The sequence below is a fragment of the Heptranchias perlo genome, chromosome 2 (genome assembly GCF_035084215.1).
Source record: "Heptranchias perlo isolate sHepPer1 chromosome 2, sHepPer1.hap1, whole genome shotgun sequence".
In the NCBI taxonomy this organism is placed as follows: domain Eukaryota; kingdom Metazoa; phylum Chordata; class Chondrichthyes; order Hexanchiformes; family Hexanchidae; genus Heptranchias; species Heptranchias perlo.
In genome coordinates, this window is record NC_090326.1 from 90,539,643 (window position 1) to 90,763,289 (window position 223,647).

At 43.7% G+C, this 223,647-nt stretch overlaps 1 protein-coding gene across 1 annotated transcript; it reads right to left on the minus strand.

Moving 5' to 3' along the window:
* Positions 1-74,371: 74,371 nt before the first annotated feature.
* On the minus strand, positions 74,372-211,205 carry LOC137332248 (neurexophilin-1-like). Its single transcript, XM_067995948.1, has 3 exons — positions 211,143-211,205; positions 210,831-210,881; positions 74,372-75,243 (listed from the first exon to the last, which is right to left on the minus strand). Exons 1-3 carry the CDS (start codon positions 211,203-211,205, stop codon positions 74,482-74,484), a joined length of 876 nt encoding a protein of 291 aa, XP_067852049.1. The 3' UTR covers positions 74,372-74,481.
* Positions 211,206-223,647: the final 12,442 nt, after the last annotated feature.

Here is a 223,647-nt window from a genome sequence, read left to right on the forward strand (position 1 = left end):
GCCCCAGGACATTGCTGCAGGAGTTCCTCAGGGCAGTGTCCTAGGCCCAACCATCTTCAGCTGCTTCATCAATGACCTTCCCTCCATCATAAGGTCAGAAATGGGGATGTTCGCTGATGACTGCACAGTTTTCAGTTCCATTCGCAACCCCTCAAATAATGAAGCAGTCCGAGCCTGCATGCAGCAAGACCTGGACAACATCCAGGCTTGGGCTCATAAGTGGCAAGTAACATTCGTGCCAGATAAGTGCCAGGCAATGACCATCTCCAACAAGAGAGAGTCTAACCACCTCCCCTTGACATTCAACGGCATTACCATCGCTGAATCCCCCACCATCAACATCCTGGGGGTCACCATTGACCAGAAACTTAACTGGACCAGCCATATAAATACTGTGGCTATGAGAGCAGGTCAGAGGCTGGGTATTCTGCGGCAAGTGACTCACCTCCTGACTCCCCAAAGCTTTTCCACCATCTGCAAGGCAAAAGTCAGGAGTGTGATGGAATACTCTCCACTTGCTTGGATGAGTGCAGCTCCAACAACACTCAAGAAGCTCGACACCATCCAAGATAAAGCAGCCCGCTTGATTGGCACCCCATCCACCACCCTAAACATTCACTTCCTTCACCACCGGCGCACTGTGGCTGCAGTGTGTACCATCCACAGGATGCACTGCAGCAACTCGCCAAGGCTTCTTCGACAGCACCTCCCAAACCCACGACCTCTACCACCTAGAAGGACAAGAGCAGCAGGCACATGGGAACAACACCACCTGCACGTTCCCCTCCAAGTCACACACCATCCCGATTTGGAAATATATCGCCGTTCCTTCATTGTCGCTGGGTCAAAATCCTGGAACTCCCTTCCTAACAGCACTGTGGGAGAACCGTCACCACACGGACTGCAGTGGTTCAAGAAGGCAGCTCACCACCACCTTCTCGAGGGCAATTAGGGATGGGCAATAAATGCTGGCCTCGCCAGTGATGCCCACATCCCGTGAACGAATAAAAAAAGAGGAGTATCCTGTATCCACAGGGCTGCAGGAGGCTCTCCAGACATATGCTCGAGAGGCAGTGGGAGGAAGTAGTGGACAAAGTCAATGCCAGGGGCATAGCGCCAAGAACATTGATGCAGTGCAGGAAGAAGTTCAATGATTTGAAAAGAGTGGTCAAGGTGTGTGACTTCAACTGTTCAGTGGCGTGTCCTACCAACTGCACCACTAGCCTCATCCGCTGCTCAATGCATTACATCCCCCATCACCCATCTACCAACAAACTCTTTCAATCGGTATGCAACTCTTCATGTAAGAACATAAAAACATAAGAAATAGGAGCAGGAGTAGGCCATACAGCCCCTCGAGCCTGGTCAGCCATTCAATAAGATCATGGCTGATCTTCGACCTCAACTCCACATCATATGCTTCCTCTCACCCTCACACTTTACCATTGTTGCAAGCCACACACCCACAATTCACAGTTCACACACACAGATCACCAGGATTACTGAGCTCTGCCCCGGGAGAGTGGCAGTGGCAGCATGGACGACGAACCTGCTGTCCTTTCTCAGGATGACAGCATTCCTGCTCCCACCCCTGCCATTCCACCAGTGCCCTTGCTGTTGCCTGTCAGCCAGCCAGGCCAGGCTGCTGCAGCCCAGGGTGAGATGGTGTAGTCTGAAGCCAGGACCTCCCGGCCCGGAGCTGCTCGAGATCATCCTCCAAGGCCATCTGCGTTCTCCTCAATTGAAGGTCAGTTGCCTTCCACCACCCATGCTTCAACCACTGGAGATGCACCTCGTAGGAGCATTAGGAAAGGAAAAGGCACACGAACAACAGGCACTAAGGGATGCACACTGATTCACGTCATAATCTCCCTACTCTACATGCTGCCGGCACTCATTAGGTGCGCGTGCGCAAACCCCTTTACCAAGATGGCGTCCTGTGGACTTCATGTGTGCACGCGCATCTCAAACGTCATTTTCAAGGCTTAGTTGTCCACGTAGCATCCACCAAACAGGGGTTACGTGGCCCAACTTCACCCCCAAAGTTCGTAATCAGAAAACAGGGCTTAATCATATATAATCAGCAAAACAACTTTAGAAGGAACAAATACAATATTTTAAGTAAATAATAAACACAACAGCTTTCATAAATTAGAACGTTAAAAGGAATTGGCATGCACCATTAGCTGCATCCTCCGTGCCTCTTCCCACCAAGAAACTTCATTCAACCATCTGTACACAATGCAGATGATTAAATAAAATCATCCAACAATGCACCATGTTGACATATACATGTCAGTGAGCTATGCACATGTTCAAGTATAATACACAATACTATAATACTTTTGGGCCCGATGACTTAATTCCCTACCACAAGCTGTGTAAGTAGACAGGTATCATATGTTCCCAATTCTGTGCCCGATTGTCAATTATTTTATATAAAACACGTCAGGGTAGATCTTCCTCTATTGGGTATCCACTTATGGTCACCAACCCTCCAGGATTGTCCTGGACTCTCCAGGAATTAAAGATTAATCTGCTGAGCACTGCTGCAAACAACCCGGGAGAAAAATCATGGCGGCATTAAAAAAATTAGGGTTTTTTAAAATCTTCTTTGAACACTTTTGTGTATTAGTTACGAAAATATTGGCGATGGGTAAAAAGGCTGTTTGACTGACGGTCAAGAACCATTCAGTGGGGCAACGAAGAGTCTGCTCGCTTTCCGCTGCGAGGATGAATGTGTCAGGTGACTTTGGGGGGGCGGGGTGTTTGGAAGCAGGAGGTCATGTGATGAATCCTCCATGAGTACATCCAACCAGCAATGGAAACTGGGCACTCTTGGTGACCCCACAAACTCTGACAGGATCAGTAATGGAGGGCAACAATGGTGTAATCCCAGAGTAACTGTTCAGATTGCAGCCTGCAAATTTTCAGGGCCAGAAAATTTAGGCAAGAGAGTCCTCAATAGTTTTTGCAAGTCATTTCTCTTTGTATTTTCAAATGTGTAACAATCTATACACATGTCCAATGCTGTGAGAACACTGTGGAGGTGATATTATATATCCAGTATCATCATGTACATAGTGTTGTTGGATGTTGCAAAAAGTTTTTGTTTAGACAACAATGATTCTTTTAGTAGGATTCTCTTTACTACTGTAGGTAAAACTGTGTTTGCTGCACCTCATTAATTACACAGTATGATCCTAGCCCTGTAATTAATCACATTTTGGCTTGGTGCATCTTAATTGTCAGTATTTTTTCTCAGCACAAAAAAAATCAATGAGTTTTTGTGTTCAGCAAGGTGAGGGATATCAGCATTTGGAAATACGCATTTTTCCATTTTGGCCACCAGCGTCAAAATGAGTAATTCCCATGACAAGTATAACAGTTAGATAAAGCTCTCTCTACTATGTCCCAAAGACATGCCTTAACTCCAACCTCAAAAGGGCAACCTATCGTACCACATTAGCCATCATTGCGACCTTCCTAGGTCAATTTGTAAAGTTGCAAATTTACTGCCAGATTAGGTACAGTTATCATTTTGGGGCCCATTCCTACTAGGAATTTGGTTGGGACTGATCAAACTCATTTCATGTAAGACAGCCAGGTCGAAGCCAAATCATATCACATCCTCAGTTGAAAAGTTTCGAAGACCTCATGCCACTGGTCGCATGCAGCAGGCGGCTTACAGAAAATCACGGTTACGCAGCTTGGAAAATCACGGGCAGTGTATCTGCGATTTTCTGATCAGCCACGTTGGATGCCCACCAGTTGCACCAGATCTTGGAAAGATTTTCAAAACCAATATACTGTGGATGCTGAAAATCTGAAATAAAAATAGAAAATACTGGAAATATTCAGCAAGTCAGGCAGCATCTGTAGAGAAAGAAACAGAGTTAACGTTTCAGGTCAATGACCCTTTTGTCAGAACTGGAAGAAGTCGAAGATTAAACAGTTTTTAAGCAAATACAGAGCCAGGGGAAAGGGGGAGGGGAGGAAAGAACAAAAGGGAAGGTCTGTGATAGGGTGGAGGGCAGGAGTGATTAAATGACAAAAGGGATGATGGTGCAAGACAAGGAGGGTGGTAATGGGACAAGTAAAGAAACAAAAGATGGGTCTAGAGGAGCTGTAAATGGCAACAGCAGAACCATTATCAGTACTTGCTGTCCGAAAAAATGGGAGCAGAGGTTACGATCTGAAGTTATTGAAATCAGTGTTGAGTCCAAAAGGTTGTAAAGTGCCTAATTGAAAGATGAGGATGTTCCAGTCTGACACAGGTCCCCTCCCTCACCTCTTTTTCCATTACATTGATGACTGTGTTGGTGCCGCTTCCCGCTCTCACCCCAAACTGGAAAATTTCATCGACTTTGCTTCCAATTTCCACCCTTCCCTCACCTTCACATGGTACATCTCTGACTCTTCCCTTTGCTTCCCTGGCTTCTATCCATTTCTGGGGATAGGCTGTCAACCAATATCTATTATAAGCCCACCGACCCCCACAGCTACCTTCATTGCACTTCCTCCCTACTCACTTCCTGTAAGGACTTTATTCCCTTCCCCCAGTTTCTCCACCTCCATCGCATCTGTTCTCACGATACCACCTTCCACACCAATGCTTCCAATATGTCTTCCTTTTTCCTCAACCGAGGATTTCCCTCCACTGTAGTTGACAGGGACCTCGACCGTGTCTTATGAGAAAAGATTGAACAGTTTGGGTCTATACTCATTGGAGTTTAGAAGAATGAGAGGAGATCTTATTGAAACATACAAGATTCAATCGGGTAGATGCTGAGAGGATGTTACCCCTCATGGGGGAATCTAAAACTAGGGGGCATAGTCTCAGAATAAGGGGTCGCCCATTTAAGACAGAAATGAGGAGAAATTTCTTCTCCCAGAGGGTCGTGAATCTTTGGAATTCTTTACCCCAAAAGCTGTGGAGGCTGAGTAATTGAATACATTCAAGGCTGAGTTAGACAAATTTTTGATCAGCAAGGGAGTCAAAGGATATGGGGAAAAGGCGGGAAAGTGGAGTTGAGGTAAAAATCAGATCAGCCATGATCTCATTAAATGGCGGAGCAGGCTCTAGGGGCCAAATGGCCTACTCCTGCTCCTACCTCTTACGGACTTATGGTCTTACGGGATCAGGCAGCCTCAGAAGGAAGGATACCATTCATCCATGTGCTATCCCCACTGAAAGAACAAGTCATGGACATTTTGGGCAGGGTTGCATCTGGAGTCGGGCGCCTGGCAAGGTTGGAGGACAATCCCGCAGAGTTATCCATCATTTTTTCTCCCATTCCCTTCTCACTTAAATCTCACCCTTAGACATGATGCATGGCAAATTGTTGCTGCTTTCAGAAGCCACTTCTCTGCTTACCCATGTCTCTAAATGCTAACCTTTGTCCATTTCTTTCAATTCAGGTCCAGAAGCTCCACACATCTCTCAGGGAGCAAAGAAAGTTGAGGGCAGCATTGCAGAAAATGAAGCATCACTTGACTTTACACTTGTCGACACCAGCTCAGAGGATGGCACCATGCGTAGTTCAGAGAGTAGTCTACAGGGGTCTGCAGTGGGATGCACCCAGCACTAATGCGCAGGAACAAGGACAAGGGGATAGAGTGGCACAGGACAAAGCTGCAGAGGGCATAGATGAAGACATTGAGAGCCCAACATCCATGAGAAGACTAATGCCAATGCACTGGCCTACCTGCCAGCAATTTGGCGCTCAGTTTTGGAGAATGTGGAGGAGTCCAGCTCCAGCTTGGGTGTTGTTTTTGTGCACGGATTCAACATCACGCAGTAATTGGGGCGGTGGGGGGAGTTGGACAAGAGACATCAGGGGACGGGGGAGTTGGACGTCGGACATCGGGGCGGGGTGGGGGGGGGGGTGGGAAGAGAGTTGGACGTCGGACATCGGGGCGGGTGAGGGGGGGGCGGGGGGGGGGGAAGAGTTGGACGTCGGACATCGGGGCGGGGGGGTAGTTGGACACGGGGAAGGGGAGTTGGACACCGGTGGTGGGGGCGGGGAGGGGGAGCTGGACGCGGGGAGGGGGAGCTGGACGCGGGGAGGGGGAGCTGGACGCGGGGAGGGGGAGCTGGACCCGGGGAGGGGGAGCTGGACCCGGGGAGGGGGAGCTGGACCCGGGGAGGGGGAGCTGGACCCGGGGAGGGGGAGCTGGACCCGGGGAGGGGGAGCTGGACCCGGGGAGGGGGAGCTGGACCCGGGGAGGGGGAGCTGGACCCGGGGAGGGGGAGCTGGACCCGGGGAGGGGGAGCTGGACCCGGGGAGGGGGAGCTGGACCCGGGGAGGGGGAGCTGGACCCGGGGAGGGGGAGCTGGACCCGGGGAGGGGGAGCTGGACCCGGGGAGGGGGAGCTGGACCCGGGGAGGGGGAGCTGGACCCGGGGAAGGGGAGCTGGACCCGGGGAAGGGGAGCTGGACCCGGGGAAGGGGAGCTGGACGCGGGGAAGGGGAGCTGGACGCGGGGAAGGGGAGCTGGACGCGGGGAAGGGGAGCTGGACGCGGGGAAGGGGAGCTGGACGCGGGGAAGGGGAGCTGGACGCGGGGAAGGGGAGTTGGACATCGGTGATGGGGGGGGGCGTTGGACACGGGGAAGGGGAGTTGGACATCGGTGATGGGGGGTGGGGGGGGGGGAGTTGGACACGGGGAAGGGGAGTTTGACATCGGTGGTGGGGGGGGGGGGGGGGGGGGGGAGTTGGACGCGGGGAAGGGGAGTTGGTCTTCGGTGATGGGGGGGGGCGTTGGACAGGGGGAAGGGGAGTTGGACATCGGTGATTGGGGGGGTGGAGGGGAGGGGGGGGGGGGGGGGGGGGAGTTGGACACGGGGAAGGGGAGTTGGACATCGGTGGTGGTGGGGGGGGGGGGAAGCGGGGAGTTGGACGCGGGGAAGGGGAGTTGGATGCGGGGAAGGGGAGTTGGACATCGGTGGTGGGGGGGGGGGGGGGGGGAGTTGGACGCGGGGAAGGGGAGTTGGATGCGGGGAAGGGGAGTTGGACATCGGTGGGGGGGGGGTGGAGTTCGACATTGGTGGAGGTGGGAGTTGGACATCGGTTGGGGGGGTTCGGGGGGGGGAGTTGGACATCGGTTGGTGGGGGTTCGGGGGGGGGAGTTGGACATCGGGGGGGGGGGAAGTGAGTTGGACATCGGGGGGGTGGAAGTGAGTTGGACATCGGGAGGTGGAAGTGAGTTGGACATCGGGGGGGGGAAGTGAGTTGGACATCGGGGGGGGGGGAAGTGAGTTGGACATCGGGGGGGGGGAAGTGAGTTGGACATCGGGGGGGGGGAATCGAGTTGGACATCGGGGTGGGGGGTAAGCGAGTTGGACATCGGAGGGGGGGGGAAGCGAGTTGGACATCGGAGGGGGGGGGGAAGCGAGTTGGACATCGGAGGGGGGGGAAGCGAGTTGGACATCGGAGGGGGGGGAAGCGAGTTGGACATCGGAGGGGGGGGAAGCGAGTTGGACATCGGAGGGGGGGGAAGCGAGTTGGACATCGGAGGGGGGGGAAGCGAGTTGGACATCGGAGGGGGGGGAAGCGAGTTGGACATCGGAGGGGGGGGAAGCGAGTTGGACATCGGAGGGGGGGGAAGCGAGTTGGACATCGGAGGGGGGGGAAGCGAGTTGGACATCGGAGGGGGGGGAAGCGAGTTGGACATCGGAGGGGGGGGAAGCGAGTTGGACATCGGAGGGGGGGGAAGCGAGTTGGACATCGGAGGGGGGGGAAGCGAGTTGGACATCGGAGGGGGGGGAAGCGAGTTGGACATCGGAGGGGGGGGAAGCGAGTTGGACATCGGAGGGGGGGGAAGCGAGTTGGACATCGGAGGGGGGGGAAGCGAGTTGGACATCGGAGGGGGGGGAAGCGAGTTGGACATCGGAGGGGGGGGAAGCGAGTTGGACATCGGAGGGGGGGGAAGCGAGTTGGACATCGGAGTGGGGGGAAGCGAGTTGGACATCGGAGGGGGGGGAAGCGAGTTGGACATCGGAGGGGGGGGAAGCGAGTTGGACATCGGAGGGGGGGGAAGCGAGTTGGACATCGGAGGGGGGGGAAGCGAGTTGGACATCGGAGGGGGGGGAAGCGAGTTGGACATCGGAGGTGGGGGAAGCGAGTTGGACATCGGAGGGGGGGGAAGCGAGTTGGACATCGGAGGGGGGGGAAGCGAGTTGGACATCGGAGGGGGGGGAAGCGAGTTGGACATCGGAGGGGGGGGAAGCGAGTTGGACATCGGAGGGGGGGGAAGCGAGTTGGACATCGGAGGGGGGGGAAGCGAGTTGGACATCGGAGTGGGGGGAAGCGAGTTGGACATCGGAGGGGGGGGAAGCGAGTTGGACATCGGAGGGGGGGGGAAGCGAGTTGGACATCGGAGGGGGGGGGAAGCGAGTTGGACATCGGAGGGGGGGGAAGCGAGTTGGACATCGGAGGGGGGGGAAGCGAGTTGGACATCGGAGGGGGGGGAAGCGAGTTGGACATCGGAGGGGGGGGAAGCGAGTTGGACATCGGAGGGGGGGGAAGCGAGTTGGACATCGGAGGGGGGGGAAGCGAGTTGGACATCGGAGGGGGGGGAAGCGAGTTGGACATCGGAGGGGGGGGAAGCGAGTTGGACATCGGAGGGGGGGGAAGCGAGTTGGACATCGGAGGGGGGGGAAGCGAGTTGGACATCGGAGGGGGGGGAAGCGAGTTGGACATCGGAGGGGGGGGAAGCGAGTTGGACATCGGAGGGGGGGGAAGCGAGTTGGACATCGGAGGGGGGGGAAGCGAGTTGGACATCGGAGGGGGGGGAAGCGAGTTGGACATCGGAGTGGGGGGAAGCGAGTTGGACATCGGAGGGGGGGGAAGCGAGTTGGACATCGGAGGGGGGGGAAGCGAGTTGGACATCGGAGGGGGGGGAAGCGAGTTGGACATCGGAGGGGGGGGAAGCGAGTTGGACATCGGAGGGGGGGGAAGCGAGTTGGACATCGGAGGTGGGGGAAGCGAGTTGGACATCGGAGGGGGGGGAAGCGAGTTGGACATCGGAGGGGGGGGAAGCGAGTTGGACATCGGAGGGGGGGGAAGCGAGTTGGACATCGGAGGGGGGGGAAGCGAGTTGGACATCGGAGGGGGGGGAAGCGAGTTGGACATCGGAGGGGGGGGAAGCGAGTTGGACATCGGAGGGGGGGGGAAGCGAGTTGGACATCGGAGGGGGGGGGAAGCGAGTTGGACATCGGAGGGGGGGGGAAGCGAGTTGGACATCGGAGGGGGGGGGGAAGCGAGTTGGACATCGGAGGGGGGGGAAGTGAGTTGGACATCAGAGGGGGGGGGGAAGTGAGTTGGACATCGGAGGGGGGGGAAGTGAGTTGGACATCGGAGGGGGGGGAAGTGAGTTGGACATCGGAGGGGGGGGAAGTGAGTTGGACATTGGGGGGAGCGGGAGTTGGACATCGGAGGGGGGGGGAAGTTAGTTGGACATCAGAGGGGGGGGGAAGTGAGTTGGACATCGGAGGGGGGGGAAGTGAGTTGGACATCGGAGGGGGGGGAAGTGAGTTGGACATCAGAGGGGGGGGGAAGTGAGTTGGACATCAGAGGGGGGGGAAGTGAGTTGGACATCGGAGGGGGGGGGAAGTGAGTTGGACATCGGAGGGGGGGGAAGTGAGTTGGACATCAGAGGGGGGGGGAAGTGAGTTGGACATCGGAGGGGGGGGAAGTGAGTTGGACATCGGAGGGGGGGGAAGTGAGTTGGACATTGGGGGGAGCGGGAGTTGGACATCGGAGGGGGGGGGAAGTTCGTTGGACATCGGAGGGGGGGGAAGTGAGTTGGACATCGGAGGGGGGGGAAGTGAGTTGGACATTGGAGGGGGGAAGTGAGTTGGACATTGGAGGGGGGAAGTGAGTTGGACATTGGGGGGAGCGGGAGTTGGACATCACCAGACATGCGCAATGAGCGCTTGTACCAATATGGCGTCAGGCTCATTTCTGGCGGCATGGGACATCGTGCTGCAAAATTCGATCCAATAAAGGGGCGAAACGATTACCACTTTCTACTCCCTTGAATTACACAAAAATATGAAGGAGGAGCAAAAAAGATTTATGAGATTGTACATAATTAATTGCTAGAATCACATCTATTCCCTATGAACTGTGGTGCTCTTTATTCAGTTTGCAACATGAAGGCCAATGAATAATATATTAGATCCTTTTGTATTTATTGTTGAGTATTGTAAGTGCTGTAAAACAGGGATCCTTTTACTGTATGGCATCCAGTTGGAGCACAAAATAGCCCATTGATAAAAGATGCTGCAAGTCAGCAGACGTGTCAAGCACTCTTTGTCACCTCAACAATTTTCTTGACTCTCAGCCTCAGAAGAACACTGCTCACTGCTCACTACACCAGAATACCATTTACATCCTTCTATATTCCTTCTCAGATCTCAGAACTGTGACTTCCAAAGGAAATGTCTCTGTCAGAGTAGGATCACACTGTGTTGTCAGAATTAAAATGACGTTTCATGGCTGGAAGTGTTGAAAGAGCTTTAACTCCCGTCGCTGACACCAGTGTTTGAAGACAGTTACACCACTCTGTTCACCATTGTGGCTTTTCTTAATACTCCATAGCAGAATCCTTATCCTTACAGATTAACTGATTCCGTTGGCCCAATTCTATTTATTTTTCAAGAAATTATCATTCTCTTCAGGAAGTCATTAGGGGCGGTTTTAACCCTAGCCGCCCGGTGGGAACTGGTCGGGCAGGCAGTTAAAATCGGCCAGCAAACCTACCCATCAACGTCCCGCGCCATTCCTGCTTTTCTGAGCAGGTGGCAAGGACGCACAGCTGAAGCCGACAGGGTTCTCCTTTAAACATGAACAACAGGGTCCAATGACGTCATCAGACCCCGACTGCAGTTTGAACCGGTGACCTGAGCGGGGAATCTGTTGTAACTTTCCCATCAGGTGAAGATAGTGGGAAGAGAATCCGGGGTCAGAAAAGGCCCAAACAGGTCACTTTTTAAACGTTCCTTTACTTTCCTTGTGGGGCCTGAAGGAGCAGGACCGCCTGTTTTGAGCTGGTAACTGACCAGAGGGTATGCACATGAGGCCCGGGTGTTAAAATCAGACATATTCTTCATTGAATGGAAACAGTGCAATCCTTTCAGTCACAAGCTTAATGAAAAACAATAAATCTGTCACACATCATATACTCTGGTATTGCATTCCAAACCATGATTGTGATTTAATTAATATCTAAAGGTTTGACCATTTTATAAGGTCCAATAGTGCCAGTGCTACCTGGCTGCTAAAATTGTGCTACACTGCAAACAGATCATTTAAATTGTTTTGCAACAGAAGCACACTACCATTTGAATATAAAAATGTTGGCATAATGTAAGTTCCAGTAGAGCGATTTCTGCACCAAAGCCAGAATTATCTACAACTGCACTGGAGAGGAAAATTGCAAGCAGGACAAATAAATCTGGGGACAATTTCTTCCTTCCATATTCTCATTTTGTATATCTTTTTGTTGAAAATGCTTTCTTTGTATTGCAAGCTTGTGTTCCATCACTAGCAATAAAGAAATGTTTAGAATTGTTGTTCATCTTTGCATGGGCTTCCTGCTCATCAGGTTTGATAGCTTTGCATTTTTTTACATGTAGTTGAAGATATGTGATTGCAAATGAGCCCATACAATCCTTAATTACTTGCTTATGGCATCAAAAACCGTAACAGGGCCCTCATGAGAAGCACTTGACACGTTAACATAAATTCATTAACAGTTTCATTATTGTCTTTTCTTATCTTCAACCAGTTAAAATTAACTCATTCAAACCAGGTATTTGCCACTGCATTAATGACCCGTGATGGTAATACAGGTAACCAACTGGTCTTTTAATATATTGCAAGTCTGCAATGTGTTCATTGATTTTCATGGGGATAATTTGAACATTTGGTCACAGTGAAAGGTTTACAATATGGGTATTACTCTACAAGTTTACAAAAGATCTATAACATATCTGATGGCATATGGGAGTTGCATACAACCTTCCAGATATGTTTGCTTACCATAGGCAAGGGTTATAGATGTCCTACTCCATATTTAATTCTGGTGGTGAAGCCATCTCAAGGTATTGAGTGCTGAGCCTAGAGTGTGGCAGCATTTTGGCAAACTCCACCAGAATGGCTGCAAACTTAGCTGGGACCAGACAATGCTGGTTCCTGGCATTTAGCCATAATTTCCAGGAAAGTCTTGTGAGGTGGAGTCTCTGCCCATCTCTGCATGGTCATCGATGTAAGAGATGGCAAGGTCAGGGCAGTGATTCTCTAAGTCGAGAGTTCCTCCAACCCAGCCCTCATTGGGCATCAGTGCAGATACGCCTTGCTTCACCTGGCATACCTGGCCAATATCAGTGGAAGTGGGGCCCACTTAGGTGTCCAAACCTATGTCAGGGCCTGCACCTCTGAAGATCAGAGGAACAACATTTCTTTTTCATTTTTAAAGCGGCTCTGAACAGTACTGGATGACCTGGAAATAGATGCAGGAAGAAATCTATGCAATAGTACAGTGTACCAATAAATGGTCCAAGATTGCATGCCATATGTGTTGCCTGTTAACTTATGCCACAGTAAATGCTCAGCCATGCCAAGCTCTCAGACAACCTTACAGCTCTTTCAAAGTATCTCATGCATTGCCATACTCCCACAGGGCACATATTCAAGGCTACAACTTGCAATTGAAATTCATGGCACACTGACATCTGCCAAAGGTTTCACATATCAAATCAGTGTAACACAATCTAGCTGCATGATGTATAGTCACTTACTGACACCCAGGATGGGCACATATCTGCCACTCTACATAAGTTCCTTTAACTTACAACATCTCAAGAATAGCTCTCAACTTCCTTAACAAGATGCCACATAATATAAGAAAAAAGAAACAAATTAGAGAAGGTCTCAAGAATCACAAGCACTTGACCTTCTTGGGGGATGCTATCTTGGGCAGCCCTATATGTAAGAGTATGGAGGGAGTAGCGAAAGCTAATTCTGCAGGTCTCCTCGAGCTCTGAGCTAGTACCATCCTGCTGTTGCATCTCGTTCTCCATTCATTACCACATGGGCATAAACACACAAACATCATATGTAGTATATTGCAAGGTAAGCTCTGTTTGAAGGTGGCTTTTGCAGTGAACATCTAACATTTGTTCCTTCTCTGTCACTATAGACCTGGAAGAGTACTTCAGTGGCTCAGAATAAGACAGCATCCTGAGTCCCTCATCAATATTTGCAAACACCAGCGCAGCTAAACACAACAATAACGTATTTATAAAGAACCGTTAATACTAGAACACATCCGAAGGTGCATAACAAATCGGTCAGGAGAGCAGATGTTGAGCCAGAAGGGAGAGATTAAGAGGGGTGACCGGAAACTGGGCCAAAGAGATGAATCTTGAAGGAGGTTTTTTAAGCAGGACGGAGAGGTGAAGAGGTGGATAGGTTTAGGTAGAGAGGAGTGAGGTGGCTGAATGCTCTACCGCCAAGGGTGAGGCTAAGGGAGGAGGATGCGCAGACGCTAGAGTCAGAGAAACAGAGCATTTGGGAGGGGTTATAGGGCTGGAGGAAATTTCAGAGATAGGATGGAAAGAGGCCATGAAGGAACCGATAGACAAGGACAAAAGATTTTAAATGTCATATGTTGGAGTGCCGGGAGCCAGCGTAGATCATAGGATTTGTGGGCTGATTAGGTAGCGTTATGTTTATGTGTTTATGTTACTCGATAAGTAATCCAGAGACCTGTATTAATAAACCAGAGAATGTGAGTTCAACTCCCACCATAGCAGTTTGACAATTTGAATACAGTTTAAAAATAATTCTGGTAATTGTCGTAAAGCCCACTTGGTTCACGAATGTCCTTTAGGGAAGGAAACTTGCCGTCCTTGCTTGGTCTGGTCTATATGTGACTCCAGTACCACATCTACGTGGTTGACTCTTAATTGCCCTCTGAAGTGGCCCAGCAAGCCATTCAGTTGTATCAAATGGGCAACTAGAGATAGGAAGTAAATGCTGGTCTTGCCAGCAATGCCCACATCCCAAGAATGAATAATAAAAAAAAGCAGAACATAGCCAGGGGCAGGATACATGTGAGATTTGAACAAGTTGGGGCTTATGGAGTGTAAGGTTTCTGAACATTGGGTCAGACCCTATTTCACTCTTTTGAACTGTTGGACGTTTCAACGTAAAGGGTTAACTAGTCCCTTTAAGGATTTGGATATTCACTTGGACAGTACATTTACAGTACAGTTGAAAGCAAGGGTTAACTCGTCCCTTGACATTACATTTGAACATTGATGTGCACGGAAGATCTACTGGACAATTCAACGTAAAGGGTTAACTAGTCCCTTTAAGGATTTGGATATTCACTTGGACAGCACATCTACAGTACATGTGAAAACAAGGGTTAACTTGCCCCGTGACATTACCTTTGGACATTTGGACAGTATAAATTCACAACTGCAAAGTCAGCAAAGTACAGTCAGTTTAAACTGGACATGAGAACATAGGTTTAAAACTGCAAAAGCCGCAGAGTACAGAAACATCAACAAGCTGCAGTTTTCAATAACAACTGATAAGCACGAAAGACTGAAGCTTCGAGAAGGTTCTAACGACGCAGTTCTTTGGTGCTCAACAACAACCTGGTTCTCAAAACAAAAGAAGCAGATACAGTGGATTCACACGTTCCTTGTGTGGTACAACCAACCATCCACATTAATGCTACGATGGGTGAATGGCCAAACTGGGCCTTCTCATAACTTGGAGCACATCCTGTCAGCTAAAAAAACATATAAAAAGAGGACATTGTGGAAGCTTCAACTGTCAACATTACAGGAGCAACAGTTGCACAACTTCTGCAATGAACTCCTCCAACAATACTTAGCTTCTAAATTTTGACAAAAAAATATTACTTCTGAACTGCAATGAACAGTCTGTACCTCTGAACTTTGACAAAAAAACCTTTGCTTCTGAACTTTGACAAAAAGACTTTGGGGGAAAAATTGGATAAGGGTCCGTTTTGGGCAGTGTTAGCACGCTAACACCCAGCGTCCAACGGACCCTGGGCAGGCAAGACGCAAGTTTGGATCCAAGGGAGCACTTACCTGCAACCTGCGTTCCTTTCCAGGCCTTGCATGTGGAATCAATACAATTAGCACTTTCAATCACCAGAGGGAGCTCAATCTCTTAAAGGGAGGATGTTTCTTAGAAATCTCTTAAAGGTAGCTGGTACCTGTTATTTGCTGAAAATAACAGTCTACTATCTGCACAGAGTCTGAACAGAGATCAGACATCGCACACATAAAACACAGATGCAGATCCCATCCCTATGTTTACACACTGATGAGTTATGGTAAAACATTGAATAAAGGTTGCACACTACTAAATCCCACATCCTCCAATCTGCACACCAGACCTCACCAATCTGCCAATCTGAGTTGGTACCAGGCCTGCGAGAGTGCATGCACCAAGGTTCTTTGCTGATGCACTAGAGACCTTGGGTGCAAGAGATGGACAGAAGGAGGGACATCCTATATCCGGAGTGGGGTGGGGGGGGCGCAAGAGGCCCTCCAGACATATACTCAAAAGACAGTGGGAGGCAGCGGGGGACGAAGTCAATGCCAGGCGCACAGCATCATGAACATGGATGCAGTGCAGGAAGAAGTTCAATGCTTTGACGTGAGTGGGCAAGGTGAGTGAGGTCAACTGTCAAGTGGCGTCTCCTACCAACTGCACCACGCACTACACCCCCCCATTACCCACATACCAATAAACTCTTTCCATCAGTACTCAACTCTTCCAATCAGATGCTTCCACTCATTACCACTGTTTCAAGCCACCCACCCACAACTCATAGGCCACACACACTGGCAGCTATTCAACCATGGCAGGCACATCACCCAGGCACACGTCCCGCTTTCTTGCAGGAGAAGTTGGCACATATCAAGAGGCAGCAAGTGGCTGTGGCATTTAGCCCCTCAAGCCTGTTCCACCATTCAATGAGATCATGGTGGACCTGTGACCTAACTCCATATACCCGTTTTAGTCCCATATCCCTTAATACGCTTGGTTCACAGAAATCTATCAATCTCAGATTTAACATTCACAAGTGAGCTAGCATCAACTGCCGTCTGTAGAAGAGCATTCCAAACGTCTCCCACCCTTTTGGAAGCATTTCCTAACTTCACTCTTGCACGTCCTGGCTCTAAATGTTAGGCTATGTCCCCACGTCCAAGTATTGAAGTCTAGGAGACCTCCAAAAACAGTTACAAATATCTCGGCAGCCAGAGGCAATAATCCAGCCACTAATCTGTGAATCCTGCATGGTCCCTTTAAACAGTGCCGGTGGGGGGTCCTCCAGGCACTCCAAGGCACGTTCAGATGGTCGGAGATAAGACTGTGCGTTGAGTTGAGCATTAAATCCCAAAATGGTGTCTATCACTTTAAATCAGCGTTGCACACTGATTGATGCCATTTTCTCCCTACTTTACATGATTCCAGCGTTCGTTATCTGCGCCTGCATAAACTCCTATACCAAGACGGCGTCTGGCGCACATCACGCAGGAAACATGCGTGCGCATCCAAGATGCCATCTTGGATGTCAGTGAGGCCATGTAGCGCCGAAACAACGGGTGCTATACGGCCCAATTTAGCGCCCTTAGTTTCTAAACTTTGACGAAAAGACACAGAACTTCGATACTTTTCTACTGAACTGGAACGAAGAGGAAAATTTTGATGAGACAAAGAACCCCAACACATCATGCCTCCACGACGCACCTGTTACCATAGCGATCGACACCATTTGTCTAGACCTAGATGGCTGCCTTGATGATTTATAAAGGTTGTATGTGCTATTTGCTCACTTTGCTTCATGCTTGCTTATGTATTCCTTTTTAAATCATTAAATAAAGTATGATGCGAACCACCAATTGTGTTATCGGGTAGAGTAATCCACGTAGTGATTGAGTTGCTTCATGCTTGCTACGGGCCCTTTTTGACTCATTAAACAAATAATCACTTTGATTAATGAAACTATCGCGTCAGAATAGCTTTCTTTGTCTGAACTACTGTCCAGGTCCACAAATCTCTGGAAAGACCCAGAATTTCCTTCGGGAGGGTGGAGAATGGGAGGCCAGCAAGGACAGCGTTAAGGTAGCTAAGTCTGTAGACGAGAAGGCATGGATAAGGTCTCAACGGTATTGAGGAGTTTTTGTCCAAAATAAATGGATGGGAAATCATGCATGTCCCACTGACCTCCATAAGAACATAAAAACTAAAAAAATAGGAGCAGGAGTAGGCCATATGGCCCCTCGAGCCTGCTCTGCCATTCAATCAGATCATGGCTGATCTTCGACCTCAACTCCACTTTCCGCAACCATGCCCATTTCTGGCGTATTGAGTGGATCTATAAGCTCATTTAGGCCTGTGCCTGTGGCAATATGTTGAAATCTTCCCATTCATTCAGCTCAGTAATTCCAGGTCTGACTTAGAGTCAAATTCCCACATTTCGATTTGACTGGACAGCAGTGAATGGCACAAGATTTCCTCATTAATAATCTTAAAAGCCCCCAACAAGTACAAAATTGCTTCTCTCCTCCCTTTTTCTTAACATCCATTATTCATTTTTAGAATAGTACAAATCAAAAGAGAACTTCTAAACATAATCAATTAGCAATAATCAATTAGGCTCCCAAGAGAGGCAGTGGAAGCAGATCGTATTGATTCGTTCAAATGGACATTGGATAGATTACTTTCAGAAAATAATATTTTGGGATACAGTATGTGAGCAATTTGAGACATGGCATATGGTAAGTGTAGCATGGATGAGAGGAACTGCTGACCTTAGACCTTTTTACCACTTTTATGAATATCTGCTTTTCCATACAATTAGTAACTGGAGCAATTTCAGTCCTTTGTCCACCCTGAGTAACTGAATTATAATCAATGAAAAGGCACCAGCTACCATCTTAGCATTGTCACAATGAATCAGGACCTAGGTCTATGGTTATTCTCAAGATATTTCATTACATTGTGTTTGTATTTCGGACTGTGCTGTGTGCATTTCATTGTATTCCAGTAGTGATTGCACTATATAATTTGGCTGCATAGATATTGTGACTTATGTCCCTAAGAGCTATTTATCATGTTATGAAGTATTAATGAAAAATATTTTTATCATTCTCAATGTGGCATTGATAACCTTGCTATCTTCTGTTTATTTTATGTGTAGAAACAATAAGCAGATTTTGTTTTGCATTCTCTGCTCATACTGTTGTCTACCATCTGCTTCAGAAATTGCTTTTCAGCGCCAGCTTACATGAAGCCTCTAGTTTATATTCAGTCTGATAGTCTGATGACAGATAACAGTTCAGTTTAAACAGAATCACGTTCCTTAATTTGGATTCAAGTGAAAATTTAAGAAGGTACCACTCAGCCTCACGACAAAGCAAGATCCCCCTCAAATTATTCACATAATAATTGGAAACAAACCTAGTTTTTTGTATCGTTTCTGTTTCACTCTTTTATTTATAGTTGCTAAGACATCTTTGTTACTCCAAGGGCGCATTCACACTGAAGTGGCTTCACTTAGGGTCCAGCCAGCAAAACCCTGTTTGCATTGATTGGCTCCTGTAAACTTTAACTGACCTGTTCAGGATAGAATTCAGTGAATGGCTGGATACAAGCAATTGTAAACAATTTTACAACACCAAGTTATAGTCCAGCAATTTTATTTTAAATTCACAAGCTTTCGGAGATTTTCTCCTTCCTCAGGCAAATGTTTTGCCTGAGGAAGGAGAAAATCTCCTGAAAACATTTGCCTGAGGAAGGAGAAAATCTCCGAAAGCTTGTGAATTTAAAATAAAATTGCTGGACTATAACTTGGTGTTGTAAAATTGTTTACAATTGTCAACCCCAGTCCATCACCGGCATCTCCACATCATGGATACAAGCATGCAGAGAGCTGATTCCCAAAGACTAGAAATGTAATTGTATAGAGAGTAGGGAAGGAAGAATCTCTGCTTTCTAAATACCTATAGGCTGATTCCACATGTTTGCTGCATGCATGAAGATACTCATACAAGCGGATTGGGGAGCTGACCCTGCTGGATTCGACACTCTGCCCTTACTGTGGGAGATGGTGAGGCCAGTGGCATATTGCCAGCACCAGGTTAGTGACTCAACACCTATACTCTCGTCCTGACATCCCTGTTAAGCACCATACACGCACAACCTCGCACTCCTTTCTCCATTTGTGCATGCTTGTATCCAACCATTCACTGAGCACTATCCTGGTCACAAGAATGGGTAAAGGTAGGGCTTCCATTTCCCATGTTTTCCAATGGTTTTATCCAAAATGCAATGTTATTGTTGTGCATCTATTTAAAATGAGTGCACTTGCAACCTGACTTCTTGGTCTTGAGAACTAGCGCCGGGAATTTCCTCGGGGCTTCTACCTCTACGACAGATAAAATCACAGACTGGAGCCCAGAGTCTCTATAGCATCAGTTATGATATTCCTGAGAAAACCCACACATGTACTTAGGACCCCTGTTAAAGTGGGGGTGGGGGGTGAGTGGGGGTTCCCCTGCAATCACCCTGAAAGTACTAAACGATCCAAGGGCACTGCAGTTCTATGAAGGGTCAACATCACTGCATGGATACTATTAGTGGATTCCTTCATACATCAAGTCTGCAGCACCAACTGGTCCATGCTGGCTTTTATGTTCCACACGAGCCTCCTCCCTCTCTATCAGGATGCTTTTCTATTCCTTTCTCTCTCATGTGCTTATGGAGCTTGCCTTTAAATGCATCTTTGCTATTTGCCCTAACTACTCCTTGTGGTAGCGCATTCCGTATTCTTATCACTCTTTGGGTAAAGAAGTTTCTCCTCAATTCCCTATTGGATTTATTAGTGACTATCTTATATTTATGACCTCTAGTTTTGGACTCCCCCACAAGTGGAAACATTTTCTTTATCTCTACCCTATCAAACCTTTCATTATCTTAAAGACCTCTCAGGTCACCCCTCAGCCTTCTCTTTTCCAGAGAAAAGAGCCCCAGCCTGTTCCACCTTTCCTGATAAAGATATCCTCTCAGTTCTGGTATCATCCTTGTAAATCTCTTTTGCACCTTCTCCAATTCCTCTATATCCTTTTTATAATATGGAGACCAGAATTGTTCACAGTACTCCAAGTGTGGTCTAACTAAGGCTCTATAGAAGTTTAACAGAACCTCTGCTTTTCAATTCTACCCCTTTAGAAATGAGCCCCAGTGCTTGGTTTGCTAGCCAACACTTTGCAGGTACTCCACACATTCTCAAAGAACTCCATGAATTGACTGCACTCAGAAAGCAGCATTCTTTTGTACGCAAGTCCTGAATGGCACCAATCTCAAAGTTGAGAATGCCTGGTTCTGGCCCTCCGACCAACTCCTTCCTGCCCCTTTGCTGCCAGCTGCACTCGCGCCTCCTAGAAGTTGCTCAACTCTCCCTTCCATTGTGGAATTCCTCTTCCTGTAATCACAAAGAGAATGTTGAAATGCTGATTGTTCCATTAGTCTTGTCGTTGCTATGTAATTGGCCACTATGCATCCGAACACATAAGTTACAAAGATGTGCAACGTCCAAGTGGGGGTGTTGATGGCCACATTTTAGCTCCACTTTTCCTGATAATGTAGCACCACTATAGAAAGGTTTGCTTGGAATTTGGAAGGTGTGACATGCATTCATTTTTTTTATTCATTCATGGGATGTGGGCGTTGCTGGCAAGGTCAGCATTTATTTCCCATACCTAATTGCCCTTGAGAAGGTGGTGGTGAGCTGCCTTCTTGAACTGCTGCATTCCGTGTGGTGAAGGTTCTCCTACAGTGCTGTTAGGAAGGGAGTTCCAGGATTTTAACCAGAGACAATGAAGGAACGGTGATATATTTCCAAGTCGGGAAGGTGTATGACTTGGAGGGGAACGTGCAGGTGGTGTTGGTGTTGTTCCCATGCGCCTGCTGCCCTTGTCCTTCTAAGTGGTAGAGGTCACGGGTTTGGGAGGTGCTGTCGAAGAAGCCTTGGCGGGTTGCTGCATTGCACCTTGTAGATGGTACACACTGCAGCTATGGTGCGCTGATGGTGGAGGGAGTGAATGTTTAAGGTGGTGGATAGGGTGCCAATCAAGCGGGCTGCTTTGTCCTGGATGGTGTCGAGCTTCTTGAGTGTTGTTGGAGCTACACTCATCCAGGCAAGTGGAGAGTATTCCATCACATGTGCCTTGAAGATGGTGGAAAGGCTTTGGGAAGTCAGGAGGTTAGTCACTCGCCGCAAAATACACAACCTCTGACCTGCTCATGTAACCACAATATTTATGTGGCTGGTCCAGTTAAGTTTCTGGTGACCCCCAGGATGTTGATGGTGGGGTTTCAGCGATGGTAATGCCGTTGAATGTCAAGGGGTGGTGGTTAGACTCTCTCTTGTTGGAGATGGTCATTGCCTGGCACTTGTCTGGCGTGAATGTTACTTGCCACTTATCAGCCCAAGCCTGGATGTTGTCCAGGTCTTGCTGCATGCAGGCACGGACTGCTTCATTATTTGAGGGGTTACAAAGGGAACTGAAGACTGTGCAATCATCAGCGAACATCCCCATTTCTGACCTTATGATGGAGGGAAGGTCCTTGATGAAGCAGCTGAAGGTGGTTGGGCCCAGGGCACTGCCCTGAGGAACTCCTGGACTGCCTTGTGATTGTTGGAGAAAGGCTAAAGTCTTCCCCACTGATCAGCATCCATCCATCATGCAGCTGGTTGAGGTGCATGCGTCTTGCAGCTATGCCGTATCACAGAACATTCAGCGGACACTTAACTTGGGAAACATGTTAAATGTTTCCATGTTTTAAACTTCTTGTGTATCCCAGCCAAGGGTCTCCTCAAGAGGAGGAGGGGACCGAGTGCAACATATCAAAATTTGCAGATGATACAAAGATGGGAGGGAAAGTAGAGAGTGAGGAGGACATAAAAAACCTGCAAGGGGATATAGACAGGCTGGGTGAGTGGGCGGAGATTTGGCAGATGCAATATAATATTGGAAAATGTGAGGTTATGCACTTTGGCAGGAAAAATCAGAGAGCAAGTTATTTTCTTAATGGCGAGAGACTGGAAAGTACTGCAGTACAAAGGGATCTGGGGGTCCTAGTGCAAGAAAATCAAAAAGTTGGTATGCAGGTGCAGCAGGTGATCAAGAAAGCCAACGGAATGTTGGCTTTTATTGCTAGGGGGATAGAATATAAAAACAAGGAGGTATTGCTGCAGTTATATAAGGTATTGGTGAGACCGCACCTGGAATACTGCATACAGTTTTGGTCTCCATACTTAAGAAAAGACATACTTGCTCTCGAGGCAGTACAAAGAAGGTTCACTCGGTTAATCCCGGGGATGAGGAGGCGGACATATGAGAAGAGGTTGAGTAGATTGGGACTCTACTCATTGGAGTTCAGAAGAATGAGAGGCGATCTTATTGAAACATATAAGATTGTGAAGGGTCTTGATCGGGTGGATGCAGTAAGGATGTTCCCAAAGATGGGTGAAACTAGAACTAGGGGGCATAATCTTAGAATAAGGGGCTGCTCTTTCAAAACTGAGATGAGGAGAAACTTCTTCACTCAGAGGGTGGTAGGTCTGTGGAATTTGCTGCCCCAGGAAGCTGTGGAAGCTACACCATTAGATAAATTTAAAACAGAAATAGACAGTTTCCTAGAAGTAAAGGGAATTAGGGGTTATGGGGAGCGGGCAGGAAATTGGACATGAAGCTGAGTTCGGATCGGTCAATGCCCTGTGGGTGGCGGAGAGGGCCCAGGGGCTATGTGGCCGGGTCCTGCTCCGACTTCTTGTGTTCTTTAGATTTGTGGTTGGGATCAGATCAGCCATGATCTTATTGAATGGCGGAGCAGGCTCGAGGGGCCGATTGGCCTACTCCTGCTCCAATTTCTTATGTTCTTATGTTCTTATATAGAAACTGCATTCACCTGTCAAGATGCCTGGATGACTGTTTTCTGAGAAGGGTGCTCCTCCAAATGAAAAATGGCAACCCTCCTTTGCTTCACTTCTCACATTACCTCAAGGGTTCTGTCTATAAAGGGAACATTACTCTTTCCTCTCTGTCCTCTTGCAGTCTCCTCAGCCTTCTCTAAAATGCCAGAAAAAACAATTTCCATACACAGCAAAGCACAGAATGTGGGGGTGCTTTTAGGGCAGACTGTTACTACAGAATAATTAAAATGAGGTGATCTTATTTTAATTAACAGTAACACATCAGCCAAAATCTAACAGATCAGCCATGACCAAATTGAATGGTGGAACAGGCTTGAGGGGCTGAATGGCCTACTCCTGCTCCTATGTTCCTCAGAAAATACAACATGGCGTCCCGCTCCCTCATAAAGGAATATCTTTTATAATTAGGGTTTTTTAAATATACATTAAGGGTTTTTAAATGTATTAGAAGTTTAGTTTAAGTTACTGCATTTATTCAGTCATCTATCCAGCATTTAGTGTTTTTCTAACAGAGACTCAATATTTTTCCACAACTAGCAAATGGACCGGCCCCATTCCACGTGGCATGTGGAAGGCATCCCATGTATATTAGGATATGCTAATATTTGAGATTAGCCGGCATAATGGATAAACAATAACTAGCAGACGGGTCGGCCCCATTCCACATAATGTGTGGAAGGCATCCCATGTCTTCTAAAATATGCTAAAATTGGAGATTAGCCGGAACAATGGAGGGACAGAAACTGATGGATAGACCAGCCACAAGATCACATTTAACCATCTGGGATGGGTTCAAGACATCTCATGTTTCTTTGAAATGCCTGGCAGGGAACATCAGGTTCGCAGTGATTAGCAGTTAGACAAACTGGATGGCCACTATCTGTTGAAGGGAGATGAAATTGGGAAGGTGCTAACGACAACAGTTTTGATGGCTCAGGGGTCAGGTTTCTAAAAGGGCTGTATATGAACCCAGAACAAACCAAAACACAGTTGTAGAGAACAACATGTGGAGAAGGAAGACAGCTCAGCAAGAAGGAATCAGGCAGGATTCGAAGCAGTGACAAAGTTACGGTCTCTACCCAGAGGACAATGGGGTAATATAATTCCTTGTTCTTTGATAATTACCGCTTAAATACTTGCACATAATAATCCTTGCTTTTGTTCAAATTCAAGATCATTACTATAACCAATTGTTGTCAGGTCAAAATAGTCTTACAATGGCGAGCCAGACAGGAGCTGGCAAATAGTTAATGATCTATTAAGCAAAAGGAAGGTCTTAGGATCGATCTAGCAGTGCCCTTAGTTGGTTTAGGAAGGGAACCTTAGGGCGTGTAGGGGGTTGTACTTCCTAGTAACTAACTATGGCATAGATAACCAAGGTCGGAATGGCCTTACAGAAGAAATTAGAGAAGATCTGTATGACAGATTTAGTCCCCTTCTTAACTGCAGGAGACAGCGGAACATTTGAGTCCACCGTGCAATGGATTCAGGAGAAGATAGATGGTAAGAAAATAAAAATAGACAAAGGCAGACAACTTCTAGTCTATGCAGCCCATTTCTGTGCATGCAGAAGTGAGCAACTCTTAGCAAAGACAAAGAACAGGAAGAATGGGAACAACAGCATATGGAATTGATGGTAAAGAAAGACCAAGAGTATAAGGAAGATAAAGAAAAAAGGGGAAAACAGTGTGAGGAACTGAAGAATAGGAATAGGGATCTGACCTGTATGCTGGCACAACTACAGGCAGGAGCTGCTATGGCAGCTGCCTGGGGGTTAGGAGCTCAGCAGATGAAGTATAAGATTGGTGAGTTGCTGGAAGAGAACGATGTTTTGAGGCAACAACTAGAAGATGCGTGAGGAGCTCTTAGGGAAATGGTGAGTAGACCTGCTCACAAGGCAGTAAAAATGATTGTGGATGGATGGAAAGAGAGGAGTCCGTGAATGGACCTCCGCATACATTCGCAAAGCAGTATCCAATTCCCAAGGAAAGCATCCGTATGTGGGGGCTATAATTCAGTCATTATTACTGCAGGTTTTTGTTATAGTTGGCATGTTTACTATAAATTCTCCTATTTGGCCCATTAAGAAACCAAACAGTAGTTGGCAATTAACTATTGATTATCGCAAGTTAAATTCAGTTACTCCTGCTTGCTCACCGGTGGTAAGGGAAACACCAACACTGTTATCCCAAATTCCACCCAGAGCCAAATAGTTTTCAACCCTAGACATAAGAAAAGATGATCAGTATAAATTTGCTTTTACTTTTGAAGATCAGAGTTATACGTGGACTTGTCTGCCCCAGGGATTTCATAATGCTCCAACTATCTTGCGCAAGCAAATGGCAAAGGCCATCAAAGATTTCTGCCTATTACAATATGTAGATGATGATGATTTGCTGCTATCTACAGAAACAAAGGAGCAACATCTCCAGTTGTTGGACGAGCTGTTCAAAATGTTAAAAGGGGCGGGATTAAAACTTAACCCTCAAAAGGCTCAGCTGCTACAGGGACAAGTGACATTTCTGGGCGTGTCCATCTCCGCTGCTGGACAGACTCCAGATCAGCATGAAGTAAAAAACATTCAGCGATTACCTTTGCCAGTGTCTAAGACAGCACTCCGTTCATTCTTGGGCTTGGTGGAATACCATAGAGCTTTTATACCATGTTTTGCAGATCTTGCTAAACCATTGTATGAGTTACTTAAAGGAAAGGAAGACGAAGTGCATTCTGGATGGACCTCGCAGCACGTCAGCTAAAGGAGGCGGTGGTACAAGCAACTTGCCTGATCACCCAAGATCCAAGTGAGCCTTTTCATTTGGAGGTAGGAATGACTGATCAGAGTATGGCAGCAGTCCTGTGTCAAGACATTCAAGGCAAGCTCTTACCTATTGCTTGTGTTTCGCGAGTATTGATGGGAGTGGAAAAGACCTACAACTCATGCGAAAGACATTTGTTGGCCACCTTTTGGGCTTTGAAATACTTTATGTATATCACTGGATTGTAAACTTTGGTGCTGCACTCCCTGCACACTCCATTTAACCTATTGATGAAGCCAGCAGACACATTGGTCTCATCTACTCGTTTGAGCCATTGGACATTGTTGTTGATGGAACGACATCTCAACATTACGCTGAAACAGACAACTCTTCTACCACAGTTGTTACAATATCGGGGAGAACCACCTGAGTGTCCGCTATTAGACTTCGTTAATAATCCAGTTCAGCAGACGCCACTGGAGTATGTTACAGATATCTACATCGATGGTTCCTCTTTTCACCAGAAGTGGGTACCATTTACAGGTTTTGCAGTACTCCCTGAACAAATTATCCAGCACAAGTGCGTGCCACATTCAGCACAATATGCTGAAATCACAGTGTTCTTGACAACTGTAATTGAAACCTGCGACCAGCCTGTTAATATTTGGTCTGACAATGCCTATGCTATCAATACTATGTTGTCACTTCCTTTGTATTGTAAGAATAACTACCACACCTCTGGTGAGAAATTATTGGTACATGGTGATTTATTTAGAATGTTGAGAGATGCATTAAGAAATAGAAGACAGCCATGCTTTATGGGTAAGGTAAAGGCCCAGATCAAAGGAACCGATCCACACTCAGTCAGTAATTCCCAAGCCGACAAGACTGCCAAAGAGGCCGCCCACACAGAGTATCCTATTGGTCCATTCTCCAATGGGCGTGTCTGTGCCATAGCTAGTCATCCCGTCAAGTTCAACTTACACACCCTACAAATATCCTGGCCATCGTATGACCAAACCATGGTGTGGCACCAAGAAAATAAACCCCTACCATAACCCACACCATGGGCTTACGAAACCATGCTTGTTGATAATGGATATTCCTTACTTATGTATCAAACCAAGTCTGAATCATTCCCAATTGTGTGTGTTCTCAATACTATGACTGAAGAATTCTTTGACATGTTCCATGGTCATGCCGTGGGTGGTCATTGTTCTGCAGAGACCACGGTGCATAAAATCCAAAAAGTTGCATGGTGGCCTGAATGCAAAGACGACTTCAGTCGCCGTGTAGCGAGATATTTAGTATGCCTACAAAATTATCCAGACTGATACACCAATCATTCCTTTCTTCGAAGTGCATCTCCCCCCGAGGGACCTTGGACATATTTACAGATTGTTTTCATAGGCCCTTTACACCAAGCACCGTCAGGTTATTTGCATTGTTTGGCCATTATTGATAAATTCACAAAGTGGATGGAAGCATTCCCATGTAGGATTAACACCGCTATTACTGCAACTAGAATATTGTTGAGTGAGGTGAATGCAGGTGGAAAGTACTGATACAAATAGACAGTGATCAAGGGTCACATTCCACAGGAAAAATCTTTACTGAACTCGAAAAGCTCATGAAAATAGAACACAAACTACACATCTCACATCACACACAATGGTGTGGTAGAAAGAGGACAATAAAAACTATGTGAAAGAAGTTTTGTGCAAAGCACCCTACTCAATGGGCAGACATGCTGTCAATTTGTCTTATGGCAATTCGATCAACCCCTCATGCCAGCACAGGCATCGCACCATACCAGGCTATGACAGGAAGACTGATGCATATGCCAGGACACCCTTTAGTGCCCACAGCAACTCCTTTGTTGTTGGGAACAATCAGAAGTAAATGGTTAAATCAGATGGTAGAATATGTAAATGAAACTAACTGATATGTGGCATGTAACATTGTGAAATCTAAAAATCAGATTAAAAAATATTTCGCCAAAAAAGTAAAATCCTCTGGGTATGAGGTAGGAGGTTTTTTTTATTATTCGTTCATGGGATGTGGGTGTCGCTGGCGAGGCCAGCATTTATTGCCAATCCCTAATTGCCCTTGAGAAGGTGGTGATGAGCCGCCATCTTGGACCGCAGCATGTCCGTGTGGTGAAGGTTCTCCCACAGGGAGAAGGTAGGTAGGGAGTTCTAGGATTTTGACCCAGGTGTAATTATGGTTCTGAATTATGGGGAACGAGAACACGTATTTGAGCCTAAATCGAAAGGACCTTTCCCATAGTAGACAGAGCTAGACTGGCTGTGTACTTAATACAGTATACAACAAAAAGAAACAAAAAGGTTACTAAATGGTACCACATTAACCAGATCACCCCCCCCATCACCCAAATACCAACAAACTCACTCTTTCCATCAGTACTCAACTCTTCCAACCAGATGCTTCCACTCACCCTTACATATTACCACTGTTTCAAGCTGCCCACCCACAACTTACAGGCTGCACACACTGGCAGCTATTCAACCACGACAGGCACATCAACCAGGTACATGTCCCACTTTCTTGCAGATGGCGCATATCAGGAGGCAGCAAGTGGCAGTGGAATTTAGCCCCTCGAGGCTGTTCTGCTATTCAATGAGATCATGGTGGACCTGTGACCTAACTCCATATATCTGCCTTAGCCCCATATCCCTTAATACCCTTCTTTCACAGAAATCTATCAATCTCAGCTTTAGAATTCACAAGTGAGCTAGCATCAACTGCCTCCTGCAGAAGAGCATTCCATACATCTTCACTCCTGCACGCCCTGGCTCTATATGTTAGGCTATGTTCCCGCGTCCTAGTATTGAAGTCCAGGAGACCTCCAAAAACAGTTACAAATGTCTCGGAAGCAATAATCCAGCCACTAACATGTGAATCCTGCATGATCCCTTTAAGTAGCGCCGGTGGGGGGTCCTCCATGCACTCTAAGACACGTTCAGATGGTCGGGGTTAAGGCTGTGCATTGAGTTGAGCATTAAGTCCCAAAAGGGTGTCTATCACTTTAAATCAGCGTTGCACACTGTTTGAAGCCATTTTCTCCCTACTTTACATGATTCCAGCGTTCGTTATCTGCGCCTGTGCTAACTCCTGTACCAAGATGGCATCTGACACATTTAGTCAGTCATCTATCCAATATTTAGTATTTTTCTAACAGAGACTCAATATTTTTCCACAACTAACTGACAGACTGGCCCCATTCCATGTGGAAGGCATCCCATGTCTTCTAAAATATGTTAATATTGGAGATTAGCCGGAACAATGGAGGGACAGAAACTGATGGATAGACCAGCCACAAGATCACATTTAACCATCTGGGATGGGTTCAAGACATCTCATGTTTCTTTGAAATGCCTGGCAGGGAACATCAGGTTCGCAGTGATTAGCAGTTAGACAAACTGGATGGCCACTATCTGTTGAAGGGAGATGAAATTGGGGAGGTGCTCACCACAACAGTTTTGATGGCTCAGGGGTCAGGTTTCTGAAAGGGCTTTATATGAACCCAGAACAAACCAACACACAGTTGTAGAGAATAGCATGTGGGGAAGGAAGACAGCTCAGCAAGAAGGAATCAGGCAGGATTCGAGGGAGTGAAAAAGTTACGGTCTCTATCCAGAGCACAACAGGATAATATAATTCCATGTTCTTTGATAATTACCGCTTAAATACTTGCATATATTAATCCTTGCTTTTGTTCAAATAAAAGATTATTACTCTAACTAATTGGTTACAGGTCAAAATAGTTTTGTGCCCCCCGCCCCACCCCCCTCCATGTGCTCACACATTCCTGGGTGCACCATTACTGCGCTAACAAGTGGAAAATCTCCCTTTATAATGTTTTGTGCATTGTATCTTGCAGAGGTGGAGGCATTTTACAACAATTTGGAATTGAATTGGACTTAACATTTGAATGAAGTTTAAATGATATAGAGAATTCAATGAATGTAGCCAGGGAGCCATAAAGACCAGAAATATCTTAGGCTCTATCCCTAATCTGCGCTGAGTTGGTTTTTCTCAGCTGGAGCAATGATAGGGACACTATAATTTTCTTTAGTGTCCCTGGTTAGATTGGGCAAAATCAGACAGGTTCCCACCACTGATTGCTATCCAGCGATTCCTGTTGGAAATGCAGACGTGTCATAGAATCATAGAAGTTACAACATGGAAACAGGCCCTTCGGCCCAACATGTCCATGTCGCCCAGTTTATACCACTAAGCTAGTCCCAATTTCCTGCACTTGGCCCATATCCCTCTATACCCATCTTACCCATGTAACTGTCCAAATGCTTTTTAAAAGACAAAATTGTACCCGCCTCTACTACTGCCTCTGGCAGCTCGTTCCAGACACTCACCACCCTTTGAGTGAAATAATTGCCCCTCTGGACCCTTTTGTATCTCTCCCCTCTCACCTTAAATCTATGCCCCCTCGTTATAGACTCCCCTACCTTTGGGAAAAGATTTTGACTATCTACCTTATCTATGCCCCTCATTATTTTATAGACTTCTATAAGATCACCCCTTAACCTCCTAATCTCCAGGGAAAAAAGTCCCAGTCTGTCTAACCTCTCCCTATAAGTCAATCCATCAAGTCCCGGTAGCATCCTAGTAAATCTTTTCTGCACTCTTTCTAGTTTAATAATATCCTTTCTATAATAGGGTGACCAGAACTGTACACAGTACTCCAAGTGTGGCCTCACCAATGCCCTGTACAACTTCAACAAGACATCCCAACTCCTGCATTCAATGTTCTGACCAATGAAATCAAGCATGCCAAATGCCTTCTTCACCACCCTATCCACCTGTGACTCCACTTTCAAGGAGCTATGAACCTGTACTCCTAGATTTCTTTGTTCTATAACTCTCCCCAACGCCCTACCATTAACGGAGTAGGTCCTGGCCCGATTCGATCTACCAAAATGCATCACCTCACATTTATCTAAATTAAACTCCATCTGCCATTCATCGGCCCACTGGCCCAATTTATCAAGATCCCGTTGCAATCCTAGATAACCTTCTTCACTGTCCACAATGCCACCAATCTTGGTGTCATCTGCAAACTTACTAACCATGCCTCCTAAATTCTCATCCAAATCATTAATATAAATAACAAATAACAGCGGACCCAGCACCGATCCCTGAGGCACACCGCTGGACACAGGCATCCAGTTTGAAAAACAACCCTTCTGTCGTCAAGCCAATTTTGTATCCATTTGGCTACCTCACCTTGGATCCCATGAGATTTAACCTTATGTAACAACCTACCATGCGGTACCTTGTCAAATGCTTTGCTGAAGTCCATGTGGACCACGTCTACTGCACAGCCCTCATCTATCTTCTTGGTTACCCCTTCAAAAAACTCAATCAAATTTGTGAGACATGATTTTCCCCTCACAAAACCATGCTGACTGTTCCTAATCAGTCCCTGCCTCTCCAAATGCCCGTAGATCCTGTCTCTCAGAATACCCTCTAACAACTTACCCACTACAGATGTCAGGCTCACCGGTCTGTAGTTCCCAGGCTTTTACCTGCCGCCCTTTTTAAACAAAGGCACAACATTTGCTACCCTCCAATCTTCAGGCACCTCACCTGTAGCGGTGGATGATTCAAATATCTCTGCTAGGGGACCCGCAATTTCCTCCCTAACCTCCCATAACGTCCTGGGATACATTTCATCAGGTCCCGGAGATTTATCTACCTTGATGCGCGTTAAGACTTCCAGCACCTCCCTCTCTGTAATATGTACACTCAAGACATCACTATTTATTTCCCCAAGTTCCCTAACATCCATGCCTTTCTCAACCGTAAATACCGAGGTGAGGACAGAATGTGGCTTGGCTGTGATACTCTTCACAGTCAAACACACATGCTGACATTCTCATCTAGGCTCACATGGGAAGAATAGCTGCTTGAGCAAGTTAGTAGATGGAGCCCAGCACCCATGGAATCATATTCAGCAAGGAGGGGAGGAAGGCAGGAAGAAAATTGGCAGAAAAATAAAAGAAAGATTGGTCCAGAAAACAACAACAACTTGCATTTATATAGCGCCTTTATCATAGTAAAACATCAAAAGGCATTACACTGGAAGTGCCCTGTGCCTGTGAGGGGTGGTCTGCACCCTATTTTTCTGGTCTGGGCAATTTGAATGGCCCACATGCATTCCTGGTTCAAGTCTATTCACTAACAAGTCCTTGTGCTGGGATTGGCGGGGCAGAAACTAGAGCGTACCTGCAGGCCTGAAAGGCTTGTAGCTACTCCTAGTCCCTGACATCAAGGCCAGCATCAGTCAGAACATCTTAACGGCCGAAGTGCATCCGGGAGGATGAAAATGTTCCAATCCTGATGACTCCAAGTATCTTCAGGCTGTCCCTGCCACCATGCTGACCTTCTGATCTGTGAATGGTTCTAATGAATGCTCAATTGTAAGCTTTTTGTGACGCCTCTCTATTTGGGTGCACCTTGAATGCAGAGAGAGGAAAATGAGATAAGAGGCCATGAACACCTCCTCCTGCTTCATTATAATGCTTATAGTGGTGAAGTGATTCTACAAGAAGTACTGACAGGAGGCCAGCAATCCATATTCAGTTTCTCCTCCATTCTATTATTCATTCATTCCTTCTTAAAGAGAAACTTTAATGTGATTGACCATCCAACAGGGATTTAACTCCAATATTCCAAACAAAACGAGCGATCATTTGCATAGTAACCTCATTAATAAAATCAAATAAAATAGTTTCAAATAGATTAATAGCTATTCTTCCATTTGTAATTGGTATGGTGGTACTTATGTTAGGAAATGTGACATGGAGCATTTCCATGTAAGAACCGAGAACTCTTCTTCAACTGAAGATTTCAGTGTCATCACAATAAAAGTATATTCCTTTAAACTTAATGGAGCACATAATGAACAAGATACTTAATAAAGTGACAACCCAGCTGGCAAAGAACCTGATTGAGACAGGAAATGACAGTCAACAACATTTGCTTGAAGTGGGTAAGCAAAGGAATGAAAAAACAGACCTTGATTCCCCAAACTTTTGCTGAGCCACTAAAAAGCATTTTTTAGCAATTTGCTTACAAATGAGCATTCACATATTTTTGCAGAGAAATTCAGCACTTTGCAGATATCACAAATTATAGAAAACTACATTTTAGCAGAACACCAAAGGCTTTGTGATTTAAGATCCTATTATGGGCTCCAGTTAACTATGACAAGACATCAAGTGATCTCAGGCTGCTTTGAAATATAGTTTAGTTATCTGAAGTCTTTCCTAGTATAATTTCTTAAAATAGTTAAGTATTTGAACGCTGATACTTCATTTGTATGACTCCATAAAGATACTGGCGGACAGTCATTTTCTATGATATAATTAGAGAATGCTCTATAGATTGAGATCATTTAATTCCATTTATTTAGCCCAGCAAAAGGAATACAATTTATATAAGCTTCATTAAAAAATATGCAGTGCTTTTGGTTTGTAGATTCCATACCTCATTGCCACCAATTTCTAACAGGTTACTGTCCATCTTCCAATCCAAAAGCTTTGTTTAGATTCAATCTTATATTGAAAATCCTCTGACTTTTCCACCCTTCACTGGATTATAAACTTGAAAATTGACATTCCATCTCTGTTAACCTTTGGCAGTGCTTGGGGAAATTTTCTGTCCTTCACGAAGAGCTCATCTAATTACTAATCTATAATCCTTTTAATATGCTACGCTTGCCTGATTGATCCGTTGCCAGTCGACACAAGATTGCTAGTAGCTGTATTAACCTTTTCAGGACTGTGGTCGCACTTTTCAAATGATTTCTAGAGATTCCTTTGACAAGACATTTCTTTAATTCTCCCCACCACGTATCTTCTGAACGCAATGTCTGTTTGTTGGTTCCATAGGAGCCAGTTGTCCTTCAGTACCCAGCCCAAGTGGCTATTATTCAAGATGTGAGCCTTGGCAATGAATGTTGGCAACCTATTGGACTGTGGGGAGCATCACAGCCAAGCCTGATTATATCATCACCTGACATAACCACAGAAGTACTTCTGGCAGAGCATTGCTCATTAGCCACTGGGATCCCTAGCTGATTTTCCCTTTCAAAACCCAGATAACAAGACATTTATTAAGGCCAAATCCAATTAATAACCAGTTTTGCACCATCCTTGAAGAACGGGGTGTTATTTTTAAATTCACAAACAAGAAGTGAAAAGGGAATGTCTCATTTTTCTGCATCACAAAAGTACCTAGTTAGATTTTTATTATACCAATCCTCATTAAATGCTATCTCTGTCATACAGCTATTAGAGCTTGCACCCCAACTTTTATGTTATATTTTAAGCTTCTGGACATTTATGAAAGTGCACTCATAGGAAGATAGGAACATAGGAATTGCTAGACGAAAAAAGACTAAGATCCATCTAGTTCGCCTTCTACCATCCTGGTAGTTGCACGATTCAATGATATTGGAGTTGTTTATTAATCATAGCAATCAATCTCTATCAATTAGTCTACAACAGACCCAGAAATTAGGAAAACCCCAGTGGTGGGGAGCTTTGGGAACCATAGGTCCAAAGTCATCTTTTTCTTCCCAATTATGCCACACTTACCACTCATATCAACCAAAATTGATAGGACCAAGTTAAAATAAGACTGGAATGTATTTTGGTAACTTGACATAAATGAATTGAATTGGTTGGGTCACTGTGCAGTTGCACAGGACAGAGATAAAGGTATCAATAAAAACAAATGATGAAGGAACACCTGCAAAATTAACTTTTAGCCGCTGAATAGAAATGTAGAAGATTCTCTGTTAGAGAAAGAATTCTCATGAAGTTCATCCCTAAAGCCCAAACAAGATAGATAAATCTATCAAAATAGATAGATAATCTGCAGTCAACACTTGAGAACCCCAATTTTCTTTCTTTTATAATTACATTTTAACTTGAAATTCAGAATTAATCTCAAATCATGAAAATAATTTAAAAATAACACAAGTCAATATAAAATTGTTAAAAGTTTCAATTTCAACTCAGTTTAGAATTTAGAAACTATCTATGAAATCTTGACAAGACTAACCAATTAATCTAACCAGGACAAGCTGTGAACAAGCTCAGTGAATTGAAGGAAGGTAACCATCTCCACATCACCAGGTGAGCAGGTAGCTATTGAATTTATAATCTGACCAAGAATGTCTACAGACTAAGTATGTTCAATAAGATGACCATGTATATTTTTCAGGAGTAATCTAGCTATTTGTTCACTTTCCTTTTCTTGAGAAAGATGGTAAAGGGCCAAGATCCAGGGTATTGGACACAACAATAGTTGAAAAGAGTAAAAGAGAAGACAATGTAAATCACTAAATAGAGATTAGGTAATACCAAGCTTGTGTTTTAAAATGCTAAAGATTACAGGAGGAAGGAAAATCCACAGCAGTTAAGGAGTTCCACAGTTTAGAGGTCCTGGGAAAGAATTAGTTAAAAATAGTCAACTGTGCAATGAGCCTTGAGGACTGATTCTGCAATGGGTCACTCCTGGCTTGGAGCAGAGCTTGCAAACAGCACAGGTTACATTGAATTACACAGAATGTTCAGCACAGAAATAGGCCATTCGGCCCAACTGGTCCACGCCGGTGTTTATGCTCTACACGAGCCTCCTCCCATCTACACAAGCCTCCTCCGACCTCACATGAGCCTCCTCCCACCCCACACGAGCCTCCTCCCACCACAGCCTGCGATGTTCTGTCTATTGATTTTAATGGATGGAAAATCACAGACTACACGGCTCAGAATTCTTTAACCTGTGCTCTCTGCAGCGTTGCTTCTTGTCAGAAGCACTCATTCCTGGAATCTGTTCTTTGATTTCAATACAACAACAACAACTTGCATTTATATAGCGCCTTTAAAATAGTAAAACATCCCAAGGTACTTCACAGGAGCATTATCAAATAAGCTTTGACACCGAGTCACATAATGAGATATTAGGACAGGCTTGGTCAAAGAGGTAGGTTTTAAGGAATGTCTTAAAGGAGGAGAGAGAGGTAGAGAGTCGGAGACATTTAGGGAGGAATTCCAGAGCTTAGGGCCCAGACAGCTGAAGACATGGCCCTCAATGGTGGAGCGATTAAAATCGGGGATGTGCAAGGAGCAAGAATTGGAGAAGCACAGAGATCTCGGAGGGCTGGAGATGTAGGATGGCATATTTGCAGCTTAAGAAGAACAAGAAAAGGGAGTCCAGAAAAACACTGCCCATAGTAGTTCAATAAAATATAGAGTGATACAAGAAAGGTTTGGTAGATAGAGAGAGATATTGGAGGCTAAAGCTGAGAAATGAATCACTGGTCACTATCCAGGAACGTGAGAAATGTATTCATTCAGATACCAGAGAAGGGAACTGAGAATTTTCTGTTGGAACAAAGACAATAGGTTAATTGTATCAATTGTAAAAACCAAGGACTAGTATTGAAAATAAATAAGCGGTGTTTATAAAGACAAACACAATTTTAGTGATGATAATAGTTCAAGAATATTAATGAGACATTTGTGGATAATTTTAGGGAATCAAAGATGAGTCCAGTATGATTAATGAATCTCCTGTAAAGAAATAAGGCTTCATCCAGCTGCAGGCACACGTTTGCAATGAGTCAATCACCAGAGATCCAGTGTATCCCACATGTCTACTCTGTCTAAGTAACAATGTAGTTCTACTAGTAATGTGGACTCCTATACTTCCAATCAACTGGCGCAACAACTCTACTTTGGCCCCTTCAAAGTGGGAGAAATGGGTGAAATAGTTGAGTGTTCGGTGACAGGTGTTGATATCGCCAATACAGCATGAAAGAGAGCTTTGATTTTGTATTATGGGGGGAGTACAGTTACAAGGTAGATTTGGTATGCTGTCTGATACTGGAAATGATGCAGAGCACGAGAAGGCTAAGAAAACCCAACTGATCTTGTCAATCCCAAGCAAAATGCAACACATGAATCAATCATATTTTGATAGACTGCATTACACAAGAGTGAATCTGTAAATGCCTTTTGAACACAGCAAAATGTAATTTCCCAATGCAGATCATGGAATCAACACATAGATTATAGGAGGATCTTCACCTAATATTTCATGCAGCTGAGCCCTGGAGAAAATGCGCATCATAAATGAACTTTTAGAAGTAGCCAGAACACTTGATCTAGCCAAATGTCATGCAGTAGATGTGGAAACTAAGCAACAATTCTCTATCAACCAGATAAATGTCAAACACAATGACATCATGACAAGACAAAACCACTGTCAACCCAGGTCAACTATTACTGTGGTCAAAATTACCCCAACACAGGATATTGTTCAGCAAGAGGCAAAGAATATTGTGCTTCACAGGAAACAAAATCACTTCTCATATTTCATGCAGCCATAGACCTATGCAAAACATGGTGGTCTGGGTGTACATCCACAGCCTCAAGGAATGGGTGAGATGTCTGCAGTCTTGTAGGCATGGATACTTACGTTCCCATTTTATTCCCAATTTGGCTACAATTACTGAGTCACTGTGATAACTAATATCCTCAAGTGGGAAGACAAACATGGCTATGCCCTATTTCAGATCAAGTAATCACCATCTAGTTATAGAGTGATGGCTTATTTTGATATTAATAGGCCAACGGAGATCTACATTGATGGCAGTGCAGTGGGTTTATGAACTATTTTTATGCAAAACAATGATCTTGGTGCAACTAGATCTACTCTGGTAATTCACTCGGTTCCACAGATCAAAATGACAGCCAGATTGAACACGAACCAAAAGCAATCCATGAATAAATCTATAGTGGACAATATAACGTGTTTACAGATCAAAGCCTTTGACCTCCATGTTCACCAAGTCACAGTCTTGAAAACGGGTGCAGCGAGTTCCAATTTCACCCCCACTGATTGTATCTCTTGAAGCAGTGTTTATTGACAAGCATAACAGTGAGCGAGAAGTGTTTGAAGAACCTCTCCAGATACTGTAGCTGTATTCCAATCTTAGACTGAATTGGGCTTTATAAAGGCAACAGTGTTAAGGAGGGGAAAAAGTGTTTGGCATGAAAGAAGCTTTAACAATGGATGAGATGTCAGAGTTTTTTTTTGGACGGCAGAAGTATACCAAGAATGTCCACAGGTGAAGAAGGACAAAGGGTGACTATGCTAAATCTATCGCCCATAGGAAAATATGTCGAGCTTAGTTTATTTCCAGTTTTGTAAAGTTACTTTTAAATTCCAAAATGATTACAGTGTAAGACAATGGAGTGTTTTAAAACAGAAAGATAAGAATTTTAAATTTGAGACATTTGGAAACCAGCAATCAATGCAGGTCAGCAAGGACGGGGTGATGGGTAAGCAGTTCATGGTACAGGATAAGTTAGAAACAGTAAGTTTTTGGATAATATGAAATGTATGGAGGTGGTTGATGGAATAGTATTGGCCAGAATAGTATTGGAATAGTCAAATTTGAAGGAGACAAGAGGCAAGCATGAAGGTTTTAGTGGTAGATAGGTTTAGATAGGAATGGAGGCAGGCAATGTTGCTGAGGTAGAAGTAGGGGGTCTTTGTGATGGAGAAGATATGAGGTTGGGACAGTGCTCAAATAGGACACTGAAGTTGCTAACAGTCTTGTTTAGACAGTGGCCAGGGAGGGGATGGTGTCAGTGGTAAGAGGACGGAGATGATGGCTTTGGTCTTCTTAACATTTCTCTGGAGGAAATTGCGGCACATCCAAGATTGGATGTCGGACAAACAGTGTGACACCACAGAGGCTGTGGAGGGGTCGGGAGAGGTGGTGGAAAGGTAAAGCTGGGTGTCATCAGCGTACAAGTGTAAACGAACCCTATATCTGTGCAGAGGCGGTATTAGGGCCATGCAACCTGTGCAATTGCAGAGGGTTCCAGGGCAGTCAGCGGGCCAGAAAGCGGGTGCGGGGGAGTCCGGACGTTTGAGGCCTACACTTCTCTTGTGGGACAGGAGGACCATTCCTGCTCCTCCTGGCACCACAAAGTGAATTTTAAACTTACCTTAAAAGGCCTCTTTATTGCTCCGATCAGGGGTTGCTGTTGGGGGGCGACAGAGGGAGCCCCGGTTCCTCCTGGAGTCCTATTGATGGAATAGAACCCCAATTTGCATGAATGTATAAGGCTCCCCACCGATCAGGTAGACAAAAATCCAAGCCAAGCTGGAGCAGAGTAGGTATTTCACTCATTCCATTTTACCTGTTTCCCCACCCAGTTTGCGATGGGACGGGGGGAGTTAAAATTTCCCCCCAAGGATTTTTAAGGAGAAGCAAGAGGGATAGAACAGGGTGAGGGACTCAAAGGAGGAGCAGGTGTCACAGGAGTTGGGGGAGAGACAAAGGTGTCACTTGGTGGGTAAAGGCCACACCATCACCAAAGAAGTTTGAGTGAAGAAGAGTTGAAAGGTATAGCCGAGCAGAGAGGTTTCAGTAAACAATAGGTATCACCAACCATAACCGAACATGCAGTCAAAGCCAGGATATCAATACGAAGTAACCAAGAGAGGAGAAATAACCAGATCGGAGTAAGGGGAGAAAGGAGTAGAGAAGGGACTGAGAGTAAAAAAAAGGGCAACAAAGATTTAGTGCATTAACTTGTGCTATGTATCATATTCAAACATCTTAATAGCATTTGGACAAAGAACACTACAATATAAGAGCAGGGAGGTTATGCTGGAACTGTACAAAACACTAGTTAGGCCACAGCTTGAGTACTGCATACAGTTCTGGTCACCACATTACAGAAAAGATGTGATTGTACTAGAGAAGATACAGAGGAGATTTCCGAGGATGTTGTCAAAACTGGAGAATTTTAGCTATGAGGAAAGATTGTATAGGATGGGGTTGTTTTCTTTGGAACAGAGGAGGCTGAGGGGAGATTTAATTGAGGTGTATAAAATTATGAGGGGTCTAGATAGAGTGGATAGGAAGGACCTATTTCCCTTAACAGAGAGGTCAAAAACCAGGGCGCATAGATTTAAAGTAATTGGTAGAAGGATTAGAGGGGAGTTGAGAAGAAATTTTTTCACCCAGAGGTTGGTAGGGGTCTGGAACTCACTGCCCGAAAGGGTGGTAGAGGCAGAAACCCTCATCACATTTAAAAAGTACTTGGATATGCACTTGAAGTGCAGCAATCTACAAGGCTACGGACCAAGAACTGGAAAGTGAGATTAGGCTGGATGGCTCTTTTTCGGCTTGCACAGACACAATGGGCCAAATGGCCTCCTTCTGTGCCGTAAATTTCTATGATTCTATGAACACTAGACTGAAATAAACTCGGAATTGTACAGCAGCACTGTACTGACAGAGCAGCTCCATGATATTAGAAAAGAGACTTGGATGATTTTCAACAACAGATGCTTGAGACAGATTCTAGGAATTCACTGGATAGAACATGTGATCAACAAAGGCGTGGGAATAAGAACTAAGCAACATCTGGTTAGCAGTTTTATCTCCATGGAAAGGCTCACATGCCTCGATAAGAATTAGCAGAACTTGGTGACCCATAGAGGAAAGGTTTGGAAATAGATTGTGTTTGAATTCAGTTCATAGAAGGAGTCCAACCATTGTGACAATAGAAACTTGCACTTATGTGGCATCTTACAATGTAAAACCTCAAGGGCAGCAAGTTAGACATTGAGCAGGAGTTAGGGGAAGAATTCAGGGAGATGACTGAAGGCACAGTCAATAGGTAGATTTGTCAATCAATAGGTCCTTGTAATTGATTTTGTTTATTTAGGACGACTCAAAGCCAAATTAGATGTCACACATAAAAATCCTTAAAAAACAACTAAGTCTCAATCATTATTCTTACATGATTGGGTACTGCTCTCATCTGGGTAGCTGTAAGGTAGCCTCATTTGTTTTCTCTTTTGGTCTTCGGATGAACACCGACTGTGGAAGTATCCTTTCTTATTCCCAGGAGGGTCAGCACCAGCAGTTTGTAACATACTTTTGGTACCAACAAAAAAGATGTAATATAACAACAACGTAAGATAGAAAGATCATACTTGTATTCAAATGAATCGTTTGTCTTTATTACTAAAATATTCCCTTTTTAGACAACACTTTGTAAAACATATATTTTGTAACAATTTATTCTTTCTAGCAAAACATTGTGTGCTATTTTTATTTTATTTTGTCACAGGCCAGTTTTATGTTTCCAACATGGAACTTATCGTAACCCTGAGGAAGAAGAATACATCACAGTTGCGTTCATTTTGCATTTGTTCTTATTTGACCAATTTTAGCCCCAATTTGTGAGTCAGGAAAATATGGTTCATGCACAAGTCTTGGTTTTGCCAAAACCCCGGGAACAAGCCCCACTGAATTTTCGAAAGGGAGAATGTCCCCTTATTTTAGGCACAGGAAAAGCTTGTCCAGAGAGCTGGGCTGGGAAGTGCCAAATACAACAAAGCAACAGCTCTTAAAGGACTGCAGTTTGCCATAAGGGAGAGGAAGTCATGGTAGTGACAGAAAAGTGGACTAATTGTTTGCAGTGGTACAGCTGAGACATGTGGGCAACATTGCTCCCTTTGATGATGAGGAGTTGGATGTCCTGCTGCAGGAGGTGCAAGAAAGGGGCTGAGGGTCACTCTCTACTAAAAGTACGGGTACCAACTGAAGGGTGGTCAATAACTGAGTTAATGCAGTCACCCAGGCTCTTCATACCTGGTTGAAATTTTTTTTAATATTCGTTCATGGGGTGTGGGCGTCGCTGGCAAGGCCAGCATTTATTTCCCATCCCTAATTGCCCTTGAGAAGGTGGTGGTGAGCCGCCTTCTTGAACCGCTGCAGTCCGTGTGGTGAAGGTTCTCCCACAGTGCTGTTAGGTAGGGAGTTCCAGGATTTTGACCCAGCGACGATGAAGGAACAGCGATATATTTCTAAGTCAGGATGGTGTGTAACTTGGAGGGGAACGTGCAGGTGGTGTTGTTCCCATGTGCCTGCTGCCCTTGTCCTTCTAGGTGGTAGAGGTCGCGGGTTTGGGAGCTGCTGTCGAAGAAGCCTTGGAGAGTTGCTGCAGTGCATCCTGTGGATGGTACTCACTGCAGTCACAGTGCACCGGTGGTGAAGGGAGTGAATGTTTAGGGCGGTGCCAACAAACGGGCTACTTTGTCCTGGATGGTGTCGAGCTTCTTGAGTGTTGTTGAAGCTGCACTCATCCAGGCAAGTGAAGAGTATTCTATCACATTCCTGACTTGTGCCTTGTAGATGGTGGAAAGGCTTTGGGGAGTCAGGAGGTGAGTCACTCGCCGCAGAATACCCAGCCTCTGACCTGCTCTTGTAGCCACAATATTTATGTGGCTGGTCCAGTTAAATTTCTGGTCAATGGTGACCCCAGGATGTTGATGGTGGGGGATTCGGTGATGGTAATGCCGCTGAATGTCAAGGGGAGGTGGTTAGACTCTCTCTTATTGGAGATGGTCATTGCCTGGCACTTGTCTGGCGCAAATGTTACTTGACACTTGTGAGCACAAGCCTGGATGTTGTCCAGGTCTTGCTGCATGCGGGCTCGGACTGCTTCATTATCTGGGGGGTTGCGAATGGAACGGAACACTGTGCAATCATCAGCGAACATCCCCATTTCTGACCTCATGATGAAGAGAAGGTCATTGATGAAGCAGCTGAAGATGGTTGGGCCTAAGACACTGCCCTGAGGAACTCCTGCAGCAATGTTAAAGAAGTGCACTGGTTTCAGAAGGAAGGTGCAATGTGCTCCTCACTTTGGCTGTTTGGGAATTTCTCAGTGGGGTCAGCAGCCATGGATTCAGAGGATGGCCTTGTTTTCCTAAGAACCATCCACCTAATGCAGAATTCCATTATGGAATGCTGCACAATGAAGAAATTATGGCTGTTTCCTGTATAATGGTCACTGATGTCCATAGTGATGATTCTGTGGTATTGTACCATCTGAATATGAATGGAGTGCAAACTCTTGCTTTTCATGAAAATCATAGGCTGGGTTTGAAGAGCACTGGTGCGTACATGACATGGGTGACATCTACAATGCCTTACACTCGAGGGAACTCTGCCATCAAGTGCATCCTGTTCAGCTGATGCTTCCTTTCCACAGGAAAAGTGACAAAGAACCTTCCGGTCGCTTGCCACTTTAATTCTCCACCCCACTCTCACTCTGACCGCTCTGTCCTCGGCCTCCTACACTGTTCCAATGAAGCTCAACACAAGCTCGAGGAACAACACCTCTTCTTTCAGTTAGGCACTGTACAACCTTCCGGACTCAAAGCTGAGTTCAACAACTTCAGAGCATAACCCCCACTCCCATTTTCTCGGACAGCAGGTGCTAGTAATAGTTCTGCTGTTATCATTTGCACCTCTTCTGGACCCATCTTTTGTTTCTTTACTTGTCCCATTACCACCCCTTTTGCCTTACAACATCATCCCTTTTGTCATTTAATCACTCCTGCCGTCCACCCTATCACAGACATTTCCCTTTGTCCTCCCTCCTTCCTGCTTGCTAAGTGTCAAGTAGTAGGATATCAGGAGATCAGGAAGTAGAATCAGTATGGGTGGAGATAAGAAATAACAAGGTGCAGAAAACATTGGTGGGAGTAATTTATAGGCGCCCTAACAAAAGTTATACTGTTGGACAGAGTATTAATCAAGAAACAAGAGGGGCCTGAAACAAAGGTAATGCAATTAATGTGGCGGACTTTAATCTTCATATAGACTGGGCAAATCAAATTGGAGGACGGGTTCATGGAATGCATTCGAGATAGTTTCCTAGAACAATACATCATGGAACGAACCAGGGAACAGGCTATTTTAGATCTTGTCTTGTGTAATGAGACAGGGTTAATTAGTAATCTCATAGTAAAGGATCCTCTGGAGAAGAGTGATCATAATATGATAGAATTTCACATGGAGTTCGAGAGTGATGTACTTAAGTCTGAAACTAGAGACTTAAACTTAAACAAAGCCAATTACATAGGTATGAGGGGCAAGTTGGCTAAAGTTGATTGGGAAATTAGATTAAAAGATATGACAGTATATAAACAATGGTGAACATTTAAAGAAATATTTCATAATTCTCAATGAATATACATTTCATTAAGGAATAAAACTGAAAAGTGATCCATCCGTGGCTAACCAAAGAAGTTAAGGATAGTATTAGATTAAAAGAAGAGGCTTTTAATGTTGCCAAGATGAGTAATAAGCTAAAGATTGGGATGGTTTTAGAAACCTGCACAGGATGACCAAAAAATTGATAAAGAGGGAGAAAATAGAATATGAGAGTAAACTAGCAAGAAATATGAAAACAGATTGTTAGAGCTTCTACAAGTATGAACTAAGGAAGAGAGTAGTGAAAGTAAACATGGGTCCCTTAGAGGCTGAGACAGGAGACATTATAATGGTGAATAAGGAAATGGCAGAGAAGTTAAACAAATATTTTGTAACTGTCTTCACTGTAGAGGACACAAAAAACAAACCAGAAATAGAAGGGAACCAAGGGTCTAACACGAGTGAGGAACTTAAAGTAATTAATATTAGTAAAGATAAAGTACTAGAGAAATTATTGGGACTAAAAGCCGACAAATCCCCTGGACCTGATGGCCTACATCCAAGGGTTTTAAAAGAAATGGCTGCAGAGATAGTGGATGCATTGATTGTGATCTTCCAAAATTCCCTAGATTCTAGAACGGTCCCAGTGGATTGGAAGGTAGCAAATGCAACATCACTATTCAAGAAAGGAGGCAGAGAGAAAACAGGGAACTACAGGCCAGTTAGCCTGACAGCAGTAGTCAGGAAAATGCTGGAATCCATTATTAAGGACGCAGTAATAGGGCACTTAGAAAATCATAATATGGTTAGGCAGAGTCACCGTGGATTTAAGAAAGGGAAATCATGTTTGACAAATATACAGGAGTCTTTTGAGGATGTAACTAGCAAGGTAGATAAAGGGGAACCTGGGTGTAGTATATTTGGATTGTCAAAAGGCATTCGATAAGGTGCCACCTAAAAGTTGTTACACAAGATACGGACTCACAGGGTTAGGGGTTATATATTAGCATGGATAGAGGATTGATCAACAGACAGAAAACAGAGATTAGGAATAAGCAAATCATTTTCAGGTTGGCAGGTTGTAACTACTGGGGTGCCACAAGGATCAGTGCTTGGGCCTCAGCTATTTACAATCTATATTAATGACTTAGATGAAGGAACTGAGTGTAATGTATCCAGGTTTGCTGACAATGCAAAGCTAGGTGGGAATGTAAGCTTTGAGGAGGACGCAAAGAGTTTGCAAAGGGATATAGACATGTTAAGTGAGTGGGCAAGAAGGTGGCAGATGGAGTATAATATGGGGAAATATGAGATTATTCACTTTGGTAGGAAGAATAAAAAACAGAATATTTTTTAAATGTCGAGAGATTGTTAAATGTTGGTGTTCAGAGAGATTTGGGTGTCCTTGTACACGAAACACAAAAAGTTAACATGCAGGTACAGGAAGCAATTAGGAAAGCAAATGGAGTGTTGGCCTTTATTGCAAGGGGGTTGGAGTATAAGAGCAAGGATGTCTTGATGCAATTGTACAGGGCTTTGGAGTATTGTGTACAGATTTGGTCTCCTTGCCTAATGAAGGGCATACTTGCCTTAGAGGCAGTGCAACAAAGGTTCACCAGATTGCTCCCTGGGATTAGAGGGTTGTCTTATGAGGAGAGATTGAGTAGAATAGGCCTATACTCTCTGAACTTCAGAAGAATGAGAGACGATCTCATTGAAAAACATAAGATTCTGAGAGGGCTTGACATGGTAGATGCTGAGAGGCTGTTTCCCCTGGCTGGAGATCTAGAATTAGGGGGCATAGTCTCAGGATAAGGGGTCGGCCATTCAGGACTGAGATGAGGTGGCATTTCTTCACTCACAGGGTTGTGAACCTTTGGAATTCTTTACCCCAGAGGGGTGTGGAAGCTCAGTCGTTGAGTATATTCAAGAGGTCGATAGATTTTTGGACTCTAAGGGAATGAAGGGATATGGGGAATCATAGAATCATAGAATCATGGAAAGTTACAGCACAGAAGGAGGCCATTCATCCCATTGTGTCCGTGCTGGCCGAGAAAGATCTATCCAGCTTAATCCCACTTTCCAGCACTTGGTCCGTAGCCATGTAGGTAATGGCACTTCAAGTGCTCATCCAAGTATTTTTTAAATGAGTTGAGGGTTTCTGCCTCTACCACCCTATCAGGCAGTGTGTTCCAGACCCCCACCACCCTCTGGGTGAAAAGATTTCTCCTCAGCTCCCCTCTAATCCTTCTACCAATTACATTAAATCTATGCCCCCTGGTCACTGACCCCTCTGCTAAGGGAAATAGGTCCTCCCTATCCACTCTATCTGGTCCTGCCATAATTTTATACGCCTCAATTAAATCTCCCCTCAGCCTCCTTTGTTCCAAAGAAAGCAACACCAGTCTATCCAATCTTTTCTCATAGCTAAAATTCTACAGCCCTGGCAACATCCTCGTAAATTTCCTCTGTACCCTCTCTAGTGTAATCCCATTTTTCCTGTAATGTGGCGACCAGAGCTGTATGCAATACTCGAGCAGTGGCATAACCAATGTTTTATACAGTTCTAGCATAACCTCCCTGGTCTTATATTCTACGCCTCGGCTAATAAAAGATAGTATCCCGTATGCCTTTTTAACTACCTTATCTACCTGTCCTGCTACCTTCAAGGATCTGTGGACATGCACTCCAAGGTCCCTTTGCTCCTCAACACCTCTCACTATCCTCCCATTTATTGTGTATTCCCTTGCATGTTTGCCTTCCCCAAATGCATTACCTCACACTTCTCTGGATTGAATTCCATTTGCCACTTTTTCTACCCACCTGACCAGTCCATTGATACCTTCCTGCAGTCTACAGCTTTCCTCCTCACTATCAACCACACGGCCAATTTTTGTATCATCTGCAAACTTCTTGATCAAGCCGCCCATATTCAAGTTCAAATCATTAATATATACCACAAAAAGCAAGGGACTTAGTACTGAGCCTTGCGGGACCCCACTGGAAACAGTCTTCCAGTCGCAAAAACACCCATCAACCATTACCCTTTGCTTCCTGCCACTGAGACAATTTGGATCAAGCGGGAAAGTGGGGTTGAGGTTGAAGATCAGCCATGATCTTATTGAATGGTGCAGCAGGCTTGAGGGGCCGTATGGCCTACTCCTGCTCCTATTTCTTACGTTCTTATATAACAAATCCTACTCAGAATTCAGTTGTGTACTGAAATGGTGCCCAGTAATACAAATAACTTTACTTGCAGGTAGAGTATATACAACATATGGCTTTCTTTATAGATAGGGACATGGTATTGATAATTAAATAAATGGATTGTAATGAAACTGTCACCATACTAATAATGCCATGAATCATTCTTAGTGATCTGTTTCAGGAAAACTGACTAGTAATGACTGTCATTTTGTTGCTGTTTTCTGCTTTTGAATTACTGAAAGAACTGACTGATTCAACTAAGCAGAAATACTGGCAATAAAAAATACTAACTGCTGTGATTCTGAAGGCAACAAAAAAAAGTGTAGACTATAACTGCAGCATTTCTTTTCAGAAGAACAGATTATATAAGCACAGGTCTGACCACATTAGCAAATGAAAGATTTGTGAATTTCCACCTATTCCCTGGCATATGTTGCACTTGGCTGAGATTTGAAAACCTGGTCAAACCTCGACTGGCTGCTCACAGTGGAAGGAGACCTTATGGTAATGCAGTTGACATGGGAAACTGGCAAACAATTTGACTGAAACTGCTTGGAAAAAAAACAAATGACTGCCCTGTGCTTTTTCCAGAACAGAAAGAGCCATATTTTGCATCCTTGGTTGAAAAATAGATTAAATGCCCATTTTCCAAGATTATTTTCAACCTGTTTGCAAAATCACAAGAATGTATGGTTTTGAAATGCATAACACCAGAAAACACAATTTCATTAGCAGTAACAAAGAAATATTTTGCCAATATTGATCCATCTGCAATAATAACCCTTTAACACTTGTGAACCAACTAACGGGCCATTCAGCCAGTATAAATATGAAAAATATAACCTATTCTGATGAAAGATCATCGACCTGAAACATTAACTCAGTTCCTTTCTCCACAGGTGCTGCCTGACTTGCTGAGTATTTCCAACATTTTCTGTTTTTATTTCAGATTTCCAACATCCACAGTATTTTGCTTTTGATATGTTATAAATATGAAAATGTTTGTTAATACCGCTGTGGACTGTTCAAATGTTTCTCTGCTGCCCGTATCCTAACTCACACCAAGTCCCATTCACCCATCACTCCTGTGCTCGCTGACCTACATCGGTTCCCGGTCCAGCAACGCCTCGATTCTCATCCTTGTTTTCAAATCCTTCCATGGTTTTGCCCCTCCCTATCTCTGTAGCCTTCTCCAGCCCTACAGTCCTGTGAGAATCCTGCATTCCTCCAATTCTGGTCTCTTGTGCATCCCCGATTTCCTTCGCCCCAGCATTGACGGCCTTGCTTTTATCTGTCTAGGCCCTGAGCTCTGGAATTCCCTTCCTAAACCTCTCTGCCTCTCCACCTCCCTCTACTCCTTAAGACAACTCCTTAAAACTTACCTGTTTGACACCTGTCCTAATATCTCCTTATTTTGTTTGCTAATGCTCCTGTAAAGTGCCTTGGGACATTTTACTATATTAATGGAGCTATATAAATGCAAGTTGTTGTTGCTGTTTTCAAAAATGGCTCAGTGACTACAAAGAAAGGGCAGATTTGTGTGATGGAGAAATGTGATGACATTTTGCCTTGAAATGATGGCCCATGAATATGATACAGAGGCAACGCGCATGGCATATGCGACATGAAATGCAAGCTTCATATCAACAGCTCTGAAGACCAAACAGGAGGTCTGGAAGAAATTGCATGGCTTAAGGAAGAGCACAATGGCAAGGCAATAATATTCCTGCTCAATAGCAAGAAAAGATATAGAATGACAGAAAGGAAAGTTGTAGTTTTTAAAATATCTTGGGAAGCCCAGGAATTTGAAAAATAAATTGACGACCTCTGTTGCCCATGTTGCTGCTGCAGCTACTTCTCACTGAGTGCATGGCAAAGTGAGTGACTCCTGGAATGTTCCCTGTGGGTGCCTGGAAGGACCATGCAGCATAAAGGTAGAGGGCAATGGTAACCGTGGGGTGCTAGTAGGACCTCACTGTGGGTTTTTTCATCCAGCTGGCACAACTCCCTTACTGAGCCTACTCATGCACTGCTCCTCCATCGTGCCCAGGTGGCTGACTCCATCGTGGTAGGCTTGCTGAAAGTTGTGTGCCTCCTTTGCCCTCTATGCTCCTCTTTCTGCTGCACCTTGAGATATCCAGCAATGGCCACTGCACCAGTGCTTTAGAGTAGAAATGGTCTCTGTACTATTTACTTCTGTCACTGCTTTGATGATACTTCAAAATCTTCCAGTTTGTTAAGTTCATTCACACTAAATGTGACCTGGAGTAAAATAGCTGATAACTTGTGAGGTCAGGTCATTAATCCAGGGGAGATTGATCGCAGTTAAAAAGATCTGAACAAATTAAGTGGGCGGGTTAAGGAATGGCAGTAAGAATTCAATGTGAATAATTATAAGGTAATACATTTTGTTACAAACAACATGAAACTTGCATACACAATGAATACATGTCCATAAGTAAAGAAGGAAAAAAATTTAGGTGTGGTTAATGATTGTTCACTTGAAAATATACAGTTAATGCAAAGCTGTAATCAACAAGACTAATCAAGTACTAGAATGTGTCTTAAGGATACCTGATTAAAAGTCAAAACAGGTTATTCTAACCCTGTACAACTATAAGGCTGCATTAAAAATAGTGTGTGCAATTCAAGATAGCCAACCCTCCAAAGAACATTAATGCATCATAAAGGGTTCGGGGAAGATCGACATCAATGGGTCTGGGACTTCAAGTCTTAAGCTCTTTTAAGGAAACAGTTCTAAATGGACACAATAAAACTGAGAATATGATGCAGCTTTTTTGTAAATGCTGAGAGGCAGCAAGCAGATTATTTAACTTAGACTATGATCACAAAACGAAACAATATGAGTGCAAAATTAATAAACTTCTAATCAGACTAGGGATTAAATTAAACTCTGTTTCTGATAAAGTAGTAGCTGTTGAATAGATTCCCATCAAAATTAGTTAATGATATGTCAATTAACACCTTTAAAAAGAGGTGGATGAATATCTGGTTAAGAATAGGATTGAAGGTTACAAGGTTTACTTGGACGTACATGATTAAATGCTTTAATAGAACATGATGGGTTCCTTTGCTTCTGGGACCATGGAAATGTCATCTGTGAAATGAAACTGGTCAGGATTGTAATTTTAAATTGATATCCTGGAGTTTTACTAAATTAATTTAGAAGTCAGGGAGAAATCTCACAGAACTTTATCTTCTTGTAAGCTTTATTTACAGTCATTCACCTCCCTCAGGACATAAATCAGTTGGGTAGAGGCCATGATAGTGCAAATTATGCATAGTCAGTTGGATGCACTGGATTTGATAATCAAATTGATTAATACCAGTCCCAAGTTCATGCTCATGATTAGGCGACCTGTTCTATTGCAAATGGTGAAATACTGCTAACAATGCAAAGGAAAAGCAGCACTTCCTGAATTAACTTCATAGGGGCGATTTTCCTAACTGTCCCTGGAAAATGCCTATTCCCTGGGTGCGAAGGTCATGATAAAAGGGATAGAGCCCCATTGTGCCCCAGACACTGTCCACTTTACATTGGCCCACATTTTCTGGGGCTTCCCTCAAGCTGTGAACCGAGCCCTGCACCTCCAATTGGCACAGACCCAGCTTTCAGCCTCAATTTCCTATGATTGTGGTGTAGGGGCATCCCAAGAACAACCCCCCACACCTCCGCCCTCCAGATTGAAGGGCCCAAGGTGATCCCATAACAAGACAAAGAGAACCAAAAAGAGCCATTGGATCTTTGGGCCTTGCAGCCTTCTGCAACAGCATCCAGAAGGCTTAGAGGTTGGTAGCCAGGACCGCAGCTGCAGGCTACCCCCTGTTTCCAGGCACAAGGCCCAACCGGGGTCAAGCCTGTGCTGGAGGTGCGACCAGGTCATGTTGATGGCGCGGCCTACCAAATTTGGGCACAGCTTGGCCTGGACAGGTGTAGCATGCTTCCAGTGTGCGGCACTTGTCTCGTGCCTGAGTGGGGGGTGGCCATGAAAATTAGCCCCCTTTTGTGAACACTTAACTAGAATACATTGAAAGTGACATACATCAGGGTTCAGAAAGTGATAGGGCTTCAGACATTTGTGCGTTAAATAAATACTGAGGCCCTCAGTCCAAATTCCAAGCTCTTTAATGCCAAGAAATCTCCTAACTTCGAAGTATCAAAATATCAAAGTATGGTACAGGAGGAGGCCATTGAGCCCATCGTGTCTGTGCTGGCTCTTTGAAAGAGCTATCCAATTAGTCCAACATCCCTGCTCTTTCCCCATAGCACTGTAAAATTTTTCCATTTAAGTATTTCCCAATTACCTTTTGAAAGTTATTATTGAATCTGCTTCCACCTTTCAGGCAGTGCATTCTAGATCATTACAACTCTCTGCGTAAAAAATGTTTCCTCATGTTGCCTCTGGTTCTTTTGCCAATCACCTTAAATCTGTGTCCTCTGGTTACCAACCCTTCTGCCACTGGAAACAGTTTCTCCTTATTTACTCTATCAAAACCATTCATGATCTTGAAAAATGTCTATCAAATCTCCCCTTAACCTTCTCTGTTCTAAGGAGAACAACCCCAGCTTCTTCAGTCTCTCCACATAGCTGAAGTCCCTCATTCCCTGGCACCATTCCAGTAAATCTCGTCTGCACCCTCTCTAAGGCCTTCACATCATTCCTAAACTGTGGTGTCCAGAATTGAACACAATACTCCAGCTGAGGCCTAAACAGTGTTTTATAAAGGTTTAGCATAACTTCCTTGCTTTTGCACTATATGGGGTAAATTTTAACCCAGAGCCAGGAAGAGGGCAGTGGTCGGGGAGGACTTCCTGACGGGAAACCCGGAAGTACGTGTTTCCCGGACATCTTTACGATTTTGATGTAAGGGCATCTTTTATTTTTTTGTCGGTTTCCTGCCCGACAGGCCATCCTGATTGATAGGTTGGCCGTCACTCAAACGGAAGAAGAGCCAGGAAGCGAATCCCAGCAGGTAAGTCTTAGATTGGGTGAGGGGGTGGCGGTGGATAATGGGGGGGGGGGGGGGGGGAAGTTGAGGTTGGGGATCATCAGGGGTCGGGAGTCATCGGGGGTTCCATCATCTGGGGGTCGGGGATCATCGGGGGTTGGTCATTGGGGTCATCGGGGGGTTGGTCATCGGGGGGTCGGAGATCATGGGGTTGGAGATCGTGGAGGTTTTGCTGCAGGTAGGCTTGTTGGACCTGGGGGAAACACTTCTGCTCCTCCAGGCCCACAAGCAGTGCGATAAAGGCACTTACCTGCTGATCCGGGCCTTCTCGCCTCCTCTCACATGGCGTGAAGCAGAAGGCCCAGGAATCCCGGCCCACAGGAATTAAAAATAAAAAAGCTGTAAAAATGGAGGCCCACAGCCTCCTTGAAAGCTTTCACTGACCAATCCACCTCCTAAGAACAGTTTGGTCGCCCGCCCCTCATCCCGCTTCCGTTAAAACCGGAAGTGGGCGGGTTGAAGGCGAGTTGGTGTCGGGTTTTAGTTTTTTACAATTTTGATCTTCCCACCCGCCCCCAACCCACCCGTTCGTGGGGTTAAAATTTAGGCCTATGCCTCTATTAATAAAGCCGAGGATCCTTGCTTTTAATGCTTTTTTAACAACCTTCTCAACTTGTCCTGCCATCTTCAAAGATTTGTGTATGTGCACCCCAGATCTCTCTGTTCCTGTACCCCCATTAAATTGTACCATTTAGTTTATATTGCCTCTCCTCATTCTTCCTATCAAAATGTATCACTTCACACTTCTCGGTGTTAAATTGCATCTGCCATGTATCTGCCCATTTCACCAGTCTGTCTATGTCCTCTTGAAGTCTGTTACTATCCTCCACATTGTTATATTGCTAGAACTAACAGATCTCCTGTGCCATTGCTCATAAACAAGAATAATTTTAAAAATCACCTCTCTCTTCCTGTAACTGTCTCACTGCTGGTCTTCCATCCTCTAATTATTTCACCTCCCCATCTTTCTTTCAGTTCGTGTTCCACTCTTTCTGTCTTTCTCTCTCTTTCTCTATAGCTCACACGTACTTTCTCTCATTATTGTCTCCATATCAATCTGTTAATCTCTGGCTCTTTGTCTCATTCTTGCTCTCTCATTTTCTGTAAGATTCTCCTTCCCTCTACCTCCACTTTCACTTTCTGTATGACTCCCATTCTCTGTAAAGCTCTCACACACTTTCCTTCTCTTTCTCTCTGTAGTCTGGAAAATGCCGTGGTGATAGTGATTGGCGGATTATAAATTATCAAGGGAAAGTGCGTCATGTTTAAAAGCTCATGCATCACAGGTGTGACACATTTTTAACAACCATATACATTGAGCATACAGCAGAGGCAACATCCCACTTGTCTGTAATGGGAGGGGATTTCCTGTAGGGTAGAACTTCAACGTACTAAAATCTATGTAAAATGAAAATTGCATTCAGTGATCCTCTAGACTTGGCTGAGGAAGACCAGCAAGAGCAGGAGAGGATTACCAGAGAGATTAGGTGACATGCAAGACATACAATCCAATCCCACCTCTATGCGGCCCATCAGGTCAACTATACCAGGTACATCTATATTGGAATTTACCTGAGGAAGGAGGAAGCCTCCGAAAGCTTGTGAATTTAAAATAAAATTGCTGGACTATAACTTGGTGTTGTAAAATTGTTTACAATTATATTGGAATGAATGAAGATGAGTGCTTTAGAGGGCTAATATTTAACAGGGGAGCAGTGAACAAGCTATTCCTTTTCTTACAGAAAGACCTACAGAGAATATGTAATGTAGGTGCAACACTGCTAGTGGTCATCAATGTCACCATAGCCCTTAATTTTTATGCATTTAGCTCCTCTAGGCTAGGGCATGGTATCTTTATAGTGTCAGCCCATTTGCTGTTCATCGATGCATCAAGGAGGTCACAGATGTATTACTTGGTAGGGTCAATACCTTCACCACTGACCAACAACAGAGGAGGAGAGGACTGCACAATTCTACGCATCAGCTGGTTTTCCTGGAGTCCAGGCGATCATTCATTGCACATCTATTCTTATTCAGGCCACTGCCCATAATACTGTGGCTTACATGAACCCAAAATGTTTCCAGTCTGTCAATATGCAGACATGTTTTCCCTAGGGGGTCATTTTAATCTAACCCGCCCGCGGGAAACTAACATGATCAGATTGGCTGCCCATTTTACACGCTGCCAACTTTACTTTCCATTGACCTCAGAGTCCAGAGTCTAAAAGCTGGTATGCAAGGCGCAGTCTAAACTCTCCCCTATTGCCACAAGAGCTACAGTCTGTGCTTTTGTGGTGGAGGAGCCCCCTACTGGTCCCTGGCTACTTCTTAGTTGGTGCTGCCACAGATACAAGTGAAGCTGCCACATGCTCCACTGATATCAGCAACAAAGAAAAAGCTTGCCTGATGTTGCCACAAATTTGGGCTGTAGACTCCAGAGTCAACAGCTGTCAGTTGCTGTGCATCCTCAGAGATAAACCTCAGAATCCAGCATGTAGACGTGATGTTCCTTGAACATCTTTCCTTTTGGGTGAGTACCCATGAATTCTAGGTCCCACAGATATAAAACTATGGGTACCCTTCTCATCAGCCTGGCACACCCTCATCCACTTCCACTCCTTTGATTCAACATAAAGCACTTATCTTTTCATTTAATCACTTTTCACCACTCTTGCACTTAAGTCCTTTTTGTTAATGCTGAATAAGGGGTTACCATGACAAATTAAAAATAAAAACAGGAATTTGTTCAGCAGGGTGTCTCTGGGCCCTGTTTTTTTACTTGCTAAAGTCTCTAATGTGCTGCATCTTCATCCTTGGGCTTCTCATTTTCTTATATATGCATATAGAAGGTATATTACAGATTCCATTTATATCATATTTAGTATTATCCTTAAGTCTGCCCTACAGTATAATATAATCAGTGCAACTATCATATACTGCTTTCAATTCTAAAATTTCCTCTAGGATTACATCACAGACTATGTTAGTGGATCCCTATAAATCACAACAATTTTATGTATAGCAGAACATGCAAGAGAGATTAATGACTAAGTATTAGTTTGACAGTGTGTAGGAAGTATTAAATCCTACTTCATTGAGTCTTATAGTGCAGATGTTTAGCACACAGAAATTGCAGAAAATAATAGTTTGGCATAATTAGTGTTTCAATTAATGTTTTAGTCATTGTGCGCTCTGCCATTATGGCTATGTTTAACTTAATGCATAAAGTGGGAACATGCAATAATATCACTAAAAACAGGATTACCAACACAATCTCACACTACTATAAGCAGTAACTAAGTGCCAACATTACCACAGACAGGAGATTCCAGTCATTGTTATTAAGCTATATGATATTTATTTTTAAATTTTAATTGTGTGGAATACATGATTGTTTTCTTCATTTGTGAGAATAAATCAGTGATTTAAGATCATAATTATAAAACCAATGGAGTCGTTCTTGACTTTGTGCGATAGTGTAAAAAGGGTGATAGCAAATTGGCAGCCCGTTTTACATCTCTTCCGATTTTTATTTCTATTGACTTCAATGAAAATAAAACTTGGGAGAGATGTAAAATGGGCTGCCAATTAGATATCGCACAAAGTCAAAATCTATCCCAATGATTCTAAATCTGTTCACTGGCCACTTTAAGCATTTTCATTGTCTGATTTCCTTCATGCAGAATAATAATAAATATTGTAACTGAACTTAGACACAAAAAGTGGTGTGAATGAAAAGCTGACTTTTGTTACTGATAACTATCTGTTGTTGTATTGTGAGAGTCAATTGCAACTTTATATATTACAAACAACTGTTTTAATATCAAAACCTCAATGAAGGGTCAAGACCCATTGGGCCGAATATCACCAAAGTTGAAAAAAGTAAAAGAGAAGACAAAATATATGAAGAAGTAATTACTAGATGATACCAAGCTTGTGTTTTAAAACCTGTAGGTTGTATAAGGAGAAGACAGGACATTTCAATGCAGGGAATTACTTCATTTTAACCGTGGAAATAATTTTGAAGATTAGGAACAATTACATTTCAGAAGGTAAATAAAATATAACTTTTAATCATTAACTTATCAAAGTAATAAAACTAGAGAGTTAGCCACCCTCTTTGGATTACACTCTGATGAAAACTGTTGCCTTAGTCATTGAAGATTCAAAATCATTTGAAACAGATCAGATCTTGGTTTAACTCTTGGCTTTCACTGTCGATACCACTTTGTCAATAAGTAGTTAATTTTAACCTGGTGAGGTTTAACGGAAGCCTACATTGACTTTAGAATACAAGGCTGTGATTTCCTTCCACACTGCTACAACAGAGACATGAAAGAATCAGTGCGTATGGAACTTCATGGGCAAATCTTCTCAGAAAACACCTGTTCATTCTTTAGACTGAACAAAATAATAAATAGTAATTCTACTGGTGTATAAAATTATGAAGGACCTAGATAGAGTGGATAGGAAGGACCTATTTCCCTTAGCAGAGAGGTCAATAACTAGGGGGCATAAATTTAAAGTAATTGGTAGAAGGATTAGAGGGGAGCTGAGGAGAAATGTTTTCACCCAGAGGTGGTGGGGGTCTGGAACTCACTGCCTGAAAGGGTGGTAGAGGCAGAAACCCTCATCACATTTAAAAAGTACCTGGATATGCACCTGAAGTGCCTTAACCTCCAAGGCTACAGACCAAGAGCTGGAAAGTGGGATTAGGCTGGATGGCTCTTTTTCGGCCGGCACAGACACGATGGGCCGAATTGCCTCCTTCTGTGCCATAAATGTCTATGATTCTATGGTGTTAGACCAGTTCTTGTCATCCAAGGAGACATATCTTTTCTGGCATAGTAAGTAGAAATCTAGTTAGTTATACTACTCTATAGCAGATTAAATTGGAGGTCTAAAATACTTGTGATTTAAAGGTTGGCACCTGTGGCCAATTTTAGGCCACATTAATGTACCAACTTAAATAAAGGAACAATGGAGACATTCAGGAGCACAAGGCACCTACTTCATCACTTGACACAGCTAACTTCTACTTCGTAAGATACTAATTAAAATGCATTTACTGAATGCTGTTGACTATGATACTGATCATCACTGCATATGCTTTTTGTTCTATGTCTGTAAAGTTTAAAAGATAAATCTAAAGCCATAACTCTACTTCATATTTGAATATCTAGCTCTGGTCAGTGACCCCTGACCACTGTGACAGCTATAATTGGCTCTTCCTCATGCCAATATTCTCAACAAAACTTCACTTTAAACATCCAAAGAGAATGAATGTGTTTAAATAACATGATTCTCCACAAGTAGAGTTTCAGATTTCTGAATGAACCCCCACTTTCTACCTAATACACTAAGAATTATCATTCAAAAGCCCTTATTTCAACCACTACCATTTCAGCGTTTCACTATCATTTAAAATCATTAATAGCTAACAAGCTTTTAATTGCAATAGCAGAATGTGAAAAATGGTGCTGGTAGCAATTAATTGGCAGAGGCGGTTTCACACTACAAGCACTGATCATAGCTGGGCAAACTGCTTTTCTTCTTTGTTATTCTTTCCTGAATTCAGATTAAACATTGGGTGCAATCAGCTGGAAACAATTAAATGTTTTTTTCAGATTAAAAACTAAAACCAAAACCCAGAAATTGCACAGAGATATTATTGTATAAACCCTTAACTTGTTCATATCAAATTCCTTTGTCCACTATTTTAATGGAGGCATTAACCAATTAATGGGTTAACATCTTTGTTAAAATAGCGGACTGAGGGATTTAATGCAAGCAGACTAACCATTCGTTAAGTAATATTGCACAGAATAATCTTTAGACCAAGACTTCTGTATTCAGAAAGCTTAGAGTTTAACCAGCAACTTTGAAAGAAAAAATATATTTCTATAGTGTGGAACCAAAGCTCTATGCAGTTCTTCACCTGCAGTCATACTAAGGTTTTATATAAATTCACCATTATATATCAGCTTTTATATTCTATACTTCTTGCCATAAAATCCAGTATTCCATTAGCTTACAATGTAGACTTATCCACTTGAAGCATTGTTTTTAATGTCTTGTGAAACTAAACCTCCAAATCTATCTGCTCTTTGACATCAGCTAGACTTCCCCCATTAAAACATTTATTATTACTTCTATTTTATTTACCAAAATGTACCACCTCATATTTACTGACATTGAATTCCATCTGCCACTTTTTTACCCATTCCACTACCTTATCAACATCTCCTTGCAGATTCATTTGGTCTTCAGAATTACTTGGTACACCTCCTATTTTAGTAACATCTGCAAAAGTGGACACTGCTCCTTCTAGACCTATATCCAAATCATTGATGTGAACAGAAGCAATCCCAGAAAGAAGCTTGTAGGGCTTTGCTATCCATTTGCAAACGTTCTTGAGAAACTACCCTTAACTCCCACTCTCTGTTTCCTCCCTTCTAACCAGTTAGAATCCAGTTTCTAACCCCTCCTCTAATTCATACCCCTTAATCTTCTCCAATAGTCTCCTATGTGATACCTTGTCAAAGGCTTTCTGAAAGTCCATATCAACAATATCGAGTGTATTTCCCCCATCCACCATATCTGTCACCTCCTCAGGAAATTCAATCAAGTTTGTCAAGTGCAATCTTCCTTTCTGAAATCTATATTGGCTGCTTCTACTTATTTTCTCTTCATCTGGATATTTAGTGAATGCATCTTTAACTAAAGATGCCAAATTTTTCCCTAGCACAGATGTTAAGCTAACATCTTGGCCTGTAATTACCTGGGTTAGCTCGGTCTCCATTTTTGAAAATGGGTATTATGTTGGCCACAGACCCACCTTAAATAGAAACCTGAAGTAGCTCCCGATTTTAAGTGGGGGACAGGAACGGAGCGTGTGATGACGGAAGCGGGCAACAAATCCGTATCACGGGAGGCTTGGAGGCGTGGCCGATTTTAACGGACAGCTGACGTATTTGCCGGTGTCCCGCCCACCCGCATGATGCAATTTCCAGTGGGAGTCCTGGCCACTATTTAAAGTGCCAGTGCACCTCTTCAAGGGAGGCTGCATTCAGATATTGCTCAAATCTGAGGAATTGTAAATCACCAGTGGAAAGTCTCTATGTGCCTGTGGTTATGTGTCTGCAGTTGCGCCTTCTCTGCTCCCATATGGGTGGAAGCTAGCTTGTCCAACTTGGGCTAGTTCACATGGTATGGTGGAGGGATCAGTTGTATTCCTTGATAGTGTAGCAGTAAAGGAAAGAGAGCTTCACACAGTCAAGACTCACTGCCTTTGAACGGGGGACTTGATGACATGTTCTCACGCACTGTTCTGATATGAAAGACAGGCTTCCGGCTTGCATTCCAATATCCTACATCTGGGGCGTGATTTTAACATGGTGGCGGGATATCAGCAGGGGGGTCAATAATCGGGTGGGAAACCCGGAGAAAAAAATTGTGCGGTTTCCCGAGCGATCGCCACTCAGTTGAAGCCACTTCCGGATTTCCCATCCTCAAGCTGAGTAGCGGGCGGACTGTGCACCCTCATGAAGCCCACTATTTAAAAGGCCACTTCAACAATGCATTTTGAAGGAGAAAGGAGGCTACAATGACTATGTAACGTTCCAGAGCCAAGCCAGCACCTAACTTCTCCAACACCACCCTGGAGACATTACTGGGCACAGTGAGAAGCAGGAGGGAGGAGCTTTATCCACCAGACAGGTGTAAGAAACATGGCTCTGTCACAAAGATGGCGTGGCTGGAGGTGGCAGACCAGGTCAGCAGCAGGAGCACAGTGTCCTGGTCGTGGCTGCAATGCTGAAAGAGATTTAATGACCTAACCAGGTCAGGAAAAGTGAGTACAGTCACTGATTGACCTGCATTTTGTGGTGAACCTCACCCCCCCTCACATTGCCCTGCGAAGCCTACTCCATCTCATCACTCCTCACACCCATTTAAGGCTCAGTGTCAAGTTACCTTCACTTTCTGTGCACTTCTTCACCCCCCAATTTGTGCACCCACCTCTTCCACTCACCCAATCCTGATCCAATGTGATCAATCTGCCTGATCGTCACCCTCTGATTTGCTTCATTGTCACCCTAACCCAAAGGAATGCACCCATCGGGTGACCATTTCACCCTCCACCCTCACTCACTCACACGTCTGTATTTTCTCCCTTTATAGGAGAAGACAGCACAAAATGCAAGGGAGAGGGGCCTTCAAAACCGTGGCCCTCACAAAGGTGGAGGAGGAGGTGTTGTAGATAAACTGGACGGTGGAGTGCCTGGCTGTAGGGGATGTTGAGACTGGCACCCCACAAACGTCTGATGACAGAACTTTAACATCCCTCACACACAACATGGATTGATGTTATCGATGATTGATCTGTTACACCTCAGTATGCTCATCGCAACATTACTTCTGCGATGATTATTAATGTTGCTGAATGTTCTCTTCCAGGGGTGTCACGGACTGAAGATGTGGTCGAGGGCGATTCCTCTCCATGCCATGCACACTCTCCACAATAACGGAGAGGATGGAGGAGTCCAACTCCATCGCTAGTGGACTGGCGGCCCAGCTAAGTGTGGGAATGTCGTGATGGAGAGAATGGTAGCCTCCATTGAGCTTCAAGCACGGCTCCCAAATCAGTCCATTCAGGCCCTGGCAAGGCCCGTGCGGATTCAGGGCGAACTACATTCTGCTGCCTTAGACAGGCAGACAGATACATTAACACTGGCCTTACAAGGCATCACACATGTCCTCCAAACTGTTCCCCAGCAGGGTGGTAGGAGTGATGTGGCCCTGGCCCAGGAGAGGGATAATGGCGAAAGGGGACATGGCAGTATGGACGCCATTCAAAAAGCTCCCACGTCTCACCCATTGCCCCTCCCCCCTCAATTGGTACCTGCAATGCTGCCTCCTCTCCAGGTGGCCGAGTGTGCCCCTGCAGAAGTGCAGGTGGAGCAGTCTTTGGAGGGGCCCTCACGGGCTCCAAAACCCAGAGGTCGTAGGCCGAAAGCAGAATGCAGTCCGGGTACGAATCTGAACAACCTGCCACTACCTCTGCTGCAGCCGCAGAGGATGCATCATGTAGAAGCTGTAGGAAGAGGAAGTCAAAGGTTTTGTAATCACCAAAGGTATGCACAAGGGTAGCTGACAGACTGTCATATTTATCATTTATATTTGGTTTATTATAAATTCACATTAAATGTTATGATCATCACCACTACTGTCACGTCTTGCCCGTTCTTGAGTCCCTTTTGTGAAAGCACCCTTACATGTGGTTGCTCATGAACAGTGAGACTTGATGCCACCTATTGGGTGAATTTGCAATGGGTTTATGTGTCGTGGTATGACTGGTTTGTGCAATGTTGGGGGGGGGCGCAGTATGTGGTTGTGGTGGTCCTTACTGGTGGTCTGAGTACTTATAGAATCATAGAATCATAGAAAGTTACGGCACAGAAGGAGGCCATTCGGCCCATCATGTCCGTGCCAGCCGAAAAAGAACTATCCAGCTAAATCCCACTTTCCAGCTCTTGGTCCGTAGTCCTGTAGGTTATGGCACTTCAAGTACACATCCAAATACTTTTTAAATGAGTTGAGGGTTTCTGCCTCTACCACCCTTTCAGGAAGTGAGTTCCAGACCCCCACCACCCTCTGGGTGAAAAAATTTCTCATCAGCTCCACTCTAATCCTTCTACCAATTACTTTAAATCTATGCCCTCTGGTCACTGACCCCTCTTTTAAGGGAAATAGGTCCTCCCTATCCACTCTATCTAGTCCCATCATAATTTTATATACTTCAATTAAATCTCCCCTCAGCCTCCTTTGTTCCAGAGAAAACAACCCCAGCCTATCCAATCTTTTCTCATAGCTAAAATTCTACAACCCTGGCAACATCCTCGTAAATCTCCTCTGTACCTTCTCTAGTGCAATCACATCCTTCCTGTAATGTGGTGACCAGAACTGTACGCAGTACTCAAGCTGTGGCCTAACCAATGTTTTATGCAGTTCTAGCATAACCTCCCTGCTCTTAAATTCTATGCCTCCGCTAATATAGGAAAGTATTCCAAATGCCTTTCTAACCACCTTATCTACCTGTCCTGCTACCTTCAGGGATCTGTTGTCCAAATGGCTGCCGGCTACAACTTGCCTCCGCTTCTATGGCATGTTTCAGATGCCACAGGAGACACGTTGAAGCAGAGTTAAAATCGTTTGTCTGCCTCAATCCCCACAAATTTAATTGATTTAAGTACTTCAACAAAGGATTGGGAGATACAGATAGCACCGGAGTAAGAAATAGTACAGTATTAGGTGGGATCGGACTAAGAGAGAATACGAGAAGGTCTTAGATAGTTTTATAATGTATGTGTGTAAACGCACGAAGCGTGGTAAACAATGTTGGTGAGCTGTAGGCACAAATACCCACATATAATGTTGTGGCGATAACGGAGACCCGACTCAAAAAAGGGCAGGATTGGGGACTAAATACTCCTGGATACAAAGCTTTCAAGAAATATAGGGAAGGAAAGAAAGGAGGTGGGTGGCAATACTGATTAAGGAGAATATTGCAGTACTGCAGAGAGAGGATGTACTGGAGGGGTCAAGGACAGAATCTATTTGGTTAGAGTTAAGAAACAATAGAGGTGCCATTACAATACTGGGTGTATTCTATAGGCCACCATCTAGTGGGAAGGATATAGAGGAACAAATTTGCAGGGAAATTACAGAGAGGTGCAAGAGCCAAAGAGTAGTGATAATGGAGGACTTCAATAACCTAATATAGATTGGAATATTAATAGTGTAAAGGGCAGAGAGGGGGAAGAATTTCTGAAGTGTGTTCAGGAGAACTTTCTTGACCAGTGCGTTTCCAGCCCAACAAGGAAGGAGGCATTGATGGATCTGGTTCTGGGGACAAGCAGAGCAAGTGTCAGTAGGGAAACATTTAGGGAACAGTGATCATAGTATCATAAGGTTTAGATTAGCTATTGAAAAGGACAAGGAGCAACCTAGATTAAAAATACTTATTTGGAGGAGGGCCAATTTCAATGAGTTGAGAATGGATCTGACCCGGATAAATTGGAATCAAAGATTGACAGGCAAAACTGTAATTGAACAATGGGCGGCCTTAAAGAGGAGATGATTTGGATACAGTCTAGGTACATTCCCACGAGGGGGAAAGGTAGGGCAACCAAAGCCAGAGCTCCCTAGATGATGAAAGAGATAGAATTGTAAACAATTTTACAACACCAAGTTATAGTCCAACGATTTTATTTTTAATCCCACAAGCTTTCGGGGGCTTTCCCCTTCCTCAGGCAGTGTGGTGCCTGAGGAAGGGGAAAGCCCCCGAAAGCTTGTGGGATTAAAAATAAAATCGTTGGACTATAACTTGGTGTTGTAAAATTGTTTACAATTGTCAACCCCAGTCCATCACCGGCATCTCCACATCATGGCTACCGAAAGAGATAGAGAGTAAGATAAAGCAGCAAAACCGTATGACAGATGTCAGGTTGATAATACAAGTAAGAACCAGGGTGATTATAGATAGTTCAGAGGGGAAGTGAAGAAGGAAATAAGAGGGGCAAAGAGACAGTATGAGAATAGACTGTCATTTAACATAAAAGAGAATCCAAAAGTCTTCTATAGGCATATAAATAGTAAATGGGTAGTAAGAAGAGGGTGGGGCTAATTACGGACCAAAAAGGAGACCTACGCATGGAGGCTGAGGTATTAAATGAGTACTTTGCATCTGTCTTTACCAAGGAAGAAGATGCTTCCAAAGTCACAGTAAAAGAGGAGGTAGTTGAGATACTGGATGGAAAAAAAAGATGAAGAGGAGGTACTAGAAAGGCTAGCTGTACTTAAGGTCGGTAAATCACCAGGTCCGGATGGGATGCATCATAGGTTGCTGAGGGAAATAAGAGTGGAAATTGCGAAGTTACTGGCCATAATCTTCCAATCATCCTTAGATAGGGGGTTGGTGCCAGAGGACTGGAGAATTGCAAATGTTACACCCTTGTTCAAAGAAGGGTGTAAGGATAAACCCAGCAACTACAGCCCAGTCAGTTTAACCTCGATTGTGGGAAACTTTTAGAAACAATATTCCGGGACAAAATTAACAGTCACTTGGACGAGGGTGGATTGATTAGGGAAAGCCAGCACGGATTTGTTAAAGGCAAATCCTGTTTAACTTGATTGAGTTTTTTGATGAGGTAACAGAGAGGTTTGATGAGGGCAATGCGGTTGATGTGGTGTATATGGACTTTCAAAAGTCGTTTGATAAAGTGCCGCATAATAGGCTTGTCAGCAAAGTTGATGCCCGTCGAATAAAAGGGGCAGTGGCAGCATGGATACAAAATTGACTAAGTGACAGGAAACAGAGAGTCGTGGTGAACGGTTGTTTTTCGGACTGGAGGAAGGTATACAGTGGTGTTCCCTAGGGGTCGATACTAGGACCACTGCTTTTCTTGATATAAATTAATAACTTGGACTTGGGTGTACAGGGCACAATTTCCAAATTTGCAGATGACACAAAACTTGGAAGTGTAGTGAACAGTGAGGAGGATAGTAATAGACTTCAAGAGGATACAGACAGGCTGGTGGCATGGGCAGACATGTGGAAGATGAAATTTAACACAGAGAAGTGCGAAGTGATGCATTTTGACAGGAAGAATGAGGAGAGGCAATATAAACTAGAGGGCACAATTCTAAAGGTGGTGCAGGATCAGAGGGATCTGGGGGTATGTATGCACTAATCGTTGAAAGTGTCTGGGCAGGTTGAGAAAGCATTTAAAAAAGCATAGGAGATTCTGGGCTTTATAAATAGAGGCATGGAGTACAAACGCAAGGAAGTTATGATGAACCTCTGTAAAACACTGGTTCGGCCACAACTGGAGTATTGTGTCCAATTCTGGGCGCAGCACTTTAGGAACGATGTGAAGGCCTTAGAGAGGGTGCAGTAAAGATTTACTAGAACGGTTCCAGGGATGACGGATTTCAGTTACATGTATATACTGGAGAAGCTGGGGTTGTATTCCTCAGAGCAGAGAAGGTTGAGAGGAGATTTGATCGAGGTGTTCAAAATCATGAGGGGTCTAGACAGAGTAGATAGAGAGAAACTGTTCCCATTGGCAGAAGGTTCGAGAACCAGAGGACACAGATTTAAGGTAATTGGCAAAAGAACCAAAGGTGATATAAGGGAGAAAAATTTTACTCAGCGAGTGGTTATGATCTGGAATGCACTACCTGAAGGGGTGGTGGAGGCAGATTCAATCGTGGCTTTCAAAAGGGAATTGGATAAGTTTTTTTTATTTGTTCATGGGATGTGGGCATTGCTGGCAAGGCCAGCATTTATTGCCCATCCCTAATTGCCCTTGAGAAGGTGGTGCTGAGCTGCCTTCTTGAACCGCTGCAGTCTGTGTGGTGAAGGTTCTCCCACAGTGCTGTTAGGTAGGGAGTTCCAGGATTTTGACCCAGCGACGATGAAGGAGCGGCGATATATTTCCAAGTCAGGATGGTGTGTGACTTGGAGGGGAATGTTCCCATGTGCCTGCTGCTCTTGTCCTTCTAGGTGGACAAATGTAAGGAATCTTACAACACCAGGTTATAGTCCAACAAATTTATTTTAAAATCACAAGCTTTCGGAGATTATCTCCTTCTAGGTGGTAGAGGTCGCAGGTTTGGGAGGTGCTGTCAAAGAAGCCTTGGCGAGTTGCTGCAGTGCATCCTGTGGAAGGTGCACACTGCAGCCACGGTACTCCGGTGGTGAAGGGAGTGAATGTTTAAGGTGGTGGATGGGGTGCCAAAGAAGGGGGCTGCTTTGTCCTGGATGGTGTCGAGCTTCTTGAGTGTTGTTGGAGCTGCACTCATCCAGGCAAGTGGAGAGTATTCCATCACACTCCTGACTTGTGCCTTGTAGATGGTGGAAAGGCTTTGGGGAATCAGGAGGTGAGTCACTCGCCGCAGAATACCCAGCCTCTGACCTGCTCTTGTAGCCACAGTATTTATGTGGCTGGTCCAGTTAAGTTTCTGGTCAATGGTGAGCCCCAGGATGCTGATGGTGTGGGATTCGGCGATGATAATGCCATTGAATGTCAAGGGGAGGATGGGAGGTGGTGAGACTCTCTCTTGTTGGAGATGGTCATTGCCTGGCACTTGTCTGGTGTGAATGTTACTTGCCACTTATGAGCCCAAGCCTGGATGTTGTCCAGGTCTTGCTGCATGCGGGCATGGACTGCTTCATTATCTGATGGGTTGCGAATGGAACTGAACACTGTGCAATCATCAACGAACATCTCCATTTCTGAACTTATGATGGAAGGAAGGTCATTGATGGAGCAGCTGAAGGTGGTTGGGCCTAGGACACTGCCCTGAGGAACTCCTGCAGCAATGTCCTGGGGCTGAGATGATTGGCCTCCAACAACCACTTCCATCTTCCTTTGTGCGAGGTATGACTCCAGCCACTGGAGAGTTTTCCCCCTGATTCCCATTGACTTCAATTCTGCTAGAGTTTGAAGGAGTGGAACTAGCTGGATTGCTCTTGCATAGAGCTGGTGCAGACTCGATGGGCCGAATGGCCTCCTTCCGTGCTGTAACCTTTCTATGATTCTATGATTCCATGAAAGATATTTGCAGGGCTACGGGGAAAGGGCAGGGGAATGCGACTAGCTGGATGGCTCTTGCAGAGAGTCGGCACAGGCTCGACGGGCCAAATGGCCTCCTGCTTTGCTGTAACCATTCTATGATTCTATGTTAATTCCCCCTTTAAATGTCATCCTGCTAGTTTTAATTGCCGATGGGACTTCCGGTTTTCCGAAGCCTGCGCGGACCCATACGCATCTGGGTGAAACTCATTTCTCGGCACGTTGGAGCCGGGACTCGATCCCGCTCCAAACTTTAAACATTTTTACTGCCTCCCCCGCCCCACAACCCACCCATTCTTCAGGGTTAAAATCATGCCCCTGATGTCCCCTATTCAGGCCACTGCTAGTGAGCATCTGTTCATGGCTTCCAGTGATCAGTCTTCATGTATAGAATCAAATGTATTGCCTCAGAGTTGACTACACTCTAGTTTCAAGACTTTCCTGCCTGTGCAATGTTATTTTGATGAAAGACCCTGCATTAGACATAGCACCAATCAGAGTAATCTGGGCTATCCCCCCATGTTGTTTGGTCCTTGGGTCATAACATTTCCATTGTAGATGCCATGTTGGCACCATTCCCTCTCTGGTGAACATGATTGGTTGAGCACAACAGCCATGCCAGAAATGGAGCTACTCACCTGAATTGGAAGTATTCAACCAAGAGATGATCTCCCCATCTTGCCCAGCCACTCATCCAACAAGGTGTGCATGGTGGCCAGGATATTATGCAGATTGTTCTGGTGTTCAACTTCTGCACCCAGTAGGTGGGACCACTGACCTTTTCCGACTTTTTAGGAAGAAGCCGTTAAATTCCAAAAAAACACAACACTGACTACAAAGTCACAGTGCACAATGCAGTGAAAGACCACTGTGGCAGCTGTACTCTCATCGTGGCCCCTTTACATTTAGCACAATGAACAGTGCCGATCCAATCCCGCCAGGGTTCCCCTCGCGATGTTCCTGACCTCCATGTATCTCGTGCTGCACTAGTTAAAATAACATTGGGGTCCTAATTGCATCATATGAACCCTATTTACATATATTCATGAGCCTCCCGCCTCCCCATAGCGGCCCCGAAACTCACTGCCATTAATATCCTGGCAGCGAGGATCATGGTACGTTGGGGGCGGGATCGCTGTTTCCGCCATTTTAACCCCTCGCCCGACCCTTTCCTGCCTGTTGGCGAAGGTGGGGATGGTGATTAAAATCGAGGCCATCATTTCTAGGGTGTTCCTTTCCCTATTTCCCTTAGTATCCGTGGATGTTTCCCTTCAGAGCATGACTTTATCTTCGTATAGGTTAACTAACTTCACTAATACTTTCCTTTTATTTAGCAACATAGGAACATATAAACATGGTTGGGCATTCAGCCTCTCGGGCCTATACCGCCATTCAATTGGACCATGGCTGATCTGTACCTCAATCCCATTTGCAACCTTTGCTCCATTTCCCTTGAAACCCTTACCTAGCAAAAATCTATCAATCTCTGTCTTGAAAGCTTCAATTTACCCAGTTCCCACATCCTTTTGAGGGAGCCAGTTCCAGATTTCCACTACCCTTTGTGTGAAGAAGTGCTTCCTAATTTCATACCTGAATAGCCTGACTCTAATTTTAAAATTACGCCCCCTTGTTCTGGATTCCCCACAGGAAATAGTTTCTCTTTATCTACCCTATTGAATCATTTTATCATTTTAAACATCTCGATTAGATCACCCCTCAATCTTCTATATTCAAGGGGATACAAGCCAAGTTTATGCAACCTGTCCTCAACCCTTGCAGCCATGGTATCATTCTGGTGAATCTCCGCTGCACCCTCTCCAGGGCCAATATATCCTTCCTGAGATGCGGTGCCCAAAACTGAATGCAGTGCTTCAGATGGGATCTGACCAAGGCTCTATACAACTGAAGCATAACTTACTCCCCTTTGTATTCCAGCCCCCTTATGGTAAAGGCCAATATTCCATTAGCCTTTTTGATTGTATTTGTACCTGTCCACTAGCTTTTAGTGATTTGTGTACATGGGCACCCAAATCTCATTGCTCCTCCACAGTTCCAAGTTTCTCACCAATTAGAAAATACTCCCAATTTGTCTTTCTTGGATCCAAAGTGGATAACCTCAGACTTCCTCACATTGAACTCCATTTGCCAAAGTTTTTTCCATTCACTTAATCTATCTATGTCCCTTTGTAACTTCCTGCTCCAATCTGCATGACTTACTGTGCCTCCAAACTTAGTGTCATCAGCAAATTTTGATATACAACTCTCTATCCCTTCATCCAAGTCATTGATAAAAATGGTGAATAGCTGAGGCTCCAGTACAAATCCCACTGTTGCTCTACAGTCCTGTGTGCCAAAATCTCTTTCCACCTGACCTCAGCTCGCTCATTCCTTTTCTTTCTAATATCTGCCCTACTCCAATCGGATGCCCTTATTTTTGTTGCCCTCCATGATTTTGAGGCCAAACAGGCATCCCGATGCCCCAGAGGAACCCACAAAAATAATTCAACACTTATCCATGGTGGGCCTCTTTAGCTTTTTTTTTCCTATTTTCACCTTAATATTCATCATATTATGGTCACCAATCCCAAGGTGCTCACCCACATTTAACTCATCTACTTGATCTATTTTGTTACTCACAATCTAGCAATGTCTCTCCCCATGTGGCCATGCTTCTTGAGGAAGGAGTCCTGCATACTTTATAGGAATTCCATTACCCTTTCTCTGTTTACTCCCTCCGTGTCCCAATCAATGATTAGGTCATTAAAATCTCCTAGAACAATATTTTTTTCTTTCCTACTCATTTCCCTGATCTTTCCTCTTCCATTTCCTTCCCACAATTAGGAAGTCTGTAGTACAATTCTACTAATGCAACAATCCCGTATTTATCTTTGATCTCTAAGCACAAAAATGCCCTCCATGATTTTGAGGCCAAACAGGCATCCCGATGCCCCAGAGGAGCCCACAAAAATAATTCAACACTTATCCATGGTGGGCCTCTTTAGCTCCATCGCCCATGGAACTGAGTGGAGCCTGCACTGATGACACTCTAACCAGTTCCAACCTAAAAATGGCAACTGGGGCCCCATTTATGTCATCGGACCACAATTTCCATATTAAAAGGGGCTGATCACCTGAAACAGACAGGTGTTTGGGGCACCATTTCAAAATGGAGCCAGTCCATTAACGCCAGGTGAAGGCAGTGAAAATCAGCCCAATTGACCCTGTCTGTACTTCCTTTTTGTGCACATCAGTCCTCTTTACAACATGTACTCCCTCCTTCATTAATATTACCACTCCTCCTTTCTTAATTATTCTTTCGCTGCTAAAAATATTATAACCCAATATGTTTATTTTTCACTCCTGTCCAATTTGCAGCCAAGTTTCTGTTAGTGCTATTAATTTTATATCTTCCTGTGGCATCATTTCTTCTAATTCCTCCAGTTTATTTTCCATACTCTGAGCATTGCAATACATGCATTTTATCTATTTTTTGTATATATTTAAAGCTATTCCTTTCCCCTTGATTTGTTTTGGCCAAGATAACACCTTGTAGCTTTATTTCAGTCTTTCCCCTGCTTATAACTGGTACCGAGATTATTTGAGTTTTGAATTTACCACAGCATCAAACCATGATTCAGTAATGGCTGCACAGTCATTATGTGAAACGTAACTGTATGGTTTAATGTGTTACATTAATAAACTGACAGATCTTTATGTGCACTGGCAAACATATCAGTCAAGAAGCAATTTATCAACCAATATGTTGATAGCAACATTGAAATTTATGAATTCACCAGACTGAGAGCTGTGCTAAAGAGATAAGACAAATGTGGAGATAAAAAAGTTTGCAGCTACTATGTGACTTGCCACGGATGTGTTTCGCTGTGGTTTTGTCTGCATGCTTAGTTTCAACTGATAAGATTTTCAGTCAATCATGAAAGTTATTCTGTGGCAGGATTCGAACTCTAAGGATTTTGGAACATAACTATTTCCCACTCAAAGCATCTAAACTGGTTAGTCAAGTCCCATTGAATCTAACGGAAATCTTGAAGTGGGGGGGTGTTGTTGGGGGAAAGGGGAATGGAAACAGATAAAGAGGTGTACATTAGGGCATGGAACTCATCGGCATATGATGTTAAAGGGAATGTAGCAGCATGGATAGGAAGTTGGCAAAACAACGAGCATTAATGTCACACTTTTAACGTGGAAAACATCCCAAGGAATGTCACAGGGGTGTAATCAGACAAAAGTGGATGCCGAGCAAAGAAGGGGTGAGGAGTGGGTTTTAAATAATGTCTTACAGGTGGAGAGGTGGAGGAGTTTAACTTGGGAGTTCCCGAGCATGGGGTCTAGACAGTTGAAGGTGTGGCCGCTAATAGTGGGATGAAGGGAGATGGTATGTATAAAAGGCTAGAGCCAGAGGAACAGAGAGATTGGGGGTGGGGGGAGGGTACATGTGGAAGCTGTTCCCATATCTCTGGATGATGTCACCAATGGCAGCATGTAGGTAAGAGAGAGGAGGCTAAGGGTGAATCCTTGGGAGACTCCAGAGGCATGGAGGTGGGAGAAGAAGCTATTGCTGGAGATGCTCTGGCTACGACTGGCTAGGTGGGAAGATGGAGAGTAGTGGTTAATGGACATTTTCTGGACTGGAAGGTTTCTCCAGGGTTCCATCAAATGTACAGCAGGAGATTGGGAGAAACCCTGCAGAAATTCCAGGCGATTATATCACCGCATAATTTCAAGGCCAAAGTTTCTTTTTTTTTAAATATAAATATTTATCTTTTGATCAAAGGGCAGCGTTTTAATTAATTGTGAAAGTACATTGGTATAATTTAGTCTTGGGGATCTTGCTAATTTGTGTAAATGAAGTCAAATTTTAGTGCATTGTTTTAAAGTAGTAATCCTACCTTTAATATCAATTTGCTAAAAGTTCAAACCACTTCTCCTTTTGTTAGTTTCACTTAAAACTTTTTCCCATAAACAATTATAGTCAGTTAGATTTTATTTTCAGTCTCCAAAGAAGCCATTTGTCAATGCAAAGCGATCTATATTACCAACTCAATAATTATAACAGATTAGTAATAAATGTTTGCTTCCAATGTTTTTTTAGTGTCACCTTCTCTTCGGAAGGTTGTGGTACAGTTCCTCAGGCACCAACACCCCTCTGGTAAGTGTGGGCAGGCTGTTTGACTGTGGAGGTCATCACAGCTGAGCTCAGTCCCATCATCACCCAACTCCCAGACACTTGCAGTTTTCAGCAAGAGTTAACTGGTTAATGATCAGGAGCAGGAACCCAGGCTGACCTTTACCCTTCCAGGGACTGAGAGTTATTTTTCCTGTTTATTCAAAGCTTTATTTGAATATTTAAAAATCTGAACATAAATGCAAATTAAAAATTACAAGTTTTTAATAAATGTTTGCATGTAGCAATTTCCTGCATCTTCTCCATTCTTCCTATTTTCACCACCTAGCTTCCTCAGCGAGAGTTATCATATAACACCAGAGGCATTCTGCTACAGCTGTTGTTGGCACGAGTGTAATCTCAAGGACTCGTAAATCCTCTATATGGTGTATGATTATAAACCCATAGGATTAACTCAGTTACATCTCTGAATGCAGTGCAAATATATGAATAAAAAAGATAATTATAAAAAACTGAATATTGAGATGATCAATTATTTGATTGCTATTAAAAAGAGAACACATGGGGCCAATAAGGTAATAGGAGGTGCCCGCAAGTGCCACCATCCTTCATGCACGACAGTCTCATGTTATTGAGAAGGCCCGAGACTTACTCCACACCCTATTCATAGTGCTATCACCATTGCAGGCCAGAAGCTCTTTGCACACTTAGAGCATGTGCATGCTCACAATGGCCCTGGGAAGAATTTCTGCAGGTTCTCCTGATCTCCAATAGAACTTCAGCGGAAGATTGTTAGAAGCCCTGGAGAAGCAGCATAAATGGTCGTTTTTAGCCACTTACACCATTTCTCCGGAGGTTGCGCCGATCTCCCACCAAGAAGCTCCACAGAAGTTCCAGGCAAATGCAAATGCCGGAGAAGCCCCATAATGTATCTGGAGCAGCTGAGCACAGTTCTAGATGATCAGTGTCCATTTCAAATCGGTGCTTTAGGGAGGCGTGGTAAAAGAGATCATTATTTATTACTGGGTGTCTTTCTCCTCCAGATAGGGCAGTCCTCCATTTCAGGACCTCCTTTTCTATGCCCTTCAGTGACCAATCTTGGATGTTAGACTGTTTTATCATTTTAAGGGTTGCCAGCAGCCTTTTAATAACTGCTGATGCCCAATAACCTGCCAATGCAACTCTGGTATTCTCCCAACACATCATGTGTGAGGACACCACCTAAATATGTAAATTATCTGGCCTTGCATTATGAACGAAGTGGACTGATACCCTTGCATGGACGGCCAGTACACAATGCTGTATTAGTAGCCCCATCGAGTCACTCCACTTCTGTTTTTTAATTTTTTTCCCATCGCCAAATTTAACTGATAGTTTATGTATTATTGGCACACTAATACTTAAGCAGAAGCTAACCTATACTTGATGAAATAGAAATTCATCAATAAAAATAATTAATTTTTTTAAATTACCAGAATTTTCTTTGTTTATCAATATCAATTGAATTTTTATGAAATTGAGCCAATGGTTCGTACCATAGTTAGTGATTCTATGTCACTCTCTAAGGTAGATCACCTGCCCGTTTTACATCTCTTACGATTTTTATTTCCATTGAAGTTAATGAAAATAAAAATGGGGAGAGATGTAAAACGGGCTGCTGACTCTTTATCACCTGTTTTACACTATCACACAAAGTTCAAATCTACCCCTCTAACTTTTCTCCTGTCTCAACTGGTCAACTGGTATACAGTTTCAATTGCAATGTAAGGTGGCATTGTAAAGTGCTACAAGCTGTGCTTTTACACTCTGTTTCTGTGAACAGTTACTTGAAAAATATATCTGGGTTCAGATTAGTCAGTTTTGGTAGTGGTTGAATATATGTGTCAATGTAGTAGCAGCTAACAATGTGGCATGTACCACTACTCAAAATAATCACCCATCATTTCCCAGTGGAAGTAGTTGCATCAGCAGTGATGCCAAACGCTTGTTCTATGTGGAAATGTGTGTTTGTTTTGGAGTCTGACTCACTCTACAAAATCCATCAAGATAAGATCCTGGGGCAGAAGCACCACATATACACATTCATCAACTAAAGGACAAAAGTCCTAGGGAAAGTTGCAGTGCTTATTAATGTGACATAATTGGAGTGTATCCACATTTTCAAACTGAAATCTTTTAGTATTTTATTCCTATTTACATATCATATCTTTCAGAAATAAAATACTTTAATACAGACGATGAGTAATATGGTATATGTATACCTCTTAAATTGTTCTTTCACCAGTTACATTAATCTTAATAATTGTTTTGTGTACATGAGTTTGTTGTAAGCTATAACGGCTACACAAATAAAAGGTTATTTTTCATTTCATTTGTTCTTTAAACAAGCAAGAGAGACAGTTACAAGTTAATGGTCATAGGTAGCTCAAATAACACTGGATAAACTATATACAGTACAAACCATTCATACAAATGAAGACTAAGATATAGAATTCATTACAATAACATAATTACAATAACCGTTTTCTCAGATGTCAATCACAACACCCTCAGCCAGAGGGGAAGTAAGGAGTGTCACTGTGGTAATTGTAATCTGGACACACTTTCTGCACTAGTTTATAATCTGTACTGTAAAATGAAATATAAATACATATGACTTTAAAGGGTTTGGAGCAGAGCCATGACACATGGCTTTGAGTCTGCTCCTGGTAACAAGTTTTTGATGGATCATAGTTGCAAAGCGTAGTCTTCTTCGCCTTGTCCACTTTCTCGTACTCAATGCGGCAGTTAAATGTCTTTGAATCTTTGGCATCAATCACCGTCTGTTGAGCCAAGTCAAATTCCACAATTTTTGTAGGGGGCACCAGGCTGACGGAAACATTCCCCTGGCCAGTGGAATTATGACGGAAGTAGACACTAAAGGTACCGTTCCCGTGGTCCACTATTTTGCCTGTGATGAGTAGGTTTAGCTTGACGGTTTTGATGTTGGAATGAAAGTCTCCCCAGCCAAACATTTTCTTAAACTTTCCCGTTTTGACTATAGGTCGTCTCTTAGGTCGAGGGCGGGGCTCCTTCTGATCTGAGGCATTTCGTAACCAATCCCATATATCCTGGTCGGAGTAAGGTACTGGAGTTTCATAGTGCAGGTCCACAGCAGTAGCATTCTCTTTGCCAGATAATGTCTGTGAAAGCAGGCGGCTGATAGACAGATCTTTGCTGCTTTCTGTCCATATGTGCTTTTGCGTATTCTTAGGGCTGCCAGTTTTTAGAAGTTCTGATTTTTGAGGATTATTTCCATGAACACAAGTTACCTATAATTATGAAAATAAGAGGGAATGATGAGTTTTTGTTCAACAAATGTAAGGAATATCATTACACAGACCCATTTGCTGTGTCGATAACATAATTGTACTCACAATAGTAATTACAAAAAGACTAGCACCTGATCACAACTTTCAGAAATGTCTTCAAATGTTTCAAATACAATGCATTACTTTGAAGTGCAGTGACTGTTATGTAGACAAATGTAGCAACTTCTATGATTCTATAGCATTTGGACAGTTACATGGTAAGATGGGTATAGAGGGATATGGGCCAAGTGCAGGCAATTAGGACTAGCTTAGTGGTATAAACTGGGCGACATAAACATGTTGGGCCGAAGGGCCTGTTTCCATGTTGTAAACTTCTATGATTCTTCATGTAGCAAGGTTCCACAAAGCAATAAAATGAAAAGGCTATGTTGGTTGAGGGAGGAATTCTGGCTAGGACATGGGGAGAACTCTCTGTTCTTTGAATAACGGTTGAGGATTTTTAACACCCACCTGAATCACTAGAATCACTGTGGGCCATTGACTTAACACCTCATCCAAAGGACAGCAGTTCTAACATGCAGCACTCCCTCAGTACTGCACTGATATTTTGTGTTCAAGCCCTGGAAAAGGATTTGAACCCACAACCTTCTGGCTTATGAGTAGGAGTGCTACCAATTGTGCTGAGCAAACACCATTGTTTATGCAGTTATGTAGATAAATTTACCAAATGAACATAAAGTTGCAGATTGGGGCCTGACTTGTTTTCGTACTAATAAATACAATACAACTCATTGGATTCACCAAACTACCAGCTCGTACTGTCCGTAGGTCACAAATAGCAAAATTCCAACCCACAGGGGCACAATGCCAAAACTCAATGCATTACACACTCTCTTCAGCGTAAAACATCTGCTGGGCAAAGTACACAGAGGAGAACGGGCAGAGAGCATCTCATGGCCATAATGGAGTCTGCCTGATTTTCCATTAATATAGATGGATAGAAAATCGGTACGGTTTGTTGTAGGCATGGTATTCATTCCTGCCCCCCATTCCCCATCCGGCCCCATTCCCCGCCCGCCCCCAATTCTCCTCCCATCCCATTTTTCCCTCAATGTGCTCAGCCCAGGAGATGTTTTATGCCTCAATACTGAAGAGAAAAACCCGCTTCACATTTCAAACTAGTTTGGACTGTGGCAACTCGCCAAGGCTTCTTCGACAGCACCTCCCAAACCCGCGACCTCTACCACCTAGAAGGACAAGAGCAGCAGGTACATGGGAACAACACCACCTGCACGTTCCCCTCCAAGTCACACACCATCCTGACTTGGAAATATATTGCCGTTCCTTCATCGTCGCCTGGTCAAAATCCTGGAACTCCCTTCCTAACAGCACTGTGGGAGAACCATCACCACACGGACTGCAGCGGTTCAAGAAGGCGGCTCACCACCACCTTGTCAAGGGCAATTAGGGATGGGCAATAAATGCTGGCCTCACCAATGACGCCCGCATCCCATGAACGAATAAAAAAAAAACGGTGTGGCTACAAAGTGAACTTCAGTCTATAATACTCTAAATAATTAAAATAACTCCCCAAGTGACAAGCTTCTGCTAAAAGGAACCAAATAGCAATATATGTGAGCAAAAATATAAAACTTAGAGGCTCTCCCCGCCCAACCATGTCATCTAACTGTATGTTAAACAAATCTAATGTTTTTGGCCATCTGAATGGCTTTTTCTGAATGTTAATCAGCCTTTGTGTGTTAGTAAACGTTTCATAAAGGAGTGATCAACTATCAAAATAAAGCTCTGTATCCTATAGTGAGGTGATAACCTTAAAATCATTCAATATGATGGCGGTGAGAGTAAATACTTTTTGCTTAATAGATGAGCTAAGATAATCTTCCCTCATCTATGTATATTTTATAACCTTGCAAAATTCACAATTATTGTTATTTACTCCAAAAACTAGGGGATAAAAATTGCTTCTCGTGCGTTTTCATGCTCAGCAGCATGCAACTGATCATGTAGATGCAAAAAAGGCCCCAAATTCGTCCTCCTCATTAATTAAAATAAAATAGGCAGGCTGCCAGTGCAACTCATTCTGTTCATTGGCAGCTTGCCTAATCGGGGGCGTCAATATCGCACGTTGCTGATATTTTTAAAAGCAACACGCACCTCTTAAAGGAGAGGTGCACTTTGGCTGCAGACAACTGAAGATTATGGACAATGACAGCCACAGCAGAAGCTGCAAGTGACCCCCAGTTTTCTAAGAAAATAAGAACATAAGAAATAGGGACAAGAGTAGGCCACATGGCCCCTCGAGCCTGCTCCACCATTCAATCAGATCATAGCTGATCTTCGACCTCAACTCCACTTTCCTGTCCTAAAATCTATCGATCTCAGCCTTGAATATATTCCACAAGCTTTGTTATAGTCCAACGATTAAAAATAAAATCGTTGGACTATAACTTGGTGTTGTAAAATTGTTTACAATTGTTAACCCCAGTCCATCACCGGCATCTCCACATCTTGAATATATTCAACCACTCAGCATCCACAGCCCTCTGGAGTAGAGAATGCCAAAAGATTCACAACCCTCTGCGTGAAGAAATTCCTCCTCATCTCAGTCTTAAGTGACTGACCCCTTATCCTGCAACTATGCCCCCTAGTTCTAGATTCTCCAGCCATGGGAAACAGCCTCTCAGCATTTACACTGTCAAGCCCCCTCATAAACTAATATTTTTCAATGAGATCACCTCTCATTCTTCTAAACTCCAGAGAGTATAGGCCCATTCTACTCAACCTCTCCTTATAGGACAACCCTCTCATCCTAGGAATTAATCTAGTGAACCTTCGTTGCACTGCCTCTAAGTCAAGTATATGCTTCCTTAGATAAGGAGACCACAACTGTACGCAGTACTCCAGGTGAGGTCCCACCAAAGCCCTGAACAATTGTAGTAAGATTTCCTTACTCTTGTACTCCAACTCCCATGCAATAAAGGCCATTTGCTTCCTTAATTGCTTGCTGTACCTGCATGCTAACTTTTAGTGTTTCTTGTACGAGGACACCCAAATCTCTCCGAACACCAACATTTAATAGTTCCTCACCATTTAAAAAATATTCTGATTTTCTATTCTTCCTACCAAAGTGAATAACCTCACATTTCCCCACATTATACTCCATCTGCCACCTTCTGATGCTGCTTTGGAGGTTTTAATGGAGGAGGTTGGCAGGGGGAGAGACATGCTGTTTCCACCAGGCGGCAGTTAGATTTCCAGGCAAGCTGCCCAGCATGAGTGGGCAAAGGTGGCAGTGTGTGTATTGCCAGAGGTATTGCCCCCAGGACAAGCAGGAAGAAGTTCAATGGCCTCACAAGGCTAACTAAGGTAAGCCTCCTAACTCATTACTCTCTGCTTAGCCCTGCACTACCTGTAGCCGCAGCACTCGCAACCCTTCCCTCCCCCGATTACCAGTACTCTCCTCCAACCACTGCAGTATACTTCCCTCCACCTCCTCCTGCTCCTATTGCAGCACTCTGCACCTGCTACTCTCCTCACTGTTACTTCCTTCACCTCCTCACAACTCTGAAATCTTACACACACCAGCAACATTATTCTACCCTGATATGCATGCCCTCAAACCTTCTCATTACTCTAGCACTAGCACACCTCCTTCTTTCTTACAGGACAAACTCGCACACAATAACAGGGAGCAGACAGCCCCAGGAGGAGGGGCCGTGCTTCATCCATGTGCTGTCCCCAATTAAAGAGTAGATGATGGTTATTGTGGGCAGGGGGCACATCAGGAACATAGCATCTGGCAAGGCTGAAGAACAAGTCCTGCATGGTTTTAAACCATCTTCCCTTCCTTCCCTTCTCACTTAAATCTCACATGATGCATGACAAAATGCTGCTGCTTTCAGAAGCGACTTATCTGTCTCTTCTTACTCATGCCACTGAATGATAACTCTTGTCCCTTTTTTCTATTTCAAGTCCAGAAGCTCCACTTTTCAGGGAGCAGAAGAACTTGAAGAGATAAGCCAACTTTTTCTTGTTTTACATTCAAGCAAACATGATTGAAATCCAGTGTTTGAACGGTTCATATGCCAGTCGGTTGAATGGACAGTTAATATTTCAACTATGCATCAAATGTTTTCAAATATGGTAGCAAGTCAACGTAATAATAAAATATCAATTATATAAAGATTGTTGCACTATGGATGTCTGACACTAGATGGCAAAAGAACATTTTATAAATACTTTACCATAAAATACTCACAGAACATGCTACAGCCATTTTAATGCATGATATATTTACTACATTAATTTTTGTCCACTTTGATTTGTTGAATCCAATACCAGACTCCTGAAAATGGGACATGGAAATCTAAATGGACAATTAGTTGCAGATTCGAAAATCTAACAATTTCATCAGCAACAACGAACTCCTGAGAGTGCAAAGAGATACACTTTCAAAACTACAGGAAGTTGTGGAGAAGAAGAAAGTAGCTGCCGCAGAGCCAGCCTTCAAAAACTACAGCTGCCAAAGAGACACGGTCTTACAAAACTGCCAGGGTGGCAGGGAAGGAGGAAGAAGCTTTGAATGCAGCAGAAGAAAGGATTTACCTGAGTATTTAAAACAATATTATCTAATAAGGTGTGCAGCATTTAAATAGGTAGATGTGGGCTCTTAAAGGAGGAAAATACTCTGGTGGGAGGAGGGAGAAGAACTATTTTCAAATTGAAGTATTCCCTCCATAAAATTTTTACATTGATTTCAGTCTATGGTTATTCAAAATAAATTTTCTGATCTTCATCTTGTTGATGGTTGAACATTAAATCGTAACCAGCTCCTTTCTACGAGACTGGGTATAAAGAAAATGAGGGACACAGCTACTTTAACTCAATGACCCAGAAATTATGCCATGAGATACCAACACTTAACACATTTGTTTAAAATTCCTCTCTCCACAATTTTGCTGAGGCATTAACCACCATTAATATTTCCAGTAAAATAGCAGGAATAGGAATCCCAGGTGTATAAAGGTGACATGAGGAAAAACTTTTTTACACAGCGAGTGGTTGTGATCTGGAATGCACTGCCCGAGGGGGTGGTGGAGGTAGGTTCGATCATGGCCTTCAAAAGGGAACTGGATAAGTACTTGAAAGGAAAAGATTTGCAGGGCCAAGGGGATAGGGCGGGGGAGTGGGGCTAACTGATTCGCTCTTGCATAGAGCCGGCGCGGACTCGATGGGCCGAATGGCCTCCTTCCGTGCTGTAACCTTTCTATGATTCTATATTGGTATCCCATGGTATCATTTCAAGCCATAGTATTTAGGAATGCCAGAAGCCATATTTTGTAGCCAAAATCAGAACTGCATGTCTTAAGATGAATGTCACCCTTTTACGATAATTGCCGATTGAAACTGACATTAAGATGTCTGAATTGTCATATCATAGAGACTTTAACCTGCTATGGTATAGTAGAATAATGAAAGCAGTTTGTGGAAAGTGGATTTTACACAATGCAAAATCCAACTGTTTCACTGCTTTGCTACAAAACCTGTCCCTCTCTCAGGTAACTGTAGCTCATTATTTAATTTAGTACGACACAGAGAGACTTTCGAACTCAACACAATGCTGAGCTCTTCTTCCATCGCCATCGTCTCTGCGCCCACTTCTTTAACCTGGAGTCTTCCCTCCCTGCACAGCAGACCCTTTCTCCAGCCTTCAGAATTCTCGTTCCACCTGGACCCCTCCCTTTGGCCTCTTACCCTCTCTTCATGTTTTAATTGGAAACTGCCAGCGTGACATTGGCCATCTCAACGTCTCTACTCTCCTTACTCACTCTAACCTACCTCCCTCTGAATTTGCAGCACTCTGTTCTCTCAGGTCCAACGCTGACATTGTCAGTAAACCTGCTGATAAGGGCGCCGCTGTTGTTGTTTGACAAACAGACCTCTACCTTGTGGAGGCTGAACACCTCCTCCTACTACCCCCTGGACCATGACCCCACCACCGAACATCAAGCCATGGTTTCCCAATCCATCACTGACCTCATCTGCACTGGAGCTCTTCCCCCCACGACCTTCAACCTCATGGACCCCCAACCCCGCATAGCCCACTTCTACCTCCTTCCCAAGATCCACAAACAGGACTGTCCTGGTAGATCCATCATTTCAGCCTCTTCCTGCCCCAAGGAAATTATTTATTCCTATCATGACTATATTTTTTCTCCCCTTGTCCAGTCTCTTCCAACCTACATCTGCAACTCTTCCGTGCCCTACGCCACTTTAACAGTTTCGAGATCCCCGGCCCTAACCGTCTCCTTTTCACCATGGACGTCCAGCCCTCTACACCCCCATCCCCCTCCTTAAATGGAGGCCTAACCAGTCCCCATCCACCACCACCCTCCTCCACCTGGCTGAACTTGTTCTTAAGTTGAACAACTTCTCCTTTGACTCCACTCACTTCCTCCAAATAAAAGGTGTCGCTGTGGGAACCCGTATGGGTCCCAGCTATGCCTGCCTTTTTGTGGGATACGTGGAACATTCTTTGTTCCAGTCCTACTTAGGTCCCCTTCCTCATCTCTTATTCTGGTACATTGATGACTGTATCAGTGCCATTTCCTGCTCTCGCCCTGAACTAGAAAACTTCATCAACTTTGCTTCCAATTTCCACCCTTCCCTCACCTTCATGTGGTCCATCTCCAACTATTCCCTTCCCTTCTTCGACTTCTCTATCTCCATTTCTGGGGATAGGCTGTTAACCAATATCTATTACAAGGCCACTAACTCCCACAGCTACCTTGATTACACTTCCTCTCATCCCGCTTCCTGTAAGGACGCTATTCCCTTCTCCCAGTTTCTCCGTCTCCATTGCATCTGTTCTCACGACGCCATCTTCCACACCAGTGTTTCCGATATGTCTTCCTTTTTCCTCAATCGAGGATTCCCCTCCGCTGTAATTGACAGAGCCCTTGACCGTGTCTGTCCCATTTCCCGCACTTCTGCCCTCACCCCTTCCCCTCCCTCCCAGAACCATGAGAGGGACCCCTTGCCCTCACCTTCCACCCCACCAGCCACCACCATTTCGGCCACCTCCAGCGCGACGCCACCACCAAATACATCTTCCCCACCCCTCCTCTTTCAGCATTCCAAACAGACTGTACCCTCCGCGACACCCTGGTCCACTCTTCCATCACCCCAACAATTGCTCTCCTCTCCACGGCACCTTCCCGTGCGAGCGCAGGAGATGCAACACCTGCCCTTACACCTCCTGCTTTCCCACCGTCCAGGGCCCCAAACACTCTTTCCAGGTGAAACAGCGATTTAATTGTACTTCTTTCAATTTACTATACTGTATTCACTGCTCACAATGCGGTCTCCTCTACACTGGGGAGACCAAACACTGATTGGGTGATCGCTTTGTTGAACACCTCCACTCAGTACGCAAGTGTGACCCTGGCCTTCCGGTCACTTGCTATTTTGATTCCCCGTCCCACTCCCACTCTGACCTCTCTGTCCTCGGCCTCTTACACTGTTCCAATGAAGCTCGAGGAACAGCACCTCATCTTTCGTTTAGGCACTTTACAACCTTCTGGACTCAACATTGATTTCAGTAACTTCAGATCATAACCACTGCTCCCATTTTGACAAACAGCAGGTGCTGGTAATGGTTCTGCTGTTGCCATTTACAGCTCCTCTAGACCCATCTTTTGTTTCTTTACTTATCCCATTACCACCCTCCTTGTCTTGCACCATCATCTCTTTTGTCATTTAATCACTCCTGCCCTCCATCCTATCACAGACCTTCCCTTTTGTTCTTTCCTTCCCTTCCACTAACCCCCCCTCCCCCCTCCTCTTTCCCTGGCTCTGTATTTGCTTAAAAACTGTTAACTCTTCAACTTCTTCCAGTTCTAACGAAAGGTCATCGACCTGAAACGTTAACTCTGTTTCTTTCTCCACAGATGCTGCCTCATTTGCTGAGTATTTCCAGCATTTCCTGTTTTTATTTCAGATTTCCAGTTTCCGCAGTATTTTGCTTTTGACAGAGACATCTACCTTCTTGAGATTTTCTGCAGTTCTCTAGAACTGCAAGATGCTAGGCAAGCAATTTTTGCAACTGGGAGAAAATCATGAGAAAGTACTTTTAACGTTGAGATAAGTGTGTCCTTGTGCCATTATAATATTCTTAGCTATAAATAAAATCTAAAAAGATAAATTAAAAAATTAAATGAATATCAAATTAACACAAATACTAAAAGACTGCTGTGATTGAAGCTACTTATAAAACATGCAATGAAAACAATCTCAAGAAAACATAATGCTACAAGTGGAGTTTATCAGCAACAAAAGCAGCATCTCAGGCAAACAGAAAAAGAACTATTTGCAAACTACTAAAATTTACCGTCTTTATAGCAATCTTTTTGATACTTGTTCCAATGCACTGTACTGTGTCTACTGTTGTAACTTCAGCTACTCATGCTTAAACTTGTGCAGAGTCAATTAGAATAAAGTGCAATTACTGATCGAATTTGTAAATTTAGATTACCAACAAAAAATTGTTTCTAAATCTGATTCTTTTTCTTCTTGTTGACAATATTATGCAAAAAATAAACGTGTCCAGAACAATTCAGCTTGAACTTACATTTACATGAATGTTTAACATCTCAGAGCTTGTGCATCACAATTTGCTCTTCTGATCAAAACTGTCTTACCATTATAATATTTATTTTTCTAGGACTGCCTACTCTCAGCACCTCATGGGTCATTTTCTTCCCCGACTGGTTTAAATCACAGTCTGTACAATATAATTCTAAGTATCATTATGGAGTTGGGAGAGAATGGACTAAATGACACAAAGGTTATTTCCTAACCAACATTATTTTCTGAAAATGTTATATTTAACACTGCAAAATCTCTTCATAGACATGAAAGGATTATTACATCATTTTACTGCAGAATAATAAAAGAGGCCTAAATATGCAGTAATATCTCACTATAATACTCTCCCAAGACTTGTTATAATGTTCATTGTTCATGACTTCCTCCTTATTGGAACATATTAAGGTGTATGACTCAGTTCTTCTTATGCTGCCTTTATTACTGAACCTTTGGTATCTGCATTGCACAGGTGCCAGCAGAGCCGTATAAAGCTGCCAATGCAGGCTGCTATTGGTGCTAACAAGATCATCTCCAAGTAGGTGGTCTTGCTTCATTTCTCTCTGTTACAACTGCAAAACAACTGCTGTAGTAGAAAGTTCACTTTTTAATCTTAATATTTTCAAAGATCTAGTGCCATAGCTGGCCTCCTTTCAAATTCTACTGATTGCAAAGAGTTGATGGTTTCATCAGTTCTTCTCAATCAGCAGAAACTGGCCAGAGTCGAATGCCTGTAACCAGTACATAGAATTACATAGAATTAGAATCATAGAAAGGATACAGCATGGAAAGAGGTCATTTGGCCCATCGAATTCACGCCAGCTCTATACAAGAGCAATCCAGCTAGTCCCACTCCCCCGCCCTATCGCCATAGCCCTGAAAATGTTTTCCTTTCAAGTACTTATCCAGTTCCCTTTTGAAAGCCATGACTGAATCTGCCTCCACCACCCCCTCAGGCAGTGCATTCCAGATCCTATCCACTCACTGTGTAAAAAAAGTTTTTTCTCATATCACCTTTGGGTCTTTTGCCAATCACCTTAAACCTACGTCCTCTGGTTCTTGACCCTTCCACCAATGGGAACAGTTTCTCTCTATCTATTCTGTCTCGACCCCTCATGATTTTGAACACCTCTATCAAATCTCCTCTCAACCTTCTCTGTTCCAAGGAGAACAACCCCAGCTTCTCCAGTCTATCCATGTAACTAAAGTCCCTCATCCCTGGAATCATTCTAGTAAATCTCTCTGCACCCTCTCTAAGGCCTTCACATCTTTCCTAAAGTGCGGTGCTCAGAACTGGACACAATACTCCAGTTGTGGTCCAACCAGTGTTTTATAAAAGTTCATCATGACTTCCATACTTTTGTGCTCTATGCCTCTATTTATAAAGCCCAGGATCCCATATGCTTTTTTAACCGCTTTCTCAACCTGCCCTGCCACTTTCAATGATTTGTGCACATAAACCCCCAGATCTCTCTGTTCCTGTACCACTTTTAGAGTTGTGCCCTCTAGTTTATAATGCCTCTCCTCGTTCTTCCTATCGAAATCTATCACTTCGCATTTTTCTGCGTTAAATTTTATCTGCCACGTGTCCGCCCATGCCACCAGCCTGTCTATGTCCTCTTGAAGTCTATCACTATCCTCCTCAATGTTTACTACACTTCCAAGTTTTGTGTCATCTGCAAATTTTGAAATTGTAGCCAGTACACCCAAGTCCAAGTCATTAATATATATCAAGAAAAGCAGTGGTCCCAGCACTGATCTCTGGGGAACACCACTGTACACCTCCCTCCAGTCTGAAAAACAACCGTTCACCACTGTTTCCTGTCCCTTAGCCAATTCTGTATCCATGTTGCTGTTGCCCCCTTTATTCCATGGGCCGCAATCTTGATGATAAGCCTACCATATGGCACTTTATCAAATGACTTTTGAAAGTCCGTATACATCACATCAACTGCATTGCCTTCATCTACCCTCCCTGTTACCTCATCAAAAAGCTCTATCAAGTTAGTTAAACACAATTTGCCTCTAACAAATCCATGCTGGCTTTCCCTAATCAATCCACACCTGTCCAAGTGACTGTTAATTCTGTCCCAGATTATCGTTTCTAAAAGTTTCCCCACAACAGAGGTTAAATTGACTGACCTATAGTTGCTGGGTTTATCCTTACACCTTTTTTGAACAAGGGTGTAATATTTACAATTCTCCAGTCCTCTGGCACCACACCATATCTACGGATGTTTGGAAGATTATGGCCAGTACCTCCGCAATTTCCTCCCTTACTTCCCTCAGCAACCTAGGATGCATTCCATCTGGACCGGGTGACATAGAAAGCACAGCACAGAAACAGGCCATTCAGCCCAACAGGTCTGTGTTGGTGTTTACGCTCCACATGAGCCTCCTCCCACCCTTCTTCATCTAACCCCATCAACATATCCTTCTATGCCTTTTCCCTTAAGCTTCCCCTTAAATGTATCTACGCTAGTCACCTCAACTACTCCTTGTGGTAGTGAGTTCCTCATTCTAACCACTCTCTGGGTAAAGAAGTTTCTCCTGAATTCCCTATTAGTGACTATCTTTTATTTATGGCACCTCGTTCTGGCCTCCCCCGCACGTGGAAACATCTTTTCTACATCTACCCTATCAAACCCTTTCATAATCTTAAAGACCTCTATCAGGTCACCCATCAGTCTTCTCTTTTCTAGAGAAAAGAGCCCCAGCCTATTCGATCTTTCCTGATAGGTATAACCTCTATCATCCTAGTAAATCTTTTTTGAAACTTTACCAGTGTCTCTATATTCTTTTTATAATATGGAGACCAGAGCTGTTCACAGTATTCCAAGTGTGGTCGAACCAAGGTTCTACACAAGTTTAACATAACTTCTCTGCTTTTCAATTCTATCCTTCTAGAAATGAACCCCAATGCTTTGTTTGCTTTTTTTATGGCCTTATTAACCTGTGTTGCTGCTTTTAGTGATTTGTGCATCTGTACCCCTAGATCCCTCTGCTCCTCTGCCCCTATTAGACTCTTATTTTCTAAGGAGTATGTGGTCTCCTTATTCTTCTGACCAAAATGTACCACCTCACACTTATCTATATTGAAATTCATTTGCCAATTACTTGCCCATCCTGCAAGTTTATTAATGTCTTCCTGTATTTTGTCACTGTCCGCCTCAGTATTAACTATACCTCCCAATTTGGTATCATCCATAAATTTTGAAATTGTACTTCCGATTCCAGAGTACAAATTGTTTATGTAAATGGTGAACAACGGTGGTCCCAGCACCAATCCTTGTGGAACACCACTTCCCGCCTTTTGCCAGTATGAGTAACTGCCTACTCTCTGTTTTCTGTTTTGTAACCAGCTTGTTATCCATTCAGCTACATGTCCCCTGACTCCACATGCTCTGACCTTAGTCATGGGTCTACTATGCGGTTCCTGATCAAAGGCCTTTTGAAAATTCAAATATATTACATCTACTTGTCTACCCTTGTCCACCCTTTCTGTTACTTCTTCAAATAATTCAATAAGGTTAGTCAAGCATGACCTTCCCTTTTAAAATACATACTGACTATTCTTTATTGTATTTTTGGTTTCTAGATGTTTTTCTATTACATCTTTGAGTAAAGATTCCATTATCTTTCCTACCACCGACGTGAAGCTAATTGGTCTAAGTTCCCTGGACTTCTGCTATCTCCCTTTTTAAATACAGGAATCACATTAGCTGTCCGCCAGTCCTCTGACCCATTTCTAATGATTTTTTATATATATGTAGTAGTGCCTCTGCTATCTCTTCCCTAACTTCTTTTAATATGCGCGGATACAATCCATCCAGACCGAGGGTTTTATCCTCTCTAAGTTTGATTAGTTTATCAATTATCTCCTCCCTTTCTACCTTAAATATCTTTATATCTTTTTTGATCTCTTCTTCTAATGTCATGCCCAACATATTAGTCTCCCTGGTAAATACTGAGGCAAAGTAATTATTTAATATTTCTGCCATTTCACTGTCGTTACCTGTGATTTTATCGTGTGTATCCCTTAGTGGCCCTATCCCTATCTGATTTTTCTTCTGTTATTTATGTGTCTGTAGAATATTTTACTATTTCTTTTTATATTCCTTGATAATTTAATTTCATAATTCCTCTTTGCCTTCTTAATTTTTTTGACTTCTTTCCTAAACTTTTCGTAATCCCTTTTGTCATCCTCTCCTTTGTTGTCAATGTACTTAGTGTATGCCTTTTTCTTTAGTTTCAATTGCGGCCTTATTTCTTTATTCATCCATGGTGCGTCATTACCAGCCAGTTTGTTCTTGTTTTTTAGTGGGAAATATTTCTCCTGGACTCTGTTGATCACCGTTTTAAATGTTTCCCACTGCTGTTCTATTTCTTTGTTTGTCAGTAAATTTTTCCAGTTTATTTTCCCTAGTTCCATTCTCATCCCCTTAAAATCAGCTTTTTTTCAAATTTATTACTTTGGTCTTTGTCTTATTTATGTCCTTCTCAGTCTTTATCTGAAATCTTATTATGTTGTGATCGCTATTGCCTAGATGCTCCTCCATGCTTACTTCTCTTATCTGTTCTGGTTCATTTCCAATTACTATCTCCAGCAGTGCTTCCTCTCTTCTTGGGCTTTTTAAATACTGGGTAAGAAAGGAATCCTGCACACATTGTAAAAACTTCATTCCCTGTACCCCTTTACCTATATCTTCTTGCCAGTTTATTTGGGAGTACTTAAAAATCTCCCATGATTATTATTCTATGTCCTTTTCTCATTTCACATATTTGCTTACATATTTCTTCCTCCACCTCCTTTTCACTATTGGGTGGTCTGTAGTATACCCCTATTAGTGTGATCGATCCCTTCTTATTTCAATCCACATGGATTCTGCTTCTATTCTTCTGTTAGTTATGTCCCGTTTTTTCTACTGCCATTTTATTATCTCTAATTAGTACAGCTATTCCCCCCCCCAACCCCGACTTCTTCCTTCCCTATCCTTGTTGATTATGTTATAACCTGCAATATTTAGTTGCTGGTCCTGTTCCTTATGTAAACATGTTTCAGTTATTCCTATTACATCTGGTTCCTCACTATGGATTGTTGCCTCTAGTTCCCCCGTTTTATTTTGGACACTATATACATTGCTGTACAGGCAGTTTAATTCGACTTTAACAGTCGTTCCTTTTACTTTATTTTTAACAGTCCTTTATACTTCTGTTTTATAACTGTATTTGTTCTTTGACCATTTATGTTATCTTTATTCCTTACTCTGATCTGACCTTTACACTCATCTCCAATTTCTTTTATCTTAGGCTTTTGTTATTGATACCAGATCGCTCCCCCCACCATGCTAGTTTAAAGCCTTATCCAGCACCCTATTTATCCTTTCCACTAGGACACTGGTCCCATTCCAGTTCAGGTGGAGCCCATCCCAACGGTACAGTTCCTTCCTGACCCAGTACTGGTGCCAGTGTCCCATGAAATGGAACCCCTCTTTCCCACATCACTCCTTCAGCCACGCATTCACCTTTCTGATCTGCCTATCCCTATGCCAATTAGTAAGTGGCTCAGCAGTGATCCTGAGATTACCAGCCATGAAGTCCTGCTTTTTAATTTAGTTCCTTGCTGCTGATAATCCATTAGCAGGACCTCCTCCTTGTTCTTCCTCATGTCACTGGTGTTGACATGGACAATGGCAACTGAATCCTCCCCCTCCCTTTCCAAGTTCCTCTCCAGTTGCTCCAAGATGTCCTTTACCCTTGCACCAAGTAGGCAACACACCCTCCTGGACTCTCGGTCGTGACTGCAGAGGACACTATCTATCCCGCTGATTATAGAATCTCCTATGACTACAACCTTTCTATTCTATTCGGTACTAGGTCCTTTGCTTTTTGTGGTATACATTAATGATTTGGACTTAAACGTAAGAGGCATGATTAAGAAATTTGCGGATGGCACAAAGATAGGCCGTGTGGTTGATATTGAGGAGGAAAGCTGTAGACTGCAGGAAGATATTAATGGACTGATCAGGTGGGCAGAAAAGTGGCAAATGGAGTTCAATCCGGAGAAGTGTGAGGTAATGCATTTGGGGAGGGCAAACAAGGCAAGGGAATACACAATAAATGGGAGGATACTGAGAGGTGTAGAGGAAGTGAGGGACCTGGGAGTGCATGTCCACAGATCCTGAAGGTAGCAGGACAGGTAGATAAGGTGGTTGAGAAGGCTTTCCTTTATTAGCTGAGGCATAGAATATAAAAGCAGGGATGTTATGCTGGATCTGTATAAAGCACTAGTTAGGCCACAGCTTGAGTACTGCGTACAGTTCTGGTCACCACATTACAGGAAGGATGTAATTGCACTAGAGAGGGTGCAGAGGAGATTTACGAGGATGTTGCCAGGACTGGAGAATTTTAGCTATGATGACAGATTGGATAGGCTGGGGTTGTTTTCCTTGGAACAGAGGAGGCTGAGAGGTGATTTGATTGAGGTGTACAAAATTATGAGGAGCCCAGATAGAATGGATAGGAAGGACCTATTTCCCATAGCAGAGGGGTCAATAACCAGGGAGAATAGATTTAAAGTGATTGGTAGAAGGATTAGAGCAGAAATGAGGAAAACATTTTTCACCCAGAAGATGGGTCTGGAACTCACTGCCTGAGAGGGTGGTAGAGGCAGAAACCCTCAACGCATTTTAAAAATACCTGGATGTGCACCTGAAGAGTCGTGACCTGCAGGGCTATGGACCAAATGCGGGAAAGTGGGATTAGGCTGGGTGGCTCATTTCTTAGCTAGCGCGGACACGATGGGTGGAATGGCCTCCTTCTGTGCTGTAAATTTTCCATGATTCTTTTTTTTTATTCGTTCACGGGATGTGGGCGTCGCTGGCAAGGCCAGCATTTATTGCCCATCCCTAATTGCCCTCGAGAAGGTGGTGGTGAGCCGCCTTCTTGAACCGCTGCATTCCGTGTGGTGACGGTTCTCCCACAGTGCTGTTAGGAAGGGAGTTCCAGGATTTTGACCCAGCGACAATGAAGGAACGGCGATGTATTTCCAAGTCGGGATGGTGTGTGACTTGGAGGGGAACGTGCAGGTGGTGTTGTTCCCATGCGCCTGCTGCTCTTGTCCTTCTAGGTGGTAGAGGTCGCGGGTTTGGGAGGTGCTATCGAAGAAGCCTTGGCGAGTTGCTGCAGTGCATCCTGTGGATGGTGCACACTGCAGCCACAGTGCGCCGGTGGTGAAGGGAGTGAATGTTTAGGGTGGTGGATGGGGTGCCAATCAAGCGGGCTGCTTTATCTTGGATGGTGTCGAGCTTCTTGAGTGTTGTTGGAGCTGCCCTCATCCAGGCAAGTGGAGAGTATTCCATCACACTCCTGACTTGTGCCTTGTAGATGATGGAAAGTCTTTGGGGAGTCAGGAGGTGAGTCACTCGCCGCAGAATACCCAGCCTCTGACCTGCTCTCGTAGCCACAGTATTTATATGGCTGGTCCAGTTAAGTTTCTGGTCAATGGTGACCCCCAGGATGTTGATGGTGGGGGATTCGGCGATGGTAATGCCGTTGAATGTCAAGGGGAGGTGGTTAGACTCTCTCTTGTTGGAGATGGTCATTGCCTGGCACTTATCTGGCGCGAATGTTACTTGCCACTTATGAGCCCAAGCATGGATGTTGTCCAGGTCTTGCTGCATGCAGGCTCGGACTGCTTCATTATCTGAGGGGTTGCGAATGGAACTGAACACTGTGCAGTCATCAGCGAACATCCCCATTTCTGACCTTATGATGGAGGGAAGGTCATTGATGAAGCAGCTGAAGATGGTTGGGCCTAGGACACTGCCCTGAGGAACTCCTGCAGCAATGCCCTGGGGCTGAGATGATTGGCCTCCAACAACCACTACCATCTTCCTTTGTGCTAGGTATGACTCCAGCCACTGGAGAGTTTTCCCCCTGATTCCCATTGACTTCAATTTTACTAGGGCTCCTTGGTGCCACACTCGGTCAAATGCTGCCTTGATGTCAAGGGCAGTCACTCTCACCTCACCTCTGGAATTCAGCTCTTTTGTCCATGTTTGGACCAAGGCTGTAATGAGGTCTGGAGCCGAGTGGTCCTGGCGGAACCCAAACTGAGCATCGGTGAGCAGGTTATTGGTGAGTAAGTGCCGCTTGATAGCACTGTCGACGACACCTTCCATCACTTTGCTGATGATTGAGAGTAGACTGATGGGGCGGTAATTGGCCGGATTGGATTTGTCCTGCTTTTTGTGGACAGGACATACCTGGGCAATTTTCCACATTGTCGGGTAGATGCCAGTGTTGTAGCTGTACTGGAACAGCTTGGCTAGAGGCGCAACTAGTTCTGGAGCACAAGTCCTCAGCACTACAGCTGGGATGTTGTCGGGGCCCATAGCCTTTGCTGTATCCAGTGCACTCAGCCGTTTCTTGATATCACGTGGAGTGAATCGAATTGGCCGAAGGCTGGCTTCCGTGATGGTGGGGATATTGGGAGGAGGCTGAGATGGATCATCCACTCGGCACTTCTGGCTGAAGATGGTTGCAAACGCTTCAGCCTTGTCTTTTGCACTCACGTGCTGGACTCCGCCATCATTGAGAATGGGGATGTTTGCAGAGCCTCCTCCTCCCGTTAGTTGTTTAATTGTCCACCACCATTCACGACTGGATGTGGCAGGACTGCAGAGCTTTGATCTGATCCGTTGGTTGTGGAATCGCTTAGCTCTGTCTATAGCATGTTGCTTCCGCTATGATCCTTCCCCCCCAACCCCCCCCCCCCAAGGCTGCCTCATGTTCCACGGTGCCATGGTTAGCATTCTGGGCATCCTCCCTGTAGCCTACACGCATATGTAGAGTTCTGTCTTCCCACACTTCACAGCAATGTGAGTGAGCAGTGCAACTCGGGCTGCCTGCTCTCATCACTGCTGAAATACAGTTGCCTCTGTAAGTGCGGGGGGGTGGGGGTGGTGATGGTGAACTATAAAGGCAACATAAAGCTCTTCACGGTAACAATTTTTGTATTGATACCAAAGACAGTATTAGAGATCGAGCTGTGTTGTATTTATCCACCAGATAAATGTAGTCAGTGTTGTTACTTGGATGTATTTTTACTTCAGACTGACTCACCTGATAATTTATGTGCAGGTCATCAATTGCCCTTGTTGGATGAGCAAATGATCACCTTGTGTATTTATTTCTGGTGTTCCATTTACAGGGATTTTGTTTATAAATAATTATGCAACATTTTAGCAGTCTATTTCCACATATTGACTAACCACTCAACAGATCTGACAAGTGAAGCCGGGCACATAATGTCCCCAAGAAAGTCTCTTACTTATCTAACTGCCTCTTTGGTAAAAGAGAAGGGCGTAAGGGAACCTTATATATTTAGTACAAAGTTGTGATCAATACTTCTAGTGTATGCAAGTCAGGCAGCATCTATGGAGAAAGAAAGAGAGTTAACGTTTCAGGTCGAAGACCTTTCGTCTGATGAAAGGTCATTGACCTGAAACGTTAACTCTGTTTCTTTCTCCACAGATGCTGCCTCACTTGCTGAGCTTCTCCGGCATTTTCTGTTTTTATTCAGATTTCCAGCATCTGCAGTATTTTGCTTTTGACTTTTAGTGTATCACTGCATTAGACGTTTGTTTGTTTAATCAACTGGAGTACCTTTACTCCACAGGCATTATTTTTGAGTTATGGATTATTCTGCAGTATTTGAACCCCATACACTCACAAATTTCAATTGTGCCATTTGAAAATAATTGGGCATCCACCTACTTTTAGTTGGGCAGGATGGGAAAGATTTTAAGCATTAAAAAGCTGTGATATTCCTAAATAGCCAGATAAGCTTTAAATAATTTTTAAATCAGTGAATGTGATCTTATTATCAGCATGGTCTATCTTCATTCTGGTGGTCAATGTGTTGTATAAAGCTCATTTTGAAGCTGTATCCATCACAAATGTAATTACAATGGAGGTTTGTTAAATGTAATACTGAACCCTGCATATAATTAGACTTACAAATGATAGGGATGATCATTTCATGACTATAAAAGGATCATAACACTAGAAAAACTTAAAGTAAGGGGTTTGAAATTGTCAGAATCACATATATGTGAGCTTCACTGTATTCCCTTGGAAAGATGAATATGGAAGCAGCTCATTTACAAAGATAAAATTACATTTGTTAGATTTTAGTTTTAGGATAACAAATTTTTCACACAAGGTCGAGATTTCTCTTCCACACTGTCATTTACAGTCTGGTAGATGCTGATCCTAAAACAATGATCCCCGCCTCCAAAGGAAAAGGAATCTCTACCTTAGATAGAGAGACAAAACAAATTCCTGGAACAAGATATATGGCAAACATTGTTTTGTGAAGTGAATTATTTTCATTCTCATTTTCAAAGATAACTAGTGGATTTCCAATAACATTGTCCACAATAAGTCAAAGAATATTGGCTGGAGGGGAACTTCTCAGTAATGAAGTTACTCTGCTGCTATCTTTCTGCAGGCTGGAATAACTATCAATACTATAGTAACTCGTTGTCCTGAATCTATGTGATTCTGCAATTCTGCACTACTAGCAGGGAGCTGTGATGCTGTTGCGGGGGATGACTTATCAGGGGAAGGCAGCAGCAGCCAGCTTCCTGGCACCACGGGTAGCTCTGCTGCACAGGCTGGGAGGAAAAAGAGTGGAAGAGCTATAGTGATAGGGGACTCAATTGTAAGGGGAATAGACAGGCGTTTCTGCGGCCGCAACCGAGACCCCAGGATGGTGTGTTGCCTCCCTGGTGCAAGGATCAAGGACGTCTCGGAGAGGCTACAGAACATTTTGGAGGGGGAGGGCGAACAGCCAGCTGTCGTGGTGCACATAGGCACCAACGATATAGGTAAAAAAGGGGATGAGGTCCTAAAAGCAGAATATAGGGAGTTAGGAGGTAAATTAAAAAATAGGACCTCAAAGGTAGTAATCTCAGGATTGCTGCCAGTGCCACGTGCTAGTCAGAGTAGAAATAGGAGGATATTTCAAATGAATACGTGGCTAGAGGAATGGTGCAAGGGGGAGGGATTCAAATTCCTGGGACACTGGAAACGGTTCTGGGGGAGGTGGGACCAGTACAAACCGGACGGTCTGCACCTGGGCAGGGCCGGGACCGCTGTCCTAGGAGGAGTGTTCGCTAGTGCTGTTGGGGAGGGTTTAAACTAAAGTGGCAGGGGGTTGGGAACCTGAGCAGGGAGAGAGAGGAAAGCGTAACAGGAAGGGACAGAAGGTATGGAGTAATGGGTAAAGTGTTAAAAAAGGAAAAAGCAAGAACTAAGCGTCACAAAACAGATTTGAAAGTTCTTTATCTGAATGCACGTAGCATTCGTAACAAAATGGACGAGTTAACGGCACAAATAACTACGTATGGGTATGATCATGTGGCCATTACAGAAACATGGCTGCAGGGTGACAACGACTGGGAATTAAATATGCCAGGGTATTTAACAATCAGGAAGGACAGGCAGGAAGGAAGGGGAGGTGGGGTGGCTATGTTAATAAAGGAAGGAATCACTGTAATACAGATAAATGATATTGGGACAAAGCATCAAGATAATGAAACAGTTTGGGTGGAGATAAGGAATAATAAGGGGAAAAAAACATTAGTGGGCGTAGTATATAGGCCTCCTAATAGTTGCAACTCTGCTGGAAGAAGTATTAATCAGGAAATAGTCGGGGCATGTAATAAGGGAACAGCTATAATTATGGGGGATTTTAATTATCATATTAACTGGACAAATCAAATTGGGCAGAGCAGCCTTGAGGACGAGTTCATTGAGTGCATCAGGGATGGATTTCTTGAGCAATATGTAACTGATCCTACTAGGGGGCAGGCAACCTTGGACCTGGTCCTGTGTAATGAGTCAGGATTAATTAATAATGTCCTAGTTAAGGATCCCCTTGGAACGAGCGACCACAACATGGTTGAATTCCATATCCAATTAGAGGGTGAGAAGGTTGATTCTCAAACAAGCGTACTGAGCTTGAATAAAGGAGACTATGATGGTATGAGAGCGGAATTGATTAAAGTGGACTGGGAAAATAGATTAAAGGGTAAGACGGTACATGAGCAGTGGTGTTCATTTAGGGAGTTATTTTACAACTTTCAAAATAAATATATTCCACTGAGGAAAAAAGGGTGTAAAAGAAATGACAGCCATCCGTGGCTAAGTAAAGAAATCAAGGATAGTATCCGACTAAAAACAAGGGCATATAAGGTAGCCAAACTTAGTGGGAGGATAGAAGATTGGGAATTCTTCAAAAGACAGCAAAAAGTAACTAAAGGATTGATTAAGAAAGGGAAGTTAGATTATGAAAAGAAATTAGCAAAAAATATAAAAACAGATAGCAAGAGTTTCTATAGTTATATAAAAAGAAAAAGGGTGGCTAAGGCAAACGTAGGTCCCTTAGAGGATGAGACCGGGAAATTAATGGTGGGAAACATGGAGATGGCAAAAATGCTGAACAAATATTTTGTTTCAGTCTTTACAGTAGAGGACACTAAGAATATCCCAACACTGGACAAACAGGGGACTCTACGGGGGGAGGAGCTAAATACGATTAAAATCACTCAGGAGATGGTACTCAGTAAAATAATGGGACTCAAAGCGGATAAATCCCCTGGACCTGATGGCTTCCATCCTAGGGTCTTGAGGGAAGTGGCAGTAGGGATTGTGGATGCTTTGGTGATAGTTTTCCAAAATTCCCTGGACTCAGGAGAGGTCCCGGCAGATTGGAAAACTGCTAATGTAACACCGTTATTTAAAAAGGGTAGTAGGCAGAAGGCTGGAAATTATAGGCCAGTTAGCTTAACATCTGTGGTGGGTAAAATTTTGGAGTCTATTATTAAGGAGACAGTAACGGAACATTTAGATAAGCATAATTTAATAGGACAAAGTCAGCATGGCTTTATGAAGGGGAAGTCATGTCTGACAAATTTGCTTGAGTTCTTCGAGGATATAACGTATAGGGTGGATAAAGGGGAACCAGTGGACATAGTGTATTTAGACTTCCAGAAGGCATTCGACAAGGTGCCACATAAAAGATTATTACTTAAGATAAAAAATCACGGGATTGGGGGTAATATTCTGGCATGGGTGGAGGATTGGTTATCGAACAGGAAGCAGAGAGTTGGGATAAATGGTTCATTTTCGGACTGGCAACCAGTAACCAGTGGTGTTCCACAGGGGTCGGTGCTGGGTCCCCAACTCTTTACAATCTATATTAACGATTTGGAGGAGGGGACCGAGTGCAACATATCAAAATTTGCAGATGATACAAAGATGGGAGGGAAAGTAGAGAGTGAGGAGGACATAAAAAACCTGCAAGGGGATATAGACAGGCTGGGTGAGTGGGCGGAGATTTGGCAGATGCAATATAATATTGGAAAATGTGAGGTTATGCACTTTGGCAGGAAAAATCAGAGAGCAAGTTATTTTCTTAATGGCGAGAGACTGGAAAGTACTGCAGTACAAAGGGATCTGGGGGTCCTAGTGCAAGAAAATCAAAAAGTTGGTATGCAGGTGCAGCAGGTGATCAAGAAAGCCAACGGAATGTTGGCTTTTATTGCTAGGGGGATAGAATATAAAAACAAGGAGGTATTGCTGCAGTTATATAAGGTATTGGTGAGACCGCACCTGGAATACTGCATACAGTTTTGGTCTCCATACTTAAGAAAAGACATATTTGCTCTCGAGGCAGTACAAAGAAGGTTCACTCGGTTAATCCCGGGGATGAGGGGGCGGACATATGAGGAGAGGTTGAGTAGATTGGGACTCTACTCATTGGAGTTCAGAAGAATGAGAGGCGATCTTATTGAAACATATAAGATTGTGAAGGGTCTTGATCGGGTGGATGCAGTAAGGATGTTCCCAAAGATGGGTGAAACTAGAACTAGGGGGCATAATCTTAGAATAAGGGGCTGCTCTTTCAAAACTGAGATGAGGAGAAACTTCTTCACTCAGAGGGTGGTAGGTCTGTGGAATTTGCTGCCCCAGGAAGCTGTGGAAGCTACATCATTAGATAAATTTAAAACAGAAATAGACAGTTTCCTAGAAGTAAAGGGAATTAGGGGTTATGGGGAGCGGGCAGGAAATTGGACATGAAGCTGAGTTCGGATCGGTCAATGCCCTGTGGGTGGCGGAGAGGGCCCAGGGGCTATGTGGCCGGGTCCTGCTCCGACTTCTTGTGTTCTTTAGATTTGTGGTTGCGATCAGATCAGCCATGATCTTATTGAATGGCGGAGCAGGCTCGAGGGGCCGATTGGCCTACTCCTGCTCCAATTTCTTATGTTCTTATGTTCTTATGAACTGGAAGAACTGCATGGAAGAGTGACAATGAGTAAACGGCTGTGAGAACTGGCAGAGGGGAGAGGGCGATGCCAGATGTTGTGGTGTTTATTGGCAGCCCAGTTACAATAGCTGATTGACAATCCAAGTTACTACTGGCACTTTCAAACGTATGTTTGTTTGCCCCTACAATCTGTGGGGCGCAGAATCCCTACTGGGGAGGCATTTATGCCTATTGGGAATGGCAACATGATCCTCCATTTTCATTCGCCATGGAACTTTGCCTGACTCTGAGTTGCCAGGGAATCCTTAGCTATGCTATGTTCATATTCTCCTTTTCATCCTCCAATGGCTTCCCATGCTATTGCTCACCTTCATTATGCTGTTCCAGCAGCTTTCCCACAAGATAATCCAACTCCAGATTGCCCTGTCCTGACTCAGGGGTGGAGAGGACTGTTCAATACCATCTGTCCTCTAGCAGGGGTGGAAGCCATTATACTTCTACTACTAATTGTCTCAAACCAAAATCTCATAAGCAGTGCATGAAGTTACAGGCAGAAGATTTCTTAACTTGAATTCCAGAAGACAGCCAACCTTTTATCTCCATGGGGGTTATTCCTGGACTTCCACTGTATTTAGGCTGCTAGGGGGAGGAGGAGGGGGAGGAGTTTGTCAATAAGCATGCAGGTGGACCGCCAGCACATAGGAGGAGGCTTGTTCACAGATTTCCTTACCCCCACCCCTCGGCAGAGTGTATAGGCAGAGGAGAACATTCCTGGACTAAGATGTCATCAAATGTTTCTGAAGACCCTGGAAAACCCACCTGGGAATGACTGGGGGTTCTATGATCTCAAGGTCTGAATCAGCAGAGAGGCAGATGCCAAGCTGTGCCATCTGCTGTAAGGACATCTGCAACCACCATGCAGGGACAGTAACGGCCAGCCATAACCTGAGACTTGGCTGCACCTTCTTGTGGGTATGCTGCAATGCTGGCCTATGGGATGATGCACAGAGGGCAACCCTCCTCACAAGCACCTTATGCAGCACCTCTCCAACATCAGCGGCCATCAAAGAGGAGGCTGGGCTTCACCATCTCTTGTCCCTTCGCCTTCATCTTACCCTGCCACTTCTTAATCCCCTGCCCCTTCAGTCTTGACAAAGGCTGTTGATGGGTTGAGATGCCATTTAAGGCTCTCCAGAAGCTTTCTGAATTTTTGTCCACCAGTGTGACACTCCCCTTTAATTGTCTCCATCGCTTTAAATTTCACTTACATGCAGTTTTCTTTGTCGTCTCACTAGTGTCATCTACAGATCCATCTGAGTTTGCAGCTGGAGTTGTGAACAAATGTGCTTAGACCAGATAATTAAATGCTATTTATACTTAAGATTCAGGTGGGTGTCCAATTCAAATTCACATTTAATACCTTCTATCCAGACAGAGACCACAATTTCACATCGCCCCTTTCCAGTTATGGAATATACAAAAAGAAATATGCCTTCTTCATCCGCCTCACCTTGTGGTACAATCTCTTCCTCAGCTTCATCACTGGAATTGACATAGAGTCATAGAGTCATAGAGTTATACGGCACGGATAGAGGCCCTTCGGCCCATCGTGTCCGCGCCGGCCATCAAGCCCTGTCTAATCTAATCCCATATTCCAGCATTTGGTCCGTAGCCTTGTATGCTATGGCATTTCAACTGCTCATCCAAATGCTTCTTGAATGTTGTGAGGGTTCCTGCCTCCACAACCCTTTCAGGCAGTGAGTTCCAGACTCCAACCACCCTCTGGGTGAAAAAGTTCTTTCTCAAATCCCCTCTAAACCTCCCGCCTTTTACCTTGAATCTATGCCCCCTTGTTGTAGAACCCTCAACGAAGGGAAAAAGCTCCTTAGTATCCATCCTATCTGTGCCCCTCATAATTTTGTACACCTCAATCATGTCCCCCCTCAGCCTCCTCTGCTCCAAGGAAAACAAACCCAATCTTCCCAGTCTCTCTTCATAGCTGAAGCGCTCCAGCCCTGGTAACATCCTGGTGAATCTCCTCTGCACCCTCTCCAAAGCAATCACATCCTTCCTGTAGTGTGGCGACCAGAACTGCACACAGTACTCCAGCTGTGGCCTAACCAGTGTTTTATACAGCTCCATCATAACCTCCTTGCTCTTATATTCTATGCCTCGGCTAATAAAGGCAAGTATCCCATATGCCTTCTTTACCACCTTATCTACCTGTTCCGCCGCCTTCAGGGATCTGTGAACTTGCACACCAAGATCCCTCTGACCCTCTGTCTTGCCTAGGGTCCTCCCATTCATTGTGTATTCCCTTGCCTTGTTAGTCCCTCCAAAGTGCATCACCTCGCACTTTTCCGGGTTAAATTCCATTTGCCACTGTTCCGCCCATCTGACCAACCCATCTATATCGTCCTGCAGACTGAGGCTATCCTCCTTGCTATTTACCACCCTACCAATTTTTGTATCATCAGCGAACTTACTGATCATACCTTTTACATTCATATCCAAGTCATTAATGTAGACCACAAACAGCAAGGGACCCAGCACCGATCCCTGTGGACACTGGATTTTTGTCTTCTTTTGTTGATTACTCACAGTGCTATGATATGTCTTGGTGTCTTCTTTTCTTCTCCCTGCCTCCAATCTAGCAACATCTACTGGCTTCCAGCAACACTTAGCTAAATGGCCTGATTCCATTCAATTATGACATTTAACCTTCTTAAAAAAACATGGGTCTGGGTGATGATTATTATTACACCTCCAACAGGGTTGAGCGCCTCAGTTCACTCTGGAGCTATTAGACCTTGTGGCGTGTAACTCGCTAGCATGGCTGGCATCAGTCTCCATCCCAAGTGCTATTTCGAGAGCGTTAGCAGATGTGAGTCTCTCTTCTACCAAGAGTTTCCCCTGTATCAATGTTTCCTTCAAACCACAAAGGAAGTGGTCTCTCATTGCATCATCAAAATCCATCAAAGTCACATGTTTTGGACAGTTTCCTCAGTTCTGCTGTAAACTGAGAAACATTCAACAAGTAACAAAGATGTCCAATATTCAATCTTTTTAACAATAGCTGTCCGTTATTGCCACTGTTATGTCCAGACAAACACTTACGTTAAATAGAAACTAACTCCTTTTTTAGATAGTTGCATAGAAACTAGCTCCTTTTTTATTTCCAGACCCTCTAGAATGTTCTCGTCAAAGAATAACAAAGTAATACAAGAGAAGACATTGGAATGTAATTGCTACAATATCCCTACTCCTATCAGGGGGCCATCTAATATTCAGTTAATAATATGTAAGTATTATACATAACAAATCTGAAAACAAAAATCAGCCCCGATCTTTTGAAGGATGATGAAGGATGAAATTCCACAAAAAACTCACAATGAGTATTGTATGAATGAGATAGTCTATGATTTTTGTGATATATTACATGAATATGTTCGTACACACTGATTGTTATTACATGCATTATTATGCGCTTGTGTACAATGTAGTACTCAATGGGTAAATGTGTTCATATACTAATGTACTATCTGCTCGCTTCACATATCAAGAGAAATCCAGTGAAGTAACAGGTGCACCAGAAGAGCAGCATACATCTGAGCATCAACTGTCACCATACTTACTGGAAGCAGATACAATAGGCGATGCTGATACTGAAAACTGTAAACAATTTTACAACACCAAGTTATAGTCCAGCAATTTTATTTTAAATTCACAAGCTTTCGGAGGCTACCTCCTTCCTCAGGTGAACGAGGTGAAAAAAAAAAAAAAATTTTTTTTCACATCGTTCACCTGAGGAAGGAGGTAGCCTCCGAAAGCTTGTGAATTTAAAATAAAATTGCTGGACTATAACTTGGTGTTGTAAAATTGTTTACAATTGTCAACCCCAGTCCATCACCGGCATCTCCACATCGATACTGAAAACGTGATAGTAGGAATCACCTCACAAAGTGCTGAGCTCACTGCGACTACAGCACCAGAGCTTCAGTTACCTCCTTAGGATGCAGTTATACTGACATCTATGCAAAGTGGTTTTGCATGTGCATGAACACGAAACTGGTAATATAATTCACACCACAGCTCTCAGGTGAATGTCTCACAATGTTTGGAGTTTGCAAAGAATGCACTATAATTTTGCTTCTGGGTGCCTGGAAGCTTGTGGCTTAAAAGTTGAGGGCATTGGCAACTTCACTGCCACTGGGAGTGTATTGCAGATGGTGAAATGTCCCTGTAGGTCTTCATAAACCAGGTGGCACACCTCAGTCACAGGTTCCCTGGTGAGCCTGAAATGCCTTAGGCACTGTTCCTTCATCATGCTCGGGTAGCTGATTCAATTATAACCGACCCACTGCCTGTTAGTAACACGGAACACAACCAACAGAGTACCCTTCGTCGTCCAGTACTTCCCCGGAGCGGAGAAACTACGCCATGTTCTCCGCAGCCTTCAACATGTCATCAATGACGACGAACACCTCGCTATGGCCATCCCCACACCTCCACTACTCGCCTTTAAACAGCTACCCAACCTCAAACAGACTATCGTTCGCAGCAAATTACCCAGCTTTCAGGAGAACAGCGTCCACGACACCACACAACCCTGCCACGGTAACCTCTGCAAGACATGCCAGATCATCGACACAGATACCACCATCACACGAGAGGACACCACCCACCAGGTGCATGGTTCATACTCCTGTGACTCGGCCAACGTTGTCTACCTCATACGCTGCAGGATAGGATGCCCCGGAGCATGGTACATTGGCGAGACCATGCAGACACTGCGACAACGGATGAACGGACACCGCGCAACAATCGCCAGACAGGAGGGTTCCCTCCCAGTCGGGGAACACTTCAGCAGTCAGGGACATTCAGCCACCGATCTTCGGGTAAGCGTTCTCCAAGGCGGCCTTCGAGACACACGACAACGCAAAATCGTCGAGCAGAAATTGATAGCCAAGTTCCGCACCCATGAGGACGGCCTCAACCGGGATCTTGGGTTCATGTCACGCTACACATTACCCCACCAGCGAACAAAAGCTATCTGTTTTTAATATAATGGGTCATTTGCTGGCTTTCTCTGCCTTCCGGATGTTTCTGCCTCTCTCTCTCTCTCTGTTTTTTTTTCCTGTTTGTTTTTTTGTTGAATGTGTATTCGGGGGTTCTGTAGGTGACACCTCTCTGTCTGAACACGGTGATTGCCTTGGTAACGGGCAGTTGCAGGGGCAGTCTGTAAACACCATGTATTGTTCTATGATGTATAAATGCGTAGGCTTCAAGGAGCTCCTGACATTTACCTGAGGAAGGAGGAAGCCTCCGAAAGCTTGTAGATTTCAAATAAAAATCGTTGAACTATAACTTGGTGTTGTAAAATTGTTTACAATTGTCAACCCCAGTCCATCACCGGCATCTCCACATCATGTTAGTACCTGATGTGACTAACAAGCCTCCCCTGCCCTCGAGGCTCCCGATACTCATCTCCTGCATCACAATATGGCTGGCAATTTATGTTAACTCATGCTCATAATCATAAAAATTATCCAAAAAAGAACAACATATGTAATAATTCTCCTTAAAGATAACAAAGAATTTTTAAAAGATTTCCTCACAAAACAAGAACTAATTTGGATTGTTTTTAAATTCGAACACTTCTCCTAGCATCACCTGCTGACAAAATATGGTACTACAAGAGAAAGCAGCATCATTGCACTTCATAATAAATCGCAGTTGTAATATTTCCATTTCTCTTTTTAAAATATGGTACAATAACCAGATCCTTCATTCATCCAAAGTGCCACTGTGCCTAGCCAGTCCCATAAGTGGATTATATGGCTATGCCTGTAGATTCAGCTCATAATCTGTACAGGAGACAAAAACTGTCTCCTATACGCAAGAAAGATAATAAAAGGGATCGAACTACATACAAACATATGAACATACAAATTAAGAGCAAGAGTAGGCCATTCGGCCCCTCGAGCCTGCTCTGCCATTTGATAAGATCATGGCTGATCTGATTGTGACCTCAACCCTACCTTCCCGTCTACCTACCAAAACCTTTGACTCAATTGTTAATCAAAAATCTATCTAACTCAGCCTTAAAAATATTCAATGACCCTGCCTCCACCACTCTTTAGAGAAGGGAGTTCCACAGGCTCACGACCTTTTGAGAGAAAAAATTTCTCCTCATCTCTGTCTTAAATAGGAGACCCCTTATTTTTAAACTGTGACCCTTAGTTCTAGTATCTCCCCTCCGCATCTACCCCTTCTAGTCCCCTCAGGATCTTATATGTTTCAATACGATCATTACTCATTCTTCTAAACTCCAATATACACAGGCCCAACTTGTCCAACCTTTCCTCATAAGATAAGCCCTTCATCCCAGGAATCAGTCGAGTGAACCTTCTCTGAACTGCCTTCAAAGCAATTATGTCCTTTCTTAAATAAGGAGACCAAAACTGCACACAGTATTCTAGATGTGGTCTCACCAATGCCCCGTACAACTATAACAAAACATCTCTACTTTTATATTCCATTCCCCTTGCAATAAATGACAACATTCCATTTGCCTCCCGAATCACTTGCTGTACCTGCATACATGTACTGGGACACCCAGATCCCTCTGTACCTCAGAGTTCTGCAATCTCTCTCCATTTAAATAATATACTGCTTTTCTATTCCTCCTGCCAAAGTGGACAAGTTCATATTTTCCCACATTATACTTCATCTGCCATATTTTTGCCCACTAACTTAACCTATCTATATCCCTTTGCAGACTCCTTGGGCCCGATTTTACCAGGGGTGCGGGTACTCGGCGGGTAGGCCAGCGGGCGCGTTAAAAACGCGCCCGGTGAAATTAGTGGGTTGCCCGCGCGATCGTTGCAGGCAACACACTAATTGGATCCACTTACCTGCTCCTCCGCGTTCCCCGATGCTGATCTGCGCGTTGGGCGGGCTGCGCATGCGCAGTAAGATCTGTCAGCTGGAGGCGCTCTATTTAAAGGGGCAGTCCTCCACTGACAGATGCTGCCACAAACAGCAAAAATTACATCATGGAGCAGCCCAGGGGGAAGGCTGCTCCCAGTTTAATGATGCCTCACCCCAGGTATCATTAGATGGGGTGAGGAGGAGGGGGAGGACAGAGATCTTCCCCCCGGCGGGCGGGAGGAAGCGGCCCACATCTGCCACCAAGAAGGCCTGGCTCGAGGTGGCAGAGGGGGTCACCTGCACCACCAACATATCGCTCACCTGCATACAGTGCAGGAGGCGCTCCAATGACCTCAGTAGGTCAGCAACAGTGAGAACACGTAGTCTTTCCCCTACACTACGCCTGCCACAACACTGCCCCCACCCCACATCTCCTTCGGCACTGCCAACACTACTCTGTCACATGACCCCTCATACCCACTCAAACCTCATCCTCAACTTACCTGCACCTACTCACCTCGCGAGTACTCACCCCGCCACTACCACTCAACCCAATCCTCATACAATCTCATGGCTCTATCCAATACTCGCCCTCTCGTGCATCTCTCTCACGGCCAGCCTCACTCAACCTGCCACCACCTGTGCTGCAGCCACAGGGCATGCATCACATATGTGCAGTAGGCAGCATAAGGCAAACGTGTCGTGAGCATGAAGGGGATGCACAAGGGTGTCTGAGGGTTTGCCATGGGTGTTACCTATATTGAATTTCAGAACAACTCACATCACACATTATATTGGCACCACCACTGCCATGTCTCCGCGAATCCTGTCTGTTTTGTGCAATAATGCCCGCTCCTGGGTATCCCTATGAGGACCCACCACTGATGCCACTCATTGTGCCACTGCAGAGTAGGTGCAGGTGTATTTGCAGGGCTCTTCCGCGCAGACGACTGAGAGACATCGGCGGTGTACCCGGCTGCACCCTGGAAGGATGCGGAGGAGAAGTTGTGGAGGGCTGTGGTGACTTTGGCAGCGACAGGTAAGCAGATGGTGCTGGGGCCAGCCAGGAGCAGCTCGGCATGAAAGAGGCTGCAGATGTCCACGACTACATGTCGAGTGAATCTGCGCCTCCGTGTGCACTGCTGCTCGGAGAGGTCCGGGGAGCTGCGCCTCGGTCTGTTGACCCTGTGGCGAGGGTAGTGCCCTCTGCGACGTGCCTCTCTCTGCGGTAGCCCTCCCTCCTGCTGTACAGGTGGATGTGTCACAGCACTCTGTTGTGGAGCTCCACGTGTCAGAGGTGGACGGCGTGGATGGCGAGGCTGGTGATGCTGTTCGCCCTCCGAGGGGGTCATGACTGCAGCTACGACGGCCCCCATCGGCAATATGGACATCTGAGGGGGTCCGCAAGGTAGACACATGTCTCCGGACCCCGGGGTGAGTGTGCAGGTTGGTGACTTTGACCGTCAGGAGGTGGGTGGTGGAGGCCCCCCCTGTCAAATGGACCTTTGCAGCTGCCACAGGCTGACGGCTGCAACACGTCCAGTTCAACTAGGACTGTTTCCCCCAGTGTGTGAAACAGTCCCATGTTTCTCCAAAATCACACACAGTCCCTTAATCAGGTCAGTTAATGACCTGAACAAGCAAAATAAATACACTCAAGTGGCATCCCGCTGGCTTTAATTGCCTGCGGGATTCCCACCAGCGGGGGCTGCGCTCGCACCCCCGCACGTCATCGGGGAACCCGGAAGTGGGCGGGATCGTGGCGCGATCCGGTCACGTGCCTGGATATCGGGATTTTCGGGGCCCCCCCGCTGGAAACCCACAGGAAACCCGACGGTAAAATCGAGCCCCTTATGTCCTCTTCACAACTTACTTTCCTACCTACCTTTGCGTCATCAGCAAATTTAGCAACCATACATTCGGTCCCTTCATCCAAGTCATTGATATGATTGTAAATAGTTGAGGCCGAGCACTGATCCCTGTGGCACTCCACTCGTTACATCTTGCCAACCTGAAAATTACCCATTTATGCCTATTCTCTGTTTCCTGTTAGCTAACCAATCCTTTATCCATGCTAATATATTACCCCCTACACCTCAAGCTCTTATTTTGTGTAGTATCCTTTGATGTGGCACCTTGTCAAAAGCCTTCTGGAAATCCAAGTACACCACATCCACAGGATCCCCTTTATCCATGTTGCTTGTTACTTCCTCAAAGAACTCAAATAAATTAGTCCAAAAACGATTTCTTTCACAAAGCTGTGTTCACTCTGCCTGATTTAATTAAGATTTTCTAAGTACCCTGCCATAACCTCCTTAATAGTAGATTTTCCCTATGACAGATGTTAAGCTAACTGGCCTGTAGTTTCCTGCTTTCTGTCTCCCTCTTTTCTTGAATAGAAGAGGTACATTTGCTATTTTCCAATCTGATGGGACCCTTCCAGAATCTAGGGAATTTTGGAAAATTAATACCAATGCATCTACTATCTCTGCAGACACTTCTTTTAAAACCCCAGGATGAAGTCCATCAGGGCTGATTGTAAATGTTTTAAGTTCCTCCCTCCCTTTCACCTCTTGATTCACAATTATTTCTGCCATGTTATTTGCATCCTCTACAGTGAAGACGGACGTAAATTATCTGTTCAATTCATCCGCCATTTCCTTATTCTCCATTATTAATTCCCCAGACTCACTCTCCAGAGGACCAATGCTCACTTTACTTATTCTTTTCCTTTTTAAATATACCTCTAGAAACTCTTACTATCTGTTTTTATATTTCTAGCTAGCTTTCTCTCGTACTCTAATTTCTCCCTCCTTATTATTCTTTTAGTCATTCTTTGCTGTTTTTTATATTCTGTCCAATCTCCTGATCTGCCACTAATCTTCGTGGAATTGTATGCTTTTTCTTTCAATTTGATACTATCTTTAACTTCCTTAGGTAGCCTCGGATGGTACGTCCTTCCCCTCGAGTCTGTCTTTCTCACTGGAATGTATCTTTGCTGAGTGTTATGAAATATCTCATTAAATGTCTGCCACTGCAGTGGCAGACATTTAATGAGATATTTCATAACACTTTAGCCAGCTTTGTCTTTATGCCCTCATAATTGCCCTCCTTTAAGTTTAAAACACTAGACTTAGACTTACTCTTCTCTCCCTCAAACTGAATGCGAAATTCAGTCGTATTGTGTTCACTGCTACCTAGAAGCTCCTTTACAATGAGGTCATTAATTAACCCTGTCTCATTACACATTATCAGATCTAGAATAGTCTCCTCTCTGGTTGGCTCTAGAGCATGATGCTCTAAGAAACTGTCCCGAAAGCAGTCTATGAACTCATCTTCCAGGCTACCTTTGCCAATCAGATTCTTCCAATCTATATGTAGATTAAAATCACCCATGATTATTGCTGTTCCTTTCTCACAAGCCCCCATTATTTCTTCCTGTATACCCTGTCCTACAGTGTGGTTACTAGGGGGCTTATACACTACTCCCACAAGTGACTTCTTGCCTTTACTATTTCTTATCTCTAACCAAACTGATTCTACATCTTGGTCTTTAGAACTAAGGTCATTTCTCTATTATACTCATGTCATCCTTAATTAACAGAGCTACCCTCCCCCCCACCTTTTCCTAGCTTCCTGTCCTTCCGAAATGTCAAGTACCCTTGAATATTCAGGTTCCAGCCTTTGTCATCTTGCAGCCATGTCTCTGTAATGGCTATCAGATCGTACACATTAATTCCTATTTGAGCTGTCAATTCATCCATTTTGTTACAAATGCTACATGCATTCAGATACAAAGCCTTTAGTGCTGTCTTTTTACTACTTTTGCAACCTCTAGCCTTATCTGCTGGCGCAATCTTAAGTTTGCACGCTCTGTCCCTTCCTGCCACTCTCTGATTATCATTTCCCTTATTGCTATCTTGCTCTCTTGCCTTGTCTTCCTTCTTTAATTTATCACATCTTTCCTTACTTGATCCCTCGCCCCCATTATTTAGTTTAAAGCCTTCTCTACCAGCCCTAGTTATACGATTCACCAGAACACTGGCCCCAGCATGGTGCAGGTGAAGCCCGTCCCAACGGTACAGCTCCCACTTTTCCCAGTACTGGTGTCAGTGCCCCATGAATCGAAACCCATTTCTCCCACACCAATCTTTGAGCCACGAATTTAACTCTCTAATCTTATTTACCCTGTGCCAATTTGCTCGTGGCTCAGGTAATAATCCAGAGATTATTACCTTTGAGGTTCTGCTTTTTAATTTGGCTCCTAGCTGCTCATACTCCCTAAGCAGAACCTCTTCCCTCGTCCTACCTACGTCGTCGGTACCTACGTGGGCCACAACAACTGGATCCTCCCCCTCCCACTGCAAGTTCCTCTCCAGCCCAGAGCAGATGTCCCAAACCCTGACACCAGGCAGGCAACACAGTCTTCTGGACTCTCATTCTCAGCTGCAGAGAACTGTGTCTATCCCCCTGATTATACTGTCCCCTACTACCACTACATTCCTACTATCTCCCCCGCTTGAATGGCTTCCTGTACCATGGTGCCACGATCAGTTTGCTCATCCACCCTGCAGCTCCCGCTTTCATCCATACAGGCTGCAAGCACCTCAAACCTGTTGGACAATTGCAAAGGCTGAGCTTCCGCCGCTTCTACCTTGTCGATCCCCTTACCTGCCTTGCTCGCAGTCACACCCTTCTATCCCTGACAACTGACTAAATTAGACAACCTTATCCTAAGGGGTGTGGCCACCTCCTGGAGCCGAGTGTCCAGGTATTTTTCCCCCTCCCTGATGTGTTGCAGCGTCTGCAGCTTGACCTCTAAGCCGAAGCTCCTGAAGCCGCAGACACTTACCGCAGATGTGTTTGCCCTGGATCACACTGGCGTCCAGGAGCTCCCATGTTCTGCAGTCGCTACACATCACCTGCCCTGGCATCCTTATCATGTGTCAATTAATTTATTGTTCTTCTGAATTAAATTTATAATTTATAAACCCTACTACTCCCAATAAGCTTTACTACTGCTAGTAAACCTTCTACTACTACTAAAACCTTCCAATTACTAAGTTACACTAGTTTTGAAAGTTAAACGAGTCACTTACTCACCAACCAATCACTTACGTGTTTCCCTGTGACTGGCCAACAAAAGGCAACACTGTGATTCTGGCACACACTTCATACCAATAGTTATTCTTTCCATTGACATAAACATTCCCCTTCCAAATGCAAGGCAAAATAACAGCAAAATACAATAAATAAATGTACAATATGTAAAACATTTTTTCAGACATAAACCTGAATAAAATGATGCAATACCTAGCATTGTACACTTCTCGGGCTTCATTTTAGCACCCACTATCGGGTGCATTCCTGGCGGGGGGGGCTCCGAAAATTGGGGAATCCCGGAGCGGGTCCGGAGCTCGGCTCCAACCCGCCCACTTCCGGGTTCCCCACAGACACGCCGACGTGCGCACGCAGCCCCCGCATGTGGGACTCCCGCAGGCAATTAAAGCCAGCGGGGTGCCACTTAAGACTATTTACATTGCTATTTCAGGTCATTAACAGACCTGATTAAGGGAATATGTCAGGAGGGGTGGGATTTTAGAGACAACTGGGACTGTTTCCCACACTGGGGTAAACACTCCCATTTGAAATGGACGTGATGCAGCTATCAGCCTGTGGCAGCTGCAAAGGTCCATTTGACAGGTGGGGGGAGGAGACCCTCACTCATTGCAGGAGGCCACTCTGTCACTTGGGACAAAGTTTGGCCTCCACCACCCTCCTCCTGACAAGAAAATTCACCAACTTGCACACTTACCCCAGGGTCCAGAGACATGTACCTACCTTGCAGACCCCCTCAGATGTACATCTTCCGGATGGGGGCCGCCGTAGCGGCAGTCATGACCTCCTCGGAGGGCGAACAGCATCACCAGCCTCGCCGGCCACGCCGTCCACCTCTGACACATGGAGCCCCACAACAGAGTGCTGTGACACATCCACCTGCACAGCAGGAGGGAGGGCAACCGCAGAGAGAGATGCGTCACAGAGGGCACTACCCTCGCTACAGGGTCCACAGACCGAGGCTCTGCTTCCTGGACCTCTCTGAGCAGCAGTGCACATGGAGGCTCAGAGTCACTTGATATGTAATCGTGGACATCTGCAGCCTCCTTCATGCCAAGCTGCTCCCGGTTGGCCTGAGCACCATCTTCTTACTTGTCGCTGTCAAAGTCACCACTGCCCTCAACAACTTCTCCTCCGCATCCTTCCAGGGTGCCACCGGGGACATCGCCGACGTCTCTCAGTCGTCTGCACAAAAGAGCCCTGCAACTACACCTAGACCCACCTCTGCAGTGACACAATGGGTGGCATCAGTTGTGGGTCTTCATTGTGATCCTCAGCAAAAGGGCATTATTGCACAAACCAGACAAGATTCGGAAAGACGTGGCAGTAGTGGTGCCAATATAATATGTGATGTGAGTTGCTCAGAAATTAAATAGAAGTAAAAACCATGACAAACCCTCAAACATCGTTGTGCATCCCCTTCATGCTCACGACACTTTGCCGTACGCTTCCTACTGCACATATGTGATGCATGCCCTGTGGCTGCAGCACAGGTAGTGGCAGGTTGAGTGAGGCTGACCATGAAACAGATGCATGAGAGGGTGAGTATGAGATAGAGCCATGAGATTGTATGAGGATTGGGTTGAGTGGTAGTGGCGGGATGAGTACTGGCGAGGTGAGTAAGTGCAGGTAAGATGAGGATGAGGTTTGAGTGGGTGTGAGGGGTGATGTGACAGAGTAGTGTTGGCAGTGCAGAAGGAGATGTGGGGTGGGGGCGGTGATGTGGCAGATGGAGTGTTCGGGAATGAGTAAGTGTACTCACTTTGGCTGACCTACTTAGGTCATTGCAGTGCCTCCTGCACTGTATGCAGGTGGGCGATATGTTGGTGGTGCAGGTGACCACCTCTGCCACCTCGAGCCAGGCCTTTTTTTTTTATTATTCGTTCACGGGATGTGGGCGTCGCTGGCAAGGCCGGCATTTATTGCCCATCCCTAATTGCCCTCGAGAAGGTGGTGGTGAGCCTTCTTGAACCGCTGCAGTCCGTGTGGTGACGGTTCTCCCACAGTGCTATTAGGAGGGGAGTTCCAGGATTTTGACCCAGCGACAATGAAGGAACGGCGATATATTTCCAAGTCGGGATGGTGTGTGACTTGGAGGGGAACGTGCAGGTGGTGTTGTTCCCATGCGCCTGCTGCCCTTGTCCTTCTAGGTGGTAGAGGTCGCGGGTTTGGGAGGTGCTGTCGAAGAAGCCTTGGCGAGTTGCTGCAGTGCATCCTGTGGATGGTGCACACTGCAGCCACAGTGCACCGGTGGTGAAGGGAGTGAATGTTTAGGGTGGTGGATGGGGTGCCAATCAAGCGGGCTGCTTTATCTTGGATGGTGTCGAGCTTCTTGAGTGTTGTTGGAGCTGCACTCATCCAGGCAAGTGGAGAGTATTCCATCACACTCCTGACTTGTGCCTTGTAGATGGTGGAAAGGCTTTGGGGAGTCAGGAGGTGAGTCACTCGCCGCAGAATACCCAGCCTCTGACCTGCTCTCGTAGCCACAGTATTTATATGGCTGGTCCAGTTAAGTTTCTGGTCAATGGTGACCCCCAGGATGTTGATGGTGGGGGATTCGGCGATGGTAATGCCATTGAATGTCAAGGGGAGGTGGTTAGACTCTCTCTTGTTGGAGATGGTCATTGCCTGGCACTTATCTGGCGCGAATGTTACTTGCCACTTATGAGCCCAAGCCTGGATGTTGTCCAGGTCTTGCTGCATGCAGGCTCGGACTGCTTCATTATCTGAGGGGTTGCGAATGGAACTGAACACTGTGCAGTCATCAGCGAACATCCCCATTTCTGACCTTATGATGGAGGGAAGGTCATTGATGAAGCAGCTGAAGATGGTTGGGCCTAGGACACTGCCCTGAGGAATTCCTGCAGCAATGCCCTGGGTCTGAGATGATTGGCCTCCAACAACCACTACCATCTTCCTTTGTGCTAGGTATGACTCCAGCCACTGGAGAGTTTTCCCCCTGATTCCCATTGACTTCAATTTTACTAGGGCTCCTTGGTGCCACACTCGGTCAAATGCTGCCTTGATGTCAAGGGCAGTCACTCTCACCTCACCTCTGGAATTCAGCTCTTTTGTCCATGTTTGGACCAAGGCTGTAATGAGGTCTGGAGCCGAGTGGTCCTGACGGAACCCAAACTGAGCATCGGTGAGCAGGTTATTGGTGAGTAAGTGCCGCTTGATAGCACTGTCGACGACACCTTCCATCACTTTGCTGATGATTGAGAGTAGACTGATGGGGCGGTAATTGGCCGGATTGGATTTGTCCTGCTTTTTGTGGACAGGACATACCTGGGCAATTTTCCACATTGTCGGGTGGATGCCAGTGTTGTAGCTGTACTGGAACAGCTTGGCTAGAGGCGCAGCTAGTTCTGGAGCACAAGTCTTCAGCACTACAGCTGGGATGTTGTCAGGGCCCATAGCCTTTGCTGGTGGCAGAGGCAGGCCGCTTCCTCCCGCCCACCAGGGGGGAAGATCTCTGTCCTCCTCACCCCATCTAATGATACCTAGAGTGAGGCATCATTAAACTGGGAGCAGCCTTCCCCCTGGGCTGCTCCATGCTGTAATTTTTGCTATTTGTTGCAGCATCAGTCAGTGGAGGACTGCCCCTTTAAATAGAGCTCCTCCAGCTGACAGAGCTTACTGCGCAGGCGCAGCCCGCCCGACGCGCAGATCAGCAGTGGGGAACCCGGAAGACCAGGTAAGTGGATCCAATTAGGCTGTGATCGCACGGGAGGCAGACTGATTTCGCTGATAGCCCCCCTGCCGCGAACCCGCAGCCCTGCTAACATCGAGCCCCTTATGTTCTTATGTACTGTTTAAGCCACTGAATCCAAATATATATATATAATACTAGATATAACTGAATTCCCTATTTGAATTCTATGCCAAGTAGTCTGGAAAAAAGAAGCTTTCCTAAAGAAAAAAAATCTGTAATTACAAGTGCCAAACAGTCAGTTGCACAGATCATACTTAGGATGCAAATATTTGGATAGATCAGCTGTCTTATTGAAATGTGTGCAGATGTGTTTTAGATATGTAGATGGCCCAATACATGGACATATTTGAATGAAATAAATACATTTTACTATAGTTACTAGATTTTAGCCAAATGAATTTATATGAATTCAAGGAATTTTGATTTTTTTTTAAAGTCGCATGCTTTTTAAGATGTAATCAGCACACATTCCATATGTTGGAACAAGAGGGATCCTTTTTGTCAGTAGGACATTCTACAATAAGTTGTGTTAGCTTAAAGAACATGATCCTTTTACTAACCCACTTGTGCATCTCATGAGTTATATCTACTTACTTCTAGCGCTCTTACCACTGTGGGGGTAGATTTCCGTTGCGCACAATGCATAAGGAAATGTTAAACCACTTATTTATAAACGGGTTTCTAATTTTTTTACATATAGTGCACAGAGGAAATTTTCTCCCAATTCTCAGAGCTGCCTGCTGATTTGAGTTAAATGATCCCTGAAAGTGCCTATAGATTATGGATAAAAATGGTGAATGATTTTGATTGGCTGAAAACAGAAATAAACTCACATTCTCTCTCAAAACCTTTATTGTTCTCTAATGTGTAGCAGATCTGTTCTTGAAAGCTGAAGGAGATCACGTAACAGGAACAGAATATCCAAAGTGTATGAGGAGGAATTGAGGGAATAATTTTTAGCCAATCTGGCATATTGAAACCCATCAAAATGGGAGGAGAAATCATGGGGAGGGAGAGATCACGGTGGGGGGAGGGTCTGAAGATCGCAGTGGGAGGTCGGCTGATAACGTGGTGAGAGAGATCCTGGGGGAGCCTGAAGATCACAGTGGGGGTAGTCGGCCGAACGTGGAGAGAGAAAGATCGCAGTGGAAGGTTTGCTTAAGGGGCAAAGGTGGTTGCACTCCTGCTCCTGCTGTCCCACAAGCAGTGTCTTAAAAAGCATTTACCTGCTGGATCTGGCACCTTCCTTGGGAAACCCAGCCTGCAGCCGTTAAATTCAACTGGCTGCAAAATCTGAGGAACGGAGCCTCATTCAAATATTATAATGACAGACCCGTGTCTCCAGTGCTATGATGCACTAGAAATAATGTAGTGTCAGTGAGTCCTGTTTTTATTTCAACTTTTAACTTTTTTAAAAATCAGGTACCAAGACCTGAATTGATTCCCAAATGAAGAGCAGTGAGATTATCTCCTGCAGCTTGGTTCCAGTGTCAGGTTTGGCCCTGATTAGGGTTGCCAACCCTCCAGGATTGTCCTGGAGTCTCCAGGAATTGAAGATTAATCTCCTAGAGGCTGCTGCGAGCAACTCAGGAGAAAAATCATTGGGGCATTAAACAAAATTGTGTTTTTTTTCTTTTCTTTGAACACTTCCATTTATTAGTTATAAAAATATTGCAAATAGGGTAAAAAGGCTGTTTCACTAACAATCAAGATTAATCCAACTGGGGTCGGATTAATCCAACAAAGGCCCTGATATTTATGGGGAGGTGGGGAGGGTGCAGTGCAGTGGTAGTGAGGGGGAAACCTGGCAAAGCCGGGAGCGTGGATATCCTGCAGAATTTAACAGCAGGGCCTCATTATAACTTTTCTCTTCCTTTTCCCACCCGGCAGCCGACCAAATTGACAGGCTAACCGGCTGACGGGCAGGAAAACCAGCGGCAGGAGGCTGCAGCCATGGACCCTTGGGGATGGTCCCCAGCAATCGGGAGGGAATCGCAGGTTGCAGATCACAGCCCAAGGCGGGGGGTAAGGGGGGGGTGGGTTCGATGATCACAGGGCAGGCTGCAGATCAGGGCTCAGGGGGGGGAAATCGACGATCGTGACAGGGGCTAGGGAGAGGCCGCAATTGGCGGAAGAGAGGCCAAAGGTTTCCTCGAGGGGTTGGGGGGTAGCACTCCTGCTCCTCCTGACCCACAAGGAATGCTCTAAAAAGGGCTGACGTTCTGGAGCAGGCTGTTCCTACCTCCATTTCACTGCTCGGGAAACCCGGCCGGCAGCAGTTAAATTTAAATCAGGCTCCCAATTTCACCGTGGGAGTATGATTTAATTATGTTAATGAAGTGTCCCACCTCTCCAAGGGAGCCATAAAAATGACAGCAGGCATGAATGAGGTGGGTTGGGGACGCGTTTTGCCATTTTAAGCATTTAAACCCCCCACCTTTACCTGCCCATTGTGGGGGTGGGGGGGGGGAGGGTGGTATTGAGTCTGTTCCCTTTCCAATCGGCAAAGGAAGGCAGTGGGTCTTGAGGGTCGACCAATGGCGGTTCAACGCAGGAGGTCATGTAATGAAATCTCCAGGAATACACCCCACCAGAGTTGGCAACCCTATCCATGATGCTGGATTCAGGTTGTATTTACACTGTAATGGCAGCATCAGTGTGAATCTAAAGCACTTTGCGCGGACACTGCAGTTGGAGTGCACCCTAACATTCTGGCTTTTTAACTCCAGCAGGTACAATATTACCGATTCCCATCTGTCTGCTTCTAATTATACCAATATACCAGAGGCTGATGGTGACCTTTTTGACAGGTGAGACCCATATTATGCATGTCTAACCAAGCCAACTTGTTACCATGACAACGGACCCTTCACGCATACGCCTATACCCTTTGCCACAGTCCAGGATACAAGCTGGTAACCTGCCTGCCTTTGTCAGGTATTTTTCATGACGAAAAAGCAAAAAAAAAGAACCAACTGCAACGGGAGCTACCTGACCATCAACAAGTGGAAGCCTCAACCTCTCCAAGTTCGAGACATAACTACAACTTCCGCACTGGAAGTCTTGGTGAGGCAGTGTCTTACTTGTCTTATCTAACCAGCCACCTCTGATCATTACAGAAGCAATCACAGCTGCGCTTGAGCTCTGTCTTGACCTCAGCCAACATCCATACATGTGCACTTCATTCGGGCCTTTGAATAGCAACCAAGAGCAGCATCCTTCATAATTTTTTGCCCTCCCTAGCCCACGGATACTGAGGCTCTTCCAGCAATAACTCAGACAAAATCAGCTAATTTAGATCAGTGATCATACCTGGTCTGTATGGCTCACCACAAGGTGTATCTACCCACCGAGCCATTGAGGCAGCTAGAACCACATTCTTATTTCAGAATGTACAGATATTTCTGACTGCTTGAATCTTTGTTAGCCATCCATTGCTATGTTGCATCTCTGATCTCACATACTGATGTGGAAAGCTACTGGACATGGTCCCAGCCAATTGTTGCAAATAGAAGGCAAGCACAAGAGCCATTTTATATAGCGTAATAAAGAGAGAATGACTGGTTCTCTCATACATGGGGTGGCTTGTTGGTTTTGGACTGTCCTCATCATTTACATACATCTACACCAACTGAGCAACTCATGCACATTCTTTATCCTGGTCATCTATTACTGTAATTTGTTGAGCTTTGCAATAACAATGACAGCAAACACTTCTATAGCACTTAGTAGGTGCAGGGAGATGTGCTGGAGCACTTTTCAAGGTAGTCGATAGGAAGAGGACACCAAGCAGGAAGGAGAAAGGGAAACTGACAGGGTGGGACAAAAGTAAGATCAAAAACAAGGATCCTTAGGAGATTTCTGAAAATAGGAGGTAGTATGGCAGAGATGCTGAAACAGAGTTCCAGAGAGTGGGGTATAAAGGTTGAAGGAGCAGCCACCAATGGTGAAGTGGATGGACGGAGGAATGAGACCTGGACAACTGGCAAAAAGCAGGCCATAACACTGGAAGAGATAGTGGAAGAAGAGAGGTGAGGTCATGGACAAAGACGAAGGTGTGGATCAGATTATTAGGCCCCAGTATTTACGGGGAGGCGGGGAGGGAGAGGGGTGAAACCGTATTTCTGCATTTCCCGGAGGTCCTGCCGAATTTTTTGAATCAATTTCCCAATCGCAGCCAGCTAGATTGAGAGGCTGGCTGGCTGTCGGGCAGGTAGGCCTGCGGCAGGTTGCAGCTGGGGAGCAGAGAGAAGGGAGGGAGGGATAACGGGTCAGACATCGGGGGGAGGGGCGGGATCGAAGATCGCGGGTCAGACGTGGGCGGGGGTCGGCCAGCGTTAAATTTGAAAGAGAGCTAAAATGTGAGGCACGCAGCCTCATTAAAATATTCAAATGACAGACCCGCCTCCGGAAAGCAGGTTAATCTCCCGCCACCACCCCCACCCCACCCCAACCCGTCTCCGTTAAAACCGAAAGTGGGTGTGTTGGAGGTGAGTTCGGGTCGGGTTTCCCATTTTTTATTTTTAAACCCCCACCCGCCTCCGCACCGCCCCATCCTGGGGGGGTTAAAATTATCCTCTTAAAGTCAGTTCTCTGGGGCGTGGGAAAACAGTGGCACTTGGTTAGGCCAGGAGTGATTGGTATGTAGTTCTTAGTCCAGGTGAGAATATGGGCCGTTGCATTTTGGATGATTTGTAAGGGCTGATTTTCAGCATTCTTGCTGCCAGTGGGGAGCCTCGTCCGTTGGCCATCCATAACAGGACATCCTGGAAGTGCTAACCACGATTTTCTGTCCAGTGAATGGAAAATTGAAGACAGCACATTAAACATCTCCCAACATATGCGGGCAGTGGGCAAGGCTCTCCAGTGACAGTGCGAACTGGAAAGATCGGCCACACAGTTTAAGGATATTGGAAGAAGGCAAGCCAGCAAAGAGGGCATTGGAAAAGTCCAACTACAGTGTGATAAAGGCATGGATGAGGGTTTTGTCAGAAAAGCGGGGGGAGGTAGGGCCATGTTTCGGAGGTAAAAGAAATCGATCTTGGTGACAGATCAGATATGAAGGAGGAAGCTATACTTGGAGTCCAGGAATACTGGGATTCCATATCTCACGGCATAGCCTGAGGTGACAACCAGGAAGGTAGATACAGCCATCCGAAGGTGCCTAAGTGAATCAACTCGACTAAGACTCACCCATCACAGTAATGTTAATCAATATAGCCTCCCAGAATTCAATGCATGTCTTATCATCACAATATTATGATGTACATTGGAGCTGCTGTTTGTGTTTACCAGTGCGAGTTCAACCCTTTAATCAGAAAATGCCACATCAGTAGTTACATATAATATATGCACGGTTAGTTTTATTGACTATACACTTGGCACTCTGTCTTCCCTGAAACTCAGAGGACCAAGTGCACAAGCATAGGCATGTAAATCAAATGACACAGCATGCACTCACACATACACAACGAGCTCTGGTTTTCAGAAGAAACATAGAAACATAAAAAATAATAGCAGGTGTAGGCCATTCAGCCCTTCGAGCCTGCTCCGCCATTCAATATGATCATGGCTGATCCTCTATCTCAGTACCATATTCCCACTCTCTCCCCATATCTTTTGATGCCTTTTGTGTCTAAAAATCTATCTAGCTCCCTCTTAAATATATTCAATGAACTCACATTATAGTGTGGACAATGCAAGTGAATCAACATAATCAATGCACTCCACTAATACCAAGAGACTAACAACACGAAGAGGTATTATAAATTAGGAGGCAGCAGCTCATGCAGCTGTTGTCCTTTATTCTTATGTACACTTTCATATTGCCAATCTCCCTTCCCTCTCTTGAAGCTCCTTACTGGGGTATGGTTCCATGTGTCCTTTTTGCTCTCCAGCACTTCAGTCAAGTGGCCATTCATTATGTGTGAGCCTTGACAGTGAGTATCACAGGCTATCTGACTATAGCCCAGCATAAGTCTGGAGACTTGTGCTCCAGAACTAGCCGCGCCTCTAGCCAAGCTGTTCCAGTATAGCTACAGCACTGGTGTCTACCCGACAATGTGGAAAATTGCCCAGATATGTCCTGTCCACAAAAGCAGGATGAATCCAATCCGACCAATTATCGTCCCATCAGTCTACTCTCAATCATCAGCAAAGTGATGGAAGGTGTCGTCTACAGTGCTATCAAGTGGCACTTACTCACCAATAACCTGCTCACCGACGCTCAGTTTGGGTTCTGCCAGGACCACTCGGCTCCAGACTTCATTACAGCCTTGGTCCAAACATGGACAAAAGAGCTGAATTCCAGGGGTGAGGTGAGAGTGACTGCCCTTGACATCAAGGCGGCATTTGACTGAGTGTGGCACCAAGGAGCCCTAGTAAAATTGAAGTCAATGGGAATCAGGGGGAAAACTCTCCAGTGGCTGGAGTCATACCGAGCACAAAGGAAGAAGGTAGTGGTTTTTGGAGGCCAATCATCCCTGCCCCAGGACATTGCTGCAGGAGTTCCTCAGGGCGGTGTCCTAGACCCAACCATCTTCAGCTGCTTCATCAATAATCTTCCCTCCATCATAAGGTCAGAAGTGGGGATGTTCGCTGATGGTTGCACTGTGTTCAGTTCCATTCACAACCCCTCAGATAATGAAGCAGTCTGTGCCCGCATGCAGCAAGGCCTGGACAACATCCAGGCTTGGGTTGATAAGTGGCAAGCAACATTTGTGCCAGACAAGTGCCAGCTAATGACCATTTCCAACAAGAGAGAGTCTAACCACCTCCTCTTGACATTCAATGGCATTACCATCGCCGAATCCCCCACCATAAACATACTGGGAGTCACCATTGACCAGAAACTTAACTGGACCAGCCACATAGAATCATAGAATCATAGAAGTTTACAACATGGAAACAGGCCCTTCGGCCCAACATGTCCATGTCGCCCAATTTATACCACTAAGCTGTGGTATAAACCATAAATACTGTGGCTACAAGAGCAGGTCAGAGGCTGGGTATTCTGCAGCGAGTGACTCACCTCCTGGCTCCCCAAAGCCTTTCCACAATCGACAAGGCACAAGTCAGGAGTGTGATGGAATACTCTCCACTTGCCTGGATGAGTGCAGCTCCAACAACACTCAAGAAGCTCGACATCATCCAGGACAAAGCAGCCCGCTTGATTGGCACCCCATCCACCACCTTAAACATTCAGTCCCTTCACCACCGGCGCACAGTGGCTGCAGTGTGTACCATCTATAGGATGCACTGCAGCAACTCGCCAAGGCTTCTTCGACGACAGCACCTCCCAAATCCGCGACCTCTACCACCTAGAAGGATAAGGACAGCAGGCTCATAGGAACAACACCACCTGCACATTCCCCTCCAAGTCACACACCATCACGACTTGGAAATATATCGCCATTCCTTTATCGTCACTGGGTCAAAATCCTGGAACTCCCTACCTAATAGCACTGTGGGAGAACCTTCACCACACGGACTGCAGAAGTTCAAGAAGGCAGCTCACCACCACCTTCTCAAGGGCAAATAGGGATGGGCAATAAATGCTGGCCTTGCCAGTGACGCCCACATCCCATGAACGAATAAAAAAGTAAATAAATATACAAATAAAATAATGCTGATCCTGACCCATTATGTGCACTTTCAGCGAGGGTCAATGGATAATGATCAGGAACCTTGGCTTATTGTAATTTTCCTAATCCAGAAACATTGAGGCCAATTGTAGCACTCCAATCATTACCCAGGCTGAGATCAGTTGACTCATCACTAACCAGGGATTGAATCTGAGACCGTCCTAGCCTGATTAGTTCAGTAACACATTATTTTAAGCAGCTAAGCCATTGGTTGGCGTTATTCAGTAGTCACTTCTGCTCATGATGTATGTTTACTGAAATCTATATAGAAATAAACTGTTATAATGAAAGTCAATCTTTGTTTTCAGGTTCTCTCATGGCAACGTGAGCACAAAATTTAAAAAATGAGCCATTTCTACAAAATGAATGCTTTGATTGGTACGCATTTTCTTGTTAAATAATTTATACATCCTTGGAGCATGCTCATTTATGAATTTCTGCATTTACAGAAACAACAAAAATAATAGGAGCCCATGGAATCGAGGGAAAAGTACAGACTTGGTTAGGAAGTTGGCTGAGCGAAAGGCGACAGAGAGTAGGGATAATGGGAAGGTACTCACATTGGCAGGATGTGACTAGTGGAGTCCCGCAGGGATCTATCTTGGGGCCTCAATTATTCACAAAATTTATTAACGACTTAGATGAAAGCATAGAAAGTCTCATATCTAAGTTTGCCGATGACACAAAGATTGGTGGCATTGTAAGCAGTGTAGATGAAAACATAAAATTACAAAGGGATATTGATAGATTAGGTAAATGGGCAAAACTGTGGCAAATGGAATTCAATGTAGACAAATGTGAGGTCATCCACTTTGGATCAAAAAAGGATAGAACAGGGTACTTTCTAAATGGTAAAAAGTTAAAAACAATGGATGTCCAAAGGGACTTAGGGGTTCAGGTACAGAGATCATTGAAGTGTCATGAACAGGTGCAGAAAATAATCAATAAGGCTAATGGAATGCTGGCCTTTATATCTAGAGGACTGGAGTACAAGGGGGCAGAAGTTATGCTGCAGCTATACAAAACCCTGGTTAGACCGCACCTGGAGAACTGTGAGCAGTTCTGGGCACCGCACCTTTGGAAGGACATAGTGGCCTTGGAGGGAGTACAGCGTAGGTTTACTAGAATGACAGCCGGACTTCAAGGGTTAAGTTACGAGGAGAGATTACACAAATTGGGGTTGTATTCTCTTGAGTTTAGAAGGTTAAGGGGTGATCTGATCGAAGTTTATAAGATATTAGGAGGAACAGATAGAGTGGATAGAGAGAAACTATTTCCGCTGGTTGGGGATTCTAGGAGTAGGGGACACAGTCTAAAAATTAGAGCCAGACCTTTCAGGAGCGAGATTAGAAAACATTTCTACACACAAAGGGTTGTAGAAGTTTGGAACTCTCTTCCGCAAACGGCAATTGATACTAGCTCAATTGCTAAATTTAAATCTGAGATAGATAGCTTTTTGGCAACCAAAGGTATTAAGGGATATGGGCCAAAGGCAGGTATATGGAGTTAGATCACAGATCAGCCATGATCTTATAAATGGCGGAGCAGGCACGAGGGGCTGAATGGCCTAATCCTGTTCCTATGTTCCTATAGACACATAGTCTGATCAGTTTAAAGCGTTTTTAGTGCTTTATGTAAATGAGAAAAATCACTTCATTCTTAAAAATCACTTTTCTTTGTACAGAACCCAGGTGACATTTTGAAAAACTTTTTTGAAGAATAAAGATATTTGAAATATACAACTAGCATCACTATGACACTGAAAGATTCATCAAGTTCCAGTGATAATGTGAGATTATTTATCTTAATGTTAAATAACCAACAGCTTCAACATAAGAGATAAATCTCAGATTCAATGGCAATTCATTACATTCATATATTATTGAATTTCTGTACTTTAGAAGAAAGATTAAAACAACATTAGGTGGCTGTCAATAAAAGCATTTGGAGTGAAGAAAACATTTTTGAAAGTTCCATCTTGCACAGATTAACAAACTGTTGTCTGAAAAACACAGTCTTTATTTTCGTATTACATTAGCATTGAGAGAGGCTGGTGCCATTATTACATCTGCATAATTTGACACATGGACATGTCAAGTTTATGTCCACCATTATCTGTGACCTAACTTCTTTGTGGCCTTGACATAATCACTTTAAGCATTACAAATCTGCTGTGCTGCCATTGCATAAGCAAGAAAAATGATATGAACAACGTATGTCGGTTTTCAGCTCTGAATAATGTTGATGCATGCTTTATTAAAATGGCAATTCAGAATTATTCAGCACCTTAATAAAATAAGTCAAAAGTTGCAAATGTTGGTAAATCAGTATCCATGCACATATCCGATAGTCTCCAGCATAGTTTCTGACCTGTGCTTCCTGCCACCAGTTAAATTGCTCAGAGTTCAAACGGAGAATCTATATGATTAAATATTTTGTGTCCGTAATACTTTAATACTGTAAAATTGTATAGAACCATCAGCAGTACCGTGCTAATCATGTGATCCATGGATCAATCAGATCCCAACATTGGTTGTTGAATTCCATCAATTCTTTTACATGGGAATTAGATAGTTGCTTGAAAAAGAGGAATGTTCAAGAGTATGAGAGAAAGCAGGAGACTAGCATTAGACCAGGTGGCTCATGTGGAGAAAATATCAATGCAGATTTAATGGGATCAATGAAGTGTCTCTTTGTTGTGAAATTCTGTGATTCTGTGATTGGTTTGTAGTCTCACATCATTAGTAATGACCAATCAGAACACACAAATCAGCCGTTTTTTAATCTCCACTTTAATTTTTAGGGTTTTTTAAAAGTTATTTTCAGCATTTTTCCCTTTTTGAAAAGTTACATCTTTCCTCCTATACTTGAGGTCCCAGCCTCTCTTACACTGGCTCTGATATTTACGGGGAGGCAAGCAGAGTGTGGGGGAGTGTGGTAGCGCATCCAAAACCCGGCAAGGCCGGGGATGCGGAGGTCCTGCCGAATTTAACAGCAGGATCTCATTATAATTTTCTTCTTCCATTTCCCGCCTGGCAGCCAGCCAGATTGACAGGCTGGCCGGCTGCAGGGTGGGAAAACCAGCGGCAAGAAGCAACAGCCAGGGACCATTGGGGATGGTCCCCGGCAATCGGGAGAGAGGGAGGGAAAGATCGGAACTTTGGATCAGGGCTTGTAGGAGGGGGTCGCCGATTGCGGCAGTGAGGAGAGGCCACAATCGGCAGAAAGGAGGCCGAAGGCTTCCTTGAGAGGTCGGGGGAGCACTCAGGCTCACAAGGAGTGCTATGAAATGCACTAACCTGCTGGAGCTGGCAGCTCTCATCTCCATTTCGCTGCTGGGTTTCCTGAGTCCTGGGAACCCCGGCCTACAACAGTTAAATTAAATCAGGCTCATAACTGCACTGTTGGAGCCTGATTTAAATATGATAATGAAGTGTCCCGCCTCTCCAAGACGTGACACATGTAAGCCACGCCATAAAAATGATGGCAGGCACGTATGCGGCGGACTGGGGACGCGTTCCTGGATTTTTAATTATTAAACCCCCACCCCGACCCTCTCCCACCCGTCGTGAAGGGGTTAATATTGAGGCATCTATGTCTGACCAAACAACTCTGCCCGACCATACTCTACCACACCTACCTGCCCTATTCAACCTGATGCTGCCCACTCAATCCCAACTGGCATGTGCTGTAGTAGCCGGCCATCCCATTGTCAATGACTGGCCAACAGCCTCTAGATGTTTTCTTGTATCCTCTGTTCCTGCTCTTCCTAGTGTTGGAAGCATGGCACTTGGCAGTGTGTGAGTTTCTGATTTGGGTTCTCCTTGACTTAACAATGGGTCCTGTATGGTTGGGTATGGGAAAGAGCACAAATGATGAGGGATAAAGAAAAGTAAGGGCCAATCTCTCTTAAATTGCCAAGGATCCATTATTTCAGCGTGGAATTATTTTTTAAACTTATAATTGATGGTGTGCATATATTGGTGAGAGTAAGTGTGAACATGTTTGTGAGTGTGAACTTTTGTGTTTATGTGGGTAGATATGTTTTATGAGAGTCTGAGGCAGAGATACAGAGGGTGAGAGAGAGCTTATGTGTGCCCAGGTTACCACTTCCTCTCAGCCTATTCCCCCCTCCCTCCTTCGCACTCCAGGAGAGACATCAAATCTGTAGCTATCACAGGGCTGAAGTATTAAGCGTATATCTGGGACTGGCTAAATTGATTGCAATAGTCTTTTCTGATCTTGTACATTCCTATGTCACTCCAGATATCTATGGAAGGTGAGAAGAAAAGGAAGCAAACAGACAGAGAGATAGAAAGAATAGAAGAGAAACAGTGAAAGCCATACAGAGAGACATACAGAAGAGGCAGGAGATGGTGGAAAGGAGAGACATGCAGAAAGAGTGAGAGGGGAAAAATAGTGTTAAAAACAACTATAGACAGAAATATAGAAACGGGGAGAAAATGTGAAAATCATGGAGAGAAAAATATACAAGTCAAAAAGAGTGACAGACAGAAAGAGAGACAAACATTTTGTTTTATTTTGGCTCCAAGGGTTACATCAGTTGATATTTATTTAGGTTCTTTTCACAGGCTGAAATATCAGGACTTTCGGAGCACCACTCCTCATACCTTGTTTCGACAGGAACTTACTTAGATGTGCCAGTTGGAACAGGTATTGTGTGGACTTTTAGAAGTAAAGGGAATTAGGGGTTACAGGGAGCAGGCAGGAAATTGGACATGAATTTAGATTTGAGGTTAGGATCAGATCAGCCATGATCTTATTGAATGGCGGAGCAGGCTCGAGGGGCCGATTGGCCTACTCCTGCTCCTATTTTTTATGTTCTTATGTTCTTATAACTCTACCTGGATCTCTGCACCAGGTAGTCTTTTCCTGAAAGCCTATTTGATCCAGACACCCCATATACATTCAGATCATCCCTCAAAAGATAATAACTGGCCAATTCAGAATGAGCCAACAAACTAATAATCCCTTCTTAATGCCCCACAAAGGACCCTTGATATGCCCCTGATCCAGGCAAATCTCAGGGGCTGATGCAAAATGCCACTCTGGTTCTTCACCCTAATATAACAAAATATTCTCCTGTAAGTACCATGTGACAAAGCTGTGCAATGACTTCATGGAATGCATGCATGTATTCTTTTTCCTGAATGAAAATAATAACAAAGGAGAACAGAATGAAGATTGCAACATTTGGATGAGCAGCAACCTTATATGGAAGACTGATTAGAGACCACTAATGTTGCATATGCTAAAAGAGAAGGCAATGGTAGCAGATAATAAACTGGATGATTTGGAGAATATATCCAGAAGAAGCAATCTCCATTTAATACGGGGGCTTCCATAATCTTCAAAACTAGAAACTGACAGGGACATTGCTTGCTGCAACCGAGGCAAATCCACAAGAGCGACCACTGGACTTAAACAGTGCTCCCAGTGAGCAGGCTCGCCTGCTGGAAGCACAGATTGAAAAATTGTGGGTGCACTCCCCGCAATTTTCCGTCCAATAAGAACTCCTGGTGGGCACACATTAATAAAATCAGCCCTCACCTTTTATCACCTTCAGATTGCTTGGGTGCCAAGACAAATTGCAGATTGTGTGGGAAGCCCTCAGGCAGCACTGTGGATATATGCTTTAAGCTATTATTCAGCCAAAAAGAAGAAAGCAGAGAAGTTGCCCCTGCTGTGAGCTCGGGCTCGAATTTAGCAGGCCTGCGGGTTCCCAGCGGGTGGTCCTCCGGGAGCGTCGAAAACGCGAACGGCGAAATTAGTGGGTTGCCCACGCGATCGCGGGATAATTGGACCCATTAAGCCCTGCTTCCGGGTTCTGCGCTCCCCAGCTGCGTGCCGGCCGGCTGCGCATGCGCAGTACCGTCGACGCGATGTAGGAGCTCCAGTTAAAGGGGCAGTCTCCCAAAGCCCCTCCTGCTGCAAGCAAGAGGTCTGAGAGAATGGCTCAACAAAGGGGAAAGGCTGCGCCCCGTTTTTCAGATCTGGCACTGCAGCTGATGCTGGAGGGCGTGAGGAGGAGGAGGGAAACACTCTTCCCAGAAGATGGGCGCAAGTTTCCTGCCGCCGCAACCAGGAAGGCATGGGCAGAGGTGGCGGCGGAGGTGAGCAGCAGGGGCAACACCCCAAGGACTTGGGAGCAGTGCCGCAAGCGCTTCAATGACCTGACTAGGTCTGGCAAGGTGAGTACACTAACGCACCCTCCCACATCCCGTCCCCACCATCACGCCAAGCAGATCACAACCCCCTCCTGCACATCCACCACTGCGCTCCATCAGCAATCCTCACAGCCACTCATTCACGATCCTCGCCGTGCACGCAAGTACCCACCATCCCTGACCCCACCCGAACACTACCACACACCCCAATCCCCATGCAATGGGATGGCCACGTGGCCCACGCTTCCCCCCATCCGTTCCGCGCCACGCTCAACCCAACCACACCGATGCTCGATGCGTCTCACGTTGCAAGACGCACCCACTCACACATCTGTGTTTTGCCTTCACAGGAGAAGAGAAGCAAGAACAATAGGGAAAGGGCACGCACCGGAGGTGGGCCGCCGCAAGTGGTGGAGCTGACCGACGCAGAGGTGGAGGCGCTCGACCTCGCCCGCACGCGACACTGCCTGTCGATGGCCGATGGCGAGTGTGTCGCTGCCGAAACGGCCGGTAAGGGAAAGCTGACACTCAACACCCATGATCGCGAGTTACCGTCTCATCACCTGCCATCAGGCGCACTGTCAAGTTGGTCCACATGCCTCAAAGTGCCCTCTGTTCTCTTGCAGGTCCGTCTTTGGGTCAAGCGAGCGTGGAGGGCGATTCCTCAGAGGACATGGCGGTCTCTGAGGGTGCATCGTCACATCAGAGCCAACCATCCACCAGCGCAGAGACACGCACCTCGGTGGGTCCCCCTCGCCAACTAGTTGGGGTAGCACTTGGTGAGTCACTGCGCACGAGTGAGCATGAGCAGACCCTGGTGGCAGGGGCAGCCGCGGAGGGTCCGCGACAGAGGGAGCACTCATCTCCAGGCTCTGCTCAGCCGGACCCAGATGCTGAACCCAGGGGGCCACCAGTGAAAAGGAGAGTCGTCGAGGGCCACCAGCTAATTGCTGAGGTACTGGCAGAGGTGCCGCGCGCATTGTCCACAATAGCGCAGGCGATGGAGGAGTCCACCTCCTGCATGTGGGCATTGGTGGCGCAGGCACAGGAGGGTACCGGCGACACACTGTCGCGGGTAGGTGCGGGACTGTCTGCGGTGGAGGACAGGCTGGCCTCCCTCGAGCGTCACGCACAGCTCCACTTCGAGTCCTTGCAGGCCCTGACAACGTCTGTACGGATTCAGGGTGAGCAACATTCCGACGCCACCAACAGGCTGAGGGATACACTAGGGGTAGCCTTGCAAGGCCTCACACATGCCATGCAAACTGCCATCCAGCAGGGTGGAAGGGGTGATGTGGGCCGAGGCCAAGAGAGGGATGATGGTGACCGGGGACATGGAAGCGGGGACGCCTCTCAAGGCGTCCCCACGTCCCACCCGTCGCCCACCTCTCAACCAGTACCCGCAATGGTGCCTCCTCTCCAGGTGGCCGAGTCTGCCCCTGCCCCGGTGCAGGAGGAGCAGTCTGTGGAGGTGCCCTCACGGGCACCGAAACCCAGGGGCCGTCCGCCAAAAGCATCTACCCGGTCAAGGCAAGAAGACGAGCAACCTGCCACTACCTCTGCTGGAGCCACAGGGGTAGCACCACGTAGGGGTTCCCGGAAAAGAATTGCAAAGGCCTTATAATCACAAAGGGAATACACCAGGGTGTTTATTATTTTGTACTTTGTTTCTTATATAATGTCACATTCCAGATATTAAATAGTCTCTTCTCACCACTCCTGCCACCTCTCGTCCATTCTTCCGCGGCTTGTGCAATAGTTGCGTTCCGTGGAGGCCATCATGATGGCGAACACCTGCTGCCACCCATTGGGCACACTGCTGTGGGTGCAGGATTACTGGCAGCACTCTTCAGTGGAGGGGGCTGGTATGGCCGCTCGCATGTGCAGGTGAGGAGATGCGAGCGCCTCGCAGTGTCTGACTCTAGGAGAACCGTTGACGTATGAGTGCGTCCCTGGCCCGGCGACCATCCCGGTGAGTCGCGGCTCGCGCATGGGTCGTCCAACATCCTCTGGCGCGTCCTCCTCCTCCGCCTCCTCCTCCTCCTCCTCCTCCTCCTCGCCCTCGCCTTCCTCAATGTGGGTGGCGGGTGTGGATGGGGCCTCCTCCAGCGGCACCCCTCTCTGTTGGGCCATGTTGTGCAGGGCACAGCAGACAACTATGATTCGTCCCACTCTGAATGGTGTGTATTGGAGCGCTCCCCCAGAACGATCAAGGCACCTGAAGCGCATCTTGAGAAGCCCTATGGTCTGCTCAATTGTAGACCTGGTAGCAGTGTGGCTGTCATTGTACCGACGCTCCGGCTCGGTGATGGGGTTCCTCAGAGGTGTCATGAGCCACGTGTGGAGCGGATACCCCTTGTCGCCGAGGAGCCAGCCGTTGCCGGCGTTGGGTGCCTGCAGGATGGGCGGGACGGCGGACTCCCTGAGGACGAAGGCATCGTGGCAGCTGCCGGGGTATCTGGCGCACACGTGTAGGAATCTCTGGCGGTGGTCACAGATGAGCTGGGCGTTCATGGAGTGATACCCCTTCCTGTTGATGAACAGCCCTGGCTCATGCGGAGGTGCCCGTATTGCGATGTGGGTGCAGTCGATTACACCCTGCACCCGTGGGAAGCCGGCCATGGCATGGAATCCAACCGCCCTCTCCATCTGGCTGCGCTCGTCCATGGCGAAGTTGATGTAGTGGGAGGCCCTGCGGAACAACCCATCGGTGACCTGCCTTATGCACTTGTGTGCAGAGGACTGACAGACCCCGGTGATGTCCCCGGTGGCACCCTGGAAGGAACCGGATGCGAAGAAGTTGAGGGCAGTGGTGACTTTGACGGCGACAGGTAAGAAGATGCTGCTTGGTCCATCAGGGAGCAGCTCGTCGTTAAGGAGGCTGCAGATGTCGGCGACTACCTGGCGATTGACTCTGAGCCTCCGTATGCACTGCTCCTCGGAGAGGTCCATGAAGCTGAGCCTCGCTCTGTACACCCTGTGCGGAGGGTAGTGCCTCCTGCGACGCATCTCTCTCTGCGGTTGCCCTCCCTCCTGCTGTGCAGGTGGGTGTGCCGCAGCACCGTGTTGGGGGGCCCCACCTCTCCGAGGCGGACGGCGTGGACTGCGAGGCTGCTGGGGCCGGTCATCCTGTTCGTCCTCCGACGATGTCAACGCACCACCCATCTGGCAGGTGTTGGTGTGAGGGGTTGTGCAGGGTAGGTGGGTGGGTCCTCGGACTGGGGCTGCGGTTTCGTGTCGGCCTGTCCTCTGGCTTGGCGGGGGTTGGTGGAGGGCAGGGGTTGCCCTATGTGACGCGGTGGCCTCCTGCGTGGGTGAGGGCTCTCCCCCGTGGAGCGCACCTTGGCACCTGCCACAGGCTGCTGGCTGCAACACGCCTGGTTTGAAAGGTACTGTTTCCCCCAGTGTGGGAGACTGACTGCGTTGAACCTAAAATCCCACACTTCCTCTTTTGACAGCTGCTTCAGCTCATTAACTGACCACAACGAGCAAGTTAAGTGCTCTCAAGTGGAACCCCGCTGGCTTTAATTGCCTGCGGGATTCCCACCAGCGGGGCTTGCGCGCGCAGGCCCGCACGTCAGCGCGGTACCCGGAAGTGGCCGGGATTTCGTCCGAATCCGGTCACGTGACCGGAGATCGGGATTTTCGGGGCCCCCCCGCTGGAAACCCGCAGGTAACCCGACCCTAAAATCGAGCCCCTCAAGTCCACCAGCTGCCAATGCAACATAAAGCTTCCCATTCAGAAAAAAACACTCAGAGAGCTCACAACCTTAACTACCCTATTAACAGAATTATCAGAATTCATATTGTTTTAGGCTAGGCAATGGTTCTTTGACCAGGGAGGTAAGCAGGAAAATTGCTGGCCAAACCACTGAAATAACCTGAATCAGCTGCAGCAATGCGAGCAATTCTAAACATAGCACGTTAACAGCAGATGGTCTCTATTAAAATTAACCAGCAATTCCATGAAATTTATAGACTTCTGTATTAAGCAGAGTCCTGGGCAGGAGCTTTCAAGTTTGAGAAAGATCAACTCCTGTGCAAACAGTTAAAGCATCCTATAGTACTCGCTGAGGTGGAAAAAGTAATGTGAAGCATTTTAGGGGGAAAATCAACTGATTCAGATGGACACTCTGTAGAGTTTGACAAAAACCTCCTGGCTAAGCTGGAACCAATATTATTAAAAGGTTTTGACCTGATTTACCAGGGTGCCAACCTTTCAAATGTACTTAGTTGCTCTCAATTCAGTGTTGGCTTAAGAAAAGGGAACAAACCCACACTTTGCAGTAAAAACAGGCTAATTTTGCTGTTTAACAGCAACTGTAAAATACTGGCAAAAGTACTTGCACATCAAAAAGAACTAGCCCAGCATATTATACACTGTGATCTAGTTGGAATGATTCCAGACTGCTACTCTTGTAACACCCTGAGGAAGCTTGCACACTTTTCTGTTGGATTCCTCACATAATACAAATGCAACCATGGGCAGTTGATTAATAAGCATTCAATAGAGTCAAGTGGAAGTGTTCTATACACTGGAGAAATAGTTTCGTCAGAAACAAAAACAGAAAATGCTGGCAATACATTTTAGATGTCTCTTCTCTTTTGAGATCCTGGTGGACCTCCTATGCACTTTCAGCATTAAATCTTTTCTTTTATGAACATACGAATTAAGAGCAGGAGTAGGCCATTCAGCCCCTCAAGCCTGCTCTGCCATTTGATAAGATCATGGCTGATCTGATTGTGACCTCAACCCTACTTTCCCGTCTACCTACTATAACCTATGACTCCCTTGTTAATCAGGAATCTATCTAACTCAGCCTTAAAAATATTCAATGACCCTGCCTCCACCGCTCTCTGGGGAAGGGACTTCCACAGACTCACGACCCTCTGGGAGAAGAAATTTCTCCTCATCTTCGTCTTAAATGGGAGACCCCCTTTTTTTAAACTGTGGCCTCTAATTCTAGTCTCTCCCACAAGGGCAAACATCCCCTCCGCATCTACCCCTTCTAGTCCCCTCAGGATCTTATATGTTTCAATAATATCACCTGTCATTCTTCTAAACTCCAATGTATACAAGCCCAATTTGTCCAAGCTTTCCTCATAAGATAAGCCCTTCATCCCAGGAATCAATTGAGTGAACCTTCTCTGAACTGCCTCCAAAGCAATTATGTCCTTTCTTAAATAATGAGACCAAAACTGCACACAGTATTCTAGATGTGGTCTCACCAATGCCCTGTACAACTATAGCAAAACATCTCTACTTTTATATTCCATTCCCCTTGCAATAAATGACAACATTCCATTTGCCTTCCTAATCACTTGCTGTACCTGCATACTAACTTTTTGTGATTTGTGTACTAGGACACCCAGATCCCTCTGTAACTTAGAGTTCTGCAATCTCTCTCCATTTAAATAATATACTGCTTTTCTATTCCTCCTGCCAAAGTGGACAAGTTCATATTTTCCCACATTGTATTCCATCTGCCAAATTTTTGCCCAATCATTTAACCTATCTATATCCCTTCGCAGACTCCTTATGTCCTCTTCACAACTTATTTTCCTACCCACCTTTGTGTCATCAGCAAATTTAGCAACCATACATTCAGTCCCTTCATCCAAGTCATTGATATAGATTATAAATAATTGAGAGTTGAGGCCCAAACACTGATCCCTGTGGCACTCCACTCGTTACATCTTGCCAACCTGAAAATGACCCATTTATGCCTACTCTCTGTTTCCTGTTAGCTAACCAATCCTTTATCCATGCTAATATGCTACCCCCTATACCATGAGCTCTTATTTTGTGTAGTCGCCTTTGATGTGGCACCTCTTCAAAAGCCTTCTGGAAATCCAAGTACAGCACATCCACAGGATCCCCTTTATCCACGTTGCTTGTTATTTCCTCAAAGAACTCGAATAAATTAGTCAAACACAATTTCCCTTTCACAAAGCCATGTTGACTCTGCCTGATTGCATTGAGATTTTCTAAGTGCCCTGCTATAACCTCCTTAATAATAGATTCTAGAATTTTCCCTATGACAGATGTTAAGCTAACTGGCCTGTAGTTTCCTGCTTTCTGGCCCCCTCTTTTCTTGAATAGAGAAGTTACATTCACTATTTTCCAATCTGATGGGACCCTTCCAGAATCTAGGGAATTTTGGAAAATTAATACCAATGCATCTACTATCTCTGCTGCTACTTCTTTTAAGACCCTAGGATGAAGTCCGTCAGGACCTACGGACTTGTCAGCTTTTTCTTCCTATTTCCATCAGAGGTAGATAAGAACTTTGTATACAGCTCCACTACTTGCCAGCCTTGGCTCAATGGTAGCACTCTTGCCTCTGAGTCTGAAGGACATGGTTTCATGCTCCATTCCAGAAATTTGAGCACATAATCTAGGCTGAGACTTAGGTGCAGGACTGAGGGCGTGCTACATAGTTGGAGGTACTGCCTTTCAGATGAGAAGTTAAAGTAAAGCTTCATCTGCCCATGGTACTAGTTGAAGAAGAGCAGGAGAGGTGTCCTGGCCAACATTTATTTCACAACCAATACCCACCAAAATAAGTATTATCTGATCATTTATCTCATTATTGTTTGTGTGACAATTGGCTGCTATGTTTCCCTATGTTACAACAGTGACAACCGTTCAAAAGTACTTCATTGGCTATGAAGCACTTTTGAACATCCTAAGGTCATGAAAGGTGCTATATAGATGCAAGTTCTTTCAATTATACCGAACGGTTGGGATGCATATGGCAGGGATCTTTGCTTTCTCCATTGCTGTTTGTAGCTGCATTGGAAGCTCCTAACAATTGCCGGAAGTACAGCCCCCTGCATTCAATACATATAGCTAAGGGGTAAAGAGCACAAGGTATGCTTACAAATAGATGACATATTATTTCTGTTACAGAATCCATGAACCTCCTTCTCCCATGTAATGACTTTAATTCAGGATTATTTCAAGGTACAAGGTTATCCGTGGAGAGTTGGGGACCATTCCATTAAACAGCAGGTGTCTGAACAGTGAGGTTGAGGAATATGATTGTACATCATCGCCTAATGGATAGTCTAATTGAGTATAATAATTTCCCAAGCCCAATTGCTTATTAGATATTAACATTTGTAAACAATTTTACAACACCAAGTTATAGTCCAGCAATTTTATTTTAAATTCACAAGCTTTCGGAGATTTTCTCCTTCCTCAGGCAAATGTTTCAAGAACTCCTTGAAGCCTACGCATTTATACATATAGAACAATACATGGTGTTTACAGACTGCCCCTGCAACTGCCCGTTGCCAAGGCAATCACCGTGTTCAGACAGAGAGGTGTCACCTACAGAACCCCCGAATACACAATGTGTATTCGGGGGTTCTGCAGGTGACACCTCTCTGTCTGAACACGGTGATTGCCTTGGCAACGGGCAGTTGCAGGGGCAGTCTGTAAACACCATGTATTGTTCTATATGTATAAATGCGTAGGCTTCAAGGAGTTCTTGAAACATTTGCCTGAGGAAGGAGAAAATCTACGAAAGCTTGTGAATTTAAAATAAAATTGCTGGACTATAACTTGGTGTTGTAAAATTGTTTACAATTGTCAACCCCAGTCCATCACCGGCATCTCCACATCATAGATATTAACATGACCAGGCACTTCAGCTCCTTCCAAATACTGTCAGGCATTAAGAAAGGCATTGAGAGATGAAAAGTTCTCTTACTCTTACTCCTGGGTAAAGTGAACACTCGCAACACTCCAGGAAAATCAAACAGATGTTTGTGAGTTTCGTATGAAAGATAAAACCATCTAGATTAAGTTTAATCAAGCTGCAGATGGACAAATCCATTAGGTGGGGGAACTATTGGGCTAGCAGATCCAAAATTGTATCACTAGGCAGCCATACTCCAATAATTAGAAGAGCAGTTTCCCTCTCATGAAGGATGGAGCTGGAAGAATGCAGTACACAACACCATATCCCTCAAGGACTTATTCTATGACCCTAGCTTAGCTTAAATTGAAAATAAAATAATACAGTGCTCATGCAAATATCTGCTTTTATGTATTGTAGAGTGATGATAGATCTATTACATTCTATGGTGGCTCCCTATGGGGAACTCTAATTTTATTATTGTTCCACATTTGAGCAGCGAGGTAGCTGTGTTAGCTTATGAAAGAGAATTTCTCCAATCATTTCAACAATTAAATCAGCAATTCAATTTTATAAATTCTCCCAACTCAAGACAGTCGGTTAGGAACCACTTCTGAGGTAGTAAACAGCCTGAATCCCTCAAAATTTGAGAACTTTATCCAGAAAGAAACTAATAAAGCTCACTTCCTAGCCAAAGCATAAAAGATATAGTACAAAATGGGAGACAATATAATTAGCAAAACAGAAAGGATCTGAAAGGAGGATTAGAGGTTCAACTCTCGCATTTCAATTAGTTTACAATTGTCAAAAGCCTCCATCAGTGTATGGATGAAATTAATTCAATTAATGATCTTTCACAGATTCTTTGATACATTTTGTAGAATAGTTAAGTTATGCCACTTACTGGAGAGTAGGCATTGGCATTGTGACTCAGAATAGGGCACCCGCCTTCACAGACTGTAGCATTGTCCTAAAATCTCTCTTTTGGGAAATGGTGATAAGTACTGTAGCCAAGACAGATGAAATAGCCATCAATAATGATCCCAAGAAATGACATCAAAATAGGATTAATTGAAGAGCTAGCATTGACATAGGTGTGATGGGCCAGATGGCTCCCTTTTGTGCTGCAATTTCTATGATTTTATGATTATATGTTTATTAATGTTCACACAGAATGGCTTTGTCAGCACTGTTAACAGCAAAGAAGCTCATTAACTTGGCATGGCCACTTGTATATTCCCACTGGGTGAATGCAGTCCTCAAGTATATGAAAAAAATAATGTGCGCTATCAACCCAGCCTCTGAGCAGCTTGAGTTGCCACGTGGCTGGACCAGTCTGTGCGGAGAAGACACGGCCACAAAATCTGTCAGGAAGAGAAGTCATGCCCATAGAATCAGGCTGCATTGTTCAAGCAGGCAAGCAGACTTCATTCATTGAAAGTTAGTATTCTGTATGTCATTTAAAATTTTTATTTACAATTTTTTAAATAAAAAGCCAAAGAAATAATTGAATTAAATTAAAGAGACAGAAGTGAAAAGTAAAAAAAAAATTTTCAATTTTTTAATTTAAAAAAAAAATTTTAATGACCAAAAACTATTAAAATAAGAAGCAATATGAGACTCCACATTTTAAAAAGTTAATTTTTAGTTGTTTGGCAGTCATTAAGGCTAACCGTGCTGTTAAAACTTAGTTTAGACCTGATATTTTTATGCATACCTGTGTGGTGGCGATATTAGTTACTTTCCAGCTGGGCAGATAAGCAAGTTGGCGCTTTTTTAATGATTTCTCTGATGTCCCTTTAATTCGAAGCTGTCACCCCACCAGTGAACCACTAGAAGCAAGTTCCGTCTTTCTGCGTTTCACTGTGCATGTGCAAATGCTGGAATTTACTCCTTCAATTCACCACTAAAAATGATGTGGAGATGCCGGTGATGGACTGGGGTTGACAATTGTAAACAATTTTACAACACCAAGTTATAGTCCAGCAATTTTATTTTAAATTCACAAGCTTTCGGAGGCTTCCTCCTTCGTCAGGTGAACGATGTGAAAATGAAATTTCATTTTCACATCGTTCACCTGACGAAGGAGGAAGCCTCCGAAAGCTTGTGAATTTAAAATAAAATTGCTGGACTATAACTTGGTGTTGTAAAATTGTTTACAACCACTAAAAATGGAGAGCGCTGTTGAGCTCCTTTGTTATTTCGAGAGCGACTTTTGACTCATTGTTTCCATCTCACAGATAGCTTTCAATTTTCTATTTCCAGCAATTGGCATTGGCATAGGTCAATTTTATTCATTCAATATAATCAATGATTTCTGTCTGTTTCTGAACTGTACCTAGAAGTAACAATCTTGCAAAATACTATTAGGAATGTAGGGACAGGAGTAGGCCGTTCAGTCCGTCAAGCCTGTTCCGCCATTCAATCAAATCATGGCTGATCTGTACCTCAACTCCAATTACCTTTGATCCATATCCCTTGATAACTTTACCTAACTAAAATCTATCAATCTTATTATCTGAATAAAATATTAGGAGATCAAGAGGACAAAATAATGTAATTTTAGCAATACTAAAATGTATATATTAAGATTACTTAAAAGAGGGAGTCTTGCCATCAGGACCTCTCTGATCGTATCTGAGGTTTTATCTGACTGTTTTTGTCAATGTAAAAAATTATACTTTTGTACAGATGAACTCCAACGACATTAGGGAAACTAGCCAGGAGAAATCGGACAGCATGAGGGTGCTGAATTAACATTAGTACAGCGAGTCATTAACCCAGGAAGCTTCAACAATCTTGTCATTTCAGCTGTATATATTAATTCTGTTCAGGTGCATTATTGGGCTCAACAGCTTCTCTAAATTAGATCTTCCTGAAATGAGCAAGGCTCACAACTTAAACAAATTTCTGTTTTCCAATTTTCTCCTCTCCTCTCCTCTTCCCTTCTGTAGGTGGTGACCCACACTGGACGCTGTTCCATGTGCTCTCCAGTACATCATTCAAGATACAATTCTTTACATGTGATTCAAGACAGTTGATGCCAGGAGGTTATTCTATCTTGGGTTGGAGGGGGATGGTGGCATTTCATCAGAGAGCCGTACTGTCACACCCAACATCCAGGCCTACCACTTTCTAATAGTGACCAGTAAATGGGAGCAGGCACTCTGGCTGATTTTTCTCTTCTCCCTGCCCAGCTGAGGCCAATTACAGTGTCTCCAACACTGCTTCAGCTAATTCAGCACAGACCAAGAATCAAATATGAGACCTTCCTGGTCTGTGTGCCTCAGTAGCACACACAGTGAATTTAGTTACTTGGTAAAACTAAGTATTTTTTAAACCTACCAGAAATAAGGAGAAAAACAATAAATTGGTAACATTAATCGATCATTTTTAACAGGATATGTGCATAAAGTTATTCGTTTTGTTGTTTATTTTTATACAATAATCCAATTCACATTTTTCTGCAGAGCTTTCCCATACATTCAGATTGTATTTGTGTTAGATAGTATTAGACTTGCACTGTAAACTGAACCTGCAGCAAATTTCGACTGTTCTCGGCAACTCTGCCAGTGGCAGTGTCTACACCTGAAAAAAATCGATCTGACTACTTGTCAAGATCAGGGAAGGAAAATATTAGAAAGAATCTAAATTGGACAGTGGTGCCTCCTGAAAAAAGTGCATTAAATGACATTACACACAGAACAGAAGAAAACACCAGTCCACACATCATACAGGAGCTGTAAACCATGCATACAAGCAACATGTGCAAAATATTATAAGTATGGAAGACAATATACACTTTTTTTCTAAGATGTTGGGCAAATAAATACCAGATCGTACAACACAGCTTATCCTGTTCTTAGGATTGATTTCTCTGCTAAATTGAGTACACAACATGGGGTTGTTTACTGCCGTCAGGAAGTATAAAGTAAAACTCCCACATTTTTCAATTTTTAAATGACCACGAATGAATCTGAAGACTCACCACTGTTACCCAGACACATTTCATGAAACAGAAATTAATAGTTACTTGGGCCAGAAGAATGGCCAATCCCAAATCACCTGCAATAATGTCAATTGCACTACAAAAGTGGCTGATGAGTCACTTAAGTGCTTGTAAGAACCAGCACAGGTTGTAATCACAGCTGTGCACTGCAGAAATTTGGAGCATTCCAGATGACAGAGCAGCACATACAGTATATAAAGCCCTTTTATAGGCTGAGCTATGGAGCAACTGTTGGATGCAGTCCTAGAAATGTAAGAGTTGCTTTCCAGCAGTGGTGTAGCTAAGAATGGAAATTTGGCTGGGCTCCAACTTATGTTGGAGGCACAATGACCAATAGGCCACAGCAAATCATTTATATTGGGGCAGAAATCACTCCCAAAATGTGCTCTACATTGTTAGTGGCGAAATGGAGGAGCAAGTTCCGGTGTTTGGACATGTGCAGTGAAAAGCGGAAATCCAGAACTTGCTTCTAATGGTTCGCCAGCATTATGACAGCTTCAAATTAAAGGGACATCACACACTGCCATCAGAGAAATCATTGAAAAAGTGTGAACTCGTTTATCTGCCCAGCTGGAAAGTAACTAATATCGCCACCAAACAGGCACACTTAAAAATACCAGGCCCAAACTAAGTTTTAACAGCACATTAAAATGACTGCAAAACAACCAAAAAGTAACTTTTAAAAATGTAGAGTCTCATTACTCCTTATTTTAATAGTTTTTGGTCATTAAAAAAACATTTTTAAAAATTAATTTTCTTTTTACTTTTCCCTTCTGTTTCTTTTATTTAATTCAATTATTTCTTACCCACTCTTTTTTTATAGCTGTCTTTAACTGTTTTTACGTTGATTTAAAATATTGTACCTTTCACTTCCTGGTTTAACTTTCCAAGTCTGCAGAGAGAGTTAATGCAGCTGTCAAAAATGCTGCGATCTGATTGGTCAAGGGGAGAGGTCACTCCTCTCACTTCTCCCATAGGTCCGAGCTTCGCCTGAACTAACACTGGGCTCTTCTCCACTTCCTATTAGAGGAAGTGGCCGACGAAAAGACCACGGTAAGTTAGTGGGTTAGTATAAATCTATGGAGTGGCGAGCACTGTTGGTTCGCTGCTCCAAGTGATTTCTACCCCTTTATATTGCATAAATAATTCAGCTCACCACTTCGTTCTAAATTCTATTCCCTCTCAATGATGCAATGTTGAAACATATTAGAGACAGATACACAGGTTGCTAAGTTTAAAGGTTCACGCCACGTCCACTTATGTTATCCATCTTTTGCCATTATTCTGATCACCTATTCTGATCTCCCTCATAGCGTAAGGCTGAACTTCGCTGCTCTACTCATGTCTGACTGCTAACTTAGGGGAATCTAAGCTACGCTCCTCTGTTGCTGCATTCACACGGGTTTAGATTTGGGTGGGCCTGGGTGCTACTTGGATGAGCTGTGCCCCCACCGCCCCCCCAAACCCAATTATGACTAATGCCCTGCTCTGCAGGCATCATTACCACTGTGACCTGTCATCAAAGGAACTAGAAAAAAATAATGGACAGAGTCGATGCAGTCTCCATTACATCACACCTATGGAAGGAGGTGAGGAAGAAGTTTGGTGTCAACATAGCAACCAAAGTAAAACAATAAGAAAACAGTAAAAAACCTTACAGGGATGAAGAGAAACCCATATATGTGATACATCTTATATTGTAAGCATTCTGCTGCCATGAACATCGAACCTAAATTAACTGTGTCAATCAAAATGAGATCTGTTTTCTTTAAAGTGGTATGGCATCTGCATATGTTGCCTACATTATGACAGTGATTACATTTCAAAAGTTCTTCATTGGCTGTGAAGCATTTTGGGATGTCCTGAGGATGTGAAAGGTGCTATAAAAATGCCAGTTCTTTCTTTCCCTATATGGGCAACCACTAATCCCAGCAGCATTGTTAATACAATACACAGCTGACTTTTTTTTATTCGTTTATGGGATGTGGGCGTCGCTGGCAAGGCCAGCATTTATTGCCCATCCCTAATTGCCCTTGAGAAGGTGGTGGTGAGCCGCCTTCTTGAACCGCTGCAGTCCGTGTGGTGACGGTTCTCCCACAGTGCTGTTAGGAAGGGAGTTCCAGGATTTTGAGCCAGTGACGATGAAGGAATGGCGATATATTTCCAAGTCAGGATGGTGTGTGACTTGAAAGTGAACGTGCGGGTGGTGTTGTTCCCATGTGCCTGCTGCCCTTGTCCTTCTAGGTGGTAGAAGTCGTGAGTTTGGGAGGTGCTGTTGAAGAAGCCTTGGCGAGTTGCTGCAGTGCATCCTGTGGATGGTGCACACTGCAGCCACTGTGCGCCGGTGGTGGAGGAAGTGAATGTTTAGGGTGATGGATGGGGTGCCAATCAAGCGGGCTGCTTTGTCCTGGATGGTGTCGAGCTTCTTGAGTCTTGTTGGAGCTGCACTCATCCAGGCAAGTGGAGAGTATTCCATCACACTCCTGACTTGTGCCTTGTAGATGGTGGAAAGGCTTTGGGGATTCTGACCAGAAGTAGCAGTTTTGTCTATAACAAATGCCTTAGAAGGTAAGAATCTAAATGGAGTAGAGGAGCAAAGAGATCTGTAAATCACTAAAAATAGCAACATCAATTGATAAGGCATAAAGAGTGCAAACAAAGTACTGGGGTTTATTTCCAGAGGAATAGAATGCACAAACGGAGGTAATATTAAATTTATATAGAACCTTGGTTAGACCACAGTTCAAGTACTGTGTGCAGTTCTGGTTTCCATAATACAAAAAGGATATAGAAGCACTGGAGAAAGTATAGAAAAGATTTACAAAGATGTTACCAGAATTGAGAGGATGCAACTATCAGGAAAGATTGAGCAGGCTGTTTTCTGTGGAAAAGAGAAGATTAAGAGGAGACTTGATAGATGTCTTTAAAACTATGTTTGATAGGGTAGATATGGAGAAACTGGTTTCATTTGAGGGTGAGTCCAGAACAAAGGGAGATAAATATAAGATAGCCACTAACAGATCAAATAAAGAATTTAGAAGGAATTTCTTTACACAAAGAGTGGTGAGAATGTGGAACTCACTGCCACATGGAGTAGTTGAAGCAAATAACTGCTGCATTTAAGGGTAGGTTTGAGGCATACATGAGGGAGAAGGGATTAGAAGGATACAGGGGTAAGATGGGAAGAGGTAATTAGAGTAGAAGGAGCCTCGTGTAGAGTGTAAACACCTGCATAGACCAATTGGGTTGAATGGTCTATTTCTGTGCTGTAGATTCTATGTAATTCTATGTAAAGTACAGAACATCAAAAAATGGGAAGCATATGTTAAAAACTATGTTCAAACAAAGGAATCTGGTACAAATGAGTAACTTAGTTACCTTTAAAAAGTGTATAAATAAACACGAGTTGCAGAGCATTGGTTTCATCACGTGCAAGGAGCACTTAAATTTAAATATACCAGGCCGCACAACCACAATGTATTAATATAGTATATTCTGTCTTTTATAGAAGAGGCTGGCATTCAATAGCAAATACAGGAGTGGTAATAGAGATAAATATTGACAAAAGACTCTTCTTCCAAGGGAAAATGGCATGGTCACTCTCTTTAGCCGTGAAACACTATTGGGCACTGATGTTGCCAAGACTGGAGACCTACCACCATACTGTGGTACATGCATGCTGTAAAATGTAATCTGTTTTGGTTGTATTATATGTGCAAGTAACTAATGATATAATGATCGTGTGTAAATGCTTAACAGAAGTGCGTACTGGCATGTTATTACAGAAGAGCATGAGGATATCCTGTGTGCTCTTTAACCAGTGAGAGGGAAACAAACATGGGGATGTTGCCAGGCCACACTCGAGCATCCATTATTGCTAACGCCTTCGCTACCCAGCCTCACACATCACCACACACTGTTGGCGAGGTACAGCGGCATTCATCAGGGGAAAGTTCTGACACAAGAGATAAACAGACAGGGAAGAGATGTTTAAGAGTTAAGTATGCTTGCAGTGGAAGCCAAGCATACCTCCTGGCACTTATGCAATACAAAGGGATGTAGACTGACTTCCAGGCATTTTTGAAAGGAGAAGGGTGCAATATGTGGAGAGTGCTGACTACTCACTTTGCTCCCTGCATTTCACAGTTATTGATGATACAGCTGGTTTGCAGAGTGCACCAACCAGATGGCTGCTGCAATCTAGGAAGGCTTGTTAGTGTTAGTTGCTGTGGCGTCTTCAGTTGTGATCTCAATATCACGAGCCACCAGCAGTTATGGCTTTCAGTGAGTGTTTGGCAAGTAACTGCTTTAAAATCAAGACGCTATGAGGTCTGTTCTGGACTCATAGAACAAATGCTACAGACAACCCTTTAAAGAGCTCAGCCCACTACATCGGACTCTGCTCACAGGGATCGCTGCAGACCACAAACACATGCCCAACTATTGTGCATCCCCAGCAATATCTCAGAGCATTTTTCAGCCTCCTGCCTCATCACAATCTTGAATAACGGAGCATGTAGAAGCAAGCCACAGAAGGAAGATGGCAGGTGAAGTGCATTGAGGCAAAGGGTAGGATGGCACTGTATATATTTACTATGGTGTGGAGATGCCAGTGATGGACTGGGGTTGACAAATGTAAGGAATCTTACAACACCAGGTTATTTTTGTTTCTAAAACAGTTGGACTATAACCTGGTGTTGTAAGATTCCTTATATTTATATTTACTATACATTCATGTTGTGGTATACAATCCCTTGTAACAACATATTTTCATCTTTTTGCCCAAAGAACATTCCATTTTGCACATACACATGTAGAGGGTAAGTTTATGAGTCCACACTGCCAGCAGAGAACTCCAACCACCAGCCACACATATTGAAAATTTGGACATGCGCTGCCCATGATTTTCCATCCTTAACGAGTGCTCAATTTCCAATATGTACTGCTGGGGGTGTGGTGGAAGCTCCCCCCCTGGCAAAATGGACTGGTCAAATTAACCCTGCAATGTCACACGTACTGAATAGATACTGAGACTGAGGCAGTTATTGTATATAACAGGTGTTCACAAAAACCATTCACGTGATTGAAATGCATTAAGTAAATCAACCATATTTACATTAATGTCTGAAGAACTGCAACAGCCTATTTCACATTTCTATGATAAAAACTTCCATTACATAACAGATCCCAACAATATGGTAAACATATATTAATTTTGCTTAATATTTATTGTGGAGAGTGAAGGGTTGAAGGTGATTGTGTAAGACAGCACCAAGGTTGTAACGAGTGCCCTAGAAATGGAGGTGCATCTGGAAGATGTGGTCAGGTGACAGGAATGTTCTTTTGGAGGAGACGGAAGCTTGTACATGCTGATAGTGGATGGGGAATTACACAGTTTAGGTGCCTGGGTAATAAAGATGTGGGATAATTTGAATGTGAATAATTTGCTGGATCATTATAGGGCATCCCAGCACATACATTGAAATTACAACACTGAAACGGGCCATTTGCCTAACCAATCCGTATCATGCAAGCAAATAGTCTAATCACCTTTACCTGCCCTGTTCCCATGTCCCTTGATCCCTTTTTCCTTCATCTATCTAATCGTGATTGTTGACATAGTTTCTACCTCAATCACGAACCCTGGAAAGTGAATTCCACAGCCTCACAACTCTCTGTGTAAAGAAGTTTCTTTTGCTCTCAATTCTAAATCTCTTAAATTTAATTTTGTCTCTGTGGCCTCTCCTACTTGACCCCTCAGCTAATGGAGACAGTCTGCTTCAATCTACCCTGTCCCATTCTTTCATAATTTTAAACAGTTATATCATATTGCCCCATAATCTGCATTGTACCTTCTCAAAAGCCTCAATAGCCTTCCAAAAGTATGAAGCCCAATACTGCACTGAGGTGTTATTAAGATTTTATGAAGGCTCATCATTACCTCTTGGCTTTTATATTCTATATTGCTAGAAATGGAGGGGCATCTGGAAGTTGTGGCCAAGTGATGGGCAGGTTCTTCTAGAGAATTCCATTAGCTTTTTTTACAGCCTTATCAACCTGAGGTTCTGCCTTTAATGTCCTGTGAACCTGTAGCCCTATTGCTGGGCTTGGGTGAAGAAGCAGTCTATTAACCATTCTTGCTGTTCTCTGTCAGTGGTTCTTCTTCGAGTACAGAATCGTCTTCCTCCTTGGAAACTTCTTCAATTTGTCCCTGGTTATCCAGCCCCTCCATATTCATGCCTGTGAATGGTAAATATTATGCTGCATACAGAAAATTCTGACTATTTTGAACACTTCATCAGGGACATACTGCAGACACCAAAAACACTGCTCCAGCATGCCAAAATCTTTTTCAATGTTTATTGCATCTGTGCTGTTGTGCAAGGGCTTGGCGAGACATCATGAGCTGAGTTTGTCCTTGCCCCTCAGCAGCTAACCATTTGCCCTTTGCTCCCCCTTAAATGGAGGCAGGATTATGGACTCACTCACAATGTGGGAATCATGGAAGCTTCTAGAAAACTGGACATTTACTTGCCTTTTGGCAACAGAGTCACTAACTGACATGCAGCTCTCCTGCACAATTTCCAAGGCTCTCATTTGGAGACCATTCTGCTACTCCTTCATTCAGGCATTCCCCTAGCTTGCCCCAGATTATTCTGCACTGCATTGACAGCAAATATGACATCCTTCCTACTGTTTAAGACCACCGTGACTCCCCATGATGCTTACTCTTGTGTCCCCTTTCACTCTTTCCTGCTTCACCTTCAGTGGCAGGAGGTTCTGAGACAGTTGCCTGATGACTGTAGCAGGAGCCTTGGGAGATTGAGGACATATTTCCTTTCCTTGTGGGCTATTTCCCCTTTAAGAAAGTAGAGAGAGTATGGAATGCAATCCAGGTTTCAGAAGGCATTTCTTAATGGGGGTGAGGTAACATTCACTGCCAAGGAATAGGAGCAGGAAGTTGCAAAGGGACATAGACAGACAAAGTGAGTGGGCAAAACTATGGCAGATGGAGTTCAATGTGGTGAAGCGTGAGGACATCCACTTTTGATCTGCTAAAGTTTGATCTTAGAACGACAAATCAGAATATTTTCTTAATGAGAGACTAGGAGTTGTGGAGGAGCAAAGGGATTTAGGTGTCCATGTACACAAATCACTAAAAGCCAGTGCACAGGTACAAAAGTAATCAAAAAGGCTAATGGAATGTTGGCCTATATCTGAGAGGGATTGGAATTCAAAAGTGAAGCAATGAAGCTTCAGTTGTACAGAACCTAGATCAGACCCCATCTGGAGTACTCCATTCGGTTTTGGGCATCGGACCTCAGGAAAGATATATTGGCCTTGGGAGGGGTACAGTGTAGATTCATTAGTATGATATCAGGGTTTGAAGGGTTAAATTATGAGGACAGGTTGCATAAAATTCACTTATATTCCCTTGAGTTTAGATGGTTGAGGAGTGATCTAATCGACTTGTTTAAAATGATTAAGGGATTTGATACTGTAGATACGGAGAAACTATTTCCTCTGGTGGGGGGATCCAGAACAAGAAGGCATAATCTTAAAATTAGAAATTGACCATTTAGGAGTCAAATCAGGAAGCACGTTTTCACACAAAGGGTAATGGAAATCTGGAACTTGCTCCCCCAAAAGGCTGTGGATGCTAGACTGAGATCAATAGATTTTTGTTCGTTGAGGGTATCAAGGGATATGGATCAAAAATGGGTAAATGGAGTTGAGGTACAGATCAGCCATGATCTAATTGAATGGCGGAACTGGCTCCGGAGGCTAAATGGCTCATTCCTGTTCCTATGTTCTTCCATAGGGCTGGATTATGCCCCTCAAGGGCTTCGTTCGCTTGGAGACTAAAAGCTGGGACCTTCTTTGCTGGATTACGGAGAGTAACACCTCACCTGAAGAGTTTGTTATCTGCAAGTGTGAACTACAGATTGGCTCACTGCACTTAATGTCATTAGTTGTTCAGAGCAGTGATCATCTTCACTGCCTCAGGGAGCATGGTGCACACTCTTGACGGTCCCTGGAGATCAGCTTGGATGAGATTGCACATGAGACTGCATCCTGAGGCACTCTCAGTCTGATTGTGTATTGGTCCTCTGTGAGTATCAGGTAACTTTTCCAGGGTCTATACCCACCGGGTAATTTTGTGTGGTGGGTGATGACTCCGTAATGGAGTCAGTGCTGTAGTTCAGCAGGTGAACTCAGTGCACCATTGTTGTTTTCCTAAATACCAGCAGAAAACAACACAGCTTTCTATTGCCAGGTCATTAACGAGGTCTTAACAACCTGGGAGGTGATTTCTTCCAGAAATTTTGCGAAATATTTCTGTCACTCTTTTCATATTATCTCCAATTTTCATATAACATTTAACATCCGTTTCTTCCATTATTGCCCTTAAATGGGGTTTACTAGATATACATGCTGAAGAATTTATACTAAGACGTGCATGAGCTATACAGTAGTGGACATGAGTGACTTTGTTACGTTTTGCAAAGGTGCTTAAAAAATAATTATTACATTAACCAATGTACATTTACCATAAGTAATGGATTACCATTGTAGAATTATATTCCTGGGAAATCTAGTAGGTTTATATTGAGCTCTTTCTGAACAGGCAAGTACATTTTCAGTGAGTGTGAGTCCACAGTACAAAGCTGCCCACAATTCAGCATTAACTAGCACTAAAGGAAATGTATGTCCTTTCATGTAAACCCAACAAACCATCAGTAAATTTGCATAAATAGGAATAAGCCCACCAAGTGCCTTCTTTTGTCTTTCACACAACTTAGTTTATGACTGATTACCAGTTTTGACTAACATAAACTTGTCCATTAAAATGCAGTTTTAAATTACAAATGTAATTCAGCAGAAGGAAGGGTTAGCCATTTAATACCTATTGTAGCCCTGAGGGATTTTTGATGTTGGTGTCATTGTCTTATGAAGTAACGATATGGTTACACCATGAAAAAATATTGTTTAATGGTGCGTCAAGACAATTTTACCTCAATGTACAGAGCTAACCAGTCTGTAATTTAGTGAATAAGATTAGATAAAGGTTGCGGTGTTCTTCTTTTGACATAATTTGTAAAATAGGCTGCCCATCCTAAACAACAATCCAGATGTAGATGTAAGTATATGGTTCATTGGCCACAGTATGGGATATTTGAGACTATGGGGTAGGAATTGGTTCACATTACGCCTGTTTTGGGTTGGGTCATTTCTTGGGCATCAAGGGTGGCTGCCTAAAACAGGCTCTAGGCCCCTTGCATATGTTAATGAGGGGCCTAAAGGCAGTAGTGCACCTCCCAGATCCACAGTACTTCTGCCGGCCTCCCTGTGTCCTCCCCACCCCCTCCTGGGACTTACCTGAGGGCTGCTGCTGGCGGCCCAAAATTGCATGCTTCCATCGGGCGAGCTGCCTGTGGAGGTGCGACAGGCACCGGCAGCTCGCCCTGAATAATTAGATGAGATCCAAGGTCCTCCCCGCATCCATTTGATGCTCTAAAAATGGACGAAAGGAATTTCTAGGCCTACAAATCTATTTTCCGATGCTTTCTTCCTATATTTTTAATCTTATTTATGTTTTAGTGCTGATTTTCAGAAGTTGTACTTCTATAAATTTTAATCTGAGGGTTTTTGACACTGTTCATTTGAGGGTAATATAACAAATTGAGCATTATGTTATGTTTACCCTAGAAATGAGAGCTATTAATATCTTTTCTGGTAGAATTGATTGGTTAATTACTTTAGCTACTGAAAATTCTAGTTTATTATAGCCTGATTTTTTTAATTCAATGTGGCCAAATAAGTGACTCATGTAGACATAATTTATGGGACTCATGTGATACTAATGTGATTATAATTGGGATAAAGTGGTGGACAGTCTCTATGGTAGTCTATACAATGCCTAATTTTATTACCCTATGCTTAGCAGAGTAACACAGTAAGTTGCAATATGTTTTCAGACGGAAGTTGCTATTATTCCTAATGGTTGCACAATAAAGTCTGTATTTATAAATCCTCAAGTACTGCCCTGGTTCTTCTTAAACCTCCTGAGGTGACACAGCAAAAGTCATAGTGTGATGAAGGACATATTTATTTAGCCTGGGCTCTCCAGACATTGGAAGTGAACGTCGTGCTCCAATCAGAAAACATAGTTACTGCATGAATGGATGAAACGGCCTGTTAATGCTGTTCACTGTGTCTCCTTAAGGCCTAAAATAATGAGGGGCAATACCGAGAACCTGGTTCATTAAAACATTAGACCTGTCTATAATAAAATAATTAGCATATCAAATCAATGAGCCTGCAATTTAAGTATTACTCAGAGCCTTCAATATCTTGTAAGTCTACATAGAGTAAACTAGAAGGAATGCAGTCATCTAAATTATATTATATTGTACTAGACATATCCCTAAAGCATCTGAAAATCTGTTGGTTAATCTAGATATTTATCAACCTTGAAGCAGTAGTTCAAATCACATTCCATGTTCTACATCAAAGAAATTATTTAGTGGTCAGAGTTTGTTACTAGAAATGTTAGCAAATGAGCATCATTTTATTGCTATGGGAGAGTGTCCAAATTTGTGTGCACACAGCAATAAAGCAGAATGGAACAATAATTAAAGTTTATAAACAAGAAAATAAAAATGCAGTTAATGGGTGAGTAAGGTTTTAGGCATGGTATAAAAAAGAGTACACTTCAAATCTTATAATAGGAGAGAATAGTTTGAATGAGTTAGTTGGCTCTGTACCATTTCACATCCAGTACAGGATCGAAAGACATAAGTGAGAGACTTCTTTTCAGGAAGCTGGAAGAGCATAAGTCACTACATGGGACCATTTTAACCTGATTTTAAGATAAGGGTCAATAAATCCAGATTCTTACCAATCATGATCTAGGGTGCACATTCTGAAGCATTTGCTACAGCAGATCAATATTATTTAATGGGAGCCAACATAAAATAATTTCTTAGGAAGTATGTACAAAAAGGAATTCCACCATGTAATGCACATTATTACTCTAATAAATAAATTGCTATGGTAAACATCAATCATCATTGATTTTGTCCAGGAGTTAAAAATAGAGTGGCTAAAATTGCTATCTTTATGAAGGGATCACTGAAGAGCAATCACACAAAAAAAAATTGAAACTGAGAATTGAGACAGTTGATTTCCCCAAGTAAACAAATAGTGGGTGTTACCTCTGAATGTCATGGAAGTATGTTTCCTAACGCAGTAACCTACCACCAGACCCAATGAGCAGATTAACTACCACCTTGGTAATCAACTGAGTTTTTGTTCTTACTCAGGTTTAGTACAAGTGGCACACATAGTATAATGGATAGTCAGTGTGAATTGCAGACATGTCTGGAATTGTATGTGAGCCAGCCAGACTGCCAATCTCATTGCTATAATTCCAAAATGAATAAGCGATTCATTACACATCTGCAAGTGTAGTTCATGAAAGATGGTCATTTTTGTATTAAAGTGTATTGATTATATGGATGAAGAAGTGAAGAACAATGGACTCGATTTTACCGGCGGGTTTCCTATGCGTTTCCAGCGGGGGGGCCCCGAAAATCCCGATATCCAGGCACGTGACCGGATCGCGCCACGATCCCGCCCACTTCCGGGTTCCCCGATGACGTGCGGGGGTGCGTGCGTTGCCCCCGCTGGTGGGAATCCCGCAGGCAATTAAAGCCAGCGGGATGCCACTTGAGTGTATTTATTTCGCTTGTTCAGGTCATTAACTGACCTGATTAAGGGACTGTGTGTGATTTTGGAGAAACATGGGACTGTTTCACACACTGGGGGAAACAGTCCTAGTTGAACTGGACGTGTTGCAGCCGTCAGCCTGTGGCAGCTGCAAAGGTCCATTTGACAGGTGGGGGGGGGGGGGGGGACCCTCACCCATTGCAGGAGGCCGCTCTGTCACTTGGGACAAAGTGTGGCCTCCACCACCCCCCTCCTGACGGTCAAAGTCACCAACCTGCACACTTACCCCGGGGTCCGGAGACATGTGCCTACCTTGCGGACCCCCTCAGATGTACATATTGCGGATGGGGGCCGTCGTAGCTGTAGTCATGACCCCCTCGGAGGGCGAACAGCATCACCAGCCTCGTCATCCACGCCGTCCACCTCTGAAACGTGGAGCTCCACAACAGAGTGCTGTGACACATCCACCTGTACAGCAGGAGGGAGGGCTACCGCAGAGAGAGGCACGTCGCAGAGGGCACTACCCTCGCCACTGGGTCCACAGACCGAGGCGCAGCTCCCCGGACTTCTCCGAGCAGCAGTGCACACGGAGGCGCAGATTCACTCGACATGTAGTCGTGGACATCGGCAGCCTCCTTCATGCCGAGCTGCTCCTGGCTGGCCCGAGCACCATCTTCTTACTTGTCACTGTCAAAGTCACCACAGCCCTCCACAACTTCTCCTCCGCATCCTTCCAGGGTGCAGCCGGGTACACCGCCGATGTCTCTCAGTCGTCTGCGCGGAAGAGCCCTGCAAATACATCTGCACCTACTCTGCAGTGACACAATGGGTGGCATCAGTGGTGGGTCCTCATATTGATACCCAGGAGCGGGCATTATTGCACAAAACAGACAGGATTCGCGGAGACATGGCAATGGTGGTGCCAATATAATGTGTGATGTGAGTTGTTCTGAAATTCAATATAGGTAACATCCATGACAAACCCTCAAACACCCTTGTGCATCCCCTTCATGCTCACGACACGTTTGCCTTACGCTGCCTACTGCACATATGTGATGCATGCCCTGTGGCTGCAGCACAGGTGGTGGCAGGTTGAGTGAGGCTGGCCGTGAGGGAGATGCACGAGAGGGTGCGTATGGGATAGAGCCATGAGATTGTATGAGGATTGGGTCGCGTGTTAGTGGCCGGGTGAGTACTGGCGAGGTGAGTAGGTGCAGGTAAGATGAGGATGGGGTTTGAGTGGGTATGAGGGGTGATGTGACAGTGTGGTGTTGGCGGTGCCGAAGGAGATGTGGGGTGGGGGCAGTGTTGTGGCAGACGGAGTGTAGGGGAAAGACTACGTGTTCTCACTGTGGCTGACCTACTGCGGTCATAGGAGCGCCTCCTGCACATACAGGTGGGCGATATGTTGGTGGTGCAGGTGACCTCCTCTGCCACCTCGAGCCAGGCCTTCTTGGTGGCAGAGGCAGGCTGCTTCCTCCCGCCCGCCGGGTGGAAGATCTCTGTCCTCCCCCTCCTCCTCACCCCATCTGGTGATACCTGGGGTGAGGCATCATTAAACTGGGAGCAGCCTTCCCCCTGGGCTGCTTCATGCTGTAATGTGTTCTATTGGTTGCAGCATCTGTCAGTGGAGGACTGCCCCTTTAACTCGAGAGCCTCCAGCTGACAGATCGTACTGCGCATGCGCAGCCCGCCCGACGCGCAGACCAGCAGCGTGGAGCCCGGAGGAGCAGGTAATTGGATCCAATTAGTGGATTGCCTGCTACGATCGCGCGGCCAACCCACTAATTTCACCGAGCGTGTTGACCACGCTCCCGAAACCCAAGCCGCCGGAAACCCGCAGGCCTGCTAAAATCGAGCCCAATGAGTCTGTGTTGTCAGAGGTGCAACTTAACATCAAAGGTGCAAAAATACCAGAACATGATCACCATTTTCTGATGCATCTTGTACATTGTAAAACTTTCAGAAAATACAATTTTATAAAGAAACTTGATTAAATACCTTTTATTGACTCAAGTGTCAAAGGGATTACAGTTGTTACTTTAGTTGAAGTCTGTCTGTGATTGGATCACTATTGGAAGAGTACTTTATATCTCCTCCATGAATGATTTGACTGAAAACAAACTGCATTTACAATGTGCCATGTCCTGGTGGTAAAATACCTTTCTCAGTTTGATGTCACTTGTGTCCCGATATTCTACCACACACCATGACACTAAGTACTTTCCTAGCACAAAGTAATGTATAACAGAGGTGAGTGATACAACTAGCAGCAGGAATCAAGGGTTCACAGGGATCAGAAGTGCATTGGTATATTTCTGACTGTCTACAGTCTTAGTGCACTAATGTATTTTTGACTGCAGCACCATTCTTAACCTACTGTGACACTCGTGGAGTCACATCACCACATATATAAAATAAGTGGATTTATTAACGCAATTTAAGCACATAACATTGAGCAAAAAGTCTCTCCTAGTGCCTTCCATCTCGTATAAACCTAACTGACAAGCTCCAACTGTTCTAAATAAACTGTCAAAACTCTTGAATTTATTTAACATCAAACAAAGGTAACTTTCCAGCAATAAGTGAGAAAAGACATACAATCAACAACATAAAAGTAATTCTGTGAAACAGTGCACTAAGAGGTTAGTTAATTAAACATGGTTGTTATCTGCACAAATTATTTATCTAGCTGCACTTGAACTAAAAACAATGAAGGAAGCAAAGATATATCCAATTTTGAAAATAAGTAGTGATGTCTAATACTACTGAGCACCCGATGAAATATGTTACTGATTGTAACAAACAAAGCTCAAAGCAATCCACGTAACCTCCACAAAGGAGCCAGATTTCCAATTACCTGCCAACTTCTACCAACCCAGCGATGATGGTATTAGCATAGAGTGTGTATATATATATATATATATATATATGAGTACTTGTATAGAATTTCTCTAACATTACAGCTAGTAAGAGATTCCATCAACTGTATCAACCCATAGGGTAAGCTTTGAAAGGTATATGTCAAACAGATCAATGTTGAAAAATAAAGTTACAATGACTTTAAAGATGACATAAGTTCCACTCCTCCTGTTAAAGTTAAATAGATGTGAACTGAAGTGGCAACGTACACTAGACCAATGTTCTGAAATATTGGGCCCGATTAGGAGGGCAGCAGGTTGGCAGCAGGGGTGCAATCGCAGCTTGATTGAAGCCACTTACCTTTGCTCCCGGGTTTCGCGCTGGAAAGCTGCGCAGCGGGCAGACTGCACATGCGCAGCATAGGCTGTCAGCTGGAGGAGCCCTATTTCAAGGGGCAGTCCACCACTGACTGATACTGCAGAAAATAGGCAAAATTACAGCATGGAGCAGCCCAGGGGGAAGGCTGCTCCCAGGTTTAATGATGCCTCACTCCAGCTCTTATTGGATGGGGAGAGGAGGAGGGGAAGGACAGAGATCTTCTCCCTGGCGGACGGGAGGAAACGGCCTGCTTCTGCCACCAAGAAGGCCTGGCTTGAGGTGGCAGTGGAGGTCACCTGCACCACCAACATATCGCGCGCCTGCATACAGTGCAGGAGGCGCTTCAATCACCTAAGTAGGTCAGCCAAAGTGAGTACACTTACTCATTCCCCTATACTCCATCTGCCACATCACAGCCCCCACCCCACATCTCCTTCTGCACTGCCAACACTACTCTGTCACATCACTCCTCACACCCACTCAAAGCTCATCCTCATCTTACCACTCAACCCAATCCTCATACAATCTCATGGCTCTATCTCATACTCACCCTCTCATGCATCTCTTTCATGGTCAGCCTCACTCAACCTGCCACTACCTGTGCTGCAGCCACAGGGCATGCATCACATATGTGCAGTAGGAAGCATAAGGCAAACGTATCGTGAGCATGAAGGGGATGCATAAGGGTGTTTGAGGGTTTGTCATGGTTTTTACTTATATTTAATTTCTGATCAACTCACATTACATATTATATTGTCACCACTACTGCCATGTCTTTGCGATCACTATGAAGACCCGCAACTGATGACACCCATTGTGTCACTGCAGAGTGGGTGTAGGTGTATTTGCAGGGCTCTTTTGTGCAGACGACTGAGACACGTCAGTGAATGTCCCCAGTGGCACCCTAGAAGGATGTGAAGGAGAAGTTGTGGAGGGCAGTGGTGACTTTGACCTGTCAAATGGACCTTTGCAGCTGCCACAGGCTGATGGCTGCAACACGTCCATTTCAACTGGGAGTGTTTCCCCCAGTACGGGAAACAGTCCCAGTTGATTGAAAATCCCACCCCTCCTAAAATATCAGGTCAATCAGGTCTGTAAACGACCTGAAGTACCTAGTTAATTACTTTAAGTGGCACCCCGCTGGCTTTAATTGCCGGCAGGAGTCCCACATGCGGGGGCTGCACGCGCATGTCAGTGCGTCACTGGAGAACCCGGAAGTGGGCGGGTTGGAGCTGGGCTCCGGACCAGCCCCTGGAATCCCCGATTTTCGGAGCCCCCCCCACTGCGAACGCACCCACTCAGGGGTGCGAAAATCGAGCCCATTATCCTTTTGCTGACTTTTAAAGGTCATAAGAGAAATAAATGCCCCACAACTCAGCAGCTAGTGTCCATTAAAGCTGAGATTCACACAAAATAACAACTGATTTTAGACTGTAAACATTTGTGAAATTGTTACATAGGTTTGGTGCATTTGGTTTCCAGACACATAGCACAAGCTTTGGTTGCATGTAAACAAATTCAGAGGATTTGTGGGAAAGCTGGTGCTCACTTCTAGGGACAGGTCTAGTTTGGAGCAGCTCTCTAAGCTTCTGAACCTAAATCTAGATTGAAATCCAGTAACCAGTCATTTTGTGGCCTATTATCTGCAACCATATAACAGGCATAACATTGTTCTCCAAAGTCTGCACAAAAGTAGGTACATTGTACACTGCACTAAAAATATCCAACACCAAAGTGGTTCTATGTTAATATCTATTCAATTAAGGCAAATAGTTTGTTTTTACCTATTAGCTTTAAATTATAATAGCTCTAAATTCTGAAACACAATAAAAGACAGTAGCTTCTAATTGATCACCCAATCCATTCTAACAAGTTAAACTGTTACCTTCAGTTAAAAGTGTATCATTCTCAAATACCCTGCACCAGAGTGGTAGAATGCTATACAATGAGTTCCCAGTCCCAGACAGAATGTACTTTACATAAATTAAGGTGTTTAGAACCTACAATAATCCTTAAATCAAATGCTTCTATTTAATGGGTTACACCTAATCTAAACTTTTAGCAATTACCAATTTACATTAATTGTTTCCCATAGGTGTAACTTGTGCTGAAAATAATAAATCATTTGTTCAATTACGTAAAATTTCACAGTTAATCACCCAATAATTTAATTCACTTATTTATTTAAAATCTACAAACTTCATCTATGTCGTGAGTTCACCTATGATTGAATTTTGCATAACTAGAAAACAAATGCACGGGTAGTTCCTTAAACAAAAAGAGTAGAATCATTTTAGCATGATGCATTATTTGTATATGACTTGTGTAAATTGCTAGACAGTCTAAAATGTATGTAGGACACCAGTTGTGACTTGGGACATGATTTTTACATGGACCTGGGAAGAGAGCGGGGGGGGGGGAGGGGGAAAGGTAATTGGACGTGAAACCCGGAAGTAAAGTTGAGGGGTCGCAATCTGCGATCGTAACCTAAATGAAGACAATTAATTTTACTTCCAGCTTTCGGGCCCAGCAGCCAGCCTGATTGTCAGGCTGCCAGGTGGGAAGGCTGGGGATCGGAGAGGAGGGAGGGAGAGAGAGATCGTGGGCCATGGAGGAAATCTGGGTGAGGGTGTCGGGAAGAGAGGACACTGTGGTACTGTTTACAAAACTTACCTTCAAGAGCCTCAGGCTATGTATGGTGACTTCCGAATGCGTTTACAACCAAACAGAAAAATCAAACCCAGGAATTATTTTAAAGAGTTACTTAAAGTGAAAACTTGGGATGCAATCCTAGAAGCCACCAAAGGGTATCCTTTGGCTGAAAACCGATTTTAAGCCCAGCTTTGCAGTTTGTAAAAAGCTTTGATTATGAATATAGGTGTTGTCACAGCAAATTCCGGATTTTATCCAAATGCACCTAGGTTAAACCCGGAAGTATAAACTATAGAGTACAATTCTAAAGGCGGTGTAGGAACAGAGAGATCTGGGGATATATGTGCACAGGTCATTGAAGGTCGCAGGGCAGGTTGAGAAAGAGGTTAAAAAAGCATACGGGATCCTGGGCTTTATAAAGAGGGGCATAGAGTACAAAAGTAAGGAAGTTATGATGAACCTTTATAAAACACTGGTTCGGCCACAACCGGAGTACTGTGTCCAATTCTGGGCACTGCAATTTAGCAAGGATGTGAAGGCATTAGAGGGGGTGCAGACAAGATTTACTAGAATGGTTCCAGGGATGAGAGACTTTGGTTACGTGGATAGACTGGAATGGCTGGGGTTGTTCTCCTCAGAGCAGAGAAGGTTGAGAGGAGATTTGATCAAAGTGTTCAAAATCATGAGGGGTCTAGACAGAGTAACTAGAGAGAAACTGTTCCCATTGGCAGAAGGATCGAGAACCAGAGGACACAGAACCAAAGGCGACATGAGGAAAAACTTTGTTACGACGCAAGTGGTTATGATCTGGAATGCAGTGCCTGAAAGGGCGGTGGAGGCAGATTCAATCATGGCTTTCAAAAGGGAATTGGATAAGTACTTGAAAGAAAAAAATTGCAGGGCTACGGTGAAAGGGCAGTGGGAGTGGGACTAGCTGGATTGCTCTTGCAGAAAGCTGGCATGGACTCAACAGGCTGAATGGCCTCCTTCTGTGCTGTTACCATTCTATGATTCTATGATTCTAAGTGAGTGTGTTAGAGCTGGGTTGCAGTCATGCTTCCAAAAGCTGCTATTTCAACCTCGCACCCGCCCCCAACCCACCTGTTCTTTGGGGTTAAAGTTGCCCCCTAGAAATCAGGAATGGATTTGCTGACTTTGGAATTTAGTCAATTCAAAGTCTCATAGTTTTTTAAAACAATATTGTATTCTTCCATTGAATACACAAAATAACAGGTGTAACAAATACGATGCATATTAAGCAATATGTAGGTGATATCAGAGAACAACATGGACACCTTATGAAGCAATATCAAGTCACATCTATTAGAATCTATGTAAGTGATGGGTGAGCAGGACATGGAGTGAAATAGGATATGGGCAGCAGAGGTTTGGATGAACCGAGGTTTACAGAGGGTAGGGATTGAGAGGCCGGACTGAAGAGCATTGGAATGGTCGAGCTTAGAGATGACAAAGTCATGAATGAGGCTTTATACTAAATATCAATAATACAAAGAAAATGCTCAACTTATGTATTTGTGGGTGAGGACCGTTGGTGCAATGTATTAGAATATTGTCATTTCATATTCTGGCAAGCAGTTTTCAATCTATTGTTGTCAAAAGGGTTGAAGTGAAATGAAACTGAATAGATTGAAACTATAGGCCAATAGGCACGTGTCCACACCTATAAATCTCTGTCTGAAATTTTGACCATAATTGTCATTAATTCTGTCAGGATGAAAAGGTATTATTAATAAATGGAAATATTCTTGTTAACATAATTTATTCATCTGAAGTTGGCTGAACTGACAGAAAAAAGGTTTGTTTCTGAGTCATGGCATAATGCCAAACCCAATGCGAGTCTGCTTGATATATTCACTTCTTATCCCCCAACACTACTGTTCTGCTTTTCAATAAGCAAAGTTAAGATATCTCTCTCTCATTTCATATATTATTAAAAAATCTTACATCTGTGTGCATTTTCTATCTGCACAACTTGACTTCCTGTACTCAGTTTTTGTCATACTTTTTGTGTCAACTTTTTCTCATTATAAAATCCTTTGTCCTCATTTCGAAAGGGCTTTGTTTCTGTAAACTTTTCACTTTATTTGCACAATCTGGCCACCAAGTTCCACAAATCACTCAAAAGGCTTGCTGAATTTTCTTTTCATCAGCCAAATTTTCCCTCAGTAACTGAAATTTCTAAATGTTCAAAGAAGCGTTTAAACAAAATAAAACAATCAAAAATTGCACTTCTCACAATAACATAATTTATCCATTGAATCATCTTTTGTGTCTATCTCTCCACCACCTATTTCCATTGCCTCTGTTTAGTTAGGCTACTTGTCCAATATCCAATTTTGGATGACTACAATTTGCTCCAGCTAAATATTGTGAAGACCAAAGTCATCATCTTCAGCCTCAACCACAAACTCCATATCCTTGTCACCAGTTCTATGCCCCTTCCCGGTCACGGCTTCAAGCTGCGTCCTATTTTGATGCTGAGCTGAGCTTCCAATCTCATATCCTCTCCATCATAAAAACTGCCTACATCCTCAGTGAAGCATTTTGGGAAGCTTTTTCACATTAGAGGCACCATATAAATGTTGTTTTAATGCCTTCATTAAAGTTGTTACATGAAGCCCTCAATCTCTCCTAAAGGGTTGAGACTTAATATTTTTGCCCAGACCTGCAACACTGTAAACTGAAATTGGATTGTGCAGTCTGTGCATATACAGTATACCTTATTTCCCCAGATGCATCCATACCATTTGGTCAACATAATGGGATCCACCAATTAGCGTGTACATCACACTTCGGACGTCACATTAGCACACATGCAATTTTCTGTGTCATGCTTAAAAAGTGTATAGAAGGCTAATTAGTTTTGATATACAGAGAAACTTCAGCAACAGAAAACACCTTCTAATTTATTGTTCAAATCACACTAAAAAAATAAAGTCAAGAGGGATAATTCTGAAATTATATCTGGCCTTAGTGAGACTACATCTGTAGTATTGCATGTAACTTTGGTCTGTCTCCCTGTTTTTAAAAGAATATTACATTATTGGAAAGAGTGCCAAAGGAGAGCTACTAGATTAATCCCAGAACTAATGGATAGAGCTATTAGGAGAGGTTAGCTACCCTGGGACTTTTTTCTTTTAAAAAGAGAAGTCTGAGGGGTGAGTTGATAGAAGTGTTTAAGGTTATAAGGGATTTGGAGAATGCAGATTCAGATAAATCATTCTGCCGGTACAGAATGAAGAACAGAGGAGGGTCAAAGTTTCAAATTAGGGACAACAAAATAAAACTGGAAATTTAGACAATTTGGTTTCAATAAAAATGTGATAAACATATGGAACAAACTATCAGCAAGTGTAGTAGAACAAGAAACTATGACAGGTGTCAAAAAGGGCTGAACAAGTTTCTGACAGCAAATAGGATTCAGTGGTTATTATATTCAGAATTGCATCAAGGCAATCTTGTGTAAAGTTGGATGGGCAGATTAGATGAACCACTGGTCTACTCCTCCCTGAAAATTGTTCCTACATTACAATGTAATTGACCCAGGAACTCAGCGATGGCACCTTGTGGCTTTGAAGGAGCACACTAAGCTACATACAACTGCATTTTTACCGTGGAATAATGGCCCAGAATTTCCTAGAACTTTTTGGTGTAACAACAGTATAAGAACAATGTTGCACCATTTTTTTCAAAGGAAATTCGCACATAAATGATTCACACTGGTTTAATGCCGAAACATCGATATGCGGGAATTTCCTCAATCATTTGAGCCACTTCCTAGATATATCTGATGAAACCCTCCGCTGCTCAGCTCAGCCCCTGTGCAAAAGGCCACCTCTCACAAAAGATTCCTGCATTTACACCAGTAATGCACTGGCATAGATTTACACCCAAAATTCTTTTACCTGATATCGTTGTGACTGAGATTATGGAGTTTGATACTGATTTTTAAAAATTATTCTTACTGAGACCTGTACCATATTTAACCAAAGTGCTGTCAGCCTCAATGCACCTCATTTTTTCTGGATCCCTGCAACACCACCCACCCCTCCAAGTGTTCAGGAAGACTAAACAGCTGGAATGGCCTTCCCAATACCTCTGATAGGCACAATAATGGCAAAGGAAAAGGAAGAGCAGAGGCAAGAGGCTCTGAGAGTGAAGTACCATGGCAGAAGACAGCAACCCACTTGCTATTACCCCTATTGATGGCAATGCATTTGCATTTCTTTTACGTCAGTTTTTACATTCAAATGAGCTCCACAGAAAATTTCAGTGTGAATTCCTGTGGACAAGATCAGTGTAGAAATCAAACTAAACTTTCTGCGCAAGTGTGATCCAGGGAATTCTGGGTCAATACATTGTGCATTACAGGGTATAATGCTTTCCTCCCTATAAAACCGTGTATCTTCCAAACTACCATGAACGCATCATGGGACAGCCACTAGTATCAGAAAAAATAAATTGGAATTGCCTCCTGAAGAAAAAAATTATATAAACTTTGACCATCAGATGCTACTCCAAATATCTCTAGCAAAAACAAATAAGGTATTTTCTAACTCATTGCATGTCCTATGGGTTTGTTGATTTTTTTTTGAGCAAAGAAAAGTATATTTGCCGATCATTGGTAGACGTCCCTTTAGCCCTGGTCCAATCTAACAACTCTGATTGTAATGCCTTTATTATACTTACCTGACCAGATACACTGAATCATATTACCCATACTTGCCATAACTGTACACATTTGGACCGTCCAACTACCTCCAAAATTCACAGCACCACTGCACATAAGCAGGTGCATATATACTATATTGTCCATTGTTCACATGCACAGTAGTGCACCAAGTTTCCAAGGAAGCTGGAATATCTAAGATATGCTGCACACAATTATAGCTACCTACTGGCACACTAGGTCTACAGCACAGGGGCTCAGACTCACACCAAAAAGAAGTTATTGGGTGGATTCCATCCAAAAATATATCAACGTCCACATACAACTTCCCACATTCCAACACGCATATATTTTTAAATATTCCACTTAATTACTTTTTTTTATTTTGTGAGGATATCAAATCCCTTTATTTTTTCTCCCTGACCTGCATGGGCAATGCACCACCTACAGCTGACAATATGAATGACCAATCTGTTCCCAGGCCTTTGCGAATCTGCTCTGAGCCAGTTGCAAGGACATGTACGGTTCTTAATGAATACTTTGCGCCTGTCTTCACAAAAGTGAGGGACAATGCTGACATTGTGGTTAGGGAGGAGGAGTGTGGAATATTGGATGGGATAAACACAGTGAGAGAGGACGTATTAAGGGGTTTAGCATCCTTGAAAGTAGATAAATCGCCAGGCCTGGATGAAATGTATCCCAGGTTGTTAAGAGAAGCAAGGGAGGAAATAGCGGAGGCTCTGACCACCATTTTCCAATCCTCTCTGGCTACAGACATGATACTGGAGGACTGCTAACATTGTACCGTTGTACTGTTTTTTAAAAAGGGAGAAAGAGTTAGGCCGAGTAATGACAGGTCAGTCAGCCTAAACTCAGAGGTGGGCAAATTATTGGAAAAAATTCTGAGCGACAGCATTAATCGTCATTTAGAAAGGCATGGATTAATCAAGGACAGTCAGCATGGATTTGTTAAGGGAAGGTCGTGTTTGACTAATTTGATTGAATTTTTTGAAGAGGTAACATGGATTTTAACAAGGCTTTTGACGAGGTCCCACATGGCATACTGGTCAGAAAAGTAAAAGCCCATGGGACCGAAGGGAAAGTGGCAAATTGGATCCAGAATTAGCTCAGTGGCAGGAAGCAAAGGGTCATGGTCGACGGATGTTTTTGTGACTGGAAGTCTATTTCCAGTGGGGTTCCACAAGGCTCAGTACTAGGTCCTTTGCTTTTTGTAGTATATATCAATGATTTAGACTTAAATGTAGGGGGCACAATTAAGAAGTTTGCATATGATACAATAGTTGGCCGTGTGGCTGATAGTGAAGAAGAAAACTGTAGTCTGCAGGAAAATATCAATGGACTGGTCAGGTGGGCAGAAAAGAGGCAAATGGAATTCAATCCGGAGAGGTGTGAGGTAATGCTTTCGGGGAGGGCAAACAAGGCAAGGGAATACACAATAAATGGTAGGATACTGAGAAGTGTAAAGGAACAGAGGGACCTTGGAATGCATGTTCACAGATCACTGAAGGTAGCAGGACAGGTAGATAAGGAGGTTAAGAAGGCAAATGGGATACTTTCCTTTATTAGCCGAGGCATAGAATATAAGAGCAGGGAGTTTATGGTAGAACTGTATAAAAGACCAGTTAGGCCACAGCTAGAGTACTGCGTACATTTCTGGTCGCCACATTACAGGAAAGATGTGATTGCGCTAGAGAGGGTACAGAGGAGATTTACGAGGATGCTGCCAGGACTGGAGAATTTTAGCTGTGAGGAAAGATTGGATCGGTTGGGGTTGTTTTCTTTGGAACAGAGGAGGCTGAGGGGAGATTTAATTGAGGTGTATAAAATTATGAGGAGCCTAGATAGAGTGGATAGGAAAGACCTATTTCCTTTAGCAGAGAGGTCAGTAACCAGGGAGCATAGATTTAAAGTAATTGGTAGAAGGATTAAAGGGGAGTTGAGGAGAGATGTTTTCACCCAGAGGGTGGTGGGGGTCTGGAACTCACTGCCTAAAAGAAACCCTCATCGCATTTAAAAAGTACTTGCATATGCACTTGAAGTGCCGTAACCTACAATGTTACGGACCAAGAGCAAGAAAGTGGGATTAGGCTGGATGGCTCTTTTTCGGTTAGCACAGACACAATGGGCCATATGGCCTCTCTCTGTTCTGTAAATTTCTATGATTCTATGATTCTATGTGTGACAGTAACGCTGGAATGATCATCATTCCATTTTTCCCTCCCCATGACATGCACCTGACCAATGCACAGTGCTTTCCCATGGTTGTGCATCTGAGATTAGCAATTCAGCTATGGAGAATCAAACATACATACCCCACTGCCAGTGTGCTATGTGCCACTTGATTAGGTTATTACTGTACTTGCTCCCACCAGTTGTGGATTTGGCAACTCTATTATAAAGCCCACCACAGTCACTCACAGGAGTATTGCCATGTACAATGCACCAGCGCTGCAATTGAGATTTTGGTGAAATTGAGTTGTTTACTTTCTACTTTACTTCACTGATTCCACTTTAAATTATAACCTTTATGAAAGTGTGTTATAAATACAATACACATGGTTAATGCATGCCCATTGTGGAACATGAAGCTATTAGGCTTTATAAGCTCACTTGGAACATTATTAGCCAAGACACCTACTCTACTTAAATAGTGCCATGGGATCTTTTATGTCCACTGGTACAGGCAGACAGGAATTAGTTCAACATCTTATCTAAAGGATGACACCTCTGACAAATCACCCATCCTTTGTTACCACACTTTGTCAGCTTAGATTATGAGCTCAAGTTTCTAATGTGGTCTTGAATTCACAACCTTTTGACCTAGAGGTGAGAGTACTATTAAGTAACCAAGCTGACACACATTAGGGTCATGCACATGATTCTACACAATGGGTTTACAATCTCAAATGTATCATCATGGGGAAGTGCTAAAATGCCTCGCAACAGGGAAGAGAAAAATTGGAAATCTAGTCATCCCAGGTCACTATCATACACTTTGCAGCAACCAGTTATCAAGTGACATTGTTGGAGGCATGGGAGGAGTTTTCCAACCTCTTCTCTGTTTTTTTTTATTCGTTCATGGGATGTGGGCGTCGCTGGCAAGGCCAGCATTTATTGCCCACTCCTAATTGCCCTTGAGAGGGTGGTGGTGAGCCGCCTTCTTGAACCGCTGCAGTCCGTGTGGTGAAGGTTCTCCCATAGTGCTGTTAGGAAGGGAGTTCCAGGATTTTGACACAGCGATGATGAAGGAACGGCGATATAATTACAAATTGGGATGGTGTGTGACTTAGAGGGGAATGTGCAGGTGGTGTTGTTCCCATGTACCTGCTGCTCTTCTTCTTCTAGGTGGTAGAGGTCGCGGGTTTGGGAGGTGCTGTCGAAGAAGCGTTGGCGAATTGCTGCAGTGCATGGTACACACTGCAGCCACGGTGTGCCGGTGGTGAAGGGAGTGAAAGTTTAGGGTGGTGGATGGGGTGCCAATCAAGCGGGCTGCTTTGTCCTGGATGGTGTCGAGCTTCTTGAGTGGTGTTGGAGCTGCACTCATCCGGGCAAGTGGAGAGTATTCCATCACACTCCTGACTTGTGCCGTGTAGATGATGGAAAGTCTTTGGGGAGTCAGGAGGTGAGTCACTCACCGCAGAATACCCAGCCTCTGACCTGCTCTTGTAGCCACAGTATTTATATGGCTGGTCCAGTTAAGTTTCTGATCAATGGTGACCCCCAGGATGTTGATGGTGGGGGATTTGGCGATGGTAATGCCATTGAATGTCAAGGGGAGGTGGTTAGACTCTCTCTTGTTGGAGATGGTCATTTCCTGGCACTCGTCTGGCGCGAATGTTACTTGCCACTTATCAGCCCAAGCCTGGATGTTGTCCAGGTCTTGCTGCATGCGGGCATGGACTGCTTCATTATCTGAGGATTTGCGAATGGAACTGAACAGTGTGCAATCATCAGCGAACATCCCCATTTCTGACCTTATGATGGAGGGAAGTTCATTGATGAAGCAGCTGAAGATGGTTGGGCCTAGGACACTGCCCTGAGGAACTCCTGCAACAATGTCCTGGGGCTGAGATAATTGCCCTCCAACAACCACTACCATCTTCCTTTGTGCTAGGTATGACTCCAGCCACTGGAGAGTTTTCCCCCTGATTCCCATTGACTTCAATTTTACTAGGGCTCCTTGGTGCCACATTCGGTCAAATGCTGCCTTGATGTCAAGGGCAGTCACTCTCACCTCACCTCTGGAATTCAGCTCTTTTGTCCATGTTTGGACCAAGGCTGTAATGAGGTCTGGAGCCGAGTAGTCCTGGCAGAACCCAAACTGAGCGTCGGTGAGCAGGTTATTGGTGAGTAAGTGCCACTTGATAGCACTGTCGACGACACCTTCCATCACTTTGCTGATGATTGAGAGTAGACTGATGGGGCAGTAATTGGCCGATTGGATTTGTCCTGCTTTTTGTGGACAGGACATACCTGGGCAATTTTCCACATTGTCGAGTAGATGCCAGTGTTGTAGCTGTACTGGAACAGCTTGGCTAGAGGCGCAGCTAGTTCTGGAGCACAAGTCTTCAGCACTACAGCCGGGATGTTATCGGGGCCCATAGCCTTTGCTGTATCCAGTGCACTCAGCCATTTCTTGATATCATGTGGAGTGAACCGAATTGGCTGAAGACTGGCTTCTGTGATGGTAGGGATATCGGGAGGAGGCCGAGATGGATCATACACTCGGCACTTCAGGCTGAAGATGGTTGCAAATGCTTCAGCCTTGTCTTTTGCACTCACAAAGCTGCATTGTAGAAGATTTCATCAGAGAAAATAGCATGAAAATGCATGCACAAATATTTTTGTTTCATGAAAAACATCCAGTCTTTTGGCACCCTTAAATTCACATTTCAATGGCCATTTAGAGAAATATAATATCAGCAAGACCTACTTAATGATGGTAACCACTGTAATGTGACATATACCAGCTGTACTGTTAAAAAAATCATGTTTAGTGACAAAATAGAAACTACACATACTGATAAAAAATAGGAGACCTATGAGACTTATTTGAATTATCTGTTTCTTTTAAACGTGCAAAGTGGATTATACATAACTTCAATAATCTTTCTTCTATTAAGACCAAGCACTGATTTTACTGTGGTGAACTGTGTTAGTAGATACAGTAGATGAAAGCAACAATCCGATTGGCCAATGATAAAAGCCTTTATTCTTAAAATTATTGTTATCTATCGATAATAATAATGAAAGTTTCAGCATGTTTTATGATGGAACAAAAGACCTTGAGCTGATTAAAGCACAAGGCTGTGCTTCATGTTTTAATCACCTAGCTGTTCCCCTGCTCCCTATAAAGTATGCTGGAGTATTCATTATGTAAAATATCTCATCTTTGATACCTATGATGCATACCTACTTTGCAGATGAATTACATCAATTTAATTAAAACTAGGCTCTTACTTTCCTTGTAATTTTGCTTTGAAACTGGAAGTAGCATCCCCCCACCGATGGTTCTGCTGAAGATACAGACCATGAAGGTCCCAGTGTTAATTCATAGATTACATCGAATGTACAGCACAGAAACAGGCCATTTAGCCCAACAGGTCCATGCCAGTGTTTATGCTCCAAACGAGCCTCCTCCCTCGCTATTTCATCTAACCCTATCAGCATATCCTTCTATTCCTTTCTCCCTCATGTATTTATCTAGCTCCCCCTTGAGGCATGTGCTAGTCGTCTCAACTGCTCCTTGTGGTAGCGAGTTCCACATTCTAACCATTCTCTGGGTAAAGAAGTTCCTCCTGAATTCCCTATTGAATTTATTAGTGACTATCTTATATTTACGCCCCCTAGTTCTGGTCTCCCTCGCAAGTGGAAACATCTCTCTACATCTACCCTATCAAACCCTTTCATAATCTTAAATACCTCTACCAAGGCACTCCTCAATCTTCTCTTTCCCAGAGAAAGAAGCCCCAGCCTGCTCAATCTTTCCTGATAGATATAACCGCTCAATTCTGGTATCATCCGAGCAAATCTTTTTTGCACCTTCTCCAGTGCCTCTATATCCTTTTTATAATATGGAGACTAGAACTGTTCACAATACTCCAAGTGTGGTCTAACCAAGGTTCGATACAAGTTTAACATAACTTCTCTGCTTTTCAATTCTATCCCTCTAGAAATGAGCCGCAGTGCTTGGTTTGCTTTTTTTATGGCCTTATTAGCCTGCATTGCTACTTTTAGTGATCCGTGTATCTGTACCCCCAGATCCCTCTGCTTCTCCACCCCATTTAGATTTTTGTTATCCAAGCAGTATGTGGCCCCCTTATTCTTCCTCCCAAAATGTAATACCTCACACTTATCTATATTGAAATTCATTTGCAAATTACACGCCCATTCTGCAAGTTTATTAATGTCTTCCTGTATTTTGTCGCAGTCTTCCTCAGTATTAACTATACCCCCCAATCTGGTGTCATCTGAAAATTTTGAAATTGTACTTCTGATTCCCGAGTCCAAATTCCTGTCTGTACTGATCTCAGTTTGGGTGGTAGTAAAGATGCAATGATTGATCTCAGTGCCTCTGTGTGACAGAAGGCAAATCATTCAGATTTTTCACTGCTGATTATATACAGTAACACATGATCAAAAGTGCACATGTTAACATTGGATGAGGTCATGGTTGGGCTCCAGGCAGAGGATGATTTGCATCTATAAAACACCTTTCACAACCTCAGGACATCCCAAAGTACTTTACAGCCAATGAAGTACTTTTTTTTTGCAGTGTAGTCACTGCTGCAGGAAACACAGCAGCCGATTTGCACACAGCAATGTGATAATGACCAGATAATCTGTTTTAGTGGTGTTGGTCGAGGGATAAATGTTGGCCAGAATGCAGGGAGCATTAGAGTCATAGAGTCATAGAGTTATACAGCACGGATAGAGGCCCTTCGGCCCATCGTGTCCGCGCCGGCTATCAAGCCCTGTCTAATCTAATCCCATATTCCAGCATTTGGTCCGTAGCCTTGTATGCTATGGCATTTCAACTGCTCATCCAAATGCTTCTTGAATGTTGTGAGGGTTCCTGCCTCCACAACCCTTTCAGGCAGTGAGTTCCAGACTCCAACCACCCTCTGGGTGAAAAAGTTCTTTCTCAAATCCCCTCTAAACCTCCCGCCTTTTACCTTGAATCTATGCCCCCTTGTTATAGAACCCTCAACGAAGGGAAAAAGCTCCTTAGTATCCATCCTATCTGTGCCCCTCATAATTTTGTACACCTCAATCATGTCCCCCCTCAGCCTCCTCTGCTCCAAGGAAAACAAACCCAATCTTCCCAGTCTCTCTTCATAGCTGAAGCGCTCCAGCCCTGGTAACATCCTGGTGAATCTCCTCTGCACCCTCTCCAAAACGATCACATCCTTCCTGTAGTGTGGCGACCAGAACTGCACACAGTACTCCAGCTGTGGCCTAACCAGTGTTTTATACAGCTCCATCATAACCTCCTTGCTCTTATATTCTATGCCTCGGCTAATAAAGGCAAGTATCCCATATGCCTTCTTTACCACCTTATCTACCTGTTCTGCCGCCTTCAGGGATCTGTGAACTTGCACACCAAGATCCCTCTGACCCTCTGTCTTGCCTAGGGTTCTCCCATTCATTGTGTATTCCCTTGCCTTGTTAGTCCCTCCAAAGTGCATCACCTCGCACTTTTCCGGGTTAAATTCCATTTGCCACTGTTCCGCCCATCTGACCAACCCATCTATATCGTCCTGCAGACTGAGGCTATCCTCCTCGCTATTTACCACCCTACCAATTTTTGTATCATCAGCGAACTTACTGATCATACCTTTTACATTCATATCCAAGTCGTTAATGTAGACCACAAACAGCAAGGGACCCAGCACCGATCCCTGTGGTACCCCATTGGCCACAGGCTTCCAGTCACAAAAACAACCTTCGACCATCACCCTCTGCCTTCTGCCACTAAGCCAGTTTTGTATCCAAAGTGCCAAGGCACCCTGGATTCCATGGGCTCGTACCTTCTTGACCAGTCTCCTGTGCGGGACTTTATCGAAGGCCTTACTGAAATCCATGTATACCACATCCACTGCGTTACCCTCATCCACACGCCTAGTCACCCCCTCAAAAAATTCAATCAAATTAGTCAGACATGATCTTCCCTTGACAAAGCCATGTTGACTATCCCTGATTAATCCTTGCTTCTCCAAGTGGAGACTAATTTTGTCCTTCAGAATTTTTTCCAATAATTTTCCTACCACTGATGTTAGGCTCACTGGCCTGTAGTTCCCCGGTTTTTCCCTACTCCCCTTCTTGAATAATGGTATTACATTAGCGGTTCTCCAGTCCTCTGGCACATCCCCTGTGGCCAGAGAGGTTCTGAATATATGTGTTAGAGCCCCCGCAATCTCCTCCTTTGCCTCACACAGTAGCCTGGGATACATTTCGTCCGGGCCTGGGGATTTATCCATTTTTAGGCCTGCTAAAACTGCCAATACCTCCTCCCGCTCGATGTTAATATGTTCGAGTATATCACAGTCCCCCTGCCATATTTCTATGTCTACATCATCCTTCTCCATGGTGAAAACAGATGCAAAAAATTCATTTAGAACCCCTCCTACATCTGCCGGCTCCACACACAGATTGCCATTTTTGTCCCTAATGGGCCCTATTTTTTCCCTAGTCATCCTCTTACCCTTAATATACTTATAAAACATCTTAGGATTTTCCTTTATTTTGCTCGCCAGTGTTATTTCATGGCCCCTCCTTGATCTCCTAATTTCTTTTTTAAGTATCCCCCTGCACTTTTTGTACTCCTCTAGGGCTTCCTCCGTCTTTAGCCTTTTGTATCTGCCAAAAGCCCTCCTTTTTTTCCTAATCCATTCTCGTATATCCCCTGACATCCAAGGTTCCCTGGAGTTCTTGGAACCACCCTTGACCTTTACGGGAACATGTTGCCATTGTATGGTCTCAATCTCCCTTCTGAAAGACTCCCATTGCTCCGATGCGGATTTTCCTACAAGCAGCTGATCCCAGTCCATTTTGGCCAGATCCTGCCTTATCCTATTAAAATCGGCCTTCCCCCAATTTAGAACCTTTATTTCCGGCCCCTCCCTGTCCTTTTCCATGACCACCTTAAATCTCACCGAATTATGGTCACTGTCACCAAAGTGCTCACCTACTAGCACTTCTTCCACTTGGCCGGCCACATTCCCTAGAATTAGGTCCAGTACCGCCCCCTCTCTTGTAGGACTTTCTACATGCTGGCTCAAAAAGCTCTCCTGGATGCACGTTAAGAATTTTGTACCCTCTAAGCCTTTTACACTCTGAGTATCCCAGTTAATATTGGGGAAGTTGAAATCCCCCACTATTATTACCCTATTATTTGCACAATTTTCTGAGATTTGCCTACATATCTGTTCCTCTATCTCCCCCTGACTGTTTGGGGGCCTATAGTACACTCCCATCAAAGTGCTTGCCCCCTTTTTGTTTTTAAGCTCCACCCATATGGCCTCATTAGAGGAACCTGCTAATATATCATCCCTCCTTATGGCAGTAATTGCTTCTTTAATTAATATTGCGACCCCCCCCCCTCCTCTTATACCTCCCCCTCTGTCTCGCCTGAAGATGCTGTACCCCGGAATATTGAGCTGCCAGTCTTGCCCCTCCCTCAACCATGTCTCTGTGACAGCAACAATATCATACTCCCATGTGTTTATCAACACCTTCAGTTCATCCACCTTATTCGCAAGACTCCTTGCATTAAAATAGATGCCATCCAGCCTTGCCCTTACATATTTGCCCTGTCTTCCAAGCTGACTTGTTTTTTTCTCAATATTTGGCTGCACATCACCCCCTATTGTAGCTCCACTCTGTATCCCATCCCCCTGCCAAGTTAGTTTAAACCCCCCCCCAACAGTGCTAGCAAACCTCCCCGCAAGGTTATTTGTCCCGCTCTGGTTCAGGTGCAACCCGTCCGACTTGTACAAGTCCCACCTTCCCCAGAAGCAGGCCCAGTGATCCAGGAAACTGAAACCCTCCCTCCTGCACCAACTCTTTAGCCACGCATTCATCTGTTCTATCCTCCTATTTCTATACTCACTAGCCCGTGGCACTGGGAGTAATCCAGAGATTACAACCTTTGAGGTCCTGCTCTTTAATCTGCTACCTAGCTCCCTAAATTCTTGATGCAGGACCTCATCTCCCTTCCTACCTATGTCGTTGGTCCCAATGTGGACCACGACCTCTGCCTGCTCACCCTCCCCCTTGAGAATGCCCTGTAGCCGCTCAGTGACATCCATTCTCCTGCTCTTCTTCAAAATTGTACCATGGAATCTTTTGTGTCCACCTGAGAGGACAGAGGGGACCTCGGTTTTAACGGCTCATCCAAAAGACGGTAGCTACGATAGTACTGCACTGGAGTATCATTGTGGATTTTACACTCAAGTCCCTGGAACCCACAACCATCTGACTCAGAGGCGAGAGTGCTACCAACTGAACCACAGCTGAATAACATGTCATGCACTGTTCAGGCTTACTCATGAAGAACGGCAAGTTGGGTTTGCTACCTTAGGGTCAGCAGTGCAAGTGGCACGATGCCTCACAAGGCGTCAGCACCTTCACAAGAGGAGAGGGAGGGGAGATAACTGGTGGAAAAAGATGGGGATAAAATAAAAACAAAGTACAAAAAAAATTCTCCAGTGAATCATGTAATGGTGTTATTGTGCAGTGGTGACATCACAATGACTTCACATAGTCCTCAGTCAATATTATCTTAGTAATGTTCTAACTACCATGAAAAGCAGCTTTAATTTTAGGATTATAGTATACAAACTTACGAACCTACAAACACACGAACATACGAATTAAGAGGAGTAGACTATTCGGCCCCTCGAGCCTGCTCTGCCATTTGATAAGATCATGGCTGATCTGATTGTGACCTCAATCTTACTTTCCCGTCTACCTAATATAACCTTTGACTCCCTTGTTAATCAGGAATCTATCTAACTCAGCCTTAAAAATATTCAATGACCCTGCCTCCACCACTGGGGAAAGGAGTTCCACAGACTCATGACCCTCTGAGAGAAAAAATTTCTCTTCATCTCCGTCTTAAATGGGCGAACCCTTATTTTTAAACTGTGGCCCATAGTTCTAGTCTTTCCCACAAGGGGAAACATCCTCATGGCATCTACACCTTCTAGTCCCCTCAGGATCTTATATGTTTCAATAAGATTATCTCTCATTCTTTTAAACTTCAGTGTAGACAGGCCCAACTTGTCCAACCTTTCCTCATAATATAAGCCCTTCATCCCAGGAATCAGTCGAGTGACCTTCTCTGAACCGCCTCCGAAGCAATTATGTCCTTTCTTAAATAAGGAGACCAAAACTACACACAGTATTCTAGTTGTGGTCTCACCAATGCCCCGTACAACTGTAGCAAAACATCACTACTTTTATATTCCATTCCCCTTGCAATAAATGACAACATTCCATTTGCCTTCCTAATCACTTGCTGTACCTGCATACTAACTTTTTGTGATTCATGTACTAGGACACCCAGATCCCTCTGTACCTCAGAGTTCTGCAATCTCTCTCCATTTAAATAATATACTGCTTTTCTATTCCTCCTGCCAAAGTGGACAAGTTCACATTTTCCCACATTATAATCCATCTGCCAAATTTTTGCCCACTCACTTAACCTATCTATATCCCTTCGCAGACTCCTTATGTCTTCTTCACAACTTACTTTCCGACCTACCTTTGTGACATCAGCAAATTTAGCAACCATACATTCGGTCCCTTCATCCAAGTCATTGATATGATTGTAAATAGTTGAGACCCAAACACTGATCCCTGTGGCACTCCACTCGTTACATCTTGCCAACCTGAAAATGACCCATTTATGCCTACTCTCTGTTTCCTGTTAGCTAACCAATCCTTTATCCATGCTAATATGCTACCCCCTATACCATGAGCTCTTATTTTGTGTAGTCGCCTTTGATGTGGCACCTCTTCAAAAGCCTTCTGGAAATCCAAGTACAGCACATCCACAGGATCCCCTTTATCCATGTTGCTTGTTATTTCCTCAAAGAACTGGAATAAATTAGTCAAACACAATTTCCCTTTCACAAAGCCATGTTGACTCTGCCTGATTGCATTGAGATTTTCTAAGTGCCCTGCAATAACTTCCTTAATACTGGATTCTAGCATTTTCCCTATGACAGATGTTAAGCTAACTGGCCTGTAGTTTTTTGCTTTCTGTCTTCCTCCTTTCTTGAATAGAGGAGTTACATTTGCTATTTACCCATCTGATGGGACCCTTCCAGAATCTAGGGAATTTTGGAAAATTAATACCAATGCATCTACCATCTCTGCAGCCACTTCTTTTAAGACCCTAGGATGAAGTCCGTCAGGACCTGGGGACTTGTCAGCTTTTAGTTCTAATATGTTTTTCAGAACCCTTTCCATGTTTTTTTAATTCTTTCACAGGATGTGGGCATTGCTGACACGGCCAGCATTGATTGCCCATTCCTAATTGCCCTTGAGAAGGTGGTGGTGAGCCGCCTTCTTGGACCACTGCAGTCCGTGTGGTGAAGGTTCTCCCACAGTGCTGTTAGGAAGGGAATTCCAGGATTTTGACCCAGCGACGATGAAGGAACGGTGATATATTTCTAAGTCGGGATGGTGTGTGACTTGGAGGGGAATGTTGTTCCCATGTGCCTGCTGCTCTTGTCCTCCCAGGTGGTAGAGGTCGTGGGTTTGGGAGGTGCTGTCGAAGAAGCCTTGGCGAGTTGCTGCAGTGCATCCTATGGATGGTACACACTGCAGCCACGGTGCCGATGGTGAAGGGAGTGAATGTTTAGGGTGGAGGATGGGGTGCCAATCAAGCGGGCTGCTTTGTCCTGGATGGTGTCGAGCTTCTTGAGTGGTGTTGGAGCTGCACTCATCCAGGCAAGTGGAGAGTATTCCATCACACTCCTGACTTGTGCTTGTCGATGGTGGAAAGGCTTTGGGGAGTCAGGAGGTGAGTCACTCACCGCAGAATACCCAGCTTCTGACCTGCTCTTGTAGCCACAGTATTTATGTGGCTGGTCCAGTTAAGTTTCTGGTCAATGATGACCCCCAGGATGTTGATGGTGGGGGATTCGGCAATGGTAATACCATTGAATGTCAAGGGGAAGTGGTTGGATTCTCTCTTTTGGTGATGGTCATTGCCTGGCACTTGTCTGGCGTGAATGTTACTTGCCACTTATGAGCCCAAGCCTGGATGTTGTCCAGGTCTTGCTGCATGCGGGCTTGGACTGCTTCATTATCTGAGGGGTTGCGAATGGAACTGAGCACTTTACAATCATCAGCGAACATCCCCATTTCTGACCTTATGATGGAGGGAAGGTCATTGATGAAGCAGCTGAAGATGGTTGGGCCTAGGACACTGCCCTGAAGAACTCTTGCAGCAATGTCGTGGGGCTGAGATGATTGGCCTCCAACAACCACTACCATCTTCCTTTGTGCTAGGTATGACTCCAGCCACTAGACAGTTTTCCCCCTGATTCCTATTGACTTCAGTTTTACTAGGGCTCCTTGGTGCCACACCCAGTCAAATGCTGCCTTGATGTCAAGGGCAGTCACTCTCACCTCACCTCTGGAATTCAGCTCTTTTGTCCATGTTTGGACCAAGGCTGTAATGAGGTCTGGAGCCGAGTGGTCCTGGCGGAATCCAAACTGAGCATCGGTGAGCAGGTTAATGGTGAGTAAGTGCCGCTTGAAAGCACTGTCGACAACACCTTCCATCACTTTGCTGATGATTGAGAGTAGACTGATGGGGCGGTAATTGGCCAGATTGGATTTGTCCTGCTTTTTGTGGACTGGACATACCTGAGCAATTTTCCACATTGTCGGGTAGATGCCAGTGTTGTAGCTGTACTGGAACAGTTTGGCTTGAGGCACGGTTAGTTCTGGAGCACAAGTCTCCAGCACTACAGCCGGGCTGTTGTCGGGGCCCATAGCCTTTGTTCTATCCAGTGCACTCAGCCGTTTCTTGATATCACGTGGAGTGAATCGAATTGGCTGAAGACTGGCTTCTGTGATGGTGGGGATATCAGGAGGAGGCCGACATGGATCATCCACTCAGCATTTCTGGCTGAAGATGGTTGCAAACGCTTCAGCCTTGTCTTTTGCACTCATGTGCTGGGCTCTGCCATCATTGAGGATGGGGTTGTTCACAGAGCCTCCTCCTCCCGTTAGTTGTTTAATTGTCCACCACCATTCACAACTGGATGTGGCAGGACTGCAGAGCTTTGATCTGATCCATTGGTTGTGGAATCGCTTAGCTCTGTCTATAACATGTTGCTTCCGCTGTTTAGCATGCATGTAGTCCTGTGTTGTAGCTTCAGCAGGTTGGCACCTCTTTTTTAGGTATACCTGGTGTTGTTCCTGGCATGCTTCTCTATACTCCTCATTGAACCAGGATTGGTCCCCTGGCTTGTTGGTAATTGTGGAATGAGGAATATGCCGGGCCATGAGGTTACAGATTGTGCTGGAATACATTCCTGCTGCTGCTGATGGCCCACAGCGCCTCATGGGTGCCCAATTTTGAGCTGCTAGATCTGTTCTGAACCTATCCCATTTAGCACAGTGGTAGTGCCACACAACACGTTGGATGGTGTCCTCAGTGTAAAGACGGGACTTCGTCTCCATAACGACTGTACAGTGGTCACTCCTACCAATCTGCGACAGGTAGATTGGTGAGGATGAGGTCAAGTACGTTTTTCCCTCAAGTTGGTTTGCCCAGTCTGGCAGTTATGTCCTTCAGGACTCGGCCAGCTCAGTCAGTAGTGGTGCTACCGAGCCATTCATGGTGATGGACTTTGAAGTCCCCCACCCAGAGTACATTCTATGCCCTTGCTACCCTCAGTGCTTCCTCCAAGTGGTGTTCAACATGGAGGAGGACTGATTCATCAGCTGAGGGAGGGCGGTACGTGGCTAATCAGCAGAAGGTTTCCTTGCCCATGTTTGACCTGATGCCATGAGATTTCATGGGGTCTGGAGTCAATGTTGAGGACTCCCAGGGCCACTCCCTCCTGACTGTATACCACTGTACAGCCACCTCTGGATGGTGATGGTAGAGTCTGCAACGTCGGCTGAAAGGTATGATTCCGTGAGTATGGTTATGTCAGGTTGTTGCTTGACTAGTCTGTGGGACAGCTCTCCCAATTTTGGCACAAGTCCCCAGATGTTGGTGAGGAGGACTTTGCAGGGTCGACTGGGCTTGGTTTGCCTTTGTCGTGTGCAGCGCCTAGTGGTCCATTCGGTTTTATTCTTATTGTGACTTTCTGTCGCGAGATTGTACAACTGAGTGGCTCGCTGGGCCATTTCAGAGGGCAATTAAGAATCAACCACATTGCTGTGGGTCTGGAGTCACATAAAGGCCAGACTCTGGTGGATAAGGACGGCAGGTTTCCTTCCCTAAAGGGCATTAGTGAACCAGATGGGTTTTAACGACAATCCAGCAGTTTCATGGCCACCATTACTGATAATAGTTTTTTTTTAATTCCATATTTTATTTAATTAATTGAATTAATTAAATGTCGTGGCAGGATTTGAACTCATAACTCCGCATTGATTCATCCAGGCCTCTGGATTACTAGTCCAGTAACATAACCACTATGCTACTGTACCCGTTTCCTGGTGATTGTAAATGTTTTAAGTTCCTCCCTCTCTTTCACCTCCTGATTCACAATTATTTCTGGCGTGTTATTTGTATCCTCTACAGTGAAGACGGACGCAAAATATCTGTTCAATTCATCCGCCATTTCCTTATTCTCCATTATTAATTCCCCAGACTCACTCTCCAGAGGACCAATGCTCACTTTACTTACACTTTTCCTTTCATTTAACTTACTCTTACTTTACTTACTCTTTTCCTTTTTAAATACCTGTAGAAACTCTCACTATCTGTTTTTATCTGTTTTTATATTTCTAGCTAGCTTTCTCTCGTACTCTAATTTCTCCCTCCTTATTATTCTTTTAGTCATTCTTTGCTGTTTTTTATATTCTGACCCGACGCTAATCTTCGCAGAATTGTATGCTTTTTCTTTCAATTTGATACTATCTTTAACTTCCTTAATTAGCCACGGATGATAGGTCCTTCCCCTAAAGCCTTTCTTCTTCACTGAAATGTATCTTTGCTGAGTGTTATGAAATATCTCATTAAATGTCTGCCACTGCATCTATACTGACCTATCCCTTAACCTAAGTTCCCAGTTCACTTTAGCCAGCTCTGTCTTCATGCCCTCATAATTGCCCTTATATAAGTTTAAAGACTAGTCTAAGACTTACTGTCTCTCCCTCAAACTGAATGCGAAATTCAATCATATTGTGATCACTGCTACCTAGCAGCTCCTTTATTTTTATTATATTTAAAAAAGAATAGTTAGATGTGAGTCATAAGGCTGTAATGTAACTTTAGGATTTCTTTGACATCTACAAGTTATTCATGAAGATATGAAGCAGGCGTGTCCAAACTACTGCCCATGGGCTAAATGTAGCCTATCAGCCCCAGCAATCCATCCACAGAAGCCCAGGCAACTTAGATCTACTTGCACTTATATTTCTTACTTGCTGAATTTACCTGTTTTAATTTTGTATGTGTGTGGAGGTTTGGAAAGGGCTATTTTTACCACTGTTGCCTCATTTGTGGGTTATTCTTAAATCGGAACACCAAGATCTGTTGATATCCAGAGCTTTAGATATATGCAAACTAATGGGAACATTGATACATTGATTTAATATGTGACTTTATATATGGCCCATGAAACTCCATGACATGCAATCAAATGGGCACAAGGACAAAAAGCTAGGACACTCCTGCCTTATAGTAAATTAACCTATAATTAATTTGCAGCTGTCCATTATTCTATCCATAATACCTGTACAGGGTTCATATTGTGTATCAGAGTGTTTTGTTCATGTAATTTACATTTCCACTTAGCTATCATTAAACTGTTTCCCATGTTACAATCTAGGTATAAATGACAGCCACCAAAAGCATGAATGTCAAATGTGAATCACACTAAACATACTCATCACATGGCTATGCCAAACAACAGTACAGCAGAATCTTAAGGAAGAAAAAAAATAAGTCACACTAAGAAAAGGGCAAAGTTGCTTTTCTGTCACTATAATGGTTTCAAGTCTATAACACAATCACCCTTACATAATTACATAATACAACAAAGTACAAAAATTGTTATACAAAAGAATACCATTAGCACCTCCAACAAAATCTCAATAATTCAAAACAAAGCTTTTTTAAAATTTCAACCCATAAACTGGTATCATTCTCATTTTTCCCTCACAATTGTGCCATGTTGTCATGTTACTCTTCAAGTTTCAACCTCAAGTTTCAATGGGCCATCCAGAGCTTTGCAAAAACTTGCAGAATCACATCAGGAGACTCTATCACACCACAGCCAGAATGCAAACAGTAGCTATAAAGCATAATAAGTTAAATTAAAATTGTATTCTAATACTTAATAGACACCCTTGTGGACATTACATAAATACAACACATCAATGATGGTTTACAAAAAATACACCACGTATTTCATAGTTACCATAACTCACTCCCATCTGTGGCATTTAGGAGTTATGCTAGAGTCACTCAGTGGTTTATTTTCCAGAAACTATTGGTCCCCAACATTTATCTTCCAACAGCTATGTTTTTGATTCTGCTTTAGAACTACAAAAAAAAAATCTCTTTTCATAATATTGTGAATCAACGGTAATATTCGCCTGTGATTGCCTCACAGCAGTCTTAAATCAATGTAATTTTAATTACTTTTAACTTTCATCACCAGCACTTTCATTTTATTGTGATCATAGTATGCATCATTAAAAAATTATGGATAGTAAGGAGTAAACGGTTTTATTTACTATTCGGGATTCAAGTGATATACATAAACCAGGCATCTAGTGATGTACTTTTAGGTACTGCTATCTGCATATTAATGGCTTATCTCTACATTTAAGATAATAATTCCTTAGTCTCTCAATTTCCATTCATTTACAGAACGTCGTGATTAAGTACCATGGATTACTAAATGCTCCATGAATCGCAAAGATTTTTTTACCACTTTAGGGTTTAAAACTGCAATTAAGGTAACACTTTCACATCAATGCCAGTTGGTTTTAGGTGTACATTCATGTGAAAATGGCAGTATAACTCAGGTGTAGATTCCAATCTGTAGCCAAATCCACTAAAGCCAAGGTTAGCGAGCACCTGCCAGGGGATCATGTCACACCCAGTTATAGAACATATGGGTCACAGCATGTGACCAGCGTGCAATCTTATACTGGAATATACAGAATGTCAATCCTAGTGCTCTCTGAACTTAAAGGGTAGATTTCCCTGCTACCTCCCTTGTTCCAGGCCAGGAACGCCAGGAGTTGCTGTCCAGAGTGATTAACATGGCCCAGGAGCACCTCTGACACCCCTGGCACACGGGCCTGGTGCTGATAGAAGTGACGGGAAGGTGAAGCCCGGCTGCTGACCTTGAGGCCTGCAGCTGCATGTTGTACATGCGGGATCAGGACCTACTGGCTGCTCATGGGGATCAACAGCCAGATGATCCCGATTTTACATTAATATCCTGGGGAGGGGGGGCTTAAAGTGTTTTAAAAAATCTTAATCTTTAATTTTCAACCCGCCCCCAGTACCCCCGGGGAGCTTCTGCTGCATTTCTCTGAGCCCAGCCAGCGACCAGGCAGGAAAATGAGGCAAGAAGCCAGGAACGCCACCTTCCGCCTCATTTGCATGGTTCCGCTGAGTTTGCGCCAACAACACAGAGGACTAGCGCTCATCCCACCCCCACCCCCCAGGAAATCCCAGGCAACATAAGAGGGGCGAAGACCGAGTGATTCGGTCTCCGTCTCTTTCCTGGCCTTTGTGCCCCGCGGCAGGAGCAACAACTTCTATCCATAAAAGTGAGTCTTCCACGAGTACAGCTCTGCGTGCATCCAAACAGGCAAATGCTGCGCTCGTTTGTGGCTCTTCGCTATAACCGGACAGAAGTATAGTTATCGGAATGACCCCGGCCTCCCAACTGAGCATCCTGCACTCCACCAATGCCGGTATCTGAGACCGGGAGCTGCAATATAACTGAGCCAAGTCAGTAGCGGGGGATTCGGATGCAATTTAGGATCTAGAAACGATATCGCCAAATTCCAATTGTTTTTCATAGGGTTAGACGAAATCTCCCAAGAAAATCAGATTGAACAGATCCTGCACCGTGTCAGCAGACGGCTCTTTAATTATGCGCCACCTTCTCTAATGGACTACTTGGCCCTTTGGCAGCGAATTACAGAGCTTCACAATGACAAGAGTGCGGAGATGTTTGACAGTCCAGTTAAATTTAGCCAAGTTTTTTGTGTGCAGACAATGCCTGACAGCGTCCACACGGAAAACCATTTTTAAACAAATTAAATAAAAGCCCACCCCATTCGCGGGTGTCATTTACCGTCCGCCCACCTAGTAAGGAACGACGATCCACACCGAGCGACCCCAGCTGCTATTGAATGATTTGAAGGACCGAGGACGGCTGAAGCCAGACCTGGCCGTGCCGAAGAGAATATCCTAACTGAAAACAGCGAGAGGCGACCACCTTCTGATGAAAAATGGATAGAATCCGACGCTACATTCAAACCACGATCCCATTTAATGGGAATCCCAGAACACCTACGTGACTTGTCACTGACTAGGGCGGGGTGGATGCATGAATCTAACATATATACTAAATTAGATATATGTTAATAAAGGTTGCATATTGCTGATCTGAAAAGGGTAATCACTGAATCGCTATTCATCGATACAATCTCATATCAAAATGCTAATCCGAATATTGGTGGTAATAACCGCATGGTTATCAAGATATGCATAATTCATAATGGTTTCATAGTATTAAATCCAAATAGTGAAATTTGTATACATGATGTAAATGAAGGTTGTTTCTGTGGACCAGCAGCTATTCTCCTCATTCTTTTGCTCCGTGATACTGAATGGAGCAAAATAACAATGTGTTGCCAGAAAAGCCCCAATTTTATTTTCACAATATACTCAATTATAATTACGCTTCATTGATCAAAAGCACTATGAATCACAGCCAGTCTGTCAATAACCATGTATTCAATGACAGATACTCGTCAACTGCTCGCTCTCTGGAGGTGCAGATTGTCAATAGAAGATTAGTGTTCATAGGATTGTAGTAAATTACCCTGGATCCCCTCTTATTTTCAAATAGGAAACACTGCAACAAGAGCCACATAGTGTCTAGCAGTGTGTACGATCACTGCGCTTGAGTGCTGATCCTTTTGAAAGTAATGCATTTGGCAGGTTATCTATCAGTCGGCCTGTCACTGACCAGATCTTTGGAATTAACTAACAAATGTCTGCTCAAAGCGACTGTCCATGGGGGTGGAGGTTGTTCCTAGATTATACTGAGGCAAACAATCTTTATGTTTCCACCAGCAGAAAACACCAACAGCATCTTAAGAGTACTTTATGGGGTACAATGTGTACACTTTGCAGCATATGTTATTTTGACATTATGTACCACCTTAATAAAGTTGGTGTTCTTGTACAGATTGTGGATTATAAGCATCGCCTGACCTGTTCTCGGTCTGCTGCGATTTCTGTCCTTATAACAGAAACACTCCGGCATTTTATCATCTACGGTATAGACTTAATTATTGCACTGTAGATTTATGGAGCTATAAATCACAAGAGCTAATTAACAGCTGATAGGAAAAGATAGATATGGCGTTTACGAATCCATGTAGGTTCCAAACGTTAAGTGAGATGTAAGTCAAAATCCCGCGAATGCAGTGAAACTTATTGTGAAATCATGGGAGTAAATTGTTAATGTTTCAGTTAAAAACCTCATTATAGCAAAGAAGCAGTCGTTAGCCAACTGTTCTGGGATACACAGTAACATTACTGTAACATTACTGTGTATCCGAAGAAGAAATCCGGAGAGAATTTGCCTACTGATACCAATTAGAAACAGCCTCTAAATGGGTTACTACTAATTACCCTTGGTGTCATGTAGGTAACAAAATGATGAACAAAAAATAAACCCAGAGAGTGCCACGAAAGAAAGATACAATTATGAAAATAAATCGTATATCCGTAGATGTAAAAATTGTTCAAATATTCATATTGTAATGATCATTTTCTCCGCAGCACCAATGTGCATTAGTGCTTATGACAAACTTCCTCGATAATTCAGGTACAGGTTAGTAGAATATATGCAGTTTTTGTTATAACCTTAGAAGTACCTCATTTCTGCAGTACAATAAATGGGCTGCACATGCAACGTATATTGGATACCAGTATAATGGGGGGGGGGGGGGCACCGTGAAACCTCAGACAAGTCTGAGAGGTGCGGCCCTAAGTTTCTCATTCTATTTAACAACCCTTTGCCTATTCGTAATTAAGACAGTATAGTAATTAATTTAGGTTTTAATGTGCTCACTAGCTCGAGAGACTTGGAGAATGGACTTATATGGCCTGGAAAGTTGGCTTTATTTTACAATACATTTATACTTGAAGATAATCTAAGTAAAATGGACCTAGTAACTCCTAAACCACCTCATTGAAATCTACTAAAGCAACACCGTTAAAATGTCTTACTATCACTAAGACATTTAGTGGTTTTGTTAAGTGCCTTTTCTGCAGTTATTGAAGGTCAAATGGCTGACAGACTTTTGCATTGCCTATATTCTTTTGCTTTTCATTCATTTTCAGAAACAAGTGTGTAACATTTTACAAAGGTTAGCAGCTTCGGCGACAATGTTAAAGTCGGCAGGACCTGGATAAGTGGGCCAATGTTACAAGAACTGTAGACGTCACCTCTCTGTGCTCAGTCTAGAAACTCCTGCGCGCAGCAAGTGCATCATATTGGAGTATAACTTTAGTTCGTGATCTCACGGGAAGTGTGTTATAAAATTATGTTTAACCTATTTATTTATGCAATCTCAAAGTCTTTCTAGAGCTTTGTCATTTCTGTCTGTTTCTGTTCTTTGCTTTGCTATTGGGGGAGAGAGTCTCTTAAAGCATGATTGGAACAGAGGCAGACTAATTTGTCGGAATCATTCTTACCTCCTAAAACTATTCCACATGTACGAATTATTCATCATTCATAAGTTTTATGTGTTTTTAGCTTGTTGAAACCAGAGCAAAACGATTAACATATTTTGGACTTTCATGCGGATATATCCCTTACATATAGAATACAGACAACATAGGCATCTCTCCAAGAGAAGACCCACGCTAGTGCCTTTAGCAAATTGTTTACATATTTCAAACAGGTAACCGCAAAGGCAGAATTAATTCAGATAGACATAATTTGGTATTGCAGATTTGACAAGATGAGAAGCTCATTGAACAGCTAATGTTCAGGTGGATGCAGCTCCTCTACTTTTTGCAATACTGCCTTTTCGGATTAGATGGGTGACGTTGCACATTCTCTGCAGTCATTCCCTTTGTACTGGAGTTGGCCGACTCAGTTCCCATCATGTTCATTGATGCGATACTTTTAACATCATTAGTGACGAATTTCATCAAGATTGTTGTAAGCCAATGTTTTTACTCTTCTTTTTGTCGGGACATTGTACCATGGTGTAAGTCTGCTGTTGTGTGACTGTCAGGAATGCCCAGGCCTAGAAAATGTTGCATTGGGATCCTTCCGTGCGACGTATATTCCATTTGAAACAGTCCTGTGTGCACAATTGTTCTTTGTAGATAAAACCATAAATCGATTCACGAGTGATAGGATACTTTTTATAATGCACATATCGCACACGACTGAAGATATTTGATAGGGAAATAACGAGCCACGCTAATACCCTACCTTGACTTTCCCCACTGACTCTACTCTCGCACTTCAATATTAATCATCAATGTCACTTACACTCACATATACAAGACTAGTTGGCATCAACTAGCTTTTTTTATAGTTGGGATTATAGCATAAAAGTTGTTATTTCCATACAGCATAGCAGAATGGATTTGTATCAACTCTAGCAACCCCTTCCTCCAATTCTAAAAAAAGTAAGGTTATTCCTTTCGTCATCTAATCTTAAAGTTACCATTGAAACAGCAGTCAATTCACCACCGCTTCCCATTTCTGTATTAAACATTGACTAAACATTGCGATCTGGTCTGAGTTGAGAACGAAACGGCTTTGGCACTCATCCCTAAAGTTTACCTGCTGGTCTGTTATAAATGTGCTTTGTAGATATAAGAATGTATAAAATACCAATGACCTCTCTGACATTAAATGATGGCAGAATGCACAAAAATTACAGGCTCTGGTAGGTTACCATTTATGACTTTGGCAATGACACCATGGCTAGATATTTCTATCCCGTCAACACTTCTCAATGGTGGTGGGGGGCTTGTGCTCGGTGTGGTGCGGGTGGGCAGTGTGACCGAAGCTCCATTGTAATGCCAATGAGTGCAGTGTAACAACAGTATTAAACCTTAAGGGCAACGATTCTGCTGGGACCTAAAGAACATCAGTATCGTGAAGTTGGAACAGGAAAGACCCGTTGAGCGGCTTCTATTGTCCTGGCCTTTTTCAGCTCCTAATATTGGTCACAGTTACAGAATAGTTTAATTTTGTGATGGTGAGATGTCCCGTCCTTCCCACCAGTAAATCCGAAAATACTGCCCCCCGGTTCAGTGTGTTAAAATGCTGCCCATCTGCTGACCCGAACAGCGAAGTGCCTCAGTACCTTTATGTTTGAAGATAAGATGTCTGATTGTTCCTTCAGCTGAAGTGAGCAGATATTCTGATTTTTGGTCGCCACAACAGAGGTTTGCAATTTTCCGAAACTCCCACCTACTTCTTGCCTGCTAGCTGGATCAATAGCCCAAGACAAAGAGCATTTCGTGGGCCGACTACCTGTGCAGCGTGTAATGGTCTTAAACCATGAGCCTCTCAATAACTTAATCACACACTCTGCATCACTCGTGAGGCTACTCACACTCAACATATCAATTCTACCCAGGATCTTTGATGTTTTTTTTGTCCAGGTATTCGGTTATAGAAAATCTCTTCGTATGTGAAGTTAATAGAAATCAGCAAAAGTATTTTCAAAGGGAACCAGGAAAGCAAAGTTTTTGATGAGTGCAGGTCGTTTGTTTTTTAGTCAGGGGACATATATCTCCATAATAAAAGGTATCATCACGCAACTGGGTTTAAAGTATTAGTCAGCCTTCGCCCGCTAATATGGCAGCTTTCGTAAAGTTTGCTATTTCAACGGAACTGTTCGCCACTCTTCGCGTATTTTCTTAGACAAAAATAACTTTTAATTTTGAAGAGTTTGGTATGAGTCAAACGTGGACTCGATGGCGCTCAAAATGCAAGCAGCTTTTTGGAAATATAAAATAACTAAATTAAGTAAAACGCACAGAATATTAAAGTGCCATAATTTTGTGTTTTAAACAGATCTATTTTTGTGAGCAATATGCAGAATGTGGTAGGTGTATGAAATTATAGGCCACGAAAAGGCACGCGAATAACAAAACTCTTCGGTTCATTTTAGACGATGCTTAAACAAAACGATAGGTACGCTTACAAAACGCTATGTTGTCACTACCTCAGGACTTCTCAAAGTGCTTTACAATCAATGGATTACTTTCGCGGGAAAATATAAGACATATATAGTGTTTTAATTGTGTAATTTGAAAGTTGTCGTTAGTTTTGGATAGTGTTGAATAGATAAGTAATTTCTCTTTCATATTCACCTCATTTGGTGACAAGTACAATAGAAGTGACTGTAAAATGTAACATGTCCAGAAAGAATCGGATGTGGAAATGTGCATTTTAGAGCATAAATGTGCATTTTAGAGCATAAATTGTTAGAATAATCGCACAACGATATTGCCTGGTCTGTTCATTAGTTATACGTATATCAGCCATATTACATGTTATCAACAGCGGTTTGAATATTGGGAAGGACTCAATATCGCCCCTCTCCACCCCACAGAAACCCCACTAGGCACAGTAATGCAATGGTTTGTCTGAATATAGCACACGTGTCCATCTTCAACTGCGATATATGTACTTCTGGAGAAAAACAGAAAATGTTACTACACAGCAAGTGCGGTGTGTTGCACACAATGGGACGTTTTGCGCCATGAAAGAGGGAGCAGTTCCCTACTGTATAAATTCATGGGACTTTATTCCTTTGGATGGAACTTGTTTTCTTTAATGGTCCCTGGCTAGATTTAATTCCGCTATAAAACAGTCGGTGATCCTGCGGACTTTATTAAAAATAACGAAATGACGCAACTCCACTGTTTCCAATTAGTTGTGTCACAACAATCACCAAACACCATCCATCAATGAAAATTAAGTATTGAAATATAAGTATTGAAATATAAGTACCCTATAGTAAAATAAAACAGCCTTACTTTTACCTTATCAAATGTTACTTTCAGTTGCCAAATAAAATATGGATCACTGATTAAGACGAATCATTTATATTGGATGAAAATTATATAATTTTATTGAGTTTCAAGAAAAATACAGTGTAAATTGCCATCCGCCTAAACATCAGCACTTTTAGCAGTTGTACTTTGTAGTGAAATAGGATGTGTTCTATTATTGCCTATTCATTTTGTAAGCATGGGGCCGAGTTTGTAATATTATTGCCATTGCACTGTGGTGTTATCCAGGTCCAGACTGCCATCTGGAGCTGTAGTAGGACGCGACTGCCAGTGCTATCATCGCTGTACACATGCAGCAACTTTCCAAAGCACGATACTCCACCAGGAACTGGGTCCAAATATAATGATTGATCTCGGCATGTGTTTGCTTTGTTATATCGGTGTGTCTGCGTGTTGTCTTTTTGTACTGCGCTGGGTTGCCTTGGGCTGTGGAAATAGGTTCCTGATGGTGGGGCCCGATGACGAGCCTATCTCTCACTCTCATTGTTTTCCCCTGCCTCTGAATCCCGGTAATCGGAATTCAAATACTTCAAGATTTTATCTGTGTGTCAAAACCAATGCGGTTATATTGTTTTGAGGGTGGGGTATCTTTTTTTGTTTCCCGGTACAATATATCCTCTTATAGAAACAACTGAAGCCCATTATCAGTTGGAAGAAGTCTTACTGGTAAATCGCAACTATGCAGATAATAAAATGCACAATGTAAACTTTAGCAGCATCTACTTTACGAACTGTAGTCAGCTTCAACCCAATTTCATCAAATTCAAATCAGTTCTCACCACCTAGGAGTGGGGTACTCAGAGAACACAGTCCTGTAATACTACTCAAGCTTTTTTTAAAAAAAGGAAACAGTCAGTTATATAAAATTGAAAGGGTAATAGTGCACTTTTATTGCGTTACAGAGTTCAACAGAAGGGTACTGCAATTTGTCTGAAGGCTACATATTCTAATTTAAAAACAGCGTTTCTTTTTAAATGACGTGTGTCTTTTTCGGTGTAGATAAGAACATAAGATCGGCACTCTGCAGGAATGCTGGTCCCTCTCTTGCTAACCTTCTTTACACATTGGCCATAAAATAATGTCGGTGAAAAATGTTGCTTTATATTTAAAGAAGATGCATTTAATGAATCAGAGAAATTACAAAACGACCAGTTCCCTCAATCGTAAGTCCCGAAGCGACATCTATCATTTTGTCTTTTCCATCGCAAGGCGCTGTAATTAATATCCATTAAGTAAGCATGTAATAGGAATGGTGCAGAGTATCCAGTCCAGTATTGCATTTAAATCGGCGTTAAACAGGTGAAGCTTTTACATGGCTGTTACTTATTTGTTCCAGTTATTGACACCCTCTGCATTGCAGAGACAGGGAACTCAAATTCACGTAGGACTTTGTTTACATATGAATGTGTTAGAGCAACTAGCAATGATAACATGGCCACGGAAATCGTGATGGAAAGCCCCTCAGCATTTGGTATCTATTAAATATCATACTCCGTTGTTTCCCGGGTAGAATATCGTTGCTTCGGGCTACAGTTGAAGTGGTGTATTTTAATGGAATGTGATAGAAAGTCTTTAATTAACAACATGCAAACGTGGAATTCACAGTACTTACTGCCAACAGTTACAATTACCCACTGCCCGCTTTACTGATCTACAGTGCCATCCAGCACCAAACAAGTGACTAAGGTATAACTTGTAAGTGAACAAATTATTTTGTTGTCTGAATGTTGCGTTTAGTATACCAACAAACTGGCTGACTGACAAATCTCAAATTAATATTAATTCCAAAGCACTATATTAATTACAGGGCTTCGTATTGTCTATTTGTCATTTAATTCTATAGTCTTTTACCCCACGACATCTTTATTTGCGTGTAGTTCGCTAATTAATTTGGAAGAGCTTTTTAAAAATTCGTATCTTTTTAATCAGATTTCCCATCTCTATCAAATTGCGCCAAATATCCTTGGAGTGGTGCGTGACAGAGCAAACAGAAGTAATCGCTGATAATATTCATTCTGGGAGCACTTTCATTAAACGTAATTCATTCGACTTTCAGGCTGAATTGAGTGACATACTTATAGCAGAGCCATTTTACTGCTGACGGAAAGCTAAGGTTTTTATTTCACTTTATTGTCACTTTGGTAAAAGGCAACTTATCAACATGCCAATCTCCTATATATAAAAATTCTTAAGCTGTGTTTACGTCACGTAGGTTGGTTAAGTTTGACTTACGAAGGGCGCGGGTGTAAACCATCAGAAGAATCTTGCATTGTGCGCAAGAATGCTTTGCTTTCTGCATGCCAATCACCGGATCACTCTGGTTGTAAACGGTCGGTAGTCATTTCCGTAAAACAGAGAGCGGCTTCCAATATTCCTGCTCGTATTAGCCAGAAATAAAACCACCTCTGTACTGTGAAACGCACAAGTTAATCCTAGAAAAGTACTGAATTTAGTCAGTTGGAATAAATATATGAGATTTCGATTTCTTGGTTGTACCCATTAATATGTTTGACTTATGGCGCTCTCTATGCCTACGCAGAAATCCAAATAATATTGTTTTAGAAAGCAAGTTATAAAAAAACTGAAATCGTTCTGTTAATGCCATATATGTTTTATTGCAATCACATATTGCCTATATACACAACAGCCCTACACACACTTATAGAAAATATTTCAGCTATTTTTCACAGTCCTGCAGAAATCCACCCGGACTGAACCATTAAACCTATTTTATATCTACTGGCTCTTCAAAACAATAGTTATTACATCTGAGTTATCTGGAATTCCAAGAGAAGCAAATGCATGTCACTAATGTTAGTGCTAACAACCCCTTCCTATTAAATAAGCCTGGTAAAAGGAACGTAAGTGCCATTGGAAGCATTGGAGGGAAACGAGCATTGAATGCCTTTGGGAAACATGTCTGATATATATACACATACATACATACATACACATATATACACATACATACACTTATATATGCACAGGCCTTGTCAGGGCAACACATCGTACTATATTTACATTAGACTCATCAGTATATCGTGTACACATCTCCGTTATTAATAACGATATTGTGGAATGTTGTTCCAATCACCTTTACATTGGGCTTCAGTCTTGGTTAGCCAGTCAATAGTTTTCGGAACACTGAGCAGAGGGGAACACTGAACAGCGCCAACCACTGGCCAAAGGGTGACGAGTTACTTCATCCCCCAGGTATGCTGTCCAGGTCAAAAATCCAACATGTGCCAACCTGGTCCCTCCCTCCCTCTCTCCCCGCAAATATATACTTGTAGGAAAAGTGGGTTTAAAATCGAGCTCAAGGATACCTGTAGAAAGTAAAACTTTCTAGCTTCAGGGTATAAGCTTCCTTAACAACACATATTAAAGGATTAAAGTAATACTGAAAAATATTAGTATGATTAATCTTTTCATTACAAATGACTATCCCGCACGATAAAAACTACAAAATGGTGTAAAAAGTATACCCAGTCCAGTAAAAATAGACCGGTTATAAAAGTCTGCGGCGAAGTTGAGGGAGGCAAACGTTCTACACAACTGATAGCCGATGTTCTGAAGATATGTCAACAGTTGTTATTTGCTGCTTTGATAAAGGAAGGTATCAGTTGTGTAGTTACGGGCTGTACCTGTTTGACAATAAATACATAATAAAATGCGTCCTTGATTTGTCATTGGAAGTGCAACCGAATGACTGCAAAACCATTCTGGGGATGTAGTGATAAACCTTGATGACGGAGCCATCAAAATTATTGAAAAAATGGAAAACATCCACCAAGGCAACTTTGTTATTTATTGTACGGTGGTGCAATTAAATGATATTCAATATTGATAAAACCAAAGCAGACACGACGTTTGGATATGCATAATGTATGAATAGTGTCGACAATGATACAAACAAAAATAATTAATTGTCCTTTTTCGCAACAGAATTAATGCTACCCAGACTTTTCCCTGATCGGCACAAAGCTGAAAAAGCCGTGGTTATTACCAGCAAAACACTGTCTGAAGCACCCTGCTATATTTCCATTTTTTTCGCTTGTAAGTACATATTCTGTATTTATATTGTCAATATATACTATCCCCTCCCTAAGCCTTCATGTGAAGGAAATCCTTTGCACACCCTTGCGTCCCAGCTTGACCCTTGCTGGAAGGAATGGCTCTGAGCTCCTGTCCATTCCGATAGCTAGGCGTGTGCCATATGTTTCAGTCGCCTCCCAGCTGATTGTCTTCATCTCTTTATAAAACAGCTGTCCATTGTTTCATCATTTCCTTCTCTTGCCCAAGGCTTGGGTCTATCCGGCGTTTGGCTAGTGTCCAGGAATGCTTCTTTCAAAGCCTGTAGATAGCGTGTAAAAGACACTTCTCGCCCTGGGATTCAGAGCAGATCGAAGTCCAGTTGCGAAACAAAATAGCTGGAGTTGGGGGGGGGGGGGGGGGGGAGAGGCAGGTCCGCTATCTGTGAATGAAAACTACCTGTTCTTTTCAGTTTGACCATTCCCGCCTCGTTCTATTGTCAAAATAGTTTTATTTTCTCTTACAACAAACTTGAATACGAAATGTCGATTTATATTTCCGTATTGTTGTTCAGCTGAAACAAAAATTGTACAGTATTTGCCCCGTATAAGTGTAAAGGAGTTCAGAAAAGTTGTCTTTCAAATCTCAATTTCTGGGTAGCATGTCTTCCTTAAGAATACAGAAATGTTATGCTGACATTGTCATTTTGCGTCGTTATTAGATATTGTAATATACAATTAATTGGAGGATCTAAAACTATCTGAGATGTGCACATTTAACAATAAACGTTCTTGTATTTAAATTCAACATTTCTTTGAATTGGAGAATGAAGGGGCCTCATCTATATTCAATAAACATGTTTTAATTAATTGTTCATCTATTCCTCAAAGTCATGCCAGAAAGTGTTTGATGTCCCCTTGTAACATTCACCCGAAATTAGCTCATTAAGGGTGTCTTTCTGTGATCCGTGTGTTTAAAGCTTTGCACTTCATTTTAATCCATATTGTTTGTTCAATAGTTCGAGACCTGCTCGAATTCCCTATCCCCATTCAAGCTCTTTTAACTATTTTATTAGAGTCGGTGATAAAATTGTACCATCATTGAACAGGTCGTTATTTGACTTTAAAAATGCCATCTCTATAAAATGTTGTATATATTTCTTTTATAACAGTTCATTGGAAAGTTAATTTAACAAGTATAGGATAAATAAGAATTGGACTGCCAAATCTTATTGTACTGAGTAACGAATTTGCACCGAGAAAGCACTACAGCTAATGAAGTCTGTAACTGAGCGGTAATTAAATCAGTATAATTTGCAGATTGAATGGTTTTGAAAAACTCCCAATTTACAATTACAAGAAAATAAATGCGACTATCGTGAAAACAGTACAACGTGAAAACAACCCTTACTCCACTGCGGCAATACCAGAAAAGATGGACTGCAACTCAGAAATGTGCATGGATTTTAGAGTTGGAAAGTAACCAAAGCCATTTGTCAATTAGGAACATGTTTTTAGGGTTTTAAAATGCTAGTAATTGTGAGATAGGTGGGTAAAATGTTTAATTTCTCTCAGCTTATATCAGCAGTGTAAGAAAAGGCCTCTTGGTACGTTCTAGAAGTTAACCATTAGATACTTAAATCTTAAATATGTCCTAGTCAAATGGGCTCCAGCTAATTAAATTTAAAAACAGAATATAATATATGCACAACTATAAAATTAAATGTTATGAAATTTTTTTACAGTCTTTCTTTTGAGCTTCCTATTTGCTTCCTCTTTATTTCACGATCTGTTTTTCGTCCACCACATGGTTCTTTTTCTTAATCACTTTCTCGGTTTATCATTTCTCTTTTGCCCCCTTTCTGTCTTGGTCTTTGTGTCACTTTCGTAACAATTCTATTGTTACATTATTTATCTACTCGTTTTAACAATTTGAGGAACACACCAGTTCATTGTGCCCGCAATCCTACTGGTACAATCTTTACCAGGGCATTGAAAATAACTCGAGCCTGCAGGCAAATCGGTCAGAGTTATAAGGTCAAATTTCAACTTCAATGTCCCACCTCAAAATACACCAAGTAACGCAGATGGAGAGTTAGAAATAATAAATATGTATCTATTGTGGTGAAAGAGGCGTTGAGTCCCTAGCAATAAAATGTAAGCCTTCCTCACCCTAAACCGTGGAGTTAAGCATGTTCTTGAAGAAGATTCTACGATCTACAGCACTCTCTGTCGACGAGATGTTGTAACTACAACCAGTGCTACTCTATACTCCATTACAAAAAGCAACTCTACAGAAAACACCAGTATAAGTGCGCAGAACTCCAGGCGTTCTTCGATAAGACACGCTTGCCTTCTTGACGGTTAAAAGACATTAAAAGGACTACAAATACATGACACCACATAACATTAAAATGAAGTGAAGTTGTTGGCAGAAATGTCTATGTGACGACGTAAGTATCGCCAGGAATGTCCCTGATGCTTATTATATATGAGCAAAAGTAAGTATCATGTGGTTTAGAGATTCCTCTAAAGTGAGAGGACTCGTACTGAAACTGGTGCAATAGAAAACAAAAATACGTTCACGCATCGAACATACACGTTGTTATCCCGACCTGAAGAATGTACAACTCTGATAGGGTTCCTTTGGTTTACTCTATCAGTTGTACATTTGTCAGTTGATACACTGTAAATATTCTCTCCGATTCTCCATTCAGCTCACACTTTTTCATGTTGCAATCAAAAATCAGCCTAATCTGAGAGCACTTATTTCCAGATCTAGGTTCTGAAATAAGGACTCCCAAATTTCCAGTCATTTACAATCTTTTTTTTCTGCCACCAGTAGGTATATATAGACACGTTTGGTATAAATACGAAGTCTGTTACCATGCTGGAATTTAAACTGTTTAAATGAACCACCTGCAGTACTGAGCTAAACATACAGGAAACGGTTATTATTGTCCTACGACATCAATTCTCTAAATTACCAGCACCACACAACACTCCATGATTCCTCTTTCAGGTCCACAATGTAACCTGTAAATAGGTACAGAGCCTATCGCCCGACTACAGCTTTTTTAATATTACATTTATCAAGCGTACGAAAACTTACCAGGTAAAGACTGCTCTGAAGGAGAAGGACAGCGTACCAATAAACAGCCTGCATTCTCCTCTCTTAAACTTCCTCTGCTTTCCCTTTGCTTCTTAACATAGATCCACCTTGTATCCGCCAGAGTAAAGAGGGATCTTTCACGAGCCTGTACATCTAAACAAAAATGAAATTATAGACCCCATGACCACTACACAAGGTTACTTCAGATAAAAAAAATACGATTAAATGCGAATTAATCCAGCAAAACAGTGAAGCAATCTCATAATTCAGTGCCTGCCAAGTTTCAATTCAGGGACGATTAAATCTGATCATTGGTGATCAGCCCCTCTTTGCCGCCGCCTCAACTCGGTTCCAAACGCCAATCGAGTCCGCGCTGGCTGCACTCGGGCACGTCACCGCCCGTGACATCGGGCAGCCGGCTGCCTATCAGAGGCCGGCATCGCCCCCCCAGCCTCGGCAGGAGGGGAGGGGAGGGGGACCGGCCCTGACAGACCTGCAGGGGGAGGGGGAGAGAAACTGCAAAAACCACCACAGCAACCAGAAGGTTCACATTCAGGCTCATTCATTAGGCGAGCTTTTTATTTGATTTTTAAAATGTTAGTCCGCGAAGAACACGGTATTTACAACTCTGTACATCACATTAAAATGAGGTGAAGAGACGTCTCTTCACTTAGTCAATAGGTATCTTCATTACTTCATACAGGTGCTTCCAGGGTACAGGCTGGTAAAAGAAAGTGGATCTGCACACTACAGTATATTGCCTATAGTACTCCATTTGTTTTGTCCACGTTTATTGTTTTCTCATGAAGTCACCAGCTGATTAGCAATAACAATGCTCAGTATTTATGCAAGAACAACGGTTTCATTATTCACCAATTCGGCAACTATTGATTATAATTGTTAGATTGCAAGGATTTCATCAGCTGAATTACAATGTTGACATATTTTATGCTGTTAATCACATTGTTATTATTTCTGCAGACTGACTAGATTATTTTGTTCTAATTAAGACTTCACAAACTGAATAGTCATCGTTGCAATGTTTATGTATTTCACACAGATATTTGAACTACTACGTGACATTATTTTGAAGCATCAGGAGAACATTTTACATTGTTCTGCACAGATTATTGTTTTGTTTAGATGTCATGAACTGAACATCATTGCCGCACTCAGATTTTAAGCATACTTATTATTTGCACTCTTCTGACTCTGAAATACCACTCATGTTGTTTACACAACCAACCTCCCTTTGAATTTATGTCACCATTATTAATAATATATAATTACTGAACCGCTATCAAACGGATAATAATACCTTATTGATTCACTCGAACTGTGGTAATGATAGTAAGGCATAACCGTCCTTTTCGGCACATTGGACTGCAAAGATTACATGCCTTGTGTTCTGTCTCAACACAAGGTGCGAGAGCTTTTTTTTAAAAAAAAGAAAAATTATTTTGCTCCCATTTAAGACCAAGGGGCATTCAGTCTATTTTCAGAATTGTGGTTGAGTGCTGGCAGAGGGAGACACTCCGACCTGCTCGCCGAGTGTGAGCTGCTGCGCTCACTCGCGTTTCGAAGATCTAGGCTTCGGGAATCCCAACAATAAAGGATTGATGGTCTCCCCCTCACACATATATAGAGTGGAGGGAGAGGGATTAATTTTAGTACAGCTTGATTCTTACATACCAGGGCCCTTCAATTGTCCCGCTTCCACAGCGAAAGTCTTACGGAGTGCTTGTGGAGGGGAGCTGCATAGCTGCAAAAGTGGGAGCATAAGGAATAACAAGGGCAGGGCTGAGTGGGATGAATAAAAACATTAATGGGGTCTTCCGACGCATCCTATTAACTGACGAGCTCTGGAATCGCAGTCTTGTTCTGATTTTTAAAAATGCATTTGGAGTAAATGGAGATCATACTTGGGATGCGGAACATGACGTACATATTCACAAAAACAAACCAAACTCTTCACAGATATATGTGTGTGTGAGAGAGAGAGAGAAAGAGAGAGTATGGGGTTCCCAGTGCAAGATCCGTCTTCATGTAAGTCCTAATACAGAGGAACGACTCCCTCAAGAGGGGAAAATCTTCATCTTCAAGTTTCAGAGCAGGCAGACGAATATTGCAATATGAAGAAGTGTAGGTGGAAGGCGGGTAAACACACCAGGCAGGTCATTTAAAGTTCTGTTTGGGAAGACACATAACGTGACAGAACCATTAAACGGACAGTATTCTAGTCTTTGTCGGGGAGGGGGATCTGCGAGCAGTGGATATAAGAAGGGGAAGTACGAGAAGAATTACATTTATGAAGCTCCAATGTAGCATCTTGTGACTATTTACGAGTTGTGTGCTAAAAGCACATTTTGGAGTCTAGTAGCGTGGTACAATGTTGCTGAAAGCGTCGCTAAAGAGCATCAAAACCGGACTTCGACTCTGATAAGGGAAATCCTGTGGGGAAAAGGGACTGAAAATGCTAAATCAGACTTAAACTTGTCGGGGTACCGATCTCTGACATGAGGAGAAAAATGTCAGTTCTTGAGATTTTTTTTCAAATGCTAGGTTTTAAATATATACATATATATATATTTCAACGAGAATCCAAACCGCGAGTTTGGTAGCGAGGAAGATCGAGATGTGAAGATTTCAAATTGGCACCAAGCGATTCCTGGGGCGAGCTCTGGAAAAAAAACCTGACGCCTTCTGTCATCATTAAGCTCACTGGCGGTGTGAGAATTGTAAAGAATAGTGTGAAGTCAAATATATAATAAAAACACTGGAAACGCTTGCAGGCCCCGTGGGATCCGTAATGATGGAGAACACGATGGAAAGAAATGATTCCTTTACTTTTATGACATGCACAGCACAGATTGTCAGATTATTCTTTCGCTTCTGCAAACCAAATCCCAGCAGATATTTATTATAAATCTAGTGAAGTTAGTTTTGCACACATACACAATTTCATCCTACCGCCAATAAAACAAATTATTTCAGTAATGTTATTTTAATCATTACAGTCAGATCCTGGGCTCCTAATCTCAGTGCGAGTTGCGGAATTGTTCCTGGCACTATATATAGACAAATAGCTGGAGGCCAATGTATTGTACGTTCCTGAATGTAGGTCCTACCTCAGATATTTGGATTGTTTCCTTTCGACATTTTCATGATCTAACTGAATGGCGGAACAGGCTCGAGGGGCTGAATGGCCTCCTCCTGTTCCCATCTTCCTATATACTGATACTCATTTATCCTTATAAAAATCAAACCCCGTTCATGGTTCATTTTATTATAATCACAGCTTTCCTGGGTGTGATCAGAACCCGTGATTTCTAATATTTTGCATTGTTTCAGTGATTTCCTCCAACAGCGCGCTTGTTTACGCTGGAGCTGCCAAATGAGTCCCAGTCCCCATCTGTTCTCGATACAGGCGGTAAATCTGTACCTGTCCGACATTACTTGCGTGATACAAATAAGGGTTAAGGCTACTTTACGCACGAAAATGAGAGACGCCCGCATCACCGGATGCCCTTTGTAAATTTAACCTAATTATATTTGTGTCAGTTTACAGAAAATGAACATTCTTGAGATAAGAGTATTCCAGTTTGGAAAATCCAGCCACAACCGTATTGCTGAATTGCCACAGTCAGCACCGACCACTGCTAGCACTTCAGAGTAAAAGGGACAGATTAATTATTTCAGCCAAGAGGCAGCCGAAAAACTCAACACATTATTAGCAGTCTTACAGCGCCTTGGCGTGGCCAAAGAGTGCACAACAACAAAATACTTAAGGATGGATGAACCCATATTATTGATTACATTGTACTGGTTTAAAATGTATATGGGGCACTGGAATTTTTTTTTAAAACAAATAATTAAAACCGAAAAAAAATCAGCAAGTTTAGCAACGGAAAACACCTATTAAAAATATAGCTATATTAAAGTCTTCTACAAAAGCAAAATACTGTGGATGCTGGAAATCTGAAATAAAAACAGAAAGTGCTGGAAATACTCCGCAAGTCAGGCAGCATCTGTGGAGAAAGAAAGAGTTAATGTTTCAGGACAATGACCCTTCATCAGAGCTGGAAGAAGTTAAAGATTTAACAGTTTTTAAGCAAGTACAGAGCCAGGCAAAGGGGGATGGGGAGGAAGGGGAGGGGAGGAAAGAACAAAAGGGAAGGTCTGTGATAGGGTGGAGGGCACGAGTGATTAAATGACAAAAAGGATGATGGTGCAAGACAAGGGGGATGGTAATGGGACAAGTAAAGAAACAAAAGATGGGTCTAGAGGAGCTGTAAATGGCAACAGCAGAACCATTACCAGCACCTGCTGTCCAAAAAAATGGCTGCAGGTGCTCTATGATCTGAAGTTACTGAAATCAATGTTGAGTCCAGAAGGTTGTAAAGTTGCTAATTGAAAGATGAGGTGTTGTTCCTCGAGCTTCCGTTGAGCTTCATCAGAACAGTTTAGGAGGCCGAGGACAGAGAGGTCAGAGTGGGAGTGGAATGGAGAATTAAAATGGCAAGCAATCGGCAGGTCAGGGTCACGCTTGTGGACTGAGTGGAGGTGTTCATCAAAGCGATCACCCAATCAGTGTTTGGTCTCCCCAGTGTAGAGGAGACCGCATTGTGAGCAGTGAAAACAGTATATTAAATTGAAAGAAGTACAAGTAAATCGCTGTTTCACATGGAAGGAGTGTTTGGGGCCCTGGACAGTGGGAACGGAGGAGGTGAAAGGGCAGGTGTTGCATCTCCTGCGCTCGCAAGGGAAGATGTCATGGGAAGGGGTTGGGGTGTTAGGGGTGATGGAAGAGTGGACCAGGGTATCGAGGAGGGAATGGTTCCTTCGGAATGCTGAAAGGGGAGGGGAAGATGTGTTTGGTGGTGGCATCGTGCTGGAAGTGGCAGAAATGGCAGAGGATGATATGTTGAATGTGGAGGCTAGTGGGGTGGAAGGTGAGGACAAGAGATCTTATCATGGTTTTGGGAGGGAGGGGAAGGGGTGAGGGCAGAAGTGAGGAAAATGGGATGGACACAGTCGAGGGCCTTCTCAACTATAGTGGAGGGCAATCCTTGGTTGAGGAAAAAGGAAGACAAGTCGGAAGCACTGGTGTGGAAGGAGCATCGTCAGAACAGATATGATGGAGAAACTGGGAGAATGGAAAAGAGTCCTTACAGGAAACGGGGTGGGAGGAAGTGTAATCAAGGTAGCTGTGGGAGTCAGTGGGCTTATAATAGATATTGGTTGACAGCCTAGCCCCAGAAATGGAGATGGAGAAGTTGAGGAAGTTGAGAAAGTCTTGTATCTAGCCTGACCCCCACGAAGGTGGAAAGTCCCACTTGCACCTGATTGGCTTAAATGTTATATTCATAAAACAGCAAGAAATAAAGAACTTACAATTATCCAGTGCCTTTCATGACCTCAGGACTTCCCAAAGTACTTCACAGCCAACAAAGTACTTTAAAAAAAATATATAGTCACTGTTGTAATGTAGGAAACTTGGTAGCCAATTGGCACACAGCAAGGACCCACAAACAACAATTAAATAAATGAACTGCTGGATCTTGATGGAAAAATAATGGCATGTTAACAACACATGCCATTATTAATGTGCAAATTGGCCAGCAAGTTCAAGGGATTAAGAGATACGAATCTCCAGTATTTGCTGGTCAATTTATGCTGCTCCGCTGTTTGCTTCACACAAATGACATCTCATCCTTGTAACATCTCCTCCCCGTATTTTGTAAGAACTTAAAACTGGATTTGCAAATTAACTGCCCATTAACTTCACCGCAGAAAGTTATGGCTGGAACTTAACGGTGTAAGTACCTTTTTAATGATGTAATAACTGTTAATGCAATGCCAATCAACCTCTCTGGCTCAGAAAGGGAACAATTTATACTGTTCAATCTCGTTCCTCCATGTAGTAAATTGTTGATAGAGATTTTAAAAATATCAAAGTTACATTTTTAATTTTTTTTCTTACTTTTACTTTCTGTCTCTTTTTTCTCTCTCTTAATCCAATCTTTCTTTCCATCTCTTTATTTTTCTTTCTGTACCTGATTTGACTCTAATTCCTCTGTTTCTCATTGGTTAAGGAGATAGACTGTTGGTCCCATTGTTCACTAAAATCCCAGATGCCCCATTGCCCTCACCACGCCATTATAAGCTCGCACTTCCACCAAGTTATGGCATTAAAAAAAATTTGAGCTGTAAGGTGCAGGAAAAAGTCTAACTGACGGCATACACCATGAGATGCCCTGTTCCGGCAAGATCCAGCCCCATATTTTAGATGTTGGTTAAGGGACACTGTTGGCCAGGACACTGGGAGAACTCTCCTACTCTTCTTTGAATGGAGCTATGGGATTTTTTACATCCACCTGAGCTGGCAGACAAGGCCTCAGTTTAATATCTCACCCAAAAGATGGCACCTCTGATAATGCAGCACTCCCTCAGTACTGGACTGAAGTGTTAGCCTAGAAAATGTGCACGTCTCTAGATTGGAGCGTGAACCATGAGTGGAGGTCCCTTCTTTTGGATGAGATGTTAAACTGAGGCTCTGCCTGCTCTCTCAGGTGGTAGTAAAAGATCCCTAGGTGCTATTTGAAGAAGAGCAGGGGAGCTTTCCCTGGTGTCCTGGACAATATGTATTCCTCAACCAATGTCATCAAAGCAGATTATCTGGTCATTATCCCACTGCTTTTTGTGGGACCTTGCTGTGCACAAAATTGGTTGCCTACATTACATCAGTGACTACACTTCAAAAGTGCGTCATTGACTGTAAAGTGCTTTGTGACACCCTGAGGTCGTGAAAGGTGCTATATAAATGCAAGTTCTTTCTTCCTTAAATAATATGTAAATTGCAACTGATGTTTATGGTCTGTTCATATCTGCAACCTGATTGTTCATTTTTAGTTTCACACCTTCATAGATACCGACAATTTACAAAATAACGAAAACTCAGATCTGGATACCTGCAATTTTTAACAGGTCCTGAACTTGCCTTATTTTTGAAAATTCCATTGTCATCCGAAACCCTCCAAAGGAAGGGTTTTGTCTTCCCGGCCTGGTAAGTTACTGTACTAGTAGCTGGGCAGAGAAAAGCCCGTTTAAATTTTTTTTAAAGTTTCTGATCCAGCACTCATCAGCTCCTATGGCCTGCTCCTGCCCGATCCTGCCCAAAGCCATCTACAACTGCCAAATGTAAGTATAAGTGTCTTATCCACAGACCCACATGTTACCTCCACATCTGTTGCAATGAGGTCAAAACTGTAACCAGTATATTAAAAGTGTCCAATCTCTATATCACTAAAACCCTTTGAAATACAATCTCTCCTTTGAGGAGTCAAACTGCAAAAATGAGGCACTTTACTTGAGCAATGAATAGCCAGTTCCCAAACACGAACACAAATGTATGCCAGTGGCTACATGTGGTCTTTGTGTATGCTAGCACCACTCGATTTTAAAACATGCAATTTCAGAAGTCATTTTTAGGATGGTATTTTTCTTAAAGGTACCTGTTTTTACAGTACAATCTCTTTTAGGCTGCAATTGTTCTGCAGCTACCAATCTCAGTTCAATATCTGTAAAAAAATTGCACAGTAGGCAGGAGTTATGCTGGCAAATGTGCATAACAGAAATCCACCACAAAGAAGCCATGTTCAGAACTCTGCTCTGTGGGTGGCTAATTTATAATATTAGGAGAGCATGGGCACAGCATTCACTTTCACCTAAAATTTCTCAGATGATCTAACAGAGATCCTGAGCACTTTTTCTGAGCACAATCGACTGGAATTATACTGCAACTGGTATGAACTCAAGCTAGTGTGATATGGTCTCCTAGAGAGGCTATCACACAGCTTGACTTTAGTACACTCAGGAAACAGATAAGGACCTGACTTCTGAGTTATATTGCCAATTTCACCTGAATGCACATCCAAAACTGCTTTGCATTCATGTAAAAGTGGCAGTATAACTGCACACTTAAGCCTGTTATGCACTTATCGTGAAGACTGAACCCTATAGATTAATTGGCCTTTCCTCTGTTTTTGTGGAACCACTACATATTATGCAACTATCATTACAGGCATCAGTCTCTCAATGTATACGCTAGTGCCTTCTCTTCAGTCTTCTGAGAACAACATTGCTGCCATAAGTTTGCAGCAATTGAAATAAGGAATTAACTGAAAATTTTAATATGGATAACAGAATCATAGGGTCATAGAATCAAAGAAAAATTATGGCACAGAAGGAGGTCATTCGGCCCATCGTGTCCGCGCCGGCCGAAAATGAGCCATCCAGCCTCATCCCACTTTCCAGCAATTGGCTCGTAACCCTGTAGGTTACGGCACTTCAGGTGCACATCCAGGTACTTTTTAAATGAGTTGAAGGTTTCTACCTCTACCACCCTTTCAGGCAGTGAGTTCCAGACCTCTACCACCCTCTGGGTGAAAACATTTCTCCTCAGCTCCCCTCTAATCCTTCTACCAATCACTTTAAATCTATGCTCCCTGGTCACTGACCCCCCCTGCTAAGGGAAATGGGTCCTTCCTATCCCATTCTATCTAGGCCCCTCATAATTTTGTTCAGCTCAATTAAATCACCCCTCAGTCTCCTCTGCTCCAAAGAGAACAACCCCAGCCTATCCAATCTTTTCTCATAGCTAAAATTCTCCAGCCCTGGCAACATCCTCGTAAATCTCCTCTGTACCCTCTCTAGTGCAATCACATCTTTCCTGTAATGTGGTGACCAGAACTGTACCCAGTACTCAAGCTGTGGCTTAACCAGTGTTTTATACAGTTCCAGCATAACCTCCCTGCTCTTATATTTTATGCCTCAGCTAATAAAGGAAAGTATTCCATATGCCTTCTTAACCACCTTATCTACCTATCCTGCTACCTTCAGGGATCCGTGAATATGCACTCCAAGGTCCCTCACTTCCTCTACACCTCTCAGTATCCTCCCATTTATTGTGTATTCCCTTGCCTTGTTTGCCCTCCCCAAATGCATTACCTCACACTTCTCTGGATTGAATTCCATTTGCCACTTTTCTGCCCACCTGACCAGTCCATTGATATTTTCCTGCAGTCTACAGCTTTCCTCCTCACTATCAACCACATGGCCAATTGTTGTATCATCTGCAAACTTCTTAATCATGCCCCCTACATTTAAGACCAAATCATTAATATATATCACAAAAAGCAAGGGGCCTAGTACTGAGCCCTGCGGAACCCCACTGGAAACAGCCTTTCAATCATAAAAACATCCGTCGACCATTACCCATTGCTTCCTGCCACTGACCCAATTTCGGATCCAACTTGCCACTCTCCCTTGGATCCCATGGTCTAGTACTTTTTTGACCAGTCTGCTGTGTGGGACCTTAACAAAAGCCAGGCTAAAATCCATGTTGACTACATCAAATACACTACCCTCATCAGCCCTCCTTGTTACCTCCTCAAAAAATTCAATCAAGTGAGTCAGACATGACCTTCCCTTAACAAATCCTTGATTTCTCTGTGCCTTTCTAAGTGACAGTTTATCCTGTCCCTCAGAATTGATTCCAATAATTTGCCCAGGTTAGACTGACTGGCTTGTAATTATTTGGTCTATCCCTCGATAGATGAGATAAGATGCAAATATGACCCAAACTAAAATTAGTTGTCTCACTGATAAATTTGAATTTGTAGCAAAGAGACATTCACGCACAATAAATGAAAACTTTTTAAAAATCTAAAAGTTTAGCTTTATCATATCAAAATGAGATTTTATCTAATATACAAACTAATGCTATTGTATGCACCAATTTAGGAAATAAGAAAATCCTATACAACTTCAATACTTACATCTGAAATAAATATGACAATAGACTGATCCATTCTATCTTACTCGGTTTGAAGGTGAGACAATCTAATCCAATGAAATCTGCTTAAGATGTATGTAGTGTTAATCTCTATACCCATAACTTGTCCCTGTCAGCATTTACTTAAATGAGCAAAATTCATTATACTTCTGACCCCAGACTGAAGCATCAGCCATTGTCAGAGATTTAACTTGTAACTACTCCAAAGGGAAATGAGCATTCTAAGTGCTGAACTATCAGGAGATCTTATTCTATTAGACTTTCAATCAAACCAAAAATCATTTCTTCTCAAATGAAACCCCTGGCTATATTACTGAAGATGTGAATTTGCTATGTTGTATGTTGTGGGTTTAGAGTCTGGGAGAATGATTTAAAATCCAACAAAATTACAGAGATTAATATTATATCCCAACTGCAATTTTTGTTTTGCCGTTCCTCGTGGTTCCTGAAAGAGGCGTCAGGTAGACACTCAAAACATTCAGGTTTCTCAAGCTGAGAGCTGAGACAGTTGATGACAGCTTTCCCTGTGAGAATGCAAACAATTCTCTGAAATTTAATTATATTGGCCACAGATGATGGGGTTTGAATCATCTCTCATCAAAGAGTCCCAAGGAACTAAACATTTCACTGATCTCTGGAATAGTTACTTGGATCCAAACAGGAACACATTAGCTCACCAAAGATTGTGTTATCCTCTTTTTCAGGAAAAGGGTTAATAATCCTACTTTTTTATACAATTTAACTACTGTCAATCAAATCAAAATGGTGGATGAGAGTGATTTACCCGTAGGCACTTTTGTTAAATTGGATTTTGTTAGTGGGAAACCATCCAATCACAATTCACCTGTAATAATAATCATTTAACACATCTCAAGCAGCTAAACAGCCATTTAAATGGTAAAAACTCCAAAGTTTAGTGCTGCTTCATGTGCAATATTTGTGCTTAATAGCTCCATGAAAGTGAAATACACACACTTTGGTACCTTCCACTATGTAAACATTTGTGGTTGATTAAACGAGAGTGGATGTCTTTTCTAAATTACCCCTTAGGAGACATTGGGTTGCCCCAGTGTCATCAACTCAAATAAAAGAAATCTAACAAAAGTGCCCCCTTTTTAGAGGGGCACAACTAATAAACACCCAAATCATACAAAAGAAAGGAAACTTAGCAAATTAAATAATAATGCTGTCGCTAGGAAATAGTACACACTCCAGTCCCTGCAGTGCCCACCGGTCGCGGATAGCCTTAAGCGTACCGGCGGACAGCGCATGCTCCTTCTCCAGGGCTACCCGGGTGCAAACAAAGCCGCGGAAGAGAGGCAGGCAGCAGGAGCGACCACCCCCATGGGCCATGTCCAACCTGGACTTGTGGGTGGCCTCCTTGGCCAGGCCCTAAAGCAGACCCACAAGGAGGTCCTCTGACTTGCCCGCCAAGAGTGGATGTTAAAGTTTGATTTTAACTGTTTATTAACTTTCTGAAACTAGTCAGTGGATATTTATGTTTACACTGAATCCAAGCATGAGGAATAAAACAAAGGCACATTATGCAAAGTGTAATTCAGGAAGTCACAATACTTAAAGCAACAAATAAAATAATTATATAATCAAATGATGATTCACCACATGCTTGCACCCTTACAATGTTAATCATTAATAATGCTTGCATTTTGTAGCAAATTATCATTTTAAAATGTAGAAAGTGTTTTACACAATTAATTACTTTATAAAGTGACTGTTGTTATGTAGTCAAACTTGACAGCAATTCTGTCCCAGCAAGATCTTACTGACTGCTGTGACATGAATGACCAATTAACCTTTTCTTTGGTATTGTTGCTTGAGGGAAGAATATTGGCCAGGACACCAGGAAAACTCCCTGCTCTTTTACAAAAAGCTGCTACGGGATTTTTAATGTTCATCTGACTTGTCAGAACTTTGGTTTTACTTCTCAGTCGAAGGAATGCACTTCCAATACAGCTCTTCCTCAGTGTTATACTGGATTGTCAGCCTCAATTAGAGGTTCAAACCTCGATATGATTCATACTCTAGGCTAAGTGAGCCAAGCTGAAATATATTAGGTTTCATTGCACTAAAGTTACAATAACAGTGTGAGATCCTCTTCGTAGTTGAATTTCCATGGAGGTTCTCCTGGCAATCTGTCATAACTTACATAGAATTACATAGAACATACAGCACAGAAAGAGGCCATTCAGCCCAACAGGTCCATGCTTCATCTAACCCTATCAGCATATCCTTCCCCTTAAATGCATCTATACTAATTGCCTCAACTATTCCTTGTGGTTGTGAGTTCTACATTCTAACCACTCTCTGTTTTTCAATTCTATCCCTCTAGAAGTGAACCCCAGTGCTTTGTTGCTTTTCTATGGCCTTATTAACCTGCGTCATTACTTTTAGTGATTTGTGTATCTGTACCCTTAGACTCCTCTGCTCCTCTACCCCATTTAGACTCTTAGGGCTAGAAATTGGGCCGTGTAGCGCCCATTGTTTCAGCGCTACGCGGCCTCTCGAAGTGCCAAGATGGCGTCTTGGCTGCGCACGCAAGTTTCCAGCATGACATGCGCCGGATACCGTCTTCGTACAGGTATTAGCGCATGCACAGAGAGCAAATGCCGGCAGCATGTAAAGTAGGGAGAAAATGCGTACAATCAGTGTACAACGCTGATTTAAAGGGATAGACACCATTTTGGAACTTAACGCTCAACTCAACGCACAGTCTTAACCACGCACACCTGAACATGTCTTAGACAGCCTGGAGGACACCTCACAAGTGCAATTTAAAGGGACCATGCAGGTGTTGCAGGTTAGTTGCTGGATTATTGCTTCTGGCTGATGGTGGAATAGGAAGTGTTTTTTGAAGCTTATACTTACTGAGAGTTGCTACAGTACATTTGACAGTGGTTTGGCAAGTACTGCCTTATGGTTCGGAAAGTTACAATCGTGGTTGAACAACATTCCTGCCAACCATGGGTGGTCTGCTAGGGCTCCCGCTTGGCATTGAACATGACTGGGAGCATGCAGAGAGGCCATGCACAGCAGGTCAAACTGTGAGGAGAGGGAGGAGGAGGAGGCACAGAGCACTGAGAAGGAGGCTATATCCAATGAGGGCCTACCAGGACCAATTCTCTTACCTCAGCGCGACCGAGGAACATTACATCCGACAGCTGAGGGTCACAACTGCAGCCTCAGAGAAGGGCGAGGACAGCATTGCCTGTGGCTGTGAAGGTAACCATGGCGCTGAACTTCTACGGCTCAGGATCATTTCAGGCCTCTGCTGGTGACTTGTGCAACATCTCGCAGTGTGCAGTGCACTGCTGCATAAGGGAAGTCACAGACGCACTGTATGAGATGAGGAACAGGTTCACCACCTTCCCTCTTGATAGAAACAAGCAGAACGAGTGAGCACGGGGGTTCACTTGCATTGCTGGCTTCCCCAAAGTGCAGGTTGCCATTGGCTACACACACATTGCCTTCCATGCCCCACATATCAATTCGGCCGTACTCATCAACCAAAAGGGCTTCCAATCCCTCAACGTGCAGCTGGTGTGCAACCACACACATCAAATCATGCCCACTACCATGGGAGCAGTCACAGCACCTTCATTATGCGGCAGCCCAACGTGCCAGCTACCTTTCACCCAGCTCGGCAAGTCAAAGGCTGGCTACTGGGTGACAAGGGCTATCCCCTCACGCGGTGGCTCAAGACTCTGGTCATGAACCCACACACACGTGCAGAGCAGGCCTACAATGAGAGCCATGCTGCCACATGCAACATCGTGGAGCACACCATAGGCCTCCTCAAACAATGCTTCCACTGCCTGGACCGGTCTGGAGCAGCCCTGCAGTACTCCACTGAGCGGGTGGGCAGATTCGTGGTGGTCTGCTGCATGCTGCACAACCTCGCCATCACGAGGGACCAACCCTTGCCACCGATGATCAGAGAAGACCCTGAGCCAGAGGGTGAGGAGGAGGAAGAGAAAGAGGCTGAGGAGGAAGAGGAGGACGAGGCTGAGGAGGAGGAGGGGGAGGAGCCGGAGGAGGAAGTGGAGGAAGACGCAAGGGCTCTGCGTGCTCGCCTGATCCGTGCCCGCTATCAATGATGTGAACGACATCCCCCAACTCACCAACAGTCCCGCACTCCCCACCTTTCCACTCCCACATGACCATCAAGTCGCCCTCCATTTGATTACACATTGGTTTCCCCCTCAGCTCATTGCACAAATAAAAACCACCACCAAATGCAAATTCAAAGTCACATTTATCAATTAACAAATTAAATTATACAAACAGAACAGGACTATTCATCCTTGTGCATTCCCTTGGAGCCTGTTGTTTATGTGCTTTTACCTATCCTAGTGCTCCTACAAGGTGCATCCCCAGTGGCTGGAGCATGGGTGGTAGGAGGCTGCTGGCCTTCAACTGAGGATTGTTCAGATGACCTTAGTGGACGACCTCGAGCAGCTCTGGGCCAGGTGGGCCCGGCTTCACACTGCACCATCTCAGCATGGGCTGCAGCATTCTGGCCTGGCTGGCTGATAGGCAACAACAATCGGGATCTTGATAAATTGGGCCAGTGGGCCGATGAATGGCAGATGGAGTTTAATTTAGATAAATGTGAGGTGATGCATTTTGGTAGATCGAATCGGGCCAGGACCTACTCCGTTAGTGGTAGGGCGTTGGGGAGAGTTATAGAACAAAGATATCTAGGAGCACAGGTTCATAGCTCCTTGAAAGTTGAGTCACAGGTGGCTAGGGTAGTGAAGAAGGCATTCAGCATGCTTGGTTTCATTGGTCAGAACATTGAATACAGGAGTTGGGATGTCTTGTTGAAGTTGTACAAGACATTAGTAAGGCCACACTTGGAATACTGTGTACAGTTCTGGTCACCCTATTATAGAAAGGATATTATTAAACTAGAAAGAGTGCAGAAAAGATTTACTAGGATGCTACCGGGACTTGATGGTTTGACTTATAGGGAGAGGTTGGATAGACTGAGACTTTTTTCCCTGGAGAGTAGGAGGTTAAGGGGTGATCTTATAGAAGTCTATAAAATAATGAGGGGCATAGATAAGGTAGATAGTCAAAATCTTTTCCCAAAGGTAGGGGAGTCTATAATGAGGGGACATAGATTTAAGGTGAGAGGGGAGAGATACAAAAGGGTCCAGAGGGGCAATTTTTTCACTCAAAGGGTGGTGAGTGTCTGGAACGAGCTGCCAGAGGCAGTAGTAGAGGCGGGTACAATTTTGTCTTTTAAAAAGCATTTGGACAGTTACATGGGTAAGATGGGTATAGAGGCATATGGGCCAAGTGCAGGCAACTGGGACTAGCTTAGTGGTATAAACTGGGCGACATGGACATGTTGGGCCGAAGGGCCTGTTTCCATGTTGTAAACTTGTATGATTCTATGTATGTATAACAAGGGCACTGGCAGAGTGGCAGGGGTGGGAGCAGGCATGCTGTTGTCCTGAGAGAGGACAGCAAGTCTGACTGCCATGGTGCCACTGCCCCTCTCCCAGGGCGACCCCTCAGCAATCCTGGTGATCAGCTGTAGAACGGATTGCTGGGGTGCTGTGATGCCCTGGAAGCCCCGTTTCACAGTGGTACCAGTTCAATTTGCACTTCCATTGCAGCAGTCTGAGCTTCAACCTTTGATGACATCAGTTTGTGCTTCAATGGAAGGTGTTTGTGCTGCAATGGAAGCCGCAACATCGGCCATCAGGCGCTGCATCATGGTGGGTTCCTCAGGTGTGCTGACCACCTATTCCATGTGGGAAAGGATGGGCTGCAAGCTCTGCGCAAAGCCAGGTGCCAAGTTCAAGGTGGACTCCTCCATGCCCCTTGACATCGTGCACAGGCTTTCTGGCAGGCTTCCCAGTGCACCAAGCATTTGGTGGTGTACGCCCATCAGCCGTCTTCTGTAGCCTGGCCCATCGAAGTCCTCATCTGACTCCTCTGCAGCAGAACTAGTGAGTGACGTCGCCCTCCGGCGAGCTGGCAGCTGTGATATCTGTTCCTCCCGTCCCAGCTCCTGCGCACTTGTGCCTGGTGTCTCACCACTTGCAGATCCCTCCTCTAACCTAACCTCTAAAGGATGCGCAGTGTCAGTCTCTGAGCTGGTGGATGCGAGTGTCAGATCAAGTGATGGTGTTGCTTCAGTGTTCTCCTCCTCGGACGGTGCAACCACATGTTCTTGGGTATCTGCAAATGACAAAAACAACCAGGTTGAGTTGTGGAGCGGGGAGAGGAGCAAGTAAGACATGTGTGCTGACAGCATCTGCAGCATGTGAGTCAGATAAGATTATGGGAAGAGCGAGATGTGGGAAATGAGAAGGAGCATTAGATATGCAGAGACCCCCTTCATCAGGACCACCAGCACGGCATGTGGTCACGGGAGAAGCAACAGCATGCCCAATAATCCGAAATATAGTCTCCTCCAGGGGGTTGAGGACGTGTAGACGTACCTGTCCTCCCTCAGGTCTCTTCTGCTGCCGTCTGTTATGCGCCACCTTCTCCTGCAACACAGAGGGCAGTGTGTCAGTGAGTATCCTGCAAAGTGTCTGGGTGATGTGCCTGTCATGATTGAATAGCTGCCAGTGTCTGTGATCTGTGAGTGGTGGTCATGTGGCCTATGTGCGGGCGAGACGCAGCATGCCGAGTGCAGCATTGCGTATGGATGGGCAGTATTTGTTGGTGGGTGGGTGATGGGGGGGTATGGTGCGTTGACCAGTGATGCAGTTGGTGGGATGTGTCACTTGACACTTGCATTCACTCACCTTGACCACTCGTGTCAAATCGTTGAACATCTTTCGGCACTCCACCCACGTGCGTAGTGCCATGTTCCTGGCGTTCACTTCCTGGGCCACAACTCCCAATGCCTGCGGAGCTGGAGTCTAGAGGGTCTGGAGGATCTCCTGCCTCTCTGAGGCCCTCCTTTCACCCACCCCCTCCACCAGGGCCTCCAATGCACTGTTGGAGATGCATGGGGTGCGCTCTTGTGCTTCCTGCCATCTTTCCCTCCTCCCAGTGGATTGTGCATGTGCCATTTAAAATGTGCACCTGCACCTTTAAGAGGTGCAGGCTGCTGATGATGTATGCTGGCCACGCCCCATTTCTGGCTTCCTGATTCTCCGTGCAGCCAGCACTACCCGCGCTGCTGAGAGGTTGCATGGAGCTATCATACTAATTAGCAGGCAGCCAGCGCAGAGGCCACCAGGCGCGGGTTAGTAGCGGAACGTGCTACTCGTGCCTGATAATTGGCCTTATCCAATTTAACCCCCTTATTTTCCAAGCAGTATGTGGCCTCCTTATTCTTTCTACCAAAATGTACCAACTCACACTTATCTATATTGAAATTCATTTGCCAATTACACGCTCATTCTGCAAGTTTATTAATGTCTTCCTGTATTTTGTTACTGACCTCCTCAGTATTAGGTAAACCCCCCCAATTTGGTGTCATCCACAAATTTTGTACACCAGTCACCGAAAGCAAACATGCAGGTACAGCAAACAGTTAGGAAGGCAAATGGTATGTTGGCCTTCATTGCAAGAGGATTTGATTACAGGAACAAGGATGTCTTACTGCAGTTATACGGCGCCTTGGTAAGACCACACCTAGAGTATTGTGTGCAGTTTTGGTCTACTTGCCATAGAGGGAGTGCAGTGAAGATTCACCAGACTGATTCCTGGGATGACAGAACTGTCGTATGAGGAGAGATTGGGTCGACTAGGCCTGTATTCACATGAGTTTAGAAAAATGAGAGGGGATCTCACATATAAAATTCTGACAGGGCTAGACAGACTGGATGCAGGGAGGATGTTTCCCCTGGCTGGGGGGTCTAGAACGAGGGGTCGCAATCTCAGGATATGGGGTAGGACATTTAGGACTGAGAATGGAGAAATTTCTTCACTCAGAGGGTGGTGAACCTGTGGAATTCTCTACCACAGAAGGCGGTGGAGGCCAAGTCACTGAATATATTTAAGAAGGAGCTAGATAGATTTCTAGACACAAAAGTCATCAAGGGGTATGGAGAGAGAGCGGGAATATGGTATTGAGATAGAGGATCAGCCATGATCATATTGAATGGCAGAGCAGGCTCGAAGTGCCGAATGGCCTACGCCTGCTCCTATTTTCTATGTTTCTATGTTTCTATGTTTTGAAGTTGTACTTCTGATTTCTGAGTCCAAATCGTTTATGTAGATGGTGAAAAACAGTTGTCCCAGCACCAATCCTTGTGGAACCTGCTTTCCACCATTTGCCAGTCTGAGTAACTACCTTTACCCCTACTCTCTGTTTTCTGTTTTGTAGCCAGTTTGCTATCCATTCTGCTACTTGTCCTCTGACTCCACAGGCTCTGACCATAGTCATGAGTCTACTATGTGGTACCTCATCGAAGGTCTTTTGAAAATCCAAATATATTCCATCTACTACATTACCCTTGTCTACTCTTTCTGTTACTTCTTCAAAGAATTCAATAAGGTTGGTCAAGCATGATTTTCCCTTTTGAAATCTGTGCTGACTATTCTTTATTACATTCGGCAAAAGAGCGCTAGAAAAATGGCATAAACACTGAGCGGGAGAACCCTACGGGAATCGACCCCCTACAATTTTATTGAGCAATTAGTACAATAAGCATTGCTAACAAAAATTAACACAGAGACAAATTCACTTTTAAAAGTATATACTTAATGGGCATTTGCTTAAGTGTAGTTGACTGAATAAATAAATTATTGCAATGTCCTCATTGTTTTCCATTTATTAAATCCAGTGATATAAAGTTTAGTCACACTGAAATCTATTATACACTGCAAGTTTGTTTAAAAGCATAGTGTTTCCATTCAAACTTAATCTACTTAACAGTTTCACCCTATATCATTTGCAATATATCATTCCAATTTTATTTTTCTCTTGTATTAAAGTAGCACAGACATCATTTAATCAGGTTTATTTTACAAATCACTATCTATCTTGTGTTCAGTTTCAGTTCAACATATTTCCCACTGTTAGTATCCATGCAGGTTGGCATTGTGGGGGAAAAACCTGGAAAAAAAAATGTCACCTGGCGTTTATAATGCTTCCGTTAGTTTTCTGCCTTGTGTAAACAAAATTTATTAGCACTAATGGTCTGCCATTATTTTATTGGCATTTGTTCAATAATACCATTGAAGGGCTTGTTAATTGCTGGTAATCTAGTTTGACCTTAATAAATTATCCAATAACACTTGAACTCCTGAACTGAGTTGGAGTTTTTGGGGCTAATTTTCCTCTGCTGTGCTGTGTGTGCAACTATTTCCGGGGTGCAATACAGAGGAAAGAAGGTCGGACACCTATTACAATGGGTATCTATCCATTTGTGCTTCATGTGACACGTCTGGTTGCAGATTTGGTGGAAGCCACGCCATTGTGCTTCAAACAGGTGTTCCCAGATACATTACATTTTAACAAACATGAAGTGATGTTACTGTGAGCTGTGAATTGGTTTCTTCAATTTCTGCTGGTCGTGGATCATGGCAGGCTGTCTGTATATAAACTAGGTACAATATTCAGTTTCTTTACATAGCATTTCAAATGCTGAAAATTTTAAGAGACAAGCAACATGTGAAATAGAGAGTGAGGAATTGATTTTTGTCCATTGAGGTGAAAAAAACCAGTAAAGTTTGCTGTTGCACTGGGATGTACTATGGACATCTTTCTTTTAAAAGTCAGGCTCCTGGAATCAGGATTCCTGATCAGCTGTGGATAGACATAACATTACTCTCCAGTAACCCCAACACCCTCATCCTCCACTCTTGTTGATCTTCCTTTGCAGCAAGCTCATTGAGGACTAACCTCACCAATCTGCTTCCCATCCTGCTCAACCCACCATCACCTCTCCCTGGAATCTGCTCCAAATCAACACTCGCAGTCCCTCCCTGCATCTCTTTCCATAATGTCCGCTCGCTCACAAACAAGACCCATGCGATCCATGACCTTATTGCGGATGATCATAATGACATCTTGGTTTTGACTTGAAGTTTTCTCATGAGTGGCGACACCTTACAGACATCTTCCCATTTGGCTATACTTCAAACCACCTGCCCACCCAAAATGCTGCAGTGGCAGATGTTAGCTCCCCAACTGGAGCTACCAGTTGTGGCAGGAGTGCAGCGGTAGGCTCAGGAAATTAGGGGTATAGAATATAAAAGTTAAGATGTAATGGTGAATCTATATAAAACTTTAGTAAGACAACAATTGAAATACTGTGTGTAGTTTTGGTCTCCACAGTATAGGAAGGAAGTTGAGGCAATAGAGAGGGTGCAATGCAGATTCACTAGGGTTCTGCCTGGTATGAGGAAATACAAATAGGCAGAAAGGTTTGAAAAATTGGGGCTGTTTTTGTTGGAACAGAGAAGATTAAGGAGTGATTTGATTTAGGTGTTTAAAATTATGAAATGGTGGGATAGAATCAATAGAAGCAGACTGTTTCTAGTGGTTGAGGGGGCTAGAATAAGATAGATATAACATTAAATGTAAACAATTTAGGACAGAAACAGGGGAAACTTTTTTACACAGAGAGTAGTGAGACATTATCGGAGTTCATGAATGAAGCAGACACCAAGTCAACATTTAATAGGTTAGATAGGTAGCTGAAGAAAAGGGGAATAAAGGCATATGGGAACAGAGCAGGCACATGGGATTCAGACCACTGCTCATGTAGAGGACAAACATTAACACAGACTGGTTGGGCTAAACAGCCCGTTTCCATGTTGTAATTTCTATTAATTCTATGTAACCAGTATAATATTAAAGAAGATGCAAGGTCCTTTTTTACTTGCAAAAACACTGGGTGACAATTACATGCTTAATTAAACACAAAATAAAATATGTCCATTGATGCCATGACTCAAGTAATCCTCTCTGTCACTGTAAAATGGTGTAAAACTCATCAACTGTAGCAAATTATTAGAGGAGGTTCTACGATGCAGTTATGCAATACTTAAACAATTAAGTTGTCAGTTGGATTTATACTGCAGCCCTGTTTTAAAATGCTCCATACATCACAACATAAATGTGATTGACTATATGACATGGTTTTAAACTAACTTTTTTGGGGCACTTGTTTACACAAGTGAGTTCAAGCTGTTAATCAGTTTCAACGTGACAGAAACGCAATACAAATCTGGAGCCTAGGGAAGTGATCAAAGCAGCGCAAAGAAAAATGAAGTAATAAAAGGAGATGGTTGCTTCAGTAGTGCTTTATAATAAGAAATGTCATAATTCAGTACAAGAATTTTAGTAATATTGGCCCTGAATTGGGCTGAGCGGCGAACAAACATCACCCGCTGCTCATTAGTTATAAACTCAACCATTAACTATTCGCGGGCTTCTGGGTGCCAACTTGCTTCATTGGTGAGCTGCAAAAAGTGCAACGATCTTTCCTGGGTTTCTTTGAGCTGTAAGAACAGGGAAAGGAGCATTCTCTCTCCTCAACCAATCAGCTTGAAGCATCCTTGACAAGCCGCACAGACAGAATCAGGAAGTAAAAGCTACAACAGTGAATTCAAATAAGTCAGAACCAGAAAGTGAATTCAAATGTTAAATCAGTTAGAAAAAGCAAAATAAAGAGAGGGTAAGATTAAAAGAAACAGAAGAACAAGTAAAAAAATTAAAATTTTAAATTAAAAAAAAAATTTCTTTAAATGTCCAGCAACAATTAATATCAGGAGGAATAAGACTGCACATTTTTAAAGTTTAATTTTCAGTGCCAGAGAGGTTGTTTGGCAGTCACTAATACTTACCATGCCGTTAAAATTTAGTTTAGGCCTGATATAACCTTTCTTCTGGAGAGATTAGTTAGTTTCCAGCTAGGCAGGAGAGCAAGTTCGCGCTGGTACATTCATTCCAGCTGGCTAGATCTCTTTTCCGTGAAGCTTTTGGAGAAGCAGAGAATCAGGTAGAGCAATTTCCAGATTTCTGTGTTTGACTGCGCATGTGTCCTCTCTGGAACTTGCTTTTCCATTTTCCCTGAAATAACAGTGAGCGCTGTTTGACTCTGTTATTTTACGAGCAATTTCTGGGCCAATATATTCTAAAGCTTAGAAACACAGGAGTAAAGTAAAAATGGACCAATGTAAATAAAAATCAGAAATCATCATACCCCTATAGTTACACATGCTGACAATGATGCAATTAAAATGTTCATGTTATTATTCTATTCAGCTGGAAAAGCAACGTACGACATAGTATTTATTGCAATTTCAAATTTGTAACATAATTGTAGAACCTCTTTTATGTCAATACTTTTCTATGCTAAAGCAGCTGAGCACACCTTAAATTCGATTTAGATGGCGTTTTTCCATAGCTCGTATCTTAAAAGAAATAAATGTAACTTTGTTTCTTATGACAAATTGGGGTACAAATTAGATATTATTGCGCCCGATTTCCAGATGTAAAATGAGGGCAAAAATGAACAGCTTCGCAGGGCAAGCCCTGCACCCCAAGGATGCCTGAAAGACATCCAACAACCAATTGGCCGTAGACGATTTTCAGGCAGCCACCTAGAACAGACTTTAGGCCCCTTGCATATGCTAATAAGAGGCCTCATGCCTGTTTTAGGTCCCTCCGAGAAATTGGGTTGCTCAGGTTTTCCGAGCGTGGATGTGGCCTAGGAACTGGCCACCACTGAAAAGGTAAGTTTGCTTTATTTTTTTAATTCATGTGGAGCTTCTTCCGGTTCCACAGCGCCCCTGCCAGCTGTGATAAGCCCCCTTCGGCTGTCCTCCCCCCCACCTCCCTCACCCCACTTACCTGAGGGCGGCAGTTGGCGAGGCAAGCGGCCTGAAATTCACGTGCTGCAATGGACAAAGCTGCCTGTGGAGGCATTCAGGTGTCAGCTTGCGGAAATTATTGAAATGAGGACTGAGGCCCAATTTTGGGCCAGCCTCGGACCTCCCAATTGGGGTGTGCGCTGCCTGTGCAGTGCTGACTCTGGGCCCAGAAACAGGCCCAGACAATTTCCTACCCATTATCTTTTCAGAATATGATTAAACATTTTTCACACACTGCACTGTGCTGACTAGAAAGCAACATCTTGTTTTTTTTCCTTTTGTTTCTTCATGTTTGCATTGTTTTTCTTGGATACTGTTACTTACAGAAATCAACTGACCTTTTTGTTGACATCAGTTCCAAAGTCTCCTCACTGAACTCAAGTAGATGAATTGAAGAATTTATTTTAGCAGGCCAGCATATCTAGGGGGGAGGGGAGAGGGAGTTAACATGAGAATAATGCTGGAAAGAAAAAAAAGGGTAAGAAGCCTTCAAAAAAGATTCCTCTGGGTTGCTTTGACTAGTGACTCTGGAGTAATTTGTATTTTCACTTTTTTCCTGCTTATTTTGCTTCTCATTCCATTTTTTATTTAATTTTCCTTTCATCCTATTTTATTTCTATTTTATTTCTTTATATTCCTTATTTTTTTTCTATTCATCACTTTCTTTCCTTTCTTGTTTTTATCACTTTCATTTTCCTTTTTCTCCTTTTTTCTGTCTGTTCTGTTTCTTTTCTATCTTTCTTTCAGACCACCTGTCAGATAACTGCAGGTTAACCATGGAACTGGAGCATAAAGAGCATCTTCATTCGCAGCACTTAGTGGCAAGAATAAAGTATTACTCATGGAAGATGTATTGCTGTGGTGAATGATTAGGCTGTTTTGTCAGCACAGTAAGAAAATATATTAATGTTAACCTTTTCCAAACACTGAACTGGAACTAAGAGCGGTTATCATTGTTGCTAAAAATAATGTGGTGAAAGATTTCACCTTCTTATTCTGACAATTATAATGATAAGGATGTAAATTATTTACATTGTTCAAATAAGAAGTTTGCTGCTCAGACTGCCACTGTAGGCAGGAAAGATGCCTCAGGTCTTACTGTTGTTAACTGCAAAGACAAACTATACAAGAACATTTGAGTCCAACTATAGTATTTTATGATTTCTACCACATTTGTTTTTTGTGCAGCAGTGATTCATGGACCTTAGTCCAAATGTCTGCCAGTACTATTTTAGGGTGTTACATTGCATGCTCCAAATTGCTGTCATGGCCGCAGGGTTCTCCGGACCTCCTGCCATAACTTCGGCAGAAATCCTGGAGAAATGGTGGAAGCAGCATAAACACTGTCTTGCCACGCTCTATTCTCGGTCCCGCCACAAAGCGCTCTGGTCCCTCTCTCTAGCCTCAAACCTACCACCACCTTCCCAGGAAAACTAAGGATGAGCAATAATGCAGCCTTGCCAGCTTTGTTGGCCAAGAACAAATTTTTAAAAAAGAAAGTGTGAAACTGAAGAAATAACAGTTGGAGGGGATAGTTTGAGAAGTGTTGGGGAGGTATGAGACTTTAGAGAAGGAAAGAGGAGGAAACAGTTCAATTTTTCAAAGGTTGGTGGTAATGGATGCAAAAGAGTTTGTAGTGCAGATGGGTGTAAAAATTGACAGGAAGTGTTGAATAATTTGGAGAAGGACAATTAGGAGTTCAAGAAGATTTGGGGGTGGTGAGTGGTGAACACAGAAGAGGTTAGTGGATAAGGTCAATGGAAATGAAAATAAAATAGGCTCTATATCGAGCAGGTGATCTGCTCCACCAGTTTACAATCCAAGCGGTGAAGTTGAAAATTACCTGCAAGTTTTCTGGAATTGACTACGTGTGCTCCCTTGCAGATCAGTGGACATAGTGAGGGAGTACTCAGCAGTAGGGGCATGGCTGAAATAGGCACTAATAGGCAGCTTGAAATGAGTCAGCAACATAAAGGTTCAGTGCTGTGGTCACATTCACAAATGGGTGGGCATCTGATGAAAGGGAATTCACCACATAATTTCTTGGCTCTCACATTTATGTTCCACAATTCTGCCCAACAGAAATTCTACCCTAGAAAATAGAATGAGAAAACATTTGGAGCATCAATCTCATTCCATTATAATTGGAATTCTATTCTCTGATTCTAGCTCTATCCATCAAGAACTTGTCTTTTTTTGTAAGAGTCCAGATTAACATTTTATACACTTGGTGGCATTTTATTTTGTGTTTTTATTGAGAATCCAGGGTGAAGGGCCAAGGCCCATTGTGCAGACAGTATCAAGATTAAAAAGTGTGAAACATGGTAAATCAAAAAGTTGTCAATAGGTGACACCAATTTTAGGTTTTAAAAGCCTATAGATTGTATGAAGGAGGAATGACTGAGTGAAGAAATGAGTTCCATAGTTTTGAGCTCATTGGAAAGAATGAATTAGAGTAGGAGTATGTGAGATGAGTATTGAATTCAGTTTACAACTCTAAGCATGAAGTTGAATCTTAAGTCAGATCCAGCAAGCAGCTTTATAAGCTATTAATCACGACCAGTGAAGCCATAACAAAGCCACCTTATTATGGGATACCATTAATGTTATTGTCAGTATACCCTAAAGCTGCCAGAAAATAATTAAGTAAATCTTCCTGGTCCCTTCCACTTGAGTTTCCTAAAGTAAAGTTCAACCAAGGAGAAGTAATTATCTACAATAGCATTTTAGATTTTTTAAAATTCATTCTCAGAATGTGTGTGTCACTGGCAAGGCCATCCCTAGTTGTCTTGATGGCTTGCTAGGCTACCTCAAGGGTAATTAAGAATCAACCATAGTTGTGTGGGACTGGAGTCACATAAAGGCCAGACCAGGTAAAGATATCAAGTTTCCTTCCCTAAAGAAAATTAGTGAACCAGTTGGGTTTTTGCAACAATTAATTTTACTGATACCAGTCATTTTTTTTAAATTTCCAGTTTTTATTTTAAACTGATTCAAATTCTCAAACTGCCATAGTGGCGATTTGAACTCACATTCTCAGGATTATCCATGTAGGCTTCTGGATTACTAGACTAGTAAAATAACCGCTGCACTACCATACCTCTATAATTACCTGCAAAATTACTTTCTTAATGGTTTTTCATGCATGTAAATAATTCCTTTTCAGTTTAACTTGATTTCAGGAGCATGCTGCAATTCAGATTGTTCCCAATACTCATTTTGCTACAAAAGGCAGCTTCTACAGGCAAGACCAAGATCCCTATGATGTGAAACGTAACCTTGTGTATATAGTAACTGGTGCATAGAGTGTGGTAGATCAAACAACCCTTCCTTTTATTGTAAACTTGCTATTGGGTAGTATGTAGGATTCTTGGTAGAATCCCTCATTTCTAGAGGGATAATATTGAAAAGCAGAGAAGTTAAACTTATATCGAACCTTGGTTAGACCACACTTGGAGTATTGTGAACAGTTCTGGTCTCCATATTATAAAAAGGATATAGAGGCACTGGAGAAGGTGCAAAAAAGATTTACTAGGATGATACTAGAACTGAGAGGTTATACCTATCAGGAAAGATTGAACAGGCTGGGGCTCTTTTCTCTAGAAAAGAGAAGACTGGGGGGTCACCTGATAGAGGTTTCTAAGATTATGAAAGGGTTTGATCGGATAGAGAAGATGTTTCCGCTTGCAAGGGAAACCAGAGCTAGGGGCCATAAATATAAGATAGTCACTAATAAATCCAATAGGGAATTCAGGAGAAACTTATTTACCCAAAGAGTGGTTAGAATGTGGAACTCGCTACCACAGGGAGTAGTTGAGGTGACTAGCATTTAAGGGGAAGCTAGATAAACACATGAGAAAGAAAGGAATAGAAAGATATGTTGATGGGGTCGGAGGATATGTTGATGGGGTAGGAGATGGGGTAGAAGGGTAGGAGGAGGCTTGTGTGGAGCATAAACACTGGCATGGACCTGTTGGGCCAAATGGCCTGTTTCTGGGTTGTACATTCTACGTAATTCTATGATGTCTAATATTACTTCAGAAGATACATGATATTAGCCATTCAAGGCACTTTGAGTAACAGACCAAGCTATTAAACAGGTTTATGCTGAAATGGAGTTATTTACAGAAGGAGTATAGGTGAGATATTGACAGAACAGAACCAGAAGAAAGAATTGTGCTTATGAAGACAAGTGCTTTGGGAATGGAATACTTTCCATTTCAGGTAACCAGAGGCAGAATTAAGCATTTTGGGTATAACATAGCTAGATGCAGAGTGAAGCTATTCTGCCTCTGCAATGTGTCCTAGCTACAACATCAGATAGGCACTCCCCACTGCACTGTGCTATTTTTTTCTATTTCCCACTCCAGCCACCTTTTAGCCTGTCTGAGTAACATTATTGCTAAGTTAGGCTCAGTTTTGAGCTATAGGCCCATTCCTACTAGGAGCAGGATTGAGATTTCCCAAAGTCAATTGATGCTGACAGCCAGCAGGGAGAAGAATTCCATCACATCAGTCTGAACTGGATTCAAACCCAGCTCCAGAGATGGTGAAAGGCCAGTGTCTAATTCACTGCATCACTGGTTCCCTCAAATTCTACTTGGAGGCCTTGAGATGAAGCACTTTCAAAGATTGGATTAAGGGAGAGAGATAAAAGAGACTGAAAGAATCTTTTTATTTAAATGTTATTCACATTTAAAAACAAATCTCCAACAACATTTAAAAGCTGAAGGAATGAGACTCCATACTTGTAAAAGTAAATTTTCAGTGCCAGAGAGGTTGTTTGGCAGTCATTAAGACTTATCACGTCATTAAAAGAGTACTTAGGACGGAATGGACAAGCCCTTATCTTTTGTGGTGAGTTTAGTCCGTATCTACCAGGTAAGTGCAGGAACTTCACACCATTCAATGTATTTGAATGGTGCGTCAGACAGCGAGACGTCATTTTCGTGAAGCTGATGGAGGAGCAGCGCATCTGAGACAGCAACTTGCAGATTTTCACGTTTAACTGAACATGTGCACTTGCTGGAAGTTGCTGTCCGTTTTTGCTAAAATAACGGTGAGCGCAGTTAGCCTCTCCGTTATTCTCACAGTAAATTCTGGTCCAATGTCTCCTTCAAACTGTGGCAGTAACCCAGACATCTCTCTCAAGCAAACATGCTGACTTTTAAGGCCAGTGTAACCTTTGTTTCGAGTGTGGTGTTTAAAACTATTTAAAATTAAGAGAAACCATGGACAAAAATTCCATTTTTATCATAGATGGTTTTGAGTACTTAGAAAGCATATTTATTTTCCTGCAGCTCTGTGTGTTTCTAATCTGTGACATGATTTCAATTTAACAGAGCTTCTACTAGTACATGTCAGCTCCTCTAGTCTTTTTAGAGCATCATTATACCATACCCCAGTGGTCGCAGTCTTAGCTTTATAACGTGTCAAAACACATGATGGAAGAGTTTTATCAGTAGGGATGAATATACACCAAGAGAACAGAGCTGTCAATACTGGGAGAACTGTTAGAAGTGGAATTCAAGAATGGCAGTTTGCAAACATGATTAAACATATGAAGTTGTCTGTCTGTCTGTCTACCTATCTATCTAAAACTCGTACATCCAGTACATATCATACCTTAAATTTATACATCACACTTAAATGATTTGCTTAATAACCATTATCTGTTCAGATGCACATTTTTTTCAAAGCTACCAATTAAACTACACAAACAATTTGTTCTAATTTCTTTTAGGGGCAATGTTGCTTTAGCTAGCCAACTTTGTACATTAAAAAATAAAATTTATACCACAACAAGTATATAAAACTTAAAGAATTCACAAAAATTTATTTAAATAACCCATAATAATGTCTGCAGCCTGTTGGAAATCCGTCCACAAGACCATCCCCTTTCAGTGGTTTAAGGCTTGAATCTTGCTCTTTTCTTAAACTTGCTGAGTTCAGCTCGGCCAAGATATTTTTTAGGCCTCCTTGCGTCCATGACCTTTCAGTCCTCTGCGCATGTCAGGCCTCAGTAACCGCCCATGTGTTCCTTTCGCTCTCAGTCACTCTGAGTCCCTGTGTACTCTTCTACTTAGCTTAGCATGACCATACACTCTTCTATCTACAGGACCACACTTTCTCTAGGCAACACATTCTGCTTTTTTTCCTGGTGGCACAGCTGCTTTCTCCTGCCAATGCAGCTGCTCCCTCCTATGAATACAGACCATTTTTTCCTGCCAACCCAACCCACTCTCTCCTACTATTATCAAAGATACTGTCTAAAATGCAGTAGCAAGAGTTCACTGCAACTTTCATTTCGACTTCCGGACAATCTTTTTTGGAACACACTGTTTATTCCCCCCTCCCCCCATAAAAGTGTTCTGAGCACCAAAACTCTGCCAAAATTCAGCTGCTGTGTTCCTGTCCTCTGGATCTCAGTACCCGGTTCCCTCTGCCTTGCCACCTCCCTTCCTGCTGTCAAAA

Coding starts and splice junctions, on each gene's coding strand:
- LOC137332248 (XM_067995948.1), bottom strand. CDS start 211,205: ATGGCACTACGCACGTGGGTGGAGTGCCGAAAGATGTTCAACGATTTG. Junction 210,882..211,142: donor ATTTGACACGAGTGGTCAAG/GTGAGTGAATGC, acceptor TCTGTGTTGCAG/GAGAAGGTGGCGCATAACAG. Junction 75,244..210,830: donor AGAGACCTGAGGGAGGACAG/GTACGTCTACAC, acceptor TCATAATTATAG/GTAACTTGTGTTCATGGAAA.